Source organism: Hypanus sabinus, chromosome 3 (genome assembly GCF_030144855.1).
Source record: "Hypanus sabinus isolate sHypSab1 chromosome 3, sHypSab1.hap1, whole genome shotgun sequence".
Taxonomy (NCBI): domain Eukaryota; kingdom Metazoa; phylum Chordata; class Chondrichthyes; order Myliobatiformes; family Dasyatidae; genus Hypanus; species Hypanus sabinus.
This window is the reverse complement of record NC_082708.1, coordinates 176,016,531-176,287,134: the sequence shown is the minus strand read 5'-3', so window position 1 is coordinate 176,287,134 and position 270,604 is coordinate 176,016,531. Positions and strand designations below refer to the sequence as shown.

The following is a 270,604-nucleotide window of genomic DNA, read 5'->3' as shown; positions in this document are numbered from 1 at the left end:
CCGTAACAATGTAGTTTTACCAGTCAGGGTTGTTCGCCCTGCACTGAGCCCCCAAACCTGGAGGACCAGTGGATCATTCTTAGTCTGGCCTTTAGCCTTTGACCCTACCAAGAGGTCAAAGCAGAAAACCTTGATTCCAGCCAACATAGATCTCTGGGTCATCAAGGCTCCCAAGTTTGTGGTCCTCTTGGAGGAACTTTATTAGATTTATCCTTTAAATGTATTTTAAATTTTTCCTTTTATTGATTGATGTTCCACCTCTCCTGCCATGTCCTTGCTGGAATTATTTCTTTAAATGTTACCCATTGCCTTCCACTGTCATATATTGTAATGTGGTTTCTCAGTCTACCACAGACAACCTGCCCTTCAAGATTCAAGTTTGCCTATAGTCCTTCTTCGGTGCACGAGTGAAGTAAAGGAGAAGGAAGTGAATTAGAATCAGGTTTAATATCACTGGCGCATGTTGTAAAAGTTGTGGTTTTTTTTGCAGCCACAGTATATTGCAATGCATATTGATAAAAACTATAAATTACAATTAGAATTTCTATAAGAAAATGAATAAATTAAGTAAGTAGTTCAAAAAGAGAGGGGAGAATTATCGAGGTAGTGTTCATGGGCTCATTGTCCATTCAGAAATCTGATGCTGGAGAAGAAGACGTTGTTCCTGAATCACTGAGAGTGTGTCTTCAGGCTCCTGAAACTCCTTGATTTCAGCAATGAGAAAAGGGCATATCTTGGGTGGTGAGTGTCCTTAATGATGGATGCAGTCTTTTTGAAACATCACCTTTTGAAGGTGTCCCGGATGCTGGGAAGACTAGTGCCCGTGATGGAACTGGCTAGGTTCTCAACTTTCTGCTGCTTTTTCTTACCCTGTGCTGTGGCCCCTTCGTACCAGATGGAGATGCAACCAGTCAGAATGGTCGCCACAGTACATCTGCAGAAATCTGTGAGTGGTTTTGGTGACGTAAGGATTCTCCACCAGCAACTAATGAAATATAGCCTCTGTTGTGCCTTATTTGTAATAATTTGCTGGGGGGTGTATGGGGCGTCAGGGAGGGGTAGCACCTCTGGTGGGGGAGCATGTCATGTCCCTTTCAAGGCGGTTAGTCCACCTTTGGTCCCCACCTGGCATTCAGCTCTCACCTGTAGCTCCCCATAGCTGTTCTCATGCTACAGCAACCACACCCCGGGCAATGGCTTCGACAAGCCGGCTAAACCAGGTGAGAGTAGCCGACGGGTCTCAAACCCTCGGCGAGATAGGGAGTTGTCTATCCCAGCATTTAAAGACAGACTCCAGCGGATAGAGCAGTCGAGACCAATGGAAGGTCCAACAGTCAGGAAGGTGGTCTCTGCAAGTGTCATGGAACGCATAGAACACAACAAGACACAGAAGATGTCCTGGTCACTCACTGTGCCTAGTCCCATCCCCAGCCGTCTCAACTCCTGTCTTGTCACTGGATCCAGTTGGGAATTGGGAGCAGAGAGTGAGGCTGACGCTATGCAACTCCCCCTCATTTAAATCCAAATCAAGCGCTAGTCTCCACACCATCATCATCATCATAATGGTGTCGAGGACTTCATCGATGACGATGAACGAACCAATTGCATCAATATGTTGGGCCCAGGGTAGATCCTCAGAGATGCTGACACCCAGGAACCTGAATCTGCTCACCCTTTCCACTTCTGAGCCCTTGATAAGCTGGTGTGTGTTGCTTCCTCAAGTTCACAATTAATTCTCCCTTGACCAATGCAGCATAAAAAACACAATAAGCATAAAGAACACAATAAAAACAATAAATATAAATATAAAAGCAATCCTATGAAATACAATTTATATATAACTGTTTGAATGTGACCATATATACATAAGCTTATGAACGTAGGCTGATTGTATGTACATAATGTGACACTAGGTGCCGAAATATCTGTACATAAAGTGACTCTGACAGGAGGTGATAAAGTGACAAAGTGACCCTGGGCATGAGGAAATCTGTGAGACAGCAGGGCAATTGAAAACTCAATAGAACAGTGACTATCAGTGTCGGAATGAGGTGCTGAGTGTAAGCGTAAAGTGACAATGCATTGAGGGTTCAGCCTTCATATTTCCCATTGTTTAGACAGAAACCATTGACTTCACATTGAGCCACATCAGTGTAAAATTCTGTCATGGTCTCCCCTTGCTTGGGGCCTCTTTACAGAATTATTAACTAATCTTCTCTCATTACACGGCACTACATCTAAAATATCCAGGCTGGTTCCTCATCGGACTGGTCAGGAAGTCCATTTTCTGTACATCTGGCCATTTATTTCTGTACTAGTTGGAATTTCTGGCCTAGGCACAAATGTTAAATAGCTTCCTTCTGTGCTTTACATTTCTATGAGTACTTGAAGGATAGAGAACTCCAGAATTCCGAGGAGAAGCTGCATTGTTAGATGGTACATTGTTTTTTCAGTAAGTTAAATCAAAGTAAATTTATTATTCAGATTCAAATTATTGTCATTTAGAAACCACAAATGCAATGCAATTAAAAAATGAGACAACGTTCCTCCAGAATGATATCACAAAAGCACATGACAAAACAGACTACACCAGAAAATCCACATAACTTTTGGCAATCCCCAATCCAGAGTCCGGAGAGGCTGCTGCGTATTAATATCTCGCTACTGTCTTAGCGCGTTCCCCGGAAAGGAGCTCCAAATCCACCAGACAAACAAGACCAAAAACTAAAGCTACAAGACCTGCACAAAACCACATAGTTACAACATATAGTCACAACAGTGCAAACAATAGCATAATTGATTAAAAAAAAACAGACCATGGGCACAGTAAAAATAGTCCAAAGATTATAGTTAAAGGATATAAGTTCAAAAGAAATCACCACACAGTTTCCACAAGTTCCCAGGGTCACTATACCTGCTCATGGGAAGGGCTTCCAGAGTAAAGCCGAGGGAAAAATCTGGAGCTGGAGTCCCTTAGGTGTTCCTACGTTGAGAGCAATGCTGACTGGCAAGTTCTACAATGCTGCTGGTGCCAAACCGTATCGGTCTCTGCCGTTCCTTTGGGTTCATCAGATAGATGAAGGGGAGTTCACTACATGGGCAACGGTTTGCTCTCCATATCATACTGCCCAGGCTTGCATATGTAGAATTGAATTGACTTTATTTCTTACATCTTTCACATATATGAGGAGTAAAAATCTTTATGTTACATTACCGTCTGAATGTGCAATGTGCAAATTATAGTAATTTGTAATAAACAGTATGTACAACAGGACAGTCAAAATAAGCATTGAAATCAACTGTTATCAGCATGAATTAATCAATCTGATGGCCTGGTGGAAGAAGCTGTCCCAGAGCCTGTTGGCCCTGGCTTTTATGCTGTGGCACCATTTCCTGGATGGTAGCAGCTGGAACTGTTTCTGGTTGGGGTGACCTGGGTCTCTAATGAACCTTCAGGCCCTTTTTACACACGTGTCCTTGTAAATGTCCTGAACAGTGGGAAGTTCACATCTACAGACACACTGGGCTGTCTGCACCACTTTCTGCAGAGTCCTGCGATTGAGGGAGGTACAGTTCCCAAACCAGGCAGTGATGCAGTCAGTCAGGATGCTTTCATTTCTGCTGCTGGAGAAAGTCCTGAGGATTTGGGGACTCATACCAGCCTTCTTCAGCCATCTGAGGTGGAAGAGGTGATGTTGTGCCTTTCTCACCGCACAGCCAGTATGTACAGACCACGTGAGATCCTCGGTGATGTTTATGCCAAGTTCCACATGGAAGATTAGTTAAGAAGGTTCAGTCGTTAGGTATTAATGCTGGAGTAATAAAATGGATTCAACAGTGGCTAGATGGGAGATGCCAGAGAGTAGTGGTGGATAATTGTTTATCGGGATGGAGGCCGGTGACTAGCGGGGTGCCTCAGGGATCTGTTTTGAGCCCAATGTTGTTTGTAATATACATAAATGATCTGGATGATGGGGTGGTAAATTGGATTAGTAAGTATGCCAATGATACTAAGGTAGGAGTGGATAATGAGGTGGATTTTCAAAGCTTGCAGGGAGATTTATGCCGGTTAGAAGAATGGGCTGAACGTTGGCAGATGGAGTTTAATGCTGAGAAGTGTGAGGTTCTACATTTTGGCAGGAATAATCCAAATAGAACATACAGAGTAAATGGTAGGGCATTGAGGAATGCAGAGGAACAGAGAGATCTAGGAATAACTGTGCATAGTTCCCTGAAAGTGGAGTCTCATGTAGATAGGGTGGTGAAGAGGGCTTTTGGAACGCTGGCCTTTATAAATCAAAGCAATGAGTACAGAAGTTGGGATGTAATGCTAAAGTTGTACAAGGCATTGGTAAGGCCAAATTTGGAATATTGTGTGCAGTTCTGGTCACCGAATTATAGGAAAGATATCAATAAATTAGAGAGAGTGCGGAGACGATTTACTAGGATGTTACCTGGGTTTCAACAATTAAGTTACAGAGATAGGTTGAACAAGTTAGGTCTCTATTCATTGGAGCGTAGAAGGTTGAGGGGGGATTTGATCGAGGTATTTAAAATTTTGAGAGGGATAGATAGAGTTGACGTGAACAGGCTGTTTCCATTGAGAGTAGGGGAGATTCAAACTAGAGGACATGATTTGAGAGTTAGGGGGCAGAAGTTTAAGGGAAACATGAAGGGGTATTTCTTTACTCAAAGAGTGATAGCTGTGTGGAATGAGCTTCCTGTAGAAGTAGTAGAGGCCAGTTCAGTTGTGTCATTTAAGGTAAAATTGGATAGGCATATGGACAGGAAAGGAGTGGAGGGTTATGGGCTGAGTGCGGGTAGGTTGGACTAGGTGAGATTAAGGGTTCGGCACGGACTAGGAGGGCCAAGATGGCCTGTTTCCGTGCTGTGATTGTTATATGGTTATATGGAACTTAAAAACCCTCTCAACCACAGATGCATTGATGTCAACAGGGTCTAGCCTGTCTCCATTCCTCCTGTAATCCACAAACAGCTCCTTTGTTTTTGCAACATTGAGGGAGTGGCTAACTCCTTGACACCACTGTGTCAGGGTGATGACTTCTTCTCTGTAGGCTGCCTCATTATTTGAGATAAGGCCAATCTTCAACAAATTTAATTAGCAGATTGGAGTTGTGAGTGGCAACACAGTTATAGGTGTATAGAGAATAAAAGAGGGGGCTTAGGGCACAGCCCTCATGGGGGAGTGTTCCTGTGTTGAGGGGCAGAGGGGAGCCCACTGTTACCACTTGCCAGTGATCTGACAGGAAGTCCAGATGAAGATATCTATGGTCAACCCTGACTGATGAAGACCTCACACATAACTCAGCATATACTATCCTGAGATTCCGTTTTTCCAGGCATTCACAGTAGCACAAAGAAATATAACAAAATCAAACAAAAACTACTTATAAACAAAGTCTGACAAACAACCAATGTTCAAAAATAAGTTAAACTATGAAAATACAAAAAGAACATAAACAGTACATACAGAGAATGTGAGTTGTGGAGCCATTGAAAGTGAATCTGTGGGTTATGCAATCAGTTTATTGCCGAGGTGAGTGAAGTTATCCAGATGGTTCAGGAGCCTGATGATTGAAGGGTAATAACACAAGTTCCTGAACTTGATGTTGTGGGACCTAAAGCTCATTTATCTCCTTACCGATGGCAGCAGCAAGAAAAGAGCATGTCTTGCATGGCGGAGGTCCTTAATGCTTTCTTGAGGAAATGCTCCTTGCAAATGTGCTCATTAGTGAGGAGGGCTTTTCCTGTGATGGACTGGGCAGTATCCACTACCCTTTGTAGGATTTTCCGTTCTTGGTGTTTCAATACCAGGCCTTGATGGAACTAGTCAGGAAACTCTCCACTGTCCATCTATGGAAGTTTGTCAAAGTTATAGATGACACACCGAACCTGTGTTAAACGTTTTAAGAAAGGATTAGCGCTGCTGTACCTCCTTATGGCCCTGTCCACTTTCTCATCAACTGTTATCTTGCAGAGAAATCAGACAAGTTGAAGAAGATAGATGCCCTGGCTCTTTTCAGCTCACTACAGTAACAATAATTTGATGAATTTAATAAAGTTTCCTCCAAATTTGGGACAAACTGATCCGTTAAAATAATCATTCCTGCTGGTTCAGGAAGCCACCAAGACTGAAAGGGCTTCACGTCTCCATCTAGTGGTAGAGATGTGCAGCTGCAGACTGGAATGTCGAAATTAGGAACTTGGGGAAAATTCAGATCAGGATCGGGTTTAATGTCACTGGCATATGTCGTTAAATCTTTTTTTTAATTTACGGCAGCAATGCATTACAATCCAGAATAAAAATCTATAATTTAAATTAACAAATATATTTTAGAAAATAAGAAGTAGTGCAGGAAGAGAGGAAAAAACAGTGAGGTGGTGTTCCTGGATTTGTTGTCGTTCTGTAATCTGAAGGCGGAGGGGAAGAAGCTATTCCTGAGACATCCAATGTGTGTCTCCTGTACCTCCCCCCGATGATAGCAATGAGAAGACTGCATGTCCTGGGTGATAGGGTTCCTCAGTGATGGATGCCACATTTTTGAGGCATCGCTTTTTGAAGATGTCCTTTATGCTGTGGAGGTTGGTGCCCAGGCGGAGTTGAGTTCACAACTTTCTGCAGTTTTTTTTGTCCCCGATCCCGTTCAGTGGCCCTATCAAACAGCGATGCAACCAAGTAGAATACCCGGTACATTTGTAGAAACTCGACACTGAGTGTGTTTTCTGTAATTCAATGGTTAAAATGAAACTAAAATCAAACCTCCCTCACAGATAATATTCCTGATTGATTCGATACCATCTTGCGGTTGGTATTTGACTGCTTCCCTGTCCCGTCCCTCGAAGGGCGATGATTCGCATTTATTTATCCCACGGACATGCAAACATGCCATTTGCATTAACAAACAAAGCACCTGTGCAGGGGGGAAGCCCGCAAGTGTTCCCATACATTCCGACAGAGCATGCCCAGGATGCTCAGCAGGGTAGCACAGAACGCAACTAAGTTCGAAGTAAATTTATTATCAAGGTACATTGTTGTTTCTCCTTTCCACGTCTTGCGGCGCATCGGGCGGCAGCCTTGCCGTTTTTATTTTAGCATTTGTCTGTTTTTTTTTGTATGTGAGGCCGAGTTGCCAGCTTGATGCTCAACCCAGCACGGATGGAAAGTGTACAAGGAGCCGCTGGATTCGAACTCGATCCAACTCGCCTCGAAGATCGAATCGGATGCCTCTACACCGTCGGACGATCAAAGTCCCTACATGTCGCCAGGTACAACTCTGAGATTTGTCTTCTTGTGAGAAACGTAGCACAACTCATTAATCCCAACCCATAAGCCTATAGAATGCGGGAGGAAACAAGAGCACCCAGTTATGGATGAGAATGTGAAAAAAAAAACTCCCTATAGACAGCAGCAGGAATTGAACCCCACTCGCAATCACAGGGGCTGGAAAGTGTTACTCTAACTATACCACCATGCCTCTTCAATCTGCATGAATCTCAAAACGTTGGCAAGCAAGTCCAACAAATAGAAGGCAAATGGCATATTGGCATTTATTGCAAAGGGGCTAGAGTCTAGAAGATGAGGAAAATTAAATAGTTGCATAGGATTCTGGTAATGCCACAGCACCCAGCTTTTGTCCCCTTACTAAAGAAAGGAACAGGTAGCATTGGAGGCAGAGCAAAACAGGTTTGCTAAGATCATTCCTGGAATGACATGACTTTCCTATCAAAAGAGGTTAGAAATGGTTATGTTCATTAGAGCTTCGAAGAATGAGGGGTGATGATATAGAAACATGTAAGATGCAAAGGGGGCACAATAGGGTAAACGTTGAAATGCTTTTACTCGTGGGATGGTCCTGAATAAAGGGACAGGATGGTATAATGAGAAGTCGCCCAATTAAACAAGTGTGCGTAGAAATTTCTGCCAGCAGAGGATTTCAGCGACTCTGGAATTCACTATCCCAGAGGACTGTGGAAGCCAAATTCCCAGAGAATTGAGGTCTGGAGAAGAAGATTAGAAGCCTGAGATAGACTGGCCATGATCATGTTGAACGGTGGGCCAGACTAGAGGCTTACTCCTGATCCTATACCCTCATGTTCATGAGTTGTCTTGCTTTTTACAATCTTACTTACATCCTCATGTGGCAGTGTGGAGATATGTCTCTACCAAAGGAGGTATAAAGTGCTTAGGCACCTGATCAGGGTCATGTAAAGCCATGGGAGCAGGTGGTGGATGGTCGTATGGCAACCATCAAAATCAGGCAGACAATTTCTAATGGATATTGATGATAGCTGGGGTCACCCATCTTGTAAAGACACCGCCCAGAAGGAGGCAATGGCAAACCACTTCTGCAGAAAAATCTGCCAGGGACAATCATAGTCATGGAAAGATCATGATCGCCCGTGTTATACTATAAGACCATAAGATACAGGAGAAGAATTAGGCCATTTGGCCCATCCAGTCTGCTCTGCTATTTCATCATGACTGATCCATTTTTCCTCTCAGCCCCAATCTCCTGCCTTCCCCCCATATCCCTTCATGCCCTGATCAATCGAGAATCGATCAACTTCTGTCTTAAATAAACATAAAGACTTGACCTGTGGCAATAAATTCCACAGATTCACTACTCTCTGGCTCAAAAAATTCCTCCTCATTTCCGTTCTAAAAGGACGCCCCTCTATTCTAAGGCTGTGTCCTCTGGTCTTAGACTCTCCCACCACAGGAAACATACTCTCCATATCCACTCTAACAAGGCATTTTGCCATACAATTAGTTCACCCCTCATTCTTCTGAATTCCAGTGAATATAGGCCCAGAGCCATCAAACACCCTTCATATGACAAGCAGTTTAATCTTTGTAAAACCACCTTTGAACCCTCTCCAGCTTCAGAACATCCTTTCTAAGATAGGGGGCCCAAAACTCTTCACCATACTCCAAGTGAGGCCTCACCAGTGCTTTATAAAGTCTCAACATCACATCCTTGCTTTTATATTCCAGTCCTCTTGAAATGAATGTTAACATTGCATTTATTTTCCTCACCACAGATTCAGACCATAAATTGTGTGGCCTCTGTTGGTTGTGATCGACCATGGGTACTGCGCCTCTGGTAGTCACTGGGATTGGCTTCTCCAGGGCAGTGTTGATATGGAGATCGGTCTGTTGCCCATGCAGTGGGACCCCCCTCCCCATGCTGATGACGGGTCCAAAGGAACGACGGAAGTCGGTACGATTTGGTGCCAGCAGCGTCGCGGGAGTTGCCGTGCCGGTGCTGGGTACAGCAGTCAGCTGCCTTCGGGTCTCCAACTCCGGATTTTTCCTCAGGGTTTTCTCCCAAAGCCTTTCCCATGAGCAGGTATAGCCGCAAGGCAGCGGAGGTTTGAAATCAGAGTTTCCCTCACCTAGATGAGCTACCATCTGTGGTTAACGAGCCCCATCTGCCCGGATCAATTGGTTTTAAGGCGCCTGTGGTCTGCCTTTGCCCTTTCTCCTGTCAGTGAGAACAGCTCCGCCAGGCATAAGAACTATACCACATGTGAAGGCCAGGAGGTGGACTTGGTTGTCAGAGGCTGTTTGAGACATACGCCATGACGAGCATTTGTTCAGCAGTGGGAGCTCCTCCACACTACCACCCTTCGGCTACGACTACCCTTGGTAGTCATATTACCAACAAATATTAACCCACAAATTAACCTTTAGGGTATTCTGCACCAGGACTCCCACATCCTTTTGTGCCTCAGATTTTTCTATTTTCTCTCCATTTAGAAAATAGCCAACCCTTTCAATTCTTCTACCAAAATGCATGACCATACATTTTGCAACATGATATCCCATCTGTCATTTATTTGCCCATTCTCCTAATCTGTCTAAGTCCTCCTGTAGCTTTTCTACTTCTTCAAAACTACATGTCCCTCAATCTATTTTCATATCCTCTGCAAACTTTGCAACAAAGCCATCAATTCCATCTTTGAAATCATTAACATACAATGTAAAAAGAATTGGTCCCAACACAGAGCCCTGTGGAACTCCACTAATCACTGGCAGTCAGTCAGAAGAGGCTCCCTTTATTCCCACTCTGCCTCCTGCCAATCAGCTACTGCTTCATCCATGCTAGAATCTTTCCTGTAATATCGTGGGCTCTTAACTTGTCAAAGGCCTTCTGAGAGTCCAGGTATACAACAGCAACCAATTCTCCTTTGGTCTATCCTGCTTGTTATTTCTTCAAAGAATTCCAACAGATTTGTCAGGCAAGATTTTCTCTTGATGAAACCTTGCTGACTACAGCCTATCCCCTCCAAGTACCCTGAAACCAGATCCATAGCAATCGACTCCAACATCTTCCCAAACACAGAGGTCAGACCAACTGGCCTATAATTTCCTCAAAATTGACTCAACCTGCAAAGGAACCTTTAGGGAATCCTGCACAATGACTCTCAAGTCCCTTTGCACCTCAGTTTTTTGTATTTTCTCTCCATTTAGAAAATAGTTATCCCTTTCATTCCTTCTACCAAAGTGCATGACCATACACTTCCCAACACTATATTCACTCTACCACTTCTTTGCCCATTCTCCTAATCTAAGTTCTTCTGTAGCCTCACTACATCCTCAAAACCACAAGCTCTTTCACTTATCTTCATACTGTCTGCAAATTCTGCAACAAAGCCATCACTGCCACCATCCAAATCACTGACAAAAATCAGACCTCTGTGGAACACCACAAGTCATCAGCAGCCAACTAGAAAAGGCTCCCTTTATTCCCACCAATCAGCAACTGCTTTATCCATGCTAGAATATTTCCTGTAATACCACGGGCTCATAGCTTGTTCAGCAGCCTCATGTGAGACCTCATCTTAATAATCAACACCAACATCTTCCCAACCACTGAGGTCAGATAATTGGCTGATAATTTCCTTTCTTCTGCCTCTCTCCCTTCTTGAAAAGTGGAGTGACATTTGCAATTTTTCAGTCTTCCAGATCCATTACAGAATCTAGTGATTCTTGAATGATCATTACCAATGCCTCCACAATCACTTCAGCCAGCTCTCTCAGAACCATCTGGTCCAGGTGACTTATCTAACATTTCAGTTTCCCAAATGAAATGTGACACAGTATGTAATGAATGAACCTAAATCCTCATTTCCAAGCCTCATCAAAGTTTGATTTTCAGAGAACAGGCTTATTGGACTGGTGTTGAAGCAAGTTATCCTTAACAGTGAGAGAGAGTCTTGGGTTGTTTTCTCCACCCCCTTATCCACCTGCTTCCTTTATTTATTAATGCTGGTGTAATAGTTAAATTATTGGATTATTCTCATCTAGATGCAAGGACGAGTGACTTGGAAGTGTGATCTTAAATCCTGTAACATTAGCTGGAGGCTTCTCCGCAGAACAAAGAACATTGAGAGGACATTTGATAGAGGTGAACACATTTGGGACAGGTTTAGACGGCTAAATTATGGAAATGGAACAGACGCAAAATGCTGGAAGAACTCAGCATGTCAGGCAGCATCCACAGAAATGAACAGTCAACATTTTGGGCTGAGATCCTTGATCAGGACTGGAAAGAAGTGGGGAAGGTACCAGAATAAAAAGGTGGGGAGCGGAAGGAGGATGGTTGGGAAGTGATAGGTGAAGCCAGGCGGATTGGAAAAATAAAGAGCTGGAGAAGAAGGGATCTGAAAGGAAAGGATATTGGACCATGGGAGCATAGGAAAGAGAAAGGGACCCAGGTAGAGGTGAGGGGCAGGTGTGAAAAGGTAAGAGACCACAGTGGGGACCAGAAGAAGAGGGAAAGGGGAAGGGGAAAAATCACTGAAGGGGGAAATTGATATTAATGCCATCAAGTTGGAGGCTACTCAGATGGAATATGAGATGTTGTTCTTCCACACTGAGGGTGACCCCATCATGGCACAAAAGGAGGCCAAGGACTGACATGGCAGAACGAGAATGGGAATGGGAATTAAAATGTTGGGTCTCCCAATGTATTACAGGTCTCACCAGTGAGGGAAGTTAGTCCCCTTAGCGAAGTCCAGGAGATGCAGATTTCAAATGAAGAGTAAAATACACAGGGGAATATGAGGAAAATCTTTTATTACACAGAGAATTGTTATTTTCTGTGAATTAATCAGGTGGGACTGAGGGCAGAAAGTGTTTCCAAAAGGGAATTTGATAGGCAGTTGAGGGGAAATAATATGGCAAAAGAGCACCACCCTAGTAGAGATGCGTCTTCTTGACAATTGAGTGGTTTGTTAGGCCATTGGTCAAGATGGGTCTTCACTGCTATTGGTGACTTTTACATTGACCAAGAGCAGATTGGGTGGCCACTTTGCCAGGAACAATCACTCTATCCGCTGTGGTTGCCTGGATCTCCTGGTGGTCAGACATTTTAATTACTCTTCCCATTCCTACACCAACATGTCCGTCCACGGCTAGGTCAAGGCTAAATGAAAATTAGAGGAACAGCATCTCATGTTCTGCCTCAGCAGTCTCCAACCTGGCAGCTGAACATCAAATTCTCAAATCTCTGATAACCACTCCTCCCGTCCCTTTTCCCTCTCTTCCTGACCTAACTGGCCCACATCACCCTCCCTCTTTCTCCTCCTCCAAGCCCTCCATCTGCCCCTCACCTGCACACTCCACTCACTAGTTCTGCTCCTCCCCTCCTTCTCTTTATTCCATGATCTACTGAACCTTCCAATCAGATTCCATCATCTTCAGACCTTTGTCACTTCCACCAATCACCTCCCAGCTTCTGATATCATTCCCTCACTCCTCCCTCCCCCCCCCCCACCCCCAACCTGGATCCACCCATCACCTGCCAGCCTGTTCCACTCTTTGCCTCAAATTCATTATACTGACTACCTCCTCCCTATCTTTCAATCCAAATGAAGGGTGTTGGCTGAAATGCTGACTGTACATTTTCCCCCACAGATGCTCCCTGCGGAGTTCTCCAGTGCTCTGCGTGTTGCTCCAGATTCCAGCACCTATGGTCTTTTTTCTGCCTCCAATATGATTCTTACACCCTTTCTCATCAGCAGTAGGGCAGCAGAGTAACCGGGCGGTCAGTGCACTGCTTTACAGTGATCAGCTGTCAGGGTTCACTTCCCACCACTGCCTGTAAGGAGTTTGTATGTTCCTCAAAGGTTCAAAAGATTTAAAGTACATTTGTTATCAAAGTATCAAAGACTTTAAACTAGTAAGATGGGGGGGGGGTAGGCGGCAATCAATTTGAGGAAACTATGGGAGAGGAAGTTAGTTCACCAGTAGAGCAAGTAAATAGACAGTGTGTGAGGGAGGAAAGGCAGGTGATGGAGAAGGGATGCGCTCAGCCCGAAGATGTAGGGGAGAAAAAAGAAAAGGATAATAAATTTGAATGCATTGTTAGGGATGAAAAGAGAGGAGGAGGTGGAGAGTATCTTAAATGTATCTATTTTAATGCTAGGAGCATTGTAAGAAAGGTGGATGAGCTTAAAGCGTGGATTGATACCTGGAATTATGATGTTGTAGCTATTAGTGAAACATGGTTGCAGGAAGGGTGTGATTGGCAACTAAATATTCCTGGATTTAGTTGCTTCAGGTGTGATAGAGTAGGAGGGGCCAGAGGAGGAGGTGTTGCATTGCTTGTCCGAGAAAATCTTATGGTGGTGCTTTGGAAGGGTAGATTAGAGAGCTCCTCTAGGGAAGCTATTTGGGTGGAGTTGAGGAATGGGAAAGGAGTAGTAACACTGATAGGAGTGTATTATAGGCCACCTAATGGGGAGCATGAGTTGGAAGAGCAAATGTGTAAGGAGATAGCAGATATTTGTAGTAAACACAAGGTGGTGATTGTGGGAGATTTTAATTTTCCACACGTAGACTGGGAAGCTCATTCTGTAAAAGGGCTGGATGGTTTAGAGTTTGTGAAATGTGTGCAGGATAGTTTTTTGCAACAATACATAGAAGTACCGGCTAGAGATGGGGCAGTGTTGGATCTCCTGTTAGGGAATGTGATAGGTCAGCTGACAGATGTATGTGTTGGGGAGCACTTCGGGTCCAGTGATCACAATAGCATTAGCTTCAATATAATTATGGAGAAGGACAGGACTGGACCTAGAGTTGAGATTTTTGATTGGAGAAAGGCTAACTTTGAGGAGATGCGAAGGGATTTAGAGAGAGTGGATTGGGTCAAGTTGTTTTATGGGAAGGATGTGATAGAGAAATGGAGGTCATTTAAGGGTGAAATTATGAGGGTACAGAATCTTTATGTTCCTGTTAGGTTGAAAGGAAAGGTTAAAGGTTTGAAAGGACCATTGTTTTCAAGGGATATTAGAAATTTGGTTCGGAAAAAGAGGGATGTCTACAATAGATATAGGTTGCATGGAGTAAAGGAATTGCTCGAGGAATAAAAAGAATGTAAAAGGAATCTTAAGAAAGAGATTAGAAAAGCTAAAAGAAGATACGAAGTTGGTTTGGCAAATAAGATGAAAGTAAATACGATCTGGATGATGGGGTGGTAAATTGGATTTGTAAGTATGCAGATGATACTAAGGTAGGAGGTATTGTGGATAATGAGGTGGGTTTTCAAAGCTTGCAGGGAGATTTATGCCGGTTAGAAGAATGGGCTGAATGATGGCAGATGGAGTTTAATGCTGAGAAGTGTGAGGTTCTACATTTTGGCAGGAATAATCCAAATAGAACATACAGGGTAAATGGTAGGGCATTGAGGAATGCAGAGGAACAGAGAGATCTAGGAATAACTGTGCATTGTTCCCTGAAGGTGGAGTCTCATGTAGGTAGGGTGGTGAAGAAGGCTTTTGGAACGCTGACCTTTATAAATCAAAGCATTGAGTACAGAAGTTGGGATGTAATGTTAAAATTGTACAAGGCATTGGTAAGGCCAAATTTGGAATATTGTGTGCAGTTCTGGTCACCGAATTATAGGAAAGATATCAATAAATTAGAGAGAGTGCAGAGACGATTTACTAGGATGTTACCTGGGTTTCAGCACTTAAGTTACAGAGAAAGGTTGAACAAGTTAGGTCTCTATTCATTGGAGCGTAGAAGGTTGAGGGGGGATTTGATCGAGGTATTTAAAATTTTGAGAGGGATAGATAGAGTTGACGTGAATAGGCTGTTTCCATTGAGAGTAGGGGAGATTCAAACGAGAGGACATGATTTGAGAGTTAGGGGGCAGAAGTTTAAGGTAAACACAAGGGGGTATTTCTTTACTCAGAAAGTGATAGCTGTGTGGAATGAGCTTCCTGTAGAAGTAGTAGAGGCCAGTTCAGTTGTGTCATTTAAGGTAAAATCGGATAGGTATATGGACAGGAAAGGAGTGGAGGGTTATGGGCTGAGTGCGGGTAGGTGGGACTAGGTGAGATTAAGAGTTCGGCACGGACTAGGAGGGCCGAGATGGCCTGTTTCCGTGCTGTGATTGTTATATGGTTATATGGTTTATAAGTATGTATTCAGAACACAGCTCTGAGAGTTGTCCTGCTGCAGACAGCCACGAAACAAGGAAACACCATGGAACCTGTTCAAGAAAACATCAAGCACCCAATGCATGAAAAAAAGAACCAATTTCGCAAACAGCAACAAGTGAGCAAACAGCTCATAAAATACCAAACATTGAACCAGGAATCCGGTAGCATTCAGTGTAGCTCAGTTCAGTGCTGCACCGCAAGTCCACTGCTGGCCACAGGGCCACTCTCCGCCAAAGCTTCGACCCTTGATTGCCAGGTCCTCTGGATTCCTTCCACATTCCAAAGACGTACTGTTAGAGTTAGTAAATTCTGACAGTGCTACATTGGTGCTGGAAGACTTGGTGAAGCTTGCAAGCTGCCCAACACAACCCTCACTGGATTTGAAGTACACCGCACATTTCACTGTGTGTTTCAAGGTACATGACACCAATAAAGCTAATCTTTGTCTTTATAAGAATCTTTCTCTCTCCCTGCCTTAAAAATATTCAATGACCCTGCTTCCAGTGCCTTTGATGAAGAGAATTTGAAGCTCACTCTCACAAGGCACTGCACTTCAGCAGGGAGGTAGGAACTTCCTGTCGAACTGGGGACAAGCAGGCTTGGTCTGGGAAACCTGCTCAGGGCTCCTGGGTGGGACCTTTCTGTCTGCAACTTCATTTACAAACTCAGTGGGAGCTCTTGTTGACATTGTAATTGGGGAAAAGTAGCTTGGTGTTTGCGGCATTTCTGATTGAGCCATGTCCTTCCAAGTGATGTTTGACAAATGGGCACCCTCTGGAGACTTGTTCTCTGCTGCTTCAGTGATGTAATCCTAACATAGGTTGTATGCATTATGCATCTTTAACAGCCATTGAAAGTAACAGGTTAACTACCACAGCCAAGTCCTCAGCTAAATGCACTCGGTGGCCACTTTAGTAGGTACAGGAGTGGAACTCGGTACGGTGTTCTGCTGCTGTGGCCCATCCACTTCAAGGTTCAATGTGATGTGCATTCAGAGATGCTGTCCTGCACACCACTGTTGTAATGTGTGGTTATTTGAGTAACTGCCACCTTCCTGTCAGCTTGAACCAGTCTGACGATTCTCCTCTGACCTCTCTCATTAACAAGGCGTTTTCACATACAAAAGTTCACTGGATGCTTATGTTTTTTTACACACTTCTCTGTAAATTCTAGAAACTGTTGCGTGTAAGAAACCCAGATCAGCAGCTTCTGAGATACTCAAACCACCCCATCTGGCACCAACAATCATTCCACAGTCAAGGTCACTTAGATCCCATTTCTTCCCCATTCTGATGTTTGGTCTAAACCTCTTGATCATGTCTGCATACTTTTTTTTTTGCATTGAAATGCTGCCATGTGATTGGCCGATTAGCTATTTGCATTAATTAGCAGGTGTGCTGATGCACCTAATAAAATAGCCACTGAGAGTAGTTTAAATGTCTTATGCATATGTAACAGCCATTGAAGGTAACAAGACAACTACTACATCCAGGTCGTAGCAAAATATATCATCAGTTGACCTGATTTTCTTTATCAAGGCACATTGCATATCCTCATCCCAACAGGAATGAAACTCAAATTAAAGAATTCAGGCTACAATTTTGCAGCGACAGTTGTCTTTCCAAACTATAGTCCCTTCCGCACACTGCAGTGGGAGAGTTTAAAGGGAATCAGCATCAGGTTTAATGTTTATATATTTATTTGCTTATTGAGATCTCCTTCTTTTTCTTCGGTTGTCCATTAAAATCCAATGACGATGTCCACTCCTTTAACAGTGAGATCTTTGATGACTATACAGTCCCATCCTGGACCCACAAGTTCGATTGCAGGTGGGACATGTAAATGTGGTAGTGATGGCAACCATGGCTGCATTTCTCTTGGCTCTCTTCTGGTTGTTCTTTCCATCTCCAGAATACGAACCCCGTCCTTACACAGCTGTCGCCAAGGGTTACGGTCAGCAGCAACATCCTCCAGGTCCTCGGGTCTGATCTTGCACTTCCTTAAAGTATTCTTCATCTGATCCTTATAGTGCTTCTTCAGCCCTCCAGCTGAGCGTCGACCATGATGTAGCTGGCCGTATAACACTCTGCAGGGTAGCCAACATGGGGGCATCCTTATCACGTGCCCCAACCACTGCAGCTGATGCTGGGTGACCTGAATACTTCTGCAGTTGGTCTTTACAAGTATTTCAGTGTGAGGCACCCGTTCACGCCAAGTAACTCCCAGGATGCGCTGAAGGCAGCTTATGTGGAAGCGCTCCAGGGACTTGATGTGACGGCTGTAGGTTACCCAAGCTTCACAGCCATAAAGGAGGGTGGTGACACAGACCGCTTGGTATATGGCGACCTTGTGGAGGGACGAAGGCTCCTGTTCTGAAAGACTCTACGCTGAAGTCTCCCAAAGGCAGCTGATGCCCGTTAAATGCAGCTCTGGATGTCGTTTATTGAGATACAGTGCAGAATAGATTCTTCCAGCCCTTTGAGCTGCAGAGCCCAGTAATCCCCCAATGTAATCCTGGCCTATTCACGGGGCAATTACAGTGACCAAATAACCTACCAACTGGTTAGTCTTTGGACCGTGGGAAGAAACTGGAGCACCCAGAGGAAACCCACACAGTCATGGGGAGAATGTACAAATTCCCTACAGACAGCGGCAGTTTTCATATAATTATTGTGAATTTTTAAACTTTTATACTGTTTGCCAGATTTTTTGGCAATAATTTGTCAATTCCAGAGGGGGAAATTTCCATTTCCTGAACTGCAGTCGTGCAGGGGTCTTGTGCACTAACTAGCTATTCTGCTGATTCCTATTGCTGTCAAAACAGTAATCTTCAAAACAGCACACCCAAAATGCTGTAGGAACTCAGCAGGTGAGGCAGCATCAGTGGAAATGAGCAGACAGTTGACATTTTGGGCCAAGACCCTCCTTCAGGACTGAAAAGAAAGGGGGGGGGGGAAACACCAGAATACAAAGGAGGGGAGAGTGAAGGATAGCTCGAAGGCGATAGGTGAAGCCAGGCGGGTTGGAAGGATAAAAGACTGGAAAAGGAGGAATCTGATAGGAGAGGAGAGTGGACCATAGGAGAAAGGGAAGGAGGGGCAGATCTAGGAGGAGGTGATAGGCCAGAGTGGGGAATAGAAGCACAGGGAAAAAAGTTACTGGAAAGCGAAATCGATATTCATACCATCAGGTTGGTGGCTACCCAGACAGAATGTGTGTGTTCTTCCTCCTTCAATCCATTGTTTTTAATTATTCTTGAAGGCACAGAACTCCATAATCCTGGAGAAGTGAGAAATGGCTGTAGAATCAGTATCACAATCAGGTTTGTTACCATCGACATGTACTGTGAATTTGTGACTTTGGGGCAGCAGCAAAGTGCAAGACATAAAAATTCTTCCAAGTTATAAAGTGAATAAATAGTGCAAAAGGCAAACAATGAGGTTGTGTTCATGGGTTGATGGACTATTCAGAATTCTGATGGTGGAGGGAAAGGAACTGTTCTTAAAATGTTGAGCATGGATCTTCAGGCTCCTGTATCTTCACCCGATGGTGGTAATGAGAAGAGGGCAGGTCCTGGATGGTGAGGGTCTCTGTAATGATGGATACCCATTTCTTCAAGTATTACCTCTTGAAGATGTCAGTTACAGGGAGAAGGTAGGAGAATGGGGTTGAGAGGAAAAATAAATTGGCTATGATCGAATGGCAGAACAGACTCAATGGACCAAATGGCCTAATTATGTCATGTCTTATGTTCTCAATGACGTATTGTGACCAAACCAGATATTTTTGTTACCTTAGCAAAGGACTGTCAATATCGGTCAATCAGAAAATGCTGAAAATACAGTTGTTCAGGCAGTGGCTGCGGACAGAAAAGTCGGGGTGACATTTAAGGGTGATGACTATTCATATTTGATTTTGGAAGAATGATCATCAGTGTTTCATTCTCCTCCCCAGATACCCCCTGAGCTGCCATGGAGAGTAAAAGTAACCTGTTACCCATCCCACCCCCAGTTTCTCTTTACATTCCACCTATAGATATCCGAAAATGAGGTTAGGATGCTATGCAGCAACTCAACAAGTCTCCATAGACAGCACCTTCTAAATTCATAACATCTACCGGCTAAATGGACCCAGGCAATATGGGAACAGCACCACCCAGAAATAGTTTCCTTCCATGCTGCAGACCAACCTGACTTGGAAATGTATCACCGTTCCTTCAACATCACTGGGTTAAAGTCCTGGAAGTATCTTCCTAACAGGACTATGAGTCTAGCCACACCTCAGGGTCTGCAGCAGTTCAAGACAGCAACTCACCACCATCTTCTCAAAGACAATTAGGGATGAGCATTTAAAAACTGGCACAGCTTACAATCCTTTAATGAATATTTAAAAAAAAGAATGAAGGTCATCTGCTCTGCTTTCCCACACCCAAAATGGCTGGATATTTCACTATAGACTTCCAAAGGGCAACTTGAAACGGACGTCAAATGTAACCCGTGTTTCAAAGAAGTGTTCATTGTAATGGCAATCTCAGTCATGACCTGGTGTCTTCAATTCTGCATTGTTCGGCACTGGCCAAGGGTCTTTATACAAACCAGGAAGAGGGAGTCTTGTATTCAGAAGAAAGGTGTTGGTAAAACAATTAAAATGGGCAGACTGTCTCTGTTCCTGACCTACTTAGGTACAGAGTCACCACTATTTCATTATTTATCCAACTCACAGAACAAGTCTTAAGGATTCAATGCATTAGCAAAATCCGCACATCCTATCAATATTTAAACTCCCAAGGCGGCTGGCTGGCACATTACCTCATCCGCTGTTTCTTGTACATCAGCAGCTTGCCCTCCGGGATTTGGGCAGCCAGTGAAGCTGTCTTCAGATCAGGAAGAAAGGAAGTGATAATCATGCACAAGAAGGTGGTCTTTACTCCGAAATGAAGGAAAAAAATGAAAATATGCGTTCAATAAATCAATCTATTGTCCGTGTGGATTTTAAACACTTCTTGGATCCATTAAGTTAAGTGAGCACTGCTGGATGACTATGGTCTGGGTTCACTTCAGCCAATAATTGAACTGAATTCATTTTTAATTGAGCTCCGTTGCCTCAGGTTTTAATTTATTTGCACTGTGGTGCACAGCTGTGAATTTATTCTGAATGCCGACAGTATGAAGAGATAACATGCAACTCACAAAATACTGGAGGAACTCAGCAGGCCAGGCAGCGTCCATGGAGGGGAACATAGAATTGACAATTCCTGCTGAGAACCTTCATCAGGACTGACCTGCAGAATTCCTCCAGCACTAGGTGCATTGATCAGGATTTCCAGCATCTCTAGAATCTGGTGTCTACGAGGAGATAATGGAACTGGGATGGTACCTGGTGTATCTATTTTTTGTCAGAATGTATTGTATTCCTTGTTCCATGTTTATTATGGTGGTTAGTAACGTGGGACGGGGTTTAGCAAAGAGTTTAGTTATGTATTCATGTTTTGCCTTTAATTCAGTTTAGTTTGGGTAGAGTCAGGGAGTGGGCTGGGGAGGTGATTTTTTTTTGTTAACCGCTTAAATACTCTTAAGACCGTTAGTTTCATTATACCGCTAGTTTTAGTTTCATAACTTTATCACTTCAAGAAATTGTTTTGTTGATTTCTTAATAAAGGATTATATCAAATCAAGTTTAATTATCATTCAACCATCTGGATTACAAATACCTGGGGATACGAATGGACAATAAACTGGACTGGTCAAAGAACACTGAGGCTGTCTACAAGAAGGGTCAGAGCCGTCTCTATTTCCTGAGGAGATTGAGGTCCTCTAATATCTACCGGACGATACTGAGGATGTTCAACGAGTCCGTGGTGGCCAGTGCTAAAATGTTTGCTATTGTGTGCTGGGGCAGCAGGCTGAGGGTAGCAGACATCAACAGAATCAACAAGCTCATTCGTAAGGCCAGTGATGTTGTGGGGGTGGAACTGGACTCTCTGACGGTGGGTCTGGAAAGAGGATGCTGTCCAAGTTGCATGCCATCTTGGACAATGACTCCCATCCACTCCATAATGTACTGGTTAGGCACAGGAGTACATTCAGCCAGAGACTCATTCCACCAAGATGCAACACTGAGCGTCATAGGAAGTCATTCCTGCCTGTGACCATCAAACTTTACAACTCCTCCCTCGGAGTGTCAGACACCCTGAGCCAATAGGCTGGTCCTGGACTTATTTCCACATGGCACGATTAACTTATTATTATTTAATTATTTATGGTTTTATATTGCTATATTTCTTCACTATTCTTGGTTGGTGCGACTTTAACGAAACCCAATTTCCCTCGGGATCAAAAAAATATGTCTGTCTGTCAAGGTGCAAAACATCCACAGCACATTTAAAATAGTGAGCAAAAAAAAACACATATCGCCCAAGACCCTGAGTGACACTTGCTGCAAATTGATGATGCAGTTCCTGGCAGTGCGATTTCACATGCAATCCCGCCCATCATTCCGCTAACTGAACACTAGAGGGCAGCACTGATGGGAGAGGCAAGTTCCCCAACTGAGCACAGATGCCACGCTGCACCGCCTCAAACATCTCCTCTCCTGGACTGCAGCAAGCTCTTCGCTGCAACTTCAAACGTACTCTTGACTTTACAACTTCGTTATTGTGAATAATATGTCATACAGTGCCAAGCCCACCCCCAGTGTGCTTAAGTTTCTGAGTAGTTTTGGTTTGTTTTCAAATAACTGCTACACCTGAGTTCTAGGGGTTAAAACTGCATGGGCTGTATAGACTGTGCTAGTACTTGGTCAAGGGCAGAAATTTCAGGCAGGAGCCAGGTGTGGAATTTAACAATCCCAGTGGATTAGGCAGAGGAATGGGAGTGAAGCCTCTTTTCCTGGTGAGGAGATCATGAACAAATTCTGGACCAGATTAATTTCAGGCAGGAGCTAAGTGTGGAATTTAACAATCCCAGTGGATTGGGCAGAGGAATGGGAGTGAAAACTCTTTTCCTGGTGAGGAGATCATGAGCAAATACTGGACCAGATTGAAAATAATTCGAATTAAGATGGAGACACAAGAGGATGCAGATCCTGGAATCTAGAATTTTAAAAAAAGAAATACCGTAAGTTTTTTTTTACACACAGTGACTGGTGAGTATGTGGAACACACTGACAGGGGTGATGGTAGAGGCAGATACAATAGACAATAGATGCAGAAGTAGACCATTCGGCCCCTCGAGTCTGCACCGCCATTCTGAGATCATGGCTGATCATTCACTATCAATACCCAGTCCCTGCCTTGTCCCCATATCCCTTGATTTCCCTATCCATCAGATATCTATCCAGCTCCTTCTTGAAAGCATCCAGAGAATTGGCCTCCACCGTCTTCCGAGGCAGTGCATTCCACACCTCCACAACTCTCTGGGAGAAGAAGCTCTTCCTCAACTCTGTTTTAAATAACTGACCTCTTATTCTCAATCCATGCCCTCTGGTACTGGACTCTCCCAACATCTGGAACATATTTCCTGCCTAAATCCTATCAAATCCTTTAATTATCTTAAACGTTTCAATCAGATCCCCTCTCAATCTCCTCAATTCCAGTGTGTACAAGCCCAATCTCTCCAATCTCTCTGCGTAAGACAGCCCTGCCATCCCAGGAATCAACCTAGTGAATCTACGCTGCACTTCCTCAATTGCCAGAATGTCCTTCCTTAAACCTGGAGACCAAAACTGTACACAATATTCCAGGTGTGGTCTCACCAGGGCCCTGTACAAATGCAAAAGGACATCCTTGCTCTTGTACTCAATTCCCCTTGTAATAAAGGCCAACATTCCATTTGCCCTCTTCACTGCCTGTTGCACTTGCTCATTCACCTTCATTGACTGATGAACTAGGACTCCTAGGTCTCTTTGCATTTCTCCCTTACCTAACTCTACACCGTTCAGACAATACTCTGCCCTCTTGTTCCTGCTTCCAAAGTGGATAACTTCACATTTATTCACATTGAATGACATCTGCCAAGTATCTGCCCACTCACTCAGCCTATCCAAGTCTCCCTGTATCCTCCTAACGTCCTCTTCGCATGTCACACTGCCACCCAGTTTAGTATTCTCAGCAAACTTGCTGATATAGTTTTCAATGCCCTCATCTAAATCGTTGACATAAATCGTAAAGAGCTGTGGTCCCAATACAGAGCCCTGTGGTACCCCACTAGTCACCTCCAGCCAGTCCGAGAAACACCCATTCACTGCTACCCTTTGCTTTCTATCTGCCAACCAGTTTTCTATCCATGTTGAAACCCTGCCCCCAATGCCATGAGCTCTGATTTTACTCACCAATCTCCTATGTGGCACCTTATCGAATGCCTTCTGAAAATCTAGGTACACAACATCCACTGGCTTACCCTCGTCTAACATCCCTGTTACACCCTCAAAAAACTCCAACAGATTAGTCAAGCATGATTTGCCCTTGGTAAATCCATGCTGGCTTGGCCTAATCCTATTACTGCCATCAAGATATGCCACTATTTCGTCCTTAATAATGGACTCAAGCATCTTCCCCACGACTGACGTTAGGCTAACAGGGCAATAGTTCTCTGTTTTCTCCTTCCCTCCCTTCTTGAAAAGTGGGATAACATTAGCCACTCTCCAATCTTCAGGAACTGATCCTGAATCTAAGGAACATTGGAAAATGATTACCAATGCATCCGCAATTTCCTGAGCCACCTCTTTTAGAACCCTCGGATGCAGACCATCTGGACCCGGGGATTTATTAGCCTTCAGTCCTACCAGTCTACTCATCACAGTTTCTTTCCTAATGTCAATCTGTCTCAATTCCTCTGATATTTTATGACCCTGGCCCATCCATACATCTGGGAGATTGCTTGTGTCCTCCCTGGTGAAGACAGATCTAAAGTACGCATTAAATTCTGTTGCCATTTCCCTGTTTCCCATAACAATTTCTCCCAATTCATTCTTCAAGGGGCCAACATTGTTCTTAACTATCTTCTTTCTCTTCACATAGCTAAAAAAGCTTTTGCTATCCCCTTTTATATTCCTGGCTAGACTGAGCTCATACCTGATTTTTTCTCTCCGTATTGCTTTTTTAGTCAAGATCTGCTGTTCCTTAAAACTTTCCCAATCATCTGTATTCCCACTCATCTTACCCGTGTCATACTTCTTTTTCTTTAATGCTATGCAATCTCTGACTTCCTTTGTCAACCACTGTGGCCCCTTCCCCCTCTTTGAATCCTTCCTTCTCATTGGAATGAACTGCTTTTGCATCTTTTGTATTATCCCCAAGAATATCTGCCACTGCTGATCCACTGTCTTTCCTGCCAGGGCATCCGCCCATTAAACTTTGGCCAGCTCTTCCCTCATGGCTCCGTAGTCTCCTTTATTTAATTGCAACACTGACACCTCTGATCTGCCCTTATCCCTCTCAAATTGTAGATAAAAACTTATCATGTTATGATCACTACTTCCTAATGGCTCCTTTACTTCAAGATCACATCAATTCCTGTTCATTACACATCACCAAGTCCAAAATAGCCTGGTTTCTGGTTGGCTCAAGCACAAGCTGTTCCAAAAATACATCCCTTAGACACTCCACAAACTCCCTATCCTGGGGTCCAGCACCTACCTGATTCTCCCAGTTCACCTGCATGTTGAAATCTCCCATAACGACTGCATTACCCTTAGCACATGCCAATGTTAACTCCCTAATCAACTTGTACCCAATATCCACGCTACTGTTTGGGGGCCTGTACACAACACCCATTAGGGTCTTTTTACCCTTACTGTTCCTCAGCTCAATCCACACAGACTCTACTTCCCCTGTTCCCAAGTCACCTCTTGCTAAGGACTGAATCTTATTCCTCACCAACAGGGCCACCCCACCCCCTCTTCCCATATTTCTGTCTCTATGATAGCACGTATACCCTGGTACACTCAATTCCCAGGCCTGATCCCCTTGCAGCCATGTCTCCGTTATCCCAACAATATCGTAGTTCCCCATTCTCATCTGAGCTTCAAGCTCATCTGTCTTATTTCTGACACTACGCGCATTCAAGTATAGAATTCTTAGCCCATTCCTCCTCTCTTTGCTTAAAACGCTGTCTATTGTACCTAACCCAGCTCCTTGAACTTCCATCGGGCTAATTGCACCTTGAATTTTGATAACCTTCTCAAGATCACCCAAACCTTCTACACATTTAACCCCATGCTCCTTCTGACCAATCCTCTGTACATGTAACTTTTCCAACACATGTTCTGTCTCACCTTTCTCCTTTACACAATTAATATTTGGGAAACCCCACCTGTCCCTTATCCTTCATCATATCATCTTCTCTCGTAATCTGGATCCCTGCCCCCTGCACATCTAGTTTAAACCCCCCCCTCCCCGAACAGCACTGGCAAACATTCCTGCAAGAATGTTAATACCCATCCAGTTCAGATGTAGACCATCCCTTCGAAACAGATCCCAATGTCCCCGGAACAAAGACCAATTATCCAAAAACCTGAACCCTTCCTTCCTGCACCATGCTCTCAGTCTCGTATTAATGTGCATAATCATTCTATTCTTCACCTCACTCGCACGTGGCACAGGTAGCAATCCCGAGATTGTCACCCTGGAGGTCCTGCCTTTCAGCTTCACTCCTAACTCCCTGAACTCTCTAAGCAGGACCCCCTCACTCACCTTACCTACATCGTTGGTCCCTACATGGACCACTACATCTAGGTTCATGCCCTCGTTCTCAAGAATAGCCTGCAACCGATCTGAGATGTCCTGGACCCTGGCACCAGGGAGGCAACATACCATCCGAGACTCCCGATCTGCCCCACAAAATCTCCTATCTGCCCCCCTGATGATAGAATCCCTTAAAACTATGGCTCTCTTCTCTTCCCTCCTCCTCTTTCTAGTTGAGGGTTCAACCTTTGTGCCAGAGGCAGGACCACTACAACTCATTCCTGGTAGGTCATCCCCATCAACAGTATCCAGTACGGTATACTTATTGTTAATGGGAATAGCCGCAGGGGTGCTCTGCTCTCTCTGCCTGCTCCCCCCTGCCTCTCTGGACCGTCACCCATCTGTCTACTTCTTGGATTTTTGGTGTGACTACCTCCTGATAACTATCTATCTCTGCCTCTGCCTCCCGAATGATCCGTAGTTCATCCAGCTCCCGCTCCAACTCCCTAACTCGGGCTGATAGGAGCTGCAGCTGGACGCACTTTTTGCAGGTGTGGTCATCAGGGACAACTGTGTTGACCCTGACCTCCCACATACTGCTTACGGAGCACACCACTGCTCTGACTGTCTCCCCCATACCTGAACTGGATTAATGGAATAAGTCTAAAAAGCACCTAGCGACCTACCCCTCAGCGAGCAATCACACAGGCTTACCGAAGTCCCCTTACGCCAAAGCCCACGTAGCCAAAGCCCAGGACTCTGCTTCCACGGACACCGCTGCCCGCTCTGAAAAGAAGTCCTGCCTTTTAAAGTGCGTGCTCGACACTGACGTCCCTCACGCCTGTGCAGTTCCCCCTTCTCCACAGGTATTGACCAGGTAGGCTTAAATCCTACCTACAACGGTCGAATTCTCTGAGCTTCCAGCTGAATCACAAGTTGTAACTTCCTGCCGATACGTTAGGGGCATTTAAGAGACTTAAGTGAAGTTATCTACACCGGTTCAGAAACCTGTTGGTTGGCGTAATAACTTCCTGGACCTAGTGGTATGGGACCTAATGCTCCTGTACCTCCTTCCCAATGGCAACAGTTAGAAGAGAGCATGACATGGATGGTGGGGCACCTTGACAATGGATCCCACCTTCTTGTGGCAGTGCTTCTTGTGGTGAAGTGGGCTTTATTCTACATTATTGTTTTCCCTTTTACTACCTCAATATACTGATGTGATGAAATGATCTGTGTAGAAGGCATGCAAAAGAATGATTTTCACTGTACCTCAGTACAATTTACCCTCTCCCAGATTCTACCGCTAATCTACACAACAGTAGTAACTTACATAACCAATTAACTAACCTGTCACGATGTGTGCTGGCAATGACTGAACCCAGGTGCAGAGGAATGATAGACTCTCATGCAGAGACAGAAACAAGAGTTTATACCTAAGAATTACAACGAAAAATTGGCGGTTCGACTGAGTGATGCCGCAGGATGAATCACTCTCAAAACAAGGACCCCGTGATAAGCACAAGTCGGGAGTCCACTTAAAATATCAGAATGCGGAAAACCCATGCCAGTCAAAATAAATTTGACAAGATTGAGCAGAAAGCACAGGGGTTAATGACTTTAGTTAAGACTACAATGAGCAAATATAGGTTTTCTAGAAACCTCGCAGCCCAGTGCTGTGTGGTGAGCCACACATACCTGACACTAGCACTCCATATTGATTTGGGATGTGGGATGAAACCAATCAATCAGGAGATGGCAGCTGGAAACCTCTTCACCACAATGACTGAAAGTCAGTCTCGTTTCATTTTTGCTTCTGCTCTTCTGCCTCAACATATTAAGCTGGTTGGACCTCCTGCACCAAATAAAGGCACCACTTGTTCAGGATTTTCCTCTGATGTAGTTCAATGTGTTGTGTGTTCAGAGATGCTCTTCTGCACACCACTGTTGTAATGTGCAGTTCCTGTCAGATTGAACAATCCGGGCCAAACTCCTTTGACCTTTCTCAGTAACATGGCATCTTTGCTCACAGAATTGCCTCTCACTGGATGTTTCTTTTGTTATTTTTTTTTTAAAACACAATTCTCTGTAAACTCCAGAGACTTGTGTGTGAGAATTCAGGAGATCAGAAACCACTCCATCTGTTAACAGCATCCGTCGCTTAGGCCACCTTTCTTCCCCAGTCTGAACAACTGAACCTCTTGCCCGTGTCTCCATGTTTTTAATTCATTGAGTTGCTGCCACATGATTGGCTGATTTGATATTAGCATTAACGAGCAAGTGAGCAGGTGCACCTAATAAAGTGGCCTCTGTGTCTACATCACCTTAAAAATTTATCCAAATTTTGGCATGTGTTGAATTGGGGTGTAGAACTGTTATCTTTCTTTCATTTTCCTAATAGTTTAACTTGTATTTTATATAATAACCAACTGTATACACACATATTTGTTCAGTAAATTCTCCTGCAATTATGGTACAATTGCTTCTGCATTTTTCTAGAAGCTTCTGCAGCAGTTGTCTCACCACTTGAATCTGGCTATTTTATAGGATAATTGTCATTACTGGAGGTTCGTTATCTCTGGATTGAGTATGAGATGACCACAATTGCTTTTTCCTTTGTCTTTCTTTTCTCGGCTCCCCTGTCTTTGTTCATCCCTTGTTCTTGACTTGCAAAGAACCTTTCAATTATAAAAGCATCTGGATCCAAAAACGTGTCAGTGCTCCAGCAAATTTCTACAGATGGACAGTGAAGATCATTCTGGCTGGTTGCAACACAGCCTGGTGCGGAGGCTCCAATGCACAGGATGGATAGAGGCTGCAGAAGGTGATGGACTTAGCCACTTCAATCACGGGCACAAGCCTCCCCACCATTGAGAACATCTTCAAAAGATGATGCCCCAAGAAGGCAGATCCATCATTAAGGGGCCCTCACCACCCAGGACATGCCCACTTTAACCAACACTCAATATTTTAAGAACAACTTCTCCCCCACCCACTCGCCATCATGTATCTGAACACTACATGAACCAGTGAAAACTACCTTGCTATTCATCTTTTGTACTGTAACTTAGTGATTTTTTATTGTGTTACACTGTACAGCTGCCACAGAATAAATTTCACAGTTTACAGCATGTCTGATAATAAACTTGATTCTGAATATTACTGAAGCAGGGTTTTGACACAAAATGGTGACGTGCTTCTCTTTCCACAGACACTCGGTACCACAGCAGTGTAGTGGTTAACAGGACGCTCAGGGTGTCAGAGTTCTGAGTCTAATTCCAGCACCATTCCTACGTTCTCCTTGTGACTGCACAGGTGTACTCCAGTTTTCTCCCACATTGCAAAGGAGTACTAGTTAGCAGGTCATTATAAATCGTTCTGTGATTAGGCTAGGGTTAAATAGGTGGATTACCAGACGGTATGGCTCATTTGGCCAGAAAGTCCTGTACTTCCAAACAAAAAAGACACTACTCCACTTGCTGAGCTCCTCATTGACTGTGAAAGTTAGGCCAGTCACAACAGTGAGCCTCAGGGATTCACACTGTGGTACCCAACAAATCTAGGCAACAATAACATTTTAGTTCTCAAGCACAGACCCCAAAACTGGATAAATGGATACAAGCTCTCCAATGATCCCGGGAGACAGACGTTCATTGTAGCTGGAGATGTGAGTCTTGTTCAGAACCTTCTCCCAGATGAGAAGAAGACACCATTGAGGCTCTACAATGCAAGAGACTGATTGGCATCCTGTCAGGGAGAGAACTTCTTCATCATAGGCACACTTGGAGAAGAAGTCACAATGAATTCAACAACTCTGGAAAACAAATGAAACTGCAGAGTGGGTTCGGCCCAAAACCTCAACTGTTTATTCATTTCCTAGGATGCTGCCTGACTTTCTGAGTTCCTCCAGCGTTTTGTGTGTGAAACTGCAGAAATCTGAAAGAGAATTCTTTTTTTAAAGATTCCAGTATTTGCAGTTGTATTAATTTTCTGAAACTGGAAGGGTTTGGGCAAAAGCTTTTAGTATTTTTTTGTAAAGCACAACACAGAATGCCAGTGTAGTACTATTGTAGTACCAGGGATGCAGGTTCAATTCCACCACTACGTGTAAGGAGTTTATATGTTCTCCCTGTGAGTGTGTGATTTCCTCAGGGTGCTCTGGTTTCCTCCCACATTCTGAAGATGTACAGGTCAGAGGCATGCTATGTTGTTGCTGGAAGCATGGCGTGAGCAGGGTAGGTCGGCATGGCAACACTTGGGGGCTGCCCCCCAGCACATACTCGGACTGCATTGGTCATTGATATAAATGACTCATTTCACTGGATATTTTGATGTTTCAATATACATGTGACAAACAAAGCTAAACTTTAATCTGTCAGTTCATGCAAATAGATCTATTGTGTATAGCATTTCTAGTCTGTCATAATTTCATTCAGCTTGTGTAAGCTGTACCAACACCACCAAACACAGCCTATCCAAATCTTTGCAACATGGCAACATCCTTATAAATCACCACTGTGGTCACATCTTCCCCATAAAGTGGTGACCAGAATTGTACATAATACTCAGGTTTTGGCCTGAGTATTATAAATAATTCAGCTGTTGCACTACCATGCAGTCCCTAACCGGGCATAGATTTACAGTAATTTCTGGAAGTTTTAGAGAAGAGAATGATTATAATATTTTCAACCAAAGGGAGTCTTTGTGTAGCAGAGGCACAATGCCTCACTGTATTTGTATAGTGCCCATGTGAAGAGCTGCAAAACTGTGACCCATAGGTCTCATTTCAATTAAAAATAATTGGACAACAATGTAGAGTGAATAGGATTTGTTTTCATCCGAAGACAGGTGGAGGTACAAGCACAGAAGGACTTGGGTGTGCACTTCAAAATGTGAGCTGCCGGGCTGTGGACCTTGTGCTGGAAGGTGGGATTAGGCTCAGTGGTCTGCCCCAAAAGGTACAGATATGATGGGTCAATTGGCTTGCTTCAGTTCCCTAATTTTCTATAATGTTGTGGACATCAATAGTTAACACATGCAATTCCAAAGTTTACCATTCAGTGCTGCTGCAGAGTCAGTTGGGGGTGGGGAGGGGGGTGTTTAATCATCGCACCAGCTGACGTTTGATCAATTCTGGGAACAGAGTGCAACAATTTGCAGTCTTTACATGCTTGTTTCAAAAGATTAATTGTGCTTTTCCTCCTTTCTGGTCTTGAAACATTACTCTGGATTGCTCTGATGATGAATGTCCACTATCAAGACCTTATTCTCTAATGCAATTGGGCAGGAGGTATAGATACCACAACAACTCTTATCCTTCAACCATCACATTCCTGAACTAGTGTGGATAACTTTACTAACCTCGACTCTGAACTGTTGACTTCACCTACAAATCTGTAAATGCTGGAAATCCAAGCAACACACCCAAAATGCTGGTGGAACACAGCAGGCCAGGCAGCATCTACAAGAAGCACTGTCGACGTTTCGGTCCGAGACCCTTCGTCAGGACTAAATGAAAGGAAAGATAGTAAGAGATTTGAAAGTAGGAGAGGGAAGGGAAAATGCTAAATGATAGGAGAAGACCGGAGGGGGTGGGATGAAGCTAAGAGCGGGAAAGGTGATTGGCAAAAGGGATACTGAGCTGGATGAAGGGTCTTGGCCTGAAACACCGACAGTGCCTCTCCTTATAGATGCTGCCTGGCCTGCTGTATTCCACCAGCGTTTTGTGTGTGTTGCTTGAATTTCCAGCATGCAGATCTCCTCGTGTCAAGAGTTGTACAAGCATACTTTACAATAAAATGAAAAGTTAACACGTGCAATTCCATTATCTGCCTGATAGTGGTGCCGGTGAGTTTGGGAGCAGTGGGGTGAAAGAGCTCACCAGCTCCACCACCTGACGTTCATTGGTATTACCAGCGCCAATTCCTCTCAATTCCTTTCATTATTTGTGATCAGTGAATTAGTGGTCATGTGAGATCAGGGTGCAACAATTTATATTGCACCTACAAATTTGCTATCTAATGCACATGCTTCAAAAGATTAATTACACCCTTCCTTCTGCTTTGAAAGTATTACCCTGGATTGCACTGTACTGCGGTCACAGAACAAATTTCCTAACATTTATATCTGTGATAATAAATCCGATTGAGTGACCCACCGGATGGGACGTACAAGATTAAGTTCCCATTGGAACTTACGGGGGAGCTGCCACTAGCTAAGTAGGCAAAGTTCCAGATACCTGAACATACACAGCAAGTCATTTACCTTCGAGTGCTTGCTGAGAGAGCTGAGGGTTCAGAATCAGAATCAGGTTTTTTATTACTGACATAAGTCATGAATTTAAGTATGTACTACTGTACCTTTCAGAGGTACAGAACATGATATAAACTGTCACTATTAGTTACAATATGAACAGTGCAAATGTGCAATAGCAAGGTAGTGCTCAAATGGTCAGCTTCCATGGAACAATTCGGAAGCAGAAAGTACTGCATACTTAGTGACGAAGACTAAACTGCAATCCTCTTCTGAAATCGAGAGCCCTGAACAGTGCTATACAATTTCATTGGCTGTGATATGAAACTGAAGTCTAAGTGGCAGATGAGATCATGGACACAACCCTCCCCACTATTAAGGACATTTTCAAGAGGCAGTTACTCAATGTGGCATCCATCACTAAGGGTCCTTATTATCCAACACATACCCTCTTTTCGATATAACCATTGTAAGACCACAAGACATAGGAGCAGAATTACCCTATTTGGTTATCAAGCCCGCTCCACCATTCCTTCATGGCTGGTTTATTATCCCTCTCAACCCCGTTCGCCTGCCTATTACCTTTGACATCTTGACTAATCAAAAACTTAACAACTTCTGTTTCAAATATACTCAGTAACTTGGCCTCCACAGCCATCTGGGGCAATGAATTCCATAGATCCCCTGGCTAAAGAAATCCCTCCTCTCGTTATAAATCAGCATCCCCCTATTGAGGCTGTGCCTTCTAATCCTAGACTCCTCCACTGCAGGAAGCATCCTCTCCCCTCACTTTCCGTGTGGTGGTGGAAGAGTAACAGAATACGGCACTCAACAATTCAGAGATAGCTTCATCCTTCAGATTTCTGATCGGCCCATGAATTCTACCTTGGTATTCCTTTGCTTTTTTTGCAATTTATTTTGTAATTTATACTCACTTTATGTCTTTGCGCTGTACTGTAGCCACAAAGCAACATTTTTCAGGAATTTGATTCAAATTCTGGTTCTGTCAATGTGACAAGCAGGTCATTGGTGTAGTACCCAAGCAGTGAATAGTGGATGGACAGCACTGAGATCTTCCCCACATAGAACAGTTCCGTCCTTTCACCCACAAAAGCTCGGAAACCCTTCATCTTTCTCCAATGTCTTTTTCTCCATTCACGTTTTTGGCTTCCCCCTCTTGCCCCTTCTTGTCTACCCACCTGCCTATCACCTCCCTCTGTTGCCCCTCCTCCTTCCTTTTCTCCCGCACTCCATTATCAGATTCACCCTTCTTCAGCCCTTTACCATATCCAGTTGTCACCTCCTAGCTTCTCACTTCATCCCCTCTCACTTGTCTTCACCTATCACCTTCCAGCTTGTTCTTCATCTCCACATTCTTATTCTGGCTTCTCCTCCTTCCTTTCCGGCCCTGATGAGGGGTCTCAGCTGAATCATCAACTGTTTATTCCTCTCCACTGATGCTGTCTGACACGCTGAGTTCCTCCAGCATTTTGTGCGTGTTACCCTTCATAAGGGAAGTCACCTTCGGTATCAGTGCAGATGCACCTGTAATCAGGTCAGTTGTTTTATTAAATTTATTATCACCGTGTTCAGGATCCAATTTAAAATAAAACACACACAGGCAAAAAAAAATGCAAGGACAGATCTCCAAACGGATGCTTTTATATATATATTTAAAAAAAATTATATTGAATTAATTAACTGAGAATTTCCTTTCCAGAAAACTTGCCAAGCACCAGTCAGCAGCAGGATGGGCAAGAATCTGTAAAGTGAACACTGAACACACTAAATAGGATGGTGGTGATGGGACCTTTAAGGCTGAGGGCCCACTACCAGGCTCAGACAATGCTTGAATGACATTAGCAACTGTAAATAATAAGTCAGTTCCCACAGTGACAAGATAGCAATCTCTGGTTAACAGGGCACTGCAAACAATGGAATACTTCTCAGCTGGGGTTTACACCTTCGGTGAATTAGTGTTTGCCCTGGGAGTCAGAGGGAGCATCACACATGGTTTCTCTGCCCAAGTCACGATTTGCTGCTGTTGACACTGGTACCAGTACCTGGCAACAACAGGTACTAATACAACTGGGTGGGAATGCACACAGCCTAGGCTCTTGCTCACAAAATCCCTGACCACAGTTTAAATGTCAATGTGAGATGGGTGTCCCTTCATCAATGTCTCCATCAAGATCTGGTCAGAAAACCAGATGACAGTGGAGTGTCAACTCCATGGTGTTTCCAAAGATCTGCACATTCCATCTGCCCCTTCTGTCCTGACACAGATCCAGAGACAGCTCGTGATCTGGACGTCTCAAAGACATACGCTGCCCCACTACTGGGAGTTACATCTCAGCCCGCTGTCCCGTTAATCTTCACATGACCTAAGCACAGAGATAACCCACATCTCCAGGCCTTGTAGTCAACAGCACGGAGGCTGAGGTAGTAATCTGCGTTGCCCCCAACCCAGAATGAACAACTCAAAATAAGGCAACTGTGAACAGCTACTCCTGCAAAGCTGAGTATCTGTCAGGGGCTGCTTAAAAACAATGTTTTTAAAAAAAAACTATAAAGAAGATATTTGGCAGGATAACTTATTAAATCAGAAAGTTTAAGGCAAAGTGATCTTCATTCTGAAGGGAAGACTCAGTTCCTGCGGTTTGTCAGTGCGACTGTCTATCCCGACAGCAGACGGTCCCGTCCTTCATTCCAAAGTAAACGCGTTCCGCCATGTCGATGAAAAGCCCCGTCTCCACCACTCCTGCAGCGGTACAGAGTGTTTAGTACTTGTCCATAGAGAACACAATGCCACTCCACATGGGACACCTGGCACATTTCTCCCTTGAGGCTATACTGGGGGGAGGGGGGGGGGGTCCAATTTCAAACCTCCTGGGTATCTAAATAGCACGGGAAGGGGCTTGCTTCCTTGCTCCCTTGTTTTAGGCGATGCACACGATGACTGGGAAAGTATGCTTTACGTTCACTTTTAACAGTGTGTTTGTTGAATATACTTATGTTTATTGAATATTCAGCTTTGACGTGTCTAACTTGGGGGACCTCAATGTTTGGTCAAATATTTACTGTTTGTAAGTAAATGGTTAATATATCTATTTGAAGTCAGTGCATTTCCTGTCTCACTTGCTGGACTCACGAACCTGACTGAATATTACATTTGGCGTTGCCAGCAGGATCTGGCTTTTTGAGCAGAAATGAATTTCTTTAAGAGGTTATTTAAAAGAGAGTTTGAGAGATGCAGAGCCCCAGGGTGGACAGATAATTGTGCAGGCTTTGGAAGTCTTGCTAACTTACCGACGGGTTATGGAATTGGTTATGGATTGGTCTGACCAGTTAGATTTCGCTGGGGTTGAAATGGCACATCACGTTGTTTCTATACTAAACCATTGGGTTTTCTCAGAAAAAAAAGATAGCCAGTGGGATACTTTCTGGCTGTCTGCAACAGTTGCAAGGCATCAGTATAAAACGACAGCAAGTCTTAAGAATGAATTGGACGCCCTCAGTCAGCGTTGTATTATTCTAAGTGGATCACTATTGATGGCTCAGAGCAAGGCTATGAACTTAGAAGATATGAATATACAGATAGCCTGTCTTTAGTGAATGTACAGAATTTAGAGGTGGCTCGAAGTGAATAGTAAAAGTTTTTTCAGCATATTAAAATTAAAAGAGAAATGAGAGTGGATATAGGACCACGAGAAAATGAGGTAGGAGAAATAATAACAGGGAACAAGGAGATGGCTGATGAACTAAATGAGTATTTTGTGTCAGGCTTCACTGTGGAAGACACTAGCAGTGTGCCTGATGTTGTAGTGTGTGAAGGAAGTGAAGTGGGTGTAGTTACTGTTACAAGAGAGAAGGTACACAAAAAGCTGAAAGACCTAAATGTACACAAGTCATCCAGACCAGAAGAACTGCACCCTAGGGTTCAGAAAGAGGTAGCGTTAGAGATTGTGGTGGCATTAGAAATGATCTTTCAGAAATCATTGGACTCTGGCATGGTTCCAGAGGACTGGAAAGGTACAAATGTTACTCCACTCTTTAAGAAAGGAGGAAGGCAGCAGAAAGGAAATTATGGACCAGTTAGCCTGACCTCAGTGGCTGGGAAGATGTTATGAAGGGTGAGATGGTGGTGTACTCGGTGACACAGGACAAGATAGTACAAAGTTAGCATGGTTTCTTTCTGGGAAAATCCTGCCTGATGAACCTGTTGGAATCCTTTGAGGAGATTACGAGGAGGTTAGATAAAGGGGATGTAGTGGATGTTATATATCTGGATTTTCAGAAGGCCTTTGACAAGGTACCACACATGAGGCTGATTACCAAGTTAAGGGCCCATGGTATTACAGGAAAGTTACCAACATGGTTAGACCATTGTCTGATTGGCAAGAGGCAGCGAGTGGGAATAAAAGGATCCTTTTCTGGTTGGCTGCTAGTGATTATTGGTGTTCCACAGGGGTCAGTGTTCGGACCACTTATTTTCATGCTGTATATCAATGATTTAGATGATTGAATAGATGGCTTTGTTGCCAAGTTTGCAGATGATACAAAGATTGCTGGAGGGGCAGGTAGTGTTGAGGAAACAAGTAGGATGCAGGAGGACTTAGATTAGGAGCATGGGCAAGAAAGTGGCAAATAAAATGCAAAGTTGGAAAATGCATGGTCATGCACTTTGGTAGTAGAAATAAGTGTGCGTAATATTTTCTAAATGGGGAGAAAATCCAAGAATCTGAGATGCAGAGGACTTGGGAGTCTTTATGCAGAACACCCTGAAGGTTAACTTGCAGGTTGAGTCAGTGGTGAGGAAGGCAAATACCATGTTGGCATTCATTTCAAGAGGTCTAGAATACAAGAGCAGGGATGTGATGCTGAGGCTTTATAAGGCAATGGTGAGGCCTCACCTTGAATACCGCAGTTTTGGGCACCTCATCTTAGAAAGACGTGCTGGCATCGGAGAGGGTCCAGAGGAGGCTCACAAGGATGATTCCAGGAATGAAAGGGTTATCATAAGAGGAACGTTTGATGGATCTGGGTCTGTACTTGCCAGAATTCAGAAGGATCAGGGGGAATCTCACTGAAACCTTTTGAATGTTGAAAGGCCTAGACAGTAGAAGTGGAAAGGATGTTTCCCATGGTGGGAGAGTCTCGGACAAGAGGGCAGAGCAAATTGCAAGTTTAGGGGATAGGTACAGACGCAAGGCTGGGTAGACTTTGGCCACATGGTTATTGAGGTTATGAGATGAGGGGAGTACCTGAGTGGGCTTATCTAATGAGATATGGGTGCCTTAGGGACACTATCGTCCCAACATGCAATCAATAATACCCTGAGAACGTTGCTTCCCCTTAAAATAAATGCTTTGCTATGGACTTGGGTAATGGCAGAAGTTAAACTTAGGTATCCCACTTTTGCTGAACGGAATTTAAAACCCAAGCAGAGTGGAGCACAGTGGAAGAGGGTACTAAAGTTCTACACCAGTGGGCTCTTATCACAGATATATACCGCAATAGTGATAGCCCACCAGAGAATGTTGAAACATAAGAAATAGGAGGAGTCGGCTATCCAGCAAATCAAGCCTCCCCTGCCATTCAATAAGATCATGGCTGATCTGTCCGTAAAAATCAGCTCCATCTACCTGCCTTTTCCCCATAACCCTCAATTCCCCCACTATGTAAAAATCTATCTTATTATATCTTAAATATATTTAGTGAAGAAGCCTCAACTGCTTACCAGAATTCCAGATTCACCACTCTCTGGGAAAAACAGTTTCTCCTCATCTCCGTCCTAAATCTTCTCCCCTGAACTTATTACTACTTATTAGTATTTAAATATTGCTATATTTCTACACTATTCTTGATTGGTGTGACTGTAACGAAACCAAATTTCCCTCGGGATCAATAAAATATGTCTGTCTGTATGAATCTTGAGGCAATGTCCTCTAGTTCTCGTCTCACCTACCAATGGAAACAACTTTCCTACTTCTGTCTTATCTATCCCTTTCAAAATTTTGTATGTTTCTATAAGACCCCCTCTCATTCTTCTGAATTCCAGAGAGTAGTCCCAGGCTACTCAATCTCTTCTCATAAATTAACCCCTTCATCTCTGGAATCAACCTGGTGACCCTCTGCACTGCCTCCAAAGCCAGTATATTCTTTCTCAAGTATGGAGACCAGAACTGCAGACAGTACTCCAGGTGTGGACTAACCAGTATCCTGTATAGCTGCAGCATGTTGAATTATCTTCTGGAATGATGGGACATGTGGTTACGTTGACCGTATTTCCAATAATAGTGCTGTCTGTAATAGCACCAGTTGTTGGTCATCCTATAAGTAGGCAATTCAATTATTACAAGGTTCAGAGTACGTAGAAGAAGGTATGTGTAGTCAGGTACAAAAGCTAGATTAGCAGATGGGGAGTGGAGGATCCTGCACGTCCCATACAGAAAAGTTTTTAGCATTGCTTAAAGTGGGGTTCCAGAGGAGCAGGTAAATAGGGTTCCAACCCCCATCCTCTATGCAATGTGAAAATACTGTCAGGAGGAACAAGGGAGGGAGGCTGTTGAGGGGGAAGGGTCATTCTTCAAGTTCTCTGCAGATAAGGGTTCCTTTTGTCCTCTGCCAGATTCCTCACATTCCATTCAGTGTTCCTGCAAAGGATATTGGCCTTTCCAATCACCAGCACAGGAACTGGGAGGGGGAGGGGTGGGTGGTTAATGTCTCCTTGTTGTAGGGAGAGGGTCATTCGACCTGCATCCATCTTCCTAGTAAATGTAGTGTCAAAGATCTGAATGTGAGGTGTGGCCACGTGTCAGCTTGCATGTGTGTGCGCGCGCGCGGCCTGAATGTGTTGAGTCCCGCCCAGTTGCTTTTTCCTTACCAGCTAAGCGCTGTTTCTCTGTGAGAATTTAAATGTTTTTTTGTTGTTGTTCCATGGGAAGTTTTAAAGATGAATACAGCCTGGGCTTGTGATTTTGTGTTTAATTTAAATCACAAACAAGAAAAAAATCTGCAGATGCTAGAAATCCAAGCCACATTTGACATCCTTACCTGGGATCATTTTAATGCCCACATTGACATCTTTCCAATTGGAGATATTACTGAACTTCCAGTCCAGGATAAAGTTCCCGTTATCCGTTACTACTGGTCCCTAGAATAAACCAGCACCAGATGTACAGTTTCATTACTTACAAACCATTCAGAACCGGCTGCCAAGTGAGTAGTTTCTCCGAGCCCTCCCGGAAGTGTCAGCTGCAGTGTTACAAGTCCCAGAGTGAGGGTTCTGAAGAGCACTCACCGCACAATGTATGTTGTGCTTTCAAGCCCCACTAGATGCTTCATTTTTTTTAAAAAAACTTTTTTTTATTGAGTTTTCAAATAATTACAGAAAGAAAAAAATATATACCCTTCCCCCCACCTCCCCTTAGCCCCTCCCCCCTAAAATCCCTATATATAAAGAAAGAAAGAGTGGCTGGATATCGGAAGATCCCCACATGCTCCATGGAGTTCGTAATAACTTTAGTATATATATATTTATTTATTTCCCCCAAAAAAACAATTATTTTATCTTCGGAGCATCTATATATTTAATCCTGTCTTTTGTAAATAAGGGTGCCAAATTTTCAAAAATGTTTCATATTTATCTCTTATATTTTAAGTAAATTTTTCAAGTGGAATACAGCTGGAAATTTCATTCTTCCAACGACCTATACTTAAGTATGCATCCGATTTCCAAGTAACTGCAATAGCCTTTCTGGCTACTGCCAGTGCAATTTTTATAAATTCTTTCTGATATTTATTCAATTTGGGTTTCGATTTTATCCCTTCAATATCGCCTAGTAAAAATAATATTGGATTATGTGGAAGTTGTGTTCCAATAAAACTCTTAAATTTGTCCAAAAAGGTTGAATTTTAGAACAAGACCAAGTAGAATGTAAAAAAGTACCGATTTCTTGGTTATGGATGCTTCATCTCACAATCTACGCCAACACATCACTGAAACACTGTACTAAAGATGTAGGTTTTCAGGAAGGGCATTGAATTGGGGCCCATCAAATGGTAAAAGATCCCTTAGCGACTTCCTCTGGTGGTCTGGCCAATATTTGTCTCTTACCAACATCTCTGAGCCAGAACTCATTAAAGGTTGTGGAACCTTATGAAGCCACTCAGCTCCTGGAAAAGCAAAGAAAGAACCCATGGAAGTAGTGTAGTGTACCCAGACCTGAGTGCCATCTATTGGGTAGTGGAGTACGTGGGGGTGTACCAGATAGTGTAGCAGGTAACCAAGTTGTGCACCAGGACCCAAGTAAGGAATTTCAGGAGGATTATGAGCAATGGAGCTGGGAACTTAAGCATATAACACAGCCGCTTCTTATCCTCTCTTGGAGTGGATTTTACAACATGCTTCCAAAGTGCATCGTTGGACAATTTTTTTTAACATGAATCCTGGTTCAGAATCAGAATCGGGTTTATTGTCACCTGCAACATGTCGCGTTACATAATTTGTTGACTTTGTGGCAGCAGCATAATGTAATACATAATAGAGGGGAAAAACTGAATGACAGTAAGTGTGTGTGTGTGTGTGTGTATATAAAAAAAGTTAAATTAAAATCAGTGCAAAAATAGAAATTTTTGAAAAAGCACTGATCGTTGAGTGTGTGTCTTCATGCTACTGTACCTCCTTCCTAATGGTAGCAATGAGAACAGGGCATGACCTGGTTAATAATCTGTCTTTTACCTCAGGATGGGATGGGAAGGGAACATTCCTACTCTCTGTTATTGTGAAATACATTACTTAATCCAGCATGGTGGGGTGAGAGAGGGCGTGGAACACGGGATTCCAACCCCCTTCCTTATTGACTATTCCATACTGAGCTGTGTGGATGGCTCAAAGTTAGCCTCTCCCTGAAGGGACCCAGCACTGCACTCCGAGCCAAGGTTCAGGGGCCACTGTAAGCGTGCACTCACTGCTTTGCTGACAGCCATTCGCAGATCTACATTCCCTCCGTACTTAGCGACGATCGCCCTGGTCACTGGCACGTAGGCCATTGGGATGACTTCGACTGGAACTCCTTTCTTCCAGTTCTCACCCAGGTTTTTGGAATCTTTCCTTAAAGTGAAAGGAATTGAAAACATCAGGTCAGCGGACACATTACGGCATGACACAGATTAAGAAAGGAGATAACAGATTATTCGTCACACACGTACATGGAAATATAGAGTTAAAGGCGTCGTTTGTATCATTATCACAGACTGAGGTCAAGCTGCAAGCATAGCATGCCCACAACTTACTGACCCATATGTCTTTCGAATGTGGGAAGAAACCAGAGCGTTCCGAGGAAACCCGCGCAGTCATGGAGAGAATGTACAAACTCCTTACAGACAGCAAGAATTGAACTGCAATCGTTGAAACTGTAACGTGTTATGCTGGCCACCAAGCTACAAAACAGTCCCTGTAGGCATCTGCCAGAAGATGAAGATACAAGACACTAGGATCTTCAGAGGTTTATTTGAGTCACTGGAAGAAAGATGGGCTTGACCAGATTCATCCAGGCAGGACCTCTGGCCCACTTCGTCCATTGGCATTGATCTCATTTCACTGCATTCAGTTTCACCTTTTTACAACATTGCTATTTTAATGTTGTAACTGCTCCTACCACCTGGCTCCAGATATACACCAACCCCTCAGTAAAATTCTTGCCACCCCTTGTAAGCAAAGCCATCAAATTCCAGACACCTGAATGAATCTTTTCTGCACTCCTGCACCTGCATATTACCTCTGTAGTCATGAGCAGAACGACACAGCATTGCCTCACCAATGTCTTCTACAGCTGCAACATGATTTTACAACTCTTGTACTCAATATTCCTGCTTACCAAGGCAAGCTAGACACTATTGTCACTACTCTATCCACCTGTATCATTACTTTCAGTGAGCTACGGACTTATACCTCAACGTTCCTCTGAATATCAGTGCTCCTTAAGGTTTACAGTAGATATACAGCACAGTAACAGGTCACAGGGCCCTCGTCCAATTACACCCATTTGACCAATTAACCTGAACGTCTAGAACGGGGGTCGGCAACCCGCGGCTCCGGAGCCACATGTGGCTCTTTTACCTCTGTGCTGCGGCTCCCTGTTGCTTTGGGAAATAATTGGTCTTTTGCAGCATCCGCGCCCATGGGGGCCAGGTTGAGGGAGGCTTAAAAGCAAGGCTGTTTAGTTCGAATAAAGTTATTCGACTGCAGTTTACTGACTGCGTGAGCACACCGCTACAACGTGTTTTTATCGCTATTAATATACGTCACCACTGCCAATACCTGACACCCATCAGTGCGCGATTTCTTTAATTTTTCGATCCAAGGTAGGCCAACTATGGAGAATTCTAAAAAAAGAAAAGTGACTGAAGAAAACAGAACGTTTACTGATAAGTGGACAGATTCATTTGCTTTCACTGCTGACGAGACTGGTTTACCGGTATGCTTAATGTGCAATGAGAAACTACCAAACAACAAATAGTCAAAAATCGCAAGACTTTTCCAGAATAAACACGCAGCCTTTGCTCAAAAATATCCGGATGGAGATGAGAGAGAAAAAGCCGTTTCGGAACTGATGCGGAAGGTTGATCTGAGCAAAAATCATTTCAAGCAATGGATGAAGTCCGGAAAACCAACGACATACGCTAGTTATATTGCCGCTCAGGAAATAGTCAGGCACGGGAAGCAGTTTACAGATGGTGAATATATAAAAGAATCTTTCATTAAGATTTCAGAACATCTATTCACGGACTTTAAAAACAAGAGTGAAATTGTGCAGAAAATCAGGGATATGCCCCTCTCTGCAAAGACTGTCAAAGACAGAACCATAAAAATGGCAGAAGACATCACAAGACAGCAAATTAAAGTCATCAATTCAGCTGTGGCCTACTCGATTGCCTGTGACGAGTCTCAAGACAAAGGTGATATTGAACAAATATCGTTGTTCTGCCGGTATGTAAACTCTGCCGGGCCACAGGATGAACTGATTGAGTTGATACCTCTAAAAGACCAAACACGGGGGGAGGACATCTGTGAGGCTCTCTTGAATTGTTTAAGAGCCAAAGGAATAAAGACTACCCACCTGGTGTCAGTAGCTACTGATGGGGCACCGAATATGACGGGAACGCACAAGGGAATTGTGGCTTTACTGCAGAAGTCGCTGGACAGAAAGCTGCTGATTTTTCACTGCATCTTGCACCAAGAGGCACTGTGCGCTCAAACATTTCCTCCGGAATGCACAGAAGTAATGGATGTTGTCATTCAGATTGTCAATAAAATAATGGCAAATCACCGTCAATTCTGTTTGTTACTGGACGAGCTGGAAAGCGCATATTCTGATCTCCTGCTGCACAACAAAGTCCGGTGGCTGTCCAGAGGGGAGGTGCTGAAACGCTTTGTCGCGTGTCTGGAAGAAGTGAAAACTTTCCTGGGCAGCAAAGGGCTGGAAAAGCTACACTTCATGGTAGACATGACAGCACATCTGAACACGCTGAACACAGCTCTTTAGGGGAAAGGACGTACAGCCCTACACATGTTAGAGGAGTTTTGGCATTCGAGCGCAAGTTGACAGTGCTTGCCAGAGATTGACAGAAAGGCACTTTGTCTCACTTCCCCAATTTGAGAGAGTTCAAACAAGGTCACGACATGATAAATTCGGAGTATTTACATTCTGCAATCATCGCAATGCAAACATCGTTTGGGAAACGCTTCTGTGAGTTCAGAGAGGAAAAAAACACATTATCCTTCCCGGTCACTCCCCCAAGCATCGATTCATCTCTACTGAATACGACTGCATTGGCAGGTGTGAGTAAACCTGATCTTGAGATGGAACTGGCCGAAATAGCCGACAAAGACATATGGGTGTCCAAGTTTAGACGCTTGACAGCAGACCTTGAAGATGTTGCCCGTCAGAAGGCCGTTCTTGCTCAGAATCACAAATGGAGTGGTGTTGAAAACCTCCCTAAACCGGACAAACTTGTGTTCGAAACATGGAATGTTATCCCCGACATTTATGTAAACATTAAAAAGTATGCGCTTGGAGTACTGTCGATCTTTGGATCCACATATGTATGTGAGCAGGTGTTCTCCAACATGAACTTTATTAAAAACAAACATCGTGCACGCCTCACAGATGACAGCTTGCGATCCTGTGTAAAGATGAAGGTGACGTCATACAGCCCTGATGTGCAGGTGCTGTGCGCTGAGGTCCAGGAGCAGAAATCCCATTAACCAAGTATGATACATATTTTAATTGCCTATTATTTTAGGAATATTCATATTTTTTCATTGTTCAGTGAAATAGTCCTTTGATTTTTCAGGTTGACAGCTGGCTGACGTTATTTTTGGTTTGCTGCTGGCGGAAAATTTAAGTTCAGCGTTTTTCATAAATAAAAGAAGAACTCAAATAGACATTGAGTATTTTACTTAAAAGTAACCTTCAACCCAACGTCTTTTTTTCGGAGTTCAAAATGTTTTTGTTGCATGCAGAAATGTAATTTCGTTTTCTCTGCAGGAGTTCATCAATTTCATAAATGCAACACATTACAGTTTGTTTATACATAGCATAAAGGCAAAAAAAACATTGTATGCAGTGTTATTTCATTTTAAATGTCAAACGGGTTTTGCGGCTCCCAGTGTTTTCTTTTCTGTGGGAAACGGGTCCAAGTGGCTCTTTCAGTGGTAAAGGTTGCTGACCCCTGGTCTAGAATGTGGGAGCACACCAAGACCACCAGAGTAACCCATGTAGTCATGGGGAAACTGCACAAACTCGTTATAGACAGTGGCAGAATTGAACCCAGTCACTGGTGCTGCAGTAGTAACATTATGCTACCACGCAGTCCCATTTCAAAGGTTCATGCAGTGTACAACTCCAAGAATCTTCTATTTCCATCTTTAATATCTCTATGTTTCCCTTTCAGGTTCTTTTGAAGACACTGACCTGGAGTTACATGCTGATTCTGGTTCTTTGGGGGGTGGGGGGAGAATGGGACCCGTTCTTCGGGTTTCAGGACGGGCTGCTGCTTGGCGCACCAAGGGTTTGGACTGAGAGTCTGGCTCGGATTTGGATAAGATATCGGGGCTCTGGAGACGGGCAAATCGAGTTTCAGTGTCACGGCAGGAGAACTGTGTTGTCAGAGGAGTTGGGGTATCTGCTGTGGGCCCAAAAACCCAGGATCTTTGCGACCTTCAGGCACAGAGCTCGAAAAAAGCGACATAACAGAATTTTAACATCATAAACCAGCCAGTTGTTTGTTGTGTCTCCCCGCTCACTGGGAAAATGGGGACACCTCCTTCTCCCTTATTAGGGAGAGAGAGAACCTGTGGTATGTTGAATGCCGGTGTGATACGCCAAGTCTGTAGGGCATCTGTAAGTCTGGCTTTCCTATTGCTTTGCTCAAACTCGAGCGCGATGCTTGCTTTTCTCTGCCAGTGGGGGAGGGGGGACTGTTGCTTGCTGCCGTTTACATGCAGGAGAGAGGTGAGCGAGGGGGGAACTTTGGGGCTCTCACGTTTGGCTGTCATTTATTCTTTGGGGTACTCCTCTGTTTTCGTGGATGTTTGCAAAGAAAAAGCATTTCAGGATGCATATTGTACACACTTCTGACATTAAATTGGACCTTCGAACCTTTGAGATAGCTACAAAGAAAAACTATGGAAGTTCAAAGAGAAACAGCAAACCCACCACAAAAATGCAAAAAAAAATCAACCCCCCCCCCCCAAATCCCCCATCCCTAAACAAAATCGCAATAAGAACATTGACCTCACACTTAACTGGATTAAATACCATCTACCATCACTCCATCCCAATTAAACTACGTCCCACTGTATCCTAAACTATCTTCAATATTTTTAGCTCCCATTTTCATGTCATTGACAAACTTACTAAGCAGACCACCTACACTCCTGACCAAAGCATATATTTTTTTAAAAACAAAAGTCCCAGCACCAACCCCTACACTACAGCACTTATTACACACTAGTCAAAAAAATCAACCATCCACCAGAAATCTGTCTTCCATTGTCAAGCCAGTTGTGGACCCAGTTTCCCAACATGCATCAGACCCTTAAGCTCCATTATCTTCTGGATCATGCCTACCATACGAGAGCTTGCCAAATTTCACATAAACAAGGGGTACAATCTGCCTAGGGGAATAATTTGGCGACATTCCTCCAGGGATTATTTAGAAGCCCCTCTTTTGTTAATTCCTTCATGAAGTAGTGTTGTTGCTCAGGGTCAGTTGTTGGAGCCAGCCTTTGGTAGCTTCCTTCTGTCAGAGGCCTATACCCACATGACTTGTATCACTAGAGAACAGGAGGGAGGAGTTGGGTTTAATTGAAACTGGAGATCTTGGGGGTCCTTAACATGATGGACACGGAGAGGAGATATCCTCAGGAGGGAGAATCTGAAACTAAGAGGTCACTATAAGGAGACACCATTCAACATAGACAAGGAAAATGTTCCCTCAGAGGACCTTTGATGCTCACTTCTTCAAAGGGTGGAGAAGTAGATGTTCTTTTATTATTTAAGGCAGAGGTAGAAAGATATTTTACCCAGAAGGTGGTGATTTGTGGAATTTACTGCCACAGAAATGCTGTGGTCAAATGAATGGGTGTATTTAAGGCGGAGGATAATTGGTTCTTGATTAGTAAGGGCATTAGACGTTGCAGGGAGAAGACAGGAGAATGGGGTTGAGGGAGAAAATAAATCAGCCAACTCAAATAGACCGAATGGGCTAATTCTGTTCCAATGTTTTATGATCTTAAATTTAATAAGCAAATGGGCTGAGAGATAGATGAAAATGTGAAACTAAGCAACTGCGATTACTATCAGAAGTCACTATTTGATTAAATATTAGAGCAGAGTTGAGTGGATATGATCTGCTTTGTTTCTAATTTGAAGGTACGTACATGCACCACTTTAGCTAAGACCTGACCACTGCCCTGGACACAGCAGGCAACATTCCTTTGGGGGCAGCAAACAGCAGGCATGCTCACCATTCCAGGACTACTGTCCTGTAGGTGAACAATTACACCCGCCCATAGTGCGTCCAGGTAGCTTCCTTCAGGAAAAATGTGACCCCCAGCCAAAATGCAATAGGAACTACATTTCAATATGAGATTCATGTGTGCAGTTGAACCTATCCAGGATTTCATTGATAGGCATATCGTTCCTTTTCATCAAGGAGTGACAGGAATTATTTAGAGAGGCTCTTACCTGTAATCAGCAATAATGATAAACTTCTTTGCGCAGCCAGCAACGATCTTCTCCTGAGTCAAGCAGCCTCTGTCAGAAGAGCAAGAGTACGTTGTTAGGGCAGAGCGGTGGCAGGGAGCGAGGCAGCAGACGGGCAGAGATTAGAGATGGAAGAGCCCTAACACTCGGGCTGCCATCTACTTTATCAGCAGAGGGCTTCTGGAATGATGAACAACGGAAGTCATATGAATCATGACACCGTCTTGACCTCCACCCGCAACTGCAGCAATCCACTTACAAACAACACTCAGATTTTCGCTTTAAAGTCCCAGTGGGAAGCCAACTCTGATCCCAGCAGGTGGCCTCCTCAACTGCCATTATGAACACACTCGGGTTGGAGGAGCAACACCTCATATTCTGTCTTGAGTAGCCTCTGTCTAACCTGACAGGCCAAACATGGATTTCTCTAACTTCCATTAATTTCTGCCCCTTCCCTCATATCCCTTTTTCCATTCCCCATTCTAGCTCCCCTCTTACCCCTTCTCTTCTCCTTATCCTCCCATCATCTCCCTTTGGTGCCCCTCCTCCTCCTTTCTCCCATGGTCTACTCTGCTCTCCTATCAGATTCCTTCTTCTTCAGCCCTTTACCTTTTTCACCTGTCACCTCTCAGCTTCTCACTTCACCCTCTCAACCCTGCCGTACCCCCTCACTTGGTTTTACCTATCACCTGCCAGGCTGCACTTCTTCCCCAACTTATTCTGATTTATTCCCCCTTCCTTTCCACTCTTGGCCCAAAATGTTGACTGTTTATTCCCTTCAATAGATGCTGCCTGACCTGCTGAGTTTCTCAATAATATTTTGTGTGTGCTAACTCTGATGATGAGAGAGATGGAGCACTTCTGTTGCAAAACTGACTAGCTGACTATCACAGTAAAAGATCTCAGAGAGATGGTGAAGATGGAGCAACAGTAAATCACAGCACAGGCTCTGGAACCACTGAGTCAGGTTCAGCAAAGCTCAGAGAAGGGTAAACTTACAAGGCCATCTCTCCAACAAATTAAAAACAAAAAATTCCCCCTCAGCTTTAAAAGAGAAACAGAGTTAATGTTTCACAGTGAAAAACCGTTTGCCATGATCTGAAACGGGAACTCAGTTTCTCTCTCAATTAAAGCTGCCTGATCTGCTGAGTATTTTCAGCATTTTCTGCTTTGATTTCAGATTTCTGTAATCTGCTTTTTTTTAAAAAAAAGCTTTGCCTATGACATTTTGACTGGTGGAGGAGACTGTGTAGGAGCTGGACGAATAAACACAAGAAATTCAACAGATGCTGAAAATCCAGAGTAACATACAAAATGCTGGAGGAACCCAGCAGGTCAAGTAGCATCAATGGAAAGTCAACATTTCAGACTGAGATTGACAGAAACTGCCTGACCTGCTGAATTCCTCCAGCAATTTTTCTTGACTAAGTTATTGAAACATATTCAAACTGAAACTATATCACTGATACTTCCTCTACAATTTGCTGCCTGAGTATTTGGTTTCTCGATTTCGGTTGAGCAGCATTTGCAGTGTTTTGCTTTTGGACAAATAACTACACGAGTTGTTTACATTCTTGTAAAAGGGTGGAGAGAGTCAGCATCTATAAATTCCTCGGAGTTGTCACTTCAGAGAATCTGTCCTGGGCCCAGCACACAAGTGCCATTATGTGGAAAGCACGGCAGGACTGTCACATGTTGAAAGATTGGAGCAACTGGGCTTGTATACATTGGAATTTAGAAGGATGAGAGGGGACCTGATTGAAACATATAAGATTATTAAGGGATTGGACTCGCTAGAGGCAGGAAACATGTTCCGGAGGTTGGGGGAGTCCAGAACCAGAGGCCACAGTTTAAGAATAAAGAACGGAGAACGGAGTTGAGGAAAAACTTTTTCACCCAGAGAGTTGTGGATCTGTGGAATGCTCTGCCTCAGAAGGCAGTGGAGGCCAATTCTCTGGATGCTTTCAAGAAAAAGTAAGATAGAGCTGTTAAAGATAGCAGGGTCAAGGGATATGGGGAGACTGCAGGAATGGGGTACTGATTGTGGATGATCAGCCACGATCACATTGAATGGCGGTGCTGGCTCAAAGGGCCAAATGGCCTACTCCTGCACCTACTGTAGAAGTTTGCAAAGATTTGGCACGTCATCTAAAACTTTGACAAACTTCTATACATGTGCGGTGGTAAGTATATGGACTGGCAGCACCACAGCTGGTATGGATAAAACACCAATGCTCTTTAACAGAAAAACTACAAAAAGTAGAGAATATGATAGCCCTGCACATCGTGGGTGCAGCAATCCACACAATTGAGTACACTTACAAGAACAATGTTACAGGAAAGCAACTTCCATCATCAAGGACCCCTACTATCCAAGCCATGCTCTCCTTTCATTGCTGCCATATGAAAGGTCGTATAGGAGCCCCAGGACCCACATGACCAGGCTCAGGAACAGTTAATACTCCTCAATCATCAGGCTCTTGAACCAGAGGGGATAACTTCACTTGCCCTATCACTGAACAGTTCCGAGAACCAATGGACTTACTCTCAAGAACACTTTGTCTCATGTTCACAGTATTTATTGCTTATTTATTATTTTTTTGTCTTTTCCCCCTTTCTTTTTGTATTTGCACAGATCGTTCTTTTTCACACGTTGGTTTTTGTTCATCCTGTTGGGTACAGCCCTTTACTGATTCTATTGTGTTTCTTGTACTTACTGTGAATGCCCACAAGAAAATGAATCACAGGGTTGTATATGGTAACGTATGTGTACTTTGATAATAAATTCATGTAGAATTTTGTAAATAAAATACATATTAAAACAGCATGTCTTCTTCCATTTTGCCCCAAAGACCATTTTTTTAAAAATCAACAGGACAGGTTCAGAAATTGTACCATCTCATCATCAAATTGTACCATCTCATCATCAAATTGTACCATCTCATCATCAGCTGAGAAGATCATTGGGGTCTCTCTTCTGGCCATCACGAACATTTACACTACACGCTGCATCCGCAAAGGAAACAGCATTATGAAGGACCCCATGCACCCCTCATATAATCTCTTCTCCCTCCTGCCGTCGGGGAAAAGGCTCCGAAGCATTCGGGCTCTCATGACCAGACTATGTAACAGTTTCTTCCCCCGAGCTATCAGACTCCTCAATACCCGAAGCCTGGACTGACACCTTGCCCTACTGTCCTGTTTGTTATTTATTGTAATGCCTGCACTGCTTTTGTGCACTTTATGCAGTCCAGTGTAGGTCTGTAGTCTAGTGTAGCTTTCTCTGTGTTGTTTTTTTTATTACTTAGTTCGGTCTAGTTTTTGTACTGTGTCATGTAACACCATGGTCCTGAAAAACATTCTCATTTTTACTATGCACTGTACCAGCAGTTACGGTCGAAATGACAATAAAAGTGACATGACCGGACATTCAAGGTGTGACAGTATCAAATTCCCGAGTACTACTCACCCTCCACCTTTGATTAAATTGAGGTTACAGTCCACCTCGTCAGCACCATCAATGGCAACATCAAGCTGTGATACAGTGGAAGAATAACATGCATCAGTCCAGTAAATGTGCAACGTGGCTGCCTCCACTATTCATTAGTCACTCTCCTGGACGCTGCTAATACAGTCAGAATCAGGTTTAATATCACCAGCATGTGTCGTGAAATGCTTCAACTTTGTGGCAGCAGTACATGATAATAGAGAGAAATAACTGAATGTGTATTTATGTATAATATATAAAATTAAGTTGTACAAAACAGGAAATAAAAAATAGTGAGGTAGTGTTCATGGGTTCAAACTCCATTCAGAAATCAGATGGCAGAGGGGAAGAAGCTGTTCTTGAATTGTTGAGCGTGTACCTTCACGTTCTGTGCCTCCTTGCTGATGGTAGCAATGAGAAGAGGGCATGTGCTGGGTGGTGGTTGATAGGTTATTTGGCCACTGTAAATGGACTCAAGTACATATTGGGGCTGGTTCATCATTATCACATGTAACAAGATACAGTGGAAAGCTCGTCTTGCACACTGTTTACACAGATCAAATCATTACACTGTGTAATGAGATAGAACAGGTAAGACAATAACAATACAGAATGAAGCGTAAAAGCTATTGAACGAGTGCAGTGCAGGTAAACAATAAAGTGCAAGATTATAGTAAGATAGATTGGATTCCAAGATCTTACCATACAAAAAGGTCCATTTACGAGTTTTATGATCCCAGGATAGAAGCTGCCCTTGAACCTAATGGCACAGTACTGTGCAGAAGTCTAAGGCACATATACATTGCTGGGTTGCCTAAGACATCTGCACAGTACTGTAGTAATTTTGTATTGCACTGTACTGTTGCCACAAAAAAGAAATCATGACATTTGTGAGTGATGATAACCTCGATTCTGATATGGGTCTCTATTGTGGTCCGAGAGTGGGAAGGGAGCAGGGAAAGTGAAATCATGGTTGGGAGAAGGGAAAGGGGAGAGAGCAAGAAGCACCAGCGGGACATTCTGCAATAATTAACAAGACAATTTTTTTGGAATCAAATGACCTTGGCCGGTATCTCAGGGCTGGATGTGTCTGCAGCTATGCCATGCTCCCCTCCCAGCCCCTGGCACTCCTCCTCTGCCACCTGTCCCACACCTCATGATTCACAACATGCTGTGCTCCCGCCAGATATACAAACTCGTTCTGTCTAAGACATTTGCACAGTACTGTATGTGCTTTCAGGCCTTTCTAGCTTCTGCCTAATGAGGGTAGAAAACCCCAGGATGTCTGGGATAGATGGGTTCTTTGATTATGCTGGCTGCTTTATCTATACTTTTCACTACCACAGTAGAGTCTATGGTGGGGAGGCTGGTTCCTGTGACATACTGGTGATAGAATCAGGGGCAGTTGATGGGAACCTGCTGGTTGGTGGGTTCATTGGGAGTAGGTTGTTAATTGTAGTTGAGGGAACATTGATAAGTGGACATTATTAGAGGAATGTGATTAATGGGATTGTTTTAGAGCCACCATTGTCATGACGGGCCAAATAGACTCCTGTGTAATAAAAAACATGAAATGGGTAGCAGGGTGGAGATACGTCTCTGCCAAAGGAGGTGTAAGGTGCTCCTTCCCTCCGCTAGCCTGCAGGTCACCCTTGGGCAGGGTGTAACACCTGCTTAGCCCCTCGATCAGGGTCAGATGAATCCATGGGAGCAGTTGGTGGGTGGTCTAATAAGCAGCTGGTGCACATCTCAAGTCCTGATTATGTGACCACTGATGAGGATTAGTAATGGCTGGGGTCACCCTTCTTGTAAAGACACTGCCGAGAAGGCAATAGAAAACCTCGACTGTAGAAGAATTTGCTATACATCACGGCACATATTGATGATGTCATAAGTCATGGCACATAATGATGATGAAACCTGAAAAGTGTGGAGAACTGCCCTCTCGGACCATTGCCTTTGGAGAGGTGGACGAGGTACTGACTGAGCAGTGAGTGATGGAATTCTAATACTTTTGATGGAGCAATGGAGGAGGAACGATTGTATAGAAAATTCAGAGGGATATAGACAGGGTGAATGCAAGCAGGCTTTTTTCGCTCATCTGGGATAAAACTAGCATTAGAAGTTTAGGTTTCGGGTGAAAGGTGAAATATTTAAGGGGAACTGGAGGGGGATCACTACACAGGACTATTTCTCCCAGCTTGCCTGAACACACAGTTCACTGTAACATGGAATGCCAGAGCCCCACCCACCATCCTCCAAAAATAAGCAACGTGAGGTCAACAAAGGTGTCCTACCTCAGGGTGTCTATCCAGGTCACTGAGGGGCAGCTCATGTTTTAGGATAAGCTGACGTGCCTGCAAAGAAGAGAGAGATGCCCCAGTGAGTTGAAACTCCTGCATATAGATGCATGAAAAAACCCAGCTGCTTTGTACAAATAAAATCCCTTAGCCACTAGACTCCGCTACAATTATTACCCTACAAGATCAACAGTCAAATCATGCACTTGAAACTTCCTCTCTCAGTCATCAAGAAGAAACATTCAAGTATTTACACAAGAGAAAGCCTTGGCTCCTTTCCAAAAGTGGTGACAAAGGACATTTTGTTCTTGGCTTTCTTAAATATTGACAACAATCAAGGGTTGGAAATTAAACACAACTGACCTCTGTCACTCCAAATGTGACAAACAGGACTTGCATTTATAAATTGTTTTCCACAAAAGACACCAAGTGATTTTTTTAAGTTAGCAGTGATATATCTATGAAATATTTGTAGTGTGATTGTAGTGGCAGTTAGTTGCATACAGCAGGTTCCTGCAGATAGCAAGGTGAGAATAATCTTAAAATATTCAGTTCCAATGACAAAGACCCAATGACAGAAATTAGTCAGAGAACCAATGATATCTACAGCACCCTTCTAAAACAGTGCCAAGAAGGCAGGGCCTCAGTTTAATAATGCCTTAGAATACCATCTACAGGACATACAACATAGCACTCCATGAATATTTTCCTGATGTGTCAGCCCAAGTGTTTTTTTGTACTTGCATGCGTTCGTCTGTGGACTGCAGAAAACCATTTGTTCTTGCTGATATGTCAGTCAGGGCCATGGCCTTTTGTTGTATTACTACATGTTTACTGCTGTCATATATGCTCTATGTACCCTGTGCTGTGTATAAATGTTGGTACTGTGTTCTGCATCTTGGCCCCAGAGGAACGCTGTTTCATTTGGCTGTATTCATAAGTATCATGTATGGTTGAATGATAATTAAATGTGAACGTAAACATTCTCTCAGTGCTAGTGTGAGCCTTAGGTCCCACACCACTAGACTCCGCTACAGTTATTACCCTACAAGCATCAGGCTCTGGAACTTCACTCACCCCTACACTGATTTCACATCCCATGGACTCACTTGTCAAGGACTCTACAACTCGTGTTCTCAGTATACTTACAGCTGCAAGTGAAAGTTTGTGAACCCTCTGCAATTACCTGGCTTTCTTCATTAATCACTCATATAATGTGGTCTGTCACAAAGACAAACACAATCTGCCTAAACTAATAACACTAACAACTGCACTTATTGTCAATACCGAGTACACCATTTAGTCAATCACAGTCCAGGCTGGAAAATGTAAAATAAACCCTTGTATTTAACCACTGGCAGAACCTCCTTTAGCAGCAATAACCTCCACAAAAACATTTCCTGTAGCTGCTGATAAAACACACATGGCAAGGAGGAATTTCAGAACATTCCTCCATACAAAACTGTTTTGGTTTATCAATATTTTACCTTGCATGAACAGCTCTGTCATGCCACAGCAACTCAATTGGGATAAGATCTGGACTCTGTCTTAGCCATTCCAAAACACAAATTTTCTTCTTCTTAAACCATTCGGTTGTTGATTCACTCTTGTGTTTCGTGTCATTGTCTTGTTGCATCTTCCAACTTCTATTAAGCTTCAGGTGGTGGACCGTTACCCTGACATTCTCCTATAGAAGGTCTTCATACAATTTTGAACTCATTGCTCCCTCAAAGATTGCAAGCTGTCCAGGCCCTGAGGCAGCACAGCAGCCCCAAACCACGAAGCTCCTTCCACCATGCTTCACAAGTTAGCATGAGGTTTTGGTGTTGGTGTGCAGTGCCCTTTTCACTCCAAACATCACAGTGTGCACTTCTCCCAAAAAGTTCAAATTCTGTCTCATCTGTTCACAGAACATTGTCCCAGAAGCATTCTGGTACATCCAGGTAATCTTTTGCAAGCTTGAGATGTGCAGCAATGTTTTTTTTTGCAAAGCAGTGGTTTCCTCCGTGGTGTCCTTCCCGTGAACACCATTCTTGTTCAGTGTTTTTCCTATAGTGGACACATGCACAGAGGCTTTAGCAAGTTCTAGGGATTTCTGCAGGTCTTTTGCTGTTAACCTCGGGTTCTTTTTCACCTTCTTCAGCATTGTACATTGTGCTCTTGGTCTGATCTTTGCAGGATGCCTACTCCTAGGGAGAGTAGCAACAGTACTGAATTCCCTCTGTTTGAAAACAATTTACCTTACTGTGGACTGATGAACATTCTGGTCTTTAGGAATGCTTTTGTAGCCTTTTTCAGCTTCATGCATCTCTATAATACTTCTAAGGTCCTCTAGAAGTAGTTTTGATTGAGGCATGATGCACATAAACAGATCTTTCTTGAGAAGAGCAGGTTCGGTCAGTAATCTGACTTTGTATGTCTTTTTTATAGGGCAGGGCACCAAAAAAGCCCCACACCTCCAATCTCATCTCTTGAATGGAATATATGACTCCAAATACTTTTGTTGAAGGCATTGCCCCAGAGTTTCACATACTTCTTTTTAAACCTGGACTGTGATTGTTTAAATGATGCACTCAGTATTGACAAGAAGTAATTTTCTGCATTAATTATTCATACACATTTTATGAGTAATTAATGCAGAAAACCAGGTAATTGCAAAGTGTTCATAAGCTTTGTCTTGCCAATCGTCATTTGTAGTTTTTCCATCAAGTCTACTGTATTTCTTTGTTCTACTGTGAATGCCTGAATGAAAATGAATCTCAGGATTGTATCTGGTGACATATGCTGTACTTTTGATAATACATTTACTTTGAACTTTATCTATGGAGTGATTTGTGACCCCATAACACTCAAAGCTTGGAGGGAAAGGTGTTATAAATGGAGCCACAACTAACTCAAACCCCTTTTATTGATCAATAACCATTGATCCATGCGGAATCAACAGAAGTTAAGGTGGACCCAGAAGAACTTTATTCCACTGACCCCATTCCAATTATTGCACTGCCATCATCTTTGGGACTAAGTGTCTTAATACAGTAGGGCTGTCTTGTTCTTTCAGCAGGGCACATCAAGATGATCAGTTGTTTCTCCCCATCTACCACAGTATCAGCGGCAATATTTACCTAAGACATAAGAGCAGAATTATGCCGTTGGTTCTGCTTCAACATTTCATCACGGCTGATTTATTATCCCTCTTAACCCTATTCTCCGGCCTTCTCCCCATAACCTTTGAGGCCCTGAATAATCAAGAATTGATCAATCTTCACTTTAAATATACTCAAATGACTTGACCTCCACAGCTGTCTGTGGCAATGGATTCCACAGGCTCACAACCCTCCGGCTAGAGAAATTCTTTCTCATCTCTGTTCTAAAGGGACCTCCTCCTATTCTGAGGCTGTGCCCTCTTGTCCTGGACTCCCCCACTATATCTCCATGTCCACTCTATCTATATTCAACAGGCTTCAGCGAGTACAGGCCGTGAACCATCAAACGTTCTTCATATGTTAACATGAGCACATGATGACAGAAAGCAACGTGGCTGCTTTATTCCCCAAGTTCCTACAATGACTACACTTCAGAAATATGTCCCAGGCTGTAAAACATTCAGAGACTTCATGAGATTATGGAAGGCCTTACAGAAATCCAGGTAGTTTATGGAAACGCATGTCTCTGATGTTGCCAGAATGGCTATGAGGTACACAGTTAAGGAAAACAGCTTCATCTCACCTGGAAGGAGGAAGGCACACACACAACTTGTAGATTCTCTTCTTGAACCCGCTTGGCTGCAAAAAAAAAAGGACAAAGGTTCTTAAAAGGGCAGGACACAAGTCTGGTCACAGCCTAGATTAGGGGTTCCCAACCATTTTTATGGAATGTAGCAATACCATTAAGCAAGAGGTGCATGGACCAACAGTTTAGAAACCCCTGGCCTAGACCAGGTCTTGGGTGCAATAACTGACCTGCTGCAGAAAATATAATGTATAGCAATTATGAGCAGTGAATAAGTCTTACACCTAGTGACCCAGGACATTGCCAAGACTCCAGGGGCAGAATTATTAAGCGAGGTTAAGTAGGTTTGCACTTTATTTCATTGGAGAATGTGAAAGTGGGGCGATCTTAGAGGTTTATTTCTATAGATGCTGCCTGACTTGCTGAGTTCCTCCAGAATTTTGTATTTCCAGCATCTCATGATTATGAGGGGCATTGACCTAGCACTGACCTAGCCTTATTTTTCCCCCATTAATATGAGTTGTCATATTAATTGGTTGAAGTAGGTACATGAACAACTTTTAAAAGACACTTGGACAGGTAAATGAATAGGAAAGGCTTAGAGCAGGACTTCCCAACCATTTTATGCCACGGACCCCTGTCATTAACCGAGGGGTCCGTCGACCCCAGGTTGGGAACTCCTGGTTCAGAGGGATCTGGACCAAATGTGGGCAAATGGGATGAGGTTAGATGGGCATTTTGGTTCAAATGGACCAATTGGGCTGAAGGTCCCATTTCCATGCTGTACATCTCCGTGACTCCAAGTCAGTGGTGCTCACCTCTGCATGCCCCCCTTACTGAAACAGAACAAAGGTTTTCCAATGTGTCTTGTATAAGAGGCCAACTGGTGCTCAGCTGAAAAGTCTGCACCCTCAGAGAGGACAGACTGAAAGCTCCACTCCAGAGTTTAGACAGAAAATACAGCTTAACCATGAATAATAAGGGAGTACAGTATTGTCAAGGATGACTTCCTTAGTTATAGACGTTATGTTAAGGTCCCATCTGCTTTCTTAGATGGGCTTAAATGATTGAGTATATATCCAAAATGACCATTTAGTATGGGTTATATCAAAATTGGTAAACCAGGATTTAGAAAGCTGTCACTGAAGCCCAGTTCAGAAAGGCTGGGATCTCCTAGTGTTTCCAATTAACACCTGACAAAATCACATGCAGGGTCTGGATAAAGGAACCCCTTACTGCTGTGCTGAGACATAAATATTGCAGATACTGGAATCTGGAGCCACAAACAATCTACTGGAGGAACTCAATGGGTCGAGCAGCAGCTGTGGGGATGGTGAAAGAAATTGTTGGCGCTTCAGGTCAAAATCCTGCATCCTTTAATCGCTACACCCACCTAGCTTGACTCGCTGAGTTCCTCCAGCTATTTGTTCCCCTACTGTTAAACCAAGCAGATATACAATCAGTGGCACTTTATGTATAGCAGGGTTCATAGTCTTCACCTTCTGTAGTCTGTCCATTTCAAGGTTCAACGTGTTGTGCATTCAGATGTACTCTTCTACACACCACTATTGTAATGCATGGTTAGTTTCACATCACAAGGCACTTTCACCCACAGAACTGACACATACTGCCTTTTATTTTTGTTTTCCACACTTTTTTCTGTAAACTCTGGAGACTGTTGTGCCTGAAAATCCCAGAAGATCAGCAGATTTTGAAATACTCAAACCACCCTGTCTGGCATCAACAAACATTCCATAGTCAAGGTCACTTAAATCCCATTTCTTCCCCATTCTAATGTTTGGTCTGAACAACTGATCCTCTTAACCATGTCTACATACTTTTATGCATTGAGTTGCTGCCAAATGATTGGTTAACTAGATATGTGCGTTAACGAGCAGGTAGAAAGGTGTACCGAATAAAGTGACCACTGAGTGTACGTCAATGATAATAAACCTGAATCTGATTAAGAGCCTTATAATTGATCTCTCGGTCTCAAGAGTTGTTTGATGCTAGTCTTCAGTGGCCTCTTTCTCCAAACCAAATACAATCTGATGTTAGTCAAATTTAACACCGACTGCTGAAAACCCCTCCAAAGCTGTGAGCACAAGAATCTAGCTTTGATGTTCTACTGCTGAACTGATATATTGTTGAGTCACTGTCATTCACTTTAAATCTTAACCCAAGAACAGGCTCAACCTCTCTGGTTTACATAAAAGATACCAAGGTATTATTTTAACAATGTGCATAGGAGTAACCTCCAGATCCCTGATCAATCAGACGTGATGAAACATTTTTGACTGTGCTGTGGGATCTTACTATGTGTGGTTCACTGCTGCTCTTCTTCACTGTGACAATGGTTACAACCACTTTGGGATGTTTTGATGGCTCTGTGAAAGGTGCTCTGCAAATTCAGGTCTGCATCTCTTCCGATATGAGATACCTCAGAAAAACTATGTGTTTTCCAGAAGTGAAACACAGCCTCTTCTCCCTAACTGTTGAGAAATGTCACAAATTCAGGAAATTCAGTAGCGTTTTTGTTTGTTCCTGCTTGCCCAATAGTCAGGTAGATATTTGTCATCAGGCTTCACTGCCAACACAACAGAGTGAGACACAAGACCTCAAGAGGTACTACCTTCTGGTATTGGCGGTACAGCGGCGGAGCAGTTAGCACAACCCTTTACCGTGCCAGCGGCCTGAGTTTAGTTCCCTGCACTGTCTGTGAAGAACTTGTAGGTTCAACCCCATTGCCAGATAGGTTTCCAATGGGTGTTCTGATTTCCTCCCACAATCCAAACACACACAGATCAGGGTTAGTGAGTTGCAGGCGTGCTACATCAGCCCCAGAAGTATGACGACACTTATTGGCTGCGTTCCCTCCCAGCTTTCCTCAAACTGTGTTGGACATCGATGCAAACTGACGCATTTCATTCTATATTGTTTCAATGTATATGTTACAAATAAGGATAATCATTATTTCTTTATCATCCCTTGAAAGTGAAATACCAAAGTAATCTTCCTTTATGTTGGCTGAGGGACTTACAATACTGTGTAAAAGTCTTATACTTTAAGAGCTGTAGCTGGTTCTTGCTTGAATTAATATCTGCTTTATTCACATAACAGAATATTCCCTAACAGCAAGAACAAAAGGGAAAAGGATTCAGGTCAATCCGAAAAAGAATGTCTTCTACCATGCAAGCCCAGCAGGCCTTGCACCATTCCAAACCCCACTCACCAAACCGGTTTGCAATTCACTCCACGTATCTTGCATTTCCCTCATATTTCTGAATGTGTTTGGTTAACAAACATCAATCTACCCCAGAAAGAAGTGCTATTTACAGAAAACCCTTCCAGATTTCTACTCCCCTTTGCCTGTGGAAGTTTCCTAACTTTGGAAGATCCAACAGTGTTGATGAGCACAAGGATCTCGGTGACCAAGTTCATAGCTCCCCGAAATGGCTACACAGGTTGATAAGGGGGTTTAAAAAAGGTATATGGCATGGCTAATAATCAAGGCACTGAGTTCAAAAGTCAGGAAGCTGTGTTCTAGCTTTATAAAACTCTAGTTAGGTCGCCATAGAAACCTACAGCACGGGGGTGGAGTTTCAAGATGGCGACGTAAGCATCTGCCTTTTAGGCGCTCTTTATTTTTTCAACTATAATCACCCTTTAATTAGATCTTTTCGAACTTAATCATATGAGTTGCTACCTTTGATTGACCCTTTTTTCCTAAAATAATATTTGATCTAATCTTGTCAAACCTAAAATGGCTACAAGTAAGAAATCGGCTAAGGATCCTGTATCCATCGACGCAATTTCTGCTCTTTTGGACACTAAACTGGATGCTAAACTGGATACTAAACTGGCGGGTCTGGAAGGCAGACTAGAAGGTAAATTGGACAGTAAACTGTTAAATTTGGAAAGGAGGATTACTTCGAAAATATCCGATCTTGAAGGAGTTGTTAAATCGCTTGAAACTAAGTTTCAGTCGCAGGCGTTAGAGGTTCAACAGCATGGAAATAAGATCACGACTCTTGAACAATCAATTTGTGAAAAAGCACGTACAATTGAAGTGTTAGAGAAGAAGATAGAGTCGACTGCTAAAACTTTAGATCAGTATAAGTTTAAAATTACTGATCTTGAAAATCGTTCTCGCAGACAGAATTTGCGCATCATCGGAATTCCCGAAAAAGTTGAGTCCGGTGATTTAACTGAATTTTTCTCTAAATTACTGTGGGAAATTTTCGGTGGTGAAGGTTTGAAAAATGAACCTGTTATCGACCGCGCTCATAGAGTTGCGAGGTTTTCGTCTGTGCCTGATAAACCACGAGCGGTGATTGTTCGCCTTCATTATCCTCGTGAGAAAGAGCTTCTAATTCGGTTAGCTCGTAAAAAAGGTATGATCTCCTACAAAAATTACTCATTTCGAATTGTTGAGGACTATTCGTATGAAGTAATGAAAGCCAGGATCGCTTTTAAACCAGTGATGGCAGAGATTCATTCGAGCGGATTTAAACAAGCTTTAATGTATCCAGCGAAGCTTAGAATTGTGCTGCCCGACAACAGTCTACACTTTTTTAACACTCCTGAAGAAGCGAAGAAATTTGTTGAAGAATATCGATCCTCTAGTGCAACTTGAACTATGAGTTACATTGAAGGTTTTTTTTTGGAGAGAGGATGCCATTTCATTTTAAGTTTTAACCCTGGAAGTTGGGTTATAACTTTTTATTTTGGGCTATAGGTCTGGGTTTTTTTTTTTACTACTATTATTATTGCTTATAGATGCTGTTTTAATTTTTATAATATCCTTTTTTATACACGTTTGTATTTTGTAATCATGAATTATTTTTTCAAAATGTCGTTTCTTCTTCCCATAAGTCTTTACTTTTTATAAGCGTTTATTTGCTTGCCTGTATTTAGAAATGGAACAAAGGTTTTGAATTCTTTTTTCTTTAGTCTTTTTTTTATATATGTTATAGTGTCTATTAAATCTTTTTCTTTAAAAAAAAAATTCTATTTTGATAACTTTTTTGATTGCTGAATTTATATTCATATTTTGTAATATGGCTTTCTCAAAATGTCGTTTCTTCTTCCCATAAGTCTTGGCTTGTGAAACGTCATTTTTGTATCTGAATATGGAATTTCTTTTTTAAAGGTGTATTACATTTTTAAACTTTAATGTTCATTTTTTTTATTAATGATTTTTCTGGTTTTACTATTTTGGTTTTTTTTCTTGACTTGACTGATGTGTGTGTGTATGTGTATGTATGTATATATATGTAGGTATATATATATATATATTTTTTTTTTTTGCAACTCTATATTTTAATTAGGGTGTTATATAGTTTTTTCTTAAAAAAATTTTCTTAGGGAGCTGCCATCTTGAAATGGGGGTAATTTTAGTATTAGTTTATGCGCCTGCCGCTTGGCTTTCTTTCAAAGGGTGGGGGGAGGGGGGAGGGATCTTTTTTCACGCTTTTGCTTTTTATTTTTTTGCTGTTAGTTTATGGGCTGACTTTAAATTGTTAATATTGTTGAGGTGTCAGGATCTCCAGTTGTTCCTGAATCAATTTTCCTTCTTCCTAAATTGTGGGTTATGTGTCTTTTTAACCTTTTATGATACACACAACTAATATTGGTATGATGGATAAATCTATTAACTTTATCTCGTCGAATACTAATGGTTTAAATCATCCGATTAAACGTAAAAAAATATTTAAAGTATTCCATAGATTGAACGCTAATATTATTTTTGCACAGGAGACCCATATTAGGAGGGAGGATAATCAACGTTTTTTTAGGTTCTGGAAAGGTCAACAATTTCACTCAAATTGTACCGCTAAAATTAGGGGTGTGTCTATTTTTATAGATGCCTCTATTTCGTTTACACATTATGAAATTATTTCGGATCCACAGGGTAGATTTTTGTTGATAACTGATTCACTTTTTAATCGGAAAGTTGTTTTAGTTAATATTTATGCTCCAAACTTTGATTGTCCTGAATTTTTTAAACGTTTATTTACTTCTCTTCCTAACTTGAATGAATATATGTTGATTATGGGTGGAGACTTTAATTGTTGTTTGAATCCTTCGATGGATAGATCTAAACCTATTCGAACTCTTCCGAATAGATCAGCTTTACTTATTAATTCTTTTATGGTTGATTCTGGAATTACTGAAATATGGCGGTTTTTGAACCCTAAAGATAAAGAATTTTCATTTTTTTCACATGTTTATCATAGTTATTCTAGAATTGATTATTTCCTTATTGATCATCGTTTATTAACAGATGTTATTGATTGTAAATACGATTCTATTGCTATTTCGGATCATGCGCCTTTGAAGTTATCTATCAAGATTCCGGACTCTTCTTTCAATACTAGATCTTGGAGACTTAATGCTACTTTGCTTCATGATCCAGAATTTATTACCTTCATAAAACAACAAATTGACTTATTTTTTTCAACAAACTATAATGAAGAGATTGATAAAGGAATACTTTGGGACTCTTTCAAGGCTTTTATTCGTGGACAAATTTCATATTCCGCTGGTAAAAGAAAACAAAGATATTCAGATATAGCTTTATTGGTGGATAAAATTAAAGAAATTGATAAGATTTATTCCGTTACTCCTACCAAAGAACTTTATAAGAAGAGAGTTGAGCTTCAAATGGAACATAGTTTATTATTATCTTTTTCAATTGAGAATCAATTAATTAAGACTAGGGCTCAATTTTATATTCATAGTGATCGAACTGGTAAATTGTTAGCTAATCAATTAAAAGCTATTTCGACTAAGCGACAAATTATTAAAATTCGTAAACAAGACGGTAATTTAACTACTGATTATAAAGAAATCAATAACACTTTTCAAGATTTTTATAAATCTTTATATCAATCAGAATTTGACGGTGACCGGTTTACGATGGATAATTTTTTTAATAACTTGAATATTCCTAAACTGATAGATGAAGATTGTAGCTTGCTTGATGCTCCTATTTCTATGGATGAAATAAGAGAGGTTATCTCATCAATGAATTCAGGGAAAGCTCCTGGTCCCGATGGTTTTATTGTAGAATTTTTTAAAACTTTTTCTTTATTGCTTTCTCCTTGGCTATGTGAAATTTTTAATGATGCGTTTGTTAAGAAGAGACTACCTCAATCGTTTTATGAAGCTACTATCTCTCTAATTCTTAAAAAAGATAAAGATCCTACTTTATGTGCATCTTATCGCCCTATTTCATTATTAAATGTAGACTCTAAGATTCTTACAAAAATTTTAGCCATTAGATTAGAAAAGATATTACCACAGATTATTTCAGAAGATCAAACTGGTTTTATTAGGAATCGGTATTCCTTTTTTAATATTAGAAAATTGATTAATATAATTTATACTTCATCACCTACAACCCCAGAATGTGTTATCTCATTAGATGCTGAAAAAGCCTTTGATAGAGTGGAATGGACATATTTATTTAATGCATTGAGAAACTTTAATTTTAGTCCTAATTTTATATCATGGATTAAATTAATATATTATAAACCTGTTGCTTCTGTTCTTACAAATAATTATAGATCCTCTTTTTTTCAATTATCTCGTGGTACGAGACAAGGTTGTCCTTTAAGTCCTTTATTATTCAATATTGCATTAGAACCTTTAGCTATTGCTATTCGTGAGTCTCCTAATATTTTTGGTATTACCCGTAATGAGAAGTTATACAAATTATCGCTTTATGCTGATGATTTGTTGTTATATATTTCTAATCCTAGTAGGTCTATTCCTGCTATTTTATCCTTGTTGGCTCAATTTGGTAGCTTTTCTGGTTATAAGCTAAACTTAGATAAGAGTGAGTTATTCCCTTTAAACGCGCAAACCTTATTGAGTGATAGGATGCCATTTAAAGTTGTTACTGATAACTTTATCTATTTAGGTATAAAAATCACCAAGAAATATAAAGATTTATTTGGACTGAATTTTTTACCTATGCTTCATCAAATTCAACAACTTACTACAAGATGGTCTCCCTTATTTTTATCATTAGTTGGTCAGATTAATGCTATTAAAATGATGATTTTACCGAAATTTTTATATTTATTCCAAGCTTTACCAATTTTTATTCCTAAATCTTTTTTTGATAATATTGATTCAAAAATTTCCTCATTTGTGTGGCAAAATAAAAATCCTAGGTTAAGCAAACGGCAATTACAAAAGTCTAAAAAAGATGGTGGTCTAGCTTTACCTAACTTTAGATTTTATTATTGGGCGAATAATATTCGTAACCTAATGTACTGGAAACTAGATTTGGATTCACCTGTGTGCCCACAGTGGGTAAATTTGGAATGTAGTGAGGTTAAGGGATATTCTATATTTTCCGTTCTTGGTTCTTTTCTTCCTATTGATTTAGCCAAATTCAATAAACAGATATCTAACCCTGTTGTTAAACATACACTACGAATTTGGTTTCAATTTTGCAAATTCTTTAATCTGAAAAACTTTGCTCTGGACAGCCCTATTTTATGTAATTTTTTTTTCAAACCTTCATTGACAGATCAAGCTTTTAGTATATGGAAAAGGAAAGGTATAAAATGTTTTCGTGATCTTTTTTTTGAAGGTATTTTGATGTCTTTTGATCAACTATCCAACAAATTTGAATTACCTAAATCTAATTTTTTTTAGATACTTACAAATTAGAAATTTCTTACATAAAATTCTTCCGTCTTTTCCTAATTCAACTCCATCGGATTTTTCAGATTTGATTTTTACTTTTAATCCTTGTCAGAAGGGATTAGTAGCCTTTATTTATAACATGATTATGAAGATACAGCCAGAAATATCGGATAGAATTAGACAAGAATGGGAAAAAGAACTTCGATGTAATATATCAACAGATAAATGGGAAAAAATTTTACAAATGGTTAATTCCTCTTCTATTTGTGCTAAACATGCTTTAATACAATTTAAAATTGTACATAGAGCTTATATGTCTAAAGATAACCTTGCCCGATTTTACTCGCATGTCAATCCTCAATGTGACAGATGTCACTTAGAAGTGGCTTCATTGACTCACATGTTTTGGACATGTCCCACTTTACATAACTATTGGAAGGACATTTTTGATGTCATTTCCTCAGTATGGAATATCGATTTACAACCCCATTTTATTACTGCAATTTTTGGTATACCAAATGAAGATGGCAATCAGCTTTCCCCTTCAATCAGACGAATGATTGCCTTTGTAACATTAATTGCCAGAAGGTTTATATTACAAAACTGGAAAGAAGTAAATCCTCCTACTACATTTCAGTGGTTCTCCCAAACCATTTCTTATTTGAGTTTGGAAAAAATCAGAAGCACTATCTTTGATTCTTCAATTAAATTTGAAGAAACCTGGGGACCATTTATTCGACACTTTCATATGAATTAATTTGGCCTATTTCAGATCCTTTTCTCTACTTATCCTTGTTCAGGTATGGAGTTCCGGAGTTCTTTTCTTGACACCTTTATATATTTATAAAGTGCTATTATTGCCCATGTTAGTTTAGTTTAGTATTTTTTTTTCAATATATATTTTTTCTCATATATAATTTCAATTTTTTTTTTTCTTTTTTCGATGATTATTTTTGGTTTTTTTTCCATATATATTTATATAGACTTGATTGATTTATGTACCTTTTGTCGATTGATGTTTAATAGGATATTATTATCCTATTACTAATGTAATTTCAAGTTTATTGAATTTGTAATCTGTTCATTATTATGTGTTGTTTTTTTTATATATGAAATTTAATAAAAAGATTGAAAAAAAGAAAAAGAAACCTACAGCACATTACAGGCCCTTCCACCCACAATGTTGTGCCAAGTATGAACCACCTCTAGAAACTGCCTAGAATTTCCCTACAGCACAGCCCTCTATTTTCCTAAGCTCCATGTAGCCACCTAAGTCTCTTAAAGGACTCCACTGTACGCCATCTGAAATATTGCGTACAGATCTGGTCGCCCCATTATAGGAAGGATTTTGAGGCTTTAGAGAGGGTGCAGAAGCAGGTTACCAGGATGCTGCCTTGATTAGAGGGCATGTGCCATCATGAGAGCTTGGACAAAACTTGGGTTGTTTTCTCTGAAGCAGCAGAAGCTGAGGGGAGATCTGGTGGAGGCTTATAACATCATGCGAGGCATAGTTAAGAGTATCCTTTTCCCAGGATTGAAATGTAGAATACCAGAGGGCATGAATTTAAGGTTAAAGGGGTAAGTTCAAAGGAGATGTGAGGGGGAAGTTTTTTTTTGTTTTTACACACAGACAGTGGTGGGTCCCTGGCATGCACTGTAAGGGGAGGTGGACATCAAGGAAAGCCCTCCCCCCCCCCCCCCGAGGGATAGGCATCCTATCTGGCTACAGCCAAAATAAGGAGGATCCTAAATCAGGGTAAACCCTCGCAAAGCTGTGGGGCTGGACACATACCTGGTCAGGTGCTGAGGGACTATGTAGCTCATCCAACAGAGGTCTTAACAGGTGTCTTTAATATCTCATTGCAACAATTCTCCGTCCCTGCAGGCTCCAAGGCAGCCACCATCATACCAGTGCCAAAGAGAGCGATGGTAATTGGCCTAAATGAGTACCCAGTGGTACTGACTTCAACGATCATTAAGTGCTTTGAGTGGCTGGTAATAGATTATATAAAATCCCACCTTACAGCAATATTAGATCCCTTCCAGTTCGCCTACCGATCAAACTGATCTACTGATGTTGCCATAGCTATGGCCATCCACTCTATCCTGTCCCAGCTAGAAAACAATACCACATATGCCAGAATGTTCACCAACTTCAGCTCAGAGGCTAGTGGGCAAATAGTCTGTATTGGGACTCAACACTCCTCTCTGTCCCTGAATCTTGGATGTCATGACAGAAAGACCCCAGGAAGTCCGAGTTGCGACGGCAACATCGCAAGCTCCATCACATTGAGCACTGCTGTCTATCAGAGCTCTATGCTCAGTCCGCTGCTGTTAATGCTGCGGACTCACAACTGCACTGCTAAATTCAGGTCCAATTACATCGTTTGCTGCCAATACTACTGGTTGGCCTCACCAGGAACAGGGATGAGTCGACATACAGATGTGAGGTAGAGAAGTTTGTCAAACGGTGCGAGAACAACAACCCAATGTGGACAAGGCAAATGAGGCGATTGTGGACTTCAGGAAAGGGAAGCATATCAATGTCTCTGCCATGGAGAGTGAAGAGCACCAAAGTTCTTTGGTGTACACATAATGAACAATCTAACCTGGACTCACAGCACCCCCACATCAGTCAAGAAGGTGCAGCCCCATCTACACATCGAGAAAATTGAAGCATGACCCTTCCAGACCCCATTCTAACAACTTTGCAGGGGAGCACCATCAAGAATGCCCTTTCTGGTTTCATCATTGTGGGGTACAGAAGCTGCAAGGTACTGCAGAGGATATGTCAAAACCACCATGAGGATCACCGGGCTCTACCCTCCCTGACCCACCCATCTGTGGTATTTACCAGGTGTGTTATATACAAAAGGCCCAAAGCATTGTTGAGGATCCCTATCACCAATCCCACACGGGGAGACAGCATACTTGACCATGGTACTTTCCCTTCCACAATGCTTACAAAGTGCTCCTTCGCCACCCCCCCCCCCCCCCCACCCGGCCAATTTGGAAAATCAGATCTCTCTTCCATCTTGTTGCTGCCAAAGTACAGGCAGAAGCTGAAACAAAAGGTATCCATAGTTAAAAACTTCACGGCTGGTCCGACCAATCGGCCTCCATGCTACAGGACTGCTTTGATGACATCGACTGGAACGTCTTCCATGATGAGGATATCTCCGAGTTCACAGATGGGGTCACGAGTTTCATCCAGAAGTGCATCGAGGATGTCGTCCACCAGAAATTGGTCAGGGTCTACCCAAACCAGAAACCAAATTCTGCCTCTCTCCACGATGAGCTAAAACCTTTTGATGCTCGATTTGATGTTGCCAACACTGATGAGCCCCTGATGCCACCTATAGCTGATGTGACTAGCAGCTTGGTCATCTCTGAGGCCGAAGTACGCAGGTGTTTCCAACGAGCGGACAGTCACAAGGCTGTGGGACCGGACGGCATCCCAGGGCGGGTACTCAGGATGTGCACAGCACAACTGACAGGTGTATTTACAGACATTTTAATCTTTCCCTCTCTCAGAGTAGGGTCCACCCCCGCCCCCGGCTTCAAAACACCCACCATTGTTCCAGTACCTAAAAAGACCAAGGTAAAATGTCTGAACAACTGGCGTCTTGTCGTACTCACCTCAATTAGCAAATGCTTTGAGAGGCTAGTCAAAGACTACAACTGCAGCATGCTACCAACTACACTGGACCCTCTACAGTTTGCCTACTGACACAACCGATCAACAGACGACACAATAGCCACAGCTCTATACACCTCCAGATGTATAAAGACAAAGAGGGATGCTTATGTGAGAATACTATACATGGACTACTGTTCAACATTCAACACCGTAATTCTCTCCAAGCTCGACAAGAAGCTCAGAGAGCTCACCCTTCACCCTGCCTTGTGTCGCTGGATCCTGGACTTCCTGTCAGATCATCGGCAGGTGATAAGAGTAGGCTTCCTCAACTCAGTCCCTCAGGACTGTGTATTAAGCCTCCTCCTTTACTCTCTGTATATCCGTGACTGTGTCACCACCCACAGCTCCAATCTGCTAATTAAATTTGCTGGTGACACTACATTGATTGGCTTAATCTCATAATAATGAGGCAGCCTACAAAGAAGAAGTCATCATCCTGACACAGTGGTGTTAAGAAAACAACCTCTCCCTCAATGTTGCAAAAACAAAGGAGCTGGCTGTGGACTACAGGAGGAATGGAGACAGGCTAGTCCCCATTGACATCAATGGATCTGGGGTTGAGAGGGTGATGAGCTTTAAATTACTTGGCATAAGCATCACCGAGTATCTCAGGTGGTTTGTACATACCAGCTGTGTGGTGAAAAGGCACAACAGCTCCTCTTTCCCCTCAGAGGGTTAACGAAGTTTGGTGTGAACCCCCAAATCATAAGAACTTTCTACAGGGATACAATTGAGAGCATCCAGACTGGCTGAATCAGTGCCTGGTAAGGGAACTATTTCCCTCAAACCCAGGACTCTGCAGAGAGTGGTGCAGACAGCCCAGTGCATTGTAGATGTGAACTTCCCACTATTCAGAACATTTACAAAGATAGGTGTGTAAAAAGGGCCCAAAGGATCATTGGGGACCTGAGTCACCCCAACCACAATCTCTTCCAGCTGCTTCTATCCGGGAAATGATACCTACAGGAACCATCCGGGAAAAGCCAGGATCAACAGGCTCCAGGACAGCTTCTTCCACCAGGCCATCAGACTGCTTAACTCATACTGACACAACTGTATTTCTATGTTATATTGACTGTCCTGTTGTACTATTATAAATTACTATAAATTGCACATTACACATTTAGACAGAGACACATCATAAAGATTTTTACTCCTCATCTGAAGGAAGGTTGCAAGTAATAAAGTCAATTCAATTCTTTGACCCACTCCCATCAGGAGATGCAGGAAAATCAGGACTGGGAACGCCAGACTGGGTAACAACTTCTTCCCTCAGGCTCGGAGACTAATGAACACCCTGCCATTACTGAGGTCTCGTCACTTGGACAAGCTGTTCAAAGTTTACCTGTGCTGCTCATTAATACATCTCATTCAAAATAAATGTAATGTATTTCTGGTACTACCTTGTTTTATGTGCTGTGTGTGATGTTTGTTTTCTGGGTGTACTGTGGTCCTTAAGAATGCTGTCCATACAAGACCACAAGACATAGGAGCAGAATTAGGCCATGTAGCCCATTAAATCTGCTCAGCCATTTCATTATGGCTGATCCATGTTTCCACTCAGCCCCAATCTCCTGCTTTCCCCCTGTATCCCTTCAAGCCTTGACTGATCAATCAATCTCTGTCTTAAATATACACAAGGACTTCTCCTCCACAGCTGCCCGTGGCAACAAATACTACAGATTCACCACTCACTGGCTAAAGAAATTCCTCTTCATCTCCATTCTAAAAGGGCACCCTCTATCCTGAGGCTGTGTCCTCTGGACTTAGCCTCTCCCACCATAGGAAACATCCTCTCCACATCCACTCTCTCAAGGCCTTTCACCATTCAAGAAGTTTCAATTAGTTCACTCCTCATTAGAGCCATAGAGTCATGGAGAAGTACAACTCAGAAGCAAGCCATTCAGCCCATCTAGCCCATGCCAAAATCATTTAAACTGCCTACTCTATCAATCTAAACCGGGGCCATAGACTACCATTTCCCTACTATCCATGTACCTATCTAAACTTTTCTTAAATGTTCAAATCCAGCTTACATGCTGGCAGCTCATTCCACTCTCATGACCCTGAGTGAAGAAGTTTCCCCTCATGTTCCCCTTAATCTTCTCACCTTACACCCTTAACCCATGACCCGGTTGTAGTCCCACCCAACATCAGTGGAAAAAGCCAGCTTGCATTCACCTTATCTATACCCTTCATAATTTTGTATACTTCTAACAAATCTCCTCTAATCTTCTATGTTATAAAGAATACAGTCCTAACCTATTCAATCTTTCATTCTAACTCAGGTCCTCCAGACCCAGCACCATCCTTGTAAATAGGATTGAAAGAGTACAGAGAAAATTTACCTCTTTCCTGTAGGTAGGTGACCAAAACTGCACACAGCACTCCAAATTAAGCCTCACCCTGTTTTATACAACTTCAACATAACATCCCATCTCCTGTACTCAATACATTGATTTATGAAGGCCAATCTGCCAAAAGCTTTATGACCCTATCTACCTGTGATATGATTTTCAATGAATTTTGAGCATGCACTCCCAGATCCCTTTGTTCTACCACACTCCTCAGTGCCCTACCGCTGTGTATGACCTACCCTGGTCAGTCGTACCAAAGTGCAAAACTTCACACTCGTCTGCATTAGATTCCATCTGCCATTTTTCAGCCCATTTTTCCAGCTAATGCAGATCCCTTTGCAAGGCATTACAGCTTTTCTCACTGTCCACTACACCTTCAAACTTGATGTCATCCGCAAATTTGCTGATCCAGTTAACCACATTATCAACCAAATCATTGATATAGATGACAAACAACAAAGGACCCAGCACCGATCCTTGCGGCACATGACTAGTCACAGGTTTCCAGTCAGAGAAGCAACCCTTTACTACTGCTCTCTGGCTTCTCCCACAAAGCCAGTATCTCATCCAATTTATCACTTCATCCTGAATGCTGAGCAACCGAACCTTCTTGAGCAGCCTCCCCCGTGGGACCTTGTCATTGCCTTGCTAAAATACACACAGACAACATCAACTACTTTGACTTCATCCACTTTCTTAGCAACTCTTCAAAAAACTCTAAGATTGGTTACATATGACCTACCACGCGTGAAGTCATGCTGAGTATCCCTCAGCAGTCCATGTCTATACAAATACTCACATATCCGGTCCCTTAGAATACCTTCCAATAACCCTCTAATTTGTAATGACCAGTGTGTGCAAAAATCTTGTGCTATACAATTATTTGCACAGTGACAACAGCATGTATGCACTGATAGTGAATCAATAACTTCTCCAATTAAAAAATAATATAACTAAGCAAATTCTAAAATCTACAAATTATCACTCCACAGAAAACCGGAAAAGGAAATGCAATTGTACAACCTTGAAATATACTTAACATGCCAATGAGCTAGAGGGAGACAAACTTTCATGGGCTAGTAGCAAAAGATGAGTGCATGCACATCCTTAGAGGGGACATTGCTCAGAGTACCAGTCACACCATGCTCAACCTTTTGATTCCTGACTTTGTCTGAGGTCTTATCAACATCTGCCTCCACAACCTCTCGACCAAGTGTTCTGGCATTCTGGTTCCCATCTCCCAGCAACTCTAGTTTAAATCCCACCGTGCAGCATTAACAAACCTTTCTGCTAGGATATTAGTCCATCTCCAGTTCAGATACAAACTGTACAGGTCCCACCTTCCCTGGAAGAGAGCACAATGATCCAAAAATCTTATGCCCTCCGTCCTATACCAACTCTTTGGCCTGATCGCTGAGACTTCCCTCTGTGAGGTCATTCCCCATTTCAAGCCCCCACCCCACCAACAGTGTTTAAAGCGGTATACCTATTGCTGAGGGTGATGGCCACAAAGGGGGTACTCTGCACTGGATTCTTATCCCCCTTCCTCTCCTGACTGTCATCCATTTTCCTGTGTCCTGCATCTTGAGTGTAACTACCCCTCTCTATGTCCTATGTATTCAGCCTCCTGAATAATCAGGAGTTCATCTAGTTCCAGCTCCAACTCCTTAACACAAATGTTAGAATCTGCAGTTGGTTGCACTTCTCGCAGTTAAGACTTGTCAGGGACACCAGAAGTCTCCCTGCCTTCTCACAGCCCACAAGAGGACGGTTCAACTCTCCTGCCTGGCATCTCTACGATATCTCTACAGATATAATGAAGGAAAAGAAAAAAACACTTTAAATAGAGCTTTACTTTTTTTTTGCTTTCTCTGACTGAAATCTCTCTTCTGAATCCTAGTGAATCCAGACCCACAGCTATCAAAGGCTCTTCATATGACAAACTATTCAATCCTGGAATCATTTTTGTGAACCTCCTTTGAGCCCTCTCCAGTTTCAGCACATCCTTTCTAAGACAATGGGCCCAAAACTGCTCACAGTACTCGAAGTGAGGCCTCACCAGTGCTTTGTAAAGTCTCACCATTATATCTTTGCTTTTATATTCTAGTCCTCTCGAAATGAATGCTAACATCACATCTGCCTTCCTCAGCACCGACTCAACCTGCAAGTTAACCTTTAGGGAATCGTTCACAAGGACTCCCAAATCCCTTTGTGCCTCAATCTTTTGTATTTTCTCTCCATTTAGAAAAAAATTCTACCCTTTCATTTCTTCTACCAAAGTGCATGACCATACACTTCCTGACACTATATTCCATCTGCCACTTCTTTGTCCATTCTCCTAATTTGTCTAAGTCCTTCTTTAGCCTCTCTATTTCCTCAAAACTATCTGTCCCTTCACCTAGCTTCATATAATCTGCAAACTTTGCAATAAAGTCATCAATTCCATCAACCAATCATTGACATATAAAGTAAAAAGGAGTGGTCCTAAAACAGACCCCTGTGGAACACCAATACATACAGTCATGCATGTACAGCCAGGCGACAATAAACTTGAACTTGGCAGAGGCAGCTACATTAGAGGATTTTTAAAGAGATATTTAGATAGACAGAAATGGAAGGATATGAACATCATGTAGGCAGAAGGGATGAGTTTTTTTAGCCATTTGATTATTAATTGGTTCAGCACAACATCTTGGGCCAAAGCACCTATTCCTGTGCTGTACTGTTCTAGGTCCTAACTTCACTCCAGGATGCCCCATCGCCACGCTCTGGACAACGACCATCATTAAGGCTGACTCGCAAGGAAAGCCAACAATGAAAATGGGGCTGAGAATAAGTCACAACTATTACGTGGTAACAACTTTAAGAAAATTAAGCTATAGAACAACTGATTTGATTTACACTGCAGCAAAACACATAAACCAAACAGCGGGTCACCACTCTTCGCCCAATTAACAAACTCTAGCTCAATTTGCTCCTGATGAGCATTTCAGCGTGGGGCCCACTTCAGGGCAGGTCAGAGACCATCAACAGATAGAGTGCAGGGTACCAAGTCCACATGCTGTTCTATGGTCTACATAATTACACAAACGGGCTTCAGAAAATTGGTAAAACTGAAGGAAGCTGTGTTTCACCCATAAAATGCTGGTGGTATGCAGCTCACTACCTGATTAGGAAAAACTATTACCATAATCAGTATTTAATTACCAATAACATACAAGAACCAGGCAGTGTAAATTAATGGGATAGTTCTTTTGTAGCCAATATGACTGGAATTAGATTCTGATATTAAAATTATGCAAATTAAGACCCTAAGACACAGGAGCATTATTAGGCGACTCAGCTCCGCCATTCCATTATGGCTGATTTATTAGCCCTCTCAACCCCGTTAATATCACCATCTATAAGCGAAATATAGTGCAAAAACAAACCACTTAAAAGAACTCAGTAGATCAAGTGGCACTTAGCCTCCAGGATGCCAACTGATCAATGTTCTTCAGTCGTTTGATCTTGTTCCACATCTCGACATCTTTAATGGCCCCATTGGATGAAGTGGAACAGGCCCTTCTGCCCACAATGCTGGGCCAAACTCAATAAGGTAATCAAACAGCCAATTAAACTAATCCTTTATGCCTACACAGTGGTCATATCCCTCCCTTTACCTCACATTCATGTGCCAATCCGAATGCCTCTTAAAATTCCCTAATGTGGCTGTCTCTAGCAGCTCCCAGACACTCCAGGCACCCATCACTCTTTGGGTAAAAACTTGCCTCTCATATCTGCTTTAAAATTGCCCTCTAAATATACCTGATAGAATGAGGGAGGAAATTGTAGAGTGCTGCCAGGGGATTGGACAAAAGCTAAAGTTCTACCATTCTTTAAAAGACAGAGAAGGGTTAAACCAAGTAACTACTAGCCAGTTGTACTTCAGTGATAAGTTATTGGATTCCACTCTGAGGAACGTATAAACAAGTTGATGTACGTTTCCAAATGAAGTTATATACTGTGGCTCAGAATTGATGAGGAGAAATTTCTCATCAATTATCAGGTACAACATCGATTAGAGATGAGGAGGAATTTCCACGGACAGGGAGTGGTGAATCTGTGCAATTAACTGTCATAGACAACTGTGGAGGCCAACTCATTGGGCATATTTAAAGTAGAGGTTGATTGGTTCTCATTAGTCAGGGAATCAAAGGTTATGGGGAGAAAGCAGGTGAATGGAGTTGAGAAGGGTGATAAATCAGTCATTGTAGAAAACAAGCAAACTCGATGGGCCGAATGGCCTTAATCTGCTCCTATGTCTTATAGGTCAATGAGAGCCGATGTACAGAGATAAAGGGGAGAGGTAATGGCACAAGCTGGCAGAAGATGGGAGATTCTGCGTGAATAAATGGGACACATGGATGGTATGCTGCCTCCCAGGAGCCAGGGTTAGGGACGGCTCGGATCGTGTCCACAGCATTCTGGAGTGGGCGGGAGAGTATTGGCAACAATGACATATGAAGGAAAAGCAAAGAGGACCTGAAAAGAGAATTTAGAGAGCTAGGCAGAAAGCTGAGAAATTGCTGCCTGTGTTACGCGCCAGTGATGGTTGAAACAGGATGATCTGACAGATAAATGTGTGGCTGAGAAGCTGGTGCAGCGGACAGGGCCTCAGGTTCCTGGATTATTGGGATCTCTTCTAGGGGAGGTATAACTGTACAAAAGGGACAGGTTGTACCCGAACGCGAGGGAGACCAATATTATCACGGGCAGATTTGTTAGAGCTGTAGGGAGAGTTTAAACTAATTTGGCAGGAAGACAGAGTGAAGGGACTCAGGATAGGACGGATGGTCAAAAGACAAAGATAGCATACAGTCAGACTGCTAGGAAGGGCAGGCACATAATAGGACATAATTGCAGCCTGCAGGGTAAGTATCAGTGCATTAAGGATGCAGAATCAAAACAGGTAACAAATGCAGCGTTCAAAATGTTATATCTCAATGCATAGAGTACAAGAAGTAAGGCAGATGATCTTGTTGCACTTTTTCAGATTGTTGGGTATGATGTGGCTGTCACTGAATTGTGGCTGAAGGATGATTGTAGTTGGGAACTGAATGTCCAAGGTTACACATTGTATCTGAGGGATAGGAAGGTTGACAGAGGGGGTGGTGTGGCTCTGCTGGTAAAGAATAGCATCAAATTAGTAGAAAAATGTGTCATAGGATCCGAAGATGTTGAATCCTTGTGGGTTGAATTGAGAAAATGCAAGGGTAAAAGGATCCTGATGACAGTTACATACAGGCCTCAAAACAATAGCTGGGATGTGAACTACAGAATACAAGGGGTAAAAGAAAAGGCATGTCAAAACAGCAATGTTATGATAATCATTCAAGGTTTTAACATGCAGGTCGTTTGGGAAAATCAGGTTGGTAAAGGACCTCAGAGTGAATTTGTTGAATGCCTACAAGATTTTTTTTTAGAACATTTTGTCATTGAGCCTACCAAGGGATCAGCTATACTGGATTTGGTATTATGTAATGAACCAGAGGCAATTAGGGAGCTTACGGTAAACCAACCCTTAGGAAACAGTGATCACAATATGATTGAGTTCAACTTGAAATTTGATAGGGAGAAAGTAAAGTCTGACATAGCAGTATTTCATTGGAGTAAAGGAAATTACTGTGGTATGAGACAGTTCACAAAAGTAAATTGGAAGGAGATGCTGGCAGGGATAACAGCAGAGCAGCAATGGCTTGAGTTGCTAGGGAAAATGAGGAAAGGTGCAAGATAGGTGTATTCCAAGAACAAAGAAATACTCAAATGGCAAAATAGTACAACTGTGGCAGACAAGGGAAGTCAAAGCTAATGTAAAAGCAAAAGAGAGGGCATACAACAAAGCAAAAATTAGCAGGAAGATAGACGATTGGGATACTTTTAAAAATCTACATAAAGCAACTAAAAGAATCATTTGGAGGAAAAAGATGAAATATGAAAGCAAGCTAGCAAACAATATCAAGGTGGATAGAAAATGCTTTCTCAAGTATGTAAAAATAAAGATGGAAGTTAATATAGGACCACTAGAAAATGAGGCCAGAGAAATAGTAACAGGGGACAAGATGGCAAATGAACTAGATGCATATTTTGCAACTGTCTTCACTGTGGAAGACACTAGCAGTGTGCCAGGTGTTGAAGGGTGTGAGGGAAGAGTGAGTGAGCGCAGTTACTATAAGAAGGGAAAAGGTGCTCAAAAAGCTGAAAGACCTCAGGGTACACAAGTCACCTGGACCAGATAAACCGCACCCGAGGGTTTGAAAGAGGTAGCGGTAGAGATTGTGAAGGCATTGGAAATCATCTTTCTAGAAAATTGGATTCTGGCATGGTTCTGGAGGACTGGAAAATTGCAAATGTCACTCCACTCTTTAGGACAGGAGGAAGGCAGCAGAAAGGAAATTATAGGCTGGTTACAAACAGGAGAAAATCTGCAATTGCTGGAAATCCAAGCAACACACTCAACATGCTGGAGGATCTTGGCCTGAAACATTGACTGTACTTTTTTCCATAGATGCTGCCTGGGCTGCTGAGTTCCTCCAGCATTTTATGTTTACAGACCGGTTAGCCTGAACTCCATGGTTGGGAAAATGTTGAGCATTTGTTAAGGATGAGGTTCTGGAGTACTTGGTGACACAGGACAAGGAAGGACAAAGTCAGCACTGTTTCCTTAAGGGAAAATCTTACCTGATGAACCTGTCGGAATTCTTTGAGGAGATTACAAGTAGATGGATAAAGGGGATGCAGTGGGTGTTTTATATTTGGATTTTCAGAAGGCCTTTGATAAGGTGCCACACAAGAGCCCATGGTATTACAGGGAGAAAATACAAAAATCTGAGATGTAGAGGGACCTGGGAGTCCTTGTGCAGAACACACCTAAAGGTTAATTTATAGGTGGTGAGGAAAGCAAATGCAATGTCAACATTCATTTCAAGAAGCCTAGAATTTAAGACCAAGAACGTGATGCTGAAGCTTTATAAGACACTGATGAGGCCCCACCTTGAGTACTGTGAACAGCTTTCTCCTTATCTAAGGAAAGATCTGCTGGCATTGGAGAGGGTTCAGAGGTGGTTTACAAGGATGGTCCCATGAATAAAAGGGTTATCATATGAGGAATATTTGATGGTTCTGGGCCTGTACTCACTGGAATTTAGCAGGACGAGGGGAGAATCTCATTGAAACCTTTCAAATTCTGAAAGGCCTAGACAGAGTAGATATGAGAAAAGATGTTTCCCGTGGAGGTGGTGTCTAAAACAAGAGGACACAGCCTCAGGATAGAGGAGCATCCATTTAAAACAGAAATGCAGAGAAAGTTCTTTACCCAGAGGGTGGTGAATTTATGGAATTTTTTACCACAGGCATCTGTGGAGGCCAGGTCGTTGGTGTATTTAAGATGGAGATTGACAGGTTCTTGATTGGCCACGGCACCAAAGTTACGGGGAGAGGTCTGGGAGTGGGGCTAAGGACAGAAAAAAAAGGATCAGCCATCATTGAATGGTGGAGCAGATCTGACAGACCAAATTGCCTAATTCTGCACCTGTGCCCTATAGACATGAAACCAGATGATGACCAGCAGATGGAGTTAGGTAGGGGAAAGGAAGGGTAGAGGTGGAGTCATAAATTGGAAGATAAAGTGGAGCCAGATAATTGAGGGATGATTGGCAGATAGAACCCATGAATAGGAATAGGAGAGTTAATGATTTGAGGGTTAGGGTGATGGGCAGTGGTAACCAAGTGGCGATGGGGAAAGAAACTGGGTAACAAGGGGCCTAGGGGTCAGGTTTGGAAAGAATGGGAGGTGGATCAGAAAGAGAAAGGAACAGATACATAAGGTGCAGGTACCTGAAATGGTTGTATTCAATATTTATATGATTGAATGGCAGAGCAGTCAATGGGCTGAACGATCTAATTCTGTTCCTACGACTTATGGTCAAAATTAATTCAGGATACTCAGTGTGGATTTGTGAGGGAAGGGTTGTTTTTTTTAAATAGTAGCAAGTTAATGAGAGTAGCATGCTTGATACAATCCATATAGATGTTTATAAAGCACTGTGCGGCAAAGGGGTCAAATATGCAAGGAAGAAGGTGGCAGATCAAATCTAGACTTAGAAGCAAAGGGAAATGAATGGCAGGCATTTTGGTGAACTGGCAGCCAGTTATTCATGGAGTTCCACAAGCCTGAGCACTCAATCCCTTGCTGATGATTACTGATTAATCATTAACTAGGATCTTCTAATGTGCAGCAGAGATCCAGCACTCCCTGCGTGGAATGCGGGCAGAATCAGGAATACTGCTCAGAGAAGGTTCTTCGAGAGCAGTGACCTGGACTTTGGGCAAAGGACCTAATGTAAGGTACATGATGAAGTTTGCATTTAAAAACTAGACATGTAATTCACTACAGGAAGGTGTCAGTAGAATCGTTAGGTGGGTAAAAAGGTAACAAATGAAATACAATCCAGCAAAATCTGAGGTAATGTATTTGGAGAGATATAATACAAATTAGCTTTACTTGTACACCATGTACATCAAAACACAGTGAAATGTGTTGTTTGCGTCAATGACCAACACAGTCCGAGAATGTGCTGCCAACAAGTGTTGCTGTGTTTTTAGCACCAACATAGCACATAGCAATAATACAAGGGAAGTGTGCTTGTATCTTACTAAACCTAACCTTTGGAATGTAGGAGGAAACCGGAGCACCCGGAGGAAACCCACGTGGTCATAGAGTGAACATACAAACCCTTCAGACAGCGGTGGGAACTGAACTCTGATCACTGGCGCCATTAAGCATGGCGCTAACTGCTAAACTAATATGCTAAGAAAATTATACACAGCTTATAGAGAAATACAGAAAAACAGGAGTATCTTTATGTTTAGGTTCTCAGGATAAAGATTGTAGGAAAGACTGATGAAGGTTGTTTAAAAAGACAAACAAGATATCTGACTTCATTAGCTATGGTGCAGGATATAAGGGCAGGGAGATTGTGTTACCATTGTATATAACATCAGTTAAACCACAGCTTGAGCACTGTTCACCAAATTGTTGGATTAATGGGATTACACAGGAGAATGCACAGAGGTGTATAACCCAAAGAAAATTGGAAAATTTTGCTATGAGAATAAAGGGAGAGTTAATTAAGATATATAATTAAAGCAAAAGTCGGGAAAATTAAATGTAATTGTTAGAATTATTAGTGCAGAGATGAGCGATTTATTTTTCCTGAGGGCGGTGGGGGGGGGGGGGTCTTGAACTCACTGCCTGAAGGGGTGGCAGAGTAAGGAACAGTAATCAAATGTGAAAGCAGTTAATGTTATCGCATGTTAGCATGTGGTTGTCTCATTTCTGACCAGTGCAGATCAAAAGCCTTCCACCATCCTATTTCTAAGATTAATCAAATGCCCTGTTGTAAATGTTCTTTTGATTCATGGAGAGGCGGGTGGTTCAGTCAGTCCAGGGTGTGGTTGATCTGACAATCTCCCCAATGCTTCATCTGGGGATCTATCACATTTCTCCTCATTCTTTTCTTCCGTGTTCTACTCTCCTTGGATTCCTCTTTCTTCAGCTCTTCAACTTTTCCACTTATCGCTTCCTAGCTTCTTACTTCATCCCCCTCCCCCACCCACCTTCCCTCTCATGTGGTTTTACCGATCAGCTTGTACTACCTCCTCCCCATCTCCCTCCCTCCACCTTCTCAGTCTGGCTTCTGCCCCTTTCTTTCCCATCCTGATAAAAGAGTCCCAGCCAAAAACTTGACTGTTTATTCCCCTTCACAGATCCTGCCTGATCTGAGTTTCTCCAGCATTTTGCACATGCTGCTGAAAGTACAGCTGTAACTTCACTGCACAGTTGCACAAGAGCAGATCGGAAAAATTACCCCATTTACAGCCAGTCAGGAGGTTTTGGGTTCGAGTTGCTCTTCAGACAATTAATCATCGTCAGAATAGTCTCAACACAAAATTGCCGACCATCCCTCTTCCTCACCTACGCCTCCAGAGTGCAGGAACAGGAAAGGGAAAAGAGCAGAATACTGTGATCTGGAACACATTTCACAGGGCAGCTGAAGGAGATTTCAGAAAGGTTTTGGGAACAAGTTATGCAAAGAAGCAAGGCACAGTAGCACAGTGGTTAGCTTAGCACTTTAGTTCAGGTGACCCAGGTTCAACTCCCACCACTGCCTGTAACAAGCACATACATTCGCCCCGTGACAACTTGGGTTTCCTCTGGGTGCTCCAGTTTCCTCCCACAGTTTAAAGACTATACCAGTTGGTAGATTAATTGGCCATTGTAAATTGTCCCATGATTGGGCTAGAGTTAAACTAGGAGATTGCTGGACTGTGTGGCTCAAAGGGCCAGAAGAGTCTATTCCACACTGTATCTCAGTAAAATTTTAAACAAAGTTAAAAATCAACAAATTCACTAATCCACATTAGAAAGCTGCAAGCTCCCTAAAGGAAATGACTGAAGTCTCTTGCAAGGTTTTCCAACCTTAAGACTTGACAGGGTCCTCACCATGAAAGATGGAGACTAATTTTAACTTTCTTTAGCCCAGATGCCACTGTATGCTGAGCTCATTGTGACTCATCATATTGAGATGATGCAGCCACTCCCTCCTTGAGCCCATCTCTCCACCTCTAGAGCATGCTGGATTGTGAAATACCCATAACAAAGCTCAGCTACTTACCAGATAAATTCACCAAGCACCATGGCACAAAACTGGAGCAAAACCAATTTCCTACTGATCATTATTACCTGTACATCTTAATAAAAAAAAAACATGAGGCACCCACCTAATCTCTCCACAGCAAAGACTATTGTGGATCCACTCCCGATACCCAAAGCTTGGTTATTCTAGGGGATAAACACAATAAGCTAGGTCAGTGTTTTCTTGCTAACATGATGCTGCATTTCTAGCTGTGATGGACTAAACTAAAAGCTTAATTTCCCCAAAACAACCTTAGACAGCATTGTAAAAATTGCCAATGCAAAGCATTTGTACAGATGCTGTTGCACACCATTTGTTCAGAATCAGGTTTATTGTCACTGACATGTCATGAAATTTATTGTCTTGCGTTAACAGTAGAGTGCCATACATAAATATTGCAGTTAGAATATAATAAACAGTGCAAAATCGTGAGGTGGTATCAATGGACCATTTCGAAATCTGATGGCGGAGGGGGAAGCAGCTGTTCTTAAAACATTGAGTGTGCATCCTTGGGCTCCTCTATTTCCTTCCTGATTATAGCAATGAGAAGAGAGGGTGTCCTGCATGGAGAGGGTCTTTTATGACAGATGCCACCTTCCTGAGGCATCTTTTAGAGATTTCCTCGATGATGGGCAGGCAAGTGCCCATTATGAAGATGTTGATGACACTTGTTGGCCACTGGCCTATGGTCTCAGCAGCCAGCTTATGCTCCTGATCAGCCACTTCTTATCAAGGTTTTTAAAGAGTAGATCATGAAAGGCAATAGCTATTTCCAAATTTCTGTCTAGACACCAACATAAACAAAGGGTGCAAGCAGTGAGTTCTGATGTCTTGACACGATTCCAGGAAAACATCTCAAAAGACGTTGACTGTGGGCTGGAAGTGAAGCAATTCCAGGGCAGAATAACAACCTCAGTTCTGTATGACCACACCATGAAAGGCCAAGGAGACTACCAACTTTCTTCAGCCCATGCGCCAATGTAAGCCGAGGTTATGGAGTGCAAAGGAGGCACAGTGCCTCATGGCACCAGTAACTTTGTTGTAATCTTGACACTGGGTGCAGACTATGTGGAGTTTGCAAATCATCCATACAACATAGCAAAGCACAGCACGTTACAGGCCTTTTACTGTACGATGTTGTGCTGACCTTTGAACCGCCTCCACGATCAATCTATCCTTCTCTCCTACAGAGCCCATAACTCACCATTTTTCTTACATCTATGTGCCTAAGGGTGTCCTAAACGTTAGCATTGGATCAGTCTCTAGCAGTGAGTGCATTCTAAGCACTTACTGTCAGTTTCTTGTGACACTGGTTTCTTCAAAGTAAGTTTATTATCAAAGTACATATGCATCACTGTATACAATCCCGATATCCATTTTCTTGCAGGCATACTCAATAAATCTATAGAATAAAAACCATAACAGAATCAACGAAATACTGCCCAACTTGGATGTTCAACCAGAGTTCAGAAGGCAATGAACTGTGCAAATACAAAAAGAAATAATAATAATCAGTAATAAATATCAAGAACATGAGGGAAGTGCCCTTGAAAGTGAGTCTATTGGTTGTGGAAACATTTTATTAATAGTGAAGTTATCCCCTTTGGTTCAAGAGTCTGATGGTTGAAGAGTTAACTGTTCCTGAACCTGGTGCTGTGAGTCATGAGGCTCCTGTACCTTCTTCCTGATGGCAGCAGCAAGAAGAGAGCATGCCCTGGGTGTTGGGAGTCCCTGATGATGGTTGCTGCTCTCCAACTGATAACTGTGTTTCATATGGATGTGCTCAATGGTGGGGAGGGCTTCCTCCGCTAGCCTGAAGACACGGCTAACTGGCCATTGTAAATTGTCCCTAGTAAGTGAGAGGTGGAATCTGGGTGGGAGTCGATGGGAATTTGGGGAGAATAAAATGGGATTAGCATAAATGGTTGCTTGATGGTCCACGTGGACTCAGTGGGCTGAAGGTCCTGTTTCCATGCAGTATAAATAATTCGATGGTGCTGAGGCACTGGCTGAACAGTTTCACAAAGATTGAGAGTTTCTGTGCTCTCAAGCCACGCAGCATTGAATCACCCTCTTCAGCCACCATCACCCATACCAATCCCTGATCTGCCGCTTTGCCCGTGAATCTCTTAGCAACAGAGGTATGGAGCTGCCAGTGAATATACTCCTGCCTGCGTCAGTCTTGTCCACCTCTGCCAGTGCTTGACAGAGGAGTCAACTTGACCAAGCAGTAATGAAATGGTGAGATCTAGCACTAAAAGTGGACAATTAACATATCAAAGTGGCTGGATATTGTGGTGAAATCCTTCACTTAAATTATGAATAAAATATGAGATTCCTGCTGGCTTTGGTGGACAATTGCCCACAGGAATTTAATTACACACAGCCACAGTGGAATCTCAGCAAGTCTGTGGAACAGCCCCCATTCAACAGCAATCAGTCACTGTGATAACCAGGAAATGCTGGAGCATTCTGCAGGCCAGGCAATGTGTGCAAACAGAAACACCAATTACAACAAAACACCATCTCCATTGCTTTTTTCCATGGATGCTGCTTGACCTGTTGAGTTTCCACCACCTTCCACTTTTATTTTGGGTCTTGTAAAAAAAAAGAGACTTACAAAGGTGAATGATTCAGGATTGTTTTTTGTCATTATTTAGTACTCAGATATAAAGAAGGAAATAACTGCTATTCCAGATTCAATGCAGCTTTTAAAAAAAGACAATAAAAACAAATATAAATGCACCATTCATTTGTTACGCGCCATGTCGTAAGATGTAGATGATCATGGTACTTCTGTGACCATGGGTGTTATTGGCAAAATTTTTCAGCAGAAGTGGTTTGCCATTGCCTCCTCCTGGGTAGTGTCATTACACAACGATTGACCCCAGGCATTATCAATTCTCTTCAGAGACCGTCTGCCTGGTGTCAGGGATCACATAACCAGGACTTGTGATACGCACCCATTGCTCATATGATCATGTGACCCTGATGCAGGTGGCCTTCGGTAGAGATGCATCTCCACCCCATCACCCAATAAATTAGCTAATATACATTGACTGATTCTATGTACAATCAGGTGGTACAAATGGTGGTAGAGCTTTTCAATTCTCTTTTCCAGAGGGTTGGATGTTCAAAAATTCAAACACAAACATTGAATCCAAAGTTCAGATCCATGTATTAAAAAAGAGGTGTGGCGACCCATTTCCTGGCATATCCGAACCGGCTCACAATTAGATAGCCTACGGGGGTTTGCGAGCACAGAGCTTTGGAGACTCTGCGCCACGGGGGGCAGGTTGAAGGAGGCTTAAAAGTGAGGCTGAGGATTTAGAATAAAGTTTTTTTCCTTCGACTGCAGTTACCGACTCCGTGTCATAATTTTAGCGCTGCATGTAGCACACCGCTACAGAGGTATGGAGCTGGAACCCGGTGTTTGAGGTGATCAGCCACGTCTGTGTTGCCTGCTGAAGAAGGGTTGAGTGGTCGAATAGCTTTATACTTCTTACGCCTTTCATTTCTTAGGGTGTGGTAGTCACTTGGAACGCACCAAGAAAGTGGAAGGGACCAGATAAAACAATATTAGAAATCTGTTTAAATCATCTTTGAAGGAAATTGGAATACAATTTAAGCAACACACACAGTTCTACGTACTGGAGGAACTCACCAGACCAGGCATCTACAGAAAAGAGTACAGTCAAGGTTTTGGGCTCAGACCCTTCAGCAGGACTGGAGAAAAACAGATGCGGAGTAGAGTTAAAAGTTGGGGTGGGGGTGGAGGGAGAAACTAGAGGTGAAACCAGGAAGGGGAGGGGTGAAGTAAAGAGCTGGGAAGTTGATTGGTGAAAGAGATAAAATGGTGAAAGGGGAGTGGTGGGTCCATTACTGGAAGTTCGAGAAACCGACGCTACCTAAACAGAAGGTGTTGTTCCTCCAACCAGAACGTGGCCTCATTACGACAGTGGAGGAGGCCATGGATGGACATATTGGAATGGGGATGGGAAGTGGAATTAAAATGGTGGCCACTGAGATCCCGCTTTTTCTGGCGGGCAGAACGTAGGTGTTTGGTGACACGATCTCCCAATCTACGTGAGGTCTCACCAGGAGGCCACAACAGGAGCACCGGTAACAGTACGACCCCAACAGACTCACAGGTGAAGTATCACCTCACCTGGAAGAACTATTTAGGGCCCAGAATTGTAATGAGAGAGGTGGTGTAGGGGTGTGTAACACTTGTTTTCCTTGGCAGGAGGGAGAACAGTGCGGAAGGATGAATGGGCAAGGGAGTTGCGTAGGGAGTAATTCCTGTGAAAAGCAGATTCCGATACATCTATCCATGGCCTCCTCCACTGTCATGATGAGGCCACACCCAGGGTGGAGGAACAACAGCTTATATTCCGTCTGGGTAGACTCCAACCTGATGGCATGAACATCAATTTCTCAAACTTCTCCCCTCCCTTCACCATTTCCCATTCCTTTTTCCCTCTCTCACTTTATTTCCTTGCCTGTCTTTTGTCTTCCTCCAGTGCTTCTCCCCTTTTCTTTCTTCCACGGCCTTCTGTCCTCTCCTGTTAGATTCCCCCTTCTACAACCCTGTATCTCTTTCACCAACATTCCAGCTCTTTACTTCAGCCCCCCCCCCCCCCCGCCCATCACCTTCTGTTTCTCATTCCCCTCCCCCCCCTTTCTAACTCTACTCATCTTTTTCCTCCCATCTTGCTGAAGGGTCTCAGCCTGAAACGTCGACTGTTCACTCTTTTCCATGGATGCTGCCTGGCCTGCTGAGTTCCTCCAGCATTATGTGTGAATGTTGTTCGGATTTCCAGCATCTGCAAATTTTCTCTTGTCTGTTTTTAGAATCGGATTCAGCCACATTTCCCCTATCAGTAAAACCAATGTTTAGATACTCTAGTTAGAGCATCTGGGATATGCGTACACAGCACGGTAGTAGAGAGGTGATAGTGTGAGCAAGTGCGGTACAGGGTTTGGATGTTGTGGTTTTCATCTGGGAGTGATGTAATTGGCCTGGGTGACTATCAGTTATAGGACTAAGTAACAGTCATTTTCAAATGTTAACAAACTTTTCACATTCCTGTTTTGTGTGTGTGTGTGTGTGTGTGTGTGTGTGTGTGTGTGTGTGTGTGTGTGTGTGTGTGTGTGTGGTATTCTTGAAGCTTTATATACAGTACGCCACTGAAGAACATACACACAGGACACCAATACACAGCGTCACAACATCCTACTAACTTCAACTACCCACTTCTAAGGTCAATCATACCCTCCGGCCGCTAAAGACCCTTTTGTAATAGTCACCCTCCAAAACCCCATTCCATATTTTCACTCACCTTCCAGAGTATCCCAAAAATAACCCTCTACTCCATTCCCTATTTAACTCGCCTCACTCCATTCCAAACCCTCCAATCCCCTCACCCACCCACCATAAACTCTCTCTTCGTCCCAATAACTCCACTCCAAACTCAGCTCCCCCCCCCCCCCTTCCCCATTCCGGGCAGCCTCTGTCTCCCCACCCTCCCCGGAGGTAGGTAAAGCCGGAGGCGGCTGGCTCACCTGCACATGGTTGTCCACGGCCATGTAACCAGCCTTCTGCTTCGCTGCTGCCTCCATGCCCGCGCTGAACTTCCTGCTGCCGAACAACGTGCACAGCCGGCAGTGCAGCTGTGCACCTCCCCCGATCCTCTGCCTTAAAGTTACGAGCCCGAACAGCCCTTGCCACATTGCCACACCCCCCCACTCCTTGCGGGCCGAGCTCACCTTCCCCCACTCTCCGTTCCAACCCCTTCCCCACTCTGGGAAATGTAGTCCCTCTCCGGCGCACTACAACTCCCAGGCTGCACTGTGCACGCTACCAATTGGTTATCCCGTTAGCAGGTGTAATATACTGTGCTGCAGATCAGATGCTGGAATCTTGGAGGAAACAAACTGGTTATCAAGTTAGGAAACACACGAGAGGCTGGGGATGTTGGAACAAACAAACAGTTTATCAAAAATAGTTACTTTTTAGGCTGATCAACACCTCTACAAACCCATTCCTCCTCGACCCACTACACTACTTTAACAGTTTTTGTCAGTCACCTTACGTACTCCTATGCCTATTGTATATAATGTATATCAAAGTATATAAGATAGCTTATATATTTATATATATATTGTGTTTTCTTTGTTATTGTGTTCTTATGGTACTGCAATGAATCTGGAGTAATTTTTTTCCCCTTTACCCTTGTGTACTGGAAATAATATTAAACAATCTTGAAAGTTGAAGTTAGCAGGCACAAGGGACTGAAGATTCTGAAATCTTAAGCAAACAGATTAGTTACAGAGTGTCACAGAACACTACGGCACAGGAACAGCCCATCTAGTCCATGGCATTAATCTACCAAGTCCCATAGACCTTCAACCAGACCATAGAGCTCCATAGTACTCATATACTCCCATCCAAATTTACTTATCCAATTTTCTCTTAAGTGTGGAAATCAAACCCACATCTACCACTTTTGCTGGCAGCTCATTCCACACTTTCACCAACTTCTGTCCGAAAAAGTCCCCCTCCACTCAAACATTTCACCTTTCACCCTTAACCCATGACCTCCAGTTCCAGTCTAACATAACCACAGTGGAAGAAGCCTGCTTGCATTCAGAAGCCAGGATGGCGGGACTGTCATATGTTGAAAGTTTGGAGTGTTTGGGCTTGTATACACTGGAATTTAGAAGGATGAGAGGGGATCTGATTGAAACATATAAGATTATTAAGGAATTGGATACGCTAGAGGCAGGAAACATGTTCCTGATGTTGGGGGAGTCCAGAAACAGAGGCCACAGTTTAAGATTAAGGGGTAGGCCATTTAGAACGGAGTTCAGGAAAAACTCTTTCACCCAGAGAGTTGTGGATCTATGGAACGCTCTGCCTCAGAAGGCAGTGGAGGCCAATTCTCTGGATGCTTTCAAGAAAGAGTTAGGTAGAGCTCTTAAAGATAAGGAGTCAAGGGATATGGGGAGAAGGCAGGACCAGGGTACTGATTGTGGATGATCAGCCATGATCTGATTGAATGGCGGTACAAGCTCAAAGGACCGAATGGCCTACTCCTGCACCTATTGTCTATTGCATTTACTCTGTCTATACCCTTCATAATTCTGTACACCTCTATTAAATCTCACAGCAAATTTTACAAAGCTGGAAGAAGGAAAAGGAGGAAACACTCTGTAGGTCAGGCAGCAAGACAGAGTATACTTTATTGAATTGAATTACTTACATCCTGCACATACCTGAGGAGTAAAAATCTTTCTGTTACGTCTCTGTCTAAATGTGCAATCCTAGTAATTTATAATAAATAAAACAGTCAATGGAATATAGAGTACACTCAAATCAGCGTGAGTTCATCAGTCTGATGGCCTGGTGGAAGAAGCTGTCCCGGAGCCAGTTGGTTCTGGCTTTTATGCTGTGGTACTGTTTCTCAGATAGTAGCAGCTGGAATAGATTGTGGTTGGTGTGATTCGGGTCCCCAGTGATCCTTCAGACCCTTTTCTCACACCTGTCATTGTAAATGTCCTGAATCATGCAAAGTTCACAACTACAGATGCGCTGGACTCTCTGCAGAGTCCTGCGATTAAGGGAAGTACAGTTCCCATACCAGGCAGTGATGCAGCTAGTCAGGATGCTCTCAATTGTGCCCCTGTAGAAACTAATTAGGATTTGGGAGCCAATACCAAAATTCCTCAGCCGTCTGGAGTGAAAGAGGCGCTGGTGAGTACAGACCATGTGAGGTCCTCAATGATGTGCGTGCCCAGGAACTTACAGCTGTTTACCCTCTCAACCCCAGATCCATTGATGTCAATAGGGGTTAGCCCATCTCCATTCCTCCTGTAATTCACAACCAGCTCCTTTGTTTTTGCGACATTGAGGGAGAGGGTGTTTTCTTGACACCATTAGGGTCAGAGGAACCCTTTATTCTCTTTCCTGGGATGCTGTCTGATCCATTGAGTGGTTTCAGCATTTCTATTATATTTTTTGTGGATGATATCTGCTTCTTCGCACGAGAATTGCTGTAACTCAAGCACTAAAACAAATTGCTGAGTGAATTTACTGGGTAAAGTGGCATCTATGGAAGGAAATGGACAGTCAACATTTCCAGTCGAGACCCTTTATTCTGTTATGGTTATAATTCCATGGATGTATTGGGTGTGCCCATAAGAAAATGAATCACAGGGTTGTATATTGTGACACATACAGTATGTACTTAAATGATAAATTTATTTTGTACTTTGACTGATAGATGTGTTATGAAGGATGAACAACTCTGATGGGCAGAAGGGTGCAGGGTTGTCTATGTTCCCCTCCCCTGGGAGAATTACAAACCGTTACTGTTGCCATGCTGCTAATGAGAGAGAAAGAGATGGAACAAAAACATACTGGGACTGGAACATTTGCTTCAGACAAGGGAGAGATAACACCGGGAAAGAGAGACTTGTTGTTCCACCATATTATGGCTCCGGAGAGGGCTGTTTACTTGGTACCATTCTGTTCATTAAAGTTCCTCAGTGGACAGCCGGAGTGGGCTGGTTTGATGGACTAAGCCATTCAAAACTGATTGACACCTGAGACCCCGTGAGTAGGGATAAAAGTGAGGTCTGGGGAGACACCCTCCAGACACACCAAGAGACACACTAGTGAGCACTACTTAAGAGTTGGAACCCACAAAAAGGTGTGGGGCATCGGAGACCGAACGAAGGATCGGTCAATTTTAACTCACAGTGTTTATAGCGAGGCCGGTGGGGGCTTGTGTGTGTGTCCACCCTTGCCTGGGTGACGAGTCCACCATAGAAGAATGGTCTAGCTAAAGGCGAGAGGGGTCATACCTGAATGGCCACAACAATACATCGACGGATCAAGAACGTAAAGGAAGGTTTGCCTGCCTGTAGCTGCTCGCGCTCTCTCTCTCTCTCCAACAATTACAACACATCGACCAACAACTACCTCAGCATGTATGAACTGAACTGAACTTTATATTCACATGTGACAATTCATTATCTCCTAGACAACAATAGAGCTTGTTTATTATTGATTATTGTTATACCCACACTTTTAGGTTTAGTATTGCTAACGTGTATTATCTGTATATTTGCATTGTTGATATTGATTTGTATATTTTACTAATAAACACTGTTTTGAAAATAGTACCAGACTCTAAAGGATACTTCTATCTTTGCTAGTAAGACACCCAGTTACGGGGCACGTAACAGATGGAAGAGAGTGAATACAGGCTGTTACTTGACCTGAGACTTCAATTGTTATTTCCCTCAACAGAAGCCGCCTGGTACACTTCTGTTCTTTTCAGCTTTTTGTGTCCTTTATTAAACAGCATAAGTGATCTCACAATCAAGCAATTAGTTTAAGGCTACATCTACTCTAGACTGGATAATTTTGAAAGCGCTGGTTTTGCATAAAAACGATAGGCGTCCACACTATGTGTTTTTAAAAATATCTCTGTCCACATTAAAACGGATATTTCAGCAATGCTCCTACTGCGCATGCACAGGACACTACCGAAAACAAGCGACATGTTTGGTGTTGAATCTCCCCGTGAAAGACGGTGCATGTTTGTGCAGTTACAGACTAGAAAAACTTAAATGACGGGCAGGCTCTCGCAGGAGAACTTACAAGTAAAAAAAAACAAATACTGAAGCATATGGAGGCAACCAACAGGGAGTTCACAGACAGATTGACCCAGCTGACGACGAACATTGAAAAACCGATTAACTCTGTTGCATTAATAAAGCACCTTGTTAAATGTGTAAGACATGTCTGCATCAGTGTTATCTTGTATTTCCATACAATGTTACATTAGGCTGTTACACATCTATTGTCAGAGAAGTACTTGCATAAATAGGTAAACCACCTTCATACGAGCAAGGACAGAAAACAAGGCAAAGTGTGTATACTTATTTATTCAGTAAGTTATGGGTCAAAGTATTTGGTGAGTACATTTCTAACTCTTCTGGCTTCAGTCTCATTGCCGTCTGTTCTGAAATTGTTAGGTTGTGTTCAAGAAAACAATGAAATGGCACGCTGCCGTCTGACAGCGTTTTCAGATCTCTCCGATTACCCCGTCCACACTGAACTGCCCAAACAGCATTTTCAATTTTACACACTCTGGAGGGCGTTTCTGAAAAGCTCTGTTTTCGCGAAAGGAAAACGCCGTTTTAGTGTGGATGGAGGGTAAAAACGAAGAGAAAAAGTTACGGATTTATCCTGCATAGTGTGGACGTAGCCCAAGTTTCTATGCATATTGATAGGATTGTTAAGGTGGTGTTTGGTGTGTTGCTTTTCGTTAGTCGGGAGGATTGAGTTTAAACCCCTGGCTAATGTTGCAGCTCTATAACACCCTGGTTAGACCACACCTAGAATATTGTGTTCAGTTCTGATCACTTCATTATAGGAAGGATGTGGGAGCTTCAGAAAGGGTGCAAAGAAGATTTGGCAGGATGCTGCCTGAACTGCAGGGCATGTCATACAAGGATAAGTTGAGTGAGATAAGTCTCTCCTCCGGAGTGAAGGTGAATGAATGGTGACTTGATAGAGGTGTACAAGGCATAGATTGAGTGAGTAGCGAGAGACTTTTTCTCAGTGCGGAAATGGCTAATACAAGGGAGCAAAATTTAAAATTGATTGGAGGAAAAGTACTGCGGGGAGGGGGGGATTCGGAAGTAAGTCGTTTTTTCTACACAGAGAGTGGTGATGTGTGGACTGCCCTGCCAGGAGTAGCGGTAGAGGCAGATACATCAGAGAGAGGTATGCAGGAGGGACTGGTTAGACTGATCTTAGAGTAGGTTAAATGGTTGGCACAACATCGTGGGCTAAAGGGCCTGTACTGTGCTGTAATGTCCTACGTTCTATTGATTCACTACGCCTGGTCATGAACGATGATTAGGCAATTAAATAGCTCTGAGAACATGATATCAGGGTCCTGCGCATGAGTACTAAAGCAAAAACTGAAGCAACGTTCAGTCAGAAGTGCCAAACATGCGATCCCTCTTGCCTTCCTCCTGTGATTTACCATCACAGATGTCAGTCTCCAGTCAGGAAATGAATACAGCAAAAACCACAAGACCAGAGAACATTAAAAATGTGGCACCAACGATCCATGCATCAAACCAACCATGACTCTACCCAGTAAAGTTACAGGACTGAAATTTACTCAACCATGTAGAAAATAGTCATGTTAATGGAACAGGGCAAATCCTTAGCCGCTAATTGCCACCTAATTATGCAAACATGAGGAAATCTGCAGATGCTGATAACTCAATCAACACACACAAAATGCTGGTGAAACACAGCAGGCCAGGCAGCATTTTGTGTGTGTCGCCACCTAATTATATACTTGTTGTCACCTCTGTCCCAAATCCTGACTGGAGAAGTTCTTCAGAGTGGCCCCAACATCAACTATCTTCAGCTGCTTCATCAATAATCTTCCATCCATAAAATGATCATAAGTTGCAATATTTCCAGAATACATAACTCTCAATTCCATTTGCAATTCCTTAGCAAGTGATACAGCCAAGTGGCAAACCCTAGTTGATAATTGGTCTGGACTGTTAAGCAGCAAGTAACGTTGGTGCCATTAAACTGCCAGGCAATGACCAGCTCCGACACAAGAAGGAGTAAGCATTTTCCTTTGATATTCAATGGCATCACCATCCCTTCCCCTCCATAAAAGCTGCCAACTCCTTCCAAAATTTTGTGTGTGTTGCTCAAGATTTCCAGCATCTGCAAAGTCTCTTGTACTAATGTCACTCACAACTGTATAGACCTCTATCAGAATGCTCCCTCTTCCTCTGATGCTCCAAGTTTGTCCAGCTGTTCCTTACAGCTAATACTCAATAACCCAGGCAGTTTCTTCTGCACCAACTCTAAAGCCTCAGCATCTTTCCTGCAATGTAATGACCAGAACCATGCACAATACTCCAAGTGTGGCCCGACAAAAGTTTCATGCAGCTGGCCATATCTGTCAGGTATCATTTGGTACCCAGTGAAGGAAGTTCAGGACTCAGAGTGATATTGGACAGGGATCATTGCAGCTCTGCAGTCCCTGAATTTTGTGCTAGGTCTTAAGTTTTAATCTTCAAATCATCCTTTTTCTTAAATTAACCAAAGGCAATGGTGAATTTCCACATTGAACTCTGTAGAGAGATTGCTCCTTCTATTCAAGATTGTTGAGACAGTCAGTCCGGATCAGAAGCAGCATCTCCAACACCATCACACTGAGCACGGCCGCCCCCCACGACTGTGCTGCAACACACAGCTCGAACCACATCATCAAGTTCTCTGATGACACGACCATGGCGGGTCTCATCTGCAAGAACGACGAGTCAGCGTACAGAGAGGAGGTGCAGCAGCTAACGGACTGGTGCAGAGCTAACAATCTGTCTCTGAATGTCAACAAAAGAGATGGTTATTGATTTCAGGAGGGCACGGAGCGACCACTCTCTGCTGAACATCGACGGCTCCTCAGTAGAGATCGTTAAGAGCACCAAATTTCTTGGTATTCACCTGGTGGAGAATCTTACCTGGTCCTTCAACACCAGCTCCATAACAAAGAAAGCCCATCAGCGTCTCTACTTTCTGCAAAGGTTGAGGGAAGTCCATCTCCTACCCCTCATCCTCACCACATTCTACAGGAGTTGTGTTGAGAGCATCCTGAGCAGCTGCATCACTGCCTGGTTCGGAAATTGCACCATCTTGGATTGCAAGACCCTGCAGCGGATAGTGAGGTCAGCTGAGAAGATCATCGTGGTCTCTCTTCCCGCCTTTACAGATATTTACACTACACGCTGCATCTGCAAAGCAAACAGCATTATGAAGGACCCCACGCACCCCTCATACAAACTCTTCTCCCTCCTGCCATCTGGGAAAAGGCACCAAAGCATTCGGGCTCTCAAAACCAGATTATGTAACAGTTTCTTTCCCCAAGCTTTCAGACTCCTCAATACCCAGAGTCTGGACTGACACCAACTTGCTGCCTTCTACTGTGCCTATTGTCTTGTTTATTATTTATTGTAATGCCTGCACTGTTTTGTGCAATTTATGCAGTCCTGGGTAGGTCCGTAGTCTAGCGTAGTTTTTTGCCTGTATTGTTTTTACGTAGTTTAGTCTAGTTTTTGTACTGTTTCATGTAGCACCATGGTCCTGAAAAACATCATCTCATTTTTACTGTGTACCGTACCAGCAGTTACGGTTGGAATGACAATAAAAAGTGACTTGACTTGACTTAGTTGTCATTCTTCAGTACACCAGGGTAAAGAGAGTGAAACGATTGTTTCTCTGATCTGATGCAACATAAAAAAATGCAATAAGTATACAGAGGACAAGAAAAACATTAAATATAAAATAAATGCAATCCTATACATTTGGAAACTTGATTGTCAGAGGGCTGTGGTGTACAATGTCAAAAAATTGGTACTTTTGTCTCAGTGATGTTGACTGTAAGTCTTGTTTACTTTACAGAATGAATTACTTCAAGCTCGGAACTCTATTACTGTGCAAACACAAGTATCATCTCCATAATTTACTTCAATGATTGAGGTTTGGGTAATGCTGTTTCTGGAATGTACTCACCATTGGTTGAAGAGTTTCACATTTGTTCTGAAGATTAGCTCCACCATTGCAGAGAGTGCAACATTGCAGTGAGAAAGTTTGAACAAAATGTATCAATGAAGCAGCAGATCATGGAGACAAGATATTCAACAGACGGCTAGAAATCTGGAGCAACACAGAAAATGCTGGAGGAAGTCAACCAGTCAGGCAGCATCTATGCAGGGAAATTAACAGTCCTTAATGTCGACTATTCATTACCCTCCATAGATGCTGCCTGATCAGCTGAGCTCCACCAGCATTTTGTGTGCATCTATGACGTAGATTTGTTTGACACTGGTCTTTACTGAAATGGGCTCTTTTGCCAAAATGGTTAGCATCATAAACCATTCTGCAGATACTGGAAATCCAGAGCAACACACACAAAATTCTGGAGGAACGCAGCAGGTCAGGCAGCGTCTACGGAAAGGAATAAAGAGACACTATTTTGGGTTGTGACCCTCCATCAGGACTGGAAAGGAAAGGGGAAGAAGTCAGAATCATATTTGCAATTGGTTAGGATCAAAGTTTGTTGCCATCTTGCAGCAAAGGTAAAATGATGACACATTTCTGTGAGTAATTGTATTTCAGCTCTTTATCCCCTGTGATTGATGGAGTCACAGCATTTATTTAGATAAAAACAGCCATAATGGTTGTTGTTGTTCTCACTTTTTTCTTGGAGTAGTTGCATGGTTAAAAACCATACTCGTTGTCCCTCTAGATGGATGGAATCCGCACTAAGTTTCAGGCAGCACCTTTTCTGTTGGCCATCAGACAACCCATCTGTAAGCCTTTCCCCCACCTCAACTTCAAACCAGGGGATAAATATCTCTGAGTTCACCCGATTACTAACTGAGTCTTTAGAACCATCTGTAAAAGATAGGCAAAAAAGGAATAAAATATTGCAGCTTTAAATGACCAGACACCTTTACACTACCTACAACATTCTGTCCATCCCATCAGATCTATTCCCACATCTGGAGATTTCTACGTCGGAATTCCTGGCCAGGCCACAGTTGGGCTATTCTGCAAATCCCCGAGACTCTACTCCCATATTCCCTAATTATCCACCCAAAACATTTGCCAATTCTGCTGGTATATTCCCAACAATCCATTAAAACCAAATGGGTCCAATGGGACTCACCCCACCCTACTAAGGAAGTCCAGTATGCAAGGCTCAATTTTTCTCTCTGCAGGTCAAGGGGCATCTCGGCTAATTCAATCCCAATGCACCTCTACATGTGATCCAGAATGCTTCACTACAGAGTCTAAGGCACTGGCCTGTACAACATCCAATTTATATAAAACAAAACAAGCTGCCTCCCCATAAATCAAACAACCATAATCTGGACAATAGCTTATTAAAGTGCAATAAATTGTCAAACCCCTACAAGCGCCCTAGTCATACCCAGCCATACAGAGCATAAAGTTAATGACCTGCTTATCTTTATCCTCCAAAAACTTTTCATGCCAGTCCCGCATCCAGCCAGAGCCTCAAATATTTAAACATAGGAACTCTAGACAACAAACACCAGAGCAAGATGAACATAATCCACACTATGTTTCCGAGTAAGAACCATATATTTTGATAGAAACAGAAAATTTTAAACCCCAGTCCAAAGATCAAAGGCTGTTTACACAGACCTTATCACAGAGGTAGGTTAACATCCCTTTTCCACAGAGCCCCATCATCAACGTATAAAAGTCAAAACGAACCCAGACCCAAAACTATCAAAATATCATTAATTATAAGATTAAACAATATTAGACTAACAACACTACCCTGAGGATCCCATTATCCACTATAAACTCTGCTTCTTCACCTACTCTCACTCTAAACGACCGGCCAAAGATTGTCCAGCACTTCTCGCATTAAACTACAAATCCCAGAATCGCATTCGATCGCCAGGGCCGATCCCCGCCCCAAATATCGGGCAACCAGAGAGATTGCCTGATTACTGTTTAAAAAAAAGGAGAGGAAAATTAGACCAAGTGTCAGGGGTTGGAGGAACATAGACGGCAGATATCGGGAAGGTTGTTGTCGGGTGGCGGGGTGCGGCTCTTGGGGGCCGGGCTCTGGCGGGGCTTGGGCTCCCCTCCTCCCGGGTCCTCGGGCTGTCATTGGCGCTGACCCCGGGCCGGGTGGTGGACATGGCGCACGCCAGGCGGCTGCTACGTCTACTTGGTAAGAGATCTGTTCATGGTCACCATCTTCGGCGGTTGCCGGCCGATTCTGACTCACGGGCAAGGCCTGTGACTCGGAAAAACAAGGAGAGACGTACACATGCTGGGACTTAACATCTAAGGATCTGGCGGGCAAAGGTCAGGGAGAACTGGTTAATGATCAAGATGTATAATGGGGACAGGACAGGAGCTGGGAGTTAATATCTGGGGGACGAGGGATTCAATTCAATATCTGTGCAACGTGGGATTGGGTTCAATATCTGTGCAACGTGGGATTGGGTTCAATATCTGTGCAACGGGAGATTGGGTTCAATGCCCGAGCAATGCAGCCTGTGGGTTCTGTGCCTGGGGGAAGCGGGCTTGGGTGTAATAGCCGGAATAGATGGAAGAAATGGGCTGGTGTAATGCACTGTGCTGGATAGGAGCAAACGGACTTGGGTTGCCTATCTTTGTTTATTATAGACCTTTTGCTTTTCTCTACCTACCTGCAAATATTAGCGTGAACTATTTCCATATTTCTATGCCTTTTTTAATTGTACTTTAAAATAAACTTACAGATATTGTGAATGTGCGATTGATAACCAAATTCAGGAATATTGTGTGGTACTTTAGATTTCCCTATTGGGTTCACTTCTCGCCTGTAACGTATTTCAGGTGTTTTCTGCACTATCAGATTTGCAAATACTCTAAAATCTGTTATTAATTATAGTTGTTCAGAACTGAGTAATCACTACTGTCTAAAGACAATTATTTGATTCATTTTCACTCTGAGTATTGTTGCTACTTTAGTTGACTGGGAGAATAGTAACTTTCTTTCATTTGAGACTGCTGCTGGTTGAGTAGTAGAGAGATAACATACAATGTAATTGGTAACCTGCCTCAATAACTATCTTCCAGTAGCACTTAAATTCAGTGTGATGAAGGGCTTTGAGAGGTCGTTGATGAAGCATATCAACTCCTGCCTGAGGACCAACTTGGATCTGCTCCAATTTGTCTATTGCTACACCAGGTCAACAGCAGATGCCATTCCATTGGCTCTGCATTCAACCCTGAAACATCTGTAGAGTGAAGATGCATCTTGATGATGCTCTTCATTGACTACAGCTTGGCATTCAACACCGTCATCCTCTCAAAACTAATCAATAAACTTCAGGACCTTGGCCTCAATATCTCCTTGTGCACTCAATCCTCAATTTCCTCTCTTGCAGACCCCAGTCAGTTTGGATTGGCAGCAACATCTCCACAATCACCTTCAGCACAGGTGCACCACAAAGCTTAGCTCCCTGCTCTACTCGCTTCATACTTATGATTATGAGGCTAAGTACAGCTCCAATACCATATTTAAGTTTGCTGACAACACCACTGTTGTTGGCCACATCAAAGGTGGTGACAGCATATAGGAGGGACATTGAAAATCTAGCTGAATGGTTCTTTAACACAACCTTTCATTCAATATCAGCAAAACAAAAAGCTGTTTATTGACTATCGGTGGAGAAAACTGGAGATCCATGAGTCAGTCCTCATCAGGGGGTCAGAGAGAGTCAATGACTTAAAATCCCTCTGCCTTGTCTTTCAAAAGATCTGTCCTGGATCCAGCACAGAAGTGCAATTTCATAGTGATAATGCCTCTACTTTCTTAGAAGTTGTAAAGATTCGGCATGTCATCTAAAACTCTGACAAACTGCTAATGACACACGATGGAGTGTATACTGACTGCTTGCATCATGGCCTGTTATGAAAACACCAATGCCCTTGGATCTACAAAGGGCCTACAGAAAGTAGTGGATACAGCCCAGTCTCTCACGGTTAAAGCCCTCCCCACCACATCTACAAGGATATCTGCCACAGGAAAGCAGTATCTCTGTTTAAGGACCCCCATCATTCAGAGCAAGCGCTCTTCTCGCTACTGCCTTTGGGAAGGAAGTACGGGATCCTGAGATCCCACACCACCAGATTCAGGAATAGTTATTACCACTCAACCACCAGGCTTCTGCACCAGAGTGGATAACTTCATGCACCTCGACACTGAACTGATTCCATAGCATATGGACTCACTCTCAAGGATTTGACAACTCATGTTCTGAATATTAGTTATTACTTATTTATCTATTATTATTTTGTTTTTATTTTTGTATATGCATAATTTGTTATATTTTGCACATTGGTTGTTCATCTTTATATTTTTTCATTGATTCTATTGTGTTTCTTTGTATTTACTGCAAATGACCACAGGAAAATGAAACTCGGTAGTATATGGTGGCATATATGTACTTTGATAATAAATTTACTTTGAACTTTGTCCCATGTTAAAATGAATTTGGTAGCAGCAGTTGGAATGGTCGAAGGGTCAATTAGTTCTTTAGGAGCAATGCTCATTGCTGAAGTATTTTAAAATGATTGTGACCTTTTAAGGAGCATAAATGGCCTATTATTTTAATAAAAGTGTTTTGCAAATTGCTTAATGAGAATTTTTAAAATTCAAACCTAGATGGCTCATAAGAGGAGGATAGAAACAAACATTTACATTTGAGATAACTATAACCATATAACAATTACAGCACGGAAACAGGCCATCTTGGCCCTTCTAGTCCGTGCCGAATGCTTACTTTTGCCTAGTCCCAGCGACCTGCACTCAGCCCATAACCTCCATAACAATATAGATATTACAATATTGCATTTTCTAAAATTTTTTAGGTATTACTTTTTCTTGCTAATGGTTATTACATCTTTGAAAAAGTCTCACATTAAAGTGTATTTAATTTCTTTTGCCTGACATATAACTGTCCTCAACCCTGATTCCCAAGTATTTTCCCTCCAAGTAATTTGCATACTATTTGCCTCTGTTATTTTTCACCCATCCTTCCACATGTTTCCAGCTCATTTTTCTTCCCTATCTTTTGCTCAGTTCATCTACTTTTTTCCCCCTTTCTCCACCCATAACTGACTGTATGTTCAATATTCTGGTCTAGCTTGTTCTTTTTCTCACTTTTATTGAAATTGTGGGTCCATATTTACTGGTTTCAGGATAAATACGAAGTTGCTGCTAGTCAGGTGTTCCCAACCTTGGGTCCTTGGACCCCTTGGTAAGTGGTAGGGGTCCATGGCATAGAAAAGTTGGGAACCCCTACTTTCAATGAAGCTCACTGTTTGAAGGTTTCAGGTTGTCTGGAATAAGCTATTGGCTGTGTTTGCAGAGAGTGGAGAAGCATTCTCAGCACCTCCATGTTGACTTTTCACAATGCACTGCTCAAAAGTCTGGTGTTTTATCCGTGTGGTCTGGCTATGCAGGAATAACCAGAGATTTCCTTTTGTCATGGTGAACCCACCTTACTGCACCTAACAGCCTGCTTGATAGACACCCACAGCCATTCATTCACTTCACCAGTGACACAAAGCAGCAGCTGTGTATACCAGCCGCAGGAGGCATTGCAGCAACTCACCAACATTCCTCAGACAACGTTTTCCATACTGAAACTCTCTGCCAGCCAGAAGGACGAGGGCAGCTAAACCATGGGAATATCAACACATAGAAGTTGCCCCTCAAGCTGCACACTATCTTGGGTTGGAGGTATAGAAGTGTTCCTTCACTCTTGCTGGGTCAAGATTCTGGAACTTTCCCTTAGCAATATTGCGGGTAAACCCACACTTCAAGGTCTGCTGCAGTTCAGGAAGACAGCTCACCGCCATCTTCTCACAGGCAATTACGGATAAATAATCAAATGCTGTCTTAGCCTGCAAAGCCCATATCCCTTAAATTTTATTAAAAAATGGTTGCACGCAATTGGCAGAACAGATGCAAAAGATAAGAGGAATTTGAAGTGCAAAAGAAATCCAACAGCGGTGCTGCAGTTAAGACTTTGTCTCAGGGCTAGCTCCTGGCCTCAGGTACTGTCTGTGGAATTTCGACTGTGACTCCATGAGTTTTTGCAGGATACTCCTATTTCCTAACAATGCACTCGTAAAGTTTTAAGAGATATGGCACGGCATCTGTACCAACTGCCCAATTACACCCACTCATTCGTTCATGATGTGCCATGTCAAGTGACATGGGTAAACATGATTGTTCTTAGCAATTTTTTCTACAGAAGTGGTTTGCCATTGTCTTCTTCTGGGCAGTGTCACTACAAGACAGGTGACCCCAGTCATTATCAATATTCTTCAGAGATTACTTGCCTGGTGTCAGTGGTCGCATAACCAGGACTTGTGATATGTACTGGCTGTTCATACGACTGACCAACCACCACCTGCTCCCATGGTTTCACATGACTCTGATCAAGTCCACCTTGTCCAAGGGTGACCTGCAGGCTAGCGGAGGGAAGGAGTGGCTTACACCTTCTTTGGTAGAGACGTATCTCCATCCTGCTACTTGCAATTACACCCATGTCACCAATTAACCTACTAACCCGTACACCTTTGGAACATGGGAGGAAACCAGAGCACCCTGAGGAAACCCACGTGGTCACAGTGGAAAACATACAAACTTCTTACGCAGTGGTGGGAATTGAACCTGGGCCCCTGGCACTGTAACAGCGTTGTGAGGATAACCTGCTATTGTTAAGTTATCCCTTAGTGTTGGTGATATAATAAACAATAAGGGGAGTTGATGGCCTGGGAGAGAGGATAAGGTGCAGGCAATGTATGAAGGGTGTGGGCTTGTTTTGCTCTTCCTGATATGTAGAATGACTTCCTGTGTTGTAATAAATAAGGTTAGAATTTCTGCTGCTTTTATTAGAAACAGAGGAAAGGTGGTTGTGAAACTGACAAAATTAGATACTGCAATTTGCAGTCCTTCCTGGAGATCCTTTGTTTTGCTTAATGAGCATGCGCGTGATGGATGAGCACTTGAATCACAAGACCTAGAAGGGCATGGGCCAAGTGTTGGTAGATGGAATATAGATGGGCACTGGATGGTCAGAAGACACAGATACTGAAGATGCTGGAATTGGGAGCAAAATCCAAATTACGCAGTTTGTTTTTTGCACATTGGTTGTTTGCCAGTCTTTGTTTATGTATATTTTTTCATAAATTCTGTTGTATTTCTTTATTTTCCTCTAAATGTTAGAAAGAAAATGAATCCTGAGATAGCATAACCATATGTACTTTGATAATAAATTTACTTAGACTTTGGAACAACTTGCTGAAGGAACTCAGGCGGGGAAGGAACTCAGGCGGGGAAGGAATTGCCAAATGGAGAGGGAAGATAGGCGCATAAGAAGAAGAAGAGCAAGGTGCAATGGGTGCCAGTTAGTGATGAGCATGGTCAACACCGATAGGCATCTGATGGTCAGCATGGACATGGTGGCCTAAAAGGTCTAGTTAACTTTGACTGTGTTTATAAAGGTGCTCATGTACTGGGAGCCCCTTTAATGAAGTTTTAAAGTATTGATAAGACAGGGGTGCCATGATAGCTTGTGTGAAATTTTGACATTCAATTCCCGCAGCTTCTGTGAGGAAGGTTGTCTGCCTTTCCCTTGTGTGAATGGGTTTCCTCCAAGTGCTCCAGTTTCCTCGCACAGTCCAGTCCAAAGATGTACTGGTTAATAGGTAAATTGTCTTGTGATTAGGCTAGGGTTAAATGGGTGGGTTGCTGGGCACGTGGCTCATTGATCACTGCTGTATCTAAATAAATCAATCTATCTATCTAATGAATTCCATGTTCAATTCACAGTCAGTGTGGTGTTTGCAAGGTCTTGAAATGTATATTCAGCAGCCTCAAGCTGCAATTGGATTGGCATAGTTAACCTGTTGTTACAATCACCAAGGTCGTCTGGCACCTTTTATTTGCCATTTCTTTTCCTCACCTCACTGTCCATGTGATCAGCGAGAATTTTCAGTCTGTTATTCAACACCACAGTGATTTTATTTTCTATGGGCTGAGTATTCCAATTACATGTTGATTGTTATACTTCTCATATTTCTCACCATGTAGATGGAGGTAATTTAGCCCAATGAATATTCCCACAGACCCATTCCTGCCCTTATTTCCCTTAGTCTATTTTTTCTTACATGCCTGTGAATGTCATCACTTACACTAATGATAATTTGCAATTAACTGCCTTTGAGATGTGAGACCAAAGAGAACCTCTTGGGGCAAATGCATACCATGACAGGCACATGTTTAAATGCTGGCAGAGATTAGGATTGAACCCGGTTCATTGGAGGTCACCACATATTAGAGTCATAAAACACTACAATCCAGAAACAGGCCCATTGGCCCTCTAGTCCATGCCAAACTTTCTCTGCCTAGTCCTATTAACCTGTACCCGGACCATTGTGTTTGTTGATCAGAACTAACAGAATCTCAAGGTGTAATTAGAGGGAGCTGAACGGTGCAGAGGAGAGTTAAAAACAGTGCTGGAAATGTGAGAAGCAGAGCATACCAGTTGCTGGCAATCCGAAACACAAAGGGAATGCAAGAAGATCAAGTAGCATCTATGAAGAGAGAAAAGACTGACCAAAGTGGATTACCTTGGTGAGGTCTGACACACATGAGAGGTTGCTCATCTGAAATATTGAATGCTCCTGTTTTGCCTCAGGAGTGGCTGGTTCTGATCCCCTTGTAACAATAACTCGGATTTCCTCTCTCCCGAGATGTTACCTGGTCTGTTGATTATCTCTAATGCTTTCTCTTAATATTTCAGATTTCCACATCAGTATTTCTTTCAAAATGAGAGTTTTGTTTCAAGTACTGTAGCAAAATGATAACTGAAACATCTTGGTCAAATTAATCTTTCCCCTTTAGGTCAGGGGGTACCTCGGATGACTTCTCCCCTTTCTCAATCTCCCTGTCTCCATCTCTGGAGACAAACGGTCTACTGATACCTTTTATAAACCTACTGACACTTACAGCCATCTTGACTATACCTTCAACCATCCTGTCTGCTGTAAAGGTGCATTCCCTTCTCTGCCACATCTTTTCCCAAAGTGAGACTTTCTTTTCCAGGACATCAGAGGTGTCTTCTTTCTTCAAAGAACGGGGTTTCCTTTCATCATCTATTGATGCTACCCTCACCTGCATCTCTTCCATTTTCCAATATCTCCCCTCACCCATGGAGAGCGCTCTGACAGGTTGCATCACTGTCTGGTATGGAAGGGCGACTGCACAAGACCGAAAGAAGCTGCAGAAAGTTGTAAATCTAGTCAGCTCCATCTTGGGTCCTAGCCTACAACGTACTCAAGACATCTTTAAGGAGCAGTGTCTCAGAAAGGCAGCATCCATTATTAAGGACCTTCAGCACCCAGGGCATGCCCTTTTCTCACTGTTACCATCAGGAAGGAGGTGCAGAAGCCTGAAGGCACACATTCAACGATTCAGGAACAGCTTCTTCCCCTCTGCCATCAGATTCCTAAATGGACATTGAATCTTTGGACACTACATCACTTTTTTTTAATATACAGTATTTCTGTTTTTGCACTTTTTTGTAATCTATTCAATATACATAATTGATTTAGTTGTTTATTATTATTATTTTTATTTTATTTATTATTTGTTTCTGATAGATTATGTATTACATTGAACTGCTGCTACTAAGTTAACAAATTTCACATCACATGCCAGTGATATGAAACCTGATTTTGATTCTGATCTTCCTGGTGCCTTAACAGGGGTAGCTTCTCTTGTTCTCACCTACCACCCCATAAGCCTGCACACCCAGCATATCATTCTTTGCAACTTCTGTCACATTCAACAAGATCCTACCTCCCTCCCACTGTCCACTTTCCATAGGAATTGCTCCCTCCGTGATTCCCTTGTTGAGCAGCTTTGCTCCATCTGCAAAAAGCAGGATTTCTGGATGATCAACCATTTTAATTCTAACCCCTGTTCTCATTCTGACATGACAGTCCATGTCCTCCTCTACTGCCACGATGAAGCCACTTTCAAATTGGAAGAATAACACCTCATTTTCCATCTGGGTAGCCTCCAACTTGATGGCATGAACTTTGATTTCTCCAACTTCCAGTTATTTTACCCCGCCCTGCCCTCTTCTTCAATTCCCCATTCTGGCCTCTCTGACTTGTTCTGTTCTCCTTAACGGCCTATCGCTTCACCCTAGTATCATTCTTTCCTTTTCTCCCATGTCAACTCTCCTCTCCTGTCAGATTTTTTTTCTCCAGCCCTTTACCTTTTCCAGCTATCACTCCCAGCTTTTTACTTCATTCCCTCTCCTGCAGCCACCTGGCTTTATTTGCCACTTTCTAGCTAGTACTCATTCCCCTCTCCCCACCTTCTTATTCTGGTTTCTTTCCCCCTTCCTTTCTAGTCCTGATATAGGGTCTCTGCCTGAAACATTCGACTATGTATTCATTTCCATTGATGCATCCTGACCAGCTGAGTTCCTCCAGCATTTTGTGTATGTTACTCTGAATTTCCAGCATCTGCAGAATCTTATGTGTTTTTGATTAAACTACTCACAGCTTCCATGTTTCAACCAACATTCTGCATCTGTTAATCTCCAGTTTAGTTTTTTCTTGTACTTTGTTTCTGCCTTCTCGACATATTTCATTTTTAGCTTTTGCTAAATACAAAAACAATAAGTGTATGTTATCTCCAGACTTTGTAAAACTTCCACATCCTTCCATTTAAACTTTGAAGCTTTTATTTAATATTGCCCAGTACCTTTATCTGTGGTTGGTGGAATTATTAACCTTTGATCATGCTCTGATAACCTATCAGAATAAACTACCTTGTGTAATACTTGATTCTGCTTCCGATATATTGTGAGACACGTACAAAGCTAAATTCAGTTTTCTGCATCTTCATTATATTACAATCTAATTTTCTCTTGTAATACAGTTAAAAGCCCCAAATACTTGCAGACATAGGCACTTATCCTTCTGGAGTCAATCTAACATTCTCCACAACAGCAATTTTTAATGATAGAATTTCTGACATACTCTGTCTCAACTAGACTTTGATTTCTTGCTGGATCATCAATTTGTCTGGATGATTTCATCATATCAGTTCTGATTTTCTTTTTATTCTAGTTTTAAATGATTGTCTTTCCCCCCCCCCTTTCCCAAGTTTATTTGACTATAAAATGACCTCTATGCCACCTCCCTTCAGTCGTAATTGCAATTGGATAAGCTTCTTGACCTCTTAGGTAATGCTGCAAATTTATATATCTAGAGCTGGGGTTCCCAACCTGGGGTGCACAGACCCCTTGTTTAATGGTATAGGTTCATGGCATAAAAGGACTCGGAACCCTTGATCTAGAGGAAAGCATACACTCAGTGGCTACTTTATTAGGTACTTCTATATAGTTACTTGTTACTGCAAATATGTAATCAGCCAATCATGTGGTAGCAACTGAATACATAACAGCATGCAGACATGGTCAAGAGGTTCAGTTGTTGTCATACCAAACTTCAGAAATGTGATATAAGTGACTTTGACTGTGAAATGACTGGGTGGTTTGTGTACCTCAGAAATTGCTGATCTCCTGGGATTTTCACACACAACTATCTCAAGAGTTAACAGAGAATGGAACAAGAGCCAAAAAAGATCCAGTGAGTAGCAGTTCTGTAAAATGTCTTGTTAATGAGAGAGCTCAGAGGAGAATGGCCAGATTGTTCCAAGCTGATGTGAAGGCAACAGAAAATTACCATGCATTACAACAGTGGTGTGCCGAAGAGCATTTCTGAATGCTCAGCACATCGATCCTTGAAGTGGATGGGCTACAGCAGCAGAAGACCACAAACATACTCAGTGGCCACTTTATTAGGTACAGGAGGTACCTAATAAGGTGGTCACTGAGTGTATATTTTATAGTGTACTGACTGTAATGTTTGCTGACATTTCTGTCAGTAATTATACTGGTGAAACTTGTTTGGTTTGAAGAAATTATTGAAAGAACAAAATTTCATTTCTCTCTCTGCGTGACTTTTATGGCAGAGCTAGATTTACTGATGTGATCATAAATTCAATTGCAGCATTTAAGAAGCATTTGGACTGATACTTTAATGAACAAGGCAGAGAGGGAAATTGAATTAATGCATACAAGTATGATTAGTATAAATAGGCGTGATGGTTGACAAAGACACTATGGTTCGAATAACCTATTCCCATGTTGTACAGACTCGGACTCTGTAAATGAAGTATTTAAATATCTTTGCTCAGAAATTATTGGAGTGTATCTGATGCTGGTAATTCACCAATGCTATCATGCTGTTCTAGGTATGCTTTAGTTGAAAATAGAACAGAAAAAGGGTGTTGGTTATTCACTGTTTATCATCACCTCATTGCGTTACAGTCAATGAAACAATTTTCAACAAAGTCATTACTGTGATGTGGAAAACCCAGCAGCAGTATACTCAGCAGATAAATAGTGTCCCGACTGAAAAGGGGTAAGGAGCTTTGATTTGGTGTTTCGACTGAAATGGGGAAAGGGGCTTTGATTTCATGTCCTGGCTGAAATGGGGAAGGGGACTTTGATTGGTGTGCCATCTGAAAGATGACACATCCAACAGTTCAGGCTTTCCTCTTTGCCTCATTGGAACTTTAGTACAGAATTCTTTTTTGACTTGGACTACAATTCACAGTCTTCTCACTTAGCAGTTTACATGAATTAATCGGTAGTAAATGGTGACAATACCTTCTGTAATTTCTCCTTTTTTAAATATAATTTTATGTCTTGAGACATCTCAATAAACACTGTAAAACCACTGATTATTGTCCATTCCTAATTGCTGCTGAGCATCTGGTGATTAGCTTCCTCCTGAACTGATGTAGTATCTACAATGAGGAATTCAGGATTTTGATGGAATTTCATTGAAACAATGACGATGTAATCCAAGTCAAGATGGTTTGTGACTTGGGGGGCAATGTGCTAGTGGTGTTTTGAAATTCTGCTTCTTGACCTATTAGGTAGTAGATGTTGCGGCTTGAAAGGTGTTGAAGAATTCCTGATACATTTTTGCATTATGGCTTTTAGACCATGAGACATAGAAGCAGCATCAGCCATTTGGCCCTTCAAGTCTACTCTGCCATTCCATCATGGCTGATTTATTACCCCTTCACCCCCATTCTCCCGTCTTCCCCTTTTAACCTTTAACACACTTACTAATCAAAAACTTCGTAACCTCCTTTAAATGTAGCCAATGATTTGGACTCCACAGCCATCTATGGCATTGACTGACCAATTAATTTTATTGATTCAGTAAAGAAGTTCCTCTTTATTTCTGCATCTCTGTTCTGAACAAAGGTTTTTCCATTCTGAGGCTGTAGTCTCAGGCCTGAGACTCCTCCACCATAGGAAACATCCCCTCCATGTCCATTGTATCTAAGCCATTTAATATTCGATAGGTTTCAATGAGATCCCCGTAAATCTTTGAAACTCCAGCGGCTACAGGCCCAAACTCAAATGCTTCTCATGAATCTCCTCTAGACCTTCTCCACAGCACAACATTTCTTAGATGAGGGTTTTTAAGATGGTTATGCAGTGATGGGCCAGTTCTGGCCAATTGTCCTTGTTGGAGTTCAGATGGGATCTTCCTGTTAAAAGGAGACTACTCCATCTGACATAACATGCCTTTGCAGATAGAAAGGTTTCTTTGAGTTAGGAAATTAGTTATTTGCTTCTGCATATATCAAGTTGTTGTAATGGAAAATAGGGTGGCTAGAGTGTATGGAGTCAGTAAATTGGGCTTCCTTAATCATTTTCCTTTTCCTTAATCACCTTGCTTTTGTGGTGTAAATGTTTCTTGCTGCTTTTCAGACCAAACTTGGTCTTGTTGCATGCAGGAACAGAATAGTTTGTTTATCTTTGGTGTTAAATATGCAATGTGTTTTGAAAGAACACACATTGAGGGTTTGCATTTGATTGTACCTGTTATTCCTCACTAAAGGAACATGTATTATGTTAGCTGAAAGTTTCCTGAAATGCTGATGTAGAGATTTGAGTGATATTTCCACCCTATTGACTTGCAGAAATTTCTTTCAGTTGAATGGCGGAAATGCCTAAGCCATTGATTTAAAGAACCCTATTAACTGGTTTACACATACATTTTCTGCTAGTGTGTACCACTCAAAGTATGCAAAATCTGTACCTGAGGCACTGATTCCAGAGAGACTGAAATGGTGGGAGTCAATTACAGAGAGTGAATGCAGTTTTCAGTGCTTGGCCCTTGGCTAGTATGGACAGAGCTTGGCAACAGGAGACCTTAGATAGTAGTAATTGTGAACAGCCAGAGTAGATTCACAAAGGTCAAGTTCCACTTCGAGGCTGCACTGTATCACTGCATGCAATGCTTCTCCTAAGGTTGCAAGCACACACACACACATATCTTTTGCTGCTTCCATGTGGTATGCTCCTTCCACATTCTCATGACCCTCTGAGTGAAGAAGTTTCCCTTCATGTTCCCCTTAAACTTTTCACCTTTCACTCTTAACCCATGACCTCTGGTGGTAGCCCCACCCAACCTCAGTAGAAAAAACCTGTTTGCAATTACTCTATCTATACCCCTCATAATTTTGTATACCTCTATCAAATCTCCCTTCAATCTTCTATGTTCCAGGGAATAAAATCCTAACCTTTTCAATCTTTCCTTACACAGTGCCTGTAAAAAGTATTCACCCCCTGTCAGAAACACACTGAGTCTCAGCAATTTGCAGAACGGTAAACTTTATTTTTCGAGTCTGCAGAGTCGGACCCAACCAGCTCCTGCTAGATTGAGTGCCGAATTACACTTTGCACAGTTTTTTATACCCTACTTGTTTACGACTTTGTGAGTTGCACCCATGTGAGGTGCAGACATTCTTCCTTAATCTCATTACAAAATTACAAATGTGATTACCCTTTGGCCCACTTATCAGCCTCAGCGCATTAACACCGTTATTGTTCAACCGTTAAGCATGTCTTCCCGTTACCCGTATCGCTTCTTTAATCAGCAAGCTATTGTTTCATCCTGATTTTGCAAATTGGTTTATACGTTGCCCTGCAAGTTGCTTTGCACGTTCTTTCTGTGTCAGCACATTCTAAATGGACTCCTTAAGAACCGTCTTTAATTTAATCATTTCTCTCACCCCCATTGGAAGTTTTCATGTTTTACAGCATTGAATTATAAAGGAGTTAATTTGTCTTTTTGACACTGATCAACAGAAAGACTTTCATGTCAAAGTGAAAACGGATCTCTACAATTAATTAATTACAAGGATAAAACAAAAATAATTGATTGCATAAGTATTCACCCCTTTAATATGACATACCAAATCATCACTGGTGTAGCCATTTGGTTTTAGAAGTCACATAATTAGTTAAATGGAGATCACGGTGTGCAATCAAGGTGTTTCAATTGATTGCAGTAAAAATACACTTGTATCTGGAAGGTCCAACTGCTGGTGAGTGTGTGTCCCTGGCGAAAACTACACCATGAAGCCAAAAGAACAATCAAAGCAACTCCACAGAAAGGTTATTGAAAAGCACAAATTAGGAGATAGATACAAGAAAATTTCCAAGTCAGTAAGTATCCCTTCGAGTACAGTTAAGTCAATCATCAAGAAATAAAAAGAATATGGCACAGCTATAAATCTGTCTAGAGCAAGTCATTTTCAAAAACTGAGTGACCGTGTAAGAAGGGGGCTAGTGAGGGAGGCCACCAAGAGACCTATGTCAACTTTGGAGGAGTTGCAAGCTTCAGTAGCTAAGATGGGAGAGACTATGCATTCAACAACTGTTACCTGGGTGCTTCACCAGTCACAGCTTTATGGGAGAGTGGCAAAGAGAAAGCCACCGTTGAAAACAACTTGCATGAAATCTCAGCTAAAGTTTGCCAGAAAAGGTGGGAGACTGAAGTCAGCTGGAAGAAGTTTCTGTGAATCCAAAATTGAGCTTTTTGGCCATCAGGCTAAATGCTATGTTTAGTGTAAGCCGAACTCCACACGTCATTAAAAAAAAATACACCATCCCTACCATGAAGCATGGCGGTGGCTGCATCATGCTGTCGGGATGTTTCACTGCAGTAGGCTTTGTAAGGCTTGTGAAGGTAGAGGGTAAAATGAATGCAGCAAGATACAGGGAAATCCTGGAGGAAAACCTGATGCAGTCTACAAGAGAACTGCGACTTGGGAGAAGATCTATTTTCCAGCAACGCAACGAGCCCAAGCATAAAGCCAAAGTTACACAGGAATGAATTAAAAACAACAAAACTAATGTCCAAGTCGGAGTCCAGACCTCAATCCAATTGAGAATTTGTGGCTGGGCTTGAAAAGGGCTGTTCACTCACGATACCTGTGAAATCTGACAGAGCTTGAGCTGTTTTATAAAGAAGAATGGGGAAAAATTTCAGTGTCCAGATGTGCAAAGCTGATAAAGACCCATCCACACAGGTTGCCAAAGATGCATCCACTAAATATTGACTTGAAGTGGGTGAATAATTATGCAATCAATTATTTTGTGTTTAATAATTGTTATAACGTTAGGCCAATTTGTAGAAATTTGTTTTCACTTTTGACATGAATGAATCTTTTCTGTTGATCAGTGTCAAAAAAGTGAAATTAAATCCACTGTGATTCAATGTTGTAAAACAGCAAAACATGAAAACTTCAAGGGGGGGGGGTGGGTGAATACTTTTTATAGGCACTGTAACTCATGTCCTCCAGACTTGTAAATTTCCTCTGTACTCTTTCAACCCTATTTATATTTTTCCAGTAGGTTGGTGACCTAAGCTGCATAAAATACCCTAAATTAGGCCTGTCCAACATCTCTTGCTGAATCTAAGCACAAAACTCCATTATCTTGGATCTGGTCATAGAGATTCCCTTTTAAGCTTTAATAAAATGTGAATTAGGTACCTAGTTCGAGTAGATGTGGAGAGGATATTTCCTATAGTGGGCTTGTCTAGAACCGGGGATAGCCTCGGAATAGAAGGATGCCCATTTAAAATAGCAATGAGGAGGAATTTCCTCCTTTAACGAGATGGTGGTGAATCTGTGGAATTCACTGTCATTTGTGGAAGCCAAGTTATTTAGTATATTTAAAGTAGAGGTTGACTGGTCCTTGATTGTTAAGGGCATCAAAGGTTACATAGAGAAGGCAGGGGAATCAGATTGAGAGGGATAATAATCAGTTATAATGGAATAACAGAGTAGACTCGATGGGCCAAATGGCTTATTCTGCTCCTATATCTTGTGGTCTTATGTTGACACAGTAGCTTAGCAGTTAGTGTAATTTTCACTTTTACAGTGCCAACAGTCAATTCAGGGTTCTATATGTTCTCCTCATGACGACGTTGGTTTCTTCACAGTACTTGGGTTTCCTCCGGGTGCTCCATATTCTTCCCACCTTCCAAAGAAGTACGGTTAGGGTTAGTGAGCTCTGGGCATGCTAGGTTAGCACCAGTAGCATATTGACATATGTGTTCTGCCCAGCACAGTGCTTGATGATTTGATTTGAAAGAAGTAATACATTTCAGTGTGTTTCAAAGTACTTTTGACAAATAAGGCAAATTTTTTCCTTTTTAAAAATTTTTATTCCCTGTTTCTCTATGCTTGGCCTTTTCTGTTGTGTTGTATTAGATGTCACTGGTAGGCATCTTCTTAATTTCATGCATCCATAATCAGAGAACTAGGAACCTATTGTTGACCTTCATGACTTTTTTTCGATCTTTGCTAGTCTTGCAACTGTGATTTTTGTCAGAAAGTTGGGAACAGCTTCTTTAACACCCCCTCCCCCACCCTGTTGCATATGGAATTCAGAAGAGGTTGCCTTTACGAGCAAACAAATCATTTTGGTGTTCCAAACACACTTGCACGTCTACTTCATTTCTCATGCAGAGCTTATCATGAAGTACCACCAAAGGTATGGTTCCTTGCATATTTCACTTTACTTGTGCTCAGGTTTTCATATCGCATTAATAATGGAAATCTCTGCCTGCACCTACATGAGATTTTCTGTTTGGATAATTTCTAGGTGTTGCATTAAAAGTTTGTATATATTTTCCATATTCATGTATTTAGTTTATTCTACTTGCATTATAAAAAAATAAAGCTAGACTATGTCTGGTTTCTGGAGATAATATTTTCATAGTGGTTTTGTTGAGGTATCCGAGTTGACATGAACAAGATAGTCATTGTGTGTTTTGATCTTCAGAGGTTTCTGATAAGGTGCCACGGATATGTTTTATCAGCAAAGCAGGAGCACGTGGCATAGCAAAGTCAATGATATCATGGATAAATGACAAATGGTTGTTTTTCCGCAATGGAGGAAGGTAAATAGTGGCATTCCCTAAAGATCAGTGTTGGGGAAGGTACTCTTCTGATCTGCATTAATGATCCAGACTTGTGCAAGATATAGTTTGTAAATTTATGAATAATACAAAACTAGTGAACTGCAGAGGACGGTAAAAGATTGCAGTTTCGTACAACAGGATAGCAGACTGGGCAAACAGAGGCATGGTTAATGTTGAAAAATGTGAGGAGATGCATTTTGGTAGGAAGATTGAGGAGAAGCCATGCATCACTGAGGAGCTCCTACTACAATTATAGAAACTACAAAAAGTAGTAGATTCGGCCCAATCTATCACGGGTAAAGCCCTCCCAGTCATTGAGCACATCCACATGAAACACTGTTGTAGGAAATTAGCATTCATCATCAGAGATCCCCACCACCCAGGTCATGCTCTCTCCTTGCTGCTGCCATCAGAAAGAAGATACAGGAACTCAGGACTCACACCACCAGGTTTAGGAACAGTTATTACCCCTCAGCCATCAGGCTCTTGAATAAACAGGAATCACTTCACTCAACTTCACTTGCCCCATCAGTGAAATGTTTCCAGAACCAGTGAACTCATTTTCAAGGACTCTTCATCTCATGTTTTTGATATTGCTATTTATTTATGTTTGCATTTGCACAGTTTGTTGTCTTCTGCACTCTAGTTGAGCATCCTAGTTAGATTGTCTTTTATTGATTTTGTTATGGTTACTATCCTATGGATTTATTGAGTCTGCCCACAGGAAAATGAATCTGAGGGTTGTACATGGTAACATATATGTAGTTTCTAATAAAAATTACTTTGAACTGTGAACATGAAACCACAATAGCTTAGGGGTTAAATTACTAGATTAACAGCAAATTTCGGGACCACTGATTCTGTCAATCCTTAGATTCTCAAGACTTGAGTCTTGTGATGAGGGAGTTGTCCTTTGAGGAGAAATTTGCTGCTCATTGATGAATGAATGTTCAAAGTTCAATGTACATTAAACATTGGTGAACTAATTGAAACGTGAAGAATCCTGGAAGGGATAGATAGAGTGGAGATCGAGTAGTTAACTCATCATATTTCAGGGTATAGGCAGAGCATAATATCAGGACAAAGGATCAATTTTTTAAGTGTGAGGTGAGAAGATAGCTTCATATTCATGTTTACATCTTTCCTTAGAATAGAAAGGCCATTCAGCCCACCCTGTTTATGCTAGTCTTTCACATTCCCCACTTACCTCCCTATAATGTCTTCCTCGTGTGCTTATCAACTTCCCCTGATTCTCTTCATATCCACCTACAGAACTGGTAGTACACAGGAGGTAATTAATCTGTTCACCCACATGTCTTTGTGATGTGGGGGGAAACCGAGCAACCTTTAGGGGGAATCCATGTGATAACCAGGAGAACTTGCAAACTCCACATGAGCAGCACCATTGTTCAGCATTGATTCTGGAGCAATGAGGCAGCAGCACTACCAGAATTATGAATTTATGGAGTACCTCAGAGATGGTAGATGCTCGGTGGCTGATTTTAAGTTGTTTGGAGGAAAGTCTGGAGTGGATGTCAGAGGTCTTTTTTTTTACACGGAGTGTGGTGAGTGCATAGAATGCTCTGCCGGGGTGGTGGTGGTGGTGGTGGTGGTGGTGGTGGTGGCAGGTACTTTAGGGGCATTTAAGAAACTCTTAGGTAGGTACATGGATGATACAAATAATGATGGGCTATGCAGAAAAGAAGAGTTAGATTGATCTTGGAATAGGTTGAAAGTTTAGCACAACATAGTGGGCCAAAGGGCCTGTACTGTTGAGGTAGTGTTCTGTGTTCTATGCAATTACATTCAAGACTGAGATAGATTTTTGGTCATGGGACTCCAGTGATTTGGACATTAGGCAGGAGATTAGAATTGAGAGGATTGGCAACAACCTTATTGAATTGTGGTCAGGCATGAATGTTTTCTGGCTATATCCTGCTCCCACTTCTAATGTTCTTAAGAAATAATCAGGTATACATATTTTGTGACAAAAAGCATCACAATTATACATACATTGTCGCTTTCCTAGTGGCCTCTTAGACAGTCAATATGCACTAAATAGTGTAATGTTAATGTTACCTTTTTGTCAGTTGCAGTGGAACGAAGTGGAGTGAGACACTGCTACACCAGCACACGACAAAACCTCTACATAGACAAGACAACAAAGGTCATATGCCAGGGTTTTACTGGAAAGCAGGTGTGTCATATTTGCTTCTTGTCTGTCTTTGAGCAATATTTATCAGGAACATTTATTTTTCCCTTGTAACTTTAAGTTTTCACCTTGCAATGAGTGCTATTATCTTTTTTGTATTTTCAATCTGAAGTATTAGTATATAAACAGTGTCGCCCTCCTCTGGGCTTTGCAAATCAGTTTTCTTTTAATTTCATGTTTCCCTTTTATATATTTTCAGTCCGGTAAACATCTTCCCTGAGCCAAGGTCAGCTCTATCATCTCAGAACCAATAGAGTTTTTTCAATGTTATGCCTATTTGGCATAAAGCAAGATTTCATAAGCAACGTTTTAATGAATAACATGGTCTCTGTTTTTGTGAAATTGATTGTGGGATGAATATTGTTTAAAGAACTGGATATTGCTCATCATAACTAGATATAGAATTCCCTGCTCCTTGTTCCTATGGGGCTCCTTTACAAAAGGTTCACCACTACCAGCTCCTGTAGAGCAATTCAATGCCAGTTCCAGCAATAAATCAGCGTACTCTCCCGTTGCTGTACTGTACTATGTGGTACAGATTTCTTTACATCATTTACAAACCCCATTTCCAGAAAAGTTGGGATATTTTCCAAAATGCAATAAAAACAAAAATCTGTGATATTGTGGCGACCCACTTTCTGTGCAGGCGAACCGGCTCACAAATAGCCAGTGCGAGGGGGGAGATTTGGTAATGCATCTCTGACGTCATTTCCGCCCGGAGAGGGTGGGCGCTAGGGATTAAATGCCAGCATCGCGAAGTTTGACTTACTGTGCGTTTCAGCGCTGTGCGTAGCAGATCGCTACAATATGTTAATTCACATGAGCCCTTATTTAACTGGCAAAAGTACTGACCAACTTAATTGTATTTTGTAAATATACACAAATTTAGAATTTGATGGCTGCAACACACTCAACAAAAGTTGGGACAGAGTTAAAATAAGATTGAAAAGTGCACAGAATATTCAAGTAACACCGGTTTGGAAGATTCCACATTAAGCAGGCTAATTGGTAGCAGGTGAGGTATCAAGACTGGGTATAAAAGTAGCGTCCATCAAAGGCTTAGTCTTTGCAAGCAAGGATGGGTTGTGGCTCACCCCTTTGTGCCAAAATTTGTGAGAGAATTGTTAGTCAGTTCAAAGGAACATTTCCCAACGCAAGATTGCAGAGAATATAGATCTTTCAACATCTACAGTACATAATATTGTGAAAAGATTCAGAGAATTCAGAGGCATCTCAGTGTGTAAAGGGCAAGGTCGGAAACGACTGTTGAATGCGCGTGATCTTTGAGCCCTCAGGCAGCACTGCCTAAGAAATCGTCATGCTACTGCGACAATTATAGCCACCTGGGCTCGGGAGTACTTCGGAAAACCATTGTCACTTAACACAGTCCATCACTGCATCCAGAAATGCAACTTGAAACTGTATTACGCAAGGAGGAAGCCATACATCAACTCTATGCAGAAATGCTGGCAAGTTCTCTGGGCCCGAGCTCATCTCAGATGGACTGAAAGACTGTGGAACCGGATGCTGTGGTCAGATGAATCCACATTTCAGCTAGTTTTCGGAAAAAACGGGCGTCGAGTTCTCCGTGCCAAAGATGAAAACAACCATCCTGATTGTTATCAGCGAAAGGTGCAAAAGCCAGCATCTGTGATGGTATGGGGGTGCATCAGTGCCCACGAGATGGGTGAGTTGCATGTATGTGAAGGTACCGTTGACTCTGAGACATATATTAGGATTTTAGAGAGACATATGTTGCCATCAAGGCGACGTCTCTTCCCGGGACGTCCATGCTTATTTCAGCAGGACAATGCCAGACCACATCCTGCACGGACTACAACAGCGTGGCTTTGTAGACACAGAGTGCGTATACTTGATTGGCCTGCTGCCAGTCCAGATCTGTCTTCTATTGAAAATGTATGGCACATTATGAAGAGGAGAATCAGACAACGGAGACCACGGACTGTTGAGCAGCTGAAGTCTTATATCAAGCAAGAATCTACAAAATTTCCAATTGCAAATCTACTACAATTAGTATCCTCAGTTTCAAAACAATTAAAAAGTATTCTTAAAAGGAAAGGTGATGTAACACAATGGTAAACAGGCCTCTGTGCCAACTTTTGTTGAGTGGGTTGTAGCCATCAAATTCTAAATTTGTGTATATTTACAAAATACAATTAAGTTGGTCAGTAAAACTATTGAAAATCTTTTCTTTGTGCTTTTGTCAGTTAAATAAAGGTTCATGTGAATTAACATATCACAGGATTTTGTTTTTACTGCATTTTGGAAAATATCCCAATTTTTCTGGAAATGAGGTCTGTAAAAGGGTAGCCATTGTCTTGATTTAATGAATCAGCTGAAAGATGCCAGCTTGGGAATCAATTGACAGTTTGCAAGACCTTACCATCTAGGAAATAGCAGGAGCGCAGTGTATGGTACAAAATTTCTAAGATGTTCAAAAACAGTTCTGATTCCAAGCATATCAATAATTTGATAGAGATGCAAGAGACAGCAAAATGCTGAAATATGAAGCAACAAATAATCTGCTGGATGTACTCAGTGGGTTGAGCACCATCTGTGCATGTGGTAAAGGTGGGAGGAATAGGCACCAGGTCAAAACACTGCTACGGGCCTAATTGTAGATGTGAGGTGGCCAGTATTTTGGTGGGTGGGAAGGTGGGGTGAGATAGATGTATTGGCAGATTGGTTGGGGGTGGGGGCAAAGGATGATGGGCAGATTGGGTCAGGTTGGGTAAATGAGGAGTTGGGAGGTAGAGAAAGGTGGATGATTGATCGTGGCAGACAACAGAAATGAGATAAGTACAGCAATAATTTGAAAGATAACTTGGACACATGAAGGTTAAGTAGTTCATGATGAGCCTAGTCTCAGTATTTCACTGACCATGTTAGAAGATGTTCTTAAATTCTTGATGTGTGATCAAAATTGCATTCATTGCTCACAACGCAATTACCTCTACAAGCCGCTCTGCTAATTAAGAGTAATTTGTCTGAAGCATTAACACTGTTCTTTACTTTCCGGAGCAGGGGTTCCCAACCTGCGGTCCATCAACCTGTCAGTTAATGGTAGAGGCCCATGGCATAAAGGGACCCGTGTTCTAGATTATGTTACTTAACCAGCTGTTCATTTTGTCAGATTCCCAATGTTTTGCTACTTTTCAAGTTCCAACATCTTTTCTTTATTCACCTTTCCTTTCTCTGCTTCCATTGTTAAGGTCATAAGTCATAGGAGCAGAGTTAAGACATTCAGCCTATCAAGTCTGTTCCATCATTCCATCACGGCTGATTTATTAGCCCTCTGAACCCCATTCACATATCTTCTCGTAACCTTTGATACCCTTGCTAATCAAGAAATTAGCAACCTCCACTTTAAATATACCTAGTGACCTTGCCTCCACAGTGGTCTGTGGCAATGAATTACACAGGTTCACCACTTTCTGGCTAAAGAAGTTCCTCCTCATCTTTTTTTTAAAGGGACGCCCTTCTCAGGCTGCTCCCCTTCTTCCTAGACTCCTCTGCTAAAGGAAATATCCTCTCCCAGTCCACTCTATCTAAACCTTTCAACATTTGATAGGTTTCAGTGAGATTCCCCCCTCGTTCTTCTAAACTTCACTGAGTACAGGTCTAGAGTGATCAAACATTTCTCATGCATTAACTCTTTCGTTCCTGGGATCATTCTCACAAACCACCACTGGACCCTCTCCAGTGCCAGCTCACTATTCATTTCCTTCCATCTCTTCTTGGTGATTGACCATCCTATTCAGGTGAAACAACTTCACTTGCTCTTCTGATTTAATCCATTAGTCTGGTGCTTACAATGTGCTCACCTCCAAATGGAGAAACCAAAAGCAGGTTGGGCAACCATGTTGTGGAATACCTTCATTCAAGCACCAAGAAAAGCGCTGAGTTTCCAGTTGGATTTGGTCTCTTGCACTGATTCAGTAACCCCCAGTGTAAATTGAAGGGTTTGTGATTCTCTCTCTATGGACGGAATATGGCCTGATGTGCTTTTTTTTAAAAGTATTTTCTTTTAACCAGTTTTGAATTTATCAGAGTGAGAGGTATTGGTACTGGAAATTTAAGTGTCAATACTAAGCTGTTCCACCAAAGGGTTGAAGCTTTTGTTGTGCACCGTTAGTATGTAAACACTTATTAAATATAAAACAGATTTTGCTCCTGTCTGGCATTTTTTCCCATTCTATCTGTAGGTGTTCTGTGGCTCTTCGGAAAAGGGATTGCCACATTATGGACTGTAAAGTGCAGCCAGCCCACGTTTCCTGGTAACTGGTTGTCATGGGACTCACTTAGGAAGCCTCACTTAGCTGTCCTGCTCCTCCTACCAGCATACAGACAGAGGTTAAAGAGCAAGGCTTCAGAGATAAGCACAACAAAAAGGTGATCAGTCGCTGGAGGCAGAACAGCGGCTCCAGGATTGTTTAAATTGGTCGACTGGACAGTGTTCAAGGACTCATCAGAGAGTCTGAACCAATACACTGCGGTTGTCACAGGCTTTATAAAAACAGTCGTAGACGAGTATGTCCCTATAAAATCATTCAGTCTTCCCAGCCAGAAGCCCTGAGTGAGTCATGAGGTCCGCAATTTGCTGAGGGCCAGAGCTGTGGCATTCAGGACTGGCTACAAAATTACAAAAGACGACCAGGTATGATCTTCGGAAAGCAATCTTACATACGAAGTGGCAATTCTGGACCAAATTTGAATCACTGAAGGTTTTTTTTTATTAAGTGCAATTGTGAACAATAGCCAAATCAGAAATGCTGATCAAGTCAACTAGTTCCTATAGAGAACTCTGATAGGCCAATCAGATGGTTCACTGCTGCTCAGCGATAGAACATTAAAAAAATCATATGTACAATTAAGAAACATTTAAAAAATAGTAGAAATACTGGAATCATGACGATCATGATGAAGTCTGCTGGAGAGAGACATTTATACACATGCTGTCCTCCATAATTCAGAGAGATTGAAGGATAAGGTTACAGGGTGACAAAACGTGACAGGAGCACTTGGAACTAAAAACTAATCCCTACCGGGAGAAAACAGCACCTGTTCTTTCTGCACTGTTCTCCAGCTGTTTAAGGACTAAGTCCAGCCGAGATATAACTCACAAGTGCTCTTGAAAGTCAGATATTAACCCTACCTGCCAACAACCAAGCATTGCCATCCTGGTCCCCTTCACGATAGCTTATGGAGAAGCATGTGACCTCCCTCCCAGAGATGATACGTGTTTGTGCACTCGACTCCTGAAGGCTTGGGCCCCATCGTCGCAGATGCTTCCAACCACAGCATCTGGAAGGCTGTTCCAAATTCTGATAGCACAGTGAAGGAAGCTTCTATCCGGAGTGTAGGTTCTTGCATCAGGTATAGAAACAGCATGAGCAGGCATAGAGAAACTTGATCGTGTGGTGCACCGTCTCTCATTAGATGAAGGCAGCATGGCGTGAAGGTCTGAGGGTTGTGGCTGGTGTGCATTTTGTACAGCACAGTAGCTGCAGCAACCTGTCGCCTGTGGTGTAAGCTACTGATGGCCAGCTTCTCACGAGCTGTGGCTTCATCTACACCTATAATCCTGAGAGCCTTCCTTTGAATGGAATCAAGCTGGCTGAGGACACTCTGTGAGGCATTCATCCATGATAAGCAGGCATACTCCATGATACTTTGTACCTGGGCTTTGTAAACCATGGCTCTGCCCTCTTTGTTTAGTTTGGATGCTACTTTCCGCAGAGCTCCAAGCCTTTGTCCAGCCTTGTTTGAAATAGTGGAAGGGTGTTTATCCCACACCAACTTGCTGTCAGTATTAACACCAAGGATTACTAGCTCCTTCTCTGAATCCAGCTTGCAGTTCCCAAAATACAGGTCGGGGGTAGATGGATTCCTCTTCCTAGACATCACCTTCACCTTGCACAGAGTAGGTTCAAAGGTGACATTCCAGTCGTCTGCCCAGGCTTTCATCCTGTCAAGATCCCTACTCAGTCCTGCTGTCACTGTATTACTCTCTCCTGCTCTAATTGGTGAGATAGTGTGAAGTCATCAGCGTACAGGTATATCTCGTTACTGCATGCATCAACCAAGTTGTCAATAAAGATGGAAAACAGAAGTGGCCCAACTATTGAACCCTGTGGTACAGATGCATTGATGGTTGAAGAATCAGAAGCCTGACTGGAGATAACAACTTTGATGGTCCGCCCATGAAGGTAGCTCTGTAACCATTTAAGCAGCCTTCCAGATATTCCTTTACGCAGGTTGCTCAACAGCTATGGCAGGGCTTGAATACTGTCATTCTCTGATGACCTGTTGTGACAATATGCAAATTGGACTGGATCCATGTTGCTTCTCAGGCAGGGCTTGAATGTTTCATCACCAACCTCTGAAAGCAGTTCACCACAGTGCATATAAGTGTAACTGGACAATAGGCAACATACGTGACAACAAGCCTTCACTCCCAGATAAACTGAATGCCTTTTATGCTCACTTTGACCATCAAAACATGGAGGCACCTTCACAAACTCTCACAGTCCCCCGATGATCTGTGATTTCAGACTTGATTGTGCTGCCTTTCTTTTCTTTCTTGGTTTCATGGCTACCTGGAGAAGAATAACTTCAAGTTGTATACTTTGATAATAAATGAACCTTTGAACATCTCATAGATTCCTCATAGATTAATACAAGACAGAAACAGGCTCTTTAGCCCAATTGCCCCATTTACATAATTGTAAACTGTTTATTGTTTACCCTTGTCCATTGAAGTAGTTCTTTTCTATTGAAATAAGTGAACTTGGTTTATGAGTGGATTGGGTAGATTTCCAAAGTACCTAATCCACTCGAAGGGAAGTCCATTTATTTTTTTGAGGAGAATTGCAGTGAAGTCTCCCTGCTGGACGTCATGAAAATTTCATTGTTGGAATGCAGTTGGGAAAACCCCAGTTTTGAGGGGCTACATGATTTTGATCTGTCTCTGTTCTAGGCAGGATCAGAAGTGAATGCTTGCCATTCAGAATGGACTTGCTGACTTTCTAAGTCTGCTCTGGCCTGTTGTCTGTTTGCAGCAGAACATAGTGTGGTTGGATCTGAGAGAACTGATGGATTTTTGAGGTACAAATAATCTCTGGAAAGTGAAATCATAGATGTTGAACTAGCAAGGTAGAACACAGAATAGTTTGCAAATTGGGTGCACAATTGTTAAGTTTTAATTAGTAGGACAGATAGCATCTATGGTTACTGACCTTTCTGCCAACAGATGTAGGCCACTTTTAAAGCTTTTCTATTAAATTCAAATTCCTGCACACTTTTATTCTCTGTCTAATGAGCACGGTGCTTTGACATTGCTTTTCTTTGAGCATTATTCCTCGCTATTTTTTTTGTGTTATAATCATCTCTGTGAGTTTGCTGTTCTGCTCTAGATCCAGTGACAGATTTATGGATCTAGCATAAAATCATTTATCCACCTTTCAGTGTGTGTGAACTGAAGAGGAACATGAGGTGTGGAGCAAAATGATAATATTTATCTATCCATTTTAGTATTAAAAGATTATCCAGATTTGTGCATTTGTATTCCTTTCATTCTTTTCCATGTCACTTCTACAGCTGACTACAAATTTATCATCTTTGAACAATTGTTAAATGGAGTTTATGTCGGCAGGCACAGTAGCGTAGCAATTGGTGCGATGCTTTGCAGTTGCCAGCTGTAAGATCGGGGTTCGGTTTCCAACACTGTAAGGAGTTTGCATGTTCTCCTTGTGACAGCATAGGGTTTCCTCCAGGTGCTTTGGTTTTTCTCCCACAGTCCAAAGACGTACACATTAGGGTTAGTAAATGGTGAGCATGTGTTAGTGCCAGAGGCGTACAACACTTGCAGGCTACCATCTCTGAAACAAGCAATCCATTTCACTGGATGTTTTGATGTACATGTGACAAATAAACCTAATCTTTATATCTTCAGTCTTCTACATTTGACCTTGGTTATCAGAATTTAAGAATTTGTGATATTCTCTTTTGGTATGGTTGATAATTAATTCCTTCTGTGATTAGACTTGCAAATAACTTCATTAATTGCTATATTTGCTGCTGAGTCGGCTTGAAGATTGTAGGTGAGGGATTTGGATTTCAATTCAAAAATCCTGGCAAAACTGCAAAAAGTAGAATTGCATCAAAGTTTAAGAAAACTTTTAATACAATGAAACTTAAGAAACTGCAGATATTAGAAATCTGAAACAGGTTAACTGCTTTATTTTAATACAAAGCAAATCTACTTATTTGGGGCTCCAGAGCATTAAATCTGTCAGGTGGTAAATCATTCTCTCCTTAGCTTAGGTACAACCTTTGCCTTTTAAGTGGTTGTACAATTTTCCTTAGAGCAATACTCAAAGTTTACATATTTTCCCATAATTTAATTATACATGCTGTTGTAGCGGTCCGCACACACGGGGTTCAAAACGCCACCGGAAGCTGCGAGCAGACGCATGACCCGCTCGGGGCGGACCTTCTGGGGACGGTCTGACGACACGTCTGCCCTGCTGTTCACAGGGACCTATGGGAAGGGGGTTTTAAGCACGCAAGTTTGAATAGTAAAACCATTCCGAGTTCAGCTCTCTCTGCCTCCGTGTGTTCCTTTTGTAGCGCCTTGTGCGCCACTACATTGGTGACCCCGACATTCCAGACGGCATCTGGAACCAGCGACTCCGCAGCCAGCCATGAGTTCGAGCAATTTGCACAACGTGGTCGCTCTGAAGCTTCCGACTTTCTGGGCCACTCAGCCCCACATTTGGTTAGAGCAGGCTGAGGCCCAGTTCAATATCAGAGACATTACAGCCAACGCCACGCGGTACTACTACGTGGTCAGCACGCTCGACCAGGAGACGGCAGGCCAGATCATTGACTTCCTACACCAGCCACTAATGGAGAACAGGTACACTCAGCTTAAGGCGCTCCTGCTGCGTACCTTCAGACTCTCCCACCGTGAGCGGGCCGCGCGACTCCTACACATGGACGGCCTGGGCGACCGCATGCCATCCGAGCTCATGAATGATATGCTGGCGCTCTTGGACGGCCATAAGCTGTGCCTTCTATTCGAACAGTTGTTCCTCAAGCCAATTCCAGAGGACATTCACCTCCTCCTCGCGGGGTCATGGTTAAAGCAGACGTCCTTTGGCAGAGCAAGCAACGTGGAGCAGCTTCCGTGGGCCTAGCCACAGCGAAATCAGTGTGCTTCCCCCTTCGAATATGGACACTCATAACACGGCCCAAGGCCCCGAACTCACTGCCGCAAATGGTACCAGTGTTTGGACGTAAGGCCTGCGAACTATCACACCTCATTTCGGGTCCAGCCGTTTCACTTGGACTTTCACGTTGGCAGCGGTGTCACAGCTGCTACTAGGGGCAGACTTCCTACGCGCCAACTGCTTCCTGGTTGACTTGAAAGGCTGGTGTTTGGTCCACGCCGAGACGTTCCAGACTTTCCAGCTCAGAGAAGCCAAGCTACCGGCCCTCCACCTGGATTCTGTGACCCTCTCGGGTAACGAATTCGCCAGGGTGTTGGCGGAATTCCCCTCCATAGTCACCCCGCAGTTCTCCATGGCCAACCCCAAGTATGGCGTGCAACACCATATCCCCACGCAAGGACCGCCACTGCACGTCCAAGCTCGCAGGCTCCCACCCTACAAGCTCCACCTCGCCAAGGAGGAGTTCGTAAGATGGAAGAGCTGGGGATCATACTCTGCTCAGACAGCCCGTGGGCATCCCCGCTGCACTTGGTGCCCAAGTCCACAGGAGGATGGAGGTCCTGCAGAGACTACTGAAGGCTCAACGACGCCACAACCGCCGACAGATACTCGGTACCTCACATCCAGGTCTTCTCGGCAAACCTGCATGGAGCGACCATCTTCTCCAAAATCGACCTGGTCCAGGGATACCATCAGATCCCAGTCTACCCCAACAACATGCCCAAGACAGCCCTCATCGGCTTGTTCGAATTCCTGAGGATGCCTTTTGGTCTCAAGAATGCAGCCCAAACTTTCCAGAGGCTCATGGGCTTGGTGGGACGCGGCCTGGATTTTGCTTTCGTTTAATTGGACGATATCCTGGTGGCCAGCAATTCGAACCAAGAGCACGTGGCATATTTGCGCCAGCTCTGCCAATGCCCAAGCAACCACGGACTGGTAATCAATCTGGCAAAGTGCCAGTTCAGGCTGACGGAGATCGACTTCTTGGGCCACAGAGTCAACCGGCATGGTGCAGTTCCCCTACTGGACAAGGTCCAGGCCATCGACCAGTTCCCCAAGCCCAGCACGGTCCAGGGCCTGCAGGAGTTCGTGGAGATGGTCAACTTTTATCATCAGTTCGTGTCGTCGATGGCCCGCATCATGAGACCCTTGTTCAGCCTGATGACTGGCAAGGCCCAAGAAGTGGCATGGGACACGGAGTCCACGGAGGCGTTCGAGCAGACCAAGGAGGCGCTGGCGAAGGCGGCCCTCCTAGTGCACTTGAGAGTCGATGTACCCATGGCGCTCACAGTCGATTTTTCCAGCATGGCAGTTGGTCGTGAGCTGGAGCAGCTCGTCGAGGACCAGTGGCGGCCACTCACTTTCTTCAGCCGGCACCTACGGCCACCGGAGATGAAGTACAGCGCCTTCGACAGAGAGTTGCTAGCGCTCTACCTGGCTGTCCGGCATTTCCAGCACTTCCTGGAGGGAAGGGATTTCACTGTGTATACAGACCACAAGCCCCTCACCTTCGTACTGGCCAAGGTATCGGACCCATGGTCGGCTCGGCAGCAGAGGCACTTGTCCTTTATTTCAGAATTCACCACTGACGCCCGCCACATCACAGGGAAGAACAACATCATCACCTACACACTGTCTCAGTAGGCATATCGTCCACAGGAATAGACTACGCAGCACTGGCAGAAGCACAGCGGTCGGACCCCGAGAACCCGGCTTACCGCACCGCCGTTTTGGGGCTCCAGTTGGAGGACGTCTCCATCAGCCCGGCAGCGGATCGACTCCTGTGCAACATGTCTACCAGCAAACCCTGACCCGTGGTTCCAGTGGAGGCGCCAGGTGTTCGACACGCTACAGAACCTGGCCCACCTGTCCATCCGGGCGTCCCATCAATCTGGTAGCGGACAGATTCGTCTGGCACGGTTTGAGCAAACAGGTCGGACACTGGGCCAGGACCTGCGTACACTGCCAGACCGCCAAAGTCCAGCGGCACGTGAGAGCTCCCTTCCAGCAGTTCCAGCCGCTGCAAAGGAGGTTCCAGCACATCCACGTGGACATTGTTGGCCCTCTGCCAGTCTCCCGGGGCTCCAGGTATATCTTTACCATGGTAGACAGGTTCACCAGATGGCCAGAAGCCGTACTGCTTGCAGACACGTCCACTGAGTCCTGCGCCAGGGCGTTCATTGCGAACTGGATCGCCAGGTTCAGCCTCCCAACAGACATCACCTCCGACAGAGGGGCGCAGTTCACGTCCGGGTTGTGGACAGCTCTGGCGCAGCTCCTGGGCACCCAGCTGCATCACACCACAGCGTACTATCCCCAGTTCAATGGTTTGGTAGAGCGTTTCCACCGGCATCTCAAGTCAGCCCTGATGGCGCGCCTCAGGGGTCCCAACTGGACAGACGAGCTTCCCTGGGTCCTACTGGGCATCTGCACAACCCCCAAGGAGGACCTGGGCACCTCCTGAGTGGAATTGGTCTAAGGCGCCCCCCTGACGGTCCCAGGCGAGTTCGTACCTGAGGTCCGAGTTTCGGCCGAAACTCCAGCTGCCGTGCTAACGAGGCTGCGGGACAGGGTAGGGACCCTAGCGCCGGTCCCAACCTCCAGGCATGTTCCCACACCATCCTTCACCCCAAAGACCTCCGAGATGGTGAGTATGTTCTTATTCGCAGGGGCATGCACAGGTCACCTCTACACTGGCCGTATGAGGGATCCTTCAGGGTGATCCGGCACAACGGATCCACGTGTGTCGTGGAGGTGGGTGGCCAGGAAGAGACTTTTACAGTGGACCGCCTCAAGCCGATGCACTTGGACATTGAGCAGCCGGTGAGGGTACCCACACCGCACTGGCGGGGCTGGCCACCCAGGCAAGCCACCCAGACTGGGGGCTCCACTCCCCTGATGGACGTTTCTGGGGGGGGGGGGGGGGGATTGGCGGTCCGCACACACGGGACTCGAAATGCCATCAGAAGCTGCAAGCAGATGCACGACCCGCTCGGGGACGGTCTGATGTCATGTCCGCCCTGCTGTTCGCAGGGACCTTGGAAGGGGGTTTCAAGCGCACAGGTTTGAATCAGTAAAACCATTCTGAGTTCAGCTCTCTCTGCCTCCGTGTGTTCCTTTTGTAGCACCTTGTGCGCCACTACTGTGTATATAAACCCAGGCATTAGTTTCTAAGAGGTTGATTCTTTAAGCTTTAAGTTTTATTCATGCTTTCCTCTTCTCATTGTTGCTGTCAGGTAGGAGGTACAGAAGTCTGAAGATACACACTCAGTGATTCAGGAACAGCTTCTTCCCCTCTGCCATCTGATTTCTAAATGGAAATCGAACCCATGAACACTAACTCACTACTTCTTAAAATATTTGATTTTGTGCTCCTTATTTTCATTTAACTGTTTAATATACATATATATATACTTACTGAGGTTCAGTTTTTTAATATTTATCATGTATTGCATTGTACTGCTGCTGGAAAGTTAACAAATTTCTCGACATATGCCAGTGATATTAAACCTAATTCTGATTCTGCACTGTGTATGTTAAATGTTACCTTGTTAAAAAGTTTTTTTTTAAGTAACACACACAAAATGTTGTAGAAATGGACTGAAACTGTTCATTAGTACTGGAAAGTAAGGTGGGGAGAAGCCAAAATAAGAAGGTGGGGGGGTGAGGAAGAAGTACAAGCTGGCAGGTGATAATAGGGTGAAGCCAGGTGAAGGGGAAAGTAGATGGATGCGGGAGGTGGGATGAGTGAAAAGCTGGGAGGTGATATGTGGAAAAGGTAAAGGGCTGAAGAAGAAGGAAATGGTAGGAGAGGAGAGTGGACCAGGGGAGAAAGGAAAGGAGGAGGGGCACCAGAGAGAGGTGATAGGTAAGGAGAAGAGAAGGAGTAAGAGGAGATCCAGAATGGGGGAATGGATTTGTGATTTAAGCAATATCTTTGAGCATTTAAAAAGTAATTTAATTCTGTTTAATTCTGTTCTAATTCAAACTCTGAAATGTTCTTTTGTATCCTGTTATTATGGCACTTTGGCTGTAATGTATCTATTGGATGCACTTGCATAGAGTGGATGGTCGTGTGAAGTGGCAGTTCCATTGTAGATGTGGACCATTGTGATTGGGCTCGTTATACCAGTGCTGCTTCTTGGGCTCTATTGGAAATAACTGTTGGCTAAATTGATTTCTATCTGCAACACACACAAAATGCTGGTGGAACACAGCAGGCCAGGCAGCATCTATAAGGAGAAGCGCTGTTGACGTTTCGGGCCGAGACCTGACGAAGATCTTGAATTTCCAGCATCTGCAGATTTCCTCATGTTTGATATCCATCTGTATCAATTACTTTTATGTGATATTGGCTTAGCTTGTTTGTTTTACCACCTTCTTTATCCACTTCTGAGATTGGAGAACAACTTCAGCCTGACCTGCCGGGAGCATATTTTGCTCTGTATTTCACGACTTCTACATTCTTTTTTCAATATTGTTTTGTCAATGTTCTCACTCTCTAATAGCTCCCATTCACACATTGATCAGAGAACTTTGTTTTTCATCTCATTCAACTGCTTCCATTCCTTGAGTGAATTGACTTTCTTGTATGTTGACTTCTCATGGCAAATTTAATCCTGTGCCTGACAGATAATCTGCTTGATAAACCATGGAGGAGATAATTCAGCAATTTCAGGGTATGGGAGGCATATGCTTAATATTTCAAGATGTCAACCACAAGAGACAGCAGTTGCAGTCGCTTACACAGGGCACCATCTCAGCAAAAACAGCACACGGATCCAGGTGATAACACAACAACACTTAATATGCCCAGCTCCATCACTAACTAGCAACTTGCTGATGGGATAGTCTTGCAATACTTGATGTTTTTACTATCTAGCAGTGACTTCTGATCATAAAAAAGACGTAAAGGATGACCAAATATACCTTTGATTGTACCTGGAGTGGCTGCTGCACCTGAGCATGCCGCCATGTTAACGGAAACTCTGTGGTGAAATGTCTACTAGCAGAGGGCATGCATTTAAGGTGAGATGTGAAGAGCATGCTTTCTATACAGGGACTGGTGGGTGCCTGAAATGCACTGCCTGGGGTGATGATAGAGACAGATACATTAAAGACTTCTAAGAGACATTCGGATAGCCACATGAATGTGAGGAAAATGGAAGGATATCAACATTGTGATATTCACCTTCCCGTACCCCTCCCCCTCTAGTTGTGTACCAGAGCACACACTGAATTTTGGGCTGTTCAGAGTGTCATGTGAAGAGACTCTTCACTCTTCAGGTGCTATGGAGAGATTATCAATTTGGTGAAAGGCACTCTTAGGTGTGCCCAAAATGTCATTCAGTAGAGCGTGAATGTCTGTAAGAGAATGCTACTAACTGGCATAATTCAGGGTACAGAGTACACACCGAAACTTGATTTGACCAGAGCAAATGCTCTTTAGGGAAGGACCACAGTCAAAGTTCCTTTTGCTACTGGACATTAAGGCGATGAGTCCCAGGGGAAGCCCTTCAAACAGCAAAGTGTGCATCACCTCGTAGGGCCGACGAGTAGTCATGAAACAATGCACAAAATAAGTGCTAACATTACTGAAGGTATTGCCCAAATGATGCTAAGAATCTAAAGAGCTTTATACTGTTGTTTTATTTTACGTATTTTTTATTGCCAATAAATTTATTTTTGAAATTAAAAAAAAATCCTTTTCTTTGCACAGATACAGCTTCGCCCGCTGAGTTGCTCCAGCAAATTGTTTCTACCTCAAGATGCTATTTCATTCCGCATTGATTTATTTTTCCTTATTTTTCATATATTCCAGGGAACATTCCACAGCCAGCAGGCTTTAGATTATGGCACTAATTTAGTAGGGGGTGTCTCACCAGGGAAAGGTGGTAAAAGCCACTTGAATTTGCCTGTCTTCAACACAGTTCAAGAGGTAAGTGCTGTTAATTTTATGTATTCAGTGATGACTTCTTACTAAAGAGAATTATCCCTGTTTCTGTATAATTAGCAAAAATATTATGAGAGAATCGATCACCATTTGCCATGCAGATTTCTCGCGGCAACTAATGTCTACATGCTGAAACTTCATTTTTAGAGAGGTGTAAATATGGCATCTGCATAAATCTTAAAATTTGAGTTTTATCACCATTTCAGAATCAGTTTTAAAATCTATTTTAAAACATTGTTTAAATATATTGCTACTACAGTGTGCCATTAATGGCCAAGCATGTTTTACTGACTAATAACACAACACTGCAGCATTTTAATTTAAATTGTTCTCACATAATCACTTATCCCACAGGCAAAGCAACTAACCAATGTGATGGAGCTTATTTTGCCCCTTGGGATGGTAATCGACTGGACTGAAGTTGTGGAGAAAAAACCATTGTATTTTATTGTACCATGACCAAAAAGGCTTTCACATTGTTATAGTGGTGATAATTTTAACTGTTAACTGCAGCTCACAAGATTTGCAGCATAAAATAATTGAGTAAAACTCACCCCACCAGATAGTTCTTGTTTGAGGCACTTTTCAACATCAGCAATTTACACAAAAGCCCTTCAAAGATGATTACCACAAATATTAGGGTGAAATCAAACCAGAGGAGATGTTACAGAAGTTGGTCAAAAACATGATTGGAGAAGTTGGGATTTAAAGAGAATCATAAAGGATGGCTTTTACAGAGTAACAGCTAGAAAACTGGCAACAAGTCAGAGTTTTTGAATTCAGCTGGTGAAGTAACATCCTTTTGGGGAAAAGAATTGTCAACAGTTCACGTTGAAATCTTGCACGAGAGCGTCAATGGTTCCTTTACTCCCTGCAGATACTGTTCAACCCACTGAATTTCCCCAGCAGTATGTTTGTTGTTGTATATTCCAGCATCTAAGGTCTCTTGTGTCTTCCAGAAAAAAGGGCTGAATTTACTGAAAGCAAGCTCTCTGTAATTAGTCAAATACAAGGGAGCTGAGGTTGAGGTCTTCAAATATCATAGTAAATATATTATCAAAGTACATACAGTATATGTCACCATACTTACTTCCCGTTATGCCATGAACATTTAGGACAGCAATGAAGGTCATCCATTTTTGGTAGTGTTTAGGGCTTCCTTTATCATGCCAGCAGCTTCATTTCATCTTTCGTTACTGTCAGCCGTAGAAGTCCCATATGGGGACTCAAGAATATCATCGCATTCAGATGTAGAAGGATTCTTCATTGCTGTTTCTGTAACAGTTTTATTTTACAAGTTAGGGTTGTTATCCCTGAGCAGAACCCCTGAACCTGGAAGACCAGTGGACCACTCGTAGTGTGGCCTCTACACATTAATCTGCTTGGCTTGGGTGACCCTACCGAGAGACAAAACATAAAACCCTGACTCCAGTCAACATAGCTTGCCTCAACATTGAGGCACGCAAACCTCCAAACCATGACAAGATTGTAGTTCTATTAGAAGATATGTCACCAAATACTACCCTGAGATTCATTTTCTTGAATTCATTCACAATAAAAAAAAGTATAATAGAATCAATGAAAAAGCACACCAAGACTGACAAACAACCAATGTGCAAAAGAAGATGAACTGTGAGAATAAATACAATAGTAAAAATAAATAATACTGAGAATGTGAATTGTAGGGAGTTCAGAATTTGAGAGACCTTTGGGGGCAGGTTGAAGGTTATCGATCTGGGGAAGCCAGCGAGAAGGATTCAAACAGGAACCTTAGTTTTAATCAGGTGGAGTTCAGTGATACTGACAATGTGCACCAGGGATCACAGGCACGGAAATGCAAGCAGAGTTTTGGATGAGGTGAAGAATGGAAAGCTAGCTTCAAAAATACTGAAATACATGAAGGCTGATAAAGACCTCTTGTTAATATCCTTTGCCTTTGCTCTACTATAATAAGCAGCTTTGTATTCAATAAATTCAACCCCATTTTCTAGAACTTGCCACTTGAAATGGGCAACATGGTAGAGCAGCGGTTAGTGAAACACTATTGTAGCACTAACGACTTGGGTTCAGTTCCTGCCACTGTCTGTAAGGAGTTGTTACGTTCTCCACATGACCACATGTATTTCCTCCAGATGCCCCAGTTTCTTTCCGCATTACAAAGATGTGTGGGTTAGTAGGTTAGTTGTTCACATGGGCGAAATTGGGCACTACGGGTGCACTGGGATGGTTACAGGACTTATCTCTAAAATTAATGAAAAAAATAAAATCCACTAATCTGCCTTCATTTGTGATCCCTAGTAAACCTATTCTCTGTAATCAATTTTTTTGGCCAACTAATGAAATCCAATTACTATTAACAGTAAGTAGACTATATTAATCTCATTACATAATGTATATTTTTGAAGTTATTTGAACATTTTAAGATTTGCTTTCCTTGCAAGTGTTTATGATGTGCTTTGTTATACAAGGGGTGATTGATAAGTTTGTGCCCTAAGGTAGAAGGAGTCGATTTTAGAAAACCTAGCACATTTATTTTTCAACATAGTCCCCTCCTACATTTACACACTTAGTCCAGCGTTCGTAGACCATACGGATCTTGGACCTCCAGAAAGTGTCCACAGCAGGGGTGATTGATAAGTTTGTGGCCTAAGGTAGAAGGATATGAGTTATACAGCTCTCATTACATGCACAATGCAGTTCAACTCTTTGAGTGATTTTGCAGAAAGTTTGAAGTTAATAACTCAAACAACACACACAAAATGCTGGTGGCCAGGCAGGTAGCATCTATAGGGAGAAGCGCTGTCAACATTTCGGGCCGAGACCCTTCGTTAGAACTCATCTCCTTCTACCTTAGGCCACAAACTTATCAATCACCCCTGATGAGTTATTAACTGATGTGCAAACCCTGGATCATTCTGCTTGTCGCATTATGTTTCATCAGAAATGAAAAGAAAATGTTAGCAGCCCAAATTTATGGAACCCCATTAAGAATAAACTTCTCTGATGTCTGCACCTTTAGGCAAAAGAAAGCACAGGAGCTGATGCATCTGTTATCTACGTCCCTCCTCCATTTGCAGCTGCTGCCATCCATGAAGCAATAGATGCCGAGATCCCCCTAGTGGTTTGTATCACTGAAGGCATACCTCAGCAGGACATGGTAAAAGTGAAACATAGGCTACTGCGTCAGAGTAAGACCCGCCTCATCGGCCCCAACTGTCCAGGAGTAATAAATGTAAGTGTCTTTACCAAGTAATCGATTGCCACTTTAGTGTGCTAATAATGACATAAAATATTTGTGAAACATGCATGGGTACAGGAGATCAGACTTGGCAGAGTCTCTGAAATTTGCTCTGCCTGGAATTACAATCGATTTAATCTTGGTCTTAATTCCACTTTCCTGCCTATTCCCTATTCCTGTCAACCCTGCTTATCTCAGTATTGAATATATTCAATGACTTACTCGCCTCGGCTCTCCAGGGTATAGTCTCGAAAAGCTGTCATCTTCCAGCAGTGAAAGAAAACAAAACTCCTCTTATCTCTTTCTTAAAATGGTGACCACTTATTCCGAAACTACATCCTCCTTTCGAAGATCTCCCACAAGACTAAGCACCCTCTCAGCATCTTGAATGTTCAAAGAAGATCATTTCCAGTCTGCCCAACCTTTCCTCATGAAGCAGTTCCTTCTTCCCAGCAATCTATTGATGAACTTTCTCTGAACTACTTCTACACTTCTGCCTCAAAACAAAAAAAAATCACCTCACATGTAAGTGATAATAAATTTGATTCCTGTTCTCCCAGTGCAAGTACTTCTCAAACAAACCAAAACTGATTGCAGTGTTCCAGGAATGGGCTCATCAAGTCTTACAGTGGTAGCAAGACTTCTCTACTTTTGTACTCCACCCCCTTTGTAACGAAGGCCACCATTCCAGTTGCATTTTTGTTAACTTACATGTGATGTACACAAAGGTTCAAAGTATGTATATACAATACAACACTGATATTCGTCTTCTCCACAGTCATGAGATACAGAACAGCCACAGGAGTCATTGATAGAAAAGACAATAACCCCCTGCCCCACACAAAAAGAAAAAGAAACACTCCCTCCCTTACACAAAAAGAACTAACAGATCGCCTACACGTAAAACAGCAGCTGGAACATCAAACCCCAAACCCCTCACAAACATGTAAATTAGAAGTAGGAGGGAATGGTAAGAATCCTAGTTTTGCCTATTTGCATTCTATGATGGAGAATTAGAATTAATAAATTTTATCCGTTTTGCCTGTATTTGGAAATAAAATAGCATTGAACTGCTGCTACTAAGTTAACAAATTTCACGTCACATGCTGGTGATAATGAACATGATTCTGAAGTACACTGTCATGTTCTTCACTCTGAAGTTGCTATGTATCTGGTTGTGTATATCTCTCTTGTTATAATTAGTTCAGCTAACTTGTTTTTCTCTTGTTGTTTTTGTTGTCTCCCTTAAATGTTTTAAACATTTTTTATTCTTTATATTTTGCTACTTCAACTGCTGTGTGTAAACTTCAGCAATATTTAATCATTTTCTTTTGTTAGCCTGGAGAGTGTAAAATTGGAATCATGCCTGGGCACATCCATAAGAAGGGAAGAATTGGTGAGTACCAGAGCCAAAATGATTTTTATCACTTAAGAACTTTTGGCAGTGATGTGTACTAAAGGAAACTTCAATTTGTGTTTTTATATTTAATGCAGCTGCTTAAGAAGTACAGGGAGTATTACGGCAGGTGCTCAAAAGTTTGATTGAGGATTATAAGACATTGTGATGAAGATAGGGATTTGGAAAAGATCCCAGCCTGTGGGATAAAGGCAGCTAAAGGAACGATTGTTAATGTTGGGGAGAGGGTAAGCTACAAATTGCTGGTTTAAACAAACAGATAAGGTGAGCACATTGTAAATGCTGGGAAGGCATTGTGTTCAGTTTTGGTCTCCAAATTTAGGCAATAGACAATAGGTGCAGAAGTAGACCATTCGGCCCCTCGAGTCTGCACCGCCATTCTGAGATCATGGCTGATCATTCACTATCAATACCCAGTCCCTGCCTTGTCCCCATATCCCTTGATTCCTCTATCCATCAGATATCTATCTAGCTCCTTCTTGAAAGCATCCAGAGAATTGGCCTCCACCGTCTTCCGAGGCAGTGCATTCCACACCTCCACAACTCTCTGGGAGAAGAAGCTCTTCCTCAACTCTGTTTTAAATAACTGACCTCTTATTCTCAATCCATGCCCTCTGGTACTGGACTCTCCCAACATCTGGAACATATTTCCTGCCTCAATCCTATCAAATCCTTTAATTATCTTAAACGTTTCAATCAGATCCCCTCTCAATCTCCTCAATTCCAGTGTGTACAAGCCCAATCTCTCCAATCTCTCTGCGTAAGACAGCCCTGCCATCCCAGGAATCAACCTAGTGAATCTACGCTGCACTTTCTCAATTGCCAGAATGTCCTTCCTTAAACCTGGAGACCAAAACTGTACACAATATTCCAGGTGTGGTCTCACCAGGGCCCTGTACAAATGCAAAAGGACATCCTTGCTTTTGTACTCAATTCCCCTTGTAATAAAGGCCAACATTCCATTTGCCCTCTTCACTGCCTGTTGCACTTGCTCATTCACCTTCATTGACTGATGAACTAGGACTCCTAGGTCTCTTTGCATTTCTTCCTTACCTAACTCTACACCGTTCAGACAATACTCTGCCTTCTTGTTCCTGCTTCCAAAGTGGATAACTTCACATTTATTCACATTGAATGACATCTGCCAAGTATCTGCCCACTCACCCAGCCTATCCAAGTCTCCCTGTATTCTCCTAACGTCCTCTTCGCATGTCACACTGCCACCCAGTTTAGTATCGTCAGCAAACTTGCTGATATAGTTTTCAATGCCCTCATCTAAATCGTTGACATAAATCGTAAAGAGCTGTGGTCCCAATACAGAGCCCTGTGGTACCCCACTAGTCACCTCCAGCCAGTCCGAGAAACACCCATTCACTGCTACCCTTTGCTTTCTATCTGCCAACCAGTTTTCTATCCATGTTGAAACCCTGCCCCCAATGCCATGAGCTCTGATTTTACTCACCAATCTCCTATGTGGCACCTTATCGAATGCCTTCTGAAAATCTAGGTACACAACATCCACTGGCTTACCCTCGTCTAACATCCCTGTTACACCCTCAAAAAACTCCAACAGATTAGTCAAGCATGATTTGCCCTTGGTAAATCCATGCTGGCTCGGCCTAATCCTATTACTGCCATCAAGACTGCCATCAAGATCAATTTGAGGAAGGACATTCTTGCTATTGAGGAAGTGCAGCGTAGGTTCACAGGGTTAATTCCCGGGATGGCGAGACTGTCATATGTTGAAAGATTGGAGTGACTGGGCTTGTATACACTGGAATTTAGAAGGATGAGAGGGGATCTGATTGAAACATATAAGATTATTAAGGGATTGGACACTAGAGGCAGGAAACATGTTCCTGATGTTGGGGGAGTCCAGAACCAGAGGCCACAGTTTAAGAATAAGGGGTAGGCCATTTAGAACAGAGTTGAGGAAAAACCTTTTCACCCAGAGAGCTGTGGATCTGTGGAATGCTCTGTCTCAGAAGGCAGTGGACGCCAATTTTCTGGAAGCTTTCATGCTAGAGTTAGATAGAGCTCTTAAAGATAGCGGAGCCAAGGGATATGGGAGAAGGCAAGAACGGGGTACTGAATCTGGATGATCAGTCTTGATCACAGTGAATGGCGGTGCTGGCTCGAAGGGCTGAATGGCCTACTCCTGCACCTATTGTCTATTGAAAGAAATGAAAATTGGAATCGGATTTATTATCACTGATGTAGATGACGTGCAATTTGTTTTACAGTAACAATACAGTGCAAAGATGCAAAGTTAAATATAACAAACTAAATAATGCAAAAATAAAGAAATTATGTGTTAGTGTTAATTGACCATTCTGATGGTGGAAGGGGAGAAGCTGCTTCAGAATCATTGAGTGAAGCTATTGCACCACCTCCCGATAATCATAATGGAAAGAAGGTATGTCCCAGATAGTGAGGGATGCTATCTTCTTGAGGAACCCCTTCTTGAAGATGTCCTTAAAGATTGTGTTTGTGATGGAGCTTGCTGATCTACATCCTATTCATGTATATTTAAATATGGGGCATGGCAGAAATTGGACTTGAAATGAGCTCCCCTTGCCAACCTATTTCAGATGTCAGCTTCAAGTAATTTTTTAGAGATATTTCTTTCCACATTCATATTTCTTAACCGGCTGTTCTGTTTGAGCTCTTTCTGCAACCCCGAAAACTCTACACTCTTGCAGAGCAAGGTTCCACAGAGACAGGCAATCCTCACAGATCAAGTTTGTGGATATTATTCATGCCTGAATCTACTGTGCTTGTAATAATGGCAAAGCTATCGGCATCCCCTTTTATTACTCCATAATGGCAGCAACATATAATACACATTATATGCAGAAATTTAGATAGCAGAGCATAGAATAATAATACAGCACAGTACGGCCCCTTTGGCCCATGATACTGTGAATCTTTGGCCTTCACCTGCTCTATAGCTTGTTCTGTTTTAGAACTTCCTTCAAGGTTCATTTTATTGATAAAGTATGCACGTATACAACTTTGATATTTATTTATACTTTGATATTTGTGTACTCCAGGTAGCCAATAAATACAGAAAGACCATGGTGAAAGAGAAAAACATCAACCAACCAGCATGAGAAAGAAAAGAAAAATACTGACAAACCCAAAACCTCCCCTCACCCGCAGCAAAAACAGCAGCAACAACAATAGCAACCACTGACCCCCCCCCACTCACGAATAGCAATAATAGAATCAGACTCCCAGCCGCCTCGTACACACAAAAAAAATGAACAGATCGCCCACACACCAATTGTCCACAAGAAACCAAAGTAAAAGTACAGTCCGTTAATCAGATAAATCTCAGAATTTGGGAAACATCTTTTCGCTGTATACCTGGAGAGCAGCCGCACGGGCTCAGTACTTCTGTAAAGTGTGACCGTCGACCCAACCCAGGTCCGAATGCACTGATCCGTGGCAGAACGTGCCAGTCCGGCAGCTGATCATCTGGTCAGTTGAATTTTCAGCATTTGGTGATCCACCATGATCTTCAGAGATATGCAAACTATTCTCTTTTTGACCATCCTATCCCTGAAAACTTTTTTTGTTCATTCATGGAATTGTACATACCTTTTTAATAATGTACTAAGTCATAATTACTGATCAACAATCTCCCTACCTCTGATAAACTGATCGTCCGCCTGATTATTTCAGAATTCAGTGCTTTGAAGCTTTTATTTGAAAGCATTTGTTACATTTTAGCTGTAACCTTAATCTTCAGCGTTTTAGTTCACACACTATGCAAGATGTTATAGATGTTCTGTAAATTGTGCTTTATATGTCCAATATGTGCGAATCCCTCAATGTGGTTGACTGCTCACTGCTACTGAGTCCCAGAGAACACTTAGAACTAGCAGTAACCAGTGATGCGAAAAAAAGTTTTGCAATGCTTGCCTCAGATTTTATGATACATGGCAGTAATATTAAAATTGATTTGGATTTTTATTCAGATCCACACAAGATAATGGAAAGATTATTGTGACCAGACTTTCTCAAAGTAGCTGTTACTTTGTCAGCATCTGCGAAATTCAGATGTAATTATCAGTAGTCCAAGTGTGGCAAGCAGTAAGCTGAGACTAATCATCAGCTGACACCACTCATGGACAGTTTCTAACAGATTTCACTAGGTAGCAGTTAGAAGGACTGTGGGATTTGCTTTAGTTGAGTGTCCAGTTACTTCATTAACTGAAATAATCAAAATTAATTTAGGAATAATATGATTTAACAATTCTATATAAATTATACTGATTAAAACAAATATTAAATGTTCTTAGTCATTTGTTGAATTAAAAATTTCATTCCTAATATAATTAGTTTGCTGTTGTTAATCCAGGGTCTGAAGATCAAGGGGGGGGGGGGGCAAAATATGAGTCCAGATTTCTGTTCTGGCTTTCAGTTGAATGCAGTATTGCAAATCTGATTATTCCAAAACCTGTTGGGCCAAATCATGCTAAATCCAGCATACATTGTCAAGATTGAATGCGAGGGGCTGCGGGGACCAGGCCCCAATGCCGTGGCATCTCCTGTCAGAGCCATCTGGGGAGGAGGTGCTGGATGTGGTGTGGGAGAGAGAGGCATACTGGAGTCTCTGCTTGGATTGTGAGCTGGCCAGTCCCATCAGTGCTGCATCCCAACTTCCTGGTTTTGGTGGGACCCAAGTCATACCGACCCTAGATGTGTGGAGTTTGAGAAAGGTGGTCTTCTCACTGCTGAGTCAAGTGGCTGTTCGAGAGGGGCTAAGGAGCTGCATCTCTAGAGATGCCCAGTAAAAAGGGGTTTCACACTGACTTACATTTTTGTTTTTTGAAAATAATGTAGCTCACTCAGTGCAGTCTGTAACCTGGTTTTGTAGCTGCACTAATCTTGTCAACACTGTACTGTACTGATAAGGGAGATTCAGTGATGGCAAGGGAGGGTGGATTGATTTTCATATAGAATGTAACTTCTACATGATTGAAAGACAGTTAACTGAAGGAATGTACTTAGGTTTGTATTCTGAACAAAAGAGATCATTAGCCAGAAATCATGAAATTGATAATAAATTGTTGGTCTGGCAGGGAAATGAACAGGAGATACGATAGAATAGAGATGGGGACTGAGAAGATGTGGCTTCAATCATCAGGTTCTGCAAAGTTGTTTTGGGATTGCAACTGTTCACCAAATATACATTATTAGATAATGAGATTTTAAGAAAGTTTTGTCATGACATAGATGGATGGTTTTGTAAGCAGAACAAATTAAAAGATCAAATTAAGAAGACTTAAAAGTAAATGAGCTAAAATGTGCCAAATCTGTTTCAGTAAATAGGATGTCATCCAGTTTGATCTTGTGACAGGTGGTGGAGAGTGTTTTATAAATGGTGAAAAACTAGAAGCAGTGAGTAGCAAATCAAAGAGACTTTACTTAAGGCTTCTGTGTATAGGTCATTAACATGTCAGGGACAAGGACAGAAAATAACCGTAATGGCTAACAAAGCAATGTCTTTGTATCTCGAGGACTGGAGAATGGGAGTTATGCTACATCTTGATGCAGGGCTTATTGTGTGAATATTTCTAAGCACCATAATTTTAGGATAGATACTGTACATTGGATTAAAAGAAGGTCAGAATGCCAGAGTGATATCTGGATTCCTAAATCTAAATTCTGAGAAAACAATATGTGAAGTGGAGCTTAAGAAGTTAAGGGGTGATGTGCTTGGCTTCCATGATTTTACAGAGAATTATGCAATAGGTGTACTGTATGTGATCACCACTACAGTATTTGCAAATTCCTCCCAAGTTTCACCTGTCTTGACTTAGATATATGTCACAGACCCTTTATCGCTGCTGGACCTAAATTCTGGAACTCCCTCACCAGCATTGAGATGTGTTCTTACCAAGACTGATGCCTCAAGAGGTGGCTAATCAGCATCTCATTTAGAGATGACAGTAACTGTTGGCCAGGTCTTGAAAATGATTAAATAATCTCTCAAGAGACCAATAAAAGGAGCTAGGTTAAGAATCAGCCTTGATTTCATCTATTGGGGGAATAGACTAAAGTGGATTGAATAGCTACCTGAGAATATACATGAAGGGGAATTTTTTTTGTGTATCAATGAGAAATGGTTGGACTCTATGGGAGTAAACCAGTGTGACACAAATGTTGCTTATCTCTTGGTAACCCAGGCCTTAATGTTGTTTGTCAAGATCAGGAAGGCACTGATTGCTTCGTTAGCTAAGCAATTACTTTATGTTAAATGCCAGTATTAAAGCCGCAGTAGAAACCAACTGAGGTCGGCTGACTTAATTCAGATGGAGGATCTTGACTACTTTTCTCTTCTGGGTCATTCATCGACAGAGTAAAGGATTGTATGGAGGGTAATGCATGCCAACATGTATTAAGAACAAATTCACTTGTCATGCTTTAATTAAACAAATGTACTTGTTTGCAGGCATTGTATCAAGATCTGGTACACTAACATATGAAGCTGTTCACCAGACAACGCAGGTTGATCTAGGCCAGTCTCTGTGTGTTGGTAAGCCATGTACTTAATTGTCAGCATTAGTCTTATCCTGCAAACTAGTTTTTTTGTGTAGTCTTGCCACATGCAACTGTGCAAAGAAAATTTCAAATTGAGTCTGTTGCTTCACGACCTCTTTTGGCGTTCCAGTTATTAAGAGTGGAATCTGCATTTTGTTTGAAGTTGCGCTGTACTATTGACTTGTTCATCTTCCCCCTTATGGGCATTCTGGATACCAGTCTTCCACCAGCCTGCAGCTCATTATTAACGTTACTGGCAGTAACTCAACACCTAGTCTTCTCTAAGCAGCAATACAAACAAACTCCAGTGTAGCTGATATAAAAATAGCTCAAACCACTTCTAGAATGTGACTTATTTGATTTTTTAAATTACTTTATTCCGGAGTCTTTCTTGCCCCTTGGCATCGAGCAATTACTGCCGTGGAAATAATGAGTATTATATGTTAATTAAATGGGCAGACAACACATTTTCTCAGCATCTTTATCTCTCTCTCAGAGCTTGGCAGCATTCTAAAAGATGGCATAAATAAGTATTTGCTAGTCTGTGTTTTCCATGGGGTACAAGTTTGGGATAACTATTCAAATGTATGAGAAGATGAAACAAAACACATTTTTTCCTGCTTTTATTTGTTTATCACTGGTGTGCTGGCCCATTTAATTTTAGAGTGAAAGAATCAGATAAACATAATTCTCCAAATTGACCCCATCTGCATCTTGCAGCATTGAGAATATGTTCACTGAGGGCTATGGACAGCAGATTGCAGCATCCCACAATGATGTACAAATTTGTCTGATCACTGTTGATTTGGAAGCATGTGTCTGTAGGGTGTAGAGGAATGAATGTTGGTGATCTCTCCTCATGACAGAGTCCGGTTCTCTATAGCTTCTCTTGTCTTTGTTCATAACACATTAATCTTACAGCTGTCAACCAGAGCCTTTCAGTAATGCTTGTCATGATTTAAAAAGAAAGTAAGTTGTTACCCTGTAGTCTTTACATCCGGAAAGTGGCCTTGCAGCTGAAACAACAGAGCTGGAAACCGTTCCTGAATAGCTGGATTTGTGAGGCTGAGGCAATTAACTGCTACAAAACCTTAATATGTAGTGACAAAGGCCCCAATAATGTTTTTGATTCTTTTAATCCTAGGAATTGGTGGAGATCCTTTCAATGGAACAGACTTCATTGATTGCCTTGAAGTCTTCCTGAAGGACCCTAAAACAGAAGGCATCATTTTAATTGGAGAGATTGGAGGCAACGCTGAGGAGAATGCAGCAGAGTATTTGCAACAGCACAACATGGTATGTGCAAGGTTTTCTACTTCAAGAGCCTTGGGAGCCTCTGTTAAATATTCATTTTTTAAAAAACTGCAAGTTCATGTGTTAGCGTGATAATTAATTTAACATTAGCAGTAGGGAACTAGCTGGAACAGATTCTGAGGGGCTGGATTAATCAGCACAGCATCACTAGAGTCGACATGAGTATGTAAATGGTACATCCTGTCTGGACAATTTTGAGAGGTGTGCTGATAAGGGTGGTGTGATAGGTATTGTCATTGTAGACTTTGGTAAGATCTTTGACAGATTCCCACATGGGACACTAGACTAGTAGATCACAGCCTTGGGATTTAGGGCAATTTGAAAAATTATATCTTAAATGAGCTTGGTGATAGGCAGTAGAGAGTGAGTGATTTTTTTTAAATTTACAGATTCTGGGATATCCAAAATGAAATCAGAAAATGTGGAAATATTCAGCAGATCGGGCTGCATCTGTAGAAAAAGAACACAGTTAACCGATCAGATCTGACAAAGGTTCATCGATCTGAAACATTAAGCCTGTTTCTCTTCTCACGGGTGTGGCTTGACATGCGGAGTATTTCCAGCATTTTGCATTCTGGAGATCTTAGGAATAATTTTTCCATTCAGATGGTGGTTGACACCTGAGTCTTGCTGACTGAGGGGATGGTAGAAATGTTTAGGTGAGCTCTTGAAATGCCATGCAAATGAAGGCTAAAGACAGTGTTGGGAAGTTAGATTAACATAGAACAGTGTAGCATAGGAACAAGCCCTTAGGCCTACAATGTCTGCACTGAACACCATGACAAATCAACTAAATCTGCCTGTATGTGATCCATATCCCTCCATTCCCCGCATATTCATGCACATATCAAAAAGCCTCTTAGACCCCCTTATCATATTTGCTTCCACCATACCACCAAGCAGCCTGTTCCAGGTCGCTACGCACCTTCCTTCCCCTCACACCTCTGTGTATGTCCTCTAGTGTTTGATGTTCCTATCCTGGTAAAAGATTCTGGCAGTCTAACCTATCTATGCTTGTCATAATGTAAAATCTTCAATCAGATCTCCCGTATGTCAACTCAAGTTTTTCCAACTTCTTTGCTAGCCTCCAATCCAGGTCGCATTCTAGGAAACTTCTTCTGCAACCCTTTCAAAGCCTTCACATGCGACGACCAGAATTACACGCAACACTCCCAAATGTGGCCTAACCAAAATTTTACATCACTGCAACTTGACTCGTACTCAATGCCCTAACCAATGAAGGCTAGAATGCCATCCTTCTTTATCACCCTATCTGCTTGCTCAGTATGTTCAGAGAGCTGTGAACTTTGACACCAAGGTTCCTTTGTACATCAATGATATTAAGTGTCCTGCCATTAACTATGTACTTTCTTCTTAAATTTGTCCCCCGAAGTGTAACATTTGATGCCAGGAATGGGCGTATGGGCCAGCGATCCTGCTTCTCTGTTGTGTGAGTCCATATGATTTAAGGAAGGTCTTCATAAAAGATAGAAAGAGGAAGATTTAAATTATAAAGCACATTTTGTACTCTTTCAGGATGCCCCAAAGGGCTTTAACAGCCAGTGAAGTACTTTAGGCACTGTTGAAATGAAAGAAATGCCCGAGCCATCTTCTTTTCTTGCTGCTGCCATCAGGTAGAAGGTACAGGAGCCTCAAGACTTGCACCAGCAGGTTCAAGAACAGTTACTACCCCTCAACCATCAGGCTCTTGAACAAAAAGAGGATAACTACATTCATTTAAGGACTCTTTTATCTTGTTAATTTATGCTCATTATTTATTTATATCTGCATTTGCACAGTTTGTTTACAGTTTTCAGACCCTGTCTTATAGTTACTGTTCTATAGGTTTGCTAAGTATACCCACAGGAAGAAGAATCTCAGGGTTGTATGTGGTGACACATATGTACTCTGACAATAAGTTTTACTTTGAACTTTGAAATGCTGCAATCACCCACAAATACCATTATCACCATTACTGGATAGTCCATCTTAATTTTTCTTATTAAAATTCAATGTTGTTGGTCCAGGGAGGATTCTGGGGAGAATATCCCTGCTGTTTGTTGAAATAAGACTATGTGATCATTTATGCTCATTTAAGAGACCAAACAGAGCTGTTTCTCAACATCTTCTGAATGTCACCATCTCTAGCTGTGTAGTAGTGCTAATAGTTTTGCTTTGAAGTCTTCCCAAGAGTTTCATGCCTAAGGCTCCATGTTAGCGCTTGAACTGCAATCTTTTCATTCCTAGCCAAGTGTGCCATGCACTGAGCAATAGCTGACCATTTTCATCAGTAAATTTGCATTTTTTCTCTGCTAAAATAAGAATAAATTTGCTTTCTCACTTTCCTGGGGCATGGGCAATGAATGCCACTGCTGCTATTGTCCTGAATCATGAAGATCTTTCTATTGTTCTCGAACACAGTACTAGTGAGAATCACTAGAGTTAACATTGGTGAATCTACAGAGATGTAGAGGAAGGATTCGGGCAGATTTCCCTCAAGATTACTATTCAGAGACTTCAGTAGGAACCAGTACAGCTGAGAGCTGTTCTGAGATGCCGTTCCATACGTTCGTAAACTGTCAGCTGGTGTGCAGAATGGTCACGTAATTGTTTCTTTCATTGTCACATGTACCAAGGTTCAATGAAAAGCTGTTCTTTTTGTATATAAAAAAACTAAAGAGAAGTCACAGATCACATTTCTTACTCTTTCTGATGTTTGGTCTGAACAACAACTGAATCTCTTGACAACGTCTGCGTGCTTTTATGTATTGAAATTCTGCCATGTGATTGGCTGGTTAGATTTTGTATTAACTATTAGATGTTCAGGTGCACCTAACAAGTGGCAACTGCTGCTATTATGCACTGCCTCCATGCTTTGAGTTGCTGCCACATGATTGGCTGATTAGATAGTTGTATTAATAACCAGGTGTATAAGTGTACCTCATAAAGTGGCCACTAAGTGTATAAGTCGTATTTGAGACACGCCATGCCTAAACCATCTGGTCAGTGGTTATATACAAGTATTTGTAGAAGAAATAGCATGTAGTCAATGACATATCCACCACGTTTCCAACTCTGGATATCTATAGATGAACAGCAGGAAAATGCTTTCAGAGAAGATTTTAAAAAGTGCTTTTTGCATACTTTTTACCATTATAGGTTTAACTTGATCAATGTAGAATCGGATTGTAGACAGGGGGAATCCAGGATTTCAATGTAGGCACGTAATGTGCTTATATAAACAAGACTTGAATGGGGACATGAGAGACTGCAGATGCTGGAATCTGGAGCCACCCACAACGCACAAGGAACTCTGCAGGTCAGGCAGCATCTGTGAAAGGAAATGCACAGTCAGTGCTTTGGGTCAAGACCCTTCATCTGCATTAAAATTCAATAGTATAAAAAGGTGGACGCAAGAGTTGGCAGGAGATGGGGGACTAGGTGAGGGGCGAATGGACAGATGAGGTGGGGATCATGTTGGAAGCTGTGATAGATGGAGCTGACCAAGAGTTGAATATTGAATCTCATAGTAAAGTAACGTGGAGCCTGGGATAAGGTGAGGAGGTGAACCACAGAGCAGTGTACTGGTGATGAGCAGATGGAGAGAATGCAGGGCACAAAGAGGGTGATGGGAGCTGGTGAATCAGGAACCGTTTCTGGGTCTTAGAGTGAGGAAAGGCCTGAAGTTTGAACAGTTTAAGTGCTGGGCCAGATGGATTGAAAAGACAGGGTGTCGGGACAAGAAGCGAGAGTCGTGCCAGTTCTGCACACAGCTCCGCGATGTTTACTCCGCTCTTCGCCGCACTGAGCCTGAGGCTGTGGGCCTGCTGTGGCTGCTGCAGGCTCTGTGTCTGCAGGCTCCACGATGTTTACTCTGCTATGTGCTGAACTGAACCTGAAGCTGTGTGCCTGCTCTGGCTGCTCCAGACCTTGTCTGAGGACTCACTCGGTTCTAAATACTATTGGTTTATTTTTATTGTGTGCACAATGTATTTTTTTTCTCTCTGCACGTTGGATGTTTGTCTTTATTTTTAAATGGGTTCTTTTGGGTTTCTTGTTTTGTGGCTGTCTAAGGAGATGAATCTCAAGGTTGTATAATTGTATACATACTTGGATAATAAACGTACTTTGAACTTTTGAAGAAAGAAAAAAAAGGTGAAAAGGGACAGTTTTTAGAGTTTGGGAACTCCAGGTTTGTGCTGCCAGGTGGTGTTCATTTAATTGGTGTTTTGCTTTGACTTAGCAATGGACAAGTCCGTAGACATATATTGATATGGGAATGGGAAAAGGAATTGATATTGTTGACCACCGGGATACGCATGCATAGGATTAGTTAGACTGGCATCATGATCGGTGCAGACTGGACAGGCCAATAGGCCTGTTCTTGTTCTGTACTGTTCAATATATATAAATCATTAAGCCTTTTCTAATGGTAGCACTGTTATCATGTTTTTCCCTCATCTTAAATATATATAAACAAAGAAAAGGAAAATCTATGAAGATTGCTGCTAAAAATGTTTGCCTGCTGCTTGTAGGGTAAATGTAACTGAATGATGAAGAGCTTTTTCTGCCTTCAAACTGATTTTGAATTCCATTTTCATGCGCTTCATACGTTCAGGAGTTGATCTGTTGCATATTGAGTTGTTGCTGGCTGGAGGTTGTTACCTTCTTCTACCCGTGTGTATAAATCATTCCTCCTGCATTCTTTTCAAGTTAATCCTGCTACATCTTTCTTTTAGCCTCATACGTCAATGGTTACCCCAGAGCTGGGAGAGATGAGATTTATTACACTTTGAAAAAGGCTGTTGCTTGTCATTCAGTTTGTTCACCTGCTGAGCTGAGATTATACTGTTATGTTGATGTGAGAATTGAAGAAGGGCTGAGGTGTTCTTCCAAGCCTGTCCCAATTAAAAGTTTGTGACAGGAATTATTTTGTTCTTTCTATTGTTACACTATGAAGAGTGGAGATTTGTAGAGCCAAAGTTTGAGGAATCTTCTGGTAAAATGGTGTTGTGCTTGGTTGCAGCGGCTTCTCCAGGTCCAACAAATGGTGCAAATGTTTGTCTTCGGTGTTTTTCTTGTGATCGCAAGACCCTGATGGACATTGGTAATACAAAATACTGCAAGTCTGGCTCATTGGCGAGATCAATAGTGGGCGAGTTGCACGGACCAGGCTCCCATGCCTTGGTGTTGCCTGTTACAGTTAATTAGGGGAAGGTGCACTGGAGATGGTGTGGGAGAGAGCAGAGGAACTTCTCTGGGTCGGGGCCCAGCCCATGCAGGCTGGCTTTCAGTGTTGCTCTTCAGTGTTTGCTTCCTGGAAGATGAGCTGGATGAAATGAGGAATTGCTACATGCTTGTTCTTGCAGAAACGTCGCTGCAGGACAACATTCCCATGTACCGTCAATCTTCAGGCCATGCTACTCAGGAACTTGTGCTAATATTATTCTAAGCTATCGCAACTAGTGTGTAACTGTATATACTGTGATTTGCACTTTGGCCCCAGAGGAATGATGTTTTATTTCGCTGTCTACATGTGTATGGCTGACTTGAGTTTCGAGCAATCTTACATACATAATCTCTCCTCGAAAGTAATGACCAGCATTGTGTTTAGCTGACATGCTATATTAAAATCCAAAATGAAAATACTTGCTGAACTGCATTCATTTTACTAATCTGCAAATGTAAATTGAAAAAAATAATTAGGAATAAACTTTGAGATGGGGAGAGCATATCTCAGGAACATCTGTGTGTTTCTGAAGCGGGCGGCAAGTCAGTGAAGAAATGGATTGTTTTGAAAGGAATAGATGAAATTAGTTGGTGGATGTTTGTGTGTGACATAATAATACACTGGTAAGTGGTCTGTCTTAGTGCTGTCAATCCAATTTAGAGTGCAGTTTGCAACACTGTTGCTAAACATTCTGCTGGATATGGCAATTGTGCCCAATATTACCAGGGATTGATATTACAATTATGACAGTTTTGTTTGAAAGGAGAATATTTATAATTGATTGAATATAACAGTGGGTAAAAGCTGAATAGAAGTGAAGCACATAATTATTTGTACAGTGCATTACCATATTTAGTTCACTCCCTCAATCTGTATAGAGCTCAGGCAACTGATTGTTTGTGTGTGTGTGTGTGTGTGTGTGTGAGAGAGAGAAACAATGATGGCATCTGTTAGTCTCGCGAGACCGTGGATCTGCGCCTGGAAAGTCTTGCTTGAGGTTACGTCCACACAACACCGTAACCGAAACCTTTTCTGTTCATTTTTACCCTCTGTCCACACTAAAACGGCGTTTTCGTCCCCCGAAACTGGAGCTTTTCAGAAACGCTTTCCAGGGTATGTATTTTTGAAAATGCCGCTTGGGCAGATCAGTGTAGACGGGGTAACCGGAGAAATCTGAAAACGCTGTCAGACGGCAGCGCGCCATTTCATTGTTTTCTTGAACACAACCTAACAATTTCAGAACAGGCGGCAATGAGACTGAAGCCAGAAGAGTTAGAAATGTACTCACCAAATACTTTGACCCATAACTAGCTGAATAAATAAGTATACTCACTTTGCCCTGTTTTCTGTTCTTGCTCGTATGAAGGTGGTTTACCTATTTATGCAAGTACTTCTCTGACAATAGATGTGTAACAGCCTAATGTAACATTGTATGGAAATACAAGATAACACTGATGCAGACATGTTTTACACATTTAACAAGGTACTTTATTAATGCAACACAGTTGGTCAGTTTTTCAATGTTCGTCGTTGGCCGGGTCATGCTGTCCCTGAACTCTGTTGGTTGCCTCCATATGCTTCAGTATTTGTATTTTTTTAGTTTTAAGTCCTCCTGCGTGAGAGCCAACAGCTGCCCGTCATTTAAGTTTTTCTAGTCCGTAACTGAACAAAAGCACACTCTCACAGTGAGATTCGGCAGCAAACATGTCGCTTGTTTTCGGTAGATGTGTCCTGTGCATGCGCAGTAGGAGGAGATTTGCCAAAATATCCATTTCAATGTGGACAGAGATATTTTTAAAAATACCTAGTGTGCACTCCTATCATTTTTACACAAAAACCGGCGTTTTCAAAATTACCTGGTCTAGTGTGGATGTAGCCTCAGTCTGTGTTGGTAGAGCAGCGTCTGTTGTGGCTGTAGAGGCCCACACAGGAGTGACAGTCTCGGCTGCAGCAACGGCACTTGAAGGCGCTGTCCTCCAGTGTTGTCTTGCTGCTGTTTTTTCGGTGAGTGCGCTTTTCTCCAGCAGCAAGCCTCAGCTTCTCTTCTTCTTCTCTCCTCTTTTTAGACCTCTGTGTAGTTCCAGCCTCCAGCTATATATATATCGCACACACACACAGCTCTTACAGTAAACTGCATCACATCTGCCCTGAGTAAACCTCAGTCTATTCAAAACTGCTGCATGCATGCCAGGTTCAGTAAACCCTTCACCCTTTTGTTTGCTGCCCTACATCGGTTTTGATTCATTGAAGCTTTACACTTAAAATGACTTCATATTGTCTCCATGGTGTTGCCCTTCCATTTTTCTATAACCTTATACTCCCCTTAAAAGCCATCAAGATTTCCATATTTCCATCCCTTCCACTTACTGCTGTGGCTGCATAACGCCAGCGACCAAGGTTCAGTCCTGATCTAAGGATCCATCTTTTGGAGTTTGCCCTGGGTACTCCAGTTTCTTCCCCCATCCAAAATAGCCCATGTAAGCTGTTATGTCCGTGGGCTAATGTAAATTATCCCTGTTGGGTGGCAGGTGAATTGATGGACATCTGGAAGATCATGGGTTTAAGAGAAGTAAGTGCAGCTGTTGTGATAATAATGAGAGGTAGTATATGCTTGATGGGCCTCCTATGTCAGATGAATACAGGAAACTAGTTAAAAATAAAATACTCATTGTTAAAAAATAAAATCACCTCCTGATAGTTGCCTGTTCTGATACCTTTTGACAGTTTACTCTGGTAAAGGCACTAGACTTCCAAGTGTTGGTTTTAATTATGCTGAGATGGTGGAGTGGACATTGGACTTATTAACCCGTGATCAGGTGAATCAAAGTTTCTGTTAGTGTGTTGAATGAAAAGTTATTTTTGTCCATAAGTTGGAAAAACAACAGATTTACTCAATATGGTAAAGGTGTTGTAACGCTGTATGCCATGTTCGGTGCGATCTTTCATTTATTCTGATATGTTTATTGGATTTATTGAGTATGCCCACAAGAAAATGAATCTCAGGATTGTATATGCTGACATATTTTTCCTTTGATAATAAATTTACTTTGAACTTTGATGAGGGCCAGTGAACAACATCCTTTATGCCTCCTGATGCCTAGTTAATTTGATACAGAATGGGGATGGTCCACACCTCAGTAGCTGGCTCTGCTGATCTTTAAAGATACACTGATTAAGGTTACACATGTTTCAAAAGAAGATTATTGCTTATCAATTTCCAAAGCAACTTTCTCTTAAAGTTGCCATAGTGAAACTGGCAGCCTGTTTTCTTAAGAAACTAATTACTACAGAGAGCGTAATGTAAAAAGGATTTCTCCCACAATACAGGCTCTCTTGAATTTAATATTTATGGCAGCTTGCTTGTATTTATGTCCATAAGTTGAGCATTTTATTTTCAAAATTCAAGTTTACTTGTCATGTGTAATTGAAATTTCCAGTGAAACAGGTCATGGGTTGTCCCCAGTGCACCAAGTGTCGCCACACATTTCGGTATCAACATAGCATGCCCACAGTCCTTGGAAGAGCAACACAGGACACAACAAGCAACAAACTGCAACAGCAAAAGCAAAAACACAAGATCGCGCAAATGCAGGAAATCTAAAGCAACACACGCAAAGTGCTGGAGGAACTCAACAGGTCGGACAGCATCTATGGAAATGAATAAACAAAGTTCAATGTAAATTTATTATCAAAGTACATAAATGCCACCGTGTGCAACCCTGAGATTCATTTTCTTGTGTTCATTCACGATAAATACAAGAAACTCAATAGAGTCAATGAAAGACTGCACCCATCAGGATGGACAAATAATATGCAATGGACAACAAACTGTGCAAATAAAAGGAGAAATAAAAGAATAATAATAATAATAATAAAGAAAAATAAAAATAATGAACAAAATATAATAAATAAGCAACAAATGTTGATCTGAGACCCGTCATCAGGACTGGAAAGGAAGGGGATGATGCCGGAATAGGAAGGTGGGGGGGAAGGGAAGGAAGACAAGCAGGAAGCTGATATATGGGGGAGGGGGAATGAAGTAAGAACATGGGAGCTGCAAGCACTGTTCTTCACACCTGCACATATACACAGTTCTTTAAACTCCAGGACAGGCCTCCATCTTCAACCTCCAGCAGATATGGACTGGGACCTGCAGATTCCAAGCTGGGCTTCAGCCTTCTCAATGGACTCGCAGAAACTTACTGATTCAGCTCCTTCCAACGGGTCTTGACTTCTAGTCTTTGGATTCATCCTTGGACATCGATCCTTGGCATCAATCCCAAGCCACACCGATCACAGAACACCAGGCCTTAGAATCCGGAATGTTTAACTTCTCTTTAGTTCGTAATTGTATTGGTGGAATTGAATTATATGAGCTTTATTTGTCACCTCGACATCAAAATATACAGTGAACCACTTTGTGTCAATGACCAACACAGTCTGAGGGTGTGCAAGTGCCGTCATGCTTGCAATGCCAACATAGCATACCCTCAACTCTAATAAGATTGAACTATTAACCTTAACTATAACCAGAAGTCTTTGGAATATGGGAGGAACATGGAGCACCCAGAGAAACCCGTGTGGTCATGGGGCGAGTGTATAAGCTTCTCACAGTCAGCAGTGGAATTGAACCTGGGTCACCGGCACTGAAAAGCATTGCACTACCATTATGCTACCAGTACAACAGGGGAACTGGGTGTGTTGTGAGATAAAATCACCTGCCCCTCTTCTCTATTCGGTGCTCCCTTGTGGAGGTTTGGGTGTGCAAAAGTAGATTTTGATGGGGAATTAACTTCAAATTCATTATATTTCATGCTTGTGAGATCTGTTAATATCTGACAGGTTCAGGTATAAATAGCTTCTTATGGAAATATGAAAAACTTCATTTACAACTCTAGGTAGATAATACATTTTTGAAACCTAATTGTGGATTTAGTTTCTCCTCCTCACTTTGGTTGAATTTGCAGAACTCCAATTATTAAAGTAGGTTAAATTACTGTTGACTTTTACATGTTAGATCATTCCACAACTTCCCCTTCCTTTCCACTCCTGATGAAGGGTTTTGGCCCGAAATGTTAACTGTTTATTCTTCTCCATAGATACTGCTTAACCTGTTGAGTTCCTTAGACATTTTGTGTGTGTTGCACTGAAAAAAACTTGTTTAATCAATCTGAGGATAAGAATAGGTCAAGAGTTAAATCACCATTTGCTTCATCAATTTCCTGTTCTACAGAGGAAAGATAATTTCAGCATTGTCCAAAACTATTGGCATTTTAATCCTGGTGTTTCAGTTTATGGACTTAAAGCAATTGACAAGATTCTCTGAATAGGCAGATACAGAAGATACACATGGGATCCGCTGTGAGTTGGTAGGTTGGATTCAAAGTTGACACTGGTAGAAGACTGTGGGTCATGATGGAGGAATGTTATTTTTTCTGGAGGTCTGTGGTCAATAGTGTCCTTCACGTTAAATGCTGGGACCTCTTGTTTGTAAGATATGAAAATGTAGGTGATCAAATGATAAGTAGACTGGACAGTGAGGATGATTGTCGAAAAAACCAGAAGGATGTGGATTTGGGCAGAAAAATGACAAATAGGGCTTTATTCGAACAAGTTTGAAATGTTGCATTTTGTGAGGCCAAAAGAAAAACGAAGGTATACAGTAAATGGCAGGACTTTTAGCTGGGATTGGAAGATAGAATACGGTCAGGACTTTATTCATTCAAGCATAGTAATTGAGGGGAGATTTGGTAGGATAAATGCAAGCAGACTTTTTCCACTGAGATTGAGTGGGACCAGAGGTCAAGAGTGAAAGATGAAAAGTTTAGGGGGAACATGAGGGAAAACGTCTTCAGAGGGTAGTGAGATTGAAATGAGCTTCTAGCGCAAATGGTGCATGCAAACTCAATTTCAACACTTGAGAGAAGTTTGGATAGTTACATGGCCGGTGGGGGTATGGAGGGTTATGATCCCAGTGCAGTTCGATTGGAATGGGCAGTTTAAAAGGTTCAGCATGGACTAGGTGGGCTAAAGGGGTTGTTTCTGTGATGTACTTTTCCATGACTCTACGATACTTACAAGGCACGTTTTCTTCCACAGAAAGTGGTAGGTGCCTGGCGCAAATGGCAGGAAAGTGGTAGAAACAATGAAATAGCAATTATTAATGAAATATCTATTCAGACTCTGTGAACAGGCAGGGAACAGAGGGATTAGGAGCCTGTGCAGGCAGGCAGGATTAGTTTAGATTGATGCCATGTTGAAGCACACATGGAGGGTTGAGAGACCTGTTCAGTGCAGTACTATTCTACTGTATGTTCTATGAATCACATCTGCAACCAAGATTTAGAAACCCATGTTTTGGCTTCAGCCAAATGATGCAAACAGATTTAATGCTGCCACCTTGCTTCTGTGCTGCCTCCCTATATACAAAACACAATTTCTAGTGAAAGTGTTCTCTCTTATCTTTCCCTCTAATTTTAAGGCATTTTATCATGTACTGTATATCGCCTGTATCCTCACCTTGGTGCTCTTTTCTAACCAAAGATCAAAACAAATAGTTCTTGCTTGGGTGGTCTCTGTAGGCACTGATTTCTTGGGCAGCTTGCTTGTGCCGACTTATTCACATGTAGACAATAACTACTGAATGCGAGCAGGGAAAGTATTGCAGATGAGCATTCATCCAGTTTCTACAGTATTACTGGACTCTGTTAAAGGTGGGAGTGCACATGAATTTTATGTATATCCCAGACAAAAATGTAAAATCTTGAGGGACCATGATAGGGTACACGTTGAGAAGTTTCCACTAGTGAAAGTATCAAAAAGGCATAAATCCAAGACAGGTGGTGGTGGGGGGGAACAGAGGGTTAAAATTGGAGGGTGTAGTGATTTCTTATCACAGATGGTGATGAAAGGCTGGAATTCTCTGCCCTTGATAGTTGTGGAGGCATTTTAAAGAGGAGGTGGATAATATTTTTGAAAAATTGGTTATTGTGAGCTCTAGGGACTAGTGTGGAAAAGGAGCTGAGGCCTGGGACAGATACAATATGCCATAACTGCTTTGAATGGTAGGGCAGGATATGTTGGGGCGGCACAGTGGTTACCAGCAATCTGGGTTCAATTCTTGCTGCCGTCTATAAGGAGTTTCTACGTTCTCCCCCGTGTGGTAGGCTTTCCTCCCACAGTCCAAAGACGTACCAGTTGCTAAATAAATTGTTCATTGTAAATTGTCCTGTGATTAGGCTAGGGTTAAATTAGGTGTTGCTAGGCAATGTGGCTGAAAGGGCCTGTTCCATGCTGTATCTCAATAAAATAAATAAATACATAAAGGATTGGGGAGCCAGATGGCTGTTTCCTAATCTTATTTGCTATATTATCATTTCCTTGTGTGATTTGAGAAGTGAGTTTAACCTTGATATTGAATCTGGGTCTTCCCTGATCAGTTTAATCTAACATAACCATGATGGAAGCTCATCGTTCAATGTTCTTTCATCCTGTACCCGATTTCAGTCTGATACTTGAACTGTGATTTTTGTGTTGGAGCAATTTTATTTTGTGCGAGTTTTTTGGGCATTTCGATTATGGCAAATAGGATCCAAAGCTTCGATCTGACGGTAACAGTGCTGTCTTGTAAAATTCTTGCTTTTCTTGAACAATGCAGTGTGTTGAAGTGATGTGAAGTGGATGATGAGGATTTGATGCTTTTCACATTGAAGACTGTGGTTGGCACAAAGGCCAGAACATAAAGTTAATCTTGGTTGCTTCTGTTCCTCTTTGTAGATTTGAATTTGAACATAGTCCAGAGGAGTAAGATGTTGACTTCCTTTTCATTCTAACATCTCTTCAGTTGCACAAAAGTGTGTGGTTTAAAGCGCTGTCAACACAGTATTGTTGGGGATGTTCAAAAAGAGGTTCTGGTTTGGCAGATGCTTGTCAGTGGAATTTGGCTCTTGCTGATAATGTACAGATCAGCTCGTAGAATTGACATGTTTTTATGAGTGTTTGTTTTGGACCTGGACATCTAATTGGATCTAATTAATTTAATCTAATCCCAAACAGCAGCATTCTTGTCGGCTCCCTAAATCCTAGCTTTTTGCCAGAGGGCATGGAATTGTAGACAAGCGTCTTGTATCTCTGAAATTTTATTCACCAGTTTGATGCTGTGTATCCGTTGGGATTTCTTCAAGTCAATGTGATGAGATTACAGAAACACAAATGTGCAGTGTAGCCAAGCCAGAAACAAGATCTAGATCAACTGGGAAAGTGGGCCAAGGAATGGCAGGTGGAATTTAACAGGGCCAGTGTGAAGTGTTAATTTTTGGGAAGATAAAGCAGGATAGGACATGTTCAATGAATGACAAGGCCCTGGGAGGTAGTATTGCCTAACAAAGAGACCCAGGGGTACATAGTTCCCTAAAAATGGTAATGCATATAGGCAAAGTGGTGAAGAAGGAATTTTGTTTACTTGTCTTCATTGGTAGGGACATCGAGTACAAGAGTTGTGATGCCATGTTACGGCTGTTGGTGACACTACATCTAGAATATTACGTTCAGATCGGGTCACCATACTAAGGGAAGGTTGTCATTAAGCTAGACACGGTGCAGAAAATATTTACCTGGACAATACTGGGACAAGAATGCTTGAGTTATAAAGTGAAATTAAACAGACTGGTTTAATTTTTTTCTTCATTCAAAAGAAGGACTCTGAAGAATTATCCTGTAGAGCTGTGTAATATCATGAGGGGCATAGAAAATGGATTGTCACAGTCTTTTTCCCAAGAAAGGGGAGTCTAAAACTCAATGGCATAAGCTTAATATTAAAGAGGAAAAATTAATATATATACACACACACACAGATATAGATGAATAGGAATGATTTAAAGAGATGTATGGGCCAAACATAGGCAGCCTCTCCCTCGGGGAAAAAAAAGACTCTGCTTTCACTCTGCTTATGCACCTCACGGTCTTATCTTCCTCTCTCAGATCACTCTTCAATCTCTTAGATTCTAAGGAATAAATCTACACAAGCAGTTTTTGTAATGCAGGTCCCCAAATCCAGGCAACATCCAAGTGGATCTTTTCTGTACTCTTTCTAGTTTAATAACATCCTTCCTAACAGGGTGAGTAAACCTGTGCACAATACTTCCAAATGCAGCCTTACCAAAGTCATGTGTAACTGCAACATAACTTCCTGACTCCTATTCTCATTACCCTGAAAGATGAATAGAGTTTTATACTATTAAAAAAATTCAAAGTAGGGAAGTACAGATTTATTGAATTGTTATCCTATACAGTGAATATAAAATTATTTTGTTTTTTATCATCTTCTCTAACATGGTAATGGTTTACTGTACAAACAATGGACTTGTTTTGATAGCATCATTTCTCATGAAGCAGGTGTCATTATCAAAGTTTTCAGTTATGCTCTGTCTATCCTGGATACAATTGAGTGCCATGCAAGGTCAATTTAGGGGGAATTTACCATTCATATTGTTGAAGACCAGAGCTGTACACGAGCCGATTGGGTAATTAAACATTGACAAGTTTCCTCAAATGTCAATAAACCATCTGGGGTTTTTAGTGACAATATAAACCATATAACAATATAACAATTACAGCACAGAAACAGGCCATCTTGGCCCTTCTAGTCAGTGCTGAATGCTTACTCTCACCAAGTCCCACTGACCTGTACTCAGCCCAAAACCCTCCATTCCTTTCCTGTCCATATTCCTATCCGATTTTACTTTAAATGACAATATCGAACCTGCCTCTACCACTTCTACTGGAAGCTCGTTCCACACAGCTACCACTCTCTGAGTAAAGAAATTCCCCCTCGTGTTACCCTTAAACTTTTGCCCACTAACTCTCAACTCATGTCCTCTTGTTTGAGTCTCCCCTACTCTCAATGGAAAAACATCAACTCTATCTATCCCCCTCATAATTTTAAATACATCTATCAAGTCCCCCCCTCAACCTACTCTGCTCCAAAGAATAAAGACCTAACTTGTTCAACCTGTTCAATATGTTGTCTTAAATGGCTGTTTTTTTTTATTATAAGTAGTCCAGTATTATCTTATTTTTAGTGATCTAATTGCTTTTCCTTGTTTTAATAGGGGCCCAACGCTAAGCCGGTGGTGTCATTCATAGCTGGACTTACTGCACCCCCAGGGCGGAGAATGGGTCATGCCGGTGCCATCATCGCTGGAGGAAAGGGTGGAGCCAAAGAGAAGATCGCTGCCCTTCAGGAAGCTGGTGTGGTGATCAGCAACTCTCCTGCCCAGCTGGGCAGCACCATACAAAAGGTAAATATTAGTTTAAGATCTGGAGTTGACAGAGTGTAAGGATTGAGATCTGGATGTTTCCCTGTCTGTAAGATCTGCCATTTTCAACTCCCCTCGACAAACCAGGGTAGGGCTTACACAGTGAGGGCACTGAGGAGTGTGGTAGAACAGAGGGATCTGGGAACACTGATTCATAATCCCTTGAACATGCGTCACAGGTAGATGGGACGTAAAGAGATTTTTTAGCACCTTGGCCTTCGTAAATCAAAGTATTGAATACAGGAGTTGGGATGTTATGTAGAAGACGTGTAAGGTGTTGGTGAAGCCTAATTTGGAGTATTATGTACAGTTTTAATCACCTACCTACGGGAAAGGTGTAAATAAGGTTGAAAGAGTACAAAGAAAATTTACAAGGATATTACCAGGACTTGAGAACCTGAGCTATATGGAAAGGGTGAATAGGTTTGGATCTGAGGGGAAATTTGATATAGGTATACAAAATTATGAGAGCTTTTTCCACTGAAATTGGGTGAGACTAGAACTAGAGCTCATAAGGATGAAATGTTTAAGTGAAGGACAATTTCTTCACTCAGAGGGTGGTGAATGTGTGGAATGAGCTGCCAGAGGAAGTGGTAGAAGCTGGTTTGATTAGAGCATTTAAGGGAAATTTGGATGGGTACATGGAAGGAAGGGGTATGGAGAGCTATGGTCCAGGTAGCGATCAGTGGGACCAGGCACAATAATAGTTTGGCACAGACTAGATGGACCAAAGGGCCTGTTTCTGTTCTGTAGTGCTCTGACTCTACATCTTTCTCAGAAAATAAGTGGTTTGGATGCTCTGTATGCATTGGGTTTTTATACAACAATGTTAATCTGGAGGTGCTGTCTGAGAGATTGAAGTGTGCAAGTCCTTTTACAAAAAGGAACAATTTACTCTGAGAGAAATACCTCATTTCATTTGGGAAGTGATCTTGTGGATACCTGTGGAACTGAGTCTTTTTGTTGGAAAATTAGAAATCTGGTGTTTTCATACGTTTTTTATATTTGACCTACAAGATTAAGCTGAGGTGACTTTTGTCAGAATTCATTGCTCAACTGTGATCTAGGACTTTTCATTACCAATTCTGAACTTAAAGAAAATATTGCTGTCCTGTTCCCTCTTTCACATGCAACAGATTAAAGGTGCACTGAAAATATCAAAATTAGTCCTGTGGTTTCTTAGCAACTTATTAAAAAAAAATCCTTGTGGAGCACAACCTATAGCACCATCACTTCCGGTACAGTGTGTTTTCAGATTTCAACATTTCAAGAAAATGTCGTTTTTAGAGCTCAATTTATAACACAACACAATTATTCTAGGACGTGCTGTGCTCTGACTTGTCAAAGCAGAGTGCTCGGCTGACTTGATCGTCTCGCTGCTTTGTTTTCCTACTCCAGCTGCTATCTATCTTGCCTAGCTGCAGCACGCTTCTCTACTCGATGTGGCCCTCCTTTTCTGTTGTGTCATTCTCACTGGCATGTTTCTTCCCCTGCCTATCAGCTCTGCTCATGGTGCTGCTCTGCATGTTACTTTGCACTGCGGGCTGCTGCTTTCCTCGCCGTGGTGCTATTCTACAAAGCAGCCTGATACCCTGTCATTCGTGCTGCTGGGCAGCTTGACATGCAATCCCGCTGGCTTTCCCTGCTGTATTGAACTGAGACACACAGATGGGTTCCTGAGATGACTTAAATGAAGGCTGCTGCTGTTTTAACAAGAAATACTTGACCAACTGAAAGTTATGATGCAATGTTTGCATTTTTGCTCTGTCATTGCTTCAACTTTAGTCATTTTTTAAGGTAGTAATTTCAGGGAAAACAATTGACATTGGCTGATTTAGAGCCTTTCTGAACCTCGTCAAACCTCTTTCAATTTGTGCATCTGTTGCCTTTTAAAGCTCTTATAAATTGAGACTCAATGTATTTCAAGATTCTAGATTGTTTAGTACACGAGTCAAGTATGATGTTCTCCTAAGAGGGTTAATTTAGTGCTCCTCAGGTGGCTGTGGGATCCACATACTCTGGTGCTGGTGCAGTGTGGGCAAGAATAAATGGTGTCTGTGGTTAATGGTTGGATCTTTTGGTTAATCAGTCTCTCCTTTTGTGGCTGTGGTTTGTTCGTCACGGCACAGCGGAGGTTGTTCTCATGCAGTGCAGCTCCCCCTTGGACAGTTTCCCTCTGGGTGTATCCTTTGAGTGCAACATCTTCCCAGTTATTAGATAAAATACTGAAAAACTCAGTACACGAGTGTAAAGGAGAATGAAAGGATTGTTGCTCTGGATCCAATGCAGCATAAATAAAACACAGTTAAGTATAAAGAACACAGTAAAAATGACAAATAAATCCCCACAGTAAATATAAAAATTCCATTCTGAAAGTATCTTCAGAGTAATTGGAAAGGATGGTTGCACCTAATATGACAGGGCATAATTTTAAGGTGTTTGGAGGAAAGTATATTGGTGATGTCAGTGGTAATTTTTTTAAAACAGTGGGGTGGTGGAAGAGACAGATACATTAGGGATATTTAGGAACCTCTTAGATAGCCACATAGATGAAAAAAAATGGAGGGCTATGTGGGAGGGAAGGGTTGGATTAATCTTAAAGTAAGTTAAAGAGTCGGCACTGTATAACAGGCCGAATGGCATATGCTGTACTCTTCTAAGTCCTAAGAATTTTTTTTAATATTTATTCGTTTGATCTAAAGTACTGATGGTGCTGTTCTGATCATTCACTTGAGATTTTGGGTCACAACGATGGCAGAATGTCACATGGTCACACTGGTTAGTGCGTCAGAGGAAAGATGCGGAGGTACTACAGAGGAGGTTTATCAGGATCTTGTGGGATTGGGCAGCTTTGGCCAAGTGGAAAAACCTGGAACAGGTGGGGGTTGAGAGAAAGTGTATAAAAACATCAGGTGCCCTGTTAGAGTGCATAAGAAAAACTTGTTTCCTTGAGCAGAGGTGTTGTTAATTCACAAGGAATTAGGGCATTAGGGAAGAAATTTTTGACACAAAGGTGGTGATGGTTTGGAACCTAATGGCAAAAATGGTGATGGAGCAGGGGTGTCTATTGCCTTTAAAGGGTACTTTGGTGAATAATTTGAAGACCGAGGGACTTGCCAAGGCTAGGGTGGCATTCTACTTCTAGAATGGAGGCTTCAATGTGCAGAATCAACAGGGGCTGTGGATGGTTATGGATTCAGACAGCTCCATCATAGGCACTAGCCTCCCCAGCATTAAGGACATCCTCAAAAGGCAGTGCCTCATTAAGGATACTCTGTATCTATGGCATACCCTCTCTTCATTACAACATCAGTGAGGAGGTACTAGAGCCCAAAGACCCATACTAATATTTTAGGAACAGCTTTTTCTCCTCTGCCACTAGATTTCTGAACAATCCATGAACCCATGAACACCTCCTCAATATTCCTGTTTTGCACTATTATTTTTTAATTTGCATTGTATTACTGATGCATAATAGCAAATTTCATGATTATGTCAGTGATAACTCTGGTTCTGATTCTGGACCTAAAGCTAAAAGGTAGGGCTCAGCTGGATTACTTTACCCACATGATGAAATTGCAGATTAAGTACATGGAGGATTTGTTTGTAATTGAGTGACAGGTATGGTTAACAGCAGGTTGAGGCCACACCTCAAATATGATGTGCAGTTTTCATTCCCTTACCTAAACTATAAAAAAACGATGTAGCAGCATCAGAGGCATGCCAAAGGAGATTCATCAGGCTAATCCTGGGATGTAGGGTTTTCGTACCAAGAGAGGCAAGACATTTTGGTGCAAGTTTTTACCAGCTGGTGAAAAAAAAAATGGTGCTTGCTTGCTTGCCTTTATTAGTCAAGGTACTGAGAACAAGAGTTGGGAAATGATACTGCAGCTTTATAAATCTAGTTTGGTCACATCTGGAGTACTGCATTCAGTTTTGCTTGCCCCATTTTATGAAGGAATTGGAGGCTCTGGAGAGAGTGCAGAATAGGTTTACCAAAATGTAGCCTGGATTAGATGTGCTATAAGGAGAGGTTACCACATGTACTCTGATGGTTGTAATGCTCTCGAGTTCATTATGCCCATTTAGCTGCTGGTGTTTAGGGCATCAGTGCAGGTCTTCCACCTCTGGCAGTGTTCAGTGCTTCCTTCATCGTATCAGTTTTCACTACTGTCAGTCATGCAAGTCCCAGGTGGAGACTCAGGAATACCATCATACTCAGATGTAGAAGGATTCTTGCTGTTTCCATAACAATTTTGTTTTACCAGTCTGGGTTGTTAGCCCTGAGCTGAATCCCTGAACTTGGAGGACCAGTGGACCACTCTTAGTTTGACCTCTACCCTTTGACCTGTTAGGCATGGGTGGCCCTACTAAGAGTCAAAGCATAAAACCCTGCCTGCAGTGAAAATCGCTTTTTGGGTCGTTTAGACACGCAAGCCTCCAAACCACGACAAGGTTGTGGTCCTCTTGGAGGAATGCCCTCTGGAGGGTTATGTTTTTTTCTGTAGTGGTGGATGCTGTAGGGATACCTGATAGAAGTTGATAAGATTACGAGCAGTAGACAGTTTCTTTTTTCCAAAGCTCAGATATCTAATACTAGAGGGTATGCATTTAAGGTAAGAAAGGGAACATTCATTGGTGAGTTACATTTACACAGAGAGTAGAGAGTGCCTGGAATGAGCATCCATGGGAGACGTTGGAGACAAATCCAATAGCAGAGTTTAAAATGCTCTTAGATACACGAATATTCAGAGAATTGAGGGATATAGACCATGTATTGGCAGAAGAGGCCAGCGTAATTAGATGTCAGTAGCTTAATTATTTCACTATAGATGTCATGGACGGAAGGGTCTGTCCCTGTACCGTGCTGTTCTCTGTATTCCTTGTAGTTTAGAAGAATGTGGAGTGACCATGTTAAAACATAAGATTTTATGAGAGCCTGATCATGTAGATAATACAATGTTTTCACTACTAAAAGTTGAAACAATAAAAAGTCATTAAAATAAGCCGTCCGTCATTTAAAATTGCGGTAATTTGAAATTGCTTCTCTCAGTGGGAGTTTTATCTCCATTGCTGTTTGGTGGTCTTGCAATGCATGAATTGGTTGTCAGGATTTTCTAAAAGACGCAGGGGGGTAGATTTTAAAGTAATTCCTATCTTATGGAACATGCTGGATGATCCTGAAAGTGGTTGTGTCTGAATGCAAATTTGGTTTTCTTTTTTTTGGCATTGCAGTCAAACTACTGTTTCTGCTGAGATCTCTCATATCCGCCTTCGCTGTTTGCACAAAATGACAGTCAGGTGTGGCAGGATTTCATCTGGTTCAGAGCTGGGTGCAGGCTGCATATAAACTCAATCTAATGGTGGGTAAATAGATAGTTAATATTGTTTCACTTCAGACAAATTAACTCCAGTTATTAATTTATATTATTGACAGGATGTGCTGGGTTTATTAAGGCAAAAGTGCCTTGGAATGAGAAGAATTTGTCAAACAGACTTTTCTAATGTTAAAGACTTATTTCTATAAGAGTTACATCGGACTGCTTGATAAAGAGCTGGGACAGGCTCGATGGGCCAAATGCTCATTTCCTGGCTGGAATGAGTTTGTGATTCTCTTAGGTAACTGGCAGGGTCTCGGCTGAATGAAGCCACAGGTTTAATAACAGGTGCTTGAAGCAAACTGATGTAGCCTGCCTGAATCTTCAATGTAGTGTGAAATTTATTCTAGAAAATTTGATCTGTTGCATTGCATTTTCAAACTGGCTGCCCTCAATAAAATCAGTTAGTGATTGTTGTTATCTGGAGGTACGGATGGCCAATCCAGTGAATGCAAGTTCAGATCTCAGTATCTGAATCCACTTTTTAAAATGAATAAATATCTGGTATAATTGAATGTGACCAGAGAGTTGTCTTGTCAGTGAAATGGTTTTATTTTATAATTAAAATGTCCTCTTAGGATGACAGACTGCTCTTGCCATGTTTGGGTAAATGTTGGTTGGCAGTACCGATCAGTGTGGTTTCTCTTTGAAGTGGTCCAGCCAGCCACTTAGCTGCATGAACACAGCCAGGAGTGGGCAACAAATTTTGGTCCTTACCAGCAAAACCCAAGTCTCAAAAGAAATTAGCAGAATTCAGAGCTTCAAAATATTGAGTTATAAAGAAACTGCTTCCTTGCCAGTCTTTTGCTGTGGAAGCTAATTCATCATGTAATCCTGAGGGTAGCTGAAGTGGTATTAATTGCATAGCCTTAGACCAGGGGTGACTTTATTAAAACCCAAGTGGAATTCAAACTGCAATGTGTGCTTGGCATAGGTTGCTTTAGGATTGAGAACAGCTAGTTCCTTTTTAATAACTTCTTGTGGACGTTGACTGTTACCAATCAACCAGTGGTGAGTTGATGAAAAAGTATCTGTAGACTCCATTTAAATTCATGCCACATAGGAGCAGAGTTAGGTCAATTGACTGATTGAGCTTGCTCCACCATGAATGACCTGTTAGCCCTCTAAACCCCATTCCTGTAACATTTGGTGTCCTTACTAATTGACAACCCATCAATGTCCGCTTTAAAGACTTGGCCTCCACAGCCATCTGTAACAGCTGTCTTTATGGTAATCTGCAGTACAATGGATCTTCATATTGCACTTCTTCATCTTTTTGGAGTTGGTTTTCCTTTAATATTTTCTCTCTTTTGTTCCATTCCATACCGCTGGACTTTCAGATTCTCTCCTGGGTGGGCATTACATCCCAGTGCCCTTGTGACTGACAGCTGGACATTGTCACTTGTTCTTTCTCAGCAGCTGACAGTTGATTTTCAACTTGTCCCAGGGAGCTTACGTCCCAACTGCGGTCAGCTCACTTAATTTGGAATCCTACCTGGGACAGAATCTCATGTCAATATTTTGATGGGTAAATTTGAATCAAAGATATGATCCTAGCCAAAAATGATCTACAGGAAGATCTCAATGGGGCAATCTGTGGTGCCAGTTTGATTGCTCCAGATTACAATATCTGCACTCTTTATGCCCCCATTTCTTCATAGGATTTCAGAGCTTTCTAGGTTAAAATACTATGGCAAAACTGACTACCACAGCCTCTAAAATGTATTGATTTTGACTTGTTTGGTCAAGCACGGTAGCGTAGCGGTTAATGTAGTGCCAGTGGCCCAGGTTCAATTCCAAATCTGACCATAAGGAGTTCGTACATTTTCCCATTGACCGAGTGTGTTTTCTTTGGGTACTTTGGTTTTCTCCCACCTTCCAAAGATGTGAAGGAGTTAGTAAGTCGTTGCCACATCAAAAGCACAAGAGATTCTGCAAATTCTTGTAATCCAGAGCAGCACACACAGAATGCTGTGCTGTTGTGTGCTGGGGCAGCAGACTGAGGGTAGCAGACACCAACAGAATCAACAAACTCATTCGTAAGGCCAGTGATGATGTGGGGGTGGAACTGGACTCTCTGATGGTGGTGTCTGAAAAGAGGATGCTGTCCAAGTTGCATGCCAACTTGGACAATGTCTCCTATCCACTCCATAATGTACTGATTAGGCACAGGAGTACGTTCAGCCAGAGACTCATTCCACTGAGATGCAACACTGAGCGTCTTAGGAAGTCATTCCTACCTGTGGCCATCAAACTTTACAACTCCTCCCTCAGAGTATCAGACACCCTGAGCCAATAGGCTGGTCCTGGACTTATTTCCACTTGGAATAATTTACTTATTATTATTTAAATATTTATGGTTTTATATTGCTATATTTCTACACTATTCTTGGTTGGTGCGACTGTAACGAAGCCCAATTTCCCTCGGGATCAATAAAGTATGTCTGCCTGTCTGATAGGCAGGTCAGGCAGCATCTATGGAAGGGAATAAAGTATTGATATTTTGAGTCGATAACCTTCAGTAAGATTAGGAAGGAGGTAGGGAATAACTAGGATAGAAGCTGAGAGGAAGGGAGGGGAAGAAATACATACTAGAAAGTGAAAGGTGAAGCTAGGTGAGGATGAAGCTGAATGGGTCGGGGAGGGATGAAGTGAGAATCTAGGAGGTGATAGGTGGAAAAGGTAAGGGCCTGAAGAAGAGGGCATCTGATAGGAGAGGAAAATGAACCATGGAAGAAAAGGAAGGAGGAGGGGTGCCAGAGGGAGGCAATGGAAGAAGTAAGAGTGGAGCCAGAATGGGGAATGGAAAAAGGGAGGCGGGGAGAAGATGCCATGTTGACTCCAGAAGCACGGTGATACTTGTTGGCTGATTCTAGTTCATCCTCGGACTGTGTTGGTTGTTGAAGCAAATTACTTATTTCATTGTATATTTTGATGTACATGTGACAAAGCTAATTTTCTTTTAAAAAAAGCAAGCCTGATGACTCTTCTCATGTGCCAATGCTTGCAAGAGCCACTGAGTGGCAGTATTGCACAATGTATCAATGTCTCTTTGCCTCTATGATTGCAATGAAAACCAACTCTTGTTTTGAAGGCACAGGGTTATTGTAAGCGGGAACCCTGAGGCTTTCTCTCAGTACTTCTCCACAGCATTCAATCCAGATTATATCTTCCTGTTGGGCACGATTTGAACTTTGATTTTCTAAATCTGAGAGTGGTACTATTAGTGTGAATTTAAAAAAAAAATCTGCCTTTGTATCTGTCAGCTAAGCCAGACTTATTTTGGAGCACAATCCTTGATCATCGTAATGCAATAGTAGTTTCTGGATGGGAAGGGTCTGCTTCTTTGAATTCTGTGTTTTTGTTCAGGAGAGCAGCTGCATTGATCTTCTAATTGGCAATTTCTGGCAGAGTAATAACAAAATGCAAAAATAATGTGAAAACAAAAGCTAGCAGAGGGAACAGAGGGGAGGAGGACCAGGGGCAGCAAATTCTGCATTCCTGATAAATCTAGGTGCTCACACAAAGCGCTGCCGGGGATGAAAGGAGTAGGAGAGAGAAGATAAATAAATCAAGTTTGCCATTGTTTGTTATTATCCTGCAAAGTAAATTAAATAAAAGATTTCTGTACTGTCTGTTGCTTTCCTACAATTTTATTTCTCTGTCTTGCCCAAGAGACTGAACCAGAAGGGAACATGCTGCGGGATGAAGGACAGGGAAATATTTTCAATGCAAGGACTAGAATTTATTAAAAACTATAGGTAGGCAGCAACACTTTGCTTTGTGGTTATTTATTTACTTATTGAGATAGAGCGCGGAACAGGCCCTCTTGGCCCTTTGCGCCACGCTGCTCACCAACTCCCGAAACAGACCCCTCCCTAATCACAGCACAGTTTACAGTGACCATTTAACCTACCGAGCAGTATGTCTTTGGGTTGTGGGAGGAAACTGGAGCACCTGGAAGAAACCCATGTGGTGAAGGGGAGAACATACAAACTCCTTACAGGCATCGATGGGAATTGAAATCCTATCTCCCAGGTACTGTAAAGCAGTGTGCTAACCACTGTGGCACCCCAATACGTACTGTAGATATGTATTTTAAATCCTGCAACTAAGCAGGAGAAACCATTATAGATGGAAAAGTATTTTTATTGAAGGTAGAATTAATAGTTTAATAAAAGAACTCCAGGTTAAAATTATTGCAGTAGTTCTTTTCATTTCTCAGAAGCTATTTGTTGCATTGTGAGTAATTTATGATGAACAGCTGCAAACAGAGTACTTAAGAGCTAAGGATCCATAGTTTGCCAGCTGTTATTGGAGACTTTTCTTGTTTTTTTCCTTGACTTGTTTACCCTAACATGGAGTTGCACAGAGTTACTTGACTTTGGAACATCGTATGATATTATATCCATAGAAAAGTGAGCTCATCAGAGCTATTAAAAAGTGCTGGTAAGAATGGTGACTGTAGAACAGTAGAGCACAGGAACAGGCTCTACTACATACCATGTATATTTTTAAAAATATCACTTGTCTCACCTTGCAGATCTTCCAATCCTATCATTAAGCTATAGCCTCTAGCATTATCACCATCTTAACAGGGATAGAGTTCCTCTTGTCCTCCCCTACCACCCCATGAGACTCTGCACCCAACACATCATTCTCCATGACTTCTGCCACCTTCAACAGGATGGTACCACCAAACACACCTTTATCTCCCCCCCACCACTCTCTGCTTCCTGCAGGGATTGCTCCCTCTGTGATTCCCTTGTCCATTCATCCCTCCTGGCATCCTTCTGTCGCTATCCCAGTTGCACCTGCCCATTCACCCCCTCCCTTACCTTCATCCACGGCTCCAAGCAGTTCTTCCAGGTGAGGCAAAGGGAACCATTTTGTCAAGTACCTCTCTTTCATCCACCAAAAGTGGGATTTACTAGTGACCAGCCATTTTAATTCTTATTCCTTTTCCTGTTTCGACATGTTTGTCCATAGTGTCCACTCTCAGGTGGAGCAGCGACACCTCAATATTCCTTTCAGGTAGCTTCCAACCTGATGGCATGAACATCAATTTCTCCTTCTGGTAATTATTTTCGCGGTTGCTTCCCTCCTCTTCTCTTCCTCAGTCTTCCCTTTCTTCCAAGGTCCATTCTCCTCTCTTATCTGATTCCTTCTTCCACCGTTTACCTTTCCTGCCCACCTGGCTTCACGTATCTTTTTCTAGCTAGTCCTCCTTCCTTTCCCCTTCTCCTTTTTACTCTGGCATCTTCCCCCCTCCTTTCCAGCCCTGAAGAAGTGTTACTGTGGAAATGCTGACAGTTTATTAATTTCCATAGAGGCTACCTGACCGGCTGAGTCCCTCCTGCATTTTGTGTGTTAGTCGCTGAAGACTCTCGCAAATTCCTATAGATGTATGGAGGGCAATGTCATTTATTATATTACAACCTGGTATGAAGGCTCCAATGCACAGGATCGCAGCCAGCTCCATCACAGACGGAGCCTCCCCACCATCAAGAATGCCTTCAAGAGGCATTGACTCACGAAGATAGCAATCATCATTGAGAACCGTCATGCCCTCATTTTTACTACTGGGGAGGATTTACAGGAGTCTGAAGATGCATGCTCAGTGGTTTAGGAACAGCTTCTTCCCCTCCTTCATTAGATTTCTGAACAGTCCATGAGCACTGCTTCGTTATTTTTTTTTGCACCATTAATTTTGGAAGTCATAGTAATTTTTATGTTTGCACTGTACTAGTGCCGCAAAACAAATTTCATGACGGTGATAATAAACCTGACTCTGGTATTCTGATATGACAGTTCCATCGTGGGGGGGGGAGGGGTAACTAGACTATCAACCCTAGTTATGAGAGGCTGCCCCTCAGCCTCTGACACTCCAGAGAAAACAATCCAAATATGTCCAAACTCTCCTTACTGCTAACGCACTTGGGAACAGTATCCTGGGGAATCCTCTTCTTCAACTTCTCCAAAGTCCTCACATTCGTCCCATGGTGTGGGACTGCGCACTACAGACAGTATTCCAAACATGGCCAAACAGAAGCTTTATGGAGCTGCAGCATAACTTCTCAGCTTTTTTCTCAATGCTCTGCCTTATGTGGATAGGGTGCGCAAGCTATGGTTTTTCTCTTTGGAGCAAAGGAGGATGAGGTGTGATAAGCAGCACAGGTCGAGTGGATAGCTGTTGGAAAGGAAACAGCTATTATGAAGGGGCATAATTTTAAGGTGATTGGAGGAAAGTATGGGGGGATGGCACAGGTAGGTTTTTTTCTACACAGAGAGTGGAAAGTGCATGAGATACCTTGCCGGGGGTGGTGGTAGAGGCAGATACACTAGGGGCATTTAAGATATTCTTGGGCACATGGATGATGGAAAATTGAAGGTCTCTAAAGGAGGGAAGGGTTAGATAGATCTTTTAGAGTATGTAGTAAGCTCAACACAAAATCATACACCAAAGGTTCTGTACTGTGCTATAGTGTTCTATGTTCTTTCAGTATCAAAGATAAACCTGCACCATTGGAAGAATCATTAGTTAGAAGTGCCGAGAGGATGATCCATTTCGGCCTCCTCCAGGATGATAATTGCCAATATTCAGCCTCTTCTATTCACTCCAAAAACTGGCAAAAGACATTGTTGGATCAGTCTAGGGCAGGGGTCGGCAGCCCGCGGCTCCCTGTGGTTTGTTAGTTTTTGAAATGTAATTCGAAATTTGAAGGTTATGGTGATCTTGTACAATCTAAAAACGTTGTGGAGACTCCATTTCCTGGCACATTCGAACCGGCTCACAATTAGCCACCGTTCCGGCTAAGGGAGATAGCCTACGGGGGATTTGTGAGTACGTGTCTTTTGGAGCATCCGCACCCACGGGGACGGGTTGAGGGAGGCTTTAAAGCAAGGCTGTTTAGTTCGAATAAAGTTACCTTTGACTGCAGTGTCTTTATTTTAGCGCTGCGTGTAGCACTACACTGCTACAACGTGTTTTTTATCGCTATTAATATACATCACCACTGCCAATGCCTGACACCCGCGCTTTCTTTTAATTCTTTGATCCAAGGTAGGCTAACTATGGAGTAACCTTCAACCCAAAGTCTTTTTTTCGGAGTTCAAAATGTTTTTGTTGCATGCAGAAATATAATTTCGTTTTCTCTGCAGGAGTTCATCAATTTCATAAATGCAACACATTATAGTTTGTTTATACATAGCATAAAGGCAAAAAAAAAACCGTTGTATGCAGTGTTATTTCATTTTAAATGTCAAACGGGTTTTGTGGCTCCCAGTGTTTTCTGTAGGAAATGGGTCCATATTGGCTCTTTCAGTGGTAAACGTTGCCGACCCCTGGTCTAGGGCAATGAGCCTTGACAGTTATACTGCAAATATCCTCCAGAACCTACTGACCTTTGACCAAGCTGTTCAGTGTGACTCCTATACTGGTATGTACTTGATGTTGTGGAAACCTGCCCAGGTGTTCCCTGCCCACAAGAATCAGGGAAAATCTAAACCCAGCCAATTGCCAACTTTCGATCATCAGCAAAGTGGCAGTAAAGATAATCAATAGTGTCATTAAATGGCACTTAGCAAAAACCTGGTGACAGAAGCTCGGTTTGGTTTGTCACTGTTGCTCACTGTTGCCACTAACCTCATTACAACCTTGGTACAAGAATGGGCAGAAGAGCTAAACTCCAGGGGTTCAGTGAGAGTAACTGCCAATGACATCAAGGCAACATTTGGTCAAGAATGGCATCAAGGACACTGGCTAAACTGGGGTCAATGGGACCAGGCAGAGTAGCAGTTCATCACAGAATGGATGGGCTGTAGTGCTCTATGACTCTATAATGGGAGTTGGAGAAAGACCTCTGCATTTTTGGAATAATATGTAGCACATACTTCGAGACCAAGTCTTGACTTGCATATTTTACTTCCAAAGATGTTGCTTGACCTGCTGAGTTCTTCCAGTGTTCTGAGCTTTTTGTGCAGAAAGTTCAAAATGTGTCCAGAAGGCTGCAGTGTGCCCAGATAGGCTGCAGTGTGCCCAGATAGAGGATCGGATGCTGTCCTTCAGCTTGTGTTTGCTCTTGAAATGGTGCAAGGAGCCATAGACATAAAGGACAGAGTTGGAGTGGGATTGTGAACTACTGTGGCAGGCACCTGGATGTTCTGGGCCACTCAAAGTTCAAGGTTCAAAGCCAATTTATTATCAAAGTACGTATATGTCACCGTATACAACCCTGAGGTTTATTTTCTTGTAAGCATCCTCAATAAATCCAATAATCATAATAGAATTAATGAAAAACTGTCAACAGGACATGCATCTAATGTGCAAAAGACAACAAGCTGTGAAAATGTAAAAGCAAATGAATGAATAAATAAATAAATAATAAATATCGAGAACATGAGATGAAGAATCCTTGAAAGTGAGTCCATAGGTTGTGGGAACAGTTCAATGATGGGCAAGTGAAGCTGAAGGAAGTTATCCCTTCTAGCATGGGTGGAGTATTAGCTGGTCGGCAGAAAGCAGAGAGTTGGAATAAAGGGATCCTATTCTGGCTGCCTGCCGGTTACCAGTGGAGTTCCACATGGGTCGGTGTTGGGACCGCTGCTTTTTACGATGTATGTCAATGATTTGAACTATGGTATTAATGGATTTGTGGCTGAATTTGCCGATGATACAAAGATAGGTGGAGGAGCAGGTAGTGTTGAGGAAACAGAGAGCCTGCAGAGAGACTTAGATAGTTTAGGGGAATGGGCAAAGAAGTGGCAAATGAAATACAATGTTGGAAAGTGTATGGTCATGCACTTTGGTGGAAGAAATAAATAAATCTATTACTTAGATAGGGAGAGAATTCAAATGCAGAGATGCAAAGGGACTTGGGAGTCCTTGTACAAGATACCCGAAAGGTTAACCTCCAGGTTGAGTCGGTTGTGAAGAAGGTGAATACAATGTTGGCATTCATTTCTATAAGAATATAAGAGGAGGGATGTGATGTTGAGGCTCTATAAGGCACTCGTGAGACCACACTTGGAGTATTGTGTGCAGTTTTGGGCTCCTTATTTTAGAAGGGATATACTGACATTGGAGAGGGTTCAGAGAAGCTTCATGAGAATGATTCCAGGAATGAAAGGGTTACTGTATGAGGAATATCTGGCAGCTATTGGGCTATATTCCCTAGAGTTCAGGAGAATGAGGAGGGATCTCAGAAACATCTCGAATGTTAAAAGGCCTGAACAGATTTGACATGACAAAGTCATTTCCCATGATCGGGGATTCTAGGACAAGAGGGCACGATTTCGGGATTGAAAGACATCCTTTTAGAACTGAGATGCAGAGAAATTACTTTAGTCAGAGGGTGGTATATCTGTGTGATTTGTTGCCACAAGCAAATGTGGAGGCCATGTCATTCGGTGTATTTAAGGCAGAGATAGGTTCTTGATTAGCCAGGGCATCAAAGGGTATGGGATGAAAGCAGTGGAGTGGGGATGACTGGAAGAATTGGATCAGCCCATGATTGAATGGTGGAGCAGACTTGATGGGCCGAATGGCCTACTTCTGCTCCTATATCTTATGGTCTTCTGGTTCTGGACCCTGATGGTTGAGTGGTAATAACTGTACCTGCAGAAGGTGGTGTGAGCAGCAAGAAGAGAGCATGGACTGGGTGTGATGATGGATGCTGCTTTCCTGCGATAGTGCTCTGTGTAGATGAGCTCAATGGTGGGGTGGGCTTTACCTGTGATGGATCAGGTGGTAACCTGTACTTTTTGCAGGATTTTCTTTTCAAGGGCATTGGTGTTTCCATGCCGGTCTATGATGCAGCCAGTCAATGTACTCTCCACCACACATCAATAGAAGTTAGTCAAAGTTACAGATGTCATGCTGAATCTTTGCAAACTCTCGAAGAAGAAGCGGCACTGTCGTGCTTTCTCCATAATTGCCCTTACGTTCTGGGCCCAGGATATTTCATCTGAATTGATAACACTGAGGAACTTAAAGGTGCTGACACTCTGTACCTCTGATATCTGATGAGAATGAGCTTAGAAAACTCCGGTTTCATCCTCCGGGAGTCACTAATCAGTTCCTTGGTCTTGCTGATATTGAGGGAGAGATTGTTGTTGTGACACCACTCAGCCAGATTTTCATTCTCCTTCAATCAAAGGAGCTGATTCATCACTGCCTTTAATTTGGTTTACGACTGTGGTGTTATCAGCAAACTTAATTATGGCATTGGAGCTCTGCTTAGCCACACAGCCATAAGTGTAAAGCGTGTGGAACAGGGGGCTAAGCACGCAGCCTTGTGATGGAACTGTGCTGATGGAAATTGTAGAGGAGATGTTGTTACCAATCCAAAGTGATTGAGGTCTGCAAGTGAGGAAATCGATCCAATTACACAAGGAGGTATTAAGGCCAAGGTCTTGCAGCTTATTGATAGGTTTTGAGGGGATGATAGTATTGAAATCTGAGCTGTATATGACAATGAACATCCTGATATATGCATATTTGCTGTCCAGATGTTCCAGGGTTGAGTGAAGAGCCATTGAAATAGCATCTTTTGTGCCAGTAGACAAATTGGAGAGCATCCAGGTTGTTTCTCAGCAGGAGTTGATGTTTCATCACCAACCCCTCAAAACACTTAATCATTGTGGATATAAGTGCTACTGGACGATAGTCAATGAGGCAGGTTACCATGTTCTTCTTAGGCACTGGTGTAATTGAAGCTTACTTAAAGCACTCTTGCAGGTGTTCAGCAAAGCAGGCACCAGGACTTCACTGAAGAAAAGATGTAGTTGCAAGGCTCTATAGCACATTGGTTAGACCATGTCTGGCATATTGTGAGCATTTTTGCACCCCTAATCTAAGAAAGGATGTGCTGACTTTGGAAAAGGTTTAGAGGAGATTCATAAGAATGATCCCAGGAATGAAAGGGTTAATATATGAGGAACATTTGATACTTCTGGGCCTGTACTTGCTGAAGTTTAAAAGAATGATAGGTGCTATTGAATATTGAAAGGTCTAGATAGAGTGGACATGCAGAGGATGTTTCTCATAATGGGGGAGTCTAGAACCAGAAAGCACAGCACGGAAGAGGGCTGTCCATTTAGAACAGAGCTGAGGAGGAATTTCTTTAGCTAGAGGGTGGTAAATCTGTGGAATTCATCGCCAGATCAGATGACTGGGTGTACTTAAGGCAGAGATCGATAAGTTCTTGATTAATCAGGGTATGAAAGGTAATATGGTGAAAGCAGGAGAATGGGGTTGAGAGGGACTGAATGGCCTAATTCTGCTGCGGTGTTGATTCGGTGATTGTTAGGTGATTGATCAGTCCTAAAGAAGGGTCTTGGCCTGAAACGTCGACAGTGCTTCTTCCTATAGATGCTGCCTGGCCTGCTGTGTTCCACCAGCATTTTGTGTGTGTTGTTTGAATTTCCAGCATCTGCAGATTTCCTCGTGTTAGGTGATTGTCTTGCCAGTTATGTTGCTGAACCAGGGAGAGGTGGCTGGAACATTGGGAATGTGGGCTAAATGTACCACTGGAGATGGGATTTGGTGAGGCAGGCGGAGGACCTTCAATACCAGTGAGGGTTGGAGCCAGGTGATGAGTGTACTTGCATCTGAGGTCAGGCCCGGGAATGGAACCCATTGAATTCAGGAGCGGTGACCAGGAATGAGGCTGCGGATAAGGGCTCCTGTATCCATCTGCTTCTTTTCATTCCTTTGCCATCTGCCTTTATTAAAAATCTGGAATGAACAGGAGGGCCTCTGAATGAAATGCGTTTAGCAGCTCGGGTACCATTTGCCCATTTTTCATTCACCCTTCAGGGAAATGCCTGACCTTCTCAGTACGTCCTAGTAGCAGTTTAGCTAGTGCAATACATTCATCATACTGCCTTGTCTGGAACATTGTCTTGCCTTTTGCCTGCCTGCTGAAATTCAAAACATCCTGTAGCATTCTGTTTTACTGCTCTTCTATATGAGTCAGGTGTGAATGTTTTTGCAAATAAGACCACAAAGTATAAGAGCGGAATTAGGCCATTCAACTCATCAAGTCTGCTTTGTTATTTCATCATGGCTGGTTTGTCATTCTAAACCCCATTCTCCTGCCTTCACATAATTTTTGACAACCTTTCTATTTAAGAACCTGTCAAACTGTTTTAAATATACCCAAAGACTTGGCCTCCACAGCCGTCTCTCTATCTAGATCTTTCATATTAGGTAGGTTTCAATAAGATCCCCTCTCATTCTTCTAAACTCTAATGAGGCCCAGTACCCTCCACATGCTGGGATTCATTCCTGGGATAATTCTTGTGAACTCTTCACCAATTCCAGTACATCTTTCTTTAGATAAGGGCCTAAAACATCTCACAATACCCCAGGTGTGATCTGACTGGTGCCTCATAGAGCCTCAGCATTACATCATCACTTTTATATTCTGCATCTCTTTCCCCTCCTGCACCACCTCCCCAAAAGTATCCCTGACCCTGGAATTAATTTTCTGTTTGACAATGCTGTATTACATGTTTTTTTCTAATTCAGAAGAAGGAAACACAACTCGCTACTCATTTGTTCAGTGACATGATTGACATAATTGGAACTAGAGGTCATAGCTTAAGGTGAAAGGTGAAATGTTTACTGGGAACCTGAGGGGGATCTTCTTCACTCAAAGGGTGGTGAGAGTGTGGAACAATTTGCCAGTGGAAGTGGTGGATGCAGCTTCAGTTTCAACATTTAAGATAAGTTTAGATGAGTGCATGGATGGGATGGGTGTGGCAGGCTATGGTCCAGGTGCAGGTTGGTGGGACTAGACAGAATAATATTATATCATGCACTAAATGGGCTAATGAGCCTGTTTCTGTGCTCTATGACTATTATTGATTGTTTGCCTCCTGCACTGACTGTTGTTAGCCCATTTTAGACACCAATGAAGAGTTAACCATATTGCTAATATTGGCCAGTTAGGTAAGGATGGTGGATTTTCCTGTGTGTTGGAATTTTTTTTACATAATCCACCAACTTCACAGTTATCATTACTGATACCGGTCTTTTCATACTTAATCACACACAGGTGGGATTTTACAAAGTGTTTTACCATCATTGGGGTTATAACTCTATACCACTCCAGTGACTGTACTAGGTTACTGGACGCTGCTTTGTGGATGTCAGCTGGTAAGACTGTGTCAGTGACTTCCAGTTTGTTAGTGCCTCTTACTGTGTAAAGCTTCCTCTGTGGGATTGTCAGATATGAAAATTGCATTAGGTGATTTTCAGCTTGGTCAACCAGCTGGGTTTCAAGGAGGATTCGATGAAGCAGAGAGATTTTAGGGAGGGCATTGCAGATCTTGAGCCCTCATCAGCGGAAAGTGTCAAAGCAAGAGGAAAGCGTGAATGTTTAAGAGATTGAGTTCTGGACCCACAGAGTGGGAGAGAGCTGAGAAATATATAAAGTTCGCATGTAGCTCACAAATTTGAACAGCAGAATGAAACTAAATTTGCAATAAGTAACATCTATTTTAAATTGTGGGAAATACAGTGGAAGGGGGCAGGGATGAGACTGTTTTATAGTAATCAGATTTCTAAATACAAATGGACAAGAGGTGACAGATTTAAAGTAAATGAGTTTAGAGGAATGAGGTGGGGGGGGGGGGTTAGATCTCATTGAAACCTATCAAATATATAAAGGCCTAGATGTGGAGAGGATGATTTCTATAGTGGAGGAGCCTAGAATCAGAAAGCACAGCTTCCGAATTGAAGGATGTCCCTTTAGGACAGAGATGAGGAGGAACTTCTTTAGCCAATGGGTAGTGAATCTGTGGGGTTTATTGCCAAAGACAGCTGTTGTGAGGCTAAGTGATTGGATGTAGTTCAAGCAGAGCTTGATAGGTTCTTGATTGTTATGGTGTCAAAGGTTACAGGGAGAAAGCAGGAGAATGAGGTTGAGAGGGATAATACATCAGTCATGGTGGAAAGGCAGAGCAGACTCAATGATGGCAATTGGCCTAATTCTGCTCCTATGTCTTTTGGTCTAAAGTTTATAACTATCAGGTACTGAAATACTTCATTTTGCAAGCAAACAGTTTGTAATTTAAAACTTTACTAAACCATTCTTTATATATTTTTCCTTCTATTCCAGGAATTTGAGAAGAGGAAGTTGCTGTAAATGTCCTACAGAAGGGTTTTTTTTAAAGAAGCTTCCAAACGGTTCCTTAATTATCCATCTAACCACTCATTCGACTGGATGCAATGACTAATCCTTATTGAAAGAGAGCAGAGCCATATGCATGTGGTTTGTCTATTTTGTCTCAATGTTACACTAGATGAATCCTGCAAAATAAATAATTTCCAAACCAAGCCTGGTTCATAATTTAATTGAAGAATGTTTCAGTACAAATTTTAGGAGCAATATTTTATAACTAACACTAATACCCACTTATGTTTGCACATCGGTCTCCATATCCTCTATCCTTTCTCAAGAATTGTACACATTTGTATATCACTGACTGGTAAACTCGACATGTCTGAAATTTCTCACAATTTGTTCCACAGGTATTTTTTCCTTTTACAAAATCCGAGTTAAACCTATTTGGGAGGTATTATAAGGAGAGTGGGAAGATAATTCCTTGTCTCATAACTGTTCATGAATTACTTTAACCTGCACCTCACTTTGTTATAGGAAATATTCCTCTCTATCCAGTCTATCTACACCTGTATTAAATTTTCCCATATCCTTTCCCACTTTTAATAGTCTCAGATTATATCTCCTTTGTGTTAGAATCCAGTCCTGGGAACATTCTGTTTAAATCTTTATCCTTTCTTTTTATCGCATATCTTTCCAATAATGTTGTAACCAAAAATATATTCTATATTCCAAATGCAGCATTACTAGAATCTTACCTCTTGTAAATAATCAAAGCGCTATTCTGTGTATGTGAATATGGATAATGTCTAGCAGGAACTAAAGAGAGTATCTACAGCTGAATCCAGTCCCACTTAATGCTGACTGAACTGACAGACCTTTATCCTGGGTTTGGACCCAAACAGACATGCACATCACTCTGTTTGGCTTCCACTTTACTTGTTGACAGTGCCAGGGAATTAATTCCCACAGTTAGCTGTGGAGGCCAAGTCATTGGGTATATTTAAAACAGAGGTTGATAGGTCCTTGAGAAGTAAGGGCATCATAAAGACAGGTGAATGGTACTGGGAGGGAAAATAAATCAGCCAATACTGAATTGCACAGCAACCCTCGATGGGCTTAATGGCCCAATTCTGCCTCAATGTTCAAAATAAATTTATTACCAAAGTACATATTTACCTCCATATAGAACCCCTAGATCGATTTTTCTTGCAGGCATACTCAATAAATCCATGATAGAATAATAACCATAACCATCAATGAAGACTACACAAACTTGGGAGTTCAACCAGTATTCAAAAGACAACAAACTGTGTAAATACAAAATGAAAAAAATAAAATAAATAAGCAATAAATATTGAGAACATGAGATGAAGAGACCTTGAAAGTGAGTCCATAGGGTGTGGGACATTTCAAAGATGGAACAAGTTGAAGTTGAGTCAAGTTATCTCATCAATAGCCTGATGGTTGAGGGGAAACTGTTGCTGAACCTGGTGGTGTGGGTCCAAATTGCTCCCAGAAACTCCAGGCCTTTGTGTGTTTGCCGTCATCCCTGCTAATGTCTCCTTCCAAACAACTTTGGCCAGTTCCTCTCTTACATAACTATATAATAATTATAGCACGGAAACGGGCCATCTCGGCCCTTCTAGTCCGTGCCGAACGCTTACTCTCACCTAGTCCCATCAACCTGCACTCAGCCCATAACCCTCCATTCCTTTCTTGTCCATATACCTATCCAATTTTTTTATTAAGTGACAAAAACAAACCTGCCTCTACCACTTCTACTGGAAGCTCGTTCCACACAGCTACCACTCTCTGAGTAAAGAAGTTCCCCCTAGTGTTACCCCTAAACTTTTGCCCCTTAACTCTCAACTCAATATACTTCTGTAATTTCTTTTACTCCACTGTAATACTGAGACACCTGACTTTCGCTTCTCCCTCTCAAATTGCAAGGTGAATTCTGTCATAAATGATCACTGCTTCCTAAGGATGTCTTTACCTTAAGCTCCCTAATCAAATCCAGTTCATTTCACAACAGCCAATCCAGAATAGCCTTTCCCTTAGTGGGCTCAACCACAAAATGCTCTAAAAAGCCATTTTGTGAGATCCAGCACCAACATGATTTTCCCAGTCTAACTGCACATTGCAACACCCCCGCCCATGACAATCGTAACATTTCCTTTTTGACATGCCTTTTCTATCCACCATTCTAATTTGTAGCTGACACCCTGGCTACTATTCGGAGGCCTGTATATAATTCATCAGTGTCTTTTTAACCTTGTAGTTCCTTAACGCTACTCACAAGGATTCCACATCTTCCAATCCTGTGTCACCTCTTTCTAAGGATTTGGTTTCACTTTTTACTAACAGCCTCCTTACCCATTCTACCTACCTGCCAGTCCTTTTCATACAATATATATCCTTGGATGTTAAACTCCCAATTGTAATCTTCTTTTAGCCATAACTCTGTGATGCCTACAACATCATAACTGACAATATCTAACTGTTCTTCAAGATCATCTACCTTACTCCGTTTACTGCATGCATTCAAATATGACACCTTCAGTCTTGAATTTGTCAACTTCTTCTATCTTGTCCCCATGTTACACTGCAACTCCACCCACAGGCTACAATTTTGCCCTGTGACCTGCCTGTCCTTACTGACAGTCTCACTGAACACTCCATCTGCTTGTATATTAACTACCCCATCCTCTGCCGTATCACACTGGTCCCCATTCCCCTGCCTAATCAGTTTAAACCCTCCTTAACAACTCTAGCAAATCTGTCCTCAGGAATATTGGTTCCCTTCGGGTTCAGGTGTAACCCATCCCTTTTGTACAGGTTGTACCTTCCCCCGAAGAGATCCCAATGATCCAGAAATCTGAAGCTTTGCCCCCCGCACAAGTTCCTCAGCCACACATTTATCTGCCAAATCATCCTATTCTGGTGTGTGGCACAGGCAGCAATCCAGAGATTACCACCCTGGAGATCCTGTTTTTCAGCTTTTTACTTAGCTCCCTCTTCAGGACCTCCTCACTTTAATTACCTACTGTATGTCATTGATACCAGTATGTACCAAGTCTTCAGGGCGTTCACCCTCCTCACTTTAGAAGAGCATGGACCCGTTCTGAGATATCCATGACCCTGGCACCTGGGAGGCAACATACCATCAGGTGTTACTTTTCACATCCACAGAAAATCTTGTGCATATTCCTCTTACAGTGGAATGCCCTATCACTACCACTGTCCTCTCTTCTCCCATTCCCTTCTGAGCCACAGTGCTAGAGACCTCGTTGCTGCAGCTCCCCAACTCCACCACCCCACCCCATCATCCCTCTCAACAGTATCCAAAAGTGCTATACTTATTTTTGAGGGGAATAGTCAGGAGTGCTCGGCCTCCCTATTCCTCCTATCTAGAAACTCCTCATTTTCCCGTATGAGTCGCAGTTCCAGTACCTTAACGTATTCTCTGAGGAGCTGCAGCTCAGTGCACCTGATGCAGATGTGGTTATACTTGAGGCTGAAGGTCTCCCAGAATTCCCACATCTGACACCTCACAACAGAGCCTCCGGAGCCATTCTCATTGCTCTAACAATGTGGTAAAAGAAGAAGAATGAAGAAAAAACTTACTTTGTCCTACTCTAACACTGGCCCACTCTAGCAATCCACTTGTCCCTGCCTTATTTTTATTTGTCTTTGCAAATGAATCTCAATACAGTTGGGCCACCAGTTAAAGCCAAAAGCTCATCAGTGTTACTTTTTAAATTGCTTGCCCCTACCTGTGTGGAGCCTCCTCTGTTGATAAGTTTAGTCTACTAGGAGAAAAATAAACATGAGTTGGAAAGCGTCCTTGAAAGTGAGTCTGTAAGAATCTGTTCAGAGCAATGGTGAACGAAGATATCCACACTGGTTCAATAGCTGATGGTTGCAGGACAATAGCTTCCCGAACCTGAGACCTAAGGCTTCTGTGCCTCCCGCTCGATGATAGGAGTGAGAAGAGGAATCTTCTATCATCTCTCAGGAATTGTACGCATTTTATATGGAAGGAAAATAAATCATCCCAACAGTTGTGAGAATATGAAACTGTCACCTTGAAAGGATGGTAAAGACACAAATGCACTTCATGCTTTCTGACCTGCTGAATTCCCCAGCATGGTGTGTTGCTTCCAGATTCCAGCAGGCACATTCTCTTGTGTCTCCATAATTCACATGATTGCTACTATTAGTAATAATGCACCTAGACGGATTTACAATCCTACTTTTGAGTCTGGTGGTTAATTAAAATCCCGTTAATTTTAGGCTGAATTGACCATCAAGGCCATGTGTGCAACTCAAATGGTCATGACTGAGTGCTGTTTGGGTTCAGTAAGAACATAAATGTGGTTAATAACTACACCAATGGGAGAAGGGAATACCATTACATTTGAAAGAGTGGGGTTTAATTGACATTCCCATGTGCTTGTATAACTTTTACAGATAATACTGTGAAAAATTTTAATGGACACTTAGCCATTCAAAAACAGCTTGCTTCTGTTTATTGCTGTCCAGATATGACCAGAGAATAAATCCCATGATCCATGGGTCATTAGGTTTGTGTTCCTAAATAAAAACATCACATTATGTTTATTGTCCTTTTCAATGCTAGTGTCCGTGCCTTTACTTCAACATATTTTAAGTGTATTGTAGAGTAAACGAGAGTCTTGATGTTATCTAGTGCTGTGAACGTTTAATTTGGTAGATTGGTTGCCACATGTATTGAGGTACAGTGATAAACTTCGTTTTGTACACCATCCCATCAATATGTTGAAGTTGTACAAGGGAAAACAACAGAATGCAGAAGTGTTGCAGAGAAAGTGAGTGCAGGCAGAATATGAAATGCAAAGCTATGATGAGGTAGATTGTAAAGTCAAGTTCATTTGTTCATTATGTGCCATGTTGTATGAACTGGGTGGTTGTGGTCTTTCCATGACTGTGATTGTGCTTGGCAATTTTTCCTACAGAAGTAGTTTGCCATGGGCTTCATCTAGGCAGTTCTTTACAAGACAGGTTATCGATGTTATTAATACCAGGATTTGAGGGATGGAGTTACAGGGTGAGGTTGTGTTGAAGTTGCAGTAAGGCAAGGGTTAAAATAGTGTGCTGACAGAACAGAGTGCAGTCACTGCAGGGTCTCAAGCTGACCCAAACCTTTGGAGAGTTGGACTCCCATTTGTACTGACATTTCTGAGTGTGGAAGTTCAGTAAGACAAGAGTCAAGAAGATAAGCTGGTAGAGACAGTGTGTAGACACTGTGCAGTCATCCAGGCCCTTGAACGTCTTCTGTTCAACTCTGGGAACCAAGAACCAAGCATACCAGGACAAGATACAGATGCAAGCAAAGGATGCTAAGGTAACAGTTAATTATTGCACAACTATTTTACTAATTCTCAAGCGTTACTGGCTTTAACAAATAGATTTCATTGTTATTAATATCTGAATATTCATTAAGAGTTGTATTTAAATATATATTTGATGGGATTCAGCAGTGTACAAAAATTCTATTCAATCAATATCTGTATCCAACTAGTCAATTCCTGATTAAAATGACATTTTTGTTCAAACTTTAGAATGATTTAATGACGGGGTGAAATGTTCTTGTGCATTAGTAAATAAAGTGTGATTGACAGATGAGTGTGAATTGTCAGAGCCCAGTTAATTAGCAACGACAGTTGGACAATCTTGGAATCTATTCTTTAGGGCATAGGAGACTGAGAGGTGATCTTATTAGAGGTGTATTACAGAGGGATGAGGGAAGAGTTGGCCAGAATTAATTGGAAAAGATCACTGGCAGGGATGACGTCAGAGGAGCAATGCCTGGAATTTCTGGAAGCACTTAAGAAGGCACAGGATATATACCTCCCAAAGAGGAAGAAGTAATCTAAAGAAAAGATGCCATAACCGTGGCTAACAAGAGAAGTCAAAGCCAACATAAAAGCCAAAGAGAGGGCATATAATAGAGCAAAAATTAGTGGAAGTTACAGGATTGGGAAGCTTATAAAAACCAACAGAAAGCAACTAATAAAGTTAATAAGTAGGTAAAGATGAAATATGAAAGTAAGCTAGTCAATAATACTAAAGAGGATACCAGAAGTTTCTTCAGATACATGAAATGTAGAAGAGGCAAGAATGGATATTGGACTGCTAAAATGATGCTGGAGAGGTAGTATTGGGGGACAATGAAATGGCAGACAAACTAGATGAGTATTTTGCATCAGTCTTCACTATGGAACGCACTAGGAGTATTGTGGAAGTTCTTGGTGTCAGGGGGCATGAAGTATGTGAAGTTACCATAACTAGCGAGAAGGTTCTTGGGAAACTGAAGGTTTGAAGGTAGATAAGTAAATTGGACCAGGTGGTGTACATCCCAGACTTCTGAAAGAGGTAGCTGAAGAGATCATGGTGGCATTAGTAATGATCGTTCAAGAATCACTAGATTCTGGAATGACTTTGGAAGACTGGAAAATTGCAAATGCCATTCCATTCTTCAAGAAGGGAAAGAGACAGAAAAAAGGAAATCTGACCTCAGTGACTGGGAAGATGTTGGGAGTTGATTCTTAAGGATGAGGTCTCAGTACTTGGAGGCACGTGATAAAATAGGTTGTGGTCAGCATGATTTCCACAAGGGAAAATCTTGCCTGACAAATCTGTTGGAATTCTTTGAAGAAATAACAAGCAGGATTGACAAAGGAAATTTTGGTTGATGTTGTGTACTTGGATTTCCAGAAGGCCTTTGACAAGGTGTTACACATGAGGCTGCTTAACAAGCTATAAGCCCATGGTTTTACAGGAAAGACTCTAGCATGGACAAAGCAGTGGCAAAGTGTGGGAATAAAGGGAGCCTTTTCTGACTGGCTGCTAGTGACTAGTGATGTTCCACAGGGGTCTGTGTTGTACCAATTCTTTTTACATTATATGTCAATGATTTGGATGATGGAATTGATGTCTTTGTTGCAAAGTTTGCCGACAACATGAAGATAAATGGTAGTTTTGAGGAAGTAGAGAGGCTACAGAAGGACTTAGACCAATTAGGAGAATAGGCAAAAAAATGGCAGATTAAATCTGTTTTTGGTAAGTGTATGGTTCATGCACTTTGGTAGAAGAAATGAAAGGATTGACTATTTTCTAAATGGAGAGAAAATACAAAAAAATGAGATGCAAAGGGACTTAGGAGTCTTTTTGCAGGATTCCCTAAATGTTAATTTGCAGATTGAGCCTGTGGTGAGAAAGGAAAATTCAATGTTGGCATTCATTTCAAAAAGACTAGAATATAAAAGCGGGGATGTAATGTTGAGACTTTATAAAGCACTGGTGAGGCCTCACTTGGAGTATTGTGAGCAGGTTTGGGCCCCTTATCTTAGAAAGGATATGCTGAAACTGGAGAGGGTACAAAGGAGTTCACGAAAATAATTCCAGGATTGAATGGCTTGTCGTATGAAAAGAATTTGATGGCTCTGGACCTGTATTCACTGGAATTCAGCAGAATGAGGGGTGACATTATTGAAACCTATCGAATGGCAGAGTGGATGTGGAGAAGATGTTTCTTACGGTCTAAGTCTAAGACCAGATGACACAGCCTCAGAATAGAGTGGCGTCTTTTTAATATAGAGATGAGGAATTCCTTTAGCCAGAATGTGGTGAATCTGTGGAATTGTCTGTCATGAGCAGCTGTGGAGGCCAAGTCTTTAAGTATATTTAAGGCAGAGTTTGATAGATTCTTGATTAGTCAGGGCACAAAAGGATACCGGGGGAAGGCAGGAGATTGGGGCTGAGGGGACAATGGGATCAGCCATGATGAAATGGCAGAGCAGATGCGATGGGCCAAATGGCCTAATTTTGCTCCTATATTATGGTCTTATGGTGTATAAAATCATGAGGGCCATATACAGGATGAATATGCTCAGCCTACTCTCTCAACAGGGTGGGGCATAGGGCACAGAATGAGCTGCCAAAGGAAGTGGTTGAGCAATGGAAGTTGCAACAAGGCAAGAGTTAAGGAAATGTCCAAGCAAAGATAGTTTATAGACAGTGTGCAGTAAGGTTCTGACCTTATGTACTGTCTGTGTGGTGTTTGCAGATTTCCCCTGTGATCGTCTGCATTTCCAATGGGTGTTCCAGTTACCTCTCACACCCTAAGATGTGCAGTTCGGTGAGTTAATTGGCCACTGTAAATAGCCCCTAGAGAGTAATGAGTTGTCGATCCTGGGGGGTGGGGTGGGGTGGAAATGGGATTAATGTCGGATTAGTACAAATGGGTAACTGAAGATCAATGTAGATTCGGTGGGGAGGAGAACTTGTTACGATACTATATCTCTCTATGACCCTGTGAGGATTTTATTGGCAGTCCTGTAATGCCACACAGGTTGGGTTAAGTTGAATCACAACTTTAATGACATTCTATTAAATCTCAATCTGGGGAAGATTTTAACATCTGCCACTGTTGCCCCCACAGACTGGTGGGGAAGATTGGTAGGGAATGTGTTTGAGTATTGCAAAGGGCCTTCGGGACATATATTAGAGATAGATTTACTTCCCAAAGATAGTTTGGAGGGGCTGGCAGTGAATAAATAGATCACAAACTTCAGCCACCAGTCCTCTCTGTATCACTGTAGTTTATGTAGTAACTATAATACTTCCAGTCTTAATTATATCGGCCATCGAATATTACAGCACAGTTCAAGTCCTTCAGCCCACAATGTTGGGTCAACCTTTTAACCTACTCTTAAGATTAATTCAATGCTTCAGAGGGCTCTCCAATAGCCCTCCATTTTTCTATCATCCATGTGCCTTTCTAAGAATTTCTCAAATGTCCCTAATGAATCTGCCTCTACCACCACCCCAGGCAGGGTGTTCCGTCCACCCACTAGTCTCTGTGTAAAAAACGTACCACTGACATCTCTCTATACTTCCCTACAAATAACTTAAAATTATGCCCCATTGTATTAGCCACTTCCGCCCTGGGATGAAGCCTCTGGTCGTTCACTCGATCTATGCCTTTTACACTTCTATTAAGTCACCTGTTATTCTCCCAGGAGGCTGGTTTTCAAGCAACACACACAAAATGCTGGTGGAACACAGCAGGTCAGGCAGCATCTATAAGGAGAAGCACTGTCGACGTTTCGGGCCGAGACGCTTCGTCAGGACTAACTGTAGAGAAAGATAGTAAGAGATTTGAAAGTAGTGGGGGAGGGGGAAATGTGAAATGATAGGAGAAGACCGGAGGGGGTGGGATGAAGCTAAGAGCTGGAAAGGTGATTGGTGAAAGTGATACAGAGCTGGAGAAGGGAAAGGATCATGGAACGGGAGGCCTAGGGAGAAAGAAAGGGGGAGGGGGAGAAGCAGCAGAGGGAGATGGAGAACAGGCAGAGTAATGGGCAGAGAGAGAGAAAAAAACAACTAAATATTGTCAGGGATGGGGTAAGAAGGGGAGGAGGGGCATTAACGGAAGTTAGAGAAGTCAATGTTCATGCCATCAGGGTGGAGGCTACCCAGCCGGTATATAAGGTGTTGTTCCTCCAACCTGAGTGTGGCTTCATCTTGACAGTAGGATGGTTTTCATTATGTGTTGAGCTGGGTACCTGCAGATTTTTGCAGCCTCGGTCAGAGCGGTTGCCATACCAAGCTGTGATGCATTTGGGTAACAGCCTTTCTACGATGCCTCTGTCCCTTCCATCAAGGAGATTCTCATCAGAGCCCTGGCCTTAAAGCTTATCTACACCCAACACATCTCCAGATTCGGAGTAATATTTCATCGACAACAAAGGTTAAACAAGAGTTCCCAAAATCAGGACCGCTTGTGTACGCCTCGTTTAACATTGCAGCCCATAAATGTCACTGTTAATAATACAGCACTCCATTAGTGCTCTGGGACATTTACACGATAACTACACTCCATTCTGCTCTGCTACTTAATGGTTCACTAATTCAACAGCTCCTACACACAGTTTTATATTTTCTCTAATCCTCTCTAGATGTCCTCTGCAGCATTGTCAGATGACTAAACTAACAAGCCACATATTTCATTCTCGCTTACCGTGTGAGTGGCACATAGCGTAGCGGTGTAATTGCCCTACAGCGCCCACGATCACTGGTCAGGGTTCGTTTCCCTGTCACTGTCTGTAAAGAGCTTGTACGTTCTCCCCATGACTGCATGGGTTTTCTCCTAGTGCTCCGGTTTTTTCACATTCTAAAGATGCATGGTTAGGGTTAGTAAGTTGTGGGCACGGTATATTGGCACCAGAACGTGGCAACGCTTGCGCGCTGCCCAGCGCAGTACTCACTGATTCGATTTGATGCAAATAATGCATTTCACTGTATATTTTGGTGTTTATATATGTGGTACATGTGATAAATAAAACTAATCTTTATCTTTAATGACATCCACCTCAATGCCCTTTCCCTGCTATCTTGCCTAATACCTTTGTGGAGAAACAGTTCTGCCAAATTTTTAATTAAATAATTTTTCATCTCGCAGGTTTCATCAACCTTATCAGGTCTTTATGCAGTCTTAAATGTTTAAATTTGTTGCACAGAAAGTTTTTCCCAACAGAAAAGTTTGGTTCTTCCTCAGAAATGGGGACTATCTGAAATGAACATCTCTGAAATGTATCATGTAAATTAAGGCCTCACTTCATCTGCGAGTCTAGCAGGGTCATCTTTTGTATTTGATGCTGCTGGTGCAGCCCCCTCTACATCGATGAGACCCAATGCAGGATGGGGGACCAACTTGTCAAGCCCCTTCGCTCTGTCTGCTGCAGGAGGGTAAAAGAGAGTTGAGGATAGATATAGGATCAATAGAAAATGATGCTAGAGATATAGTAATAAGAGATGCAGAGATAGCAGAGGAACTGAATGCATATTTTGCATCAGTCTTCACAGTGGAAGGCATCTGTAGTATTCCTGACATTCAAGAGTGTCAGGGAAGTGAAGTATGTGCAGTGAAAATTACAACTGAGGAATTACAGCTCAGGAAGCTTAATGGTCTGAGGGTGGATAGATCTCCTGGACCTAATGGAATACACACTCGGGTTCTGAAGGAGGTAGCTGGAGAGATTGTGAAGGCATTAACAATGATCTTCCAAGAGTCAACAGATTCAGGCATTGTATCAGATGTCTGGAAAACTGCAAATGTTACTCTGCTATTTAAGAAGGGTGGGAGGCAGCAGAAAGGAAACTATAGACCTGTTAGCCTGACAAGAGTGGTTGGGAAGTTGTTGGAATTGATTGTTAGGGATGAGATTACGGAATACCTGGAGGGATGTGACAAGATAGGCCAAAGCCAGCATGGTTTCCTAAAAGGAAAATCCAGCCTGACTAAGCTACTGCAATTATTTGAGGAAATTACAGGAGATGCATTAGGTGTGATGTACTTGGCTTTTCAGAAGGCCAGGGTGCCACACATGAGGCTGCTTAGCAAGATAAGAGCCCAAGGAATTACAGGGGAGTTACTAGCATGAGTGGAGCATTGGCTGATTGGCAGAAAACAGAGGATGGGAATAAAGGGATCCTATTCTGGCTGACTGCCGGTTACCAGTGGAGTTCCAAAGAGGTTGGGACCACTGCTTTTTACGATGTATGTCAATGATTTGGACAATGGTATTAATGGATTTGTGGCTAAATTTGCCGATGATACTGATGCATCATCAATAACTCTCGGAGACGTGAGGCAAGATAGGCTTTTATTCGCTGGAAGAGAGCAGTCAGCAGCAAGAGACCATCATTCGACATCCTGAGGGAGGAGCAGTGCCTCCAATCTCCTTTATACAGTGGTCAGTGGGAGGAGCCACAGGAACAGTCAGCGGGGGGGGGGGGGGGGGTGTCCTGACAGGTATATGTAGTTCACCACAGATAGAAAGATAGGTGGAGGAGTGGGTAGTGTTGAGGAAACAGAGCCTGCAGAGAGACTTAGATGGGCTAAGAAATGGCAAATGAAATATAATGTTGAAAAATGTATGGTCATGCAATTTGGTGGAAGAAATAAATGGGCAGACTATTATTTAGATGGGGCAAGAATTCAAAATGTAGAGATGCAAAGGGACTTGGGAGTCAATCTCCATGTTGAGTTGGTGGTGAAGAAGGTGAATCCAATGTTAGGAATAATTTCTAGAAGTATAGAATTTAAGAGCAGGGATGTGATGATGAGGCTCTATAAGGCTATCATGAGACCACACTTGGAGCATTGTGTGCAGTTTTGGGCTCTTTATTTTACAGAGGATATACTGACATTGGAGAGGGTTCAGTGAAGATTCACAGGAATGAAAGGTTTACCGTATGAGGAACGTGTTACAGCTCTTGGCTCTTGGGAATTCAGGAGAATGAGGGGGGATCTCACAGAAACACTCTGGATGTTAAAAGGCCTGAACAGATTAGATATGGCAAAGTTATTTCCCATCCTAGGGGAGTCTAGGACAAGAGGGCATGACTTCAGGATTGAAGGACGTCCATTTAGAGCAGAGACGCGGAGAAATTGCTTTATGAGTCTCTGGCTGAATCTACTACTATGCCTAATGTACTGGTTAGGCACAGGAGTACATTCAGCCAGAGACTCATTCCACTGGGATGTAACACTGAGCGTCATAGGAAGTCATTCCTACCTGTGGCCATCAAACTTTACAACTCCTCCCTCGGACTGTCAGACACCTTGAGCCAATAGCTGGTCCTGGACTTATTTCCACTTGGCATAATTAACTTATTATTATTTAATTATTTATGGTTTTATATTGCTATATTTCTTCACTATTCTTAGTGGTGTGGCTGTAACGAAACCCAATTTCCCCTCGGGATCAATAAAGTATGTCTGTCTAGTTTGAGGTAAACTTTTGGAATTTGTTGCCATGAGTGGCTGTGGAGGCCAAGTCATTGGGTGCATTTAAGGCAGAGATAGATAGGTTCTTGACCAGCCAGGGCATCAAAGGGTATGGGGAGAAGGCAGGGTAGTGGAGATGACTAGAAGAATTGCATCAGCCCATGATTGAATGGCGGAGCAGACTCGATGGGCCAAATGGCCTACTTCTGCTCCTATATCTTATGGTCTCCTGGTGGCCACCCATTTCAATTCAACTTCCTGTTCCCATTTGGACATGTCTGTCCATGGCCTTCTCTACTGCCATGGTGATGTCACACACTCAGTTTGGAGAGGTAGCAACTGATTTTCCATTTGGGTAGACTCCCACCTGATGGCTAAAACACTGATTTCTCTAATTTTCAGTATTTTCTCCCATCTTCCTCCTTACACCGTCCTCTCACCACCCTTCATCTTCTGCCCTCCCTTTCCAGTCCTGATGAGGGCCATTGTCTGAAAAATCAACTGTTTATTACCCATCAGAGATGTTACTTGAGTTGCTGTTCCTCTAGCATTTTGTGTGTGTTGCTCTGGATTTCCAGCACAAGAATTTTGTGTGTTTATGTAAACTAATGTTTCAATGGAATTATGAAACAACCTCGGTCTCCCAATCTTCCACCTAGTTTTTGTTCTGCACCCCATGCTTGAGATCAGTGCCCCGGCCCCTGGATATCCCTACCTTTACTCACCTTCCTCTCCCAAGGATGGGCTTTGGCTCTACTTCTGATGGGATGTTTCATCGTAAGAACTTGGCTGCAGTCTGCTGCCTCTACTTCACGCTCCCATCTACTGAATGGGATGACAATCTGACAAGCTTTTGAGCAGATCCTTATAGTATCTTAACTAAACTAGGCCCAGTTCTCCAAACCAGCCTCATCCCCACCCATCTAACCTTTGGATTTTACAACTGAACATTTGTGTTCCTATATCCTGGCTCACACATGCCTCTGTGTTAATAATAGTATTAGACACTAGAACACAAAAGATATATTAAAGACTATCTTTGACTTTTAGTGGAAACATACCACGCCCCTCACTTGCTGATCAACACTTGCTCCTTTGGATTACCTGAGCTTTTAAACTTCTCTCCTTTCATTTGGGGCTGCATGGTAGTGTAGTGGTTAACTATTACGCCACTAGTGACCTGGCTTCAATTCTCCTCCGATGTCTCTAAAAAGTTTGTAAGCTCCCTCCATATGGGTTTCCTCCAGTTGCTCTGGTTTTCTCCCACATTCCAAAGACGTATGGGTTAGCAGGTTAATTGGTTACATGGGTGTATCTGGGCCAGAAGGGCTTGCTACCATGCTGAGTTTCTAAATGATATATAAAGTAAACCCTTCCTTGGACTTGCCCTTTGCATCTCAACCAACGTAATGGCCATCAGTTTGCTGTGAGATTCCAATTCTCCCACATTTAAATTGATTTACCAACAATAATAGTGTTTTCAACTGCTGAGTCCTTAACCACTGTAATTTCCACACCACTTTCACCTCTCTCTTACTTTTCAAACACCATCTTTTTGCCTTTCCTGTGGACTGAACAAAATATAAGAGCACTATGAGATATCTTGACAATTTCATGATGTTACGGCACCAGTAGATATAAGGGGGAGACACAAGATAGTGCAGATGCTGAAGGCTGAAGTAGCAAAGCAAGCTCTGGGAGGTACACAGTGGGTCGAGCAGCGCCTGTGATGGAGAAAAGAACTGTTGATGTTTTGGGTTGAAACCTTGCATGAGCACCAAATGATGCTGGGTTTCAATCTGAAACATGGCCATTGTCCTCTCCTATTAGATTATTAGATTCCTTCTTCAGCCCTTGGCTTCTTCCACCTATCACCACCAAGTTTCTTATTTCATCACACACACACACACACACACACACACCCACCCTCAACTTGAATTTTCAAAACTAACAGCTGATCAGATTCAGATTTATTTATCACATGCATTGAAATGTACAGTGGAATGTGTCAATTGCGTTAACAACCCACACACCCAAGGATATGCTGGCGACAGCCCGCAAGTGTCGCCACACATTCAGTCGCCAACATAACATGCCCACCATGCTTGGCAGAATGACACAGAGCACAGCCAAACAGAACATAACGAGCAACCAAGTCCCAACAGTGAAACAAGCCATATTTCTTCATTTCTCCCTCCCTCCCAACACATACTCATACCCTCAGTGGCCACTTTATTTGGTACATCTGCACACCTGCACATTAATGCAGATATCTAATCAGCCAAAAGTGTGGCAGCAATTCAATGTATAAAAGCATGCAGACATGGTCAAGAGGTTCAGTTGTTGTTCAGCCCAAACATCAGATTGATGAGGAAATGTGATTTAAGTGACTTTGACAGTGGAATGATTGTAGGTGCCAGATGGGGTGGTTTGAGTATCTCAGAAACTGCTGATCTCCTGGGATTTTCACACACAACAGTCTCCAGAGTTTACAGAGAATGGTGCAATAACCAAAAAAACATGCAGTAAGCTGCAGTTCTGTGGGCGAAAACACCTTGTAAGGAGAGAGGTCAGAGGAGAATGGCCAAACTGGTTCAGGTTGACAGGACGTCAACAGTAACTCAAATAACTTACAACAGTGGTGTGCAGAAGAGCATCTCTGAATGCACAACACCTCAAACCTTGAAGTGGCTGGGCTTTAGCAGCATAAGACGACACAGGGGTCCTCTCCAGCGCCTAAAAAAGTTGCCACTGAGTGTAATCCCTTCATAGAAACTTTGCAGTTAGGAGACAGAATTTTCCCCCAGAATAAGACATGCAAAAGGTAACACACACAAAATGCTGGAGGAACTCAGCAGGGCAGGCAGCATCTGTGGAAAAGAGTAAACAGTCGAAGTTTCAAGCCAAGACCCCTCTTCTGGACTCTAGGTTGTGTCCTCATGAAGGGTCTCGGCCTGAAATGCTAACACATTTTGAATGTGTTACTTTGGTTTCCAACATCTGCAGATTTTCTTTTGTTTGTGAGACATGCAAAAAAACCTTGACTGGTTAAAGCATCATAACCATCTTCCTGCATTTTCTATAGTCTTCTGAACATTTACGTTAAACATCAGGCAGGAAAGCAGTTGTCTCCCGTGGTAGTAGCTCTTTAAATTAAACCATGCAAGGTAATGACAGTACTTTAATTAATCTTGCGTCTAGGCAGATCAGAAATAACCATCCACAACTTTGTTTTCTCCAGCTGGATAACTTTTGTTTTTATGGTGTGTGAGTATTTTTTTTAATAGAATGGAAAACGGGAACACTTGAAGTGCAGTGACATTCACTTGTTAAACTTCTAATCAAGGAGCCATACAATGTGCATGAAATTGGATTCACTGTGCATGACAGGCAAAGCTTTCCAGTGCTCTGTTCGTGACTGTTTTAATTACACCGAACCAGAAAACGAATGAATTGAAATCACTAATGAGGTCCTCAGCTCGGCACTGAACATACAACTCACATGACCATCCCACGTCATGAGACGGGGATTGCAATTGCACCCTGGGTATTTTTCTCTCTTCCCTCTGACCTCACACAATTCTTCAAAAAAAAAGTTCAGGTAATATCGAGTTTAGCAAAGCATAACTCCTGCAACGGCGACCCAACTTTAATCATCACTTCTGTCTGTAAGGAGTTTGTACACTCTCTCCATGACCGCGTGGACTTCCTCCGGCTGCTCTGGTTTCCTCCCACACTTCAAAGAGTTGTGTTGGTAGGTTAATTGGTCACATGGGCACAATTGGGCAGCATAGGCTTGTTGGGCCGAAGAGCCTGTTACTGTGCTGCATCTTTACATAAATAAAATAAAAATAAATCCAAGAACATGGGAGAGAAGTATTTTACCATGTCTATCGATTCTTTCCCTTGAGGCTTCACTGATGCTAACTGAACCGCGGACAGTAAGTTCATTGTGAAAATCATGAAGTGTTACATGGTACTTACAGTGGCCCTTGTGTATTTCCCTTCTGGCCCTTGTGCATTTCCCCAGACTCCCCCTTTTCCAATCCTTTAGAAGTCAGGAGGACAAAGTGTGTGCCTGTGATGAATATGCATAAGTAGGGCAGTTACCTAAGTGTGTGTCTATTGATGTGGAGGCTTAAGTATGCAGTGGATTCACCAGTTAACTTGCTTCTGCGAAGCCCATGTGGTGTCTGCTGTGCATTGGCTTCTCCACGTTAGGTACGTTGGGTACACCAGTATCCTCATGGACGATCCCAAAGGCAGAAGACCCGGACAATCGACATCTTGGCCCTGAATGCGAGAGAAAGGGCAGACCTCCTGTCTGCATTGACGGCGCCGAGCTTTACTGGTCTGACGGCTCAGAGTAAACATCTTCAGTAGACCATCCAGGTAGGCACCATGGTCGAGTAAGCTAACCTCCTCCTCAGGGTGCAACAGAAATATAAGGTGCCACCTTTGACCCTCACTAACTTATTGGTACTTCATAAAAGGCATTCCATCCAGATGCGTAATGGCTTACAATGGCAACTGCTCTGTAAGAGACTGCAGACTGTGGACGCAGCTTGAGAACAAGCCTCCTACACAACAGAACAAAGGATGGTCTGGCAGAGGTATAAATAGGGATGGCAAAACCATAAAAGACACTGGGTGTCTGAGGAAGTGCTTTGGATATGAACTCATTGCTGTGACCAGTTGGAAGATGAGCTGCCATTTCTGGCTCAGACGTTGTTTATGATACTCTTCCCCATTTGTACTCCCTGCTAGACCCACCTTTTGCTTTGTGACCCACCCCACTTTTGCCTTGCAGAGTCTCTACTTCTCATCTAATTGCTGCTTCTATGGTTTTCCCTCCCCTCCCCTGCCGCAGTACCCGGTTATCACTGAAGCAACATCGGCTGATGTGATGATGGAGGACACTGCCTAGGTTGGACCCCTCATCAGGGTCTTGGTCCGAAACATGCTCTGCTTATTCCTCTCCATCAGGAGTACTCAACCTTTTTTAATGCCAATACCATTAAACAAGGGGTCCATAAACTACAGGCTGGGAATCCCTGCTTTTCCTGGATGCTGCCTGGCCTGCTGAGTTCCTCCAGCATTTTGTGTGTGTCGCTCTGGTTTCAAAGTAAATTTATTATCACTATATGTCACCATATCCTACCCTGAGATTTATTTTCTTGTGGGCATTGACAGTTAATTACAAAGATGACGAGGTCGGGGTCGACTATGGATGTTGCATCCTAGCTGTCTGGATACGCAAGCCTGGGCAGTACGATATGGAGAGCAAACTGTTGCCCACGTAGCAAGCTCCTCCTCTCCACACATCTGATAAACCTAAAGGATCGACAGCATCGCAGGAATTGCCAGTCAGTGTTGAACTCTACGTAGGATTGCCTTAGGGACTCCAGCTCTGGGTTTACTCTGGTACCCTTTTGCACGATGGGTGTAGCTGCAAGGCAGCAGAGGTTTGAGATCAGAGTTTTCCATCTCCGAGATGAACTGCCAGCCACGGCTGATGAACCCCGTCTGCTGGAAGCGACTGGTTTGAATGCATCAGCCTTTGCCCCTTCTTCTGTCAGTAGAAATGGTTCTGCCTGGTTTATTGGCTAAGCCACATATGAAGGCCAGGAGCTGGACTTGGACCAAGTACAAAGAAACACAATTGGATCGCTAGGATTTCCAGCACATGCAGAATCGCTTGTGTATATAATCCAAAGTGTCTGGATACCTATCAGGGAGTCTGTCACTCCAACAGGTGTGAGGCACGCTACCTTTTACTAAATGTTAGCAAAGTCACAGAGAGCACTGAATGTAAAATATAACCTTCCATTGAGTTTATGTACTGCAGGGCAATCTTTGATGAGCCACCCTGGGCACTTTAATGTTCACACAATTTGATTTTATATATTGGAGTTCTGAATGGTTGCTCCTAAAAATGTGTCATATATAACTCAGCTCTCCAGTATATTAACACTCCCACCATGTTCTATGTGATGTGACCATCTCAGACTTTATCCTTGTCTTTTTTGATTGATTTAAACTCCTCACTGGTTGGACGTTAACCAGTAAAAAAGGTAAAAATGCCTTTTCAATGCATTTCCTCCATGAATGTCACAGGATAAGGTTGTGAAACGGCGGCAGCAAAGTGTAGATTGGTCCTATTCATTATAGAGATTGGAAGCTCGGGAAATCCGGTTAGCTTCTGGTAAGATGGTGGCGTGCTCAGCTGTAGTGGCCTCTCCGGGTCGAACAAATAGAGCAAGTGTTTGTCGTAACTGTTTTTCTTGTGATTGCAAGACCTTGTTCAATATTGTTAATGCAAAATATTGCAGGTTCATTGGCTCATTAGTGAGACTGATGACAGGGGAGCTGGACCAGGCCCTCACGCCTCAGACATACCTGTTATAACCACCCAGGGGAGGAGGCTCCAGAGGCAGCATGGGGACTGAGGCAAGGTGGACATGCTGGGATCCGTGCTGGGCTGAAGCCTGGTATGGCACTTGAAGGTCAACTCTCCCATCGGTGCTGCTCTCCAGTTTTCACGCTCTGGAAGGCAAGCTGAATTGCCGTTGTCTGCTGTTGACCCAGCGTGAGATGAGGAGCTGCAGTGTGCTTGTTCTTGCAGGAACATAGCTCCTGGACTATATCCCATGCACCATCAATCTTCAGGCCATGCCACTCAGGGACTCTGATTGTGTGTACTGTATGTGATTGTGTGTACTGTATATGATTGTATGTACTGTGTGTGATTGTGTGTATTGTGTGTGATTGCATGTACTGTGTGTGATTGTATGTACTGTGTGTGATTGTATGTACTGTGTGTGATTGTGTGTACTGTGTGTGATTGTATGTACTGTGTGTGATTTTAAGTACTGAATGTGATTATATGTACTGTATGTGATTGTATGTACTGTGTGTGATTGCATGTACTGTATGTGATTGTATGTACTGTGTGTGATTGCATGTACTGTGTGTGATTGTATGTACTGTGTGTGATTGTATGTACTGTGTGTGATTGTATGTACTGTGTGTGGTTGTGTGTACTGTATATGATTGTATGTACTGTATGTGATTGCATGTACTGTATATGATTGTATGTACCGTGTGTGATCATGTGTACTGTATGTGATTGTATGTACTGTGTGTGGTTGTGTGTACTGTATATGATTGTATGTACTGTGTGTGATTGTGTGTACTGTGTTTTACATTTTGGACACGGAGGAGCATTGTCTTGTTTAGCTGTATACATGTGTATGGTTGAATTACAATTAAATTTGAAAGTGAACTTGAACTTGAAAAGCTCCCCACTTCCCCAGTCCATTAAACAGCAATACGCTTTCTTCCTCCATTTCCAGCTCATTGTGTTTTTTTTTGTATTGCAGCATTACAGAACCAAGATAGAGATATGGAGCTGCCACACATTTCACCCATGATATTACGAGCTGGTGCGGTGGGAGAATTGTACAGGATCGATAGTAAGAATGTGGCAAGTGGACATGGTGCATTGACTGGACCTCCTACAGGCAGAGAGCCCTCTCTTTACACGTTGGCTTTTGAGTACGTATATTTTCACCTTGGCAGGCCTGGGTCACAGCTCCCATACTGTATGTTGCCCAGCATGTACGGTGCTTAACACGCCTCAGTAAAAATGTTTATATTTACTGCTCGGTTATCATTCTTGCTCTGTGCATTCGCAGCAGTGAGTGTGAAGTGCTGATTTGCCTCACATATGTTCCTGCGAATGAAGGTAAGTTTCAGGTTAGAATTGGAGTCAGCAAGATGGTGCCAGTGACCAACGGCGACGAGTTGCAAACAGCTCACAAAATTACAGGATGCTTCTAGACATACTTCTTCTTCTGAACTGCAATTGATGCAGTCTGCAGCCTGTAATTTCTCTTCTAAAGATGTACTTTTGAGATCAGAAAATGATCTGATGCTTTCGTGGCCTCCTAGGGGATTTGGCAAAACTAGTCTCTCGAGAGTGCAGGTACAGCCAGGGCGGCCATCTCTGGGGTGGATGCTGCATCGATAGCTGATGGTGTGACACGGACCTGGGTCAGTTCCATTACTCTGCGCTGGTTAAATCGACGAGCAAGGTTGAAATCGTAGAGGATGAGAGTGAAAAGCAAACAGGTGTTCAGCACCGTCTGCCTTCCTTTGGCCAGTCTCCCTCTCTTATCGCAACTACTGTCGGGCAGGAGGTGCAGGAGCCTTGGGTCTCACGTTCACTGGTTCAGGGGCAGTTGTTGCCCTGCAATCAATGGGCTTCTGGATGGGCTTCACTCACCTCAGCACCGAACTGGCTCTGTGTCTGCAGGCTCTCTGCGGTTAATGTTCTAAGTCTTATTTAAGAGGTGTATTGTGCTTTTTGGCTGCCTGTAAGACATTAGATCTCAAGGTTTTATACTTAGATCATAAATGCACTTTGAACATTGAACTTTAAGGCAATGCACAGACCATCGACGGAACTCAGCAGCATCTACAGAGGGAAATGGACAGTCAATGTTTCATCTGGACAGAGGGAACATGGGGAGCATTTGCTCTGAGTTTTCGAGTTCGCAGATGACACCACTATAGTGTGTTGGGTCTTGGGCAACAATGAGATGGGGTACAGGAGCCTATCACCGTGTGGCTTGCTGCGACAGTAGGGTAGGCCTCTCTGCTTCGTGTGCCGTCCCCCTCTTTCAACGAGTGTCGATGATATTGGAGGATGGTATCATGGTTCTGCGTCTATAGATTGGACTATTTGTGTTTATGGACTGTGGGCTTTTTCAGACATTTGGTTTTTATATTCTGTGTTTTTTTTTATCACCTGTTCCTTTTCCATTTTGTTGTGAGAGGAGAGGGTGTTTGGGGGTTGATGTTCTGTTGTGTTCTGTAAGTTATTTTGTGCAGGGAAAGGGTTGTTTTTTTGGGGGGGGGGGTCGATATTCCTATTCCGTTTTACTCAGGGGAGTGGTTGATGATCGGGATGCCATTCTCTATTGTGCGGGGATGGGTGGGTTTGATGTTTCTCTCTGAACATCTTTCATGGTCTTTCTTTGTTTTGCAGCTATCTGTAAAAGATAGATTTCAGAGATGTATAGGGATACACGCTTTGATAATAAATGAACCTCTGAACCTTTGAGGAAGCGGATAGAGACCCTGGCAGCATTGTGGAAAGACACAGCCTCACCCTGGATATCAACAAATGAAAAGGTCAGATCATTGATTTCAGGAAGTGGGGCAGAGTGCACATTATTGTCCTGATCAATAGCGCTGAGGTGGAGATGGTTGAGAATTTAAGATTCCTCGGTGTATACATGGCCAACTACTTTTCCTGGTTATGGCCAAAAATGCCCACCAACAGCTCTGCTTCCTCAGAAGTCTAAGGAAATTTGATATTTCTGTGATGACCCTCACCGATCACAGAGAGCATCCTATCCGATGCATCACAGCTGGGCATAGTACCTCCTCTGCCCAAGGCTTGAAATGTCTAATACCGGAGAGCGTGCATTTAAGGTAAGAGGGGATAATTTCGAAGGAGATGTGAAGGGCAAGTTTTTTTACACAGAGAGTGGTGGGCGTCTGGAATGTGCTGCCTGGGATGGTGGTAGATACTTCCAAGAGATGTTTAGATAGGAAAGTGAATTTGAGGAAGTGGAAGGATATGGACATTGAGTAGGCAGAGGAGATTAGTTGGCCATATGACGACTAATTTAATTGGTTTGGCACGACATTGTGGGCTGAAGGGCCTGTTCCTGTGCTGTTCTCTTCTATCTTCTATGTTTCAAGTCTGCAACATATTGCAGATAGTTGTGAACATAGTTCAACCTGTCACACTGATGCACCATCAATAACTCACTCTGAGATGTAAAGGCGAGATATCGGCTTTTATTGACTGGAAGAAGGAACCAGCAGTGCGTGACCATCATACTACATCCTGGAGACTGAGGCCGAGCATCAGGCCTCGATCGCCTTTATACAGGGGTCTGTGGGAGGAGCCACAGGAGCAGTCAGCAGGGGGCGTGTCCAGACAGGCAAATGTAGTTCACCACACACACAAACAGCCTCCCCACTATGGGCTCTGCATACACATCCCGCTGCCTTAGGTACCTTGACGCCCTCTGTTGTTCGAGTGGACCATAGACAGCATGCCCTAGATGTCTACGTGAAACTCAAGACAGGGCTGTACGATATAGAGAGCAAGCCATTGCCCATGCAGCAGGCTCCCCCTCTCCACAGAGCCAATGAATCCAAAGGAACGGCAAAGACCAATACCGTTTGCATCAGCAGCGTCACAGGAGTTGCCAGTCAACATTGAACTCAATGTAGGACTGCCGTAAGGACTCCAGCTCCAGATTTTTCCTCGGGATTTACTCCTGAAGCTTTCCACATGAGTGGATGTAGCGAAAAAGCAGCGTAAGCTTGAGATCGGAGTTATTCTTCAGAGATGAGCTGCTGACCGCAGCTGATGAGCTCTGTACTGGCTGCAGTTACCATCTGCACCATCAACCGGGCATATTAAAGTGTCCTGTATCCTCCTGATAATCTGGTAAATGACTGAGCTGTTGCATCACACCAGCCGAAGTAGATGGGGCTGGACAATTGGATTGTCCCATTCTGCTACAGCCAGAGAGGTGTTCTCTGGGACTGCTTCATTTATGCCGTATCTTTTTTAGGAGAGGAATGTTTTCTCTTCTCTGAAATTTGCTATGGACTGGCCAACATCGAATATAAACCCACAGTCAGGAGATGAGTGTTGTCTCTTGGTTTGAGGAGTATTTTACTATGTTGTTGTAACCCAGTTCTGTTTAGCTAATTCAGGTTTGCACTCTAGAACAGGTCTGTCGAGTTTGTAAACATTTTGGATAAGTAAAACCCCTATTTTTTTCACCTTTACCTGCTCTCCCAGTTTTATGCTCACCCTGGTCCTTCACAAGCCCCATCTACTTGAAAGTGGTGATGAACCAGCATAAATGAGGGAGATTGGAAATCTGGTCGACTGGTACCACAGCAGCAATGTCTTACTTAATGTCAGCAAGACCAAGTAGCTGATTATTGACTTCATGAGGAGGAAAGCAGAGGTCCATCAGCCAGTTGTCATTGGTGGATCAGAGGAGGAGAGGAGCAACTTGAAATTCTTTGGTGGTTTCATTTTGGAGGACCTATCCTGGGGTCAGCACATAAGTGCAATTACAAAGAAAGCACGGGAGGGCCTCTACTTCCTTAGGAATTTGTGTAAAGATTTGCATGACATCTAAACTTGACATAACAAACTTCTAGAGATGTTTGGTGAAGAGCATATCGATTGGCTGCATCATAGCCTGGTATGGAAGCAACAATGCCCTTGAGTGGAAAATCCTACAGAAAGTAGTGGATATGGCCCAGTCCGCCACAGGTAAAGCTCGCCCTGCCATTGAGCACATCGTGACATGCTGTTGAAGGAAAGCAGCATCCATCATCAGGGATGCCTATCACCCAGGTCATGCTCTCTTCTCGCTACTGTCATCAGGAAGAAGGTGCAGGAGTCTCCAGACCTACTCAACCAGCTTCAGGAATAGTTATTACCCCTCAAACATCAGGTCCTGAACCAGAAGGGATAACTTCACTCAGTCTCATTCGCCCCATCACTAAACTGTTCCCACAACTGATGGACCTAGTTTAAAGGACTCTTCGGCTCCTGTTCTTGATATTTATATCTTACTTACATTTGGATTTGCATGGTTTGTTGCCTTTTGCACATTGTTTGTTTGTCCGTCCTGTTGGTTGCTACCTTTCAGTGACTGTGTTGTGTTTCTTGGATTTACTGAGTATGCTTGCAAAAAAAGTGAATCTCAAGGTTATATATGGTGGCATTTGTGCACTTTGATAATCAATTTACTTTGAACTTTGATTACATGACATTCAGCGGTAGACAGTGAATCAGAGATCATTTCATGATTATACATCATTAAGTTTATCTTCCTGCACAAAATCTTTAGAGAAAAAACTGCCCTTTTTGCCCCAATCAAATGACAACACAACCTTCTGGTATTTTACAGGAGATGTGGTGTACTTGTTCAGTTCTTAGTTAAGATAAGTAAAATGCCCTGCTAGCCTGTAACGACTAAAGCTATTTCGTACAAAATATTTTACTCTGGCATTTTCACAAGGAATTGTCATGCTCCAAAGGTTTAATCAGCTTTTGTTTATGTATTCTTCTATAACTGAGAAAGCATTAATATTATGTTTCCCTCATAATAGATGCTCAATGTTCTGGACAATAGCTAAAAGGCCATGATATACATTTACTGAGCAGTAGTAGGAGTCAGTGGTTTACTATTTCGTGCCTGATACCCTGGCGGATTTCCTTATACTGATTTGAACATTGCCAGCACAACGCAAGACCACAAGACAGATGAACAGAATTAGGCCATTTGGCACATCAAGTGTGATCATGGTCGTCTTATTTAAAGCTGGCATTATAATAGTGAAGCTACCATGCCTTCTTCTTTAGGCACCCGATTCATGGTTCATTGAAATTTAAAAGGGAATCTTTCTTACCATAAGACGGAAGAACATAAATAGGCCATCTGGCGCTTGAGTCTGCTCTGCCATTCCATTGTGGCTGATTTATTATCCCTCTCAACCCCATCCTCCTGCTTTCTCTCTGTAAACTTTGATACATTTACTATTCAAGAATCTATCAACTTCCACTTTAAATATACCCAATGACTTGGACTCCACAACCACCTGTGGCAATGAATTCCACAGAGTCACCATCCTCTGGCTAAGGTAATTCCTTCTTATCTCCACTCTAATGGGACGTTCTTGTATTTTGAGGCTGTTCCCTCTAGTCCTAGACTCTCCCCATGTCATTCCTTACCTTTACAAACAGCAGTAATGGGTTCAAACCCCATCACGGTTCATTGTATAGACACACAGGGCCACAAATGTGGAAATCTCAAAGTTCAAAGTAAATTTATTATCAAAGTACATACAGTATATGTCACCAGTCCATCACGGGTAGAGCCCTCTGCACCACTGAGCACATCCACATGGTGCATTGTCGCAGGAAAGTAGCATCCATCATTAGAGAGCCCCACCATCCAGGCCATGCGCCCTTTTCGCTGCTGCCATCAGGAAGAAGGTGCAGGAGCCTCAGGACTCACACCACCAGGTTCAGGAACAGTTATTACCCTCAACTATCAGGCTTTTAAACTAGAGGGGATAACATCTCTGAATTTCACTTGCTCCTACAAGCTTACTTTCAAGGACATTTTATCTCATGTTCTTGATAATGACTCGGAGGGCAGAGCAAAGTCAAGATGGTGCTAGACGGCAGCTCCTTTGCTTGCATCTTTGGAAACGGCTTTATTTCTATCTCTAATATCTCTTTTATTCCGTTTCAAGTTTCTTTTGAAGATCCTGACCTGGAGTTACAGTCTGACTCTGGAACTGGGACCCGCTGTCAGGGCCTCACGACCAGTTGCTTTTTGCAAGGATGCGCCCTGGAAGACCAGCGTGCCTTCAGGGTGGCTCTGGAGATGAGCTGATTTAAGGCCGGTGCTCCTGACGGATGTGTCGAGGGAGAACACGGAATGTTGGGGGCAGCGGGTTAGCTGCCGTGGGCTGTGTGTCCAGAGACCCGAGCCCTGGGGCTGACTCTCTGGGCGCAAAGCTCAGAAAAAGTGATGCAACAGACTTTTAACATTATAAGTCAGCGAGTTGTTCGTCATGTCCCCCCTCTCGTTGTGAAACGGGACACCTCTTTTTCCCTGATTAAGACTGATTTATACTTGTGTGTCGCATTGATGCCATAGGTACCGCGTACCCTATGCCGTGCCTATGCCGTAGGGTGAAGTGCACCTCCCCAAAATCTCACTCGTGCGTCGTGCCAATGCGGACCACAACAACTGTGATTGGTCCACTTGGTAGCATCGCATTTCCTCCTATGCATTTCCAGTTGCTTCTTCTCCGCCATGTCTGTACACCAACGTGAAATAGATGAACCAAATCATCAAATTTACCTGCTGATATGCGAAGATGTTTGAAATGGATTTCGTCGTCCATGTCTCTGACGAAGAAACTCAACACAGTGGCATAGAAACCCCACCGCCAACTACCGTTTTGACGCATGCTCGCTACGGCGTAGAGCCTATGCAAAAGTGAAAATCAGGGCTATGGTGTAGCCCATACGCAGAACGATAAATCAGCCTTTAGAGGGTGTTACGTCCGTGGCCCCCTCCTTTTTGATAATCACAAGATCACTATTAAGTCAGTTCAGGAGACTCAGGAAATGAGAGAAAGACATGCAGAATTCACAAAGAGTTTGGAATGGCCTCTGAAAGGCGGAACCGTTGATAACGGCTATTGTCTCTTGGAGACGGAATTGTGTATTGAATACTGTACGATGCATCGAAGCCCCCAGGCAATGAACCGAGGGGGGGTTGGTGGAGGGATTGCATCATCCCAACCTGATTGACATCTGAGACCCTGTGAGTCAGGATAAAAGAGGGTCTGGGGAACAGCCCCTCAGACGCACTAGAAGAAACACTAGAACTCCTGTAACAGTGTAATAGTGAAAGCTGGTGGAAAAGCCCACGTGCGTCCTTTTCCATTTGCCTCGGAAATTGGTGGGCCTTTACCACGGAAGCACGGCTTTAGCTAACAACAAAGGGGAAACCAGTCCCCAACGACTCTCGAAGGATTGACATCATAAAAGGAATGGGCAAGTTAAACCTTCGTCTTTCTTTCCAATCAAAAAGCTGCAGCTTGAATGAACTTGAGTGACTTTTATATTTCCATCAGACAATACGTTATCCCCTAGACAATGATAGAGCTATTTCTTATTGATTATTATTATACCCGCGCTTTTATATTTAGTATTGATAATGTATATTATCTGTATGTTTGCATTGATATTATTTTTGTGTATTTTTATCAATAAATACTGTTAAAATAGTACCATCAGACTTCAACGGACCTCTCTATCTTTGCTGGTAAGTGACCCAGTTACAGGGTACGTAACAAGGGAGAGAGAGAGAGAGAGAGAGAGAGAGAGAGAGAGAGAGAGAGAGCCTGTTGTACTTTGAAATAGTGGTGAACGAGTAATCTTTGGGGTACTGCAAGTCTGTGTCCTTACTGATTCTTTGCTGCATGCTTGAGTGCTCAGTGGGGGATGCCAATGCTGTCTTTTGCTGGTGGGGTGGGGGGGTAATTGCTTTGCTGCTGCTTACACGTGGGAGGGGGAGCTGGGGTGGGCTTTGGGGTTTTAATGCTTAACTGTCCTTCATTCTTTGGTGCACTCCCTGTTTTCGTGGATGCTTACGAAGAAGAATAATTTCAGGATGTTTATTAGATGTATTTGTTGGCATTATCTATTTATTTATCTATCTATCTATCTATCTATCTATCTATTTATTTATTTATTTATTAATTATTTTTACATACTGGTTATCCACACTGATTACACACTTGATTGTTTCCTGTCCTGTTGGGTGTGACCTTTTATGGATCCTATTGTGTTTCTTGTACTTATTGTGAATGCCCACAAGAAATTGAATCTTAGGATTGTATACAGTAACATATGTTCTTTGATTATAAGTTTACTTTGAAGCTTGAAAACATCAAACTGCTGGAGGAACTCAGCAAATCATTCAGCATCTGTGGAGGAAAATGAAAAGCTGAATGTCTGCCCCACCCTATCCCCAACTCTATAGATACCACCTGATATGCTGAGTTCCTCCAGCAGTTTTTTTGCAATGGCACTATTCATCTCAACATGGGATATCTTTTCAGTGTTTCTGACCTGATGTCAGATGTCAGACCTGTTATTAAATAAAATATCCAATTCCGTGGATACTAAATTCATGCTAGCAGGTTCCCTACTCTCTACCTGGTTTTATGATTCAATCATATTTACGTTGCAGTCCTTAGCTTGCAAGGTCAGCATTTATTAGGTGTCCCCGAGATGAATGGCTTCCAAAGGCAATTCAGCAGCTGAGAGCCAAAAAATGGTCAAATTGGGTAAAGGTGGTGTACCTCCAATCAGAGTCAGAATCAGATTTATTATCACTGACGTGTTTTATGTCACTTGTTGTTTTGTGGCTGCAGTACGATACAATGTGGCATAAGATTACTACAAATTACAACAAGAATATATATAAAAAATAAATAGTGCAAAAAGAGGCAAACATGTTCAATGGTTCATGGACCATTCAGAGATTTGATAGTGGGAAGGAAGGAGCTGTTTCTAAAATGTTGAGTGTGGGTCTTTAGGCTCCTGTATCTCCTCTCTGATGCAAGTAATGAGAAGAGGGCGTATCCTGGGTGGTGATGACACCTCATGATGGAAGCTGCCTTCTTGAGGCATTGCCTGGTATGGAAACACCAAAGCCCTTGAAGAATGGAAATTCCTCCAAAAAGTAATGGATATGGCCCAGTCTGTCACGGGTAAAGCCCTCCCCACCACTGAGGACATCTAGATGAAATGTTGTCATAGGAAAGGAGCATCCATCATCAAAGATCCCCAGCATCCAGAACATGCACTCGTCTTTCCGCTGCCACCAGGAAGAAGCTACAGGAGCCTCAGGACTCTTACCACCAGGTTCAGGTACAGTTACTATCCCTCAACCATCAGGCTCTTGAACCAAAGGGGATAACTTCACTCAACTGCACTTGCCCCATCATTGAAATGTTCTCACAATCAATGGATTCACTTTCAAGGACTCTTCATCTCATATTCTTAATATTAATTGCTTATTTATCTATCTATCTATCTATTTATCTATTTATTATTATTATTATTTCTTTTGTTTTGTATTTGCACAGTTTGTTGATTTTTGCCCATTGGTTGAACGCTCAAGTTGGTGTGGTCTTACATTGATTCTGATAAGGGTTTTAATTACATAGATTTATTGAGTATGCCTGCAAGAAAGTTAATCTCAGAGTTGTATATGGTGACATTTACAGTATGTACTTAGATAATAAATTTATTTTAAACTTTTGAACTTTGAAGTTTTGAAGCTGTCTTTGATGGTGGGGAGGGTAGTGCCTATGATGTAGCTGTCTGAGTTTACGACCCACTACAGCCTTTTCAGATCCTGAGCATTAGTGCATCCATACCAGACGGTAATGCAACCATTCTGAATGGTCTCCAGAGTATATCTGTAAAAATTTGCCGAAGTCTTTGTTGACATATGAAATCTCATCAAACTCCTCATAAAATATAACTGCTGACACGCCTTCTTCATGATTGCATCAATATGTAGGGCCCAGGTTAGATCTTCAGAGATGCTGACATCTAGGACCTTAAAGCTGCCTTCCGAGATGAGGTGTCTATCAATGTTCAAAGCAATCTCTTCAGGTCAGTGAACCATGTTGTCTGGATAAATGAGAATAGATAATGCTTCACACACATAGAATTACACTGAACATTCAGAAGAGAGACAGACTATTCAGCCCAGCAACTCTATTCTGGTTCTTCAATAGATCACATGGAGTCTGTGGAGAGAGATGTTTCAGATTGATGGTGTTTTTAGCAGAGCTTGGAAATTTCAAAGAGAAGCAGGTTTTAGGTTGCAGAAGGAGAGGGGAGGGGTTTGAATGAATAAGAGGAGTGGCCTGAATGGAAGGAGACCTGTGGCTGCTGTTTGTACCAGCAGAATGAGTGTAGCGTACAAAAGACTTCTCTGAGGATTGTCACCTTGTTGTGCTGGAGAGGACTGTGATTTCCTGAGATCCCGACAGCGAAGTCATCTGGAGTTTAGCCATCTGGCTTTTAGCTCCTGGTAGGGTCACCCGTGGTGGTAAGGTCAAGGGGAGGTACCAGACAAAGAGTGATACAAACAACACCTCAATGGTGAAGCTGGAAGAAGGTGATGACATACCATAATGCCAGTGAAGGCTGTGAAGCATTCTCTTGCAGTCCCTGCCACTGGGTCCTGACCCCAATCTGTCAAGGCCTGTGTGGTGGCTGCTGGTGCATCAGCCTCCCTACATTAAAAGAGTCACGCACAGGTGCTCTCCATTAAGGGAGTCGACCCGAATACCTCAATTAAGTCTTGTGGCTATCACCTTCCTTCCATCTTCTTACGGTTAAGATTTATGCGTTTTTTTAATGTGTAAACATATTATAGTTCAGGTAGTAGGCAATATACCTTTTTTAAATACAGCTCTGTGGTGATCTAGTTCTGATTAACTTTATATCGTAAGGTTGGTTTGGAGTTGGGTAGTGGGAGGGTGGTGTGGTAACTAACTTTAGACGATTCAACAATGGGTGCTTTGCTTAATTGTTATGAATTGTACTTTGATATGTTTGTTTTGCACTGTATAAACCTCTTCTTTTGTTTTGTTGCATTATAAAAACTCATTTATAAAAAAAATCAATAAAAAAGAAGCTATCAACAAGTGGTGAGGAGGACAGGATTGTGGAAGTCTCTACAGTCACCTAAAAACCCTCCACTGGACAACCCCTGAGGAGAACATCATACCTAACTCAAGTAGTGGTACTACTAGTGTACAAAAGAATGACTGATGAGGTTTTAAAAAGAGAAGACTTAAGATTACTTTCAGGTACATTACTAAGAATCTATCCTGTGCTAACCATATTGATGCAATCAGGACAAAAGCATGCCATTGGCTATACTTCATTCAGATTTTGAGAAGATGCGGTATGGTACGTCACCAAAGACTCTAGCAAGTTTATACAAATGTACCGTGGAGGGAATTCTGTCTTGTTATATCAGTCTGGTATGGAGGCACCAATGCCAGGATTGTAAAAGGCTTCAGATGGTTGAGACTCCACCTTTTCCATCACGGACAAAAACCTCCTCATCATCAAGGACATCTTCAAAATGTGCTGCCTTGAGAAGGTGAAACCCATCATTAAGAAGCCTCACAGAATAGGCACAAGCTTCACATATCTATGCACACAGGTCGATGCACTCACATATTTCACACACATATATGCGCATGCCTACTTAGTAGTAGTGTGATCACTCAAATCGCGTGTGATGTTCTCTCTTAATGGAGAAATCCTGTGCATGATGTTGTTTAACGTGGTGAGGCTGGTGCATGGGCAGCCACCACATGGTCCTTAACAGATCTGGGTCAGGTTCCAGTGACATGGCACCCAAGATGACTAGGGACCCTCCCCTGCTGTAGACTTTGTCTGCCTTCACTGCCTTTGTCATGTATCCTCATCTTCTGCCAAATCCACTACTGAGGTCTTGGTTGGATCACTCTCTGCCTGGAACCTGCCGAATGACCTTACTGCCATGGGTGGCCCTACCAGGAGCTAAGTGCCAGACAGCATCACTCTGAGGATCCCAGGAACCCACAGCCTCTCCACCACAACAAGGTGACGATCCTCATGGAAGTACATGCATAGAATCATACAAACACACGCATGCAGTAATATATACATACACACACATAGCAACTCACAAGCACGCCCACATGTACACAAAACAAACGTTATCAACTCAGCTTAAAGATTCTTTTTATGTAAGTAAGATTGCCAACGTGTGTGAGTGGAAGTTCTGTGAACCAACAGCTGCTGCCCGGTAAAAGTGACAGTGCTGTTTCCAACACCTCTTCAAGGAGTCTAATGTTCAACTGTGCTGCTTGTGGATTGCAACCTCTGACCATTTCCTAACATCAGTGTTCCTGTGAGTTCTTAACTATTTGACACTGTGTATAAAAAATTGGTGAAATTAAAGCATAGATAGAAGCCCTTTGGCCCTTCCTGCCTATGCTAGTTGTTCTGAAGAGCATTCTGATGAATTCTACTTTTGACTAGCCTGCAAATCTCCCCTCTACTACAGTAGTTCAAAAATACCCAAGTATTTCATTATTTTCTCCCCTTTTTGCTATGTTCCCCTATTCCTTTTCTAAGAGTGGGCTCCATGCCAAGACACCTGTCAGGCCACACTTGGAGTATTGTCAACAGTTTTGGGCTCCATATCTCAGAAAGGATGCATTGTCACTGGAGAGTGCAGAGGAGGTTCACAAGGATGATTCCAAGAATGAAGGGGTTAACATATGAGGAATGTTTGGCAGCTTTGGGCCTGTACTCACTGAAATTTAGAAAAATGTAGAGGGTGGGGTGGGGAATCTCATTGAGACCTATCGAATGTTGAAAGGACTAGATAAGGTGGATGTGGAGAGGATGTTTCCTATCGTGGGGGTACGCAGAACTAGAAGGCACTGCCTTAAAATTGAGGGGTGACCCTTTAGAAGAAATTTTTTAGGTAAGGAGAAATTTTTTAGCCAGAGAGATAGAAAATCTGTGGAATGCTCTGCCACGGACTGTGGTGGAAGCCAGGTCCATGCGTATATTTAAGACAGAAGTTGATCCTTTCCTGATTGGTCAGGGCATTAAAGGATACGCCGAGAAGGAAGGTGTATTGTGTTGAGTGGGATCTGGGATCAGCCATGATGGAATGGTGGAGCGGTCTCGATGGGCTGAATGGCCTAATTCTGCTCCTATGTCTTATGGTCTCTTGAGCTATGGGTGAAAAATGTGAATTTTTTTGTCAGTTTTTTTTTAACTCTGCGTCAAAAGAAAACAAAAAAAAAGTTGTGATACTGGAAATCAAAACAAAAAGCAGAAAATGTCAGAAACACTCAGCAGGTCAGGCAACATCCTGACAGTTAACGTTTCAGGTCTGGGACTCTTCATCGGAACTCCATCAATGTTCTCTTGATACCAAGTCTCTGCTGCCTTTTTAAGTATCTTAATCGAGTTTGTTTTTTTTTTAACCATTTTCTGAAGGAAGTCCTAGGGACAAGTGTAAGAGCAGCAGGACTGTTGTAAGTGACTCAGCTTCCCCAGTTACAGACTGGGACCTTAGTGCAAAAGGTTCAGATGGGGCAGAATTTGTTAGGTGCATCCAGGAGGATTTCTCAATGTGAAAAGAGAGGTCATACTGGACCTGGTATTGGGAAATGAGCCTGGCTAGATGACTGACCATTCAGTGGAAATACAGATGGGGAACACTTGCCACAACTCAGTCTTAAGATAGTCATAGATAAAGTTAAGCATAGACCTTGTGGGAGAGTATTAAATTGGAGCAGGGCAAATTGTGAAAGTACTTGTCAGGCCAGCACAGGCAGGCACCTCTCAGTCTCCACTCAGTTATCAGGAGTCAGCTGCCACTCATTTCCAACTCATCACTTGCAGCCTATTTAAACCCAGCACTCATCCATCAATTTTGTTCGCCAATTGAACCAGCCAGCTTCGACAAATTGTTCCTCACCTTCTCTAATCTTGTTGCCTTGACATGTTAAGTATCTGCTCTCGCTTGGTTTCAGGTAGGGAAAGGGAATCTTACTGTTTATATCTGAGGTAGCCTTGGATGTTGAGAGAAAAGATGAATTTAGTCAAGAAGAAGGAAGCATATGCAGGATATTGGAATCTAAAAAACAAACTGAGTACTTGAGGATTACAAAGATGCTAGAAAATAACTCAAGAAGGGAAATTGGAGAAACAGGTGAGGCCGTGAACAGCCCTTTGCATGCAGGATTAAAAGGAATCCTAAGTCATTCCATACATGCTTCAAGAGCAAGAGAATAACTTGGGAGATAGTAGACCATTTAAAGGTAAAAGTAGGGAATGTGTACTTGGAGGCAGAGGATGTGGACAAGGTCCTAAATGAATGGTTTACATCACTATTTACCAAGGAGTGGGATGTGGAAGATAGCAAAATCAGTATGGAGTGTACTAGTATGCTAGATCATTTTCAGGTAAAGTATGAGACAGTGCTGGGCTCTTAAAAAACATTAAGATGGTAAAGAACATAGAAGATAGAACAGTACAACCCAGAATGGGCCCTTCTGCCCAGGATGTTGTTCTGACCATTTAATCTATTCCATAATCAGTCTAACCCTTCCCTCCTACACAGCCCATAACCCTCCAATTTTCTTTCATCCATGTATGTATTGAAGAATTTGTTAAATGTCCCAAATGTAACTGTCTGCATTCCAGGCACCCACCACTCCCTGTGTAATAGAAAAATTTCAAGCTGTTGACATTTCCCCTAAACATTTTCCTCCACTCAGCTTAATAGGATGTTCTCTGGTATTAGTCATGCCACCCCTGGAAGAAAGGTTCTGGCTATGCATGCTATTTACACCTCTTATAAGCTCATTACCTCTATCAAGTTACCTCTCTTCTTTGGCTCCAAAGAGAAAAACTCTACCCTACTCAACCCTTCCTAATAGGATATGCTCTCTAATCCAGGCAGCATCAACATTTCAAACTTCAAGTAAATTCATTATCAAAGTACATACATGTCACCGTACACAATCCTAAGATTTGTTTTTTTGCGAACATACACTAAATGCTGCAAGAAACACAATGGAATCAATGAAGGACAGCACCCAATAGGACAAACTGCCAATGTGAAAAGAACATCAAACCAGAAAATACAGAAGAAAAAAAAGCAATAAATATTGAGTACATGAGATGCAAAGTCCCTGTAAGTGTGTCCAAGGTTGTGGGAACAGATCAGTGATGGGGCGAATTAAGTTACCCCCTTTGGTTCAAGAGCCTGATGATAAAGCAGTAATAACTATTGCTGAACCTTCCATTCCTGCCCTCCAGCCCTCTGGTGCCACTCCTGTGCCCTGTGTGGATGCAAAGATCATTTACAACACTCAGCTGTTTTACTACTTTCCATGGTAATCTGAAATCTCTCCCTTTCAAGGTGACTTCCAAGGGCCTGATGGGAGAAATCCTAGGTTGTTGAAAGAAGCAACAGAAGAGGAGGCTAGGGCCTCGATTGAGATCTTTATGTACTCTCTAGCCACAGGGGAGATCCCTGTAGCTAACATTTTTTCATTATTCAATAGGAAAATTGGGATAATCCTGGAAACTATAGACTGAATCTCAAGGCTCTGTAAAGGAAGTTACTGAGGAAAATTTTTAAGTTAGGATTTATAACTATTAGGAAAACCATGACCTAATTAGGGGCAGTCAGCATGAATTTGTGTGGGACAAGTCATGTCTTACTAACTTCATTGAACTTTTTGAGGAGGTGATGAAGCTGTGGACATTGTCTACATGGATTTTACTAAGGAATTTGACAAAGTTCCTCATGGGAGGCTCTTCCAGAAGATTAAGAAGCAGGGGATCCATGATGAACTGGCCACTCAGATTCTGAATTGGCTTGCCTACAGAAAACAGAGGGTACTAGTCAATGAGACTAGTGGTATTACGCTGGGATCCCTACTGGAATCTCTGCTGCTTATACAGTATTTGAATGACCTGGATGAAAATATAGTTGGCAGTGTAGAAGGTTGTCGAAGGCTACAGAAGGTTATAGATCAGTTGTAATTATGGATGGAGAAATGGCAAGTGAAGCTTAATCTGGCCAAACATGAAGTGTTGCGCTTTGGGAGATCAAGTGAAAGAGGAGTACGCTGTTGATGGCAAGATCCTTAACAGTGCTGAGGTACAGAGGGAGTCCAAGTCCATAGACTCCTGAAAGTAGCTGCTTAGATTGATAGGATGGTAAAGGAGACAGTTGGCATACTTGTCTGTTTTGTTGAGGCATTGAGTTCAAGAGTCGGGAAGGTATATTGTATCTTCATAAAACTGTAGTTAAGCCACACCTGGAGTATTGCATTCATTTCTGGTCGCCTCATACAGGAAGGACCTGGATACTTTAGAGAGTATGCGGAAAGGGTTCACCAGAGATGCTGCCTGGATTGGAGGGCATGCGATAAAGGAGAGGTTAGACAAACTTAGGCTGTTTTCTCTGGACAAGTTCTCTGGTCGAGACTTAAAGGGTCTCGGCCCAAAACATCAACAGTGCTTCTCCCTATAGATGCTACCTGGCCTGCAGTGTTCCACCAGCATTTTGTATGTGTTGTTGTTTGAATTTCCAGCATCTGCAGATTTCCTCATGTTTGTTGTTTTCTCTGGAGCAGTGCAGGCTGGGGGAGCACCTGACAGAAATTTAAAAGATCAAGGAAGGCCCAAGTTAACGTAGATAGCTGTTACCTATTATCGCCAGGGTTGAAGTGTATAATACCAGATGGTGTGCATTTAATGCGAGGGGGATAGATTCAATGACATGCATGGGGCAGGATTTATTTTTCAAAGAGAGTGGGGTGGATGTTTGGAAAGCACTGCCAGAGTTGGTGGTGCAGGCAAATATGTTAGAGGCTTTTAAAAGTCTCCTAGATAGCCACATGGAAGTGCAGTGATTGCAAGGATATGGACCTGGTGTAGGCAGAAGGGTTTAGTTTCGTTAGGCATTTAATTAGTAGCTTGTTTAGTTTGGCACAACGACAGCCAAAGGACCTGTTCCTGTGCTGTTCTGTTCTATGTTCAATATAATCCCAATTTCTTCAAACTCTCCACATTTGACTTCCTTGTATCATTCAGATAAATCCTCCACAGTTCCTTCCCGAGACAGGGTGAGCTGATTCAGGTATAACATTCCAGCTGAGACTACACAATTAATTTATAATACCTCTTTCTTGTTGTTGTAACTCATCCATTAATAAAGTCAGGGTTCCCATGTGCCTCTTTGCAATAACCTGCTCTTGACTGCTTACTTTCAAGTACATGTGTAGGCAAATCTTCTGATCCACTTTTAATATTGTACCTTGTAATGAATATGGCCTCTCTTCTTCTTCTAATTTAAAATACATCACCTTCAGATAATGGGCTAATTTCCCTAATTCTCGTTGTGGACAAAGACTTATCTATGATATTCATTAAAATACATTTTATATTTCCTTTTGAAGTATAGGGAGGCAATTCAGTCCATAAAGCCTCATAGAAAAATCTCATTTCTTCACTTAAATTCCCCACAATCTATTCTTCCTACATTCACATCAACTCCCTCCAGATTCTACCATTCATTGGCACTTTTTTTTCCCAAGAGATTCAAGTTTATTTATCACAAGTACATCAAAGCATATAGTGTGTGGATAGTCAGAGGCTTTCTCCCAGAGCCGAAATGGCTAGCGCGAGAGGGCACAGTTTTAAGGTGCTTGGAAGTAGGTACAGAGGAGATGTCAGGGGTAAGTTTTTTTATGAGAGAGTGGTGAGTGCGTGGAATGGGCTGCAGGCGTCGGTGGTAGAGGCGGATACAACAGGATCTTTTAAGAGACTCCCGGGTAGGTACATGGAGCTTAGAAAAATAGAGGGCTATGGGTAACCCTAGGTAATTTCTAAAGTAAGTCCATGCTCAGGACAGCATTGTGCTGTTCTATGTTTTTCTATGAAATGCTTGGCTTTGCTGTAACAACCCATACACCCTCGGGTGTGCTGGAGTCAGCCTGCGAGTGTCCCCACCAACGTAGCACGCTTGCAATGCTTGGCAGGACAACTCAAGTCACGACAAGCAACAAAGTAACAGCAAAACAAGCCCCTTTCCATCCTCCCACCCTCACACATAAATAGTCCTTTAACCCTAGGACAGGCCTCCAGCCTCCAGACTCAGACGGCCTTCGCTTGTAGATATTGGGCATGGCAGATTTTCAGACTTGGCTCCAGCCAAGGGTCTTCGAGTTTTGGACTTCTGATTCGACCCTCGGGCCTCGACCCTTGGCATCAATCCTAAGACATGCCTATCACTGAACTCTAGGCCTCGAATTCTGGACTCGTCAATGATGGGACCTCAAATACCAGGCCTAGAACTCCAGTCTCACTGATACAGAAACCCAGGGGGCAATCAAGACTTGCTCCTCTTGCTCTCATGGAACTCTGACTCTGGAACTTGCTGACCTGGAGGTGCTCTGTCCATTTTTTATTGGCCTGACATCCAACATCTGACCACAGGTGTTCTACAATGGTGTCTCTGGCATTCAATTACAGAGCAGAGACTGGCCTGACCCCTCTAATTCCCCCACATCCCAGTCCCTAAACCCTAACCTGACTCCCTAACTTCCTACTCTGTCTCCAATACCTTCAGAACCTAAAAAAAATCAATTAAAAAAAAAACTAAATCTAAGCTGTGACTCATTGGAGCTCAGAGCCATCTTGGATTCACATGGAGGCTATAGGGAACAAGCTGTCCGAAGAAGTGGTTGGGGCAGACACAATAACAATATCTAAAAGACATTTGGACATGCACAGAAAGCAAAGGAAACGAGCAGAAGGACAAAGGCCTAGTACGGATAAGTGGGATTATGGTAGACGTGCATCGCACTCAACATGGACGAATTGGGTTGAAGAACCCATTTCTGTACTGTACAATTATATGACTCTGTGACTCTCTGACCTTCACACTCGAGATAATTTACAGTTGTCAATTTATCCACCAGACCACACGCCTTGGGAAGTGGGAGGAAGCAGAGGCACTAGTGGAAAACCCATGGGATCTCACACACACATACACACACACACACACACGCACAGATGGCTCCAGAGGTCAGGGTGGAATCTAGGTCACTGTGCTGAATTCAATTCCATAGATTAATAGAAATTCACAACAAAGCTATTCAGCCCATCCCATCCATGGTAGCCAGAAGGGAAAATGAGACTAATCTCACTTTGCAGCTCACAGCTGAGCTGGGTACACGGTAATGTAAAGAACATCTCCGGCTCCATGTTTCTGTCAGTTCTGGAATCCCTTTACATTTTGGCTGACTTACAACTTCCTTCTAATCCTTGAGGAATGAGAAAGCCACCTCCATCAACTGTCATAATGTCCTAGAGTCAATACAGCACTGAGACAACCCACACATCCATGCCAGCTAATCCTGACCAAGTTGGGTGCTGTACACTGCAGGCTTTGCACTGCCAGCACCAGGCAAAATACAGGCTATAGACTCAAGTGAGAGGGTGGTTAAGAAGGTGCATGGTGTGGTGGTGTTTGGGAGGTCGAGTTCAAAAGCTGTGAGGTGATGTTGCAGCTCTGAACAACTCTGGTTAGACCACACTTGGAATAATGTGTTCAGTTCTGGGCATCTCACTATAAGAGGGATATGGAAGCTTCAGAGAGTGTGAAGAGGAGACTTATCTGGATGCTGCTTGGGTTAGAAAATATGTCTTTTGATGAAACGTTGAGCAAGCTGGGGCTTTACTCTTTGGAGCGAAGGAAGAAGTGAGGTGACTTGATAGGTGTGTATGAGATGATAAGAGGCATATGTAGAGTGGACAGTCAGCGCCTTTCCCCCAGGGCAGAGATGGCTAAAAGGAAAGGGCATAATTTTAAGGTGACTAGAGGAAAGTATAGGGGGGTGTCAAAGAGTGGTGGGTGCATGGAACATGCTGCCAGGGGTGTTGATAGAGATGGGTATATTAGGGACATTTCAGTGACTTTGACCACCACGTGAGACCATTGTGAACCCGTCCCCCATCAACTCGGTCCTCAAGGTCCTGGTTCAAAACCTTTGACTGAAACTTCAACCTTTCCTCACAACCAGATCCTTCCTGCACCTGCCCCACACCCCATGACCTATGGCCTATGACCCACCTGCTTTCCTCTATTCAGCAGTGGAAGAGGCCTTGAATGCATCTATCATGTCCCCAGTTCTGGTCACTGTGCTCCTCCACACAAGTGCAGGTGGGGAAGAGGATGTTGGCAGGGCTGAAGAACTATAGTGCTGGAGAGAGAGTTTGAGGAACAGAGGGTGAGCTGAGGTGTATACAATGAAAGTGAAGGAAACATTACCCTTGGCAGAGAGGACTATAACCAGGGAGCTTGGATTCAACCAATTAGTAGAAAACCTTGATGAATCTACAACATAGAGTAGAACATAAAACTCTACAGTATAGGTCCTTCGGCCCATGATGGGATGCCACGCTTTTAACCTATTCCAAAATCAATCTAATGCTTCTCTTCTACATAGCCCTCCATTTTTATGTTACCCATGTGCCTATCTAAGAGCCCCTTAAATGTTCCTTAATATAGCTGATCACCGCACTCTCCAGCAGTGTGTTCCATGCACCTAAAGTTCAAAGTTCAAAAAAACCTGGCGATCCACTCCCTATCCTTTTCTCCAGTCACCGTAAAATAATGCTCTCTCCTATTAGCCATCTATGCCCTGGGAAAAAGGTACTGTTTGTCCACTCTAATGGTGCCTTTTATCATCTTGTATAACTCTGGAATTCAGAAGAATGAGAGGAGATTTTATAGAAACATATAAAATTATGAAAGCAGTAGATAAGGTAGCGACAGGGAAGTTGTTTCCATTGGTAGGTGAGACTAGAAATAGGGGACATAGTCTCAAGATTTGGGCGAATAGATTTAGGATGGAGATGAGAAGGAGCTGGTTTCCCAGAGAGTGGTGAATCTGTGGAATTCTCTGCCCAATGAAGCAGTGAGGCTAGCTCAGTAAATATATTTAAGACAAAGTTGGATACACTTTTGCATAGTAAGAGAATTAAAGGGTTATGGGGAAAAGGCAGGTAGGTCGAGATGAGTGCATGGCCAGATCAGCCATGATCTTATTGAATGGCGGAGCAGGCTCGATGGGCCAGATGGTCTACTCCTGCTCCTATTCCTTATCTTCTGTCAAGTTGTCTCTCATCCTCCTTCGCTCCAAAGAGAAAAGCTGATTGTTGCTCAACTTTTCCTAAGACATCTCTCTGATCCAGGCAGCATCCTAGTTAATTGAGTTAAATCTCCTCTGCATCCTCTCTAAAGATATAACACAATGTGACAATAACAAACCAAAAAAAAAATGCACAGGAAAAGGCCATTTGGCCCACAGTTGGTGCTGACCATGATGCCAAACTAAACTAAATCTATTTGGCTGCACATGATTCATATTCCTCTAATCCCCTCATACTGTGTGTCTGTATAAATGATTTTTGAAAATCAATATCATGCCTGCCTTCACCAATCACCCGACAGCACATTCTAGACTCACTGTGGAATAAAGTTGCCTTGGACATCTCCTTTAAACTTCTCCCTGTCACCTTAAAGATGCGTCTTCTAGTATTTGACATTTCTACCTTGGGGATAAAGACCCTGACTGACTACTCTTTTTATGTCTGGAATGGCAACTTCTCTGTCTGCAATAAACTACAGACAGCTGTGGACACAGCCTAGCACAGCTTAGGAGCCAGCCTCCCTCTTTGGATTCTGTCAAAACCTCTCGCTGCCTCAGTAAAGCAGCCATAATAATCCAAGACCCTGCCCAGCCCGGACATTTTCTCTCTCCCTTCATCCTTTGGGGAGAAGATATGCCACCAGACACAAGGCGAACTCCTGACCTCCCATTCTACCTCATTCTAAGCATCGTTTCCCTGCACTGCCCTTTCTCAGTAGCTTTTGACTTTTTATTTTGCATTGTTATTGTTTTACTGTGTTCTGCCTCAAATCACTGTGTCATGACTTGCTCTGTATGGACAATGTGCACAACGAGCTTTTCACCCTTCATGTGACAATAACACAATCTCCAACATGCCTCTCATAATCGTACTCTCTCAAATCGACCCTTAGCTTCTTAGGCTCCAGAGAGAACAGTTGAAGGGAGATTGGTGCATTTGGCGAAAGGAAGTTTCACTCAGCAGGCTGTGACTGTCAGTGCACTGCCTAAGAGGCTGGTGATGGTGGTGGTGCTTGACATTTATCTGTCTTGAAGGCCAATCATCACAAGCCTGGGTGGAAGGTAGGGAGATCCTGAGATGCCCAGTCAGCAAGGTCCCCCTCTCAGCATCACCAGTGTAGTCCAAAGGAAAGCTTATGAAGCAGTACGTACGGCACCAATTTGGCTGCAGGAGCTGCCGGAAGGATGTTCAATGATATCCCGCTGCCTTAGGGGCTCCACTCTGGATGTACTCCCGTAGCCTTTGTCTCTCCTGAGGCTGCCCACAAGGCAGTGGGGCAATTTACCGATAGCTGGGGATCTGGGTCACAAACACCAGGGTGTGCCCAGATACTGATGGGCCTGTGTGCTGTGAGTTCAGGGGCCAAATGTCCTCCCTGTCCTCTGTAGTTTAGCGTGAGTCCAAAAGGAGTTCAGTTTCCGTTTGTCACCAGCGAGGAGGCGCTACATGAGACTTGCTGCTGGAGAGACTGTGTACTGACAGGGAGAGACTTACACATTCAGCTCTCCTCTTTGCCAGTCTGCTAGCCAGCAGTGGAAGCTGGAAGTGAGAGCAACAAGCACTACCACTCTAGACACACCACCACCAGCCATTTTGACGCCAGTGGTAACAGATGCAATACTAACTTTTAAAAGAATGAGTTGGAGATCAGGTTGGAAGAGCAACACCTCAAATTCTGTCTGGGGAATGAACATTGAATTCTCTAATTTCTGGCAATTCCTCAACCTCACCCTTCTCTTTTTTTTCACATTTCCCATTTTTACTCCTCCCTTACTCCTTCTCTTCTCAACTGCCTATCCTCTCTCTCTGGTGCCCCTTCTCCCCCTTTCTCCATTGGTCCACTATCCTCTCATCAGTTCCTTTGTTCTTCAGCCCTTCACTTTTTCCACCTATCACCTCCCAGCTTCTCATTTCATCTCCACTCCCTCACTCAACTACCTTCCCCTCACCTATCACCTGATAGCTCCTATTCCTTCCTCTTCCCCCTATCTTCTTATTCTGGCTTCTTCCCCCTTTCTTTTCTGTCCTGATGAAAAGGAAGGGGGAAGAAGCATTTTTGCACAGTAGGGGAATTAGAGTTATGGTGAAAAGGCAGGTAGATGGAGATGAGTCCATGGCCAGATCAGCCATGATCTTACTGAGTAGCGGAGCAGGCTCGACTCCTACTCCAGGCCAACTCCTGCTCCGATTTCTTATGTTCTTATGTTGTTATGATGAAGGGTCTCAGCCCGAAATGTTGACTGTTTATTTATTTGCATGGATGCTGCCTGACCTGCTGAGTTCCTCCAGCACTTTGTGTGTGTGTGTGTTGCTTTGGATTTTCCAGCTTCTGCCAACTTTCTCGTTTTTGTGCTGCCTAATCTGGAGAGTCCCTTCATCATTTTCTGTGTGTGTCTTGTCTTGTCTTGGATTTCCAGCATCTTTAGACTCTTTTATGTTTTGGGAAGAACAATACATTTCAGGGCTCCTGGGAAACAGCAAGAGGACTAATTGGATAACTTCTTCAAAGAGCTAGTACAGGGATAATGAGCTGAATGGCCCATAGTGCACTGCATGATTCTTTGTTACTATGGAAACGCAAACCCTTGCCACTTAACTTTGCAAGCAGAGACAAGGAATAGCAGACAGCTTATTGGATGAATGAGGATAAATGACTTCAATCTAACTTCATTGCTAATCATACAAAGTCCTTTGAATGTTAGGTGTAACCAATAAAATGTAGAATGATGAGCAAGATAAACAAAAGCTATGGCATTAATAAGGTGAATCTCTCTAAATGGGCTATAAAAGTAAACTTGCCTTTTCAAGATGTGAGGGCCAGAGGCTGAAGCGATTAGTAGCAGCTTAATGGATGGAGAAATCAGATAATAAGGGGGGGGGGGGGGGGGCTATTCCTTAATTGTTAACTAAAACTCTCCTTAGGGGTTGCTGCTCAACGTGACATGAATGGTGATAATTACTTCAGATGTCTGACTGGAATAAACTGTGCTCAGTGTAATCTGTGTCACGTTAACTCCCAAGATTTCAGATAAAAGTAATTGCTGTTTCTGTTTGGAAATTTTAAGTGCAGGACTTTGTTATACATTTTTAGTAACAGATGACACATTTCACCTTGAGATTTGGACCTGTGGAAGGAGGCAGTAAATATGAAAGCACACACAAAGTGTTGGAGGAACTCATTTGGTCAGGAGTCATCCATAGAGAGGAATAAAGACAATACTTTTCAGGCTGAGACATTTCATTAGGATTGGAAAGGAAGGAGGAAGAAGCCATTTACATTTTTTCACCTATCACCTCCCAGCTTCTCACTTCATACAAACAAGCTGGATGAACTTAGCAGGTTGGGCAGCATCTGTTGAAATGAGCAGTCAACGTTTCAGGCTGAGACCCTTCGTCTGACCTGCTGAGTTCATCCAGCTTGTTTGTAAGTGTTGATTTGACCACAGCATCTGCAGAGTACTTTGTGTTTACTTCTCACTTTATACTTCCTCCCCTTCCCCTTCATCAGGTCTCAACTATCACCTGCCACCTTCCCTTTCCCCCACCTTCTTATTCCGGTTTCTGCCTCCTTCCTTTCCAGTCCTGATTAAAAATCTCAGCCCAAAACGCTGGCTTCATAAATGCTCCGGAGTTCCTCCAGCATTTTGTGTGTGCGATGCTTGATTTCCGGCATCTGCAGTATATTGTGTATTTATGATACTTCTGTACCTTATCTCTAGAACCATACAATTTTCATCTCTTTTGTTATTAACCAATTCCATTTTTCCAGCCTGATGGCATGAACATCGATTTCTCAAACTTCTGGCAATTTTTCCCCTTCTCCATTCTCTCTTCCTTTTCCTATTCTGTACCTGACAATATTTAATTTATGCACTTTACATTGTTCATTTATACATAGTTCCTCTGTAGATTTTATCCTTGCTTTCATACATTATTATATTTTATATATGTGTTATGTGTAATACTGTGTTTTACACCCTGGCTTGGAGAAATACCATCTCTTTTGATGGCATACATGCATATATTTAATTAACAATAAATTTGACTTGAATTGGTTTCCCTCTCACTCCTTATCTTCTCACCTACCTATAACCTCTTCCTGGTGCCTCTTCTCATTCCCTTTCTACCATGACCCACTCTCCTCTCCTATCAGATTCCTCCTTCTTCAGCCTTTTTCTTGATCCACCGATCACCTCCCAGCTTCTTACATAATTCCCCTCCCCCACCTACCTAACTTCCCCCTCACCTGGTCTCAATTATCACCTGCCAGCTTTTATTCCTCCTCCCCCCCCTCCCCCATCTTCTTACTCTGGCTTCTGCCCCCTTCCTTTCCAGTCCTGATGAAGGGTCTCAGTCCAAAACATCTATTGTTTATTCCTCTCTGTATATGCTGCCTGATTTGCCAAGTTCCTCCAGCATTCTGTGTGTGTGTGTGTGTGTGTTGCTCTCCATTTCAGAATGTTAAAATTAAGTCTACTTCTAAACAGCTTTGCATTTTCGCTCTTGACAGCCTGCAGTGGCAAGAAACCTCTCCTCTGAGATTTGACTCAATTATCTTCAATCTGTGTCCTCTGATTACAGATCCCCCGCCAATAATTTTCCTCTGTTTGCACTGTCAAAACTCCTTGTCTTTTCAAAACTTACTATTCTGTTTATCACAATTACATCACTTCACATTTGAATTCTGCATTGAATTTAATCTGCTGTGCACATGTCTATCCAGATACTTGCCTTCTGTCGTGATCCTTCACATTTCCAAGTATTGTGTCTATCATAAGGAGTTAAAATACCCAAAAGTTAAAATGCTCAGAATTCAGTAGATTTAGCTGGTGCTTCTGTGCACAAAAATGGTTTACAATGGTGTCATCCTCTAACCTTTAGAGGTGGTTGGACAAGAGAAGTGCACAGAAGTCACCTTAAAGTCACCTTCAGAATTTTACGTTGTTGTTCCCAAGTTTGAAATGAAACCTTGCAAAACACGTCCAGATTTTCAACACCAAGTCCAGAATGCAAGATGACTTTGAGCTCTATTCTTTCAATCGTCTCTCTGCCTTCCCTGCCAGACCTTTCCTCTCTGAGACAGAAAACAATTAAATTTGCTGTCTTGCTTTCTCTCTGAGTGAAAATCATTTTATTGGATCATACTGTGATGTGCCTAACACGATTTTCTGTTGTCGATGATTTGATAATCGCAGTGGGATAAAGGCAATCCAGACGCTGTCCTGAGCACCCCATACAGGAGCCGGAAAGAAGCTTGGCAAAGGATCATCATAGCTGGTGGTAACTAACTAATGCATTGCTCTCGTTCAGATGCTGGGAATGTACAGGGTTAGGCTTGGTAACACAAGATACTGCAAGTCTACAGCAATGAATGAGCTATTGGAGGAACTCGGGAAGCATGCATGGAGGGAAGCAGGCATTTGGCACTTCGGGCTAAAACCCCTCATCTGGACATAGCAATACTATTAATAATGAATGGCAGTGTCATGAAAGAGATGACAAGAAAAGTTGATGCTTAGCTGATGAAAGAACGATAAACATGAGATTCTGCAGCTGAAGGGTCTCTGCCTGAAATATCGACTCTTTTCTCCTCTCTGTAGATGATGCCCGAACTGCTGAGTTCCTCTAGCATTTTGTGTGTCGTGTGAAAGAATGATAACACTGGACAGCGAATTTTTTTGGAAGTGTTGCTTCCTCAGAAAACTTCTGTGTTTATGATACACCGCTTGAAGCAGAACACAAATATAATTTCAGACTAGTTGTATCATGTAGGAATATGGAGAAACTTTTATTGGATATAATACATTTAATTGCAGGCCACGATTGCTGATGTTTTGCAATGGTTCAACTGAGCTGTTGATGATTGTCATTTGTGCTCCGTATCTGAGGCTTTTCACTTAAATGTCCAGTGTTGATGGCCTTAGTTGCTCTGAATACCATTTCTCCTCGACCGCAATGATCTGGTGAAACCTTTCATTGTGCTTAGACAATAAACAGTAGGTGCAGGAGTAGGCCATTTGGCCCTTTGAGCCAGCACCACCATTCAATGTGATCGTGGCTGATCATCCACAATCAGTACCCTGTTCCTGCCTTCTCCCAAATCCCTCGACTCTGCTATCTTTAAGAGCTCTATCTAACTCTTTCTTTAAAGCATCCAGAGAATTGACTTGTCACTGACACCACCAAGATTTGCAGAGAAGAAGTCTAAATAGGAAAGCAAAAAATGAATCTTTAATGACATGTTGCACTTCATGGTTTTGTATGCTTGAACCATGTTGTCAACCAGCTGCATGTTGATTGGAGCTCTGTAGTTGCAAAGAAAATTTTCAACAACTTTCTTGAATGCCTTCAATACAATTTTTTTCTGGTCCCACTAGAAGTTCTTGGAGTTGCCTGTTGTTGATGACCTGTTTGATTTGCAGACCAGCAAAAATGCCTTCCTTAGTCTTGGCATCAGTTATTCTGCAAAGCATCTGCCTCAGAAATCAAAATCCTTTATCTTCCTTTATCGCTTTCACACAATTTTTCATAAGCCCCAGTTTTATATGAAGAGGAAGCAAAATAATTTTATTCGGTGTACAAGTACCGGTAGCTTATCTGCCACACTTTACTGCCCTGGAACCTACTGTTTATGGAGTGGCCAATCCTTTTTTTTAATGAAATGAGATTCTTTAGCATGGCTGTCTCAACAGTACTTGGTATATATTCTATTAGCAATGCTACAACCTTAGATCACCACAGTGTTCCAGTCGTAGCTTCTGTATGTACTTCAACAAGACTTCCAAATTTCGGCAGTTTTCTTTCATATGTACTGCATCGCCAGTTAGTATTGAAGGGTGGACATTGCCTTTGTATACCAGAACAACATTCAGGCTTAACACTGAAAAATCAGCAAGAAGATGCCATTGTTGTGGGTCATGTTGGCAACCCAAAGCAGTCAAAAGCCCATTAACGTCATTGTGCAGAAACAGATTATCAACCTGACCAAAGAATCGCGTTGTCTTCTTGGCGGCTGTGAAAGACAAATTTTTGTGCCTGGTGATAGTAGATTCCATCCTTGCAGTCTTGAACCAAAGAATTCTGCTAATGCCTTTGACAAACCCAAGTCTCCGACCAGGCCATTGAACTCAGACTGAGTTATCAAATGAGGCTCACTCGACATAAAGGGTTCAACATCTGTGTCAGTATCAGCGTTGTTTTCCATTCCTTGCTCGCGCATCATGGCGTCTTTGTCTGCCTCCTCTAGACTCCATGACTCTGATGGTTTCAGTACTGGAAGATGATTGTCATGTGGCACAAGTCTCATGGCTGAATGGGGATTGGGCTATTCAAGGGATTTTTTGTTTTTAGCAGAGAAACCAGACAGTCTGGGCAAGCAGAAGTAGCAGTCTGTCACATGATCTTTCTGCTCTTGCTATAACATCGGGACAGTGAACTACATTGACTTCTGAGTACCTCTGAGCCAAGCTCTAAGACCAACAGCACATGTTGCACAACAAAGGTGAAGAGCCCAGCCTTTGTCTTGATCACCAATTTTATACCTGAAGTAGAGCTTGTAGGCTTTCCTAATAAGAGGAGTTAAGATCAGTCTTTGAGATTTAAGCGTATACTCATCACAAATTTAACAGAAAGTATCATGGCTTTGAGACATTTTGCTATCACAAATGCTCCTGAAAGTACAAATACTTTATTACAATGAGTACATGCAATATGCAATGCGCACAGAGCACGCACATCAACGTGATTGCAAGCCATTATACATGTCAACACAATGTGTAGAACTGTGTGCATGGTACTTCCATGGCCTTTCTGAAACCTGTTCTGCCTAAGCTCATCCAGGCATGCCTGGACAAGTAAGAAAACATTTCAGCTTGCATTGTGGGCAACATTTTAATTGACTTGAATTATGAATTGAAATTACAAATACAGGTGATTTAAATAAAATGGTGTGTGATAGGAAAATTTCATGGCGATTTTCATACACAAAAGCCCAAAATCCAAAAGATACACCTAAAAGTAATCAGGAAGCAAAATCTTTGTTGTCCTGTGTAATAAGAGGCATATGATGAAAGGATATCATGGGGTGGAACACACTCTAACTCATTCTCAGAAATGACTATCTCTTTAGTGAAGCATAGCTCCAGTGGCCTGGGTTCAATTCTGACCTCCGGTGCTGTTAGTGCACCATCCAACATGATTTTCCCCCTGGGGATTCTAGTTTCCTCCCACATTCCAAATACAGCTTGGCAGACAGGCTAAATAATCACTGTAAATTTCCACCAGATTGTAAGTGAAAGGTAGAATCTCAGGGAGGTGATGGGATTGAGTGGAGATTAAATTAGGGTTGTAATAGGACATGGAGAGGATATTACCCATAGTGGGAGAGTCCACGACCAGAGGGCACAGGTTCAGAATAAAGGGACATCACTTTAGAACAGGGAAAAGGAGGAAGTTCTTTAGCTAGAGGATGGTGAATCTGTGAAATACACTATCACAGACAGCTGAGGAGGCCAAGTCATTGGGTATATTTAAAGTGGAGGTTGATAGGTTCTTGATTAGTAAGGGATTCAAACATTATGGGGAGAAGACAGGAAAATAGGGTTGAGATGGAAAATAAATCAGCCATTATTAAATGGCAGAGCAGATTTCATGGGCTAAATGGCCTAATTCTTTTCCTATATCTTATGCAATTACAGATAATTGGATAGGAAATAAGAGAGTATAATTTACAGGGCTGTGGAGAAGGAATGGAGAAGTGGAGCTGAGAGAACTCTGTAACTGAGTCTGCCATGGGTTTGAAGAGTTAATTACTCTGGTTCTGAGTCATTACAATTCTATGATTCCATCGTCAAAGATTCAGCAAAACAATGCTTGATGACAGAATCATAGAGATGTTCCGGCACTAAGGGAGTTGAAGGGTATGTGGGGAGTTAGGTCAGCGTGGACATGGTAAGATAAATGCTGTATGACTCTGCAACCTCCCCTTCGGAGCGTGGATAGTACCTTACAGTATTGATACAGCAATCACATGGTTAACCACCCCATCAACTTGTTCAGTAACTTTGAGGGAACTGTGGATGTGGACCCTGTATTAACTTGCTTGTGTTAGTTCCATATCCCTCTACCAAGGGCTCCCAACTTTTTTTTTGTGCCAGTGACCCTTACCATTAACCCTTGCTTCTATGCCTTCCTCATTCAAGTACTTCATAAATATTGCTGTTCTTGTCTCCACAACCTCCTCCGGCAGCTCACTCCAGAAACTAGCTATTCTTCGTGTGAAAAACTTGCCCCACAAAACTTCTTCAGACTCTTCCTGCTCACCTTAAACCTATGCCATCTAGATTTCGATATTTAATGGAAGGGACAGAAAGTGCTCTTGTCCTTGATTCTACTTAGGTGTCATTATGTATAACTCTGAATTTGACAGGATCTCTAGTCCTCCTGCTAAAACTACTTTAACTTCAAGTAAATATTATATACCATTTACCACTCACTAAGTGCCAGGAGAAAACCTACATGAATGGAACAAGGACAACAGATGCATATTTATTATAGACTGGCTGAAGTCCTCAACAATTTACTAATGGATCTATTCTGCTCATGGAACATTCTCAAAGTCACACAATGGCAGGTCCCTTAAGACGAGCAGTCTGCCTTTTTGTGAACGTCAGGTTAAACTTCACATCGGCTGTGGCTCAGTGCAGTACATCGATCAAGGATTCAAGTCCCACTCCAGTGCCTTCACCTCAAAGCTGATTGAATGGTTTTGCCAGGATATGGCACTGCCTGATGCCATCGTTAATCAGGAGTTGCCTCCTTTCATTGGCAGAATACTAGTTATGAGATTAGACTAGTAGATTATGCTGCGGGCCAGTGATGCACAGGGTCAAATCTCACTAGGGTAGCTGGATAAATTGAACTAAAGTACTGTGATTAAAGGGACAGGTGAGTCCTGGGTTGGACATCTTGCTCACTTAAGGAAGGTGAAGTGTCTTCCACAGCCTCTCCGTTCCAGATGTAGTGATCACTGCAGGATCACTGTTTGGCTTGCCATGTGGGAGGGCACTCGCATAACGCCTCTCCTACACTGCCCATAGCAATGCCTTCGCATGGCATTCCTGTTCTTACTGTGTCCAGTGGTATAATTTGGCAGCCAGCCTAGGAGAAGGACACCTCTGATTCCAAACCCGGGTAGATGGGACATGCCTAGGAAAAAGAAAACAGCCTTGCAGTCACCACAGTCGTCCCAGCTCACTGCACCATTGTGGAATGTTCCCCCCGCCTAAAGAATGGAATTGCTTTGTGTACACCGATCCTCACTATAAACCCACGCAGAACAGGTTGGAAGAAAAGATCATACCGCTGCTTCTGAGGAATCTTCTCTCCTGGTCTTTGCAAGTGAAGAACCAACCATTGTCACTGTAATTAAATAAATATAAGATTCCTTCTTAAAGCTGTTTGCAATAATGGTGATATATTGACATTATCCATAAGGGATTTTAGAAGTAAGTCACCTCTGTACTCTCTCCAATGCAACCGCACCCTTCCTGTAGTGTGATGACCAGAACATTTGTAACCAGAACAGTCTAACCAGAAAATTTGCAAAGTTGCATCAGCATGTTCTAACCTTTATATTCTGTGCCTTGACCTGTGAAAGTCAGGACATAATGAGACTTCTTCACTACCCTATCCACCTGTGTTGCTATTTTCAGGGAATTAAGGACTTGAACTTCAAGGCACATCTGTATATGAATATTCCTGACGTTTACTTTATATGTTCTACCCCTAAATGACTTACGAAAATTCATCACCTTGCACCTGTATAAATCCCATCTGGCGATTCTCTGCCCAACTTTAAGTCTGGTCTATAACTGGCTGCAGATTTAGAAAGTTTTCTTCACTATCCACAATGCCAAGAATTTTTGTGTCATCTGCAGCCATACTAATGATATCCCCGACATTGCATCCAGATTATTTATATTTATATATATATTACCAAAAAAATACAAAGGCTCCAGCAATTATCCTTGTGGTACATCACTGGTCATAGCCTTCCAAACTTAACAGTATGCAACCACCACTACCCTCTGCCTCCTATCACCAGGCCAATTTTGGATCCAATTAGCCAACTCAGCTTGGAGTCTAAATGTCTTAACATTCTCAACCAGCCTACTGTGCAGGAGCTTGTCAAACACTTGTCATCCTGCTTTCATCTAGTTCAGCCTTCTGTACTTCATATAACCATGGTTGAACTTTCATCCCTCTGCATTCTAGGACGAAAGTGAACATCCCTTTAGTCTTTATAGTCACTGCATTGATAAAGGGATCTGCCACCATACCAAAGTTATATATCGGATTAGCAGAAAAGGGTGCAGTCTCCCATCACTGAAGGACCTGTTTGTGTCCAGGACAAAGAATTAAGCAGGAAAAATCATTGCTGACACTAGCCACCCTGGAAAACTGCCTTTTCCAAAAGCTCCCTTCTGGACAGCACAACAGGGCTATTAAAGCAAAAACTTCACGCCATTTTAAACATTTTTCCCCTCAGACAGTTAATCTTATTGACCATTCCAGTTAGCCCATCACTGCCCTGCACCATAGACACTTTAAACAACATTTCATAATGCTATTTACATATTTTTATATCTATGCACAGTTTATTCCATATCTATCCTTAACCTCTAACTTTATTTATTCTATAATTCGTTATAATTTTGAACGTTGCTCTATTTTGTTCTATGTTGCACCATGAGCAGCACACCACAGCAGATTTTTAATACATGTAAATGCTTATGGCAAATAAAGTTAATAAAGTTAGCATGAAGGTTTCATCTCATAATCTTTAAATTGCTTCTAGACTTTCTAACGTGAGTTACTACAATTATATTGGGCCTTGTACTAGACACGCTATAATGTGTACAGTGGCATATACACTTGGTGGCCATTTTATTAGGTACCTCCTGGGTGTATTTATGTATGTTCATGGCCTTCTGGTTTCTGTAGTCCATCCACTTCAAAGTTCAAAATGTTATCACTTCAGAAATGCTCTTCTGCACACCACTGTTACATTGCATAAATATATGAGTTCCTGTTGCCTTCTCGAAAGTTTGGACCAGTCTGGCCATTCTCCTCATTAACCAGCCATTTTTGCTAAACAGAACTGCTTCTCACTGGATTTTTTTTTTGTTTTTTGCACCATTCTCTGTAAACTCTAGAGACTGTTTTGCATGAAAATCCCAGATCAGCAGTGTCTGAGATACTCAACCCACCCCTTCTAGCACCAAAGTCAGTAAATTCCACAGTCAAAGTAATTTTGATCACATTTCTTCGCCATTCCAATGTTTGCTCTGAACAACAACTGAACCTCTTGACCATGTCTGCATGCATTTATACATTGAGTTGCTGCCACATGATTGGCTGATTAGATATTTGCATTAATTAACAGCTATACAGGTGTACCTAATAAAGTGGCCACTGAGCATACTTAGTCCTTGCTTAAGAAAGGATATACTTGCTACTTTGGGGAGGCAGCAAGGGACTAGTGGAGGTTGTTATTTTATGGTTGCAATGGACAACTTGTTATTCTAGGTGTAGAATATCATTCTACTCTTATAAGAAAACCAAAACTGAAACCCTCTGAAAAATGTTTCCTCAGATTTTTGTGCAGAATGGCATTTATTTCTGGTTTTCGTCCAGAGCTGGGTGTCATGTTGGAGATATGTTTCCACCGAAGGCTGTGTAAGATGCTCCTTCCCTCCACTAGCCTGCAGGTCACCCTTGGGCAAGGTGTAGCACCTGCGTAGCCCCCGAGCAGGGTCATGTGAAGCCATGGGAGCAGGTGGTGAGTGATCATATATAGAGCTGGTGCATATCACAAGTCCTGGTTATGTGATCACTGATGCCAGACAGACAATCTCTGAAGAGTGTTGATAACGGCTGGGGTCACCTGTCTTGTAACGACACTGCCCAGAAGAAGGCAAGAAGGCAAAAATTTGCCAAGATCCATCTTGTTCATAGGGACCATGGTCAGCCATGTATTCTGATATGGCACTGACAATGAGTGCAGAACTCGATGAAGGAAATGGAATAAAATAGAAGAAGAAAATATGACAATGAGTGCAGAACTCGAAGGGAAAGATTGTACTGGTCTGCGGTGTACTTACAATCATGCAGCAACACCTGATTTTTAAAGACATTCATTCATATTTAACTGGCAACTTGCAATCCTTCTGTGGAGCAGAATGTGGGGCAGGAATGGCTACTTCAAGTGCCAGGCTTTGGATGTTTCAGAAAGGACAGGGAGGGAGGCAAAAGGGGTGGGGGCGTGGCACTGTTGATCAGGGATAGGGTCACGGCTGCAGAAAAGGAGGAAGTCATGGAGGGGTTGTCTATGGAGCCTCTGTGGGTGGATGTTAGGAATAGGAAGGGGTCAATAACTCTACTGGGTGTTTTTTATAGATCACCCAATAATAACAGGGACATCGAGGAGTAGATAGGGAGACAGGGTCTGGAAAGGAGTAATAATAAGAGGTTGTTGTGGTGGGAGATTTTAATTTCCCAAATATTGATTGACATCTCCCTAGAGAGAGGGCTTTAGATGGGGTGGAGTTTGTTAGGTGTGTTCACGAAGGTTTCTTGACACAATATGTAGATAAGCCTACAAGAGGAGAGGCTGTACTTGATCTGGTATTAGGAAATGAAGCTGGTCAGGTGTCAGGTCTCTCAGTGGGAGAGCATTTTGGAGATAGTGATCACAATTCTAACTCCTTTACCATAGCATTGGAAAGGGATAGGAACAGACAGTTAGGGAAACGTTTAATTGGAGTAAGGAGAAACATGAGGCCATCAGGCAGGAACTTGGAAGCATAAATTGGAAACAGATGTTCTCAGGGAAACGTATGGAAGAAATGTGGCAAATGTTCAGGGTATATTCACGTGGGGTTCTGAGTAGGTACGTTCCAATGAGACAGGGAAAGGACGGTAGGGTACCAGATCCGTGGTGTACAAAGGCTGTTGCAAATCTAGTCAAGAAGAAATGAAGAGTTTATGGAAGGTTCAAAAAACTGGATAATGAAAGGAATCTAGAAGATTACAAGCTAGCAGGAAGGAGTTTAAGAATGAAATTAGGAGAGTCAGAAGGGGCCATGAGAAGGCATTGGTGGATAGGATAAAGGAAAACCCTAAGGCATTTTACAAGTATATGAAGAGCAAGAGTATAAGACATGAGAGAATAGGACCAATCAAGTGTGACAGTGGAAAAGTGTGTATGGAACCGGAGGAAATGGTGGAGGTACTTAATGAATACTTTGCTTCAGTATTCACTACAGAAAAGGATCTTGGTGATTGTAGGGATGACTTGCAGTGGACTGAAAAGCTTGAGAATGTAAATATTAAGAAAGAGGATGCGCTGGGGTTTTTGAAAAGCAGGAGAAGTCAATGGAACCAGAGGGGATGTACCCCAGGCTACTGTGGGAGGCGAGGGAGGAGACTGCTGAGCTTCTGGTGATGATCCTTGCATCATCAATGAGGATGGGAGAGGTTTCGCAGGATTGGAGGGTTGCAGATTTTGTTTTCTTACACATGAAATTGCACCATCTCGGATCGCAAGATCCTGCAGCGGATAGTGAGGTCAGCTGAGAAGATCATCGGGGTCTCTCATCCTGCCATCACGGATATTTACATCACACACTGCATCCGCAAAGCAAACAGCATTATGAAGGACCCCATGCACCCCTCATACAAACTCTTCTGCCTCCTGCCGTCAGGGAAAAGGCACCGAAGCATTCAGATCTCACGACCAGACTATGTACCAGTTTCTTCCCCCAAGCTATCAGACTCCTCAATACCCAGAGCCTGGACTGACACCTTACTGCCCTATTGTCCTGTTTATTATTTATTGTAATGCCTGCACTGTTTTGTGCACTTTATGCAGTCCTGGGTAGGTCTGTAGTCTAGAGTAGTTTTTTCTGTGTTTTGTTTTCAGTCTAGTTTTTTGTACTGTGTCATGTAACACCATGGTCCTGAAAAACATTGTCTCATTTTTACTATGCACTGTACCAGCAGTTATGGTCGAAATGACAATAAAAGTGACTTGACTTGAACAGGGAAAACCAATAACAGTTTGCAGAATAAGACCATAAGACCATAAGATATAGGAGCAGAAGCAGGCCATTCAGCCCATCGTTTCTGCTCCACCATTCATTCATGGGCTGATCCAATTCTTCCAGTCATCCCCACTCCCTTGCTTCTCCTCATACCCTTTGATGCCCTGGCTAATCAAGAACTTATCTATCTCGTGGCCGCTCGTGGCAACGGGTTCCATGGATTTACCACCCTAAGACTAAAGTAATTTCTCTGCACCTCAGTTCTAAATGGACATCCTTCAATCCTGAAGTCGTGCCTCTGTCCTAGAGTCCCTTACCATGGGAAATAACTTTGCCATGTATAATCTGTTCAAGCCTTTTAACATTCGGAATGTTTCTATCAGATCCCCCCCTCATTCTCCTGAACTCCAGGAAATACAGATGTTCCTCATACGGTAACCCTTTCATTCCTGGAATTATCTCATGAATCTTCTCTGAACCCTCTCCAATGTCAGTATATCCTTTCTAAAATAAGGAGCCCAAAACCGCACACAATATTCCAAGAGTGGTCTCACGAGTGCCTTATAGAGCCTCAACATCACATCCCTGCTCTTATATTCTAAAAGTGGAACAGCTACAGAGAAAGTGTAGTGCAGGTAAACAATAAAGTGCAAAGTAACAATGAGGTAGGTTATGAGGTCAAGAGTCCATCTTGTCATACTAAGGAGTCATTTAATAGTCTAAAACAGCGGGATAGAGCCTGGTGGTATGGAATTATCTGTCTGGATGTCATAGAAACTAAAGCTTCTCACTCTGTTGGAACATGTGACAATAAGAAACCAATCAGCAGTTACCAAATACAGATGGCCAATCCCCCAAAAGCTCACTTGTATGTACAGCAGTACCTAAGTCAGACATTTATCAACTGGGGAGGGCTGTCTCTCTTGTTGGGAACGCACTGCTGGACGTTCTTGTGATGCATTAGATCATCAGATACGTAATCTATCTGGAAATGAGTCTTGCGGGATATCGTACCCGAGTGCACGAGTGCTTTTAACTCAGCTGCTGTTGTAAAGTTGTAGGTTATGCTTACCTCAGGATACTCGCCGTGGCCATGGTCCCAAACATTAAGAATTTAAAATGCTTAGGCTGTGGTAATCTCAATTGATTTGACTGGCACAAATTATCACCATTAGCGGACAAAAAGCTGGAGGAACTCAGCAGGTGGGGCAACACCTATGGAGAGGAATGAGTAGTTGATGTTTCAGGCTGAGATCCGGAGCCTTCCCCTTAATGAGGCTTCTGATCGTCCTCAGCTGGTTACCAGGTAGATCCACCATTCACACTCTTCTATGTCATTTACCTTACCCTGTCAGTGGATATTTGCAGTCATTATCTTCCATTTACCACCCGTGGAGCTAATTTATCACACAGTCTGTAGGATATTAATCTGGTATGACATGGTTAACAGGTCTGTGGGGGGACAGGGGTGAAGGGGGAATTGTAGGTCTCACCTCCTAAGGTAATTGGCATGAGAACAAGAGGTGAGAGAAGTATTTTTACATTACATGAAAGGGCTGTGGAAGCAGATTCAGGAATAACTTTTAAAAGGGAATTGGCCGTGAAATTGAAGTGAGCTATTAAGAAACTCTGCTGGGAGTTGGAATTAGATAAATGATGGCCTTAAAGGTCTGCTCCAGAGTTGCAGTCATCGAGCACGGAAGCAGGCCCTTTGCCCCAGCTTAACCCTGCCGACCAAGAGGCTCATTTAAGTTAGTCCCAATTGGCCGATGGTTTAAAGCTTCACCATTCAGGTACCTGTCTAAATGCCTTGAGAATACTTTTAATGTATTTGCCTCAACTACTTCCTGTGGCACTCACTCCATATACCCAACACTGCATGTAAAAGATGCCCCCTGGGGTCCATTTTAAATCCTTTCCCTTTCACCTTAAACCTATGCCCTCTAGTAGTTGATCCATTAATTCTGGGGACAAGATTGTTCCCGATGTTCTCTGATTCAATGAGGATTGTGCTTGGGAAACAAACTATGGATGGAATTGCAGAGAGGACAAGCAGATTAACTTGGAGGCATCATCCCTGAAGAAGATGGTAGAGTTTGTCATCGTAATGTCGGTTATAATCGATACCCGTACCTGGCTGGAAGCCGGAGAAGAGTTTATTTGAAACCATACCTTACTATAATACAAGCCTGATACCGTTTTAGAGTTAGAATCCTAAAAATGATCAAAAAAAATGATTGTGTGGATAGTCAGAGGCTTTTTCCCAGGGTTGAAATGGCTAGCATGAGAAGGCACATTTTTAAGGTCAACATGTACAAACAAGCTGGATGAACTCAGCAGGTCAGGCAGCATCTGTTGAAATGAGCAGTCAACGTTTCGGGCCGGCCTGCTGAGTTCATCCAGCTTGTTTGTACATGTTGATTTGCAGAGTACTTTGTGTTTACAGTTTTAAGGAGCTTGGAAGAGGTACAGAGGAGAGGTCAGGGGTAAGTTTTTTATGCAGAGTGTGGTGAGTGCGTGGAATGGGCTGCCGGCAACAGTGATGGAGGTGGATACGATAGGGTCTTTTAAGAGACTCCTGGATCGGTACATGGAACTCAGAAAAATAGAGGGCTAGGGGTAAGCCTAGGTAATTTCTAAGGTAAGGACATGTTCAGCACAGCTTTGTGGGCCAAAGGGCCTGTATAGTGCTGTAGCTTTTCTATGTTTCTATTACAACTGATCCGTTATTACAGATAGGACAATCCATAATAATAATCCGGATATAATAATACATGATAAACAAGCAAGAACTTATTCAATAGATATAGCCATTCCAACCACACATAACTTTCATAAATCAATAAGTGAAAACTACCAGAAATTTGCAACATTAAAAGAGGAAATTGAAAGACTATGGAACACGAACAAAGTACACACACATTATCCCAATGGTAATATCTACAACTGGTATCAATCCAAAGTCATAATACAATCTTTAAACAATCAGGCCTTCACAACAATATCTATGGAAGTCTCCAGAAAGCCACAACACTAAACACCAATAGGGAGGTATTTTAAATTTAAGGGACCGACAGAAGAACACCTGAGAGCTTGAGCAGGATTATAAAACAGAAGTGATTCTGTGATTTACTCTGGTCCAAGACTATTAAGAGCTTTAAAAACAAGTAAGAGACCATTAAAATCAGTTCTAAAAGATCGAGGAAACCAACGTAAAGTAGTTAGGATAGGAGTGAAAAGGTCTCTCATCCTGGTTTTAGTTAAAAGTCTAGCAGTGACATTCCGAGTGAGTTGAGTTTATCAATAGATTGCTTTTGAAGGCCAGTAAAAAGTGCTTTGCACTAATCTAGTCTATTGAATATGAAGGCATGAATTAGTTTTTCAGCATCTTTAAGTGACAGAAACAGATGTACTTTTGCAATATTTCTAAAATGTAGAAATGCTGCTCTGGTTACTATCTTTTTGTGGGATTTATGATTCATATCTGAATCAAGGATCTGAAGGCTAGCATCCCTTGTGCCTTCTTCAGCACCTAATCTACCTGTATTACTATCTTCAGGGCATCTGTAGACCTGCACACCAAGATCCCTTTCTTCCTCATTGTCCATGGGATCCTACCATTTGCTGTGTATGATCCATCTTTGTTAGACTTCCCAACGTGCATCATGTCACACTTATCAGGATTAAATCTGCAAATGATCTGCCCCATTTACCAACTGATCAATATATTTTCTGTAACCTTGAGACTATGATATGCACTATCCACACCACTGGAACTGAGAAGTTTGGTCAGAACATCCATGCACACACTCTGAGATGGGAAGAAACTTCACTCAATGAATCTGTTGAACTTCCCACCATGGAAGGTGGTAGAGGGCAGGTTGATGAACATATATTCTGTGACCACTTTATTAGATACCTCATGTATCTGATTCAGTGGCCACTAAGTGTATGTTCATGGTTTTCTGCTGCTGCAACTCATCTACTTCAAGGTGTGACATGTTCTGGGTCCAGAGAACGATAATCCTGGCACTGAAGGAAAGCAAGGTGGCATGCCTGAATGACTATTGATCTGTGGCTCTAACATCAATTGCTATGAAGTGCTTTGAGCAATTGGTTATGGCACACATCAACCATAACCTACCGGTCAACCTCGACGCTTTGCAATTCGCCTACCGGAGCAACAGGTCAATGGCAGATGTCATCTCTCTGGCACTACATTCCTCCTTAGAACACCTGGAGAACAAACTGCAAATGTAAGGCTCCTTTTCATTGACTACAGCTCTGCCTTTAATACCATCATTCCAAATAAACTGATTTCTAAGCTCCAGAACCTGGGTCTTAGCACTCAGATCTGCAGCTGGATCTTCAACTTCCTCACAGACAGGAAAGGCTGTAAAAATAGGGGACAAGCTCTCCTCTACAATCACTCTGAGCACCAGTGCCCCACAAGGTTGTGTACTCAGCCACTTGCTCAACACACTGTACACCCATGATTGTGTAGCCAAGTTTCCATCGAACTCAATATATAAGTAGACAATAACATATCCCTCAATGGCAGGAAGTCGGACCGCACCATCTACATCGGTGGTGCGCAGGTGGAACAGGTCAAAAGCTTTAAGTTCCTCGGGGTGAATATCACAAATGACCTGACTTGGTCTAACCAAGTAGAGTCCACCACCAAGAAGGCCCACCAGCGCCTTTACTTCCTGAGAAAGCTGAAGAAATTTGGCCTGTCCCCTAAAACCCTCACTAATTTTTATAGGTGCACCATAGAAAGCATTCTTCTAGGGTACATCACAACCTGGTATGGAAGTTGTCCTGTCCAAGACCAGAAGAAGCTGCAGAAGATCGTGAACACAGCCCAGCACATCACACAAACCAATCTTCCATCCTTGGACTCACTTTACACCACACGCTGTTGGAGCAGTGCTGCCAGGATAATCAAGGACAAGACCCATACAGCCAACACACTTTTCGTCCCTCTTCCCTCCGGAAGAAGGTTCAGGAGCATGAAGACTTGTACAGCCAGATTTGGGAACAGCTTCTTTCCAACTGTGGTAAGACTGCTGAACGGATCCTGACCTGGATCTGAGCCGTACCTTCCAAATATCCGGACCTGACTTGCACTACCTTACTTTCCCTACCTTACTTTCCCTTTTCTATTTTCTAATTATGATTTATAATTAAAATTTTTATTATATTTACTTCGATTTGTACTCCAGGGAGCTCGAAGCACAGAATCAAATATTGCTGTGATGATTGTACGCTCTAGTATCAATTGTTTGGTGACAATAAAGTAAAGGAAAAATCCTCTTTTGCACACCATTTTTGTAATGCGCGGTCATTTGAGTTACTATTGCCTTCCCGTCAGCTTGAACCAGTCTGGCCATTCTTCTCTGACCTCTCCCATTAACAGGGCATTTTTTTCCCCACAGAACTGCTGCTCACTGGATGTTTTTGTTTTTTGTATCATTCTCTGTAAACTCTAGAGACTGTTGTATATGAAAATTCTAGATCGGTAGTTTCTGAGATACTTGAGCCAAACTGTCTGGCACCAGCAATCATTCCATGGTCAAAGTCACATAGATCACATTTCTTCCCCATTCTAATGCTTGGTCTCCGCAACAACTGAACCTCTTGACCATGTCTGCATGCTTTTATGCATTGAGTTGCTGCCACGTGATTGGCCGATTAGATATTTGCATTACTGAGCAGGTGTACAGGTGTAGCTAATAAACTGGCCTCTGAGTGTAGATAAGGAGAAGGTTAGAACTCTAGACAAAAGGTAGACTGGATTATGAGGGGTACTGATAGAGTAAATGCAAACTGTTCCTTTCCATTGATGTTGAGTGAAACTAGAACTAGAGGTAATGGGTTAAGAATGAAAGGCAAAATGTTTGAGGAGAACATGCGGGGGAAACTTCTTCACTCAGAGTGTGGAACGAGATGCCAGTGGAAATGGTGGATGTGGGTTTGATTTCAACATTTAAGAGTAATTTGGATTGGTACATGGATAGGAGGGGTATGGAGGCCTATGGTTCGGGTGCATGCTGATGGAACTAGGCAGAATAATAGTTTGGCAAGGACTAGATGGGCCAATGGGCCTGTTTCTGTATTGTAGTTCAATATGACTTTATGACATTAATAAAAAAATCAAGGAATATGGGGAGAAAGCAGGAAAATGGGATCGAGATAAAGGATTTTCCATGATCACATTGAATGTCTGAAAGTCCAGCTGGCTTACTTCAGCTCTCTTTTTTTTTGTAAGCTTGATCTTTATGGGTTTGAAGACAGATTCTCTAACTTCCGTTAATGCCTCTCCCCTTCTCCTTCTCATCCCATCCCTGACATATTTAGTTGTTTGTTTTTTTTTCTCTCCCTCTCTCTGCCCATCACTCTGCCTGTTCTCCATCTCCCTCTGGTGCTTCCCCCCCTCCCCCTTTCTTTCTCCCGAGGCCTCCTGTCCCATGATCCTTTCCCTTCTCCAGCTCTGTATCTCTTTCGCCAATCACCTTTCCAGCTCTTAGCTTCATCCCACCCCCTCCGGTCTTCTCCTATCATTTCGCATTTCCCCCTCCCCCCCCACTACTTTCAAATCTCTTACTATCTTTCTTTTCAGTTAGTCCTGACGAAGGGTCTCGGCCCGAAACGTCGACCCCTTAACGTGCTTCTCCTTATAGATGCTGCCTCGCCTGCTGCGTTCCACCAGCATTTTGTGTGTGTCGCTGAAAGAAGTGTTGTGTAGCTGGGGTAAAAAATGTGTTTCTTCAGTTTGCGGACAAAAGATCACCTGTTCATGATGTAGGTGAGAGAGTAAAGATGATAAAGTGTAGTTTTATTTGCCACATGAACATTGAAGCACACAGTGAAGCATGTCATTTGCGTCAACAACCGACTCAGTTCCAGGAAGTGTTGCTATGCTTTCAGTGTCGGCATAGCGTGCCCACTGCTATCTGTGGATTTCCACTAGCTGTGGAATTCATTGCCACAGATGCCTGTGGAGGCCAGGTCAATGGGTATAGCTAAGGCAGAGTTTCATGGGTTCTTGATTAGTAAGGGTGTCAAAGTTTACAGGGAGAATTCATGAGAATAGCATTGAGAGGAATATTACACTTTGTGGCTACTTGATTAGCGACCTCCTGTATACCTGTGCGGTAATGCAAATATCCAATCAGCCAATCATGTGGCAGTAACTCAATGCATAATAGCATGCAGACATGGCCAAGAGTTGCTGTTCAGACTAAACACCATATTGGGGGAAAAATGTGCTCTAAGTGAAATTGTCCATGGAGTGATTGTTGATGCCAGATGGAGAGGATTGAGTATCTTAGAGATTGTTGATCGCCAGGGATTTTCATGCACAGCAATCTATTGAGTTTCCAGAGAATGGTGCCAAAACAAAAAAACAAGCAGATCCAGTGAGCAGCTATTCTGTGGGGGAAAATACCTTGTTAATGAGAGAGGTCAGCAGAGAATGGCCAGACTGAGTCAAGTTGGCAGGAAGGGGCCAGTAACTCAGATACAACAGTGGCGTGCAGACAAGCATCTTTGAATGCACAACACATTGGACTTCGAAGTGCAAGAGCTACAGCAGTAGAAGACTCTAAGAGGTGACTTTATTAGGTATAGAGGTACTTAGTAAAGTGGCCACAGAATGTAAATCAGCCATGATGGAATGGCAGAGCAGACTTAATGGTCCAAATGTCTTAATTCTGCTCCTATGTCTTATGGTCTAACCTTAAACTGTTTATCTTTAGAATGTGGGAGAGATTCCTTTAAGTAGAAGGCTGAGTTGTTGAGTACTTTATTGAATTGAATTGACTTTATTTCTTACATCCTTCACATACTTCACATTTAAAGGAGTAAAAATCTTTAAGTTGCATCTCTGTCTAAATTTGCAATGTGCAATTATAGTAATTTATAATAATTTACAATAAATAGAATAGTCAATGTAATATAGCGTGCAGTCAAATCAGCGTGAATTCATCAGTCTGATGGCCTGGTGGAAGAAGCTGTCCTGGAGCCTGTTGGTTCTGGCTTTTATTCTGAAGTACTGTTTCCCAGATGGTACCAGCTGGAATAGATTGTGGTTGGGTGACTTGGGTCCCCAATGATCCCTAGAGCCCTTTTTACACACCTGTCCTTGAAAATGTGCTGAATCATGGGAAGTTCACAACTTCAGATGTGCTGGGCTGTCCGCACCACTCTCTGCAGAGTCCTGCGATTAAGGGAGGTACAGTTCCCACATTAGACAGTGATACAGCCAGTCCTGATGTTCTGAATTGTACCCTTGTAGAAAGTTCTTAGGAGTTAATGGCCCATACCAAACTTCCTCAAACGTCTGAGGTCTTTTTCACCACACAGCTGGTGTGACAGATGGTAATATGGATGCCGAGGAACCTGAAGCTGTTCACCCTCTCAACCCCAGATTCACTGATGTCAATAGGGGTTAGCCTGTCTCCATTCCTCCTGTCATCCACAACCAGTCCATTTGTTTTTGCGACATTGGGGGAGAGGTTGTTTTCTTGACATCACTGTGTCAGAGAGATGACTTTTTACCTGTAGGCCACTCCATTATTGTTTGAGATGAGGCCAATCAATATAGTGTTGTTTGCAGATTTAATTAGCAGATTGGAGCTGTGGGTGGCGATATAGTCATGGGTATACAGGGAGTAAAGGAGGGGACTCAGTACGCAACCCCGAGGAGCTCCTGCATTGAGAGTCAGAGGGTTGGAGGTGAGGGAGCCCACTCTAACAACTGAAGGCTGAATCAGAAAATTTGGGATTGGATAGGAAGATGGTGAATTCAATGGATTAGTCATGATTTCATTGAAGAGTGGAGGAGGTTTGATGAGCAATGGAGATCATCCCCACCACTTCTGTTTCTTATGCTCTTGTGTTCTTGTTTCGCCATAGCATCACCATGACAACTGCTATATAGTCCTTTCCATCCTAAGGGCCTAGGATTTAGTTCTTGTTTCACCATAGCATTGCCATGGAAACTGCTACACAGTCCCTTCCATGCTTTGGGCCTGGGATCTGGTTCTTCTTTCACCATAGCATCACCGTGGCAACTGCTACAGAGTCCCTTCCATACTTTGGGCCTGTGATCTTCGAGAACAAATAAATTAATTTGACAATTTATCTGTGTGAAAACCTTGAGTTAGTGCAGGCAATTAAGTGGCAGCTAAGTACAGCATGTCTGCAGGACTTTTGCAGTGGTAGACCATTTTTTAAAAAGATAAATCCGAGGAGATTTGGACCTGCTGTTCAGAGGATGAAGCTGTGGAAACACAGCTGTGCTTTTCTGGATTTTATTGAATATTAATCTTTGCAAAAGCGTGTTCTAAAGAGGGAGCAGGCTTAACTGAAATGTCATTTACATGGTGCTAAATGCAATAAAGAGAGATAATTATCAACTCCCCTGGGTCACTCACTGTTACTTATTAATTTGTTACTTGGAAAGATGGAATTCAGGAGAGGTGTTTTATGATAAGCTCAGAATCAGAATCAGATTTGGCTTATTGTCACTGTCTTATCCACTTAGTGGTCACTTTATTACGTACAGAAGATACCTAATTATCAATGACCAACACAGTCCAAACATGTACTAAGTGCAGGCCACAAGTGTCTCCATACTTCAACGTAACATGCCCACAACTTACTAACCCTAACATGTACAGACTTACTTTCAAGGACTCAACATCTCATAATCTCAGTATTATTTATTTACTATTTATTTATTATAATATTTTTATTGTATTTGCGCAGTTTGCCTTCTTTTGCACATTTGTTGCTTGTCAGTCTTTGTGTGTAGGTTTTCACTGATTCTATTGTACTTTGTTATATAGTGAATCCCTGTAAGAAAGTGAATCTCAGGGTGGTATATGGTGATGTACTTTCATAACTTTGAGCGGTATGCCTTGGGGATTTTTTGGTTTATTTTTTGAGATACAGCGCAGAATGAGCCCTTCTGGCCCTTTGAGCCACGCTGCCTGGCAATTCTCCAATTTAATCCTGGCCTAGTCACAGGACAATTTACAGTGACCTACCAACTGGTACATTTTGGACTGTGGGAGGAAACCCACTCGGTCATGGGGAGAACTTATAAACTTCTTACAGACAGTGGCAGGAATTGAACCTCAGTGACTAATGCTGCAAAGTGTTACACTAACCACAATGCTACCATTCCACCCTAAGGAACAAATGATTCCTTCCCAGGCATTTCCACCACCTTCCCATCTTATCCCTTAAATTAAGGCTGAATACAGCTCCCTTGACTCCCCCAGTAGAGCACATATTGCTTTAAAAGAACTTTTCTGGATGCCTTTAACAGATTTCCCCTCCATTGGCCGTGGTGTTGGTGAGATAGTCTGCGTTTGGAGTAAGTGGCCAATTTATTGAGATGGATCGGGTGGCATGGTAGCGTAGTGGTTAGCACAACGTTTTACGGTATCAGTGACCTGGCTTCAACTCTTGCCACAGTCTGTAAGGAGTTTGTACGTTCCCCTGGTGACCGCCTGGGTTTCCTCTGGGTGCTCCGGTTTCCTCCCACAGTCCACACACCTACCAGTTAGTATGTTGTGGGTTAATTGGTCATTGTAAGTAGTACTATGATTAGGCTAGGGTTAAAATGGAGGTTGCTGGGTGAAACAATTTGAAGGGCTGGAGAGGCCTGTTCTGCACTGTATCTTAATACATAAATAAAGATACAAACAGCCTGCTTTTATTGTTGGAATGGTTGCTTGGTATAAGGTGTGTGCTGATATCTGGGCAGAAGGGGGCGGCTAGCATTGTGGGTTTGCAGAACATATTGAAGAGGATATTTCTGATATAGTCGATGTGCAGGTTTAAACTTTTGCTGAATAAATCCTCCCTCTATCTCTAAATTACTTCCGCAAATGCAGTGTCGTCTTAGCTCTTAAATCTTAGTAATCTTAATAAGGTGGTTTTAAAGGCGGCTGATTTTAATGCCGATTACTGATTGTAGTATCTGGCTCTCAGCAGCACTGAACTCTGATAAGGAGAACCAGTCCGCTCTGATCAATGTTCTTTCAACTCAGGCTTTGCTACGATCTCATTATCTTCAAGTTGCAAATGATTCCGCAGACATCTGGAAATTACTTTTGGACCCCGTCCCTGGTTAAAGAAATGTTTTTGAGCTACTTTTGCTGGAGTTGGTTATTAGACATTAAAGTTTATGAGGTGGATTAAGCAGTAATTTATTATGGTGGAGGTGTAAATGGGGTGATCCTAATGCTTGACATTACCTGGCTGAATGGAAAAGTGACGTGTGATCCACTTGGAGGAAGAGAAAGAGGTGAAAACTGTTCATAGGTGGTTGAAGGATTCTTAGAAGTTTGCACAGATTCTGTATGTCATTTATAACATTGACAAACTCCTATAGATGCATCAGATACATCAGAAACTGGTCTAATCAGTTTAAAGTTCAAAGTAAATTTATTATCAAAGTACACACGGTATATGTCACTATATATTACCCTAAGATTCATTTTCTTGCAGGCCTTCACAGTAAAACAAAGAAATACAATAGAATCAATGAAAAACTACACACAAAGACTGACAAACAATCCAGGTCTAAAATAAGGCCCAATGAGCAAATACAAAAATAAATAATAATAGAAAATAGATAGACTGACTGGGGTTGCATCTCAGCCTGGTATAGCAATACCAATGACCAAGACTGGAAAAGCCTACAGAAAGAAATGGGTACGGCCCAGCCCACGACAGGAAATCCACCCCCCGGCACTGAGCACGTCGACAGTGAGTGCTGCCACAATAAAGTAGCATCCTTCACCAGGGATTCCCACTATTCAGGCCATGCACTCGTTTTGCTATTGATTTTGAGAAAGAGGAACAGGAGCCTTTGGTTCCACACCACCAGGTTCAGGAACAGTTAGTACCCTTCAACCATCAGGCTCCGGAACCAGCATGGATAACTTCACTCACCTCAATAATGAACTGATTCTGCAACCTATGGACTCACTTTCAAGGACTCTACAACTCATGTCCTCTGTATCTATCCATCTATCTATCTATTATTTATTTTTGTATTTGCTCATTTGGCCTTATTTTACACCTTGGTTGTTTGTCATTGTGTGTTGTTTTTCATTGATTCTATCGTACTTATTTGTTCTACTGTGAAGGCCTGCCAGAAAATGAATCTCAGGGTAAGATATGGTGACGTATAATGTACATACTTTGATAATAAATTTACTTTGAACTTTAAACTAATTAGAACAAGTTCTCATGATGCTTCTGATGTACAGAATAAAAGAAATAAAAGCATTCATGGAGTTTCTCTAAGATCTGTTGCTTCTTTTAATGTCCCAAGGCAGGCTATCAATGAAAGCCTGCCACTGACCTTAACATTAAGGCTGATTCTGAACGATCTGTTTCTAAGGAGCATTGGAGAATGGGGAAAGTGACAAATGGTCTTGGCTCTGAAACACTAACTGTTTCTCTCTCCACAGTAGCTGCCTGACCTACTGAGTGTTTTCAGCATTTCCTAATTTTATTTAAGATTCGTGCTGGTTTAGAAATGGAATTCCTGGCTAAAGACATAGGAATCGGATTCAGGTTTAAAATCACTGGCATACAAATGTCGTGAAATTTGTTGTTTTGTGGCAGCAGTACAGTGCAATATATAATAAAAAATTATAAATTACAATAAGATTCAATGTATACCATATATGTAATTAAATGAAATAAGTGGTGGAAAAAGCAAAACAGGGATGTAGTGTACATGATTTCATTGCTGGTTCAGAAATCTGACGGAACCTGGTGACGGGAGAAGCTGTTGTTATAATGTTGAGGATGTGACTTCAGGCTCCTGCACCTCCTCTCTGAAGGTAGCATTGAGAAAAGGGCATGCCTTGGACGATGGGAGTCTGTAATGATGATTACTGCATTTTAGAGGCAGCACCTTTTGAAGACGTTCAGCTATCTGCTGCAAGATCAACTTTTAACAGCTGGAAATTGAGAGTTAAATAGCTGAGGTGCTTTAAATTGTTCCAGTAGATTGATGATTGAAGTGGAAACAGTTCAAGACAAAGAGGTAGGACCTTTTACAGAGTCATGAAGTTACAGAGTTAGACAGCACGGAAGCAGACCCATCAGCCCAATAAGATACTCATGTAAGCTTGTCCCACTTCCCCACATTTGGGCAAAATCCCTTTAAACCTTTCCTACTGATGTACTTGCCCACATATGGCCAATATCCCTCTAAACCTTTCCTACAAATGTACATATCCAAATTTTCTGGGATCAATGACTGTAACTTCACTTATTGGAGTGGAAACCTACAGGTCTCTTCCTCAGAAGGTGGCTGAGGCTGTAGCTCAAAGACAAATCGTAAACATACATCATGATTATAAAGGGATATTTGGCCAAAATGTGTTTGTTAGTATAAAGCTCTAGATCACTGGAGGCAGATAAATATTATAAAATATTGAGGAAGTGGGGCTCCAAAGGTAGTCATAGCTGAAGGGTGGTAGTGGGGATGAGCTCCCACTGCTAAACAAATGCTCGTCACGGCGTGCATCTCAAACAGCATCTGACAACCAAGTCCAACTCCTGGCCTTTACGTCTGGCATAGTTCTTATGCCCAGCGGAGCTGTTCTCACTGACAGGAGAAGGGGCAAAGGCGGGCCACTGGCACCTTAAAACCAGTTGATCTGGGCAGATGGGGCTTGTTAACCATGGATGATAGCTCATCTAGGAGAGGGAAAACTCCAATTTCAAACCTCTGCTGCCTTGCGGCTATATCCGCTCACGGGAAAGGCTTTGGGAGTAAACCCTGAGGAAAAATCCGGAGTCGGAGACCCGAAGGCAGCTGACTGCTGTACCCAGCACCGGCACGGCAACTCCTGAGATGCCGCTGGCACCAAACGGTATCGATTTTCGTCGTTCCTTTGGACCCGTCGTCAGCATGGAGAGGGGGGTCCCACTGCATGGGCAACAGACGGAACTCCATATCAACTCTGCCCTGGCTTATGCCCTGGAGAGGACACTCCTGAGGCTCAGTACCCATGGTCGACCACAACCGACGGAGGCCGATGACGATGAGGGATCTGGAGAAACGGAACAGAAGAAGAGAGGGGCCAAAATAGACTGTTTTACATAACATTGGATGGCAGGGCAGACTTCAAAGTTCAAAATTCTATGTTCTATGCTCACATGTGGCTAAGTGCAGTTCCAATGCCATCTTCAATTTGTTGACAACATTGCAGATAGACAAGTCATATGTGGCGATGAGTCAAAGTTCAAAGTAAGTTTATTATCAAAGTCCTGTATATATATGTCACTGTATAATACCTTGAGATTCATTTCCTTGAGGGGCCTGTGGCCTATTCTTGCTCCTATTTTCTTGTCTTCATCACCTAATAGAATGATAGTGCAAACTAAAGGTACCACATATCTTTCTTTTGTTCCTATGTTCCTCAGTGTACTTTGCCAGTTCAGATGTTTTCACTCTGGATATCTCTGTGGACCTTTCAGGGTTTTATCCGTCTTAAATTTTCCTGAATAAAACCATAAGTTCATAAGAAATAGGAGCAGAATTAGGCCATTTGGCCCATTGGGTTTGCTCAGTCATTCTGTCATGGCTGATTTATTATCCCTCTCAACCCATTACTATCAATCTCTGCTTTAAATATACCCAAAGACTTGGCCTCCACAGCCGTCTGTCGTGACAGATTCCACAGATTCATCACTCTCTGGCTAAGAGAATTCATCCTCATCTCTGTTCTGAAGGGGGACATCCTTGTATTCTGAGGCTGTGCTTTCTGATCCTAGACACTCCCACTCTAGAAAACATCCCCTCCACATCCACTTTATCTAGGCCTTTCAATATTTGATAGGTTTCACTGAGACTCGCTCCTCATTCTCAGCGAGTACAGGACCAGAGTCTATTTCTTAGTGAGCCTTTCACAAACAAAGGTACAGTGTTCTCCTCTATGGGAAGAGAATGCTTCTGTCAATTGCGTTAACAGACTTCATAATACAACAATCTTAATGCTGTTATTAAAGTAATGGAAAGAGATATTTGGTATCATTGTATTAGGTCTTCAGGACATTGCTGACTGCAATAGCGATCTACTCCTGCAGATAGATTGCCCTGAGACACATACAGAATGTGCAAGTAACAGCGGGAAGTGTTCTAATCACTCAAGCAGCATTGTTGCAAAGACCATGCGGTGGGAGGTGTGGTGTTGAGGGGAATGAGTAGAGAAATGGAAATGACTGCAGTAGGTTTTCTGATCAAAATGAGTTGCCTATATTGCAAAGTTATTTTAACAACCATGAGATGAGATTGCTGAATGTGGTATTGGCACACCTGGAATAGAATCAGATGAGACCCTTATGTATATAGTGTAAGCTGGATACAGAGGTATTTTTAGCTGCTTGTTGAGCACCATGTGTGTTCTTGCTTATAGATGCCTTGCTGTGAGTTAGGCTTTATTAACCAGCGCTAATAGGCACTGTTGAGCTGAGAAGAATCTCATTTCAGGAGATTCATGTAGATTCATGTCAGAGGATGAGAGAGAGAGAGAGAGGGAGAGAGAGATATGAACCGAGCTGGTGTGAAGAATTGTAACTGATGCTGTGTCCTGTACTGATCGAGAAAATGTCAAAAATGTTTGCCTTGGGGAGATTGAGAAGGGAACCGTACAAAAGAGGAGGAGGACATGAGAACTGAACTGTATGTTGAGGTGGCATGACAACGAATACTTTGGCCTCATGGGTATACTCCTGGTCTCAGATGCTGTCTGTGTGGAGTCTGCACGCTATCTCTGTGACTATATGGACTGGTTTCCAACTGCTCTGGTTTCCTTTCCCATCACAAAGCTGTGCCTCAAGGCTGTACACTTGGCCCATGCTCTACTCTCAAGCACATGGATTAAAGAAAAATGGAGGGCTATGTGGAAGGGAAGGATTAGATTGATCTTGGAGTAGGTTAAAGGGTTATCAGAATATCATGGGCTGAAGGGCCTCTATATGCTGTACTGTTCCATGAACATAGAAATGTCCATACCTGCCTGTGTGGCACAGCGCAGTTCCAATGCCATCTTCAAATTGTTGACAGTAGTCCTGTTGGATGAATTGCATGTGGTAATGAGTCAGTTTACTGGAGTGAGACAGGACACTTGGTTGAGTGGTGTCACAGCAATAACCTCTTACTCTTCATCGACAAAACTGAAGAACAAATTGTTGACTTCAGGGAGGGGAAGTCAGGTGAGCTTACACTAGGGGCATTGGTGGTGGAGAGAGTCCACAGCTTTAAATTCCTGGGTATTGACATATCAGATGACCTGCCCTGAGCCCAGCACATAGATGCAACCATGAGGAACCACTGTCTTTACTTCCTTAGAAGGGTAGGGAGGTTCAGATTGTCGGGTTCAAGCACAGCTACTTACCTTCAACCACTCGAATATTGAATTGACCAGAAAAACCCTAATTTCTACACTTTAGCAGCACTATGACTACTTTAATCACTTCTCACTAAAAGGGATTTTTTTGCTCAAATTCTGCTCTCTTCTGCTTGTGGGTGAATCAAAGGAGAGTTGCTGGGCATGCAGGAGAGAGAATGCATTACACGGAAATAAAAAGAAGGGAGAGGGTTGAACACCAGAAGCTGGCACAGACATGCTGGGCTGAGTGGGCCCCATTCTCTGCCAATATATTATCTATCAGATGACGCAGCAGCAAGCACAACGGTTGCTCATGGAAGCCTTCTATATCTATTATGTGGTTATGTCGTGCTCCTGCTCTCTGCTTTTTGAACACTAGGTACAAAAATATAATATGAAGCAGGATACCAAAAGCTTTATGCAGTTCCCTCTGGTGCTCCTTCCCCGTTTTTCTTTATTCCATGGCCTTCTGCCTCTTTCACCAATCAACTACCCAGCTCTTCACTTCATCCCTCCCCTCCGGTTTTCACCTATCACCTGGTGGTTCTCTCTCTCCTCCCCCCACCTTTTAAAACTACTCCTGAGCTTTTTCTCCAGTCCTGCTGAAGTGTTTTGGCCCCATTTGTTGAATGCACTTTTTTTTCCATAGATGCTGCCTGGCCTGCTGAGTTTCTCCAGCATTTTAAAAGCATAGAAACATAGAAAACCTACAGCACAATACAGGCCCCTTAGCCCACAAAGTTGTGCCGAACATGTCCCTACCTTAGAAATTACTAGGCTTACCTATAGCCCTATATTTTTCTAAGCTCCATGTACCTATCCAAAAGTCTTTTAAAAGACCTTGTTGTATCCGCCTCCACCACTGTTGCTGGCAACCCATTCCACTCACTCACCACTCTCTGCGTAAAAAAACTTACCCCTGACATCTCCTCTGTACCTACTCCCCAGAACCTTAAACCTGTGTGCTCTTGTGGCAGCCATTTCAGACCTAGGGGAAAAGGCCTCTGACTATCCACAGAATCAAGCCTCTCATTACCTTATACACTTCTATCAGGTCACCTCTCATCCTCCGTCGCTCCAAGGAGAAAAGGTCGAGTTCATTCAATCTATTCTCATAAGGCATGCTCCCCAATCCAGGCAACATCCTTGTAAATCTCCTCTGCACCCTTTCTATGGTTTCCACATCCTTCCTGTAGTGAGGCTTTTGTGTGTGTTGCTTGGTTGTCAGAGGCTATTTGAACTGCACACCATTGTGAGCATTTAATTGGTAGTGGGAGCTCGTCCCCATTTTCACCTCCAGCTATAACAGACTTAAGGAACCAAGATAGACTGGAGCAAGTCAGTATAAACTACCGGTAAAAGGTTGGAGGGGAAAGGGTGGAGCAAGAGAGGAGAGTGATGGCTGGATCCAGGATGTCATAGGCAGATGGGGGGGGGGGGGGGGGGGATGGAATAGCGACCAAAGCCAGGCGGTGATGGTTACTTTTATTTATTAATTACAGATACAGCATGGTAACAGTCCCATTCGGCCCAACGTGGCTGGCACTGTTATAGTGCAACACTAACCTCTATGCTACCATGCTGACCCATAGGTGGAGATGACAAAGGGCAGGATACCCTTAAGTTTAACCTCCAGGTTGAGTCGATGGTGAAGAAGGCAAATGCAATGTTGGCATTTGTTTCTAGAGGAATAGAGTATAGGAGCAGGAATGTGATGTTGAGGCTCTATAAAGCACTGGTAAGACCTCACTTGGAGTACTGTATGCACTTTTGAGCTCCTTATTTAAGAAAGGATGTGCTGACGTTGGAGAAGGTTCGGAGAAGATTCACTAGAATGATTCTGGGAATGAGAGGGTTAACATATGAGGAACATTTAACCACTCTTGGACTGTACTCCTTGGAGTTTAGAAGAACGTGGGGGGACCTCATAGAAACATTTCGAATGTCAAAAGGCATGGACAGAGTGGATGTGTCAAAGTTATTTCCCATGGTGGGGGAGTCTAGTACGAGAGGACATGATTTAAGGATTAAAGGGCGCCCATTCAGAACAGAGATGTGAAGAAATATTTTTAGCCAGAGGGTGGTGAATCTATGGAATTTGTTGCCACAGGCAGCAGTGGAGGCCAAGTCATTGGGTGTGTTTAAGGCAGAGACTGATAGGTATCTGAGTAGTCAGGGCATCAAAGGTTATAGTGAGAAAGCGGGGGAGTGGGACTAAATGGGAGAATGGATCAGCTCATGATAAAATGGTGAACCAGACTCGATGGGCTGAATGGTCGACTTCTGCTCCTTTGTCTTATGGCCTTATGATGGAAGCTGAGAGAGAAAGTAATAAGGATCGATTATGGAATTGTATAAAGGAGGTGTGGAGGCCAGATGGGGACAACCAGAGGAGAGAATCCAGCGAAGGAGTGTGTAGGTGATGTGTGGATTGAGTTTCAAAGGAGGGGAAAGAAACAGGGTGATGGGGGCTGGGGTGAATGTAGGTAGAACTGTATAGATCAGGAAGGAAGAGAAAAGGGGCAGAGGGGCAACAGGTTACCTGAAATTGGAGAATTCAATGCTCATCCCATCAGGTTAAGGACCAGGCAGAATATGAGGTGTTGTTTCTCTAGTCTGCACTTAGCCTTACTCTGGCAGTGGAGGAGGCCAAGAACAGACATGTTGGAGTGGGAATGGGAGGGGAATTAAAATAGCTAGCATTCAGGAGCTCCAGATGGTCACACACCTCAAGGTACATGGAGAATTGAACAAATGAACAGCAGTTCACCCAATCCTTGTTCAAAATATGCTCCTTCCGTTCCCCACTGATGGCTCTACCCTCAGATGGCATTCCTGCTGAATTCATTACCATGAACTTTCTCAGATCATATCCCACAGCTCTATTATCTGAGGATTCAACATTTAATATTTTATAGACAACTTACATCTGCTAACCATAAGATCATAAGACACAGGAGCAGAGTTAAGACATTCAGCCCATCGAGTCTGCTCTAGCATTCTATCGTGTCTGATTTATTATCCCTCTCAATCTCATTCTCCTGCCTTCTCCCTATAACATTTGACACCCTTACTAATCAAGATCCTATCACTCTCTGCTTTAAATATACCTAATGACTTAAATTCCACAACTGGCTGTGGCAAAGAATTCCATAGATTCATTCTCTGTCTAAAGGAATTCCTCCTCGTCTATTTTGCAAAGAGACACCTTTGCATTCTGAGGCTGTGCACTCTGGTCCCAGACTCCCTCACTATTGGAAACATCCTCTTCGTATCATTCTATTGAGACCTTTCACTATTTGATAGGTTTCAATGAGATCCCTCCTGATTCTTCTGAACTCCAGTGATGACACTCCTCATATGCTAACTTTCAATGTTTTGAGACATTATCTTTTAACAAAGGGATTTCAAATCTCTGTGGTCAACACAAGCAGCACTGTTGGCTAGAAATGAATCATCTTGCAACACTTCAGTAATTCTCTGTCTATTTGGAACAACCTCTCTTCAGTACCTCTCTCTGCTGAGATATTGTGCTAAATTCAGTGCTAAAATCCAATCAGAATAACGAAGTGGCCATGAGAACCTTTAATTAAGCCAATTCAGTACTAATTGGTGTACCTGTATTCACTAGGAAGTTTTATTGAATACGAGTCCATGTTTATTGATAGAAGGGAACTGGGGATTTGTGAAAGAAGTATGTAAAATGGCTAAGCAGTAAACTTAATTTATTCTTTTCTCTCTTAATCAAGAAGGAACTCTTGCTTAAGATAGAATTCTTCTAATGGTGTTCTTTCTGGTGTGATTTTGTATAATTTATGTTTAATGTAATTTTCATTGTTTTCTCTCTGAAGCAATGTGTTTGTGATGGTGCTGTGTTATTCACTACACTATATTGCTATACTTGTGCATATGATAATAAACTCGGCTTCTGACTTTGGCTTTGAATCAGATTAGTTCCTAAGTAATACACTTCCTAGAGACAGGATTTTCCTTTACTGTCAATTGTCACAGTGTTATCTGTCCAAGTTCACATCGAGGCTGATATACTGAAGAATTTGGCATGAAGTGTCTCATCTATACAATATACATGCTACGAAATGGCAAAACAGTGGGGGAAATAGGCTTTACCTAAATTTACAGGAAGAAGTCACAGACAATACAAAAATTGCTGGCATTATGGATAGCGTAGAAGATGGTCAAAGGGACTTGTCAAGCGGAATGAGTTGTAACATTAAAGGCGGATAAAATCGGAAACATTGAATACAGGACTGAAGGTGTTATATTTGAATGTGCGCAGTGTATCGAATAAGATTCATGAACTTGTAGCACAGTTACAGATTCGCATGTAGGATGCCGTAGGCATCACTGAATCATGGCTGAAAGAAGATTATAACTGGGAGCTTAGTGTCCAAGGACGCACATTGTATCGAAAGGATAGGAAGGGGTGGTGTGGCTCTGTTGGTAAAAAATGAAATTAAATCATTAGCAGGAGGTGACATATGGTCTGAAGGTGCTGAATTGTTGTGGATAGGGCTAAGGAAATGCAAGGGTAAGACAACCCTGATGGGAGTTATAAACAGACCCCCAAACAGTATTAAGGATGTGCTCTACAAGTCACAATGGGACATAGAAAATGCATGCCAGAAGGGCAATGTTACAATAGTCATGGGGAGTTCAATATGAGTAGATTGTGAAAATCAGGTTGGTGCTAGATTCCGAGAAGGGAAGTTTCTAGAATGCAAAAATATGGATTTTTAGAGCAGCTCATGGTTGAGCACATTTTGGGATCAGCTATTTTGTTTTGGTGTTGTACAATGAACTGGAATTAATTAGGGAGCTTAAGGTAAAAGTACACTTAGAGCAAGTGATTATAATATGATCAAATTCACCCTGAAATTTGAGAAGGAAAAGCTGAAGTCAGATGTATCGATATTACAGGAAATTACAGAGGCTTGAGAGAGGAGTTATTGCATGGAAAGGAACACTGGCAGGGATGATGGCAGAGCAGCAATGGCTGGAATTTCTGGAAGTAATTCAGAAGGCACAGGATATATACATCCCAAAGAGGAAGAAATATTCTAAAGGCAAGATGACACAACTATGATTTACAAGGGAAGGCAAAGCCAACATAAAAGCCAAAGAGAGGGCATAAAATAGAACAAACATTAGTGGCAAACATGAGGAAATCTGCAGATGCTGGAAATTCAAACAACACACACAAAATGCTGGTGGAACACAGCAGGCCAGGCCAGGCAGCATCTATAGGAGAAGCCCTGTCGACATTTCAGGCTGAGGCCCTTCATCAGGACAAATATTAGTGGGTTTGGGAAGCTTTTAAATATCAACAGAAGCAACTAAAAAGTCATTAAGAAGGTAAAGATGGAATACGAAAATAAGCTAGCCAATAATATTAAAGAGGATACCAGAAGTTTCATTAGATACATAAAGTGTAAAAGAGATGCAAGAGTGGATGTCGGACTGCTGGAAAATGGTACTGGAGAGGTAGTAATGGGGAACAGGGAAATGGTGGATGAACTGAATAAGTATTTTGCAACACTGTGGAAGACACCAGCAATATGGTGGAAGGTCCAGGAGACAGAGGCCATGAAGTGTGTGAAATTACCATTACTAGAGAGAAAGTTCTAGAGAAAATGAAAAGTCTGACAGTAGATAAGTCACCTGGACCAGATGGTGTACAGCCAAGGTTCTGAAAGAGGTGGCTGAAGAGATTGTGGAGGCATTAGTAATCACTGGATTCTGGAATAGTTTCAGAAGACTGGAAAATTGCAAATGTCACTGCATTCTTCAAGAAGTAAGAAAGGGAGAAGAAAAAAAAAACTACAGGCCAGTTAGTCTGACCTCAGTGGTTGGGAAGATGTTCGTGTCGTTTATTAAGGATTAGGTGTCAGGGTACTTGGAGGCACAGAATAAAATAGGCTGCAGTCATTTTGGTTTCCTTAAGGGGAAAATCTTGCCTGACAAATATATTGGAATCCTTTGAAGAAGTAATAAGCAGTTTAGACAAAAGAGAATCAGTTGATGTTGTGTAGTTGAATTTCCAGAAGACGTTTGACGAAGTGCCACACATGGGGCTGCTTAACAAGCTATAAGCCCATGGTATTACAAGCAAGTTTCTATAATGGATAAGGTAGTGGCTGATTGGCAGAGGCAAAGAGTGGGAATAAAGGGAGCACTGTCTGATTGGCTGCTGGTGGCAAGGGGTGTTCCACATGGGGTCTCTGTGAAGGATGGATTCTTTTTATGTTATATGTCAATGATTTGGATGACAAAATTGATGGCTTTATTACAAAGTTTGCAGATGATATGAAGACAGGAGGAGGGCAGGTAACTTTGAGGAAGTAGAGTGCCTCCAGAAGGACTTAGACAGATTAGGAAAATGGGCAAAGAATGGCAGATGGAATATTGTACTGGGAAGTGTAGAGGTATGCACTTTGGTAGAAGAAATGAAAGGGTTGACTATTTTCTAAATGGGGAGAATGCATAAAAAACTGAGGCACAAAGGGACCTGGGAGTCCTTGTGTAGGATTCCCTAAAGGCTAATTTGCAGGTTGAGTCTGTGATGAGGAAGACAAATGAAATGTTAACATTCATTTCAAGAGGACTAGAATATAAAAGCAAGGAAGTAATGTTGAGACTTTAAAAAGCACTGATGAGGCCTCACTTGGAGTATTGTGAGCAGGTTTGTGCCCCTTATCTTAGAAAGGATGAGCTGTAACTGGAGAGGATTCAAAGGAGGTTCACAAAAATGATTCCAGGATTGAATGGCTTGTCATATGAAGAGTATTTGATGGTTCTGGGCCTGTATTCACTGGAATTCTGAAGAATGAAGGATGACCTCTTTGAAACCCATCAAATAGTGAAAGGCCTTGATAAAGTGGATGTGGAGAGAATGGTTTACATGGTGGCAGAGTCTAAGACCAGAGTACACAACCTCAGAATAGAGGGGCATCCTTTTAGAACAGAGATGAGGAAGAGTTTCTTTAGCCAGGGAATGGTGTATCTGTGGAATTCTTTGCCACATACAGCTATGGAGGTCAAGTCTTTATGTATATTTAAGGCAGAAGTTGATAGATCCTTGATTGTTCAAAGCATGAGGGGATACAGGGAGATTTGGGCTGATGGAAAAATTACATTAGCCATGATGAATGACGGTGCAAACTCGATTGGCCAAATGGCCTAATTCTGCTCCTATGTCTTGTGGTCTTATGGTCTTATTAATCATTGGCAGATATAGTTGGAAAAATGGCATATAGATTTTAATATGACCAAAATATGAGGTGTTGTGCTTTGGGTGATCAAATGTAAAGAGAAAGTACAAAGTTAATAATGGGACTCTTAACAGTGTTGACATACAGAGGAGTCCACGTCCATAGCTCCCTGATGGATAGAATGATAAGGATGAATGGCATGCTTGTCTTTATTCTTTGAGCACTGAGTTCAAGAGTCAGGAAGCTGTGTTGCAGCTCTGTAAAACTCTGGTTAGGCCCCATCTGGAGCATTGCATTCAGTTCTGGTCACCACATTTACAGGAAGGAGGTGGAGGCTTTGGAGAAGGCATAGAAGAGACTTACTGGGATGTTTCTATGGAGTGGAATAAACAGTTGACATTTTGGGCCATGACACTTGGTGAAGGATCTCAGCCTAAAATATTGACTGTTAATTCCCCTCCATAGATGCTGCCTGACTTGTTGAATTTCTCTAGCATTTTGTTTCTGTTGTTGAAGGCTTCCAGCATCTGCAGAACCTCTTGCGTTTCTGATTATGAAGATACTACTTGGATTGGAGAGCATGTGCTATAAAGAGGGGTTGGTCTGTTACGAGAAACGTAGGCTTGTACTGCGAGTGTTACTTTAAGAGCGCCTGAGTGAGGCGGGACTATGACATTAGTCGCAAGCTGCGGTAGCCTGCTGCAGACTTAAACTGAGAGGGGGAAAGACAGAGAGAGGGATGGAAAAGCTGTTGGAGCTTCAGTTTTGTTGCTGTCTTTGTAAGACGAGGAGTTCCATACTCTCCCAGGCCCAAAAGGTGGAGTTGATAATTGGCACACAGTGCACAACGGACGTGTGACTGTCACTTCGTCTAATCCATATGTGTGGATTTGTTGGAGTATCCTGTGGTATCACTTTTGTTGGCCCTTACCTGGAATCGGGGTGTTCTGTGGTAACCACTTGAAGACGATATTCCCGTCACTGTCACCTGGTGACATTTCTGAGTGGATTTCGGAATGAATCGATGGACAGGATCTTCAATGACTGTTATTTTGTTTTACCAGCATGGAACCTGCAATTCTTCATATCACCCTCTCTCTACGTACTTCTATGTGGATTACAAATCTCTCTCCCATCATTTATTCCGTGGATTACTGAATCTTATTAACTTGCCATTTTAAGACTTTATTAGCTGTTCCTAAGTTTGATAGTTTGGGAGCCACACACATACACTGTTAACTTTTGTTTATCTTGTTTAAGTTACTACATTATAAGTAGATACTAATAAAAAATAATGGTTTTAACATTAAAACCCGACTCAGTGTATATCTCTTGCTGCTGGTAATTGTAACAGGTCACATTAGTGTTTTTTTCTCTATAGCTATGTAAACCGAGGGGAGATCTGATGGAAGATTTTTGAAGGTAGACGATAGGCATCTTCTTCTATGTTCTCATGTCTAATACTAGAGAGCATTCACTTAAGATGAGAGCAGGTAATTTCAAAGAAGATGAGCAGGGCAAACACAAACTGGTGGGTACCTGGAATAGGGTGGCAGGGGTGAAGGGTGGTGGTACAGGCAAATATGATAAAGGCCTTAAGGGGCTCTTACATAGGCACATGAATAGGCAAAGAATAGAGCAATATGACATCGTGTGGATAGAGGGATTAGTTTAGTCAGCATTTACTTACTCGTTGAATTAGTTCAGCCCTATATTGTGGAGCAAACAGGCTGTTCCTGTGCTGTACTGTTTTATTAGGTACACCTGTACACTTGCTTGTTAATGTGAGCATCTAATTAGCCAATCATGTGGCAGCAATTCATGCATAAATACCTGCAGACATGATCAAGAGGTTCAGTTCTTGTCCCGCCCAAGCATCAGAATGGGATCTAAGTGATGTTGACTATGGGATGAATGCTAGTGCCAGACTTGACTGTTGGAACATCTCAGACACTGCGAATCTCTTGGATTTTCAAGCACAACAACCTCTGGAGTTTACAGAGAATGGTACGAGAAACTGAAGTCCATCCAGTGAGCACCAGTTCTGTGGCTGAAGGTACCTTGTTGTTGAAAAACTTTTTTTTTAGCGTGTTGCACCAGGCAGTCAGCCATTCTTGTCTGGCGCGTGGTGTCAGTATTGGTCTCCTTTTGGATTAACCGGGTCACGATATGAACATTCCTGACTTGACCCTTGCTTTTTTTTTAACAAGGCCGAGTGGCTAGCTCGACGTTCAACCCAGTATGGATGGAAAGCGTGCTCAGGGGTGGCCGACTTGGATTTGAACTCGGGAGCCTTCGCACCGGAGTCTGGTGCGGATGCCATTGCGCCACCAGCCGGTGATGTGTTGAAAGATGTCAGAGGAGAATGGATGGAGTGGTTCAAGCTGACAGGAAAGCAACAGTAACTGAAGTAACCATGTGTTACAAGACAATTCTGTAGAAGAGCATCTCTGAACACACAACACTCCAAACTTTGAAGTGGCTGGGCCACAGCAGCAGAAGCCCGTGGACGTACAATTGGTGGCCACTTTATTTTGTACCTCTTTTACCTGATAAAGTTGCCACTGAGTGTATGTTATAATTGAGGGATTCAAATCCCAAGGGATACATGCACAAATTGAGCTCTTGTAACAAGAGAGCCACAATTAAGGGAATAAAGTGGCAAGCTGCTAATAAAAGATAACTTTTCATGGAGGCTGGTGATTAGATCCAGCTGCTTATGTTAAGGAACAGCAGCAAAAGTTAGTGTAAACAAATTAGCAAGGAAATAGGGTAGATGTTTGACAGATAAAGTAAACAAGCAGTGGTGTTTTAGGAGCATAATTGGCCTGTTGAATCTGTGTTGGCTCTCCTGAAAAAAAAAATCATGATTTACTCTCTGCCGCCTTCCTCATACTTCAGGAGCATTTTGTTTTCTCTTTCAAGTATTTATCTTTAATCATCAGTCAAGACAGATGTTCTATGCTGCAGTTGACTCAATTATCCAGCAGAATGGGGGAGAATATCTCCAAGAGTAATAGAAACATTACAGATTGTACAATGGATTCCAGTAACAACAGAGACATCCTGATCAATGTGCAGCATGTCCTACACCTGCGTCTACTGCAGCAAGCCTGATGTGAAGACCAAGTCCAGGCAGTATACAGTCGACTCTGCCTTGAGGTCCGCTTCTCTCGCTCTCAGTAAGGACCTACGCCATGGCAGCGTGGTAGCTCAGTACATCCCAGGAACCATCCTCCCCTCTGTGGATTCTGTCTATACTTCTTGCATCAGTAAAGCAGTCAGCAACCTCAAATACCCCAGTATCCCTGAACATTGTCTCTTCTCCCTTTCCCATTGGGCAGAAGATATAAATTCCAGAAAGCACCTACAACCAGGCTCAAGGACAGCTTCTACCCCACTGTTAAATAGTTCTGATTTTAGTAATAGTTTTCAAGTAAAATGTCTTCTAAGCTCACAACCTACCTCGTCCTAATCTTGCACCTGATTGTTTGCCTGCACTGATCTCTCTCTGAGGCTGTTTGTTACACTTTATTGTTTTATCTTGTTCTACTTGAATGCATCGATTTGATATGTATGTAAGACAAACTTTTCACTATATCTCAGTAGGAGTGACAACAATCAATCACTTCCAGTTCCGACTGACAGGTGTTTGTGGGGGTGAGGGGAGAACTTGTCGATGTTTCAGGTCTGCTGGATCCTGATGCTTTTGCAAACCGAAGTTTGTTCAGAAGTCAGGAATGAGGTTGAAGACTTATTGCTTATGATCGTTTTCTTAAGTGTTATAAGAGTGGAAAATGAAGAAGGAGCCAGGAAAGCAAAGAAAAGGAGAAACAGTTTGTTAGATTCATCACATCTTCAGACTGGATATACCAAAAATTCCAATGATAACAATTAACCTAGGAAATAGTCAGATTCAAGTCATGCAACACCTGGGACTGAAAACTAAGAGATTTCTACAAAAGTACAGGCACAACTGCACTGTAATTGCTGGAAAATTCACTGAATATGTGCATAAGCAATTATATAAAAACACATGCAAGCACAGGAGAGTTAAACTACAAGAAAAATAACACTTCTATACCCCGATCCAACACGTCCAAACCCTGACTTCATGATTCTAACAGATTCTCAGGTGGTGAAGAAGGTGCTTAGCATTCTGTCCTTCCTCAGTCAAGGTATTGAAGATAAGACTCGAGAGATTATGTTTCAGTTGTACAAGACATTGGTGAGGCTGCACTTGGAGTACTGTCAATGATCTCTCTAAGGTGTGCGTTTGTGTGCACACATCTTTTACACACAAAGGAATTTAAACTGCGCACGAAGGGTCATCACCTTCAACCTCATTGGAATGTTAAATATTTTTCATGATCAGACACAATCACATTTCCTTTTCCGGTTTCTGATGCGGACGGTGTTGACAATATGGAGTTTGCGGTGACTTGACTGCAGATTTTAGAACTGGCTTATTTATACTGTTTTTATTAGAGAAATTATTCAGTGCACACATATTGTGTCTCTGGGCAAAAAATTGCACAGTACAAGATTTTTGCACCCACTGGACATTACAAATTGGAGGGAATATTGAGTACTGTGTACAGTTATGGCTACCCGGTTACAAGAAGGATGGTATAAAGCTGGTAAGAGTAAAAAGAAAAACTTTGCCAGGTTTCACTGCCCCAAGTTATAGGGAGAGGTTGGACGGGCTAGGATTTTTATTTTTTGGAATTTAGGGGAACTGAGGAGTGACTTTCTGGAGGTGTATAAATTCATTAGGGGCATAGATGAGGAGAAGGCATAATTGTTTTCCCTAAGGAAAAGGGATCCAAAAACCAGAGGTTTAAGAGGAGGAGAGAAAGATTTAAAAGGGACCTGAAGGGCAAGTTCTTTATTTTGGAGTGTAATGCATGTATGGAATGGGCTGCAAGAGAATCAAAGCGGCTAAAATAATGACATTTAAAAGAAATGCACAAAATGCTGGAGACAAATGGCAGGGCAGGCAGCATCTATGGAAAGGTGTAAACAGTCAACATTACTGACTGAAAAGTCGACTGTGCTTTTTTCCATAGATACTGCCTGGCCTGTTGAGTTCCTCCAGCATTTTGTGTGTGTTGCTCGGATTTCCAGCATCTGCAGATTTTCTCTTGCCTGACATTTTAAAAGTGAGTTGGACTGGTATATAAATAGGAAAGGTTTGTAGGAATATGAACCAAATGTGGGCAAATGGGACAAGTTCAGCTGGGCATTTGGTCAGCATGGAGGGGCCGAACTGAAGGTCCTGTCTCTGATTCTGTGGTAGAAATTGTGGATACGTTCAGCTCTGTTTACTTTTTAGAATCAGAGTTTGCCATTACAAAAGCGAAGAGCTGGAACTTCCCTCAAACGGTGGAAGCTGAGGAGAGACCTGATGGAAGAGGCATTGATGGAGTGGAGAGTCAATATCTTTTTCCCAGGGTCAAAATGTCTAATACTAAATGGCAGGCATTTAATGTGAGAGGGAGCAAATTCTAAGATGATGTGCAGGGCAACATTTTTGCTTACGATGTCCGGAATGCACTGCTGGGGTTGGTGTTGGGGGTACCATCGCTGGCAATGCATTTGAGAAGCTCTCAGCTAGACTCGCATATGTGCACAGAATGAAGCAATTTGGACATTGTGCAGGCAGAATGGCCTTCTTAGTTAAGTGTTTAATCACTTCAGCACAAAATAAAAGCTTGTTCATGTGCTGTATTGTAGAACAGTTACTACCCCACAACCATCAGGCTTTTCAACAAAAGGTGATAACTACACTTACTTGCCCAGCTGTTGAGATGTTCCCACAACCCAATTATCTCACTTTAAGGACTCTTATCTTGTTATCTTTTGTTTTTGTTATTTATTCTTATTTATTTATATTTGGATTTGCACAGTTTGTTGTCTTCTGTACTCTAGTTGGTCTTTCATTGATAGATATAGTTATTCTATAGATTTGCCGAGTATGCCTGCAGGAAAATGAATTCAGGATTGTATATGGTGACGTTTACAGTACTATATGTACTTTGATAATAAAATTTACTTTGAACTTTGAACTTTATTGTTCTCTGTTTTATGTACTAAATGGTTATAACACTTCAGAACTCTCTACCCAGAGGCAAAATAATTATCTCAAGGCTTTTGTCCCACAGCTATGCTGTTTACTGACAGTCAAACTGATAACTGGAAATGCTTCAAACTGTGATTCAATATATATTTAGTGGCTCACGGAGTGGAAGGGACCGACGAATAATTATAAGTGTATATTTTTCTGCGTGCAATTGGTGAAGATGCTTTGGACATCGATAACAGCTTTCAAATTCATGAGACAGCTTTTAGGTTGGACATACTGATGTCAAAATTTGAGGAATATAAAAACATCAGGTTTGAGAGAGATTTTTTTCCCTGTGACCATAAACAAGGTGTTAGCATCAACCAAAACTTAGCTGAGCACCTACTGAGTAGGTCCTATGAGTTTGGAGATTTGAGAAACTCATTAGCAATGTTCCCTCTAATTTTTAGTAGTCAGTGTGTGCAAAAATCTTAAGTTGTGAAGATTTTTTTCCTGTCACAAAAGTATGTGCGCGGTGAATGTACACATGGCACAGTTTATGTAGGTTTACAAAATATTTGACATAAAACTGCACAGAATAATGACAAAACAACATACATATTTAAGTCACTCAGTTATTTCTTCTCTCTTCTGTCCTTGGCATTTACCCATTCTTTGTAAACTCTATCTAAACTAATAGAACTTCCATCCAATTGATAGCTTTTGATTCTCATTAACATATCCAAATGACATTCACCTAAATGGTTTCTCAGCTTGTTTTTGAGTAGATTCATTAGGCTAAAACCTCGCTCACAGTTTGCACTAGACACACAAAAGTTTCCCTCAGTGTTCATCAACTGTGCAAGGTCGCAAAACTGTTCATTTTGAAGTACAAATGCCACCATTTGAACAAAGTTTGGAATCAGTTAGGATTTAATTTTTTTCTTGCATGGAAAATTTGAAATCATTAAACTGTCTAACTACTACAGTATTTTCAGCTAGAAAATCATGATATTTTAAACATAGGGCATTAACTTGTTTATCGCCAAATGTGAAGTCTCAATCTGCAATTGCGGAGAAATCAAAAGCTGACTATTCTTGTACCTCATCTTCAGGAAACCTTTCTTCTAAATGAACACAAAGACTATTTATAAAAGTCAACAGTGAACTTTTTATCTACTGTGACATTTTTGGTGTAGCAGTTTCTACTATTTTCTTAAGCCATTCAACTTTAAACAAATTTGCAGTTCTTTTGCGCTTCATGCTCTTTGCTTCTTTTGAATTAGACATAGTGATTCAATATTTTTTTTCAATAAAAACTTAGTAAGCTATCTACAGGATTTGAAACAGATCTTTGCAAACTTTACGATATGAACATTGTCTGCCAAAGATGGCCGCCGCTGTGATGCAGCTGTACAAACTGGAACAGGAAAGGCGAGGTGCTGTAAATTAGTGACGTGCATTGTGGTATTTGAAAAACTGACTAACTAGTTAACAGAAGCATCTAGCTAAAAGATTATTTTCAATATGTATAATTATTAATTACTACATTATTTTAGGTAACTAAATTTTTTTGTGCACATTAATTTCCTTTGTGCGATGGTTGAAAAATGTGTGTGTGCGCGTACATGTGCACAGCTTAGAGGGAACATAGCTCATTAGTTAGAGACAGAATAGTTATCAAAACTCCAGATAACAGACCCAGAGGAAGAATGCTGTGCGATAAAGATTTGATGTTGGAAAAAGCTGTGGATATGTGTAGGGCAGCAGAGACCAGACAATCACAAGCCAAGGAGCTGCCCAGGGCAGAAACAACAGTGCTTGCTGTGAAATCAGATGAGCAGCGCACACAGCATTTCCCGAAGCAACAGCAGAGCAAAGAGGAAGGCTCAAACAGGAAGTGTGGAGATAGTCATATCCAAAAATGTATTGAGCTTATGGAAAGTCCTGCAATAGTTGTGGGATGAAGAGTCATTTTGCCAAGTGCTGCAAAGCTGGGGTTGCCAAGAGAAAGGTGCATGCAATTGATGGAGAAGTGGAGGAATTCTTTGTGCATTCTCTACAGATTACTGGTGTTAGTAAAACAGAATGGACCATTCCAGTGACTGTGAATTAGACAATAATTCTATTCAAGCTTAACACCAGAGCCCATGTGAATCAGTTATCCATGGCTGATTATCAGACTCACATGGGAGAGCAAGATTTACTCAGTGAAGTTAAAAATCACAAGCTATACTGGAGAGAAAGTTCCAGTACTAGGTGGCTGTATAGTGACCTTCAGGTACGAGAAGCAGCACCTAAAGTCACAGCTTCTGATTGTAGAAAAGAGATTAGAGCTAATATTAGGTCTGAGTGCATGTGAATAGCTCAACCTAGTGAAAAGGCTTTTCATAATGGCTTCACAGAACAAAGATGACCACACAACAGTCATGGAAGAGCACGCAGATGTCTTTGAGGGGCTCAGATACTCACACAAAATTCATATAGATGAGACAATGGTTCTTGTGTCCATGCATACCACAAAGTTCCCTTTGCACTTGGGAGACAAACTTAAACAACAACTAGCATGCATGGAATGGATGTCACAGAAAACTGAAGAGCCAATAGATTGGGTGAGCTCACTGGTCATTGTGCAAAAGCAAAATGGAGCATTGCAGATATGTTTAGACCCAAGAGATCTCAAAAAAGTCATCAACAGAGGACATTTTAAATTGCCAACAGGGGAGGAGATCATGTCCCAGTGTGCAGGTGCCAAGTGGTTTAGCAAGCTTGACGTCACCTAAGCTTTGGCAGATGAAGCAAGTTTCAGACTGTGTAATTTTAACACACCACAGACAAGATATTCCATTCTTTGGTGACTGGATGGAATTCTGTCTGCACCAGAAATATACCATAAAACCATCCGCATGATATCCAAGGGCATACCTGGTGTGGAGACCAAGATTGTTTGGGGGCCCAGAAAGGATGAACTCAGGCACTCCAGACCAGTTCAGAAGCAGGTGAAAACCTGGCTAGCAGGAGCCATCTCTGCTCTTCAAGACTGCTTTGAGCACATTGACTGGGACATGTTCAGGGATGCTGCAACCAATGGCAACTCTACCAACTTAGAGGAGTACACAGCATCAGTGACCAGCTACATCACCAAGTGCATTGATGATGTTACTCTGCCCAAGACCATCACTATACACGCTAACCAGGAGCCATGGATGACTGCGGAGGTGCGTGTACAGCTGAGGACCTGTGACTCCGCCTTCAGAACAGGCGACGAGGCATCTCTAACAACAGTGAGGGCCAAACTGTCCCAGGCCATCAGAGAGGCAAAGCGAGCACATGCCCAGCAAATCCACACTGAATAACTTTTACACCCGGTTTGAGGCGGAAAATGACGTGGCGGCAAGGAAGTCCACCCCTCCTACAAATGACCAGGTGCTGTGTCTCTCCGTGGTCGATGTGAGAAGATCCCTGTGCAGGGTCAACCCACAGAAGGCTGCTGGACCAGACAACATCCCTGGTAGAGTGCTCAGAGGATGTGCAGACCAGCTAGCAGATGTTCTCACTGACATCTTCAACAGCTCCCTGAGCAGCGCCACTGTTCCAATGTGCTTCAAGGCTGCCACCATCGTCCCCGTTCCGAAGAAGTCTTCAGTGTCCTGCCTAAATGACTACCGTCCCATTGCACTCACATCCATCATCATGACGTGTTTTGAGAGGCTCATCATGAGGCATATCAAGACCCTGCTGTCCCCCTCACTGGACCCCCTGCAGTTTGCGTACCGTCCCAACCGCTGAACAGATGACGCCATTGCCATCACCCTCCACCTGGCCCTAACCCACCTGGACAAAAAAGACACATACGTTCAGATGCTGTTCATAGACTTCAGTTCAGCATTCAACACAATCATCCCTCAGAAACTGACTGGAAAGCTGAGCCTACTGGGCCTGAACATCTCCCTCTGCAACCGGATCCTAGTCTTCCTGAGTAGGAGTCCTCAGTCAATCCGGATCGGGAGCAGCATCTCCAACACCATCACACTGAGCACGGGGGCCCCCCAGGGCTGTGTGCTCAACCCACTGCTTTTCACTTTGAAGACCCATGACTGTGCTGCAACACACAACTCGAACCATATCATCAAGTTTGCCAATGACACAACCGTGGTGGGTCTCATCAGCAAGGACAACGAGTCAGCTTACAGAGAGGAGGTGCAGCAGCTAATGGACTGGTGCAGAGCCAACAACTTGTCTCTGAATATGAACAAAATAAAAGAGATGGTTGTTGACTTCAGGAGGGCACAGAGCGACCACTCCCCGCTGAACATCGATGGCTCCTCGGTAGAGATCGTAAAGAGCACCAAATTTCTTTTTGTTCACCTGGCAGAGAATCTCACCTGGTTCCTCAACACCAGCTCCATAGCAAAGAAAGCCCAGCAGTGTCTCTCTGCAAAGGCTGAGGAAAGTCCATCTCCCACCCCCAATCCTCATCACGTACTACAGGGGTTGTGTTGAGAGCACCCCGAGCAGCTGCATCACTGCCTGGTTCGGGAATTGTACCATCTCGGATTGCAACACCTTGCAGCGGATAGTGAGGTCAGCTGAGAAGATCATCGGGGTCTCTCTCCCTGCCATCACAGACATTTACACTAAAAGCTGCATCTGCAAAGCAAACAGCATTATGAAGGACCCCACACACCCCTCATACAAACTTTTCTCCCTCCTGCCCTCTGGGAAAAGGCACCGAAGCATTTGGGCTCTCAC

General features: G+C 42.5%; 2 protein-coding genes across 3 annotated transcripts; one reads left to right on the top strand and one right to left on the bottom strand.

The window, feature by feature from the left end:
• Window positions 1-34,039: 34,039 nt before the first annotated feature.
• On the bottom strand, window positions 34,040-88,450 carry rpia (ribose 5-phosphate isomerase A (ribose 5-phosphate epimerase)). The gene is made up of 9 exons (XM_059965694.1): window positions 88,221-88,450; window positions 82,741-82,801; window positions 57,196-57,251; window positions 53,467-53,526; window positions 51,152-51,216; window positions 47,665-47,733; window positions 41,381-41,522; window positions 39,464-39,563; window positions 34,040-35,168 (listed from the first exon to the last, which is right to left on the bottom strand). Exons 1-9 carry the CDS (start codon window positions 88,386-88,388, stop codon window positions 35,071-35,073), a joined length of 819 nt encoding a protein of 272 aa, XP_059821677.1. The 5' UTR covers window positions 88,389-88,450; the 3' UTR covers window positions 34,040-35,070.
• A 9,877-nt stretch (window positions 88,451-98,327) lies between these two features.
• On the top strand, window positions 98,328-179,906 carry suclg1 (succinate-CoA ligase GDP/ADP-forming subunit alph). Of its 2 annotated transcripts, none has more exons than XM_059965691.1 (9): window positions 98,328-98,479; window positions 116,793-116,899; window positions 131,990-132,106; window positions 135,141-135,353; window positions 136,698-136,755; window positions 143,240-143,323; window positions 144,473-144,624; window positions 159,982-160,170; window positions 179,693-179,906. In XM_059965691.1, the coding sequence occupies exons 1-9, from the start codon at window positions 98,446-98,448 to the stop codon at window positions 179,717-179,719; spliced, it is 981 nt and encodes a 326-aa protein (XP_059821674.1). In that variant the 5' UTR covers window positions 98,328-98,445; the 3' UTR covers window positions 179,720-179,906. The 2 variants fall into 2 exon arrangements, with proteins under 2 accessions (XP_059821674.1, XP_059821676.1); XM_059965693.1 differs by having other exon boundaries at window positions 98,355-98,479; window positions 116,799-116,899.
• Window positions 179,907-270,604: the final 90,698 nt, after the last annotated feature.

What these genes read in the sequence shown, in the direction of transcription:
- rpia (XM_059965694.1), bottom strand. Translation starts at nt 88,388, where the DNA reads ATGTGGCAAGGGCTGTTCGGGCTCGTAACTTTAAGGCAGAGGATCGGG. An exon ending in CCGTGGACAACCATGTGCAG is followed by an intron (nt 82,802 to 88,220) that starts GTGAGCCAGCCG and finishes TTTATCCCCTAG; the next exon opens with AATAACCAAGCTTTGGGTAT. An exon ending in ACCTGGATAGACACCCTGAG is followed by an intron (nt 51,217 to 53,466) that starts GTAGGACACCTT and finishes ACTGTATCACAG; the next exon opens with CTTGATGTTGCCATTGATGG.
- suclg1 (XM_059965691.1), top strand. Translation starts at nt 98,446, where the DNA reads ATGGCGCACGCCAGGCGGCTGCTACGTCTACTTG. An exon ending in AGGGTTTTACTGGAAAGCAG is followed by an intron (nt 116,900 to 131,989) that starts GTGTGTCATATT and finishes CATATATTCCAG; the next exon opens with GGAACATTCCACAGCCAGCA. An exon ending in ACTGTCCAGGAGTAATAAAT is followed by an intron (nt 135,354 to 136,697) that starts GTAAGTGTCTTT and finishes TTCTTTTGTTAG; the next exon opens with CCTGGAGAGTGTAAAATTGG.